The 265037-nt window shown below is 51.3% G+C and overlaps 12 protein-coding genes, 5 long non-coding RNA genes and 2 pseudogenes across 28 annotated transcripts; 8 read left to right on the top strand and 11 right to left on the bottom strand.

The window, feature by feature from the left end:
- Positions 1–2050: 2050 nt before the first annotated feature.
- On the bottom strand, positions 2051–3108 carry LOC146751555 (uncharacterized). Its single transcript, XR_014941395.1, has 2 exons — positions 2387–3108; positions 2051–2245 (listed from the first exon to the last, which is right to left on the bottom strand). It is a non-coding gene; the product is annotated as an uncharacterized LOC146751555 (long non-coding RNA).
- Positions 3109–5787: 2679 nt separating this feature from the next.
- Positions 5788–6745, bottom strand: LOC146751554 (olfactory receptor 14J1-like; annotated as a pseudogene).
- A 16881-nt stretch (positions 6746–23626) lies between these two features.
- LOC146751553 (uncharacterized) lies at positions 23627–27160 on the top strand. Its single transcript, XM_085534214.1, has 5 exons — positions 23627–23680; positions 23962–24052; positions 24303–24365; positions 24942–25010; positions 25103–27160. The coding sequence occupies exons 1-5, from the start codon at positions 23627–23629 to the stop codon at positions 26272–26274; spliced, it is 1449 nt and encodes a 482-aa protein (XP_085390340.1). The 3' UTR covers positions 26275–27160.
- Positions 27161–31946: 4786 nt separating this feature from the next.
- On the bottom strand, positions 31947–36886 carry LOC107318440 (olfactory receptor 10AG1-like). The gene has a single exon (XM_015872247.3). It carries the CDS (start codon positions 33668–33670, stop codon positions 32708–32710), a length of 963 nt encoding a protein of 320 aa, XP_015727733.2. The 5' UTR covers positions 33671–36886; the 3' UTR covers positions 31947–32707.
- A 1118-nt stretch (positions 36887–38004) lies between these two features.
- LOC116653889 (uncharacterized) lies at positions 38005–54017 on the bottom strand. The gene is made up of 9 exons (XM_085534213.1): positions 53954–54017; positions 53714–53805; positions 52868–53042; positions 51099–51661; positions 48055–48137; positions 47081–47191; positions 42823–43015; positions 40029–40238; positions 38005–39770 (listed from the first exon to the last, which is right to left on the bottom strand). Exons 1-5 carry the CDS (start codon positions 54015–54017, stop codon positions 48075–48077), a joined length of 957 nt encoding a protein of 318 aa, XP_085390339.1. The 3' UTR covers positions 38005–39770; positions 40029–40238; positions 42823–43015; positions 47081–47191; positions 48055–48074.
- On the top strand, positions 51504–64108 carry LOC146751552 (uncharacterized). 3 transcript variants are annotated; one of them, XM_085534179.1, is made up of 6 exons: positions 51509–51642; positions 53716–53870; positions 54156–54238; positions 54409–54535; positions 55122–55232; positions 55341–64108. In XM_085534179.1, exons 3-6 carry the CDS (start codon positions 54215–54217, stop codon positions 57008–57010), a joined length of 1932 nt encoding a protein of 643 aa, XP_085390305.1. In that variant the 5' UTR covers positions 51509–51642; positions 53716–53870; positions 54156–54214; the 3' UTR covers positions 57011–64108. The 3 variants fall into 3 exon arrangements, with proteins under 3 accessions (XP_085390304.1, XP_085390305.1, XP_085390306.1); XM_085534178.1 differs by lacking the exon at positions 53716–53870 and having other exon boundaries at positions 51504–51642; XM_085534180.1 differs by lacking the exons at positions 51509–51642; positions 53716–53870 and adding an exon at positions 51649–52704.
- On the top strand, positions 61690–64108 carry LOC107318439 (olfactory receptor 10AG1-like). Its single transcript, XM_015872246.3, has one exon. It carries the CDS (start codon positions 61690–61692, stop codon positions 62650–62652), a length of 963 nt encoding a protein of 320 aa, XP_015727732.2. The 3' UTR covers positions 62653–64108.
- A 13727-nt stretch (positions 64109–77835) lies between these two features.
- Positions 77836–85962, top strand: LOC146751551 (uncharacterized). Its single transcript, XM_085534212.1, has 8 exons — positions 77836–77895; positions 78095–78236; positions 78507–78578; positions 78952–79050; positions 79233–79340; positions 79716–79778; positions 80415–80559; positions 80712–85962. The coding sequence occupies exons 1-8, from the start codon at positions 77836–77838 to the stop codon at positions 85960–85962; spliced, it is 5940 nt and encodes a 1979-aa protein (XP_085390338.1).
- Positions 85963–125137: 39175 nt separating this feature from the next.
- On the bottom strand, positions 125138–127127 carry LOC146751550 (uncharacterized; annotated as a pseudogene).
- Positions 127128–132374: 5247 nt separating this feature from the next.
- Positions 132375–149808, top strand: LOC146751549 (uncharacterized). The gene is made up of 10 exons (XM_085534211.1): positions 132375–133205; positions 134453–134561; positions 145456–145527; positions 145901–145999; positions 146143–146289; positions 146665–146727; positions 147364–147508; positions 147661–148510; positions 149001–149148; positions 149213–149808. Exons 1-10 carry the CDS (start codon positions 133182–133184, stop codon positions 149806–149808), a joined length of 2253 nt encoding a protein of 750 aa, XP_085390337.1. The 5' UTR covers positions 132375–133181.
- A 310-nt stretch (positions 149809–150118) lies between these two features.
- LOC146751548 (uncharacterized) lies at positions 150119–156959 on the bottom strand. 2 transcript variants are annotated; one of them, XR_014941390.1, is made up of 4 exons: positions 156657–156959; positions 154993–155111; positions 153550–153690; positions 150119–150523 (listed from the first exon to the last, which is right to left on the bottom strand). It is a non-coding gene; the product is annotated as an uncharacterized LOC146751548 (long non-coding RNA). The 2 variants fall into 2 exon arrangements; XR_014941389.1 differs by lacking the exon at positions 150119–150523 and having other exon boundaries at positions 153274–153690; positions 156657–156958.
- A 143-nt stretch (positions 156960–157102) lies between these two features.
- LOC146751547 (uncharacterized) lies at positions 157103–166479 on the top strand. Its single transcript, XM_085534210.1, has 11 exons — positions 157103–157509; positions 158757–158865; positions 161651–161722; positions 162096–162194; positions 162377–162484; positions 162860–162922; positions 163559–163703; positions 163856–164705; positions 165196–165343; positions 165408–165982; positions 166333–166479. The coding sequence occupies exons 1-11, from the start codon at positions 157486–157488 to the stop codon at positions 166477–166479; spliced, it is 2340 nt and encodes a 779-aa protein (XP_085390336.1). The 5' UTR covers positions 157103–157485.
- A 57-nt stretch (positions 166480–166536) lies between these two features.
- Positions 166537–173135, bottom strand: LOC146751546 (uncharacterized). 2 transcript variants are annotated; one of them, XR_014941392.1, is made up of 4 exons: positions 172851–173135; positions 171188–171306; positions 169745–169885; positions 166537–166718 (listed from the first exon to the last, which is right to left on the bottom strand). It is a non-coding gene; the product is annotated as an uncharacterized LOC146751546 (long non-coding RNA). The 2 variants fall into 2 exon arrangements; XR_014941391.1 differs by lacking the exon at positions 166537–166718 and having other exon boundaries at positions 169469–169885; positions 172851–173134.
- A 160-nt stretch (positions 173136–173295) lies between these two features.
- LOC146751541 (uncharacterized) lies at positions 173296–264417 on the top strand. Of its 6 annotated transcripts, none has more exons than XM_085534162.1 (8): positions 173296–173703; positions 174951–175059; positions 177845–177916; positions 178290–178388; positions 178571–178678; positions 179054–179116; positions 179753–179897; positions 180050–182265. In XM_085534162.1, the coding sequence occupies exons 1-8, from the start codon at positions 173680–173682 to the stop codon at positions 181905–181907; spliced, it is 2478 nt and encodes an 825-aa protein (XP_085390288.1). In that variant the 5' UTR covers positions 173296–173679; the 3' UTR covers positions 181908–182265. The 6 variants fall into 6 exon arrangements, with proteins under 6 accessions (XP_085390288.1, XP_085390293.1, XP_085390294.1 ...); XM_085534166.1 differs by lacking the exons at positions 178290–178388; positions 178571–178678; positions 179054–179116; positions 179753–179897; positions 180050–182265 and adding exons at positions 261591–261686; positions 261869–261976; positions 262352–262414; positions 263051–263195; positions 263330–264417 and having other exon boundaries at positions 173301–173703; XM_085534165.1 differs by lacking the exons at positions 178290–178388; positions 178571–178678; positions 179054–179116; positions 179753–179897; positions 180050–182265 and adding exons at positions 220153–220248; positions 220431–220538; positions 220914–220976; positions 221604–221748; positions 221883–223191 and having other exon boundaries at positions 173302–173703.
- On the bottom strand, positions 190325–192392 carry LOC146751545 (uncharacterized). The gene is made up of 2 exons (XR_014941388.1): positions 192285–192392; positions 190325–192144 (listed from the first exon to the last, which is right to left on the bottom strand). It is a non-coding gene; the product is annotated as an uncharacterized LOC146751545 (long non-coding RNA).
- Positions 205077–216048, top strand: LOC146751544 (E3 ubiquitin-protein ligase PHF7-like). 2 transcript variants are annotated; one of them, XM_085534195.1, is made up of 5 exons: positions 205077–205236; positions 214725–214831; positions 215010–215120; positions 215272–215390; positions 215531–216048. In XM_085534195.1, the coding sequence occupies exons 1-5, from the start codon at positions 205150–205152 to the stop codon at positions 215869–215871; spliced, it is 765 nt and encodes a 254-aa protein (XP_085390321.1). In that variant the 5' UTR covers positions 205077–205149; the 3' UTR covers positions 215872–216048. The 2 variants fall into 2 exon arrangements, with proteins under 2 accessions (XP_085390321.1, XP_085390320.1); XM_085534194.1 differs by lacking the exon at positions 205077–205236 and adding an exon at positions 214495–214633 and having other exon boundaries at positions 215531–216047.
- On the bottom strand, positions 225376–227317 carry LOC146751543 (uncharacterized). Its single transcript, XM_085534197.1, has 4 exons — positions 227282–227317; positions 226993–227103; positions 226723–226841; positions 225376–226582 (listed from the first exon to the last, which is right to left on the bottom strand). Exons 1-4 carry the CDS (start codon positions 227311–227313, stop codon positions 226242–226244), a joined length of 603 nt encoding a protein of 200 aa, XP_085390323.1. The 5' UTR covers positions 227314–227317; the 3' UTR covers positions 225376–226241.
- Positions 235010–237860, bottom strand: LOC107309800 (E3 ubiquitin-protein ligase PHF7-like). The gene is made up of 9 exons (XM_085534207.1): positions 237755–237860; positions 237522–237613; positions 237332–237430; positions 236970–237094; positions 236618–236780; positions 236282–236526; positions 236087–236197; positions 235818–235936; positions 235010–235652 (listed from the first exon to the last, which is right to left on the bottom strand). Exons 1-9 carry the CDS (start codon positions 237840–237842, stop codon positions 235036–235038), a joined length of 1659 nt encoding a protein of 552 aa, XP_085390333.1. The 5' UTR covers positions 237843–237860; the 3' UTR covers positions 235010–235035.
- LOC146751542 (uncharacterized) lies at positions 241548–248324 on the bottom strand. 2 transcript variants are annotated; one of them, XR_014941394.1, is made up of 2 exons: positions 247987–248324; positions 241548–241785 (listed from the first exon to the last, which is right to left on the bottom strand). It is a non-coding gene; the product is annotated as an uncharacterized LOC146751542 (long non-coding RNA). The 2 variants fall into 2 exon arrangements; XR_014941393.1 differs by lacking the exon at positions 241548–241785 and adding an exon at positions 241847–244507.
- Positions 264418–265037: the final 620 nt, after the last annotated feature.

Here is a 265037-nt window from a genome sequence, read left to right as displayed (position 1 = left end):
GGTAGAGGGGTTTGGGGGGTCCCTATGGGGATGGGGGGTTTGGGGGGAGATTTGGGGTCCCTATGGGGATGGGGGGGTTTGTGGGGCGATTTGGGGTCCCTATGGGGATGGGGGGGTTTGGGGGGTGATTTGGGGTCCCTATGGGGATGGGGGGGGTTGTGGGGGGATTTGGGGTCCCTATGGGGGTGGGGGGTTGAAGTGGGGGTGGGGAGACCCTATGGGGATGGGGAGAGGGGTTTGGGTGGGATAGGGGGTCCCTATGGGGATGGGGGGGTCTTTAGGTTCCTCCCTGCATCTTACCCCCCCCATTATTCTGCCCCCATGATCCCCCCCCATATTACCCCCCCATGATCCCCCCCACCCCATTATACCCCCCCATTTTCCCCCCCACCCCATTATCCCCCCCATTATACCCCCCCCCATTATACCCCCCCCATTATAACCCCTTGCCCCCATTATCCCTCCCCATTATAACGCCCCCATTATAACCCCCTGCATCATTATCCCCCCATTATACCCCCATGATCCCCCCCACCCCACTATCCCCCCCACTAAGCCCCCCCTTTGTAACCCCCCCATTATAACCCCCTGCCCCATTATCCCTCCCATTATAACCCCCCCAATATAACCCCCCCATGACCCTCCCTCCCATGATCCCCCCACCCCATTATCCCCCCCATTATAACACCCCCCATTATAACACCCCCCCAATATCCTCCCCCCATTATACTCCTGGCCCCATTATCCCCACCCATATTATCCCCCCCCATGTACCCCCCCATTATAATCCTCCATGATCGCCCCATGATCCCCCCAACCCCATTATAATCCCCCATTATAACTCCCCCATATTAAACCCCCATTATGCCCCCCCCTCATATTATCCCCCCCATATTAAACCCCCATTATAACCCCCCCAATATACCCCCCATATTATCCCCCCTCCCATTATACCCCCCCCTTGATCCCCCCCATTATAACTCCCCCATTATAACTCCCCCCCCTTATTAAACCCCCATTATAACCCCCCAATATAACCCCCCATATATTATCCCCCCCGATATTAAACCCCCATTATAACCCCCCAATATTATCCCCCCACCATATTAACCCCCCCCATATTAACCCCCCATATTAAAGCCCCCATATTAAACCCCCATTATAACCCCCCCCCATATTATCCCCCCCCATACTAACCCCCCCCCCCCCCATATGATTTCAGCTGTTTGTGGAGCAGGTGGTGAAGAACCCGCTGTGCCCCCCATGACCCCCCCCCCCATTATAACCCCCACCCACCCCATTATCCCCCCCATTATACGCCCCCTCCCCATTATAACCCCCCCATGATCCCCCCATCCCATTATCCCCCCCATTATACCCCCCTATGATCCCCCCCATCTCATTATCCCCCCCATTATAACCCCCCCCATGACCCTCCCCCCCATGGTCCCCCTCACCCCATTATCCCCCCCATTATCCCCCACCCCATTATAACACCCCCCTGGCCCCATTATCCCCCCCCCCCCATTATAACCTGGCCCATTATCCCCCCCCCCATTATAACCCTGGCCCCATTATCCCCCCCCCCATATTATCCACCCCTCATTGTAACCTCCATTATAAACCTCCATGACCCCCCACATTATCTTCTCCCCATGATCCCACCCCCATTATCCCCCACCACCCCATTATAATCCCCCAGTATAACCCCCCCATATTAAACACCCATTATAACCCCCCAATATAACCCCCCCATATTAAACACCCATTATAACCCCCCCCATATTATCCCCCCCATATCATCCCCCCAACATGTTAACCCCCATATTACCCCCCCCCATATTACCCCCCCCATATTACCCCACCCATATTAACCCCCCCCATATTAACCCCACCCATATGATTTCAGCTGTTTGTGGAGCTGGTGGTAAAGATCCCGCTGTGCCCCCCATGACTCCCCCCTCATTATAACCCCCACCCCATTAACCCCCCCCCCATATTAAACCCCCATTATAACCCCTTATATTAACCCCCCCCCATATGATTTCAGCTGTTTGTGGAGCTGGTGGTGAAGAACCCGCTGTGCCCCCCCCGGCAGCCGGTGCAGAGTGAGCTGTTCCGCAGCCGCCTGGATGCCTTCGTGCGCAGCCTGCCCTTCTTTGCTCCAAGAACAACATGACCCTATAACAGCCTGACCCTATAACAACCCTATAACAATGTGACCCTATAATAACCCTATAACAGCCTGACCCTATAACAACCCTATAACAATGGGACCCTATAAGAACCCGACCCCATTACAGCCTGATCCCAAAGCAGCCGCCTGTACGCCTTCGTGCGCAGCCTGCCCTTCTTTGCACCAAGAACAACGTGACCCTATAACAGCCTGACCCTATAAGAACCCGACCCCATTACAGCCTGACCCCAAAGCAGCTGCCTGGACGCCTTCGTCAGGGGTCAGCCCATCTGTGTGGTGTCTATGGGGTTAGCCCTGTTTATGGGCTCAGCCCCATCTTTGGGGTCAGCCCTGTTTGTGGGGTCAGCCCTGTCTGTGGGGTCTATGGGCTCAGCCCCATCTATGGGGTCATCCCTGTCTGTGGAGTCTATGGGGTCAGCCCTATTTATGGGGTCTGTGGGGTCAGGCCTTGTCTATGGGGTCAGCCCCATCTATGGGGTCATCCCTGGCTGTAGGGTCAGCCCCATCTGTGGAGTCAGCCCTGTCTGCGGGGTCTATGGGGTCAGCCCTATTTATGGGGTCTGTGGGGCAGTTGTAGGGTCAACCTGTTTGTGGGGTCAGCCCCATCTATGGGGTCAGCCCTGGCTGTGGGGTTTATGGGGTCTATGAGGTCAGCCCTGTTTATGGGGTCAGCCCTGTTTGTGGGGTCTATGGGGTCAGCCCTATTTATGGGGTCTGCGGGGCAGTTGTAGGGTCAGCCCCATTTATGGGGTCTGTCCTGTATATGGGGTCATCCTTATCTGTGGGGTCTATGGGGTCATCTCTGTCTATGGGGTCAGCCCTATTTATGGGGTCAGCCCCATTTATGGTGTGAGTCCAAATAAAGTTCTATTCGAAACTGTGCCGTGTGATGTGTGGGGTGGATTTAGGGTCTATAGGGTCACAATGGGGTCAAATGAGGTCTCCCATCCCCATAACGAGCCCGATATACCCACAATAGGGTCGGCCCCATATGCAACCCCCTTATAGGGCCACAGATCAATAGGGCCAGCCCAGCTGTGACGTCATCACCAGTAGCCCCGCCCCCTCAGTAGCCACGCCCCTTTAGCTCCGCCCATCCGTACTTCCACCAATGAGCTTTGACCCTTTAGACACGCCCACCGGCAGCGCCGCGCATTTATCCCCGCCCCCTTTAGCCCCGCCCCTTGTGCCGCGCCAACTTGGTAGCTCCGCCAATCAGCGCCGCCCCTTTATCCCCGCCCCCTTGTAGCCCCGACCCATGATAGCTCAGCCAATCAGCTCCGCCCATTTAACCCCGCCCACATGTAGCCATGCCCCCCTATGGCCCCGCCCCCATGGTGGCTCCGCCAATCAGCTCCGCCCCTTTAGCTCAACCCCCGTGTAGTCCCGCCCCCATGGTAGCTCCGCCAATCAGCTCCGCCCATTTAGCCCCACCCCCTTGTAACCCCGCCCCCTTGTGGTCCCGCCCCATTTTAGCTCCGCCAATCAGCTCCGCCCCTTTAGCCCCGCGCCCTTGTGGACACGCCCCCACGGTAGCTAAGCCAATCAGCTCCTCCCACTTGTAGCCCCGCCCCCCATGTGACTCCGCCCCCCAGTATCTCCGCCAATCAGCTCCGCCTCTTTAGCCCCGCCCCCTTGTGGCCCCGCTCCCTTGTGACCCCGCCCCCATGGTAGCTCGGCCAATCTGCTCCGCCCCCTTGAGGCCCCGCCCCCTGTGACTCCGCCCCCATGGTAGTTTCGCCAATCAGCTCCGCTCCATTATGACCCCGCCATCTTGTGGTCCCGCCCTCCAGTAGCTCCGCCAATCAGCTCCGTTCCTTTAGCCCCGCCCCCCATAGCTCCACCAATCAGCTCCGCTGATCAGCTCCGCCCCTTTATCCCCGCTCCATTGTGGCTCTGCCCCCTTGTATTGCGGCAAAAGGTAGCTCCACCAATCAGCTTCGCCCCATTAACCCCGGCACCTTGTGGCCCCGCCCCCCTATGACTCCGCCCCCATTGTAGCTCCGCCAATCAGCTTCGCCCCTTTAGTTCCGCCCCCTTGTAGCCCCGCCCCCACGGTAGTGGGTCAGATCTATGGGGCAGGAGCGGCTGTGGGGCTGATATTGGTCAGATCTATGGGGCAGGAGCTCCTGTGGGGCAGATGTGGGACAGATCTATGGGGCAGGAGCTGCTGTGGTTCAGATGTGGGTCAGATCTATGGGGCAGGAGCTGCTGTGGGGCTGATGTGGGTCAGATCTATGGGGCAGGAGCTGCTGTGGGGCAGATGTGGGTCAGATCTATGGGGCAGGAGCTGCTGTGGTTCAGATCCCTGGGGCAGGAGGTGCTGTGGGGCTGATGTGGGTCAGATCTATGGGGCAGGAGCTACTGTGGGTCAGATCTGTGGGGCAGGAGCTGCTGTGGGGCAGATGTGGGTCAGATCTATGGGGCAGGAACTGCTGTGGGGCTGATGTGGGTCAGATCTATGGGGCAGGAGCTGCTGTGGGGCAGATTTGGGTCAGATCAATAGGGTAGGAGCTGCTGTGGGGCAGATGTGGGTCAGATCTATGGGGCAGGAACTGCTGTGGGGCTGATATGGGTCAGATATATGGGGCAGGAGCTGCTGTGGGGCAGATGTGGGTCAAATCTCTAAGGCAGGAGTTGCTGTGGGCCATGGGGGTAAGATCTATGTGGCAGGAGCTGGTGTGGGACAAAAGTTGTTCAGATCTGTGTGGCAGGAGCTGCTGTGGGGCTGATCTATTGGGCAGAAACTGCTCTGGGTCAGATCTATGGGGCCGGAGAGGCTGTGGGGCAGATGTGGGTCAGATCTATGGGGCAGGAGCTGCTGTGGGTCAGATCTATGGGGTAGGAGCTGCTGTGGGGCAGATGTGGGTCAGATCTATGGGGCAGGAGCTGCTGTGGGGCAGATGTGGGAAAGATCTATGGGGCAGGAGCTGCTGAGGGGCAGATCTATGGGACAGGAGGTGCTGTGGGGCTGATGGGGACAGCTCTATGGGGCAGGAGCTGCTGTGGGACAGATGTGGGTCAGATCTATGGGGCAGGAGCTGCGTGGGTCAGATCTATGGGGCAGGATCTGCTGTGGGGATTATGTGTGCTATGGGGCAGGATCTGATGTGGGTCTGATGTGGGTCAGATCTATGGGGTAGGAGCTGCTGTGGGGCTGATTTGGGTCAGATCTATGGGGCAGGAGCTGCGGTGGGGTTGATGGGGGTTAGATCTATGGGGCAGGAGCTGTGTCGTGAGACACACAAGACCTTCAGGCCTGCACAACTGAGAGGACTTGAGAGCACTGTGGCAGTGTAAAGCGAGCAGGAATGAAAAGAGCACGTTGTGCTGCTTTCCATGACTGTACCTCCCCCAGATCAAGACAAGGTAAGAAGAGAGAAGAGCTAAGGAAAAGTCTACTTTGAAATCTTTTTACTTATCTCTTAACCTATTCAGGGAATCTGGTTCAATGATTACATGAGCTCTTGGAAAGTAGGTAGGAAAGAACAAGTCAAATAAATCGCAACATTTCATTGCAGATTGCTGTATAACACTTACAGAATCAAACAGTCAAATATGCATAAAACATGAAGAACAATCACTGGGAATCATGTGAGGAAGATGTGCACTTTATTGAAGCTGAAATAGTGCATGTTACAACACCCTTCTGAGAGCACGCTTGATCTCCCTGTTCCTCATGCTATAGATGAGGGGATTCAGTGTTGGAGGCACCACTGAGTACAGAACTGCCACCATCAGGTCCATGGATGGGGAGGAAATGGAGGGGGGCTTCAGGTAGGCATAAAAGACAGTGCTGAGAAATAGGGAGACCACGGCCAGGTGAGGGAGGCACGTGGAGAAGGCTTTGTGCCGTCCCTGCTCAGAGGGCATCCTCAGCACAGCAATGAAGATCTGCACATAGGACACAACTATGAAAACAAAGCACCCAAAGAATAAACCAGCACTAAAAGTGATAAGCACAACTTCCCTGAGGTAGGAGGCTGAGCAGGAGAGCTTGAGGATCTGGGGGATTTCACAGAAAAACTGGTTCACAACATTCCCTTGGCAGAGAGGCAGTGAAAATGTATTGGCAGTGTGCAGCAGGGAATGGAAAACCCCAGCTCCCCAGGCAGCTGCTGCCATGGTGGCACAAGCTCTGCTGTCCATCAAGGTCCCGTAGTGCAGGGGCTTGCAGATGGCAACGTAGCGGTCATAGGACATGATGGTGAGAAGTGAGTACTCTGCTGAGACAAAGATGTTAAAGAAAAAGAGCTGTGCAGCACATCCTGTGTAGGAGATGGCCCTGGTGTCCCAGAGGGCGTTGGCCAAGGCTTTGGGGAGAGTGGTGGAGATGCAGCCCAGGTCGAGGAGGGCCAGGTTGAGGAGGAAGAAGTACATGGGGCTGTGCAGGCGGCGGTCGAAGGCTACGGCTGTGCTGATGAGGCCGTTGCCCAGGAGGGCAGCCAGGTAGATGCCCAGGAAGAGCCAGAAGTGCAGGAGCTGCAGCTGCCACGTGTCTGCCAACGGCAGCAGGAGGAACTCGCTGATGGAGCTGCTGTTGGGCATCTGTTTTTGTTCTTAGGCTTGGAGTCCTGTTCAGAGTGCCGAAGATAATGACATGTCCCGACCATTCTCTGAGACACTCCTCCTGCTATACTGTAAAAGTTTTCCTTAACTCCAGAACCTGAATTTATTTTCATGAGTTTCACTATCCCTTAAGGAGCAGAAGATTAAGGATCTCTTACTTTCTTCTCATTTCCTAATCACATTCCAGCCTCCTGGATAGTTTCCTCTTCACTCCAGCTGCTCTTCAAGACCCCAGCCCCAGCCTCTGTGCACTTCAGTGTGTCTTAGAGAAATCAGACTGTTTGCAGGACAAGTGAGCTATTCATGTCTGCAGAAAACAATGATAAGTTAAACTGATTGTATCCTTTTAGGAAGGAGAGGCTGAACGGACATTCTGTGTGACTGTTCACAAAATAAAAGCAACAAAGAAAAAAACGAGGGATTGAAGAGTTATTTGGGAGTCTCAGAGCTGTGTTTATATTTGACAGCCCCTTTTAGATTTCTGCCTCCAATCCTCTTTCCTTCCCTAAGAACAGGAAATGGAAAATCCCTGCCTTGGCTCTCCTCTTGCAAAGGGCCCTCAGAAACTTTCAGTTGTGCAGTGGAGCTGTGATCCCCTTTCCCCAGGCAGCAGCTGTGGCAGCACAAGCCCTGCCAGGAGGCTCCTTCCCCCCACATGTCTCCCCAAAGCACCCTGGGCAGCTCCCCGTGCAGGCTGAGTGCTGAGCCTGGCAGGCGGCAGAGTCCCATACCCAGCACACAGCCCCTGGGGCACAGCAGGGACCCTGCTCTGCAGGACAGCCCTGGGCACCCGCCTGCAGCCCCGGCTGCACAGCCTGCAGCCGTGCTGGGACATGCAGCCCTCAGGACTGTGTTCTGAAAGAATCACAGAATTAACACCCTGCAGCATGGAATCCCTCAGGTGGAGCAGAAGTCTTTTTCCACTGTAAAGAATCATGCAGTGCCTGAAACCAGATCTGCCATGGGATGTCCCAGTTATAGTTAACCCTCTATGAATAGCAGCTGCATTGCCTGAAGTGAGACTTACTGTGTCACTGTCTGTGAGCAATGCTCCTGCAGTGAGCTCACAGCCCACTCACACCTCACACATCCTGCAAGTTCTCTCCAATTTCTCTCCTCTCCTTCTGTCACCTGCAGGCTGTGCTGTGCACAAGAGCTGCTCCTGGCACAGCTGTCTCTCTGCAGCACTGCCCACTTGTATGAGCTCACTGTGTCCCAGGAGCCCGGCCCAGCTCAGCAGCAGAGGATGTCATGGTTATCCTTCCCACTCGTCTCTCCTGAGATGTCCCTGGGCCTTCTTGGACAACAGCTCCTGAAAGACAACAGCATCATGACTTTGCTTTGAAATCTACTGAATTAAACACCAGATGTCCAGTGGTCAGTGGACCAGATGGTCCAGATGTCAGAGGATGTCATGTGCTGCCTTTCAGCAATACCTGGACAGGCTGGAGAGCTGAGCAGTAAGAAACCAGATGAGGTTTAATAAAAGCAAGTGTAGAGTCTTGCACCGAGGAAGAAATAACTGCACGCACCAGGACAGATTGGAGGATGAGCTGCTGGAAAGGAGCTCTGCAGAGAGGGACCTGGGTGTCCTGATGTACGACAGGTTGGCCATGAGGCAGCAGTGTGCCCTCATGGCCAAAAAGGCCAATAGCATTCTGGGGTACATGAAAAAGAGCGTGTCCAGCAGGTCAAGGGTAGTGATCCTCCCCCTCTACTCTGCCCTGGTGAGGCCTCATCTAGAGTTCTGTGTCCAGTTCTGGGCTGCCCTTTACAAAAAAGACATGGATCTCCTGGAAAGAGTTCAACGGAGGGCCCCAAAGATAGTGAATGGCCTGGATCATCTCCTCTATGAAGAAAGGCTAAGTGAGCAGAGTCTGTTTAGCCATGAGAAAAGAAGGCTGAGAGGGGTCCTGATTCAGGTCTATAAATAACTGAGGTATTATAAGGATGTCATGGGGGACAGTATCAGATGCCATGCTGAAATCAAGATAGAAGACATCCACCGCTCTTGCCCCATCCAGCCAGCCAGTGAAAATGTCATAGAATGCTACCAGGTTGGTCGAGCATGACCTCCCCTTGGTGGACCCATGCTGACTACTCCTGATAACCTCCTTTTCTTCCAATTGTCTGGAGATGGCATCCAGGACAAGCTGTTCCATCACCTTTCCAGGGACAAAGGTGAGGCTGACTGGCCTGTAATTACCTGGATCTTCCTTCCTGCCCTTTTTGAAGACCAGAGTGATAATGGCTGTCCTTCAGTCTTCAGCCACCTCCCCCATTCTCCAAGAACTCTCAGCACTTGTGGATGCCCCCCGTCATGTCCCATGGATTTATGAAAATCGGTGTGGCCTAGGTGCTCATGGACCAGCTCACCCCTGACTAAAGAGAAATCTTCCATTCCCAGACCCTCTCACTAAGCTCCAGGGTCCAGGATTCCTGAGGGAGAGCTTTATCTCTGAAGACAGAAGCAAAGAAGGCCTTCAGTATCTCCACCTTCTCAGCATCACTTGCTACCAGAACACCCCCCTCACTTAGTAGGGGACCCACAGTCTCCATAGTCTTCCTTTTACACTTAACATACTTTTAAAAACCTTTTTTATTATCCTTTTATTATCCTTTTCAGTGAGTGTCAACCCATTTATGTAATACTATGTTCTCCTTGTGAGGAAGCATGTGAGGGAGGTGGGCCAATCAGTGCTGGTTCCGTGGCAAGGTGTTTATAACTGAACAATACACATTGTTTTACAGAAGGCATTAAGGGTGTATACGAAAACTAAAAAACAGTATTGTTTCACAAACTGTTTTGATGGTATAAGAAAGTGTAATAGTTGATGGCATATGGAAGTGTACTTGAGGGTATGTGGAAGTGTATCTGAGGGTACAAATAGTGGAATCGTTTACAGAGGGAAAAGGGTTAAAGAGAAAGTGAGTTTATCTGCACTGACATGACAGCAAGCTCCCGCACTGCTCCTCTGTGAACAGAGCAGAGCAGAGACACAGTCCCCACGTATCAGGTAGTGTTGTTCTGTTTACCAAATGGATGAGCTCGCAACAGAAGAGGCAGATCTTCCTCTGTGCTCCATCTGTGGCATACCCTGGAGTTCAAGGCATTGCAAAGCTGTGGCACATCTACGTTCTTGCACTGATAACACTTTGGTATGCTCTGGGCTCTCATTTCAATGGCATCTAAATAAGTCTAGGGCCATGCCAGCTGACAGGAAGCTGGCAAATGTTGACTCATTGTAAGGAAGGGCAAGAAAGATGACAGGGGCAATTATGGACCTGTCAGTCTCACACCAGTGTTAAAATTATGGAGAAAATGATGGTGGGAGTTATGGAAAAACACCTGAAGGACAATTCTGTCATTGGTCTCAGCCAACACAAGTTCCCGAGGGGAAGGTCCTGTTTAACTATAGGTCGTTTTATGTCAAGAATAGCGAATTGGTTGACCAAGGGAAGCCAGTTGATGTTATCCTTGAGGATTTCAGTAGAGCTTTTGAGACTATTTCTCACAGAACCCTTCTGTACAGAATGTACTGCACATGGCTAGACACAAACAGAATGTGGTAGGTGAGCAGTTGGCCAATAGGTGAGGCCCAAAGGACTATAGTCAATGGGTTCCATCAGGCTGTTAGATGGTCGCTATCAGAGTTCCCCAGGGCTCCATTTTAGGGCCACTTATCTTTCATGTTTTTGCGGATGACTTGCATGCAGGACTAGAAGATGTTCTGAGCAAGTTTGCTGATGAGACCAGATGAGGAGGTGCTGTTGCCTCCACAGAGGGTGGAGAGGACTTGCAGAGAGATGTGGGCAAGTCATAGAACTGGGTACCAGTTGGTACTAAGCACCAAGGGCATAAAGTATAACAAGAACAAGTGCCTGATTGTGCACCTGGGTAGGGGCAACCCTGGACATATACACTGCCTGGATACGGGACACTGGAGAGTAGTCTGACTGAAAAGGATTGGGGGTCCTGGTCTGCATCAAATTGAACATGAGTCAGCAGTGTGCCCAGGCAGCCAGGAAGGCCAACTGTCCCCTGGAGTGCATCAAGCAAGTTACTGCCATCTGGGTGAGGGAAAGGATCATCCCTCTCTGCTCTGCACTGCTACAGCCTCACCTAAAGCACTGGGTGCACTTCTGGGCACCACAGAGCAGAAAGGACATCAAACTATGGGAGGGTGTGCAGAGGAGGGCACTGGAACTGAGAGATCTGAAGTTCTGAGTTTCACTGCGATTGACTTCTTGTTCAGACTTGGCCTTTCTAACATCCCACATCCTGCAATGAGACACAGGGCTCACATGGGACATGAACCTCACAGCGCCCTTGCACCCCATGCAGAGCCTGGGACCTTTTTCTCCTGTGTCTGTCATTTGACAGCATACATACCTCCCTCCTACTGCCCCCAGAAGGGCCCTGAGGTAACATGAGGGACAAGATCTCCCTGCCAGGGGTCTGGGAATCAGGTCATGGCCTGTCTGCTTCTTAAGACAAAAGAGGGGTTTCTTAACATCAGAGCTACCATGCCAGTGCCTTTGCCTGCCTGTAGTCATGGCTTCCAATTATCTGCTCTAACAAGTCCCTTGGGAAGCTTGCTTGTTAATGTCCCTCAGTGGGCCCATGAATACTCCAAGAAACTTCACTGTTACTTCTGACTTTGTCTTGTTGAGCACTTTGTGCAGTCTTCTCTCTGCACTGGAGGTTGATGGACTCGGCAGCAAATGCCCCCTCAGGCCCCTTACCACCTAAAGAGCCCTCCTGTGCCTTGTGCCTTCCTGTCATCCTCTTGAGGTTTTCTGAACTTGTTCAGCAAAATGGAGAGGTATCTGGAGAGAGCTTAAAGAGGAAGAATCCGGCAGACATTAATTGTTTATTTATTTATAGTTAGGTTTAAACGAGTCATGAAAGCAGCACTGTGCAACTTATATCAATCGAGGATGTCCCCAATGAGTTCTGTTCTGTTACTGTGTGGACAAAGGTCCTTCTCAACCTCCCCATCCTGTTTTTACTCACACTGGCCCCATGGGATTTGCATCACTTTCCTCACATCGCTTTTCTTCTCTGCATTCATTCACTCAGTGTTAAACCTGCTTTGCACCAACTCCCACTGCCTTTCCACAGAGAACCAGCTGCACATGGAAAAAGGGAAGATTTCTCTTTTTTTTTTTTTTTCCAGCAAACAGAAGGAAAGGTGATGCAAATAAGTGAACAGTAAAACACAGTGATCAACTGCATGCCATGTCCAAACTGTGTCTATTGAGGTTTGTCTTTCACAGGGAATATTTTTACAAGAAATAAGCCAGACACAGATAGGAAGGGATAGATAGAATGATGGTGAAGGAGTTGACAACACAGTCCATCAGACTTTGGAGAGATGGAGCAAATTCCAGTAATCTCCTTGAAAGTCAGAAATCAGACAGACAGTTGGGAGGTATCTGACTGAACAAAGATGGGGACATCTGGCAGGCAGTGGGAGGAGTGTGTGTCCCGATGGCCTACTGAAAACATGCCCTTAACCACGGCCATTTATTTAGGACAGCTGGAGACACCTGGAGGATGAGGGACATCAAATAGGCAGCAGGGAAGAGCAGCGGCGGATGCCAGGCTTTAGTCACAGGGCATTGGCACTGGCACCGCTGTCTGTGTCTGTACCTTAAGGCATCTGAATTACAGGAAAAAAAAAAAAACAAACAAAAAAGAAGACACAAAATCCCTACAAATACTCATATTTACAACTAAAAATGGAACAAGACTCATGAGAATTTCTCATGTTGAGAGGGGTTAACACATTTTCATTGATTTCAATCTTTGTCTTCAATTATTTGTTTCAGTTTTATTGACTTTTATGATCATCTTTTAAGCTCACAGCCTCAAAGTAAGTAGGCAAATAAATAAATAAATAGAGATCAGTTTGTATCATGCAGATGGCCTGATGCCCCTTTGATCTTCACGATTCCCACCAGACCTTCCATGCCAAAGAGTATGAAATCCAGCAGAGCACCTCTCCTCTTTGGTTCCTCCACAGCCTGGTCAAGAAGCGGCCATCTGTGCTCTCCAGGGATCTCCTGGATGGCACATGCCCTGCTGTGCTGTCCCTGCAGCAGATACTGGAGTGAAAAAGGCCCCCAAAGGGGACAAGGGCCAGGCAACATCAGGTTCCCATCAGTTTGCAGAGGGCACCTTCCACTTGCTCTGCCTGATCAGGAAGCTGGGAACAGGCACTGCTCGTCTCCTCTGTTTGCCATTTCCATTAGCTCTGACCTGGCTGATCTGCCATCCCCAGGCAGAGCTCAGTGCACTCACCCCATCCATCCCAAAGACTCTGTATCCCCCTTGTGCTACATTGCAGTTGTGGAAGCCATTAAACTGCATCCCTGTCATCCAAACAAGAGCTCAAGCCTGCAGCTCTACCAAGATTTCAAGCTCATCGTGTGTTGGTGTTCTCATTACTGCAAACACCACAGAAGTAAACATCCTACTTGGAAAGCATCACTGGACATAGCTTGACTGGATATCTCATCTATGGTATTAGTGTGCAGAAGGTAGCACACAGGCATTAGACCCATTGTGGGTCTTGGATTTGACGTAGCAGCATGGACACACCTATGGCATGGCTTTCCTGAAGGCCCTATGCTGCATTTGCAGCTGCATTTGAATGTGCTGGACAGCCCAGGGAACTGGCTTGAACTAGGATGCTTCTGATGCCTTTCACTTGAGAGCCCACAGAAAACTGAGGTTATGTCTGTTGAAGAATAAAGACATATGTTATTTTTGTATTGCCTTGAGCCCCAGAATATGCAGCAGATGGAGAACAGAGAAAAAGATCTGGCTCTTCTTTTGTGAGCTCATCCATTTAGTCAGCTGTGTAATTCTGCATGCTCCGTGGAGACGGGAGACAAAAGCACTTTGAGGTGCCCTAAACACTGGGGTCTGTTGTCATTTAAGATGGTCAAGAATATCTCTGTTCCCTCTCTGCCCCGCAGCTGATGTTCAGGAAAGAGGTGTCTATCTCAGGGACTTCCCACATGGTTTACAAGCACTGGCACACATCAGGAGCAGCCCAGGCACCTTGGGCATCACCCAGTGTCTGTGTGTGAGCAACTGCCTCCCTGCTGAAGGACCGAGGACTCAGAGCAGGAGCTCACATGCAGGCAACTCCATGTGCACTCTGAGCTGAACCAGAGGAATCCCAGCTCCTGTGGGTCCATTGGGAGCTGAATCCTATTTCAGCCCCAGGGTTTCCCTTTAGGGATGAGACACCAGCACTGCCTCAGCTGGATCATTGCCCTGCACAGGGGAAGTCCACTCCTCTCTGTCCTTGCCCGTATGCCAATTTTGTTTCAGCAAAGGATCTCAGGTTTCAGGTCTGGAATCAGTCACTGACCACTGGACATCTGGTGTTTAATTCAGTAGATTTCAAAGCAAAGTCATGATGCTGTTGTCTTTCAGGAGCTGTTGTCCAAGAAGGCCCAGGGACATCTCAGGAGAGACGAGTGGGAAGGATAACCATGACATCCTCTGCTGCTGAGCTGGGCCGGGCTCCTGGGACACAGTGAGCTCATACAAGTGGGCAGTGCTGCAGAGAGACAGCTGTGCCAGGAGCAGCTCTTGTGCACAGCACAGCCTGCAGGTGACAGAAGGAGAGGAGAGAAATTGGAGAGAACTTGCAGGATGTGTGAGGTGTGAGTGGGCTGTGAGCTCACTGCAGGAGCATTGCTCACAGACAGTGACACAGTAAGTCTCACTTCAGGCAATGCAGCTGCTATTCATAGAGGGTTAACTATAACTGGGACATCCCATGGCAGATCTGGTTTCAGGCACTGCATGATTCTTTACAGTGGAAAAAGACTTCTGCTCCACCTGAGGGATTCCATGCTGCAGGGTGTTAATTCTGTGATTCTTTCAGAACACAGTCCTGAGGGCTGCATGTCCCAGCACGGCTGCAGGCTGTGCAGCCGGGGCTGCAGGCGGGTGCCCAGGGCTGTCCTGCAGAGCAGGGTCCCTGCTGTGCCCCAGGGGCTGTGTGCTGGGTATGGGACTCTGCCGCCTGCCAGGCTCAGCACTCAGCCTGCACGGGGAGCTGCCCAGGGTGCTTTGGGGAGACATGTGGGGGGAAGGAGCCTCCTGGCAGGGCTTGTGCTGCCACAGCTGCTGCCTGGGGAAAGGGGATCACAGCTCCACTGCACAACTGAAAGTTTCTGAGGGCCCTTTGCAAGAGGAGAGCCAAGGCAGGGATTTTCCATTTCCTGTTCTTAGGGAAGGAAAGAGGATTGGAGGCAGAAATCTAAAAGGGGCTGTCAAATATAAACACAGCTCTGAGACTCCCAAATAACTCTTCAATCCCTCGTTTTTTTCTTTGTTGCTTTTATTTTGTGAACAGTCACACAAGAATGTCCGTTCAGCCTCTCCTTCCTAAAAGGATACAATCAGTTTAACTTATCATTGTTTTCTGCAGACATGAATAGCTCACTTGTCCTGCAAACAGTCTGATTTCTCTAAGACACACTGAAGTGCACAGAGGCTGGGGCTGGGGTCTTGAAGAGCAGCTGGAGTGAAGAGGAAACTATCCAGGAGGCTGGAATGTGATTAGGAAATGAGAAGAAAGTAAGAGATCCTTAATCTTCTGCTCCTTAAGGGATAGTGAAACTCATGAAAATAAATTCAGGTTCTGGAGTTAAGGAAAACTTTTACAGTATAGCAGGAGGAGTGTCTCAGAGAATGGTCTGGACATGTCATTATCTTCGGCACTCTGAACAGGACTCCAAGCCTAAGAACAAAAGCAGATGCCCAACAGCAGCTCCATCAGCGAGTTCCTCCTGCTGGCATTGGCAGACACGCGGCAGCTGCAGCTCCTGCGCTTCTGCATTTTGGGTTCCCGGGGGGGTAGGCATCCCCAGAGGACTTGGTGTGAAGAGGAAGCAGGGTGGGACTCCGGACCGGATCCCAGCCACTCTCTGTTTCTGGCCGTCTCAGCTCCCCACAGAGAAAAGCACATGCTACCCTCACACTATCATGGTTTGACCCCTGTTTTGGGTACTCTCTTCTCTCTCATTTGGTGGAGAATATGGGTGACTATGGGCATCTACTTCATTTTAAGAGCATTGCATAGAGGACTAAGGACCATTATGTTCCTTGGAACTTGCTGGTTTCTTTTTAAGCTCCTCATGTTCTGTGTCAGAGTTGCATATATCTATAATCAATTAAGGGCACGTATGGAGATAACCTGCCTGGTCCCTGTCTGTCCTAGTTAATTTAACCGACAATACAGTATTTGGACTGGTCTCCAGGTGCTCATCCCAGTTCCTTATGCATGTTCATGGTGTCAGCTTAGGTACCATGCTGTCAGTCTCTCTGAATGCATTCCTTGTAATAGTAATTTACATTAGGTGGGGGAAGCCTTACCCAAAACCGGAGAATGCAGAGTGGTATGGAATATGGAGAGGTTTAGGAGAGAGCTTAGAAGTGTGGGGACACCCAGTGTCATGGGATTTTACTCTTGAACACCCGTGGGACCCTGAGAAACAAAGCAAGTATCTGAGTAATGTGCAGCTCAGAAAGATCTGAGAACAAATGGCTTATCTGGGGCTTGGCTTGTGCTTACTGAACTCTATATAATACTATTGTGGAGAGAGAGTTTCCAAACTGAGACCCAAACCAAAAGGGGAAACCTCCAAGTAAATCTTGGTAAATCACAGAAGGCACCAGTGTCAGTGTCAGTTGCCCATGTGGAAGGCATGAAATGGAAACAGGTGTCCTCACATCTGGAACAGAAAGAAGAAGAAATGGAGAAAGAAGAGGAAGATCCAGGCGAGGGGCACTCCTCAAAACCACCCATGCAGAAAGGCAACAGAGAAAAGTAAGAGGCATGGAGAGCAGAGTGATGAGGAGGGAGTCACTGTGCTCACCCCTGAAAATGACTGAAATCCAAGGCATGAAAGGAGTTTAGGAGATACCCGAATGAAACAGTTGTCGCCTGGTTGCTTTGGTGTTGGGACAACGGGTCCAGTATTGTGTCCCTAAGTAGTAATGAAGCCCATCAACTAGGAAACACTGCCTAAGACTCTGCTATCGACAGAGGGATTAGTAGACGTCTGGATGGAGTCAGCACCCTCTGGGAAAGAATGTTATTTGTTGTAAAGATATCCTTTCAAAGTCAAGCTGGAGCCTGGGATGAGAAGATGGAATACTGTTGAGAAAGGCACCCAGTATTTGAGAGAAACAGCCATAGATCCCACATTTGTTTCTAATGATCCACACCAAGACCATGGTGCTGGGAGAGTGAAGAGTACACCTGAAATACGGTGGAAGCTCACAAGAGCAACACCAGAGAGGTATGCCATTTCTCTGGTACCAACAACCAATAGATGTGAAGACCTAGACAGAAGACCCCCAATTTTTGAACCGATTCTAACTCTTCAAAACTTGGAACAAAAATTACCACCATCCCATGCCACCCTATCTGCCATCTGCCAAATGGCAGAAATACTAGATAAAATGGAGAAGAGCCAGGATGTCTTGCGGGAGGAATTGTCCATGGCTATTAATCATGATGAACCCATGGCAGTATCAGAAATACATTTAGTTCAAAGAGTGGGAGCTCAAGTGATTTTTTGTTCTATACCTTCAGGGGCAGTGAGGGACATGGAGCAGGCTTGTAAAGCACAAGCAGTGAATAATTGGATCAGAGGCTGGTGTCGAGCCAGAAACTTTGGGTTCTTTGATCAGAGGGCAGTTTACTTGGCCACTGGCCTGTTATCCATGAATGGAAACCAACTATCTCAAAGGGGGAAACAAATCCTAGCGCAGAAAACAGCAGGGCTTATCGAAAGAGCTTTATACTAGCTACGATGGGGGAGGGAACAAAACAGAGCTCACCAGAGATGAGCCTAGGGGAATGCTGCTTGAGCTGGGAGTGAAGCAGATGCCTCAGCTGAAGTGTGTCTACACCAATGCATGCAGCTTGGCTAACAAGCAGGAGGAGCTGGAAGCAACTGTGCATCTGGCAAACCATGACCTAGTTGCTATTACCGATCCATGGTGGGACCCTTGCCATGACTAGTGTGCTGTGATGGATGGTTACAAGCTCTTCAGAAGGGATAGATGAGGAAGAAAGGGTGGTGGTGTGGTCCTTTATATTAGAGTTTTGATGTTGAAGAGCTTGGGCTTCAGAATGATAAAGACAAGTGCATGTGGGTAAGGATCAGGGGGAAGGCCTGTAGGGGTGACATCTTGCTGAGAGTCTCTTATAGACCACCTTATTAGGATGAATTGATGGGTGAGGCATTCTATGAGCAGCTCACTGAAGTCACACAATTGCCAGCACTCATTCTTGAGAGACTTCAACTTCCCTGATATAGGCTGGGAATATAATAAAGAGCAGAGGAAGCAGTCCAAGAGGTTTCTAGATTGTATGGAAGATAGCTTCCTTATGCAGCTGGTACAAGAGCCTAGCAGGGGTGGTACTTTGCTAGACCTGCTCTTCACTAACAGTGAAGGAGTGGTAGGAGTTGAGAAGGTTGGGGACTGTCTTGGGCAGAGTGGCCATGAAATGGTAGAATTCTCTATTCTTGGAGATGTCAGAAGGGTGACTAGCAAAACCACTATCCTGAACTTCCAGAGGGTGGACTTCGACCTGTTCAGGACATCTGTAGCATGGGTCCCTTGGGAGTCATTCCTTATGGGTAGAGGGGTCCATAAAGCTTGGACACTCCTCAAGATGGAAATCTTAAAGGCACAAGAATAGGCTGTCCCTGAATGCCATAAGGCGAGCCATAGGGGAAGAAGACTGGTGTGGATGAACTGGGAACAATTGTTGAGACTCAGGAAGAAAAAGAGAATCTACATCCTCTGGAAGAAGGGACAGGCTACTTGGGGAGATTACAAGGAAGTTGCTAAGGTATGCAGGGAGGAAGTTAGGAAGGCAAAAGCCCAACTGGAACTCCAGTTGGCCACTGCAGTAAAAGAGGACAAGAAATCCTTTTACAAATGTATCAGTGGTAAGACAAGAACCAGGGAAAATGTCCATCCTTTAGTTGATGCAGCAGGAAAAGTGACCACTGAGGATAAGAAGGCTGAGGTCCTCAAAGCCTTCTTTAAATCTGCCTTTAATAGGCAGATCAGTTATCCTCAGGGCACTTTATGCCCTGATCTGGAAGTCTGGGATGGAACACACAATACTCCCCTAGTGATTCAGGTGGAGACAAAAAGCTCCTCTTCCACCTGGACTGTCACAAGTCCATGGGACCAGATGGGCTCCACCCTTTGGTGCTGGAGGAGCTGGCGGGGGTGATTGCTGAGCTTCTCTCTGCCATCTACTGGCATTCCTGGTTGTCTGGAGAGGTCCCAGAGGGTTGGAGGCTTGCCGATGTGATTCCCATCTACAAGAAGGGCTGTAAGGAGGATCCGGGGAACTACAGGCCTGTCAGCTTGACCTCGATACTAGGGAAAGTTACAGAACAAATCATCTTGGGTGAGATCACACAGCTTGTGTGTGGTGTCATCAATTTATAAGCAATACGCCAATAAGTCAACGATATTCCAATCAGAAAATTTTATTAATTGTAGCGGGTAAAACAAAAAGGCAATTCAGCGCTGGACGACAGGGGGATTATCGTTCCTCCAACTGCCGCGCGTTCCTGTTCCTTGCAACTTCTTTTGTATTGTCAGGTCCCGGGTGTGCTGGTATCCGACTGGTCGGCCATGGTCATTAGGCCAGTGTGTCGTTAGTTGATTGGTCCTTCCTTGAGACTTGCTGAGACTTGCAAAATCTACCTGTAAATTTGCGCGCTTTACAAACATTGTTGCCACATCCTGGTCTTAATGAGCAAACACTTTATCACAGTCCCCCCTTTTCTTTTATTGTACCATTTTGTTTTGCTCATTAAACCGTTTTAGTTCTTGTCGACTCCATTCTAGAGCATCCTCTTCTGGTTCCCCATTAATGGGTTCATATTTTTCCCTAACCACCATTAGGTGGGCTGTCTCAAGTCGATTCTTAACGATAGTTATTAGTTTATTAAAGATACAAGGCCCGAAAGTCAGCCCCAATATTATTATAACTACCGGTCTCATTATTGTTGATAATAAGGTGGTGAACCAAGGGGAACTATTAAACCAATTTTCATACCAGATTTGACATTTGAGAACGGGAGCGCCTGGGGTCACATTTGTACTTATCTGTACCTCTGTGCCCCATCCTCCATTAATGAGACTTAATGCCATTATTAAGTGAAATAGTCTTAGATAGGCGGTTTCCCCACTGCAGTAGCAGGTCTTTAATTGTTTAGGGGGGTTATTCCCAGCCTTGGGGCGTTTCCTGGATCCTGAGTCTTTGGATCCATTCGTAATGGAGCAAACCCCTCCACACACTTTATCTCCTCTGCCTCGCCCATCGACTCGGTTGCCTCGAGACATGGGGTGTATCATCTTCTCGGCAGCAAGAGTATTCTTCAGGAGGGACAGTTGCTTGCTCTCCTTCTAAGTGGGTCTTAAGGTACAAGTACTTCAGTTCTAATCCCCGATCTTTAGGATGCCACAACCTGCTCCTTTTACCCACCGATGACACACCCACGTAATGCTAGTCAGGATCCGGATTTACCCCTTTTCTTTTAAATTTTCCCTTCTAAGAGAATCCCCGTTTCTGCAATGGGTCCACCACCTCTCTAAGTATACAGATAAATGGCAATTGTATCTACAATAAACGTATTACAAGTTATTTATACATGCTAAGTCTAAGTATTCCACTCTGGTACACTTATATAATCAATGAACCACCAACAATACACTAACTCATGTTTTTATGTTCCCCATCGGAGGTCTTCGTGACAGTTTTACTCTCAAATCACCCGCTGGACTAGTGACTCTCCATTTGTGATTTCGTATCGGGCCCTTAACACGACTAGCATGTGTCCATCCTTTTTCAGCAGTCCTGATGGCCGTATTAGTAGTCAATAGTACCAGATAGGGACCTTCCCATCGAGGCTGCAGTGTGGTTTCTCTCCAGGTCTTTATCAGAACCCAATCTCCAGGCTTTATTGGATGGAGGGTAATGTCAAGAGGGGGTCTTTGAGTCAATTGTCCCTTTTTCCACAATTCCTGTTTATACTTCATTAATTCCGTGATATAAGCTTGAATGTTCTTATCTAACACCCCCGGGTGATCTTTAGGGGTTCCCGCATCATATGGCATTCCGTATAACATTTCGAAGGGAGATATTCCTATGTCAGCCCGGGGCTGGGCCCTAAGGTTTAAGAGGGCCAGGGGGAAGCATTTTATCCATGAGAGTTTAGTTTCTAATGTTAATTTGGCCAATTGCTTCTTTAGTTCTCCATTCATTCTCTCTACTCGCCCTGAACTCTGTGGGTGCCAGGGAGTATGTTCTTCCCATTTTATTCCCAAGGCTTCAGCTATATTTCTAGTGATTGTTGATGTAAAGTGTGGTCCTTGATCCGAATCTATTCTAATCCGAATCCTAATTCGCGCGCTTTACAAACATTGTTGCCACATCTGGTCTTAATGAGCACTTTATCACATGTGGCATCCAGATCAGGCCCAGAAAGCATGTGTTCATGAAAGGCAGGTTTTGCTCGCCCAACCTCATCTCCTTCTACAACTGGGTGACCAGACTGGAAGACAAGAGGAAGGCTGTTGATGCAGTCTACCTAGACTTTAGCAAAACCTTTGACACTGTCTCTCACAGTATTCTCCTGAGGAAACTGGCTGCCCATGGCCTGGACAGGTATGCCCTCCCTCCTCTGGGTAAAGAACTGGCTAGAGGGCTGTGCCCAACAGGTAGTGGTTAATGGAGTTAAGTCCAGCTGGTGACCCGTTACAAGTGGTGTCCCTGGGGGTCGGTACAGGGGCCCATCTTGTTTAATATCTTTACAGATGACCTAGATGTGAGGATTGAGTGTACCCTCAGTAAATCTGCAGATGACACCAAGTTGGAGGTGGTGTCAATCTGCTGGAGGGCAGGGAAGCCCTTCAGAGGGGTCTAGATAAGCTGGATCACTGGGCTGAGGTGAATGGGATGAGGTGCAACAAGGCCAAGTGCCGGGTCCTGCACTTTGGCCACAATAACCCCATGCATCGCTATAGGTTTGGGGCAGAGTGGCTGGATGGCTGTGGAGGAAAGGGACCTGGAGGTGTTGGTTGATGCTTGGCTGAACATGAGCCAACAGTGTGACCAAGTGGCCAAGAGGGCCAGTGGCATCCTGGCCTGTATTAGAAAGAGTGTGGCTAACAGGAGCGGAGGGGTAATCATCTCCCGTACTCAGCACTGGTGAGGCCACATCTTAAGTACTGTGTTCAGTTTTGGGCTCCTCACTACAAGAAAGACATTGATGCTCTGGAACGTGATATTTCCTTACATGAAGGGGTATATTTCCTTACATGCATAAAATGCATCTTGTCATGGGCTCACACTAGCACCAGGCCCTAAAACTGCAGCCTGAGAGGCTGACACCAGCCATGGCGCTTAAAGCCAAAGCCACAGACAGACAGGCTGAAAAAGGCCCTGGTGACTAAAGGCACAGCTTGAAAAGCTTGAAACAGTCCCAGGGGCTTAAAGCCATGGCCACAGTTAAGAGAGGCCAGCACCAGCCCAAAGGCCTGAAGTCACAGCCAGAGAGGCCTACAGTGGCCCCTGCCTAAAGCCCCAGTCCCAGTCTGAGAAACCAGCACCGGCTCCAAGGTCTGAAGCCACATCCACACATCCACAGCCAGACAGGCTGGCATTGACCCCAAGGCCTAAAACCACATCCTGAAAGGCTGGAACCAGACCAGAGACTTAAAGCCAGAGCCACAACAGAGAGGCCGGCACCAGCCTGAGGGCCTGAAGGCACAGGCACAGCCAGGGAGGCCAGCACTGCCCTGGGACTAGAAGCCACAGCCTGAGAGGCCGATATCAGCCCTGGGGCTTAAAACCCCAACCAGAGATGGCTGCACCGGCCTTGCGTTTTGTTTCCTACAGGTTCCTCTGGAACTCCATTGACCACTATGAGGCCATATTGACCTTTACTAGTTTTTATTGGGATGCACAAGACTCATCTTCACTTCTCTGCTATTTTACTTCAAATAACCCCACTGGATGACCCTGGTGTTGGTTTCCTACCATTTGGATCTAGAAGGAGTCCATTACCTTCGCCTATGATGAAAGCACAGCAGTGATGCAGACACTCGCTGAGGTCACAACCATTGCCGGGTGGGAGTGTTTGTGCCACAGCTGGTGAGTAGAGCTGGTGCTCTGGTGAGTGTCTGCACGCAGACTGAGCTCTGGGCCCTCCTTGGAGCTGATCACCCTGTGAGAGCCCGTCTGAAGCAGCGCTGCGGCGTGTGCGTGATCTGGGCACAGCTTGGGCTGAGCAGGCCCAGCAGGTGAGCTGGGTTTGGTGCTGGGTGGTTGTCAGGAGGTGTCTCAGCAGAAAAGCTGTGCTGGGGAGGAATTCCCAGCTCCAGCGGTGCCCTTCAGCACGGCTGTTTGCAGAGAAATGGGTTCTTTTTGAGATTCCATCCCATCTTACGGTGAGGATGGTGAAATGTCATTCCTCCCCTGGAAAACTGCTGCCGGGTCCCCAGCTTCATGTCAGACACGACAAAGGAAGGAGAGTGCAGCCTTCACCGTGAGCAACTTGTGCCTCACTGCCCCACAGATGGCTGGGTGCAGAAGAAAGCTGGGAAAATGCTTCTTCCTGACAGTTTTTCACTTGTCACAACTTTCTGCAAGGTTCCTGTCCAAAAGGAGATTTTGGGGTTCGAGGCAGTCTTAGGAAGAGTGAAGCCAGCTCTTTCCAAGAGTGGAGCACGTTCCTGTGGAGAGAGCCCTGGGAGCTTCAGCTTCCTCTGAGACTTCACTAGCCATGTCTCAGCCAGGAGATGACTGCTATTCCTATTTCTGCTCTGTGAGTGGAAAGGTATGGCTGGGTTTCTTTTCTTGGTTCTTCTTTCTTCGTCTCATTTTTAAGGAAAGGGACAGAGTGGGAGGAGCCCTACTGGTCCTTTGTGACCTCAATAAGCGGTCAGGTTCTGTGCTCACTGCTGACAGCCTGGGCTAATGGCACGAACATGGCTCAGGCTGTTTTCCCTTAGTGATAATGTCTCAGCACTCTGATATCCCATCTCTGGCACCATCTGGAACCTCTCTGCAAACCGTAGCTGCATGTTCCCTCCAATGTTTCTTCCTTTCTCTCTTCAGAAGCAGCGAGCAGGCTGCCAGAGATCCAGCGTTGCCTTTCAGAGCCCAGAGGGACGTGATGGGGATGGCCCATCCTTACTGCCAGGCAAAAGTGAGTGTCCTCAGCCCTCTGTCATGAAATGTGGAGTAATTGACTATTACTTCTGGGTGGGGGCAGTGCTGCAGAGGATGTCAAGCAACCTTTCCATTTGCAGGAAGGAGCAGCGAGAAGTGAGCAAACAGATTGTGTTTGGGCTGTCAAAGTAGCATCCTTCTGTTCTGTGGGGGGACATGGGCTTACTGGACTGTATTTCAGATGCATGCTGGTATCTGTGAAATCAACACCTGATCTGTTGTTGTAGGGATGGAGACTGCGCATCCATGGAACGGTGTTGAGCAAGATGAGAAACGGAAAGCCTCCGTGGGTAAGAAGCTCTTGTGAGCTGTGGTGTGGGTACCTGCCTCTAAACAGGGCTGCATGAAGGGCAGTGTGTGTGATGGGAAGGACACTGCAGATCTTTGCTGACTGCAGAAAGGGCACAATGTTGTGGCAGCAGAAAGGCAAACTTTCTGCTTTGTGCTCTTGAAGACCAGAAGCTTGTGGTTGGCTGTGCTCAGATCTTCCTCCAATGAGATGCTCTTCATGTCTTTCTTGTCTCCTTTGTGTCAGAAGCTGATGCAAGCAGCCTTCCAACAAAGTGCAGCCTTGCAGAAAACCAGGGGAGGAGCACAGAGTGTGGCCCAGCTCCCAAGAGAGGTACAGACACACAGTGGACGTCTGGCTTTGGTGCACTGTCTTTCTACTTTGGCTTTCTGTCCATTCTTTCCTGGGACTGTTCTCATAGTGTGTTCTTAGGGTCTTAATCCCTGGCCTTGACAGTTATCTTTGCCATCCTGATTTGTAATGGGAACCCAATGTCCACCAGAGATCCCTTGGTATGGGATGAACATGGTATGGGAGAGCTGGCATTGAGCCTTTGGCATTTTCTTGCTTTTCCCAGCAGTGGCGACAAGCTCAGATGTGCTGGAGGACATCACGGGCATTCAGGGTTTGCTCTCTTGGATCAATGGTGAGTTTGGGGGCTGCAGAACCCACAGGTGTGTGCTTTCACAGAGTGCGTGTGGGAAGTCCACCAAAATGGTGATCATTTTGCATTTTCAGATGTGGCAAGAGCTGCTGAGGTTCCCCACAAAAAGCCCAGCAGCCCTGCCCCAGGATGCTTCATCGCTGAGCTCCCTGACAACCCCTGGGAAAGCACAGAGCTCAGCACAGAGGCACAGGCTGCCAGTGGGACCCCCACCGACCCCTTCTGGGGGCTTCCACCATCCCCTGGGTTCCTGTCGGAGATGCAGTGTGGGTTGTCAGAGTTGCACTCTGTCGTGCCACCAGCGAGTGCCCAGCTCAGTCCGCTGCCGACCACCCTGGCTGTCACCACACCTCCCTCAGCCCAAACCGCACAGCCCATCAAGGAGGTGCAGCCAAGGCAGCCCCAGGTTCTTCATGCTCCCTTGCCACCATCACCAGGCTCTACTATCTGCCAGGTGGCAGATAAGAAAAAGAGGGGCAGCACCAAGCGGGCCAAACGCCCTGCACCTGCTGGCACCCCCCAGAAAGGGGAGAATTCCCAGCAGGAGAAGCCCACCAGCAGCGCTCGAGCCAAGAAAAGGAAGCTGCTGCCGTACAAGGAAAGAAAAGAAAGAAAAGGCTGCAAATGCCCACATCGAGTGAAGCTGCCTGGGGCCAGCACAGGAGCCAGCAGCAGCAGGCAAAAGGGCACTGCCAGCGATTTGTACATGCACCTGTGTGAATCCATCCAGGCCGTGCACCCGCTGGGGCAGAGAGTGACTGCAGTAGGGCCAGTGCGCCAGCCACCCTCTGTGCAGCCCCAGCCCACACCCAGCACCGTCCCTGCTGCCCTCCAGCCCCAAGACAGAGGCCCAGACAAGGCAGCGCCGGCACCTCCAGGCAGCATGGTGCAGGAGGAGGATGCTACCAAGAAGACGGCGCCGAGCTGCCTGCACCCATCACCACGGAGGAGCTCAGCGCTGCAGAGGGACCCACTGCCACAGCTGCACCAGCAACAGCCTCGGCCACAGCGCCCCGTGGACTTTGTGCCCTGCGTGGGGCCCTGGGCAGGTGGCCATGCGGCACCCGCAGCACTGGAGGAGTCGCTGCCCATCACAGCCGAGCAGCGGCCCGAGCGGGAGCGCATGAAAAGGCTGGCCCAGGAGGAGCGGCAGCGGGCGGCCCAGCAGATGAAGATCGGCCCCGTGCAGTTCCTGGTGCAGCGGGAGATAGACATGGCCATAGATGACAAGTACGGCTACCTCTAACCCTGCGCTCCTCGCCGGCCCTGCAGCACCAGGCAGCAGCTGCAGCATTCCAGGGGTACCAGCAGCAGCCCCATCCCTCCCCTCCAGAAAAGAGCCATCCTCCAAAGCCATCATTGCAGTGGGATGGGACACTGTCTGGGCACTCAATTGTTGTGGGATGGCAATTTTAGGAATATTGTTGTTTCTGTTATTCATTGTTTTCTATGATTTGTCATTAAATGCTTTGTGTTTCCTTTGACGTATCCCTCTGCTTGCATTCATTTGTGCTGTGTCACAGCCCCCCAGCTCCCATGGAGGGGAGAAGCAGGGGCAGCCGGGCCTGCTGTGCAGATACACAAACAGGCATAAAGATACCTCACATGGCATCGTGGCTCCTCTGCCTCATTTGGGGACAGGCAGCTTTGTCCTCACTCAGCCAAGCCTGGACAGTCAGAGCAGCATTTTCTGGCTGGTGTCTGGTCACAAGTGGTGTCCCCAAGGCTCAGCTCCTATTGAACACCTTGATCAGGGATCTCGGCCAGGGCATAGTGTGCACACTCAGTAAGTTCACAGACAGCACCGAGTTGGGAGGGCGTGCTGATCTGCTGGAGGGGAGAAAGGCGCTGCAGACGGAGCTGGAGAGACTGCACTGATTCCATGGTTGGGCTGCAGTTGGACTGCAGGACCTCGAAGCTCTTCTCCAACCCAAGCAATTCTAGGATTCCATGATCCCAAATGCATCCCAAGTCCATCCCATATCCATAGCCCAGCCCATATCTATCCCACTTCCCAATATCCCATTCCATATCCATCGCATATCCACATCCCCATAGCCCACATCCCAATCCCAAACCTCACAGTCCAATCCCACATCCAATGCCCGAATCCCACATTTCAGTCCCACATTCTAAATCCTACATTCCAATTCCAAATCAGGTTCCCAATCCTTCATCCCAAACCCATCTCCCACCTGTCAGTCCCAATCCCTCATCCCTAATCCCAATCCCACATCCCATCCCCTGTAAGGACAGAATGCACATGGAGCCCCGCCCACACCACTGCTCTGCCCCGCCCCCAGCCTCTGATTGGTTATCGGCAGTTCCAGCCTGATCATACTTGGTAAGCAGCAGTTGTGGCCCGCCCCCAGTCTCTCATTGGTCAGCGGCAGCGCTGCCGACTCCAATTGGCTGAAGCAGGATGGATGTAGGAGTGGATCGTGGGGTATATGGGGTTGTAGTGGGCTATGGGGAGATACGAAGGGATATGAGGAAATGGATGCGTGTGAGGGGAATATGGGGGGCTGCCAGGAGCTGTAGGGGGGATATAGGGATGTATGTAGCTGATGTGGGAATATAGAAGGATTTGGGGGTATTGGGGGGCTATCGGGAGTGATGTAAGGCTACAGGGGGCTTTGGGGGGGGCTATAGAGGGATATAGAGCTGGACGGGGCTTATAGGAGGATATGGGGCTGCAAGTTGTTACAGGATTTATAGGGGTGGTTGTAGGTGTATATGGGGCTATGGGGAGCTTTGGTGTGGCTCTAGGGGGGATATAGATCTATAGAAAGTTATGTGGAACTATAGGAGTGGTATAGAGGGATATGGGACTGCAGGGGCTCTGGGGAGGATACAGGGGACTATAGAGGCGATATAGGTCTGATGCTGGGCTGTGGGGGGCTTTAGGGGACCATGGGGCTATAGTGAGCTGGAGGGACTGGGTGCTATACAGGGTTGTGGGGGGAGCTATAAGGTTCTAAGGGGGGGGGGCGTTGGTGCTCTGGGTGGGCTGTAGGAGGGTTATGGGGGACATGTGTCTCTAGGGGGCTGTGGGTGGGCAATAGGAGGGATCTAGTGGAATATGAAGCTATAGGAAGTGAATGGGGGATATGGTTCTATAGGGATCTGTGTGGGGCCATAGGGTGATATGGGAGTATAGAGTGGGCTATAGGGGCTTGTAAGGCTAGAAGGCTCTCCCTTGCTTCCTTTTTCCTTGCCCCCTCCCTTCCCCCTCTTCCATAGCAGGGTGGGTGAAATGCTAGTCATGACATTTAAATCAGAATTGGAATTGTATTGGAATATAATATGACTGTTTTGAGGTCTTGCATCTGAACTGTGTTTTCTCCTGGGGCATCAGGTACAGGTATTGTTTAATAATGACTTTGGGGAAGGTTTCAGCATCCAGTCTCCTGCTCAGGAAAAAAGGAGGTTTCTGGAGGACTTCCTGATGAGTGGAGCTGATGCTGAACCTCCCCTTCTAACAAGGCAGCAGGTGAGGCTGTGGTGCATCTCAGCCTTTCCTCAGGGCAAGGTAGCAGCGATTCAGGACGTGCTTTGCTCTGATTCTCTACCAGCACTTGTGCTTGTATCTGAGCAGCAGGTGGCCGCTAACATTGTCTGCTGGCTTTAGGCTGGGCAGGCACAGGAAGCACTGCCTGCAGCAGCACCAGCTGAGCCAAGGTACCAATGGGCTGGACTGGAAGCACTGAGGTTTTGAGGGCCTGATGCACAGAGGGAGGCCAAAAAAGAGAACACAAGTCTATGAGTATTTAAGGCACAAAGGAAGTCTTAGAGATGTAATGGAAAACATGCCTGGAGGCACAGATGCCTGCAAGCTGCCCTAGAGGCACAGAGGGAGACCTAAAGGCCTAGAGGTTGCCCAGGAGGCTTAGAGGCCTTAAGGTAAAACAGCCTGGAGGAAGGCCAAGAGCCTGGCCAAGAGGCCTTGCAGTTTAGTAGTCCTGAGGCCAAACTGAGGCATGGAGGCCAAGAAAGAGGGAACATAGAATACCAGAGGCCGGGAGTTGCTGGGGGTCATACTTGAACCTTGAGGTCTAGAAAGCTACAGCCCAAGAAGCCTGAAGACCTTAAAGCTGGACTGGAGGTATTGAGATGGTCTTTGCTCCCCCTGCAGCCAGTTGTGAAGAGCCTTTCCATTGTGGAGAGGGCTGCAGCATGAGCACACAGATCCAGGGCTTTCAAGAGGTCACTTATTGAAGTGCTTCAGATGGTGAATGTTCCTAGACAGAGCGCTTGTCTTCTCAAAGTCCTCCAATAATACTCCAGAAGGCACTGCACCCAACAGCTCACAGTGCACTCAGTTCTCATATAACACTGCATGCAGTTCAGAACCAAGTACAGCTGTGAAGTGGGGTGTTCTTATCACACAGACTGTTCAAGCATATGTCCAATCTCATGGGAAATAGCTAACTAAATATCTGTAGGATTTAGCACATGAGCTTTACCTTCCCACATATTGACCACTCTCCTGAGCTGGGTGTCCCCCACAAACTCCCTATGAGGACACTGCATTCCAGCATTCACTTGTTAGTGAACCCATTAAGCAGCACTGGCCTTACTGTTGAGCCCACTACTTTACTCGCCTGCTTACCTTCACATCTCTGATAACTGCTTTGTGAAATCGGTCCAGTCAATTTTCCATGCACTTTATCACTGAAAAAAAAATTTAAAAAAACAAACAAACAAACAAAAAAAAAACACGATTTGTTGGTAAGGCAGCTGTGGAAGGTGTTGTGCCAATCATAGAGTCATGGAATCACAGAATGGCCAGGGTTGGAAGAGACCTCAAGGATCATGAATCTCCAACCCCTGTGCGGCATTCAGGACCAACAAGCTCCACATTTAACACTAGACCTACCTGCCCAGGGCCCCATCCAGCCTGGCCTTGAACACCTCCAGGGATGGACGGGGCATCCGCAGCCTCTCTGGGCAGCTGTTCCAGCACCTCACCACTCTCAGAGAAAAAAACTGCCCTCTGACATCCAACCTCAATCTTCCCTCCTTCAACTTCAAATCATATCCCCTTGTGCTGCTGCTATCTACCCTTTCAAAGAGTTGACTCCCTTCCTGTTCATAGGATCCCTGTAGAGAAAAGAAGGCTGCTGTGTGGTCACCCCGCAGCCGTCTTTTCTCCAGGCTGAACCAGTCAAGGCAAACAAGTCACAGCCTTTGCTTCATTCACAATCCCATTCAACTCATAGAACCATAGAATTGCTCAGGTTGGAAAAGACCTTCAAGATCACCAAGTCTAGCTGCAACTCAACAGTACCACCTTAACACTAACAAAACTCCACTAAACCATGTCCCCGAGCACCACATCCAAATGGATTCCACTGTTTGATTTCCAACACAAATGACCACATATTTTTCCAAACCAAGTCAGATGAAACGAAAATTCCAGACTTCCTTCTCAAAACTTCACATCCTTAGGAAGAGTGAATAGAGACAAATCAGAAGTGGAGAGGAAAGGAGCTGCTAAAGTTGCTCTGGGCCATTTGTCTCCAGTATAATTAAATTAATTACTGCACAATGCCATTACGTTTTTGCATCCATTGCTTCTAAATGGCAAAATTGACAAAGGTCCATTTAAATATTTGATTTTCAAACTAAGCACAGATCAAGCAGAAATCGCTTATGTGAAAGGAGTCCTCCACTGACATACCTCAGCAGAAGTGAACATCTGCTTTTTGGGTGCTCCCAACAAAAAAAGCAAATGTAGAACAACATCCATTTACACATCTCCGGTGTGTGCCTCCAGTGGCGCAGTGGTTAAGGACGCCACTTTGCAACACTGGAGGCCTGGGTTCGAATCCCCCTGTGGCGCAAGTGGTAGAAGTGTAGCTCTGCTACACAGGAGGCTCGAATCCCGGGGGTTGGACTCGATGATCCCTAAGGTCCCTTCCAACCCACACAAGACCGTGATACTGTGATCTCCTGCTGCAAGCAGCTGTGGTTGTCTGAAATACAACTGAGAACAGCAGATCATCTCAGCTGCATTTTGAATTTCTTAAAGGCAGACTGAAAGTTCTGGAGTTGTGCAAAGATGTAACTGGGAGCAAATCATCATAAAGCTGATCAGACTCCCTGATAGACCTTATCACTGTGAAGCCTTAGGAGCCGGCAATGCAAGACAAAGAGTGCCAATGAATAAACAGGAGGTTCTTTTGTATGCACTGTTAATCTTTTCACAATTGAGAAACCTTTCAACCTCTATCACTGTTGTTTGGGAGAATTTAGAGCCAATTAACTGATTAGAGGAATTTACTGTTGGTGAGTATGTAAGATGTATGTTGAACACAATAAAGGATCGCTATTCTGATGCCACAGTAAACGGAGAGAGCTCTCTAACTGGACTGAGCACGGACAAATACCAGCTTGCAAAACGGAAATGATCTCAGATCTTTAGTCAAGTCACTGACGATACCCGATACGTTTGTCTCTGTGTTAGAAGGAGAACAGCATCAGAGCTGTGTGTGGATTTCTGCAGCAAAGGGAACTGATTTTGAGATGCTCCCACTGTCCTTTACCACTGAGAAAGCTGAGCATGAAGAACCTGGGGAAGCATAAGATCTCAGCAACACCACAAATCCCTGTTCTTTTTCCCATGTCTGCCGACTCTTTAAATGCTACAGTCTGAAACCGGATAGCTTAGACATGACTTGATCAACACACATGTTAGAATAGATCGTTTCTTTCTAGCTTGAACTTTCAGTTCAGTCCTTAACAAATCAGAGGCAATCCCTTCCATTCCTGTTCCTTTCTTCCCACCCCCACCCACCCTTTCACCCACTTTCCCTTCCCTTTCTCTTCATTTTCTCTCCCCCTCCCAGTGGGATGAAGGAGGGACTAGAAAGACCACAACAAAGTAGAATTTGTGGCATGAGTTGAAAACAATCTACTAGGGCAGAAAAAATAATAAGGGTGGGGAATAGGAGTAAAATTCTGATACTATTCTGATAACAATATTTGCATATTGATGTATAAGGTGTTCCAGCATTGCTTTTCTCCTGAGGTCAGAGCATCCTGGATGAGCCCAGGATGGTACCCACCCCTCATTTCATATCACTTACAGATTCCAGACTATTCCATACATTCCAAATAACTGCCATCATCTTTCCTGTTGGTTTTTAATATACACACACAGATATCATACCCACAGTCTGAGCCCCATCCCTCTAAATTGGCAGTGGTGTCCATTGAGTCCATGCCTTTGGCCTCCATTTGTCATAGCAGTCACTCAGAGCAGGTAGGATAATGTGTGGTGTTGGATTGTTGTGTGCTGTATCCAACTGTGGTACTGTGAGAATTCCTTCTTCTTTAACCTGCAGAATTCTGACTGGAATACCATTAATGAGGCACAGAGCAATCATAGGAAGGATAATACACAGTATTAAATGGTAACTAAGACAAAATTGACGTAGAAACCTCAAAAAACTGGGGAGCAGGGATCCCTCATTTCCTGCCCTATGATGATGTGACAGTGAATCCCTACACATCCTTCTCCATACTACATAAACTTTGAATCCTTCTGGAAGATGCAGTGGGTTGTGGGACAGTGCAGCAAAACTGGAGGTGTCCGAGCCAATACCAGATGCCAACACACAAACTGCCAAATGCTGATTGGAACTACTGGGGGATATTTCACCCACTCTGCACTATCACTTTCGCCATAGGAGTTTTCTCAGGGCAATCCTCAATTCCCTATTCCTCATACCATAGATGACAGGGTTAAACATGGGGGTCAGAATTGTGTAAAACAGGGCAAGGTATTTGTCAGTGTCTGCAGAGTCGATTGAGTGGTGTTTGCAGTACGCAACCGAGGCTGAGCCATAAAAGAGAGTCAGCACTATCAGGTGTGAGGAGCAGGTGGAAAAGGCTTTGTGTCTACCTGGAGCAGAATGCATCTTCAGAACCGTCCCAATAATTCTAACGTAGGAAACGACGATCATGAAAAAAGGAAAGATAACAAAAAGCAGGATGATAGTGTTCAGGGTCACACGGCTCCAGAAAGTATCTGCACAGGCCAGTTCCAACAGAGGGGGAACATCGCAGAAAAAATGATGGAGGCGATGGGATGCACAGAAGGGCAAGGTGAACACTTGGTAGGTCTGGCCCACTTGTATTGGTATGACAACCATCCATGAGCCGACCACCAGTCTGACACAGAACCAACCATTCATCACCAGGCTGTAGCGCAGGGGGTCACATATGGCCACATAGCGGTCGTAGGCCATGGCGGCCAGCAATAGGCACTCAGTGCTTCCCAGAAAAACTAAGAAATAAAGCTGGGCAGCACAGCCAAGGAAGGAGATCCGGACATCTCCCGTCAGGAAACACACCAGCATTTTGGGGAGAGTGGCTGATATGTAGCAGATCTCCAAGAAAGACAAGTTTCTCAGGAAGAAATACATAGGGCTGTGAAGGCTCAAGTCCAGCACTGTAACCAGCACAATCAGGCTGTTCCCAATGATAACTGCAGCATAAATGAGCAGCAAGATGGTGAAGTACACACCTTGCATCCCAGGGGGATCAGAAAACCCCAGAAGAAATCCAGGTCCAGTGGTGTGATTGTTCAGAATATTTCTTTGAGGCATTTTCTGTGCATAAAACAACACCAACATCACTGTTAGAGAATTCCCATCCACAACCACGTACAGCTCCAGCACACAGCCTAGACACAGCAGAGTAAAATGAACATCAGGATTAGGAGAGCTTTACCAAAATCTGAATGTAGGTTTGGAAACCTGATGTAGCCCAATGGGCAGACTCAAGAAGGCAGCCAGGACCACCCTGTTGACTATGGGGCAGAAACTCCTATTTTTGGTGCTCTTTGCCTATGCAAAGGCCATCAGCATGCAGTGCAGCTTTGAACCCCCAGCCCCATGCATCAACCTGAGGAGCAAAACGCCCCTGTGCTGCTGGGGTCTCCTTCCCCCCACACATCTCCCTACAGCTACCTGGGCAGCTCCCCAGGCAGGCTGAGTACAGAGCCTGGCTGGCGGCTGAGTCCCTGCCCCAGCACACAGCCCTGGGATGCAGGGAACCTGGCTCTGTATGACAGTCCTTTACACTTCCATGGGGACGGGATTCAGCAGAATCCGTTGAAGCATCTTATCCTGAGGTTGTAGTCCTGGGTCCTGGAGGGGACTCAGCTCCCTCCCATGCCTCCCACACACCCAGCCGCACCAGCACTGACCGCACAACTGGCCACAAGCAACAGGCTCTCTGCGTCCTTCCTCTTGCATAGGTTTCTTTCTCCTCCATTGGCATTAATTCCCGTCTTTGTTGCAGTTAGTATCCTTTTATCAGCTCTCACTGACTACATTTCCCTCCTGGATCCTCACAATGCTATCCCAGTGTACCTCCCTCTCCCTGACAGAGCTGCCATCTGTGTCACACAGGTTGTGCAGCACTCAGCGACATCTTGGTGTCTGCTGTAATAAAAAATACCCTTAAATATGACATCTCCGTTTTTGGACAGTGATCCTTGAAACCTACCTCTACAACACTGAGACCTCCCTAGTGAGCAGTTCAGGTCTTGAAGACTTGAGGGAAACGGCTCGTTAGGTCTTTCTGCATTGTTAATGAGCCCCACAGCGTATGTGGTGTGCATGAACTTCAGGGACTGAGAGAAGACTGCTGTAACCAAATGATGAAGGTGCAGTCAAAATGCTGTCCAGAAATATTGGAAAGTGCTGGAGCTTTTATTGGTCCCTGTGGGGCCATTACCAACAAAGCCTCCCCATAGCTGTGTTAGAGCAGATAACTAGAGGCTATGATTAAAGGCAGGCAAAGGCCCTGTGCAGGTGCTGTGAAGTTAAGGAAAGCCCTTGTTTTGTCTGATGAAAGAGAAGGGCTAAGCCATAGCTGCAGCCTCTGGGAAAGGTGGTGCTGTCCCTCACAGATGGCCCAAGGCTCTCCCACAGACAGTGGGATGTGAGTGTGGAGTGTTCTGTGAGGGAGAATGGTACTACACCTACTGGCCTCCCTACAGGGCTGCACGGAGGCCAGGAGGCCCCAGTGTCACAGGGACAACACGTGCCCTCCAGAGCCTCAGCAGCAGACACAACTGCTGCAGCCAAGAAGACTAAGAGCTTGGTTTTCTGTTGGGGCCCTCCAGCCTTGCCAGTGCTGTTGGCCATCTCCACCAGAGGCTGTTCTATGTACAGCTCCTTTTCCCTGGGTGCTGCAGACAGTCACCTCAACTCCTGCACTGGCACTCACCCTAGCACTGCCTTACTTTGATGGTTCTGCAGTCTCACCAGTTGTTCCTCGTGACACAACAGCACAGACTGATCACAGAGTCCTGATGGAGGTCTCTGGCACCGCAGCACTACCACTGGAGGTGAGGGCTGACCTGTCATCTTGTGCTGAAAGAATCATTTCTAAGGTCTTTTTCCAGCCATGTTCCGTCTGTAGTTCTTTCAATGCTGTCACGTCCTGTCTATGAAGAGTGGCAGAGACAACCAGATTTACATTCCCTCCAATTAGATTAATGCAAAATAGCCCTCAAGATTCACACATACATGAAATAAAAGATCAGCTTATTTAGGAGATTTCTACAAAATGGTTCTCCTGTATGTGTTGGCCTTCTCACAATTGTATCTGTACGTTTTATTAAAGTATCACATAAGGTTTGAGTTACTAAACTGCTTTCATAGAAAAAGAGGAAAAGGAAAGAGGAATTAAAATGAGTAGGAAGGTCATCTTATTATTATCCTTAATCTCATTCACCAGCTTCAGCTCTAGATGAGCTTTAGTCTTCATCACTGCTTCTCTGCAAGCCCTTACAACACTCCTATTCACCTCCCAAGAGTACAGGCCCTTTTTCCACTTTTCCTAAACCTTCCTTTTCCCTTTGATCTTATCCATGAGCTCCTTCCTACTCTTTGGGATGCATCAATCCTGAGCTTGGAAGAAGTGCTGTTTAAATGTTGCCTAGCTCTCATGGCCCCCCCATACCTTCAAGCAGTCCAGCCCACGATATACCTCCAGTCAGGTCCCAGAAAAGGTCAAAGTTGGCTCTCTGAAAGTCCAGGGCAGAAATCCTACTTTTTGCCTCACTTCTTCCACCTATGGTCTCGAACTCCACCATCTCATGACTGTTTAACCAATACTCTCAGTCTTGAGTGTGAGAAGGAGCAGCAACCCAAGTTTCATGGAGTGGTGGGAACAGAAGGCAGTGCAAACCCACAGGGTGCACAAGCAGCTCATCCCCACAGCACAGAGATCAGAGAGCTCTCCAGTGCATGCTTGCCTTGCAGGTGATCCCTTTTGAGCTTGAAGGTTTTTGCTTTGACCTTGGGAAGGTGTGTCTGAGACCTTTTGCAGCAGGGCCTTCACACTCATTGGGCTCAGCTAAAGCTGCTGTGATTGGAATGCAGTTTGCAGGAAGAGGAGATTGATTTTGGTGAGCTAGTGAATTCAGCAGGAGATTGCCCATATTCTCAGGAGGTCTGAGTGTGTCTGAAGGCTCCCTGACTCCTCAGCAATCTGGAAGGAGATACTGAGGAGCACTGCTTGCTCTATCCTAGGAAGCAGGGCCTGGCCTGGTGCAAGAGAGGTAAAGTAGGGCCCTGGCAGTTGGAGGAACACACAGCTCCAAGGGAAAATGTGTGGGGAGGAAACAAGCAGCTGGGAGGCATGGAGATGTCCAGCAGCAGGAGGCAGCAGCCCAGCCAAGAGCTGGGATGATTTACTTTTCAACTGTATCCAATAATTCCTGTCCTGTGGCATTGGTCATGTGTCTCTGCTTTCCTTTTATGTTTTCCCAAAAAGCATTCTCGCTATTTTGTGTTTTCATCGTACATCACCATATTCTCAAAACCAATGAGCAGATTTTTCCTGAAAAGAAAAGAAAAATGAAGATTTTCCACTTTTACTCCCTGAAAAATAATTTTAACTACTGATTTCTTCCCACATTTTCTCACACGTTGTGTTCAGTTGCATTAAGAGTTAGAAAACTCAATTTTTTTCCCTCTGCTCTGGGGAAGCTCCTTCTGTTGCAGACATGGATCCCTGCAGAGTTGTGATTGCAGTGCCCTGCCTTGCAGGAACAGGAGCATTTCATTTGGGGGATTGGAGGAGGGGGACTGCCATTCTTGGGGCGGATGTTCTCCCAGGAGGGCATGGAGGGAGGGCTTTGTCCTGTCTGCTTCAACCAACACCTGTATCCACCCATCAGAAGGCTGTGGCCACTGTGTCCCACATGACCTCTGCATGGAGCTTACAGTTGGCAGTGACGTGGTTGAGAGGATCTGGGCATGGATCAAGGGACAAGGAAGTAAAGTGGGAGTCTACTATAAGCCACCCAGCCAGGAGGACGATACCAATTAATTATTATTTAAGGAATTAAGGAATTAATGTCTAGAACAGCATCGCTTGCCCTAGGCACTGTAGTCCATCAGTGCTGGTCACTTGTTAAGAGGCATCACCTAAGAGCACAGGTGCAGGTAATTTCCAAGTGTTGCAAATCAAGAAGAGGGGCAAAAGTGCAGCTCCTCTGAGCAGAGAATTTCATCCCAGTTTCCAAGAAGAACAAGAAAGAAGACCTTTGTAATTACTACCCTTTGAGGCAAAGTCTACCCTGTCAGTTCGTGCAGAAAGATCCTTCCCCAGACGTTCTTTCTGTGGGTCATTCAACATGCACATGAATGAAGGCAGAGGTGACCAGATTCACAGCCCCTCCAGTTAGATAATGGTGTACGAACACTCAAGGTTCACACAGAGGTGTTAAAAATCATCAACTTCATTAGGAGATTTCAACAAAACCATTATCCTACCCATTTCCACTCTCTTATAATTTTATCTGTGCAAGCTATGTGGTTTATAGGAACTTCAATTATGCCTTGAGTTAGTAAAAACAATCAGAGGGGAAAAAAAAAAAAAAAAGAATTAAAAGAAGAAGAAGAAAAAGAAGAAGTGACTTGCGGAATCAAACTCCATAACCACAAAGTAGTTATAAAGCAGGTATGTTTAATGAGTGATGCACATACACCCTGGTGCAAGTGGAATAGCTCCACCTCACTTGCACACAATTAGAAAAAAGCACGCAACAGATATAGGCTGAACTAAGACATAATCAATAGTTTGCAGGAATTTGGATACATATTCATTGCATTCCTGAGACGCCATTAGCATGCAGTCCCTCTCCCCTTGCGCATGCATAGTGAGTTGTGGGGGTGGTCGTGGCATGAAGGCTCATCATCTTCCTCACTGTAAACTTTCGACTCTGCGGGAGGGGCACCCCCCAACCTGGTTCCAGCTTGCCCTGTGGACATCTAATCACCACACTGTTCTTGGGCTGTTCCACCCTTATCTTCATGGCCTTCATCCCCTTGTTTTTTCAAACTTAGTGTCTGCAATCCCCCTTTCTCTTCCCCCCCCCCCCCCTTAACATAAAGTATCTGTAACTACCCTTTGCCTTAGTGTCTGTGAGGCCCCCTTTGCCCTTCTATAGCAAAGTGTTCCCTTTTCATCTATTATGGGGTCCTTTTTAACTCTTCAGTTCCCCCCTTTTCTTTAATCTATCAGGGCTTCCACCTGCTAGATCATTTTTATTCTTTCTTGACATGTCCTGAAATAAGCCCCACTCTCTACCTTTTGTCTTAGCTCATGCCTCTCCCATACCTCATAATCCCTTCTGGTATCCTGGCACAGACATAAAGAACATCTTATGACAACACAAGTAAAACACACCAAGAGTAGCAAGGTGATGCAGACTAAGAAAAGCTGTTTTAGTCATCCTAAATTTGGCAACTAGTAAGTTTATCCCATAGTCCAGAGAAAACCATTCCCCAATCGGTGTTATCCCTCCCTACTCCATGTTGCAGTGCAGTCCTCTTGGACAGTCCATCAGGCATCTGCAGCAGCACTCTCAATTGTTTCTAAGGTTACAGAAATTTTCATACAGCGATAACCCCCTTTTCTTGGGAGTTCTGTGAAATCAATTTGCCATTGTTGCCCTGAAAGGCCCTTTCCCATTAGATCCACTTGTGCCCTGTTCCTGGTACTGGGATCATGCTTTGTAGTGTTGGTTTGCCCAATATATTCCCTTATCTTCCCTTATAACCAATTTCCATAAAATACAAAAGGGCATAACAGCGTGTCAATCTGGGTGTGCACCCATCTGTCAGCTTGCTCTCTTCCCTTCTAAATCTTTAATTGGACTCCTGTCCCCTTCAGAATATTTTAAAGGTTTTGACTTGGGTTCAGGGATTTTAAGTTTACCGTCTCAAATTGAAGCCCTTTTTAAATGCCTGTTCTGCCACCTGATCTATCATCTTATTTCCTGTTTCCTGTACAGTGTTACATTTCTGTTGTCCTTTACAACCTATAATAGCCATTGGTAGATTTACATCATGCTGTTTTCTTTGTGTGTGAGACATCCTTACTCTTTTCAGATGGTACTGTGAGCGTGTGGCACCCCAAACACATATTTAGCATCTGTCCATATAATTAAGGCTCTTGTCAAGGCAGTTATTTCAGCCTTCTGAGGGGAAGTCCCCACAGCTGGTGGCTGTGCTTCGATTACCTGGTCAGTAGCAGTTACTGCATGTCCTGCCTTACAGTCTCCTTGTCTCATAAAACTGCAGCTGCTGGTAAAACAGGTGTCTTCTGCATCTTCTAAGGGTTCGTCCTTCAGGTCTGACCAACCGGCTGGAATGTGCAGCTTCAGTTGTTTCAAAGCAGTCACATAATACTGGTTCTCCGGGAGTTCCGCTAAGGAATATTGTCAATATTGGGTTGACAATATTAGTTACAATTATTTCTACATCACCCTGCTCTACCAGGATGGCTTGGTATTTTGAGAATCTTTGGGGTGAGAACCAATGTTCCCCTTTTTGTCACCAATACAGTAAACACTGTATGAGATATTAAAACTGGTATCCTTAGGCCCAGTGTAGATTTATGGGCTTCTTGAATATTAAGCACCAGTGCAGCCACCACCCTCAGGCACCCTGGCCATCCCTTACTCACTTCAAGCTGTTTGAAGTTTAACATCAGTCCGTAGCTGTGTATCCATGGTCAGCACCCTCCTGTCATTCCTGGTAACATATGGAGTTCCTTGGCAGTCTGTGGCTCAGGGGTTTGGCTGCTGGCTCCTTTCCTGGTAGTCCTTAAGGTTCAAAGTCCAGCTGTAATCTCATATCCCAAATACGTCACTTGCTGCTGAGTTATTTGTGCTTTCTGTAAACCAAGAAACTCAGTAAACTCTCAGTCTATTGTACACAGTTCTCTTGTTGCTGTGGCATCCGTGTACTGCAGTAAAGTTCCACCCCAGGATGGAGGATCCCAGGTCTCAGGTTCACGAGTTGACCAGTTCTCAAAAATCATTCAGCTGTTCTCACAACCCTGGGTAACACTGTCCAGGTTAACTGAGTCTCTTCTCCCTCTATTAGGGCTTTCCTATTCAAAGGCAAATAACCTTAGGCTTCCTTTGGCCAAACCAGGCAGAAGAGACATCACTCAAATCAAGAAGGTAAACTCCACCTATTCATTCCTTAACTTGGTTAATAAAGTGCATGGATTTGCCATCACTGAGTGTATCCATTCAACGATTCTATTACTTCCCCTCAAGTCTTCTACCAAACTAAAGCACTTGCTATCTGAAAATTTGGGAAAATTGGCAAAATTGGAGTTTTGTACTTGGATTCCCATTCAATTAGTAATTCAAACTCAAAAAGAAAATTATTATTAATTTTATCCTTCTACAGTCACATATCCTCAAAGGGCACTGCTTTACCCTGACTGGGTGAGCTCTTGCTTTTAACTTCTATTTAGGGCTTCATGTTTGGCCCTGATGCCCACACCACTAAGTGTCTTATTTGAGATTGCTGTGACTCCTGGGAGTACAACATTGCTTTTCCCATTTTGTGCTAAAGCCAAACTTACAATTTTTAATCAGTTAATATTGTTTGACCCTTAGATCCAGTTTTATTAAATTTCTTGAGAGGGTAACCTGGCATGTACAAGAATTTCTGTATTCCTACTTGTTTTCTTAGCTTATATTTAATTAATCCCAACAGTAAGCCTTTTCTTGTTGGGCAGTAGCTTCTACTACTGTTACAAAACCATCCATCAGAAAATGAACTACTTTATCCTGCTTCCCTAGCTGCAATTTCATCAGTGTATCTGCTAGGGTAAACTTCCCAAGTTCTCATCATTCAGCTCTGCAATCAGTGACAATTCCTTCTCACTCAGCTTGGTAGGATTTCTCTACCAGTGTCCCATTGCAGTTTGCACACTGCTCTCATTCCAGTGGGGCAGAGCCCTCCCTGGGCTCTTCCAGCCCCCCTCCCTCCCCTTCTTCCTGAGGAGTCCCTGGGTCCTACAGCCCTACTCTAGCACCACAACAGTAACAGCTGTTATTATTCTCATTTCCCTGAATATCTGTTCCTCAATCAGGTGTTTTTTTTGTTTGTCTTTTTGCTTGTTTTTTCTTCATATTGTACACCTCTCTTCAGACCTGACATCCCTGTTATTATCCTTGCCTTTCTCAGCCTGTGTCCTTCCCAAAATTTCTCACTTTCCAAACTCTCATCATTACATTTCACCTCCTCTCCAGAGCTGTCCAGGGCTGCCCAGATTTAGGATTTCCCAGATCTCTGCACATCAAGGCTAATCTCACTACCAGTGCCCTGTCCTCTCCACCTCCCCCTTTGCTGTTTACAGCAGCAGTCTCTGACCCCAGCTCTCTCTCCCACTCTGGGAGTTCTGCCTGCAGGGGAATGGTGCAGGGGGGTTGCTCTCATGCCAGCACAGATAAACTCACTTTAACCCTTTTTCCTTTGTACACTATTCTACTATTTGTACCTTCATTTACACTTCCATATACCCTCAATTATACTTCTGTATACCATTACCAACTACACTTTCTTATATCATCAAAACAGTTTGTCCCATTCCCTTCAAAACCCACAAATCAAAAAACATGGTTCTTCAGTTTCCGTAAACACCCTTATAACTTTCCCTTATAACCCTTATAACTTTCCCTTAGCAATCCGTATCTCTTGGTTATAAACATCTCACCACAGAACCAGCACTGATTGACCCACCTCCCCTACACCTCTTCCCAAGCAGAACACAATATCACATAAATGGGTTGATACTCATTGCACACAGACATACCTCTATATGTTCATTGTCCCTATCCTCCAGCTTGTACACCAACCACCACTGATTACAATATTTAATCAGAGTTTTCCAGCTCAGGGTTCTTCCTGGTTCCCCAGCAATATTTCACCAATGTGCCAGTATACACCCCAGGGGTGTGCGCTTAGGGACCCCCCATCATAACTTAATCTAAAGCACCGTACTATTTTACAAGTAGCAATACCTCCTGCCAGCTAACCCCATATGCGTTTTACGATTATGTGCTTTACAATAACTAATAACAGAATTACAATATATCATTTGTTAAGCTTAACTGAAGATGTTAAGAACACCGGTGCTAGTTGTTGACTTAGGTCACCTATATAGACAACACTGAACGATACCAGTTATCCCAGGATTACCCAAATCACCCTGTAGGAGAGAGCAGACAAGCTCTGCCCTGTTAGCAATCACCTGAGGGTGAGCAAGAGCTCTTTTACCATGCATACTACTTAACAGTCCCTTCGTAGGCACTCCCTAGGGAGTCTTCCTAACCCAGCTGGCAACCTAAACCCGTGAGCTCATGTTCCTGGGGGGGGTGGGGGGGGGAGCACGCTGACTCCTCTGTGCCCTGCGTAGGACGCCTCCTCACGACTTATGGGTGCCCTGTTTCAAATACCTCGTCCGCCAATAGATGGCTCTTGTCCTTTTTCACTCTTCAGAAGAGAAATGAAAGGGGGTGGGGAGATCACCAGTCCTGGATCCAGCACCAAGCCTGCTGGGGATGCTCCACATGGCATAGAATGGAAGCAGCAGCACCTTGAAGCAGGGCCAGCAATGGAGTTAGGCCAAACATGACCTCCCACCAGCACCTAGTAATAATACCAAAGGAAGCAAATCAGATATCATCAGCCCCTATTTGGAATTGGAGCTGCCTTCATTCCTGGACACTGGACTATATCCAAATTAAAGGAAGTTGCACCAGGCCCCCTCCTGAAGCTTGACCATTTCGGGGATGTTGATCAGGACTCTTCCAGGAGTGGCTGATATATCAGTCCATTAAGGGGAAGGGACACAGGGCATTATTCCAGCTCACATTAACAGACACTCATCTCATCCCATACACCAACCCATGGTTCAAACATTCTGAGATCTTCTGTGATGGTGGTTAGCAGATGAAGAGAGATGAGAAGACCTATGATTAGAGATAAAAATGCCACAAATGACATCACTAATGTGTTTTTTCAGTCCCTCTGGCAGCACTGTGCAGGCCTCCATTTGCTTTCACTTGAAGGGGCATGCATTACACCTGCAATTGACCGTCCAAGAGTGGAAACACAGCCCTACCATTTGCCATGGGCTGACCCAAGCTACACTGGAACAGGGGGAAACTCCTAAACACCTGCTATACACTGACCACATCATCATGCAGGGCAACACAGTAGAAGTCTGTTGTGGTGTTGTTATTTTCTGTTGTTGGTATTCCACATCAGAACATCATGCAGAACAGTGGCAGCTAAAGAGTTAATGTCCAGGTTCCATGTTACCACCATTTTGAGCATTCTGGGTTCCTGGAGGGGAGGGGTGGCATCCCCAGAGAACTTGGTGCAAAGAGGAAGCAGGGTAGGACTCTGGACCAGATCCCAGCTGCTCTCTGCCTCTGGCCATCTCAGCTCACTGTGGAGAAAAGCACATGCTTTCCTCGCAATATCGTGGCTTGACTCCTACATTGGGTACTCTTCTCTCTCTTGTTCTGTTTGATTTGGTTAGATTTAGTGAAGTACCGTTCCTCCTCAGATCGTTGTCATTGTGTTTTCTCTTTTTTAAAACTATCTGCTCACTCTCTGCCTTTCCCCCTCTCCTGGATAGTGGCTGGTGCTGGCCAGGTCATGGCAAACCCTTTCCTCCTTTTTTTCTTTTCCTGTTGCCTGTGCCCCCTGTCACGGACTTACATCTAGGGGTAATCCCATTACAAAGTTGTTTTTGAGAAAGGGAAGAAAATAATTCAAAACTTCTTAAATGCCAGTTTTGCTGTAAAGCAAAGTCAAGAGACCTGCACAGGTGAATCTGTTCTTATAAATAAAATGGAAAGTTGGATGTCACAGAATCACAGAATGACCCGGGTTGGAAGGGACCTCAAGGATCATGTAGTTCCAACCCCCCTGCCCGGCAGGGCCACCAAACATACCCCTTTACTAGATCAGGTTGCCCAGGGCCCCGTCCAACCTGGCCTTGAACACTTCCAAGGACGGGGCATCCACAACCTCCCTTGGCAGCCTGTTCCAGGGCCTAACCACACTCCTAGTGAAGAACTTCCCCCTAACATCCAACCTAAATCTTCCCTCTTTTAACTTAAAACCATTTCCCCTAGTCCTGCTACTGTCAGTCCTTTCGAAGAGTTTACTCCCCTCCTGGGTGTAGGTTCCCTTCAGATATTGAAAGGCTGCAATGAGGTCACCCTGCAACCTTCTCTTCTCTAGGCTGAACAACTCCCTCAGCCTGTCCTCATAGGGGAGGTGCTCCAGCCCCCTGATCATCTTCGTGGCCCTCCTCTGGACCCTTTCCAAAATCTCCATGTCTTTTTTGTACTGAGGGCTCCACACCTGGACACAGTACTCCAGATGGGGCCTCACAAGAGCCGAGAAGAGTCTTTCCACCGTATCGACCGCACCACTCAGCTTGGTGTCATCAGCAAACTTGCTGAGGGTGCACTCAATTCCCTCATTGATGTCATTAATAAAGATGTTATAGAGCATCGGTCCCAAGACAGACCCTTGAGGGACACCGCTTCTTACCGGCCTCCACCTGGACATAGAGCCATTGACCACCACCCTCTGTCTGTGGCCTTTCAACCAATTGCTTATCCATCAAGTTGTCCACCCATCAAACCCACTTCCCTCTAATTTGGAGATGAGAATGTGGTAAGGGACCATGTCAAAGGCCTTGCTCAGGTCCAGGTAAATGACATCGGTCGCCTTCCCTTCGTCCACCAATGCCGTCACTCCATCACAGAAGGCCACAAGATTAGTTAAGCATGAAATGATGTCATCAGATCCCCATGGATGTGATCAATACAGTAATTGCTCCATCTCCTCCAAGTTGCAAAAAGGAAACACAAGCATTCTTAGGTGCTGTGGGTTTCTGAAGAATGCGTTTTCTGGATTGCAGTCTGACTCTAAACCCCCCTCTATGAAGTGACCTGGAAGAACAATTTCACATCGGGCCCTGAGCAGCAGCAGCCTTTGAATAAATTAAACAGGTTTATGCAGTAGCCCTTGGGCCAGTCCAGACAGGACAAGATGTAAGAAGGGCACTTCACACAGCCACCAGGGAGAATGGCTCCACTTGCAGCCTCTGGCAGAAACCACAGCATTTCCCGGTGTTATATAATTCATCTACGTGCACACTGTCATAACATTTATCCTTGTCCTTTTCTCTATCTCAGTAAAAAACTTTTTCTATACCTAGAAGTTCTACTTCGCAGGTGGTATTTTGTTTTTTTTGTTGTTTTTTTTTCCAGTTTTCTCTTCCAGCCCAAAGGGAAGGGGAGGAATGAGAAAACTACTGCGCGGTGCTGACCTACCTGCTGGGTTAAACCACAACACACTTCTAATTTCTGTTTCCTCTATACACATGCTTATGGATTCGAGATGAGAACTGCTTATAAAGCCCTTCCCACACTCACAGCACTTGTAGGGTATCTCTCTTGTGTGGATACACTAGTGGAGAATGACATGGTAACTCATTTTGAAGCTCTTCCCACACTCAAAGCACTTGTAGGGTCTCTCTCCTGTGTGGATGTGCCAGTATTGGATGAGGTGGTGTATGGGAAATTGGTAATCACAGCCTGAACCTCTGATTAATCAGCTGAGGTGAGAGTCAGGTCATCTGTGGGAGCACAGGTGAGAGTAATTTAGCTGTGCTCCTGAAAGGGGTGGAGCTTGACTCCACCTCCTCTAGAACTCATTTAAGGGCTGACCACCACTAAGGCAGCATCTCTTGGAGGTTGCTTTTTGGTGGAGATTGCCTGAGTGCTTCCCAGCAGACTGAAAGCTTCCATGCAGGTGAGTTTTTCCTGTAAATAACCTTTTGGATATTTACTACCATCTTTACATTATTGGCATCGTACAGATATTTACTACCATCTTTACATTATTGGCACTGCATATGTATGTACTACCATCTTATCATTATTGTCACCATTCATGTGGGAACTGCTTTTGAAGCTCTTTAAACACTCTAAACACTTAAAGGGTTTCCCTCCTGTGTGGATGAGCTTGTGGCAGATGACATAGGAACTTGCTTTGAACCTCTTTCCATAATCAGGACACTGAAAGGGTCTCTCTCCTGTATGAATGCACTGGTGAAGAATGAGGTCAGAAATGATTCTGAAACTCTTTACATACTTGGGACACTTATAGCGTCTGTCTTCAATATGGATGGCCTTGTGGTGTGTGAGATTGGATCTCTGAAGCTCTTTCCACAATCAGAGCACTTGTACAGTTGCTCCTCTGATTTTACACACTAGTTGTTAACAAATCTAGAATAACTTTTAAAACTTTTCCCACATTCAGTGCAACGCTTCTGCTTTTTCTTCTGGCACGCTTGCCTACTCCTGGGCTCTTCAGGACCCCTTTGACCTGTGTTGAAGCCCAGATGGTTCCTTCCTTTCTTTCCAGAATGCTTTCCCAGTGGCTTCTTCAAGCATTCTCCTTGCTCCAGGCCTTTCTGGACATCCCTTCTGGTCTTCCTTAGAGATGCACCCCTGTACCGTCTTTCAGCTACACCAATTTTCCGCAGAGCCTCCTTAAATTTTGTGATCCCAGCCCCCCCTGGATTGTAGCAGAAATCTAGAATTAGCACATGATGCCAACCATATGGCCCATTCACAGATGGGTTTTACAGCCCCAACTGCCTCCTTCCCTCCACCACCTCACCTGGTCTGTGGTCTTCTGGCATGTAATCGGGGCTATGCACATCTGGGATCCAGGGGTCTTCCCCACTTTCAAGAAGGGAGATCACAAGGGGTTTGGAGGCTGGAAGGGGAGCTTCAGGGAAAGAAACAGGAAACAAGAGAGTATTTCCATTATTCTGGCACAGTGCCTGTTCAACAACTCCACTCTGTGTCCCTCCCCATGGAGAAACCACAATTTGGGCCTGAATGACACTGGGCCCACAGCTTCCTTTGGAGCAAAGAATGCTTTTACATCTCTCAAAATTATGAGGGGATATTTTCCTTAAAATTAGCTTTACAACAACTTGTTTATTTTCTTACAATCTACCCTTGACCAAGGCATCAAAATGCTGATGGCAATTGAATGGGCAATTCTAAATTTTAAAGGAGAAACCAGGGAGTCGTCAGTTGGAGCTGGTGGACCATGCAGTGCACCAACACAAGGCCTGTTTTTCTCCCTCCTGGCTGATGCCAGATTGCCAGCACTGACTCTGGGGCTTTTATTGGAGTGATGAGAATGCTGAGCCCTCCTAAAAATCATGCTTCTTTGTGTTTCTTTTGTTGCTGATGGAGTTATCAATATATAACTGCATGGCAATTATTCAAGGCTCCATTTGCAGAGTCTCATTCTGCACAGACAACGGAGCACTAATGAGGAAGAAAGGCATCAAAGCCCTCACCCAGCAAGGCCACACACTGGTACATGTCCACCATCACATCCCAATACAGCGCTCACTCCTCCCTGCTGAAACAGCCACCTCTGAAAAGCTCACAGGCTCCTACAAGCAAAGAGGCTCCTTGCTGGGAACAGACAGGACCCAGACAAGCAGCTCACACAGGACAGAAACTCCCATCCCAGCCTCTTCTCTGTCCCCAGCACACACACACGCTAGCCAAGGGAACCTCCCTCTCCCTCTGCATTCACATCCCTCACCCCCTGGCCTCTCCAGCCCCTACCTCAGCTGGTTGTGCTGTGGCTATTTGCTGCTCTCTTGCAGGCTGGGATGATCATGGCTGGGAGGCAGAAATTGAACTGGAGCCTGCAAGGACAAAAGAAATATCAGGGGAGCTGTGAGGGAACGCAGCAGTCCCTGTCCCAGTCCACCCCTCACCAGCCCTTCTTCATGCCCTGCACAGGAAGACAATGAGCAGCAACCCTGGTAACACTCCGGCTAATGCTGATTACAAATGCAGATGTTGCCCACGGGGTTCCCGAAAGGAAAACTGGGAGCTGCAAGGGTGTGGGTTGGGGAGTGGAAATTCCCCCCTTGGAGACTTCATATTAAGATGTCTCAAAAGGAGACATCGGGGAGTTTAATGCTTCCATCAATCCATGCATGTAGAGCTGCGGAGCGAGGTCATCTTGTGACTCCTGCGGCCAAGAGCAAGAAATGCAGCCCAGCGGCGCTGTGTAACAGAGAGCCAACCCCGCAGCAGAGCACTCTGACTTTTACTTCCTTCCTCGCTGTCCCAGTTCCAACCCCGTCTTGTGCCCCTCTGAATACAACCCGGGCTGCAACACGCCTGGGAACCTGGGATGGGGGCTGTGTTTTGTTACATTAATGAAGCATCGCTTTCTGCCAGCTCTGTTTGCTTCCTTTGGTGGGGACATTCGCACATCCTTGTGGTCAGGCATCCCTACGTTGCTGTCCTGGCGTTCCTTTCACTCCTCTCACCCACGAGTATGTCTCAGCAAGAGGCAATCTGTGGTATAACACCAGAGATTGTTCTGTGTTGAACAGAACTCTTCCAATGGAATAGAGCTGTGAGAAGGAGCTTTACCCAGAAGCTGTTGTGAGGATTCGAACCTTCCTCAGATCCTTGACTAAGTATCCTAATAAGTTCTGTTGTCATGGTTTTGTGATTTTTGCTGTTGGTATTCCACATCATAACATCATGTGGAGCACACAGAAGAACAACTACATGTCCCAGAGGACCTCACCGACACCTTTCTCACCAGACATCAATATAAACAGACTGTTTGGTGATTCTGTGCTATGGCTGTCTTCTCACCACAAGCTGCACATCTATCCACTAAATGGCAGCACCACTTATATGAAAAGTTGTCCTGGAGAATCATGTGGCACTGCACAAATGGACCGCTGCGCAGGGGGGTACCTGTGCCATCAGCAGCAGTGGTTGTTGTGGATACATTCCTGATTTTTCCAACATGGAATTCCTATGATGATACAGACAGAGACTCAAATTGTTCCAATCAACTCACTAAGGACAACTGGACCATGTCTCAGTTCTCCAGCAGCTGTGGCTGCCCTGGTTCAGCCCAATCTACATCGCACCCCTCATTGGAGGAGTTGAGGAACCTGACTCAGAAAGGGCAGAGCTGTGCTGAGGAGCTTTGCAGTCTCCCACAGCTGTTGTGAGACAGATAAAGGATGAAAACAGATTTAGTTCTGAAAAAGGGAAGGCTATTGCTTGTGGGGTGTTGGGCCAGAAAGGGATACAACAGTGAAGGAAAGGGGGTGCCTCAACTCCTTTACCTTTGTGACTTGTCCTTTGAAAGTGGCAATGTGAAAAAGCACAAGTATTATATATTTGAGCAGCATATTTTAGGAATATAGTCATTGAATAATGTGATTCATTCTTACTTGCAAAACTACAGTTTTTTAGATGCTGCAAATACTGTGGGTATAGTATTACAGACTAGAAAAGATGCTGTAAGGCTATTCTGTTTTGATAAGTGACCCTCAACAGAAGAACAGCAGGCTTATCAAACATCAAAGAAGCCAGGGCCTCTACACACTTGTCTCACTTCCAGAGTAGGCAGGGATGCAACAGGCGCACATCAAGATACCCTCCTTAGTCCTCCTTCCAAACTTAGATCTCTCCATGGATGAGCAGAAACAATAGCCGAGTGCTGAGCGAGCAAATGTTGCAATTTTGGTAAATGTAAATTACTTACAGTTGGCATTCTCTTACTGAGCATGCATGAGTGAAGAAAGTTCATCTAGAACAATGGAAGACCACTGGAGGAAGTCACACTGTTGGTTGTGCTGTCATGATGATAAAATGATGTTAGATGGTAAAACAGACCACGGAATAGAAGGCTGGAGACCTTGTAAATCACCACCTGCTATAGGCGAGTATATGTTAATTGTCTCATACACAATGAATATGTATTATTTGCAGAAATATAAGGGAATCTGAATTCTGTCATCGCTGAAGAAGCACATATGGAGGAAGTATCTGCAGTGCTTCCAGGCACTGTAATAAACATTCCCACTTTATAACTTCATGTGGGGTATAGAGTTTGATTCAGCATGAGTGATTGTAGTCTGTACTTATTTATGTACATATAAAATCACACACCAAGGTGTGGGTTATGAAGGCAGTGAGGTTGTTTGCTTACCAACGGAAACAACAAAATGCTGTGTGCCACACTGCCCAAGCCCTCCTGCCACCTGGGAGAAGGTGCAAGGCCTGGAGAATAAAGATCAGTCCCCAGAAGGAACGGGGCTGCCTGGCCAAGAAAGGACTGGTCAGCACAGGAGCGAGTGTAGCCTGTATATATAACTATATGTACACAGGCCTTCCTTAAGGAAGTCGGTTAAGTTGTTTCTTACCAATGGAAACAGAACAAAATGCTGTGTGCCACACTGCCCAAGCCCATTGCTGGCTCCCAGGCAGAACACGAACGTCAGACGTTCACTGTGCATGTTGCAAATCTGACCAAAGTACTTTGGCTGTAAGGCCGTGACGGGACATCTTAGCACAGCAGCTCAGCACGGCTGAGTAGCAGCCCAATGAGCTCAGTGATCCTGGCACACTGCGCTTCCTTGTCTCTCACTGGGACGTTCACAGGATGACCCAGGTTGGAAGGGACCTCAAGGATCACGAAGCTCCAACCCCCTGCCTGGCAGGGTCACCAAACTTCCACGTTTTACTAGATCAGGGTGCCCAGGGCCCCATCCAACACGGCCGTGAACACCCCCGGGGACGGAGCATCCACAACCTCCCTGGGCAGCCTGTTCCAGGACCCTCACCGCTCTCCTAGAGAAGAACTTCCCCCTGACGAACTCGAACACGAAGCAGCCTCCCCATGTCATCCTCGGGATCGCTGACCCAGACGGCAGCCGCGTCCACCCGGCACGGCAAGGCACAGCACGGCACGGTTCTCTCGCACACACCCAGCCCAGCCCGTCCTGCCGCAGCCCCGAGCCCAGCGCCATCATGGCGGCAGCTCCGCCCCGCCCAGCGGAACGGCCCCGGCAGTCGTTGCAGCCCAACGGAGCCCGGAACTCTTCTTCCGTAACGGCCACGGAAGTCGTGCCTTCCGGCGGACGGGACTCGGCTTTTGCTGCGCTCCGCTGCTGTGTGTCCGCAGCGCCGCGCTCTGCTCTGTCCGGTTCCGCTTCCCTCTCTTCCCCTCTCCTCCCCGCTGTATGGAACATCAGCAGGGCTCTGCTGGCTGCTGCCGTCTGCGCTGAGACTGCGCTGAGACACACACTGCAGCCTCCCTGTTTCTCCGGGTGCTGGGATCGGCGTTGGAGCTGAATGTCCGTCCCCAGGGCTGTCCATTCCAGACAGGTACGTTCTCCAGGACAATCTGGAATTGCAGAGTGATTGTTTGACACACGTTTCTCACCCGGCAGCCAGACATTTGGCACACAACATTTTCTTCCATTTCCTCTTGATGTGCAGAAATCAAACTCCATAACAAAGTAATTATAAAGCAGGTATGTTTAATGAGTGATGCACATACACCCTGGTGCGAGGGGGATAGCTCCACCTCACTTGCACACCATAGGGCAAAAGTTTGGTACATATATAGGCAGAACTGATACATAATCAATGATTTTACCAGAGTTTGTATATGTATTCATTATATTTCTGAGAACCACTTAGCATACAGTCCTTCCCCTTGTGCAGACGTGGTGAGCAGTTGTGGTCTTCACCTGGTGGTCTTGGGATGAAGGCTTATCATCTTCCTCACTGCAAACTTCTGACCCTGTGGGAGGGGTAGCCCTGAACCAGTTCTAACTTGCCTTGTGGGCATCTTATCACTTACTTACTAAATGTCCTTGAGCTGTTCTCAAAACACTTGTCTTTATGTCCTCCACTTCCCAACCCCCCCACCCCACCCCACCCCACATTGTCCTAATCCCAGGTTATTGCCATCCCCATTCTTTTAGCAGCCTCCACATATTTGCTTCTGTAAAGTCTCTTTACCCTTCATTTCTGTGAACCATCTTTTACTCTTCATTCTGGTAGTCTTAATTCTTTGCTGCCTGAACTGCATGCTCAGCTTCCCCAAACCGAGTTGGGTCGGCCCTGACACTGGTGCTTTGAATTTCTGGAAGAGACATTGTCAGATATCCCAAAGAGCAGTTGGAATTGATATCAACACGTGGGCTGTTGTTATTCATTCACGGATGTAGTGAAATCCGAGGGTCACAGCGTGAATCAATGAGTGAGCTACGAGAGTATGTGAGTGCCTGAAGGCGGGGGGGGGGGGGATTTGAATCCACCCTACTTCCGTGCAGACTGAGGCTGCGGGGGTTTCCGCCCCTTCCTCTGCAGTAGGACTGTACGAGCGCGCCTGATCGCTTTGTTCACCGCGTCCCTTTCTCCAAGCTGTTACCGGGAGGAGTGAGTTAATTCCTTTTGATATCTTTTCTCATAGCGCCGATTTCTCAAATAAAGGCTCTGTCAATGCCCTCATTTGCCCTAGAACGGATCATCCTTTTCCTGGTGCACGTGGGGGGCTGATGCCTTCTGGGCAATCTTTGTTCTGACTTCAGGCCTACATTACTTTGGGGGTGGACAGGGGCAGTGGGAAGCTGTTTTCTGTTTCCTGCTGTGATCCTTTCCGTGCTGTCACTGACAGTGCAGGAGGAGAAATACTCCTTCACCGTGATCCTTTCCGTGCTGTCACTGACAGAGCAGGAGATGAAATACTCCTTCACCGTGACCTCATTTCTGGATTGCTGCAATTAAAGAATAATACTGGGGTGCTGATTGGGAATGGTGATGCTGGGAATGCGAGGGGTAATGCTTTTTTTCCCTTCTGTTTTTTATTTCCCTTTTCAAGAATGATTGCTTCCCTTTGAGAGATTTGTTTGCAATTCTTTACATTTATTTTCCTTTCCATTAGTTTCCGTTCCCTATTCTTCCTATTTATTTTTGTACTCCTTGGCTTCATATACAACTTCCAAACCTGTCATTTTCCAGATAACACCTCTCCCCTCTCATTCGTGTATGGCCTCTAAAGACTTTGCCAAAAAGATGGATGCAACTGCAATATAAAGTCCCAAGGCAGAAGCAGGACAATATTTATGGATATAATTGATATGCTTAACTGACTTAATAATGATTTAACATAACTGGAAATGTCTGAATGCTCTCTGTTATATACTGCATATAGGGTAGGGTTAAACACACACCTACAGAAGGGGTTCGAGTTAAGTGATGAGAGTGGTCTCCCTTGCTGTCCAAACTGTTTGAACCCCTGTGATAAAGAGCCTTGGTGAGCCTGGATCCATTATAAATCCTAGGCTTGAACAAGGGATAATGTCTAAGTGATCATATGTGCACAGTCCCTCTAAGATAGAACCTTAGAGAAGCTCTGAAAGCTCCAGAGTAACCACGAGTGTCTTACAGAAGATCTGTATTGAGGAGTCTTGACATCAAGCTGCGAGGGATCTGTGTGCAGGTGTGAGCTCCAGAGGCATCTGTGCTTGACAGGCAATCCTGTGGTGCAGTCCACAGCTGATCAGGAGAGCTGGAGGGGCGCTTGAGCTGCTCCCTGTTTTGGGGTAAGATGACTGACTCCTTGCCATGCTTTGTCTTAAGTCCCAGGCTCAGTTAGCCCTGAGCTGTAGAACTGAATTTCAGCTACCAGTTTTTTCAGCCTCGCAATTTGAGACAGCTTTGTGATGTTTCATCTCTTTGAGCCAGAGCATTGCCAGTGCTGCTCCTCGTTGTCTTCCTGTGCAAGGCCTGTTGTGCCATCATCTCCAGAAGGACTGTGGAGGGCTGGACTGGGACAGGGACTGATGCATTCCCTCACAGCTTCCCTGCCATTTCTCTTGTCCCTGCAGGCAGCAGTTCAACTTCTGTCTTCCAGCGGTGATCATCCCAGCCTGCAGGAGTGCAACAAATGGCCACAGCACATCCAACTGAGGTAGGGCTGGGGGAAGCAGGCAGGAGAGGCCAAGGGGCCAGGGATGTGAATGCAGAGGGAGAGGGAGGTGCCCTCAGCTTGTGTGTGCTAGGGACAGAGAAGCGGCTGGGATAGGAATTTCTGTCCTGTGTGAACTGCTTCTGTAAGCCTTGGCTGTTTTTTGCTTGCAGGAGCCCGTGAGCTTTGAGGACGTGGCTGTGTATTTCAGCAGGGAGGAGTGGGCACTGCTGGACCTTGCACAGCAAACGTTGTACCGGGACGTGATGCTGGAGACGTACCAGTGTGTGGCCTTGCTGGGTGAGGGCTTTGATGCCTTTCTTCCTCATTAGGGCTCCTTTGGCTGTGCAGAATGAGACTCTGCAAATGGAGCCTTGAATAATTGCCATGCAGTTATATGTTGATAACTCCATCAGCAACAAAAGAAACACAAAGAATCATGATTTATAGGAGGGCTCAGCATTCTCATCACTCCAATAAAAGCCCCAGAGTCAGTGCTGGCAATCTGGCATCAGCCAGGAGGGAGAAAAACAGGCCTTGTGTTGGTGCATTGCATGGTCCACCAGCTCCAACTGACGACTCCCTGGTTTCTCCTTTAAAATTTAGAATTGCCCATTCAATTGCCATCAGCATTTTGATGCCTTGGTCATGGGTAGATTGTAAGAAAATAAACAAGTTGTTGTAAAGCTAATTTTAAGGAAAATATCCCCTCATAATTTTGAGAGATGTAAAAGCATTCTTTGCTCCAAAGGAAGCTGTGGGCCCAGTGTCATTCAGGCCCAAATTGTGGTTTCTCCATGGGGAGGGACACAGAGTGGAGTTGTTGAACAGGCACTGTGCCAGAATAATGGAAATACTCTCTTGTTTCCTGTTTCTTTCCCTGAAGCTCCCCTTCCAGCCTCCAAACCCCTTGTGATCTCCCTTCTTGAAGGTGGGGAAGACCCCTGGATCCCAGATGTGCATAGCCCCGATTACATGCCAGAAGACCACAGACCAGGTGAGGTGGTGGAGGGAAGGAGGCAGTTGGGGCTGTAAGAGCTTGTTCTGTGTATGTCTTATTTTGGGCACTGTGTGCTATTTTTGGATTCCCTTTGTCATCTGGCAGCTGATGGGATCAAAAATGCAAAGGAGAGCCTCACTTCCCAGCAGCATATCCATGGAAGAGAGACACTGTATAAGTGCTCCGAGTGTGAAAAGAGCTTGAAAAATAGTTCTGAACTCATAAAACAGCAACATGTCCACACAGGAGAGCAACCAAATAAGTGCCTTGAGTGTGAGAAGAGCTTCAAAAGGAGTTCCAACCTCACGGAACACCATCACATCCATACAGGAGAGAGACCATGTAAGTGTACCAAGTGTGGGAAGAACTTCAAAAGCAGCTATGAATTCAAGCTGCACCAGCGCATTCACAAAGGAGTGAGACCATATAAGTGCTCTGAGTGTGAGAAGAGCTTCAAAAGTAGTTCTGATTGGAAGCACCACCAACGTGTCCACACAGGAGAGAGACCCTGTAAGTGTGGGAAGAACTTCAGAAGCCGAGAGGCCCTCACAAAACACCAGCATGTCCACACAGGAGACAGATCCTACACATGCTCTGACTGTGGGAAGAGCTTCAAATGGAGAACCCACCTCACCATCCACCGGCGCATTCACACAGGAGAAAAACCCTTTAAGTGTCCTGAGTGTGGGAAGGGCTTCAAAAGCAGTTACGAACTGAAGCTGCACCAGCGCCTCCACACAGGAGCAAGACTATATGAGTGCCCTGAATGTGAGAAAAGCTTCAAAAGCAGTTCTGATTTGAAGCACCACCAGAACATCCATACAGGAGAGAAACCCTTTCAGTGTTCTGAGTGTGGGAAGAGCTTCAAAAGGCGTTCTGAACTGATGCTGCATCAGAGCATCCACACAGAAAAGAGACACTGTAAGAGTCCTGGGTGTGGGAGGAGCTTCAAAAGCAGTTCTGATTTGAAATTACATCGGACCTTTCACTTCAGAGACAGACCATTTAAGTGTTCTGAGTGTGATATAAGCTTCAAACGGAGTTCTGCCTTGTCTTCCCATCAACGTATTCACATGGCAAAGAGACTCTTTAAACGTCCTGAGTGTGGGAAGAGCTTCAAAAGGAGTTCCAACCTCACGAAACACCTTCACATCTGCACAGAAGAGAGACCATATAAGTGTGCTGAGTGTGGGAAGAACTTCAGAAGCCAAGTGACCCTTTCAAAACACCAGCATGTCCACACAGGAGACAGATTGTGCAAGTGCTCTGACTGTGGGAAGACCTTCAAATGGAGAACCCACCTCTCCATCCACCGGCGCATCCACACAGGAGAAAAGCCCTTTAAGTGTCCTGAGTGTGGGAAGAGCTTCAAAAGCAGCTCTGAATTAAAGCTGCACCAGCGTGTTCACACAGGAGCAAGACCATATAAGTGCCCTGAATGTGAGAAGAGCTTCAAAAGCAGTTCTGATTCGAAACGCCACCAGCGCATCCATACAGGAGAGAAACCCTTTCAGTGTCCTGAGTGTGGGAAAAGCTTTGGAAGGCGTTCTGAATTGAAGATGCACCAGTGCATTCACACAGGAGTGAGACCATATAAGTGTCCTGAGTGTGGGAATAGCTTCAAAAGGAGTTCTGATTTGAAGCGCCACCAGCTCATCCACACAGGAGAGAAACCCTATAAGTGTCCTGAGTGTGGGAAGAGATTTAGAAGGCGTTCTGAACTGACGCTGCATCAGAGCACCCACACGAAAAAGAGACCCCTTAAGTGTCCTTAGTGTGTGAAAAGCTTGAAAAGGGGTCTGGAGTTGAAGCTACACCAGCACATGCACACAGGAGAGAAGTGTTCTGAGTGTGAGAAGCGCTTTAAGAGCAGTTCTAATCTCAGCACCCTCAAGCACATCCACAACACACAGGCAGGCTGCAGAAGCATCTGGACTTTTGAAAACCTTCAGAAAATGTTCCAGCTTTGTTATCAAACAGAACATCTTCAAAGGAAACAGGGCCTGCAAATGTCACAATCATGAGAAGTGCTTCTGCTGGATCCACAGGCTGATCACCACCTGTGACTTTGTGTGGTTCTGAACCTTACAAATGCCTTGAGTATAGGAAGAGCTCTGGGGCCAAACTAAACCTTCTGTCAGGTGGAACGTTTCTGCTGTGTCTGTATGCAGGGAGATGCCCAGGAACTTCTTTTATCTCCCTCAGAGAATCCCATCTGCTGTGGTACCAGAATATCTGCACTTGGGTGATGTTCAGTACGTGCCTGCACCAGCGAGTTCCCGTGGCAGGAAGTCTTGAGTGTGAGAAGGGCCTTGTGCAGAGCAGAGTTCCTCACACTCTAAGACCACCTTCATCCAGAGCTCGTTCTTCATTAAACATTGCAATCCACAGGACATGTTGGTCCTGGAAATCTGTTTTTTTTTCAGGGCTGTCAGCTCATTTCTCATGGGGAAAAGCCCCCAGCAGAGAGACCCTGAGGATGCTGGAGAGCCCAGGATGAGGGAGGCCCCAACGCTTCTCCTCATGCATGAAAAGTTTGCAAGGGAGCAAGTGGCATCACTGGCAACCTCTGCAGAAGGGACTTAATCCAGGAGCTTCAGATGGCCTTTCCTTGCTGCCTGAAGCAGTTCTCTCACCATGCCTGCTTTCCTCTTCTGCTTTTCCTGCCAGCAGCTTTTCGATGCCATTTGCTAAGGAGAAGTGGCCGGGATGCCTACCTGTGCGACCTGGTGTAGGGAACCTGTTTTGGCAGGGGGGTTGGACTCTGGACTCTGGAGGTCTGTTACAACCCCTATGATTCTGTGATTTTGTTAGAAACTTCTCTTACTGCTTTGCCAGCTGAGGAGAGTACCCAACAACATTACTGTCAAACCAGGTGTGAATGTCAGATTGCCATCTATTGATGCTGTGCTCGTCATCTTTAACAGAAGTTTGTAGCCCACTTCCCCATAATTGTGGTGCTAAGCAGAAAGATAAGGCACCAGAAATTTAACCTTCTCTTTAATGGGGTAAGCTCTTCAGATTTCCCCACCATGGTGATTCTCTGTTTTCTTCTGTAGCACCACACAGGACTGCAAATGGAAATGCTGCAATCAGAGTCTCTAATGCTGTTTCTGCTGTTGTCGCATAGTCTGAGGTCTTTATCTTAGTGTGCCAGGATTTGCTTTGCTCAGACTGACACAAGGTTTTTGTTTCATTTCTGCACATAGATTAGTGCTGAGTGGTTCATGCCAAGGCTAAGGTGCCTTCTCTGTGCTACAGGATTTCTTCTGACTCGGAATGCAGGATGGCCTCACCTCTGACTGTTTTCTGACAGCATTTACCCACACGAATGGTTACTTGCTCTTCAGTTGCACATTTCTGCTCAAAGCAGAGGGAGGTATCTGCCCCCAGAACCCACAGTGCCACCAACCCCTGCAGTGTCCCTGTATAATAGATTGAATCTTGGACCAGAAGGGCTGATGGTCAGAATAATCGTCAGAACCCATGCCCCGAAAAGCACATTGAGAATGCAGAGAGTAAAAAGTATAGGGAGTGGGGCCAGACAGGGCAATGCATCAATGCCAGTGCCACCAAGAAAGGACGGAGGGTCTTAATAACTGGGGGCACCGTGCTGGGGAGCACTGAGGTTCCATTTGCTGCTTGACTGAGCACAGTGTCTGGATCGAGGCTTTGGGTATTTTGATCATGGGCAGGCCTTTGAGAAACCGGGTCTGTGGGCTCCTGATGGATTCTGAGCAAATGGGAAAGGGGAAGGAAGAGGAATTTGATGTGACAGACAGGTTAAGGGATGTTGTCACTGTTGGGGACTGCAGGGAAAAACCTCTGAGTTGTCACATAGGAGCGTGTGAGGACTCCTCAGAGAAGATCCTGTTGCCAGTACCCCATCCAAAATCTTCTTGCGTCCCTCTAGGAGTAACTGCTCCTGTTGCTGTCCTGAAGTGCCTGTAGACCAGTGTGTGTAGCATGGGAAATAGGAAGAACTGTATGTGCGTGCAGTCAAAGGGCCATGATCTCACTGCAATCATGGAGATGTGGTGGGACAGCTCACTTGAGAGAAATGCTGTTGTGGAGGGCTGTGTCCTTTTTAAGAAAGGCAGGCTGGGAAAATGAGGTGAAGAAGTTGCCCTGTACATGAGACAGCAGTTTTGACATTTCTGGGACCTGATTGGAGGTATATTGTGGGCTGGACTACTTGAAGGTATGGGGGGGCCATGAGAGCTAGGCAACATTTAAACAGCACTTCTTCCAAGCTCAGGATTGATGCATCCCAAAGAGTAGGAAGGAGCTCATGGATAAGATCAAAGGGAAAAGGAAGGTTTAGGAAAAGTGGAAAAAGGCCCTGTACTCTTGGGAGGTGAATAGGAGTGTTGTAAGGGCTTGCAGAGAAGCAATGATGAAGACTAAAGCTCATCTAGAGCTGAAGCTGGTGAATGAGATTAAGGATAATAATAAGATGACCTTCCTACTCATTTTAATTCCTCTTTCCTTTTCCTCTTTTTCTATGAAAGCAGTTTAGTAACTCAAACCTTATGTGATACTTTAATAAAACGTACAGCTTAGACAGATACAATTGTGAGAAGGCCAACACATACAGGAGAACCATTTTGTAGAAATCTCCTAAATAAGCTGATCTTTTATTTCATGTATGCGTGAATCTCGAGGGCTATTTTGCATTAATCTAATTGGGGGGAATGTAAATCTGGTTGTCTCTGCCACTCTTCATAGACAGGACGTGACAGCATTGAAAGAACTACAGACGGAACATGGCTGGAAAAAGACCTTAGAAATGATTCTTTCAGCACAAGATGACAGGTCAGCCCTCACCTCCAGTGGTAGTGCTGCGGTGCCAGAGACCTCCATCAGGACTCTGTGATCAGTCTGTGCTGTTGTGTCACGAGGAACAACTGGTGAGACTGCAGAACCATCAAAGTAAGGCAGTGCTAGGGTGAGTGCCAGTGCAGGAGTTGAGGTGACTGTCTGCAGCACCCAGGGAAAAGGAGCTGTACATAGAACAGCCTCTGGTGGAGATGGCCAACAGCACTGGCAAGGCTGGAGGGCCCCAACAGAAAACCAAGCTCTTAGTCTTCTTGGCTGCAGCAGTTGTGTCTGCTGCTGAGGCTCTGGAGGGCACGTGTTTTCCCTGTGACACTGGGGCCTCCTGGCCTCCGTGCAGCCCTGTAGGGGGGCCAGTAGGTGTAGTACCATTCTCCCTCACAGAACACTCCACACTCACATCCCACTGTCTGTGGGAGAGCCTTGAGCCATCTGTGAGGGACAGCACCACCTTTCCCAGAGGCTGCAGCTATGGCTTAGCCCTTCTCTTTCATCAGACAAAACAAAGGCTTTCCTTAACTTCACAGCACCTGCACAGGGCCTTTGCCTGTTTTTAATCATAGCCTCTAGTTATCTGCTCTAACAAAGCTATGGGGAGGCTTTGTTGGTAATGGCCCCACAGGGACCAATAAAAGCTCCAGCACTTTCCAATATTTCTGGACAGCATTTTGACTGCACCTTCATCATTTGGTTACAGCAGTCTTCTCTCAGTCCCTGAAGTTCATGCACACCACAAACGCTGTGGGGCTCATTAACAATGCAGAAAGACCTAACGAGCCGTTTCCCTCAAGTCTTCAAGACCTGAACTGCTCACTAGGGAGGTCTCAGTGTTGTAGAGGTAGGTTTCAAGGATCACTGTCCAAAAACGGAGATGTCATATTTAAGGGTATTTTTTATTACAGCAGACACCAAGATGTCGCTGAGTGCTGCACAACCTGTGTGACACAGATGGCAGCTCTGTCAGGGAGAGGGAGGTACACTGGGATAGCATTGTGAGGATCCAGGAGGGAAATGTAGTCAGTGAGAGCTGATAAAAGGATACTAACTGCAACAAAGACGGGAATTAATGCCAATGGAGGAGAAAGAAACCTATGCAAGAGGAAGGACGCAGAGAGCCTGTTGCTTGTGGCCAGTTGTGCGGTCAGTGCTGGTGCGGCTGGGTGTGTGGGAGGCATGGGAGGGAGCTGAGTCCCCTCCAGGACCCAGGACTACAACCTCAGGATAAGATGCTTCAGTGGATTCTGCTGAATCCCGTCCCCATGGAAGTGTAAAGGACTGTCATACAGAGCCAGGTTCCCTGCATCCCAGGGCTGTGTGCTGGGGCAGGGACTCAGCCGCCAGCCAGGCTCTGTACTCAGCCTGCCTGGGGAGCTGCCCAGGTAGCTGTAGGGAGATGTGTGGGGGGAAGGAGACCCCAGCAGCACAGGGGCGTTTTGCTCCTCAGGTTGATGCATGGGGCTGGGGGTTCAAAGCTGCACTGCATGCTGATGGCTTTTGCATAGGCAAAGAGCACCAAAAATAGGAGTTTCTGCCCCATAGTCAACAGGGTGGTCCTGGCTGCCTTCTTGAGTCTGCCCACTGCACTACATCAGTTGTGGATGGGAATTCTCTAACAGTGATGTTGGTGTTGTTTTATGCACAGAAAATGCCTCAAAGAAATATCCTGAACAATCACACCACTGGACCTGGATTTCTTCTGGGGTTTTCTGATCCCCCTGGGATGCAAGGTGTGTGCTTCACCATCTTGCTGCTCATTTATGCTGCAGTTATCATTGGGAACAGCCTGATTGTGCTGGTTACAGTGCTGGACTTGAGCCTTCACAGCCCTATGTATTTCTTCCTGAGAAACTTGTCTTTCTTGGAGATCTGCTACACATCAGCCACTCTCCCCAAAATGCTGGTGTGTTTCCTGACGGGAGATGTCTGGATCTCCTTCCTTGGCTGTGCTGCCCAGCTTTATTTCTTGTTTTTTCTGGGAAGCACTGAGTGCCTATTGCTGGCCGCCATGGCCTACGACCGCTACGTGGCCATATGTGACCCCCTGCGCTACAGCCTGGTGATGAATGGTTGGTTCTGTGTCAGACTGGTGGTCTGCTCTTGGATGGTTGCCATACCAATGCAAGTGGGCCAGACCTACCAAGTGTTCACCTTGCCCTTCTGTGCATCCCATCACCTCCATCATTTTTTCTGCGATGTTCCCCCTCTGTTGGAACTGGCCTGTGCAGATACTTTCTGGAGCCGTGTGACCCTGAACACTATCATCCTGCTTTTTGCCATCTTTCCTTTTTTCATGATCGTCGTTTCCTACGTTAGAATTATTGGGACGGTTCTGAAGATGCATTCTGCTCCAGGTAGACACAAAGCCTTTTCTACCTGCTCCTCTCACCTGATAGTGCTGACTCTCTTTTATGGCTCAGCCTCGGTTGTGTACTGCAAACACCACTCAATCGACTCTGCAGACACTGACAAATACCTTGCCCTGTTTTACACAATTCTGACCCCCATGTTTAACCCTGTCATCTATGGTATGAGGAATAGGGAATTGAGGATTGCCCTGAGAAAACTCCTATGGCGAAAGTGATAGTGCAGAGTGGGTGAAATATCCCCCAGTAGTTCCAATCAGCATTTGGCAGTTTGTGTGTTGGCATCTGGTATTGGCTCGGACACCTCCAGTTTTGCTGCACTGTCCCACAACCCACTGCATCTTCCAGAAGGATTCAAAGTTTATGTAGTATGGAGAAGGATGTGTAGGGATTCACTGTCACATCATCATAGGGCAGGAAATGAGGGATCCCTGCTCCCCAGTTTTTTGAGGTTTCTACGTCAATTTTGTCTTAGTTACCATTTAATACTGCGTATTATCCTTCCTATGATTGCTCTGTGCCTCATTAATGGTATTCCAGTCAGAATTCTGCAGGGTAAAGAAGAAGGAATTCTCACAGTACCACAGTTGGATACAGCACACAACAATCCAACACCACACATTATCCTACCTGCTCTGAGTGACTGCTATGACAAATGGAGGCCAAAGGCATGGACTCAATGGACACCACTGCCAATTTAGAGGGATGGGGCTCAGATTGTGGGTATGATATCTGTGTGTGTATATTAAAAACCAACAGGAAAGATGATGGCAGTTATTTGGAATGTATGGAAAAGTCTGTAAGTGATATGAAATGAGGGGTGGGTACCATCCTGGGCTAATCTGGGACACTCTGTCCTCAGGAGAAAAGCAGTGCTGGAACTCCTTGATGTTTTTGCTGCTGATCAACGCCATTTCATTTCCTCAGCTTTGTGTGCTGTCCTTTCAGCCATGGGGGCTGATGGATTTGGGATGGGACAGCGCCAGGAGTTGAGCTCAATAACCCAAAGGGATATTTCACACCATATGACATCATGTGGGAAAAAATCTTATTTTGTTTTGTCATGGTTTGGTGGTGTTACTGTCAATATTCCACATTATAACATCATGTGCAGTATGGATTATTGGAAGGTTCATGCTCCAGTTCCATGGAATGGCAGTGTTCTGAGTGCTCAGCTCTCAGAGGAGAACTACATATCCCAGAGGACGTCGTGGCCAGAGATAAATCGCAGTAGTTGGACATAGATACAATCTCGCTCACAGGCTGGAGTTCTCTCTCTCTGTTGGACTCTCAGGGAGTGGGAAACGTTCCAGCCATTTCGCCTAGAGTTCACAGTAGGCCTCTCAGTTTTTGGAGACTATCTCTCTGTTTTGTTTGATTTATTAGCCTCAATCATATTGCATTGTGTTATCTTGTATTCCGATATCATATGTAGTAAAATAAGTTTTCCTCCTTAGATTGCCGCCACTGTTCTTTTTCCCATTCCCCTTTCCCTTCTTTTCTGGGCCAGGGGCCCTATGCGGTGGCTGCCCCCTGTCACAGGTAAACCTAGGTAACCCATGACATGTTTATACATCAATATGCAAATATTGTTATCAGAATTTTATTATTTCCCCACCTGTTTCCCTATTATTTTTTCTACCTTAGTAAATTGTTTTCAACTCATGCCACAAATTCTACTTTGTTGTGGTCTTTCTAGTCCCTCCTTCATCCCACTGGGAGGGGGAGAGAAAGTAAAGAGAAAGGGAAGGGAAAGTGGGTGAAAGGGTGGGTGGGGGTGGGAAGAAAGGAACAGGAAGGGAAGGGATTGCCTCTGATTTGTTAAGGACTGAACTGAAAGTTCAAGCCAGAAAGAAACAATCTATTCTAACATGTGTGTTGATCAAGTCATGTCTAAGCAACCTTCTCAGTCACCTCTCAGTTCAGACAATGCAAAGCCCACTTGTTTTTATCCCAGTGAACACTGCAATGCTCAGATACAAACAACTCCATTTGGATATTGTTTCCAATACTGAGCAGAAAACATACATTCCTGGAAAGGAACAAACGAACAACCTCTGTATTTATTAACTTCAAATCTTCAAGACAATAAATAGGTAAAAAACTCAGAAGTGTCAACGTACTCTGCAGCTCTGTGAATGCAAACAGGTTGTTGTGCTGAGATCCTGAGCTCCACGATCACTCCATTATTATTCATCTACATATTTATGCTTTCACTCATTCTAAACCTCATTCTTTGAGGGTTTTTTTTTTTCCCCACCGTGAATTTTAGAACTATCCGGTTTCAGACTGTAGCATTTAAAGAGTCGGCAGACATGGGAAAAAGAACAGGGATTTGTGGCGTTGCTGAGATCCTACACTTCCCGAAGTTCTTCATGGAGGGCACATGGAGGCCCAATGATACAGCTGTCTGCTGTGCTGAGGTTGGCAGAGATGGAATCTGGGAGGTCTGACACAACCAAGACATTCCAGACAATCACAATTACCAGTTTGTCCCCAAATTGTCCTCAAATGGCCCCAGCTGTCCCCAGATAGATCCAAAATGTCCTCTAATGTCCCCAAAATGACCAATATTGACTCCAAATTGCCCCAAACGGATCCCAAATGTCCTCTAATATGTAATTGTCCCAAATTACCCCCAAATTGTCCCCCAAATGTCCCAAAATTAACCCAAAATTGACCCAAAATGTCCTCTATGTCCCAAAATTGTCCCAAATTACCTCAATTGTCCCCAAATGTCCACAAATGTTCACAATTTGTCCCAAAATGTCCCCAAATTTACCCAAACTCTCTCCCAATTGACCATAAATGTCCTCTAATGTCCCTAAATTGTCCAAAATTACCCCCCAAATCGTCAACAAATTGACCCCAAATGTAGCCAAATCAACCCAAATTGTCCCAGAATTGACCCCAAATGTCTTCTGGTGTACCAAAATATTCCCAAATCACCCCAAAATTGTCCCTAATTGACCAAAAATGTCCCCAAATTGACCCCAAATTTCCTCTAATGTCCTCAAATTGTCCCAGATTATCCCAGTGTGACACAAATTATCCCCAAGCTGTCCCAAATTACCACCAGAATGTTCCCATATTGAAAAAATATATCCTCTAGTGTCTCCAAAATTGTCCTTAATTGACCCCAGATGTCTTCTAATGTCCCTAGAATGTCCCAGGTTACCCCCAATTCTCCCCAAATTAACCCAAAATTGTCTCCAAATTGACCCAAAATGTTCTCAAATTGTCCCAAATTCTCCCCAAATTTACCCCAGATTACCCAAAAACTGTCCCCAAGTTGACCCCAAATGCCCCCAAATTACCCCCAAAATGTCCCCAAATCTACCCAAATTGAACTCTAGGACAAAAATCACACCCACTAATTAGAAAAGGAAACCAATTATGGAGCACTCGCATCTGTGTGAATCGGCAGGGTGCACTCACCTGACAGCTGCAAAGCAGATTGCAGTGGAACACTGGAAAACCTTTGTAGCCCATGGTGTCACTGCAGCCATCCCAAGGAATGGGGAATTCCATCCTGGATTTTCCATGGAGTGTATCAATTTGAGTATTTTCTACAATAATCCATTCTCCCCAGCTGTCTTTCAATGCAGCTGAGGGTGCCGGGATCACATTCAGACTTGCACTTTCCCCCACAGAAATCCCATAATGGTTCCCAGTTCCCCAATGAGGCTATCAGAACGTTAGAGATGTGAAGAAAAACCAGTTATCTAAATATCTCTACCAAATTAATCCATCAATAATCAGCAATGTGCCCAGGTGAGAGAGCAAAGTGCTCCTAAAAACCTCACATAATGCCTTGAAACGGTGTTTAATTAACTGCAAGACAATTAAGGTGGGGAAGGAGCACTGAGACCTTTGAGCCCAAACTTCAGCCCATCACCTCCTTTAATTAATCACAGAATAATTAAGGTCATTAGGTGACTCCGCGTGCTGTATTTATGCAGTTGGGATCTGCTCTGAATGTCCCACTGACTCCCAACTCTGTCTTTGTCTTTAAGCAGATTAATTGTATTAAATGCATCTCTGAGTTGACTCCTGGAATTGATTACCCCACAGAAACCCAGAGAGACCCACAGACAACACATCATGCCCCATAGTGTTGGAGTTGGGGCAGTATGTTTGGGCTGCGGTTGGACTTTAATGAGGGTCCTTACAGAACACAGAACCATGGAATGGTTTGGTTGGAAGGGTCCTTACAGATCACAGACCACAGAATGGTTGGGTTGGAAGGGTCCTTGAAGATCATAGAGCCTTGGAACAGTTGGATTGGGTTGGGTTGGGTTGGGTTGGGTTGGGTTGGTAGTTGTCTTGACAGGTCACAGAATCATAGAATCATAGAATGGTGTGGGTTGAAAAGGACCTCAAAGTGATCCATCCACAGTGTTGTCCTGCACTGGGAGAGCAGCACAGCCTGAGGCACTTCCGTTCCTCACTGAACTCACTTTATTTCTGAAGCCCACTCCATGCAGACATACATCATCTGCTTCAATAGATAGCTCCCTTTCAGGACCTTTTTTGGCAGTCCATCTCCCCGCTCTGAAGCCTCTCTTCCTCTCCCACACACTCATGCATTCAGCAGTGCTGTGCATGGAGCTGATGACTGCTGAGCTCTGGCTCAGTCACTGCCACATCTCCCTCCATGTGTGGGTCAGACCACAGCCGGCACTACCCCACTGATAGGGGCGGATCACTGCATGGCAGAGGATGGAGATTTCCTCCCATTGTGCTCTCCTGGGATTCTTTATCTTTTTAAGGGACCGCTAAGACATGTAGCGTTTGTTTGTCTCGAACAGCAGCAGTTTATAATTATGTCACGCAGTTGTGCTGACAACTCTGATTCCTGTGGGTGTTACTAAAAGTCATCAGCTGTTTGTCTGTTTGCAATTGTTCATTAATAGTTATTAATTTTTTATTTTGCCTTACATGATTCTTGTCCAGGCATCACATTCATGGGTAAAGAAAAGTTGGTTAGAAAATGAAAGAAAATCAAAGCCCCTTTGTATTGCAGTTGAGTCTCCCACCCATGGAGTGGTAGAGTCGCTGCCCATGGAGGTGTTCCACCAATGTAGGGCAGCGGGCAGTACTGGTGGGCGGTGGGAAGTTGGATGAGGGGATCACTTGGAGTTCTTTTCCAGCCTTAAAGACTCAGATCTGGGGCTCAGTGAGGACTGGCTGCCCCTGGGAGGTGGGTGGCCTTTGGGATGGAGCTGAGTTTTGCCATTAGAATCATATTGTAATGAGAAATAATTACCCACTGAGGTAATTGTTAGGGTTAGGGTTAGGGTTAGTGTTAGAGTTGGGATTAGGATTTGCATTAGGGTTAGGGTTAGGGATAGGGTTAGGCTTAGGTTTAGGGAGCCATCTCCAATGGTCTCTCCATACCAGGTGCCACGTTGAGGTTCCATCCAATGCATGCATTTAAGATGGAGAGCCTACCAGGGATGGTGCCTTGCTTGACCTCTTCTTCTCTAATAGGTAACTATTGGTGGGGATGTGAAGGTTATAGACTACCTTGGGTGGAGCAACCATGAAATTGCAGAGTTCTCTATTCTTGGAGCTGTCAGAAAGGTGATTAGAAAAATGCTATCTTGAACTTCCAGAGGGTGGACCTGTTCAGGACGCCTGTTGCAGGGGTCCCTTGGGAGTTGATCCTGAAGGGTAAAGGGGTCAAGGAAGCCTGGACGCTCCTAAAATGGAAATCTTAAAGGTTGTTCCTGAGTGCCATAAGGTGAACTGGAGGGGAAGGAGACTAGTGTGGGTGATCCAGGACCTTTAGTTATTGGACTTATTGGACTGATGTATCAGCCGCTCCTGGAAGAGTCCTGATCAACATCCCCGAAATGGTCAAGCTTCAGGAGGGGGCCTGGTGCAACTTCCTTTAATTTGGATATAGTCCAGTGTCCAGGAATGAAGGCAGCTCCAATTCCAAATAGGGGCTGATGGTATCTGATTTGCTTCCTTTGGTATTATTACTAGGTGCTGGGGGGAGGTCATGTTTGGCCTAACTCCATTGCTGGCCCTGCTTCAAGGTGCTGCTGCTTCCATTCTATGCCATGTGGAGCATCCCCATCAGCAGGCTTGGTGCTGGATCCAGGACTGGTGATCTCCCCACCCCCTTTCATTTCTCTTCTGAAAAGTGAAAAAGGACCCCATAATAGATGAAAAGGGAGCACTTTGGTACAGAAGGGGAAAGGGGGCCTCACAGAAACTATGGCAAAGTGTAGTTTCAGATAGTTTATGTTGAGGGGGGCAGAGAGAGGGGGAATTGCAGACAATAAGTTTGAGAAAACAAGGCGATGAAGGCCATGAAGATAAGGGTGGAACAGCCCGAGAACAGTGTGGTGATCAGATGTCCACAGGGCAACTGGAACCAGGTTGGGGGGTGCCCCTCCTGCAAGGTCGAAAGTTTACAGCGAGGAAGATGATGAGCCTTCATCCCATGACCACCTCCACAACTCACTACGCACGCGCAAGGGGGGAGGGGACTACATGCTAATGGCGTCTCAGGAATGTAATGAATATGTATTCAAATTCCTGCAAACTATTGATTATGTATTAGTTACGTATTATTATTGGGGAGTGGGGGGGGAACTGTTTTGCCAATAGGGTCGCGGGAAATGTAATGAATATGTAACCAAACACGGGTGGAGACTATTGGTTATGTATTAGTTTGGCCTGTATCTGTTACTGGAAATAAGGCTGTGTCAACTGGGAAGAATACAGGGATGCCGTCCGGACATGCAGATGTGGGATCAGGGAAGCCAAGGTGCAGGCAGAACTGAACTTGGCAAAGGATGTGAAAAACAATAAGAAAACCTTCTACAGGTACATTGGCCAGAAGAGACAGGCCAAAATGGGCATACCTACTTTGGTTAATTTAAAAGGAGAACTGGCTTCAACAGATGAAGAGAAAGCTGAGGTGCTGAATGAGTTCTTCACCTCGGTCTTCACTGGTGGCCAGGATTCTAGTCTTTTTCACATCCCTAAGCCCTGCATCCCCATACCTCTACGCAGGAACCAAAGAGGTAAAGCCCTCCCCACTGTAAGGGTAGAGCAAGTCCAAGGGTGCCTCCTTAGACTGAATGAGTACAAGTCTATGGGGCCAGATTGCGTGCATCCCAGGGTCCTGAAGGAGCTGGCTGAGGTGGTTGCCGAGCCGCTCTCATCATATTTGAAAAGACGTGGCTGTCATGTGAGGTCCCGGATGATTGGAGGAAGGGTCACGTCACTCCCATTTACAAGAAGGGGATCAGTGAGGACCCAGGGAACTACAGGCTGGTGAGTCTCACCTCCGTGCCTGGGAAGATCATGGAACAGATCCTCCTGGACAACATGCTCGATCACATAAAGAAAGAGCACGTGATCCAAGACAGCCAGCATGGCTTCACCAGGGGAAGGTCATGTTTAACTAATCTTATGGCCTTCTATGATGGAGTGACGGCGTTGGTGGACGAAGGGAAGGCGACCGATGTCATTTCCCTGGACCTGAGCAAGGCCTTTGACATGGTCCCCCACCACATCCTCATCTCCAAATTGGAGGGAAGTGGGTTTGATGGGTGGACAACTCGATGGATAAGCAATTGGTTGAAAGGCTGCAGACAGAGGGTGGTGGTCAATGGTTCTATGTCCAGGTGGAGGCCGGTAATGAGCAGTGTCCCCCAAGTTTCTATCTTGGGACCGGTGCTCTTTAACATCTTTATTAATGACATCAATGAGGGAATGGAGTGCACCCTCAGCAAGTTTGCTGACGACACCAAGCTGAGTGGTGCGGTCGATACGGTGGAAGGAAGGGATGCCATTCAGAGGGACCTCAACAGGCTGGAAAGCTGGGCTCGGGTGAACCTAATGAGGTTCAACACAGCAAAGTGCAAGGTTTTGCACTTGGGCCGGAAGAACCCCAGGCACCTGTACAGGCTGGGAGGAGTTGAGCTGCTTGAGAGCAGCTCGGCAGAGAAGGACCTGGGGGTCCTGATGGACGAAAGACTCAACATGAGCCAGCAGTGCGCTCTGGCAGCCCGGAAAGCAAATGGGATCCTGGGCTCCATCAGGAGAGGGGTGGTCAGCAGGGATAGGGAGGTGATTGTCCCTCTCTACTCGGCTCTTGTGAGGCCCCATCTGGAGTACTGTGTCCAGGTGTGGAGCCCTCAGTACAAAAAAGACATGGAGATTTTGGAAAGGGTCCAGAGGAGGGCCACGAAGATGATCAGGGGGCTGGAGCACCTCCCCTATGAGGACAGGCTGAGGGAGTTGGGCTTGTTCAGCCTAGAGAAGAGAAGGTTGCGGGGTGACCTCACTGCAGCCTTTCAATACCTGAAAGGAACCTACACCCAGGAGGGGAGTAAACTCTTCGAAAGGACTGACAATAGCAGGACTAGAGGAAATGGTTTTAAGTTAAAAGAGGGAAGATTTAGGTTGGATGTTAGGAGGAAGTTCTTCACTAGGAGAGTGGTTAGGCCCTGGAACAGGCTGCCCAGGGAGGTTGTGGATGCCCCGTCCTTGGAAGTGTTCAAGGCCAGGTTGGACGGGGCTCTGGGCAACCTGATCTAGTAAAGGGGTATGTTTGGTGGCCCTGCCAGGCAGGGGGGTTGGAACTACATGATCCTGAGGTCCCTTCCAACCCGGGTCATTCTGTGATTCTGCGTAACGCACTTTGCCCTTATGGTGTGCAGTTTGGGAGTGTTAATCCCTTGCGCCAGGGCTGTGTGCGCATCTCTTTATTAAAACATAACCATTTTATATCCTAACAGGGTATAGAGTTTGTTTCCGCATTTAGGTACGCCATCCGTGGCCGTGAAGGGAGTTCTGGGCTCCGTCCGGCTGATAGACTGGGCGGGCTGGGCTGGGCTGCACGCCGTGCGGGGCGCTGCCGCTAAACAAACCAGCCCGTATCAGCAGCACAGCAGCTTTGCTGAGCCAGACGGGCTGCAGCCGGGGGAACAGCGGTTCCCAGGTGCGTTGCAGCCCGGGTTGGGTTCCGAGAGGCGCAGGAAGGGGCTGGAGCTGGGACGGCGGGGAGTGGAGCAGAGGAGCGCAGTGTGCTCTGCTGCGCGGTTGGCTGTGTGTTACACTGCGCAGCTGGGACTGCAGTTCTTCCTCTGAGCCGCGGGAGACACGAGATGACCTTTCTCCTCAGCTGTGCACGCGTGGATTGATGATTGATAGTGAGAGCCTTCGGGCCCAGTGCTGTCAGGTGTGGTGGGCAGAGGGCTGAAATACTGACAGCAGAAAGTTCAGCTCCACCCAGCAGGGAGAAGAGCTGCGAAGGCGAGGGAAGGAACGGTTGCAGGGTGTTTCTGACCCTGGCTGGCTGGCAGCTGGTGCTGGAAACAGCTATGCTGTGCATTTCAGTGCTAAGAGAGAAGGAGGAATGTATTTATTGATATAATGCAGGTATCATGTAGTAATCAGCAGGATTACTAGCGCAACGACACATCATCAGTAGGGTAAAACTAACCTATCTCACGATGGTCTAAACCCAGCTCACGTTCCCTAGTAGTGGGTGATCAATCCAACGCTTGGTGAATTCTGCTTCACAATGATAGGAAGAGCTGACATAGAAGAATCTAACAGTAGCTCAACAAGACTGTTGTAACCACGTGGTTGTTTATTGCATATAGAGGGCAGGGTTAAACACACAGAGTGCAGGCCCTCCTGCTGAGTCTTGAGGCTCAGGACATGCTCAGTTGTGCCCCAGCTGTTGAAGCAGGGCTCTGCTGTCGCTTCTTTCATTCCCCATTTTGAGACAGGTTTATGGCCGTTAATCTGTTTTAGCCAATGTTACCTGATGTTCTGTGCATTGTCTTCCTGTGCAGCGCCTTGTGAGCAAGGCTAGGCTGAAGAAGGGGTGAGGGCGAGGAGGGGTGAGCAGGATGTGTCTCTCCCCCCATCCAATGCTACATTTGCATCACTCATATTTGCATCAGCCATGGCAAGTGGAAAAAGCAGTTAGACTGGTACTATCCCAGTGACATCCACTTCTATTTATATCTTTAAGTGTGCTTCATTTCTATGCCTGACCACCAACGAAAGATCTGAGCTTTAGTTGTTAAAATTTGTGGAGAATGATGCCACACTGGAGCCAGCTGAGGCTCCTCATGGAGCACATCACCTCCTGCTGCCTTACAAACAGGTGGCAGAGGGAAATCAGTGGGGCGGTGGCAAAAGCTCCCTGCTTGGTGATGCAGGTGCACCCTCCCAGAGATTCCCCAGCCTCCCCAGCTGCCCCTGCGGAACAGGTACAGGTTTCTGCAGGGACAACTGGACAATGGTGATGATCGTGGTTCTCTCCACTTGGTGGTGTTACCAAAGTCTGACCAGTCCTTACTTAGCATTGAAACCTCATCTGCAAAGAAAAAAAACGATGGATTGTTGTCATTGGTGACTCTCTGCTGAAGGGAGCAGAAGGGCCAACATATAGATCAGACCCTCTGCGCAGGGAGGTCTGCTGCCTCGTGGGAGCCTGGGTTAAAGATGTGGGGAAGAAACTTCCTTCCCTGGTTCGGCCCTCAGATTACTCTCCTACGTTGTTGTTTCAGGTTGGCAGCAATGAAACAGGAAGAACTTCCCTAAAGACTATGAGAAAGGACTTCAGAGCCTTGGGGCAACAGGTGAAGGGTTCAGGAGCACAAACTGTGTTCTCCTCTATCCCTTCAGTTATAGGGGATGATGAAGGACTCAATATGATGGACCAATGAATTAATACCTGGCTCTGAGCCTGGTGTGCCCGACAGGGGCTTGGTTTTTTTGACCTCTGCTTGATTTACACGAGACCAGACCTGCTGGCAACCAATAGGAGTAGCTTCTCCCACCGGTGGAAAGGGGTCTTAAGACAGGAGTTGGGAAGGTTCATTCATAGAGCTTTAAATGAGATGCGAAGGGGGTGGGGGTGTAACTGGGGTCACTGGAACAGAGCCTGTATGTAACATCCCAGTGCTTGTAGGAGAAAGATGTGCTGGTAAGATGCCACAGTCTCATGTCTTGGTGAAGGAGGAAGACAGCTAACACTTCGGTAGGAAGAACACAAGGATTGTTGTAAGGTTGGTGGCTGTGGAAACACTTGAGCATGGTCATGAGGGTATTAGGGTATTATTACTGCCACTGCAAAGGAGGCCCAGCTCTGGTGCCTTTACACCCACGCACACAGCATGGGTGACAAACAGGAGGAGCTGGAGGCCACTGTGCAGTCTGAAAGCTACGAGGTGGTCGCCATCACAGAAACATGGTGGGATGACTTGCACAGCTGGAGTGCTGTGATGAAAGAATACTGACTTTTCAAAAGAGATAAGCAGGGCTGATGTCAACGGTTTATGGGCTGGTTCAGCCCGTTTCTGTGTCCAGTGGGGTGGAGGGATTTTGCAAAATCCGTGCCTCCAGAAAAGGGAAATGGGACCCCAAAATAATTAAAAACAGTGGCAGTGATCTGAAGAGAAAAAAAACTAATTTACTAAACATGGTATCAGAATGCAAGATAATACACTATAATACAATTAGAATTGAAGCTAATAAATATAATGAGAGAGTATCTGAAAGCTGCATGCCTTATGATAATACTGAAGTGATGCGCGCAGTCGGGGCAGGCAGCAGCGAGGAGAGGCAAAGGAGAAGAGTGACGAAGAGAAGAGCCTTATCAGATGACCCTGCCAGGAGTTCTATCTCCTCTCTGACTGCAGAGCCCCCTGGGGAATGCAGTTCTTCTTCTCTTCCGGACAGGTACCCAGAACTGGAGCATTAACACTTTAACTCCCAGTGCACTATGTGATGTTATGATGTGGAATACCAGTGTCCAAAAATCATAAAACCAGGACAAGGCTGAACAAGCCCAGCTCCCTCAGCCTGGCCCTCCTCTGGACTCTCTGACAGCTGTCTTTCTTGTATTGGGGGCTCCAGACCATGGACACATGTGGCCTCTTGAGGGCAGAGCAGAGAGGAACAATCACCTCCCTGTCTCTTCTGGCCATCCCTCTTCTGGTGGAGCCCAGAAAACTGAGCAACTCATAACCCTGTGTGCTGCTGTGAGTGCAGTTTGCTTGTGTCTGCTCCCGAGACATCCCGCCAGTCAGACCCGAACGTACCCTGTCACGGAGTGGAGTTGTGGGTACACTCGGGTTTCACATCAAGGGGTGATGCTGTTGGGGGGTGATGCTGTTGGCTGACGTTGTGGTATCGCTGGGGGGTAACACTGGGAAGTGACGCTGTTGGGGTATCACTGGAGCATATAATCAAGGAGTGACGTTGGGGTGATGTTGGGGTGACACAGGGGTGATGTTGATGTTTGGGAGTGACGGTGAGGGGTGGTGTTGGGCTATCACTGGGGGGGGGACATTCTTGGGAGGACGTTCTTGGGGAGTTTTGTCAGGGACCTAAAGGCCCGTGATTGAACAACAGTCCTGGGATGGAAGAAAGTATTCTGATAGTTTTAATGGAACTGCTATTTGTGGCTGTAATCACAAATAACTTGCTTTGTAGAGGGAGCTAACCTTGGTTGTTTATCTTGATTTGACAAAGACTTGTTTTGCAAGCAGGTGTTTCACTTGGGCTTTGTGTCAAGCATTGGACAAGCGAGTGCAGTGTGCAAGTGGAAAAAGGCCTGCAGACCCTGGGGAGAATAAAAGTAACTGCGATGTTCTTATTCTCTGAAATAGGATTAATGATATATTTTGACCCAAACTGTGACGTTCTCACACTCCAAAATTGGGCTTATGAAATATTTTGATCAAAATTGTGGCCATTGAACACTGCAAAACTGGGTTTATACACATATTATGAATGAAATTGTGACATTCTCCCTCTCAGAATTTGTGTTTATGATGTAATTTGACCCAAACTGTGACATTCTCATTCTCTGAAATAGGATTAATGATATGTTTTGACCCAAATTGTGGCCTTCACATAACAAGAACTGCATTTGTGACATGTTTTGACCCAAATTGTGACATACTCACACTCCAAAATTGGATTTAGTTTATTTGTTTTATTTGGATTTATTTTATTTTGACATGAGTTGTGAAGTTATCACTCACAGAATTTTGGTTTATGCCTCTATTTTGGCCCAATCTATGACGTTCTCACAATCCAAAATAGAGTTAATGATGCATTCTAACAGAAACTGTGACACACTCACACTCCAAAATTGAGTTTGTGACATCTTTTGATCCAAATTGGCATGGCCAATATAATTTATCCTGAAAAAAAAACAAATGGATTTTTCTAAAATCATTCTGTCTCAACAAAGTAGAGCCAGGCAATCAAGTTGATCTAGCAGTCAACCCATCAAAATGCTCAGGCAATCAACTGAACTATCGACGCTACAGATATGGCTCAATTTGCCATTTTTTGTTAGAGATTGTGATAACAAATATAACATCACCGAAGAAACGACTTCTTTGGTGCCAATGAAAGTCAAAACTAAACCTCTTGATTTGTAAGAAGCAATAAAAACAACATTAAAGTGATTTCTTTATCCTCTGACTGCATCTCTGGGTCTCTAACATTTCTTCCCACCCGAGCCTTTCCACGGTTCTGTCAGCTGTGGTCTCCTGCTGCTTTAGATGAGTGCCAGTCCTCACCCGCCACAACAGCGCACACAAGCCCAGGGGGAACCTGGCCCTTGTGGCGGAACAGATTGCATCCTGGGGGGGATGTGAGGTCACAATGCCCACCGTGTTCTGTGAGGTCACAGTGCTCAGGTTGTGCCCCAGGTGTTCCATGCTGGCCCTAGCAGCACTTGCTGTGGCTGTAGCGGTGGTGGTAGCAGCATGGCACGAGTGTGGGGAGCCATGCCCCCCGCCCGCCTTGCTCTCCTCCTCCTACTGATGGCCATGTGTTCCCAGGAGACTTGTGCTGCACCGTGGCGAGTTCCAGCAGCAGGTGGGTGGGCAGAGGTGGGACTAAGTGGCACCACTGGTGAGAGGTCCAGGTTGTTGTCCCTTGTGGCCCCGTGCCATACTGCCCCGGGGCTGCCATGGGGGTTTGTTGCGAATGGGGCCAGGCAGCACCCCAGGGGCCAGGTGTGGGTTGTGGAAGCAGCACTCCCCCAGGGCTGGCTCTGCTGCTGGTTGAGCCCGGCCTTCACCGTGGAGATGTCCTAGGGCAAAGCTCAGAAGAAGCATGCTGGGAAAAGCGTGAGCATTTCTGCTCCAGCTTCCTGGTGCTCTCCAAAGACAAATCCCTGTTCCCAACAGAGACACCCAGCTGGAGCCCAGAGGAAAAAACAGACATTTTCTCTGGTGCTTTAGTGGGAAATCCAGCAGGGTTCTCCCAGTAAGAAAGCTCTGATGGGCTGTATAACCTTCCATGCATTCCCAGAGGTGTGTTGCAAGTGGCCTGGAGAGACTATCTGAAAAGCTGCTGAGTGCCAGGCTCCAAGCCACCCTGGACATTCTGTAGCTTTGGCAATCACAGCCTGAGTCTCCCATCCCATTACCTGACCACTCCCCCAGTCACTAAGGACTGCATTGGCACTGCAACATGCAGTGGGAACATCTCTCATCTGTTCTTGATTTTAGATGATGATGTTGGAGCTCCTTCTCCAGATGACTGGGTGGATACTGCATTTGTGCCTCAGGGGAAACCCAGAGGTAAGTTGCGAGTGTCTATTTCCTTGAGGGCAGAAAAATTAGTGCTGTAATAGATTATTCAGGTACTTACGATACTTTGTGCCTTAAAGGCCATACACAGATCAGTTGCAAGTAGTTCTTTACTTGTAGAGTTGTCACATTTCAGTGGGAAGGCAGCCCTTGCCACTCTTTGGAGGAGAGAACCTATGCCTTTGCTGTTCAGGCCATATCATTCCCAACCTGCTGCCAGTCCTTGCAGGTCACTGTAGAAAAGCTAGGTCTCAGTGGGCAGTGGAAGCTCTCCTGTTGGCTTTGTCTCCATACATCAGATCTCCTCAGTAAGAAAACCCAAATGTTCTCCCATTCTGTCTCTGAGGATTGTTTCACGTGGCCTGGAGAGTATCTGAAAAGCTGCTGAGTGCCAGGCTCCAAGCCACCCTGGACATTCTGTAGCTTTGGCAATCACAGCCTGAGTCTCCCATCCCATTACCTGACCACTCCCCAGTCACTAAGGACTGCATTGGCACTGCAACATGCAGTGGGAACATCTCTCCTCTGTTCTTGATTTTAGATGATGATGTTGGAGCTCCTTCTCCAGGTGATTGGGTGGATACTGATTTTGTGCCTCAGGGGAAACCCAGAGGTAAGTTGTGAGTGTCTGTTTCCTTGAAGGCAGAAAAATTAGTGCTGTAATAGTTTATTCAGGTACTTATGACTCTTTGTGCCTTAAAGGCTGTACACAGATCAACTGTGAGTAGCTCTTTACTTGGAGAATTGTCACATTTCAGTGGGAAGGCAGCCCTTGCCACTCTTTGGAGGAGAGAACCTATGCCTTTGCTGTTCAGGCCATATCATTCCCCAACCTGCTGCCAGTCCATGCAGGTCACTGTAGAAAAGCTAGGCCTCAGTGGGCAGTGGAAGCTCTCCTGTTGGCTTTGTCTCCATACATCAGATCTCCTCAGTAAGAAAACCCAAATGTTCTCCCATTCTGTCTCTGAGGATTGTTCCACGTGGCCTGGAGAGTATCTGCAAAGCTGCTGAGTGCCAGCCAACTGCCCACCTGGCCCCTCTGCAACTTTCAATCCAGGTCTGGGTGCCACATTGTCACCTGCGCCCCTTCCAGTCACTGCAGGTCCCTAAGGAAGAGATCACAACACACAATGGGAACGTTTCTCATCGCTGCTTGATTACAGCTGTGCCTATAAGCAGTGCCTTGCCAAAGCCTCAGTGTAATCTGGTCCATAGGCCTCAGGGCAATCTCATAGCAAAGAGCCTTTAGATCTTCCCTTTCTCTTTCCACCCCCTTCTTTTCTTCAGACAGTTCCACACACAGTTCCTTCTTGGACTGGTGTGCTGCTGTTGCAGGCACCCAGCAACTATTTGCCAGATGCTGCAGTGTAGTGGGGAGAGAAGAGTGCTGTGGAGCAGTGCAGTCACTCCAGTTAAACCACCATCCGGCCACATTTGACAGGAGCTGCTCTCTCTGTGTTTGTTCACAGGTGTGGGTAGAGTTGGATGGGATCCAGCTTCCGTGCTGAGCTCCTGGACAGAAGCCCCAGCAACTCCTAAGGGTATGCCATGAGTTTTTGCTTCCTTTGAGAGATGCCAGCTCACAGGCCTAATGTCAGCCAGGCATGTTTGCAGGTGTGAGTGAGAACACACACCTGTGTGCATGTGCCCTGTCCTCGCATGACCCCCTGGCACCATCTGCTCTTCAGCGATTCTGTTACGCGGTTCTGCAGGTTGCAGTGTGTGATGGATAGTTCTCATTCTTTGGGTGCTGAAGTGCCTCCAGGGAAGGCCATGTCAAATACTTGGCTGCCTCCTGTGCTGGAGCTCCATAGGAATCCCAGGAGTGGCTGCTGTCTTTATTGACTTTGCTGAAAAGACTACTCAGTTCAATACCTTGTTTGTCTGAAATTTATCTTCATACTTTCTGTTAAGGTCCTGCGAGACAGAAAGAGTTGTTGCAAAGAAGAAGAAGCTATCCGCAGAGGCTGTCCCATATGCTAAAGAAAATCATGACGGAGAAGGCAGCACATGGTGGGTGTATTTCTGTCTGTTCTCTGAAAGACTTGGGAAGCCGAGTTTCTAGATGTATATACATGGAGCAACTGTAGTGTGCACAGCAGGAAAGGATGGATCAGAGCCTTGCTGTGGTGATGCCCCTGTGTCTGAATTGCCAGTTACTTACAGTCCTACTCTCTCTTACCTCCATTCTAAAGAGACCCATGGAAAGCCTGTGCATAGGGATGCATTTCAGCAAGGCAGCCGTAGCACACTGCCCGTCCCTCTGAGAGAAAGAGAGGCCATGCACACAACTGGCACTCCAGGTAAGGGCCGCTCATAGGGCTCCGTGGCCATGGTTAGAGGTTGCTTCCCTCCCACTGCACCCAGTTCCCAGGGACTTAGGAACTTTGTCCTTTTGGGAACAAGGCCACCAAAACCACATTCAGCAGATGGTGAGAGGGAATAGAACCCTTCAGCGTACCTCCCTCACACAGTCCCTGCATTCCAGAGCTTGCTGTGCCTCCTTTGAGGCTCCAGGCACACCAGCAGCCCGGAGCGGGGTCCATCCTGCAAACTGAGGTCCAGAGAGATGCGCTGACTCACAGACGGGACAATGGCATAGAGGGAGCCTCCTTGTCCTTCTGCCTCCTCTGTGCCTGCACCATGCTGAGACTTTGCCTTTCTCTCATTCTTCACAGTGCTGTCAGAGTCCCAGGAAGCCCACCACAACTGGATCGATGGTCTTTTTCAGAGGAATCCAGGTAAGCAACGATCTGGCAGGAGTTGATAAGCTCCTGAAAACTAGGAGCGTGTAATTCATGCCCGTGCCAAGGGGAAGGAGAAGGGAAGAGGCAGGTTCAGGTGCCTGCTGAGGGGCCCTCGAGGAGTGGGGAGCTCAGGGCAGCACTCCCTGCCTGACACAGCAGTGGTTCTTGTCCATGTCACTCATAGCAGCAACTGATTAAACAGATCCACATGCTCTCCTTCTGCTCTAATGAGTTTTGTTTAGTCAGGCAACGTGTCCCAAAGTGTCACAGTGTATCTGCCTGCAGCAGCACTACCCAGCCTCACAAGGCAAGGGTAGATCAGTGCAAAAGAAAGCACAGAGCATGATGGAGAAGAAGGAGCAAATCAGTGTTCCAGATCTTCCTGGACCATGGCAGAGCCAGAGCATAACCAAAGCTGAGAGGCAAAATAGAGACTCCAGAGTGCCTCGATGTGCAGTGCCTTTGGGAGTTCCCTTTGCTTCCCCTGGAAACGGGGAAACATTGCAGCCTGAGGATTTTCACTTGTTCCAGGAGGCCAACAAAATGAAAAAGAATTGTGTAGCAATGTCAGACCTCCTTGAGATTGCCATTAAGACATAAGACACAGCAATGACCACATTGTTCCTCCAGGTGTGGATGGTGAAGGACGTGCAAACACCAAGAAAGTTAAAAATGCACAGAAGTACTACCTGGACATTACTATAGCCATCTCAGTTACCCTATCGGTAGTGATGGTTCTGTGCTGTCTTATTTGGTGGTGGAGGAACAGAAAGCAGTGAGTTGTTCTTTACCCCCACCCTCATCACTGTTAGATGTTTTAATTGGGTTCAGCACATTCTTACTGCTGGGCCCAAGACAGGCTGGGCGCTCTGTGAGGAAGCAGAGCAGGGGCTCTCCTGTGCCCTCATCATGTTCCTCTCTCCACAGGCAACAATCTGAAGATGAGGAAGCCCAGGATGATACCAGCAGCTACAGCTCAGAGTCAGATGAACAGCCTGCCTACCTTGAGAGGCCTGACAGACAAACAGACAGGCCAGATGGCAGCAGGGCTCAGCTGCCCACACCTCGTCCACCGCCCCCCACCAGACTGGGCTCCATGGAAGTGGGGATTTCTGACAGGTGCAGCAGTCCCCAGAACAAACGGGCATCAACGCCGCCCCCCCGTCCTCCTCCACCATCCTTTGGGGGACAGAAAGAACCCGCCCAGGCTGAAGGCTTGCAGTCATCGGCCAGCACTGAAAAAACAGCTGACAGGCAGATGACCGACAGGCCCAGCAGCCACTGGCCCCACCGGGCATCAACGCCACCCCCCCGTCCCTCACCACCATCCACTGGGGGACAGAAAGAACCTGCCCAGGGTGAAGGCTTGCAGTCATCGGCCAGCACTGAAAAAACAGCTGACAGGCAGATGAGCGACAGGCCCAGCAGCCCCTGGCCCCACCAGGCATCAACACCACCCCCCCGTCCCCCACCACCATCCATTGGGGGACAGAAAGAACCTGCCCGGGGTGAAGGCTTGCAGTCATCAGCCAGCATTGAAGAAACAGCTGACAGGCAGATGAGCGACAGGCCCAGCAGACCCCGGTCACACCGGGCATCAATGCCGCCCCCCCATCCCCCACCACCATCCTACAGGGGGCAGGAGCGGTCCCCCCAGGGTGTCAGCTCAGGGGCATCAGACACCCCAGAAACCACTGCCAGGGGGAAACAGACCAGGCCCAGCAGCCCCAAGCCCCCCCCAGCACCACCTCTGCCCTCTGCTCTACCATCCTTCAAGGTACGGCAGAGGAGTCCCAAACCACCCTCCCCTCCCAGGCTGCTCTCCCCCTCCCGTCCATCAGCCTTTAGGAGGTGGGAGCAGCCCCCCCAGGGTGTCAGCTCAGGGGCATCAGACACCCCAAAAACATCTGCCAGGGGCAAACAGACCAGGCCCAGCAGCCCCAAGCCCCCTGCAGCACCACCTCTGCCCTCCTCTCCATCATCCATCAAGGGACGGCAGTGGAGCCCCATGCCCCCCTCCCCTCCCAGGCTGCTCTCGCCCTCCCATCCATCAGCATTTAGGAGGTGGGAGCGGCCCCCTCAGGGTGTCGGGTCAGGGGCATCAGACACCCCAAAAACCACTGCTAGGGGCAAACAGACCGGGCCCAGCATCCCCAAGCCCCACTCAGCACCACCTCTGCCCTCCTCTCTATCGTCCATCAAGGGACAGCAGTGGACCCCCAAGCCCACGGCCCCTCCCAGGCTGCTCTCCCCCTCCCGTCCATCAGCCTTTAGGAGGTGGGAGCAGCCCCCCCAGGGTGTCAGCTCAGGGGCATCAGACACCCCAAAAACAACTGCCAGGGGCAAACAGACCAGCCCCAGCAGCCACAAGCCCCCCTCAGCACCACCTCTGCCCTCGTCTTTATCATTCTTCAAGGTACAGCAGAGGAGTCCCAAAGCCCCCTCCCCTCCCAGGCTGCTCTCCCCCTCCCATCCATCAGCATTTAGGAGGTGGGAGGAGCCCCCTCAGGGTGTCGGCTCAGGCGCATCAGACACCCGGAAAACATCTGCCAGGGGCAAACAGACCAGGCCCAGCAGCCCCAGGCCCCCTGCAGCACCACCTCTGCCCTCCTCTCCATCATCCATCAAGGGACGGCAGTGGAGCCCCATGCCCCCCTCCCCTCCCAGGCTGCTCTCCCCCTCCCATCCATCAGCATTTAGGAGGTGGGAGCGGCCCCCTCAGGGTGTTAGCTCAGGGGCATCAGACACCCCAGAAAACACTGCCAGGGGCAAACAGACCGGGCCCAGCACTCCCAAGCCCCACCCAGCACCACCTCTGCCCTCCTCTCTATCGTCCATCAAGGGACAGCAGTGGACCCCCAAGCCCCCGGCCCCTCCCAGGCTGCTCTCCCCCTCCCGTCCATCAGCCTTTAGGAGGTGGGAGCAGCCCCCCCAGGGTGTCAGCTCAGGGCCATCAGACACCCCAAAAACAACTGCCAGGGGCAAACAGACCAGCCCCAGCAGCCACAAGCCCCCCTCAGCACCACCTCTGCCCTCGTCTTTATCATTCTTCAAGGTACAGCAGAGGAGTCCCAAAGCCCCCTCCCCTCCCAGGCTGCTCTCCCCCTCCCATCCATCAGCATTTAGGAGGTGGGAGCAGCCCCCTCAGGGTGTCGGCTCAGGGGCATCAGACACCCGGAAAACATCTGCCAGGGGCAAACGGACCAGGCCCAGCAGCCCCAAGCCCCCTGCAGCACCACCTCTGCCCTCCTCTCCATCATCCATCAAGGGACGGCAGTGGAGCCCCATGCCCCCCTCCCCTCCCAGGCTGCTCTCCCCCTCCCATCCATCAGCATTTAGGAGGTGGGAGCGGCCCCCTCAGGGTGTCGGGTCAGGGGCATCAGACACCCCAAAAACCACTGCTAGGGGCAAACAGACCGGGCCCAGCATCCCCAAGCCCCACCCAGCACCACCTCTGCCCTCCTCTCTATCGTCCATCAAGGGACAGCAGTGGACCCCCAAGCCCCCGGCCCCTCCCAGGCTGCTCTCCCCCTCCCGTCCATCAGCCTTTAGGAGGTGGGAGCAGCCCCCCCAGGGTGTCAGCTCAGGGGCATCAGACACCCCAAAAACAACTGCCAGGGGCAAACAGACCAGCCCCAGCAGCCACAAGCCCCCCTCAGCACCACCTCTGCCCTCGTCTTTATCATTCTTCAAGGTACAGCAGAGGAGTCCCAAAGCCCCCTCCCCTCCCAGGCTGCTCTCCCCCTCCCATCCATCAGCATTTAGGAGGTGGGAGGAGCTCCCTCAGGGTGTCGGCTCAGGGGCATCAGACACCCGGAAAACATCTGCCAGGGGCAAACAGACCAGGCCCAGCAGCCACAAGCCCCCTGCAGCACCACCTCTGCCCTCCTCTCCATCATCCATCAAGGGACGGCAGTGGAGCCCCATGCCCCCCTCCCCTCCCAGGCTGCTCTCCCCCTCCCATCCATCAGCATTTAGGAGGTGGGAGCAGCCCCCTCAGGGTGTCGGGTCAGGGGCATCAGACACCCCAAAAACCACTGCTAGGGGCAAACAGACCGGGCCCAGCATCCCCAAGCCCCACTCAGCACCACCTCTGCCCTCCTCTCTATCGTCCATCAAGGGACAGCAGTGGACCCCCAAGCCCCCGGCCCCTCCCAGGCTGCTCTCCCCCTCCCGTCCATCAGCCTTTAGGAGGTGGGAGCAGCCCCCCCTGGGTGTCAGCTCAGGGGCATCAGACACCCCAAAAACAACTGCCAGGGGCAAACAGACCAGCCCCAGCAGCCACAAGCCCCCCTCAGCACCACCTCTGCCCTCGTCTTTATCATTCTTCAAGGTACAGCAGAGGAGTCCCAAAGCCCCCTCCCCTCCCAGGCTGCTCTCCCCCTCCCATCCATCAGCATTTAGGAGGTGGGAGCAGCCCCCTCAGGGTGTCGGCTCAGGGGCATCAGACACCCGGAAAACATCTGCCAGGGGCAAACAGACCAGGCCCAGCAGCCACAAGCCCCCTGCAGCACCACCTCTGCCCTCCTCTCCATCATCCATCAAGGGACGGCAGTGGAGCCCCATGCCCCCCTCCCCTCCCAGGCTGCTCTCCCCCTCCCATCCATCAGCATTTAGGAGGTGGGAGTGGCCCCCTCAGGGTGTCGGGTCAGGGGCATCAGACACCCCAAAAACCACTGCTAGGGGCAAACAGACCGGGCCCAGCATCCCCAAGCCCCACCCAGCACCACCTCTGCCCTCCTCTCTATCGTCCATCAAGGGACAGCAGTGGACCCCCAAGCCCCCGGCCCCTCCCAGGCTGCTCTCCCCCTCCCGTCCATCAGCCTTTAGGAGGTGGGAGCAGCCCCCCCAGGGTGTCAGCTCAGGGGCATCAGACACCCCAAAAACAACTGCCAGGGGCAAACAGACCAGCCCCAGCAGCCACAGGCCCCCCTCAGCACCACCTCTGCCCTCGTCTTTATCATTCTTCAAGGTACAGCAGAGGAGTCCCAAAGCCCCCTCCCCTCCCAGGCTGCTCTCCCCCTCCCATCCATCAGCATTTAGGAGGTGGGAGCAGCCCCCTCAGGGTGTCGGCTCAGGGGCATCAGACACCCGGAAAACATCTGCCAGGGGCAAACAGACCAGGCCCAGCAGCCACAAGCCCCCTGCAGCACCACCTCTGCCCTCCTCTCCATCATCCATCAAGGGACGGCAGTGGAGCCCCATGCCCCCCTCCCCTCCCAGGCTGCTCTCCCCCTCCCATCCATCAGCATTTAGGAGGTGGGAGTGGCCCCCTCAGGGTGTCGGGTCAGGGGCATCAGACACCCCAAAAACCACTGCTAGGGGCAAACAGACCGGGCCCAGCATCCCCAAGCCCCACCCAGCACCACCTCTGCCCTCCTCTCTATCGTCCATCAAGGGACAGCAGTGGACCCCCAAGCCCCCGGCCCCTCCCAGGCTGCTCTCCCCCTCCCGTCCATCAGCCTTTAGGAGGTGGGAGCAGCCCCCCCAGGGTGTCAGCTCAGGGGCATCAGACACCCCAAAAACAACTGCCAGGGGCAAACAGACCAGCCCCAGCAGCCACAAGCCCCCCTCAGCACCACCTCTGCCCTCGTCTTTATCATTCTTCAAGGTACAGCAGAGGAGTCCCAAAGCCCCCTCCCCTCCCAGGCTGCTCTCCCCCTCCCATCCATCAGCATTTAGGAGGTGGGAGCAGCCCCCTCAGGGTGTCGGCTCAGGGGCATCAGACACCCGGAAAACATCTGCCAGGGGCAAACAGACCAGGCCCAGCAGCCACAAGCCCCCTGCAGCACCACCTCTGCCCTCCTCTCCATCATCCATCAAGGGACGGCAGTGGAGCCCCATGCCCCCCTCCCCTCCCAGGCTGCTCTCCCCCTCCCATCCATCAGCATTTAGGAGGTGGGAGCAGCCCCCTCAGGGTGTCGGGTCAGGGGCATCAGACACCCCAAAAACCACTGCTAGGGGCAAACAGACCGGGCCCAGCATCCCCAAGCCCCACCCAGCACCACCTCTGCCCTCCTCTCTATCGTCCATCAAGGGACAGCAGTGGACCCCCAAGCCCCCGGCCCCTCCCAGGCTTCTCTTCCCCTCCCGTCCATCAGCATTTAGGAGGTGGGAGCAGCCCCCCAGCGTGTCAGTTCAGGGGCATCAGACACCTGGAAAACATCTGCCAGGGTAAAACAGAGCAGGCCCAGCAGCCCCCAGCCCCCCCCAGCACCACCTCTGCCCTCTCACTCCTCCATCCATCAGGAGGTGAGAGCACCCCCAGTGTGTGGATTTTCGGGCACCATCTGACATCCACAGAAAAACTGCCGTCATCAACCTGATTTTTCCAGGATCCACACTACCTATAAATTATAATAATAATAATAATTAATAAAAATATAATAATATATAATAATACCACAGTTGTTCATTTACTGTTGTCATGTCATTACCTGACCCACTACCAGATCTTGCATGTTACCTGGCATTGGCAGACAGCGATAATGCGAGTGGGAATGGCTTTAAACTCTAAGTGTGGAAACTGAGGTACATGCGTAGACGAAATTCCTCCCCCACAGGCAATGAGACCCTGGCCCAGGCTGCCCAGAGGCTGTGGATGCCCTAAAGCCCATCTCAGGCAGGGGACGAGGGTGGGAGTACATGATGCAAAAGCGCCACTGCTTCTGCATAAGGTTTACCAGACAGCAGGCACCCTCCTGCTCTGACTAGTAGGCAATAATCTGCTTTGCAATTAGAACTAAGCAAGAACTACTAGCACATTTTCTTCCTCCTCCATTTCATTTTGCTTTGTGGGCTGGCCTGACAATCTCAAAGCGGAGAGAGACAGTGCTGTAAACCTCGTACACCTGCTGTCACTGCTCACTCTGTGACAGCAGTCACTTTATCAGAGGCACAGTCCATTGTGCTACCACCCCGCAACTCCTCTCCAGCACCTGCCCAAGGTCACTGATTTCTGAGGATCCTCCACAGGGTGCAACATTCCTGTTTCCTCACAGCAGGAGCTACAGCCACAAACAATGCAGACGACAGTCAGCAACTGTAAAAGTATTTCAGTACTCTGCAAGAGGAAAGAGTGCTCCTGTTCCGACAGCTTCCTTAAGCAGCCCACTACTGAAATGGTTTTTGGGGTTCCTTTGAGCAACTGCTAAGGACAAAGGTGGTCACAGCAGCTGTTTATACATTAACTGGGAGAGAGGGCTCTTTCTTTTCCATCTTTATTACACCTCTGTATGGGAAATTGGTAATCACAGCCTGAACCTCTGATTAATCAGCTGAGACGAGTGTCGGGTCAGCTGTTGGAGCACAGGTGAGAGTAATGGAGCTGTGCTCCCAGAAGGGGTAGAGCTTGACTCCACCCCCTCTAGACCTCATTTAAGGGCTGACCACCACTAAGGCAGCATCTTTTGTTGATTGCTCCCTGGTGGAGATTGCCTCAGTATTTCCCAGTGAAGGCATGCATATTGGTCAGTTTTTCCTCTTAAATAACCTTTTGAATATCTGTTACCTCTATTAACTGCCTTAAATCAGGCAGAAATCAGGTCAAATACTATTGAGCGTGAGAATCAATTACTAAAAGCTATAACTGAACAGCTGGAGCATGAACTTAGTCTGTTAACAAGGAAATAAAACATCATTTTTTTCCTCCAAACCCCCAAATTTGTTACATCTCAATAAATGATTTCCAGGTACCTGAAACAACAGATCTGGTTGAGAATGAAGTTACTAAGGCCGATTTAGAAGAGCCTCCGAGGACGGACTCATTACATGTTTGTCCTATTATAATGCAAAAAACAAAAAAAGTACAAGATTGACCAGCAGGGGGTACCTCCTGATCAATGGCCCCCTGCCGAAACACACTTCCATGTGACGGCTTGCCCATATACGGCCACTGAATTAATGGACTTTGTCCAACATTTCAGGCAAAGGCCAGGGGAGAGTGTACCAGCTTGATTACTACATTTATGGGACTCAGGTGCTGAGAGTGTAACAGATAATGGACATGAACTCTCTAAATTGGCAACAATAACTATCCATCCTGCCCTTTGGCAGAGATGGTATGGAGGGACCCAGTTCCCCGATGAAAACCACTCTACTGTAGATTGACTAATGGCTGCCTGCCGCATGGTCTGGCCGTACAAGACCGATACGCCAGTAAATACAGGTTTATGGTCTTCTATGGAAGACCTTCAAAATTACATCAGGGAATTAGGCATGAGGGAAGCCATCCATGAGGACACGTTTGATAGCCCCAACATGGCAAGATTCTCGGTGGGAACAGTGTTAGGGTTAGGGATAGGGTTAGGCTTAGGTTTAGGGAGCCATCTCCAATGGTCTCTCCATACCAGGTGCCACGTTGAGGTCCCATCCAATGCATGCTTTTAAGATGGAGAGACTACCAGGGATGGTGCCTTGCTTGACCTCTTCTTCTCTAATAGGTAACTATTGGTGGGAGATGTGAAGGTTATAGACTACCTTGGGTGGAGCGACCATGAAATTGCAGAGTTCTCTATTCTTGGAGATGTCAGAAAGGTGATTAGAAAAATGCTATCTTGAACTTCTAGAGGGTGGACCTGTTCAGGACGCTTGTTGCAGGGGTCCCTTGGGAGTTGCTCCTGAAGGGTAGAGGGGTCCAGGAAGTCTGGACGCTCCTCAGGATGGAAATCTTAAAGGTTGTTCCTGAGTGCCATAAGGTGAACTGGAGGGGAAGGAGACTAGTGTGGGTGATCCAGGACCTTTTGTTATTGGACTTATTGGACTGATGTATCAGCCGCTCCTGGAAGAGTCCTGATCAACATCCCCGAAATGGTCAAGCTTCAGGAGGGGGCCTGGTGCAACTTCCTTTAATTTGGATATAGTCCAGTGTCCAGGAATGAAGGCAGCTCCAATTCCAAATAGGGGCTGATGGTATCTGATTTGCTTCCTTTGGTATTATTACTAGGTGCTGGGGGGAGGTCATGTTTGGCCTAACTCCATTGCTGGCCCTGCTTCAAGGTGCTGCTGCTTCCATTCTATGCCATGTGGAGCATCCCCATCAGCAGGCTTGGTGCTGGATCCAGGACTGGTGATCTCCCCACCCCCTTTCATTTCTCTTCTGAAGAGTGAAAAAGGACCCCATAAGATGAAAAGGGAGCACTTTGGTACAGAAGGGGAAAGGGGGCCTCACAGAAACTATGGCAAAGTGTAGTTTCAGATAGTTTATGTTGAGGGTGGGCAGAGAGAGGGGGAATTGCGGACAATAAGTTTGAGAAAACAAGGCGATGAAGGCCATGAAAATAAGGGTGGAACAGCCCGAGAACAATGTGGTGATCAGATGTCCACAGGGCAACTGGAACCAGGTTGCGGGGTGCCCATCCTGCAAGGTCGAAAGTTTACAGCGAGGAAGATGATGAGCCTTCATCCCACGACCACCTCCACAACTCACTACGCACGCGCAAGGGGGGAGGGGACTACATGCTAATGGCGTCTCAGGAATGTAATGAATATGTATTCAAATTCCTGCAAACTATTGATTATGTATTAGTTACATATTCTTACTGGGGGTGTGGGGGGGAACTGTTTTGCCAGTAGGGTCACGGGAAATGTAATGAATATGTAACCAAACACGGGTGGAGACTATTGGTTATGTATTAGTTTGGCCTGTATCTGTTACTGGAAACAAGGCTGTGTCACCTGGGAAGAATACAGGGATGCCGTCCGGACATGCAGATGTGGGATCAGGGAAACCAAGGTGCAGGCAGAACTGAACTTGGCAAAGGACGTGAAAAACAATAAGAAAACCTTCTACAGGTACATTGGCCAGAAGAGACAGGCCAAAATGGGCATACCTACTTTGGTTAATTTAAAAGGAGAACTGGCTTCAACAGATGAAGAGAAAGCTGAGGTGCTGAATGAGTTCTTCACCTCGGTCTTCACTGGTGGCCAGGATTCTAGTCTTTTTCACATCCCTAAGCCCTGCATCCCCGTACCTCTACGCAGGAACCAAAGAGGTAAAGCCCTCCCCACTGTAAGGGTAGAGCAAGTCCAAGGGTGCCTCCTTAGACTGAATGAGTACAAGTCTATGGGGCCAGACTGCGTGCATCCCAGGGTCCTGAAGGAGCTGGCTGAGGTGGTTGCCGAGCCGCTCTCCATCATATTTGAGAAGTCGTTGCTGTCAGGTGAAGTCCCGGATGATTGGAGGAAGGGTCACGTCACTCCCATATACAAGAAGGGGAGCAGGGAGGACCCGGGGAACTACAGGCCGGTGAGTCTCACCTCCGTGCCTGGGAAGATCATGGAACAGATCCTCCTGGACAACATGCTTGATCACATAAAGAAAGAGCACGTGATCCAAGACAGCCAGCATGGCTTCACCAGGGGAAGGTCATGCTTAACTAATCTTGTGACCTTCTATGATGGAGTGAAAGCTTTGGTAGACGAAGGGAAGGCGACCGATGTCATTTACCTGGACCTGAGCAAAGCCTTTGACATGGTCCCCCACCACATCCTCATCTCCAAATTGGAGGGAAGTGGGTTTGATGGGTGGAGAACTTGATGGATAAGCAATTGGTTGAAAGGCTGCAGACAGAGGGTGGTGGTCAATGGTTCTATGTCCAGGTGGAGGCCGGTAATGAGCAGTGTCCCCCAAGTTTCTATCTTGGGACCGGTGCTCTTTAACATCTTTATTAATGTTTAATTATTAATTAAAATTAATTGATTTTAATTATTTAATTAATTTAATAAATTAATTAAAGTTAATTAATTTATTAAGCGATGAGGGAATGGAGTGCACCCTCAGCAAGTTTGCTGACGACACCAAGCTGAGTGGTGCGGTCGATACGGTGGAAGGAAGGGATGCCATTCAGAGGGACCTCAACAGGCTGGAAAGCTGGGCTCGGGTGAACCTAATGAGGTTCAACACAGCAAAGTGCAAGGTTTTGCACTTGGGCCGGAAGAACCCCAGGCACCTGTACAGGCTGGGAGGAGTGGTCCTTGAGAGCAGCTTGACAGAGAAGGACCTGGGGGTCCTGATGGACGAAAGACTCAACATGAGCCAGCAGTGCGCTCTGGCAGCCCGGAAAGCAAATGGGATCCTGGGCTCCATCAGGAGAGGGGTGGTCAGCAGGGATAGGGAGGTGATTGTCCCTCTCTACTCGGCTCTTGTGAGGCCCCATCTGGAGTACTGTGTCCAGGAGTGGAGCCCTCAGTACAAAAAAGACATGGAGATTTTGGAAAGGGTCCAGAGGAGGGCCACGAAGATGATCAGGGGGCTGGAGCACCTCCCCTATGAGGACAGGCTGAGGGAGTTGGGCTTGTTCAGCCTGGAGAAGAGAAGGTTGCGGGGTGACCTCACTGCAGCCTTTCAATACCTGAAAGGAACCTACACCCAGGAGGGGAGTAAACTCTTTGAAAGGACTGACAATAGCAGGACTAGAGGAAATGGTTTTAAGTTAAAAGAGGGAAGATTTAGGTTGGATGTTAGGAGGAAGTTCTTCACTAGGAGACTGGTTAGGCCCTGGAACAGGCTGCCAAGGGAGGTTGTGGATGCCCCGTCCTTGGAAGTGTTCAAGGCCAGGTTGGACGGGGCTCTGGGCAACCTGATCTAGTAAAGGGGTATGTTTGGTGGCCCTGCCAGGCAGGGGGGTTGGAACTACATGATCCTTGAGGTCCCTTCCAACTCGGGTCATTCTGTGATTCTGCGTAACGCACTTTGCCCTTATGGTGTGCAGTTTGGGAGTGTTAATCCCTTGCGCCAGGGCTGTGTGCGCATCTCTTTATTAAAACATAACCATTTTATATCCTAACAGGGTATAGAGTTTGTTTCCGCATTTAGGTACGCCATCCGTGGCCGTGAAGGGAGTTCTGGGCTCCGTCCGGCTGATAGACTGGGCGGGCTGGGCTGGGCTGCACGCCGTGCGGGGCGCTGCCGCTAAACAAACCAGCCCGTATCAACAGCACAGCAGCTTTGCTGAGCCAGACGGGCTGCAGCCGGGGGAACAGCGGTTCCCAGGTGCGTTGCAGCCCGGGTTGGGTTCCGAGAGGCGCAGGAAGGGGCTGGAGCTGGGACGGCGGGGAGTGGAGCAGAGGAGCGCAGTGTGCTCTGCTGCGCGGTTGGCTGTGTGTTACACTGCGCAGCTGGGACTGCAGTTCTTCCTCTGAGCCGCGGGAGACACGAGATGACCTTGCTCCTCAGCTGTGCACGCGTGGATTGATGATTGATAGTGAGAGCCTTCGGGCCCAGTGCTGTCAGGTGTGGTGGGCAGAGGGCTGAAATACTGACAGCAGAAAGTTCAGCTCCACCCAGCAGGGAGAAGAGCTGCGAAGGCGAGGGAAGGAACGGTTGCAGGGTGTTTCTGACCCTGGCTGGCTGGCAGCTGGTGCTGGAAACAGCTATGCTGTGCATTTCAGTGCTAAGAGAGAAGGAGGAATGTATTTATTGATATAATGCAGGTATCATGTAGTAATCAGCAGGATTACTAGCGCAACGACACATCATCAGTAGGGTAAAACTAACCTATCTCACGATGGTCTAAACCCAGCTCACGTTCCCTAGTAGTGGGTGATCAATCCAACGCTTGGTGAATTCTGCTTCACAATGATAGGAAGAGCTGACATAGAAGAATCTAACAGTAGCTCAACAAGACTGTTGTAACCACGTGGTTGTTTATTGCATATAGAGGGCAGGGTTAAACACACAGAGTGCAGGCCCTCCTGCTGAGTCTTGAGGCTCAGGACATGCTCAGTTGTGCCCCAGCTGTTGAAGCAGGGCTCTGCTGTCGCTTCTTTCATTCCCCATTTTGAGACAGGTTTATGGCCGTTAATCTGTTTTAGCCAATGTTACCTGATGTTCTGTGCATTGTCTTCCTGTGCAGCGCCTTGTGAGCAAGGCTAGGCTGAAGAAGGGGTGAGGGCGAGGAGGGGTGAGCAGGATGTGTCTCTCCCCCCATCCAATGCTACATTTGCATCACTCATATTTGCATCAGCCATGGCAAGTGGGAAAAGCAGTTAGACTGGTACTATCCCAGTGACATCCACTTCTATTTATATCTTTAAGTGTGCTTCATTTCTATGCCTGACCACCAACGAAAGATCTGAGCTTTAGTTGTTAAAATTTGTGGAGAATGATGCCACACTGGAGCCAGCTGAGGCTCCTCATGGAGCACATCACCCCCTGCTGCCTTACAAACAGGTGGCAGAGGGAAATCAGTGGGGCGGTGGCAAAAGCTCCCTGCTTGGTGATGCAGGTGCACCCTCCCAGAGATTCCCCAGCCTCCCCAGCTGCCCCTGCGGAACAGGTACAGGTCTCTGCAGGGACAACTGGACAATGGTGATGATCGTGGTTCTCTCCACTTGGTGGTGTTACCAAAGTCTGACCAGTCCTTACTTAGCATTGAAACCTCATCTGCAAAGAAAAAAAACGATGGATTGTTGTCATTGGTGACTCTCTGCTGAAGGGAGCAGAAGGGCCAACATATAGATCAGACCCTCTGCGCAGGGAGGTCTGCTGCCTCGTGGGAGCCTGGGTTAAAGATGTGGGGAAGAAACTTCCTTCCCTGGTTCGGCCCTCAGATTACTCTCCTACGTTGTTGTTTCAGGTTGGCAGCAATGAAACAGGAAGAACTTCCCTAAAGACTATGAGAAAGGACTTCAGAGCCTTGGGGCAACAGGTGAAGGGTTCAGGAGCACAAACTGTGTTCTCCTCTATCCCTTCAGTTATAGGAGATGATGAAGGACTCAATATGATGGACCAATGAATTAATACCTGGCTCTGAGCCTGGTGTGCCCGACAGGGGCTTGGTTTTTTTGACCTCTGCTTGATTTACACGAGACCAGACCTGCTGGCAACCAATAGGAGTAGCTTCTCCCACCGGTGGAAAGAGGTCTTAAGACAGGAGTTGGGAAGGTTCATTCATAGAGCTTTAAATGAGATGCGAAGGGGGTGGGGGTGTAACTGGGGTCACTGGAACAGAGCCTGTATGTAACATCCCAGTGCTTGTAGGAGAAAGATGTGCTGGTAAGATGCCACAGTCTCATGTCTTGGTGAAGGAGGAAGACAGCTAACCCTTCGGTAGGAAGAACACAAGGATTGTTGTAAGGTTGGTGGCTGTGGAAACACTTGAGCATGGTCATGAGGGTATTAGGGTATTATTACTGCCACTGCAAAGGAGGCCCAGCTCTGGTGCCTTTACACCCACGCACACAGCATGGGTGACAAACAGGAGGAGCTGGAGGCCACTGTGCAGTCTGAAAGCTACGAGGTGGTCGCCATCACAGAAACATGGTGGGATGACTTGCACAGCTGGAGTGCTGTGATGAAAGAATACTGACTTTTCAAAAGAGATAAGCAGGGCTGATGTCAACGGTTTATGGGCTGGTTCAGCCCGTTTCTGTGTCCAGTGGGGTGGAGGGATTTTGCAAAATCCGTGCCTCCAGAAAGGGGAAATGGGACCCCAAAATAATTAAAAACAGTGGCAGTGATCTGAAGAGAAAAAAACTAATTTACTAAACATGGTATCAGAATGCAAGATAATACACTATAATACAATTAGAATTGAAGCTAATAAATATAATGAGAGAGTATCTGAAAGCTGCATGCCTTATGATAATACTGAAGTGATGCGCGCAGTCGGGGCAGGCAGCAGCGAGGAGAGGCAAAGGAGAAGAGTGACGAAGAGAAGAGCCTTATCAGATGACCCTGCCAGGAGTTCTATCTCCTCTCTGACTGCAGAGCCCCCTGGGGAATGCAGTTCTTCTTCTCTTCCGGACAGGTACCCAGAACTGGAGCATTAACACTTTAACTCCCAGTGCACTATGTGATGTTATGATGTGGAATACCAGTGTCCAAAAATCATAAAACCAGGACAAGGCTGAACAAGCCCAGCTCCCTCAGCCTGGCCCTCCTCTGGACTCTCTGACAGCTGTCTTTCTTGTATTGGGGGCTCCAGACCATGGACACATGTGGCCTCTTGAGGGCAGAGCAGAGAGGAACAATCACCTCCCTGTCTCTTCTGGCCATCCCTCTTCTGGTGGAGCCCAGAAAACTGAGCAACTCATAACCCTGTGTGCTGCTGTGAGTGCAGTTTGCTTGTGTCTGCTCCCGAGACATCCCGCCAGTCAGACCCGAACGTACCCTGTCACGGAGTGGAGTTGTGGGTACACTCGGGTTTCACATCAAGGGGTGATGCTGTTGGGGGGTGATGCTGTTGGCTGACGTTGTGGTATCGCTGGGGGGTAACACTGGGAAGTGACGCTGTTGGGGTATCACTGGAGCATATAATCAAGGAGTGACGTTGGGGTGATGTTGGGGTGACACAGGGGTGATGTTGATGTTTGGGAGTGACGGTGAGGGGTGGTGTTGGGCTATCACTGGGGGGGGGACATTCTTGGGAGGACGTTCTTGGGGAGTTTTGTCAGGGACCTAAAGGCCCGTGATTGAACAACAGTCCTGGGATGGAAGAAAGTATTCTGATAGTTTTAATGGAACTGCTATTTGTGGCTGTAATCACAAATAACTTGCTTTGTAGAGGGAGCTAACCTTGGTTGTTTATCTTGATTTGACAAAGACTTGTTTTGCAAGCAGGTGTTTCACTTGGGCTTTGTGTCAAGCATTGGACAAGCGAGTGCAGTGTGCAAGTGGAAAAAGGCCTGCAGACCCTGGGGAGAATAAAAGTAACTGCGATGTTCTTATTCTCTGAAATAGGATTAATGATATATTTTGACCCAAACTGTGACGTTCTCACACTCCAAAATTGGGCTTATGAAATATTTTGATCAAAATTGTGGCCATTGAACACTGCAAAACTGGGTTTATACACATATTATGAATGAAATTGTGACATTCTCCCTCTCAGAATTTGTGTTTATGATGTAATTTGACCCAAACTGTGACATTCTCATTCTCTGAAATAGGATTAATGATATGTTTTGACCCAAATTGTGGCCTTCACATAACAAGAACTGCATTTGTGACATGTTTTGACCCAAATTGTGACATGCTCACACTCCAAAATTGGATTTAGTTTATTTGTTTTATTTGGATTTATTTTATTTTGACATGAGTTGTGAAGTTATCACTCACAGAATTTTGGTTTATGCCTCTATTTTGGCCCAATCTATGACGTTCTCACACTCCAAAATAGAGTTAATGATGCATTCTAACAGAAACTGTGACACACTCACACTCCAAAATTGAGTTTGTGACATCTTTTGATCCAAATTGGCATGGCCAATATAATTTCTCCTGAAAAAAAAACAAATGGATTTTTCTAAAATCATTCTGTCTCAACAAAGTAGAGCCAGGCAATCAAGTCGATCTAGCAGTCAACTCATCAAAATGCTCAGGCAATCAACTGAACTATCGACGCTACAGATATGGCTCAATTTGCCATTTTTTGTTAGAGATTGTGATAACAAATATAACATCACCGAAGAAACGACTTCTTTGGTGCCAATGAAAGTCAAAACTAAACCTCTTGATTTGTAAGAAGCAATAAAAACAACATTAAAGTGATTTCTTTATCCTCTGACTGCATCTCTGGGTCTCTAACATTTCTTCCCACCCGAGCCTTTCCACGGTTCTGTCAGCTGTGGTCTCCTGCTGCTTTAGATGAGTGCCAGTCCTCACCCGCCACAACAGCGCACACAAGCCCAGGGGGAACCTGGCCCTTGTGGCGGAACAGATTGCATCCTGGGGGGGATGTGAGGTCACAATGCCCACCGTGTTCTGTGAGGTCACAGTGCTCAGGTTGTGCCCCAGGTGTTCCATGCTGGCCCTAGCAGCACTTGCTGTGGCTGTAGCGGTGGTGGTAGCAGCATGGCACGAGTGTGGGGAGCCATGCCCCCCGCCCGCCTTGCTCTCCTCCTCCTACTGATGGCCATGTGTTCCCAGGAGACTTGTGCTGCACCGTGGCGAGTTCCAGCAGCAGGTGGGTGGGCAGAGGTGGGACTAAGTGGCACCACTGGTGAGAGGTCCAGGTTGTTGTCCCTTGTGGCCCCGTGCCATACTGCCCCGGGGCTGCCATGGGGGTTTGTTGCGAAGGGGGCCAGGCAGCACCCCAGGGGCCAGGTGTGGGTTGTGGAAGCAGCACTCCCCCAGGGCTGGCTCTGCTGCTGGTTGAGCCCGGCCTTCACCGTGGAGATGTCCTAGGGCAAAGCTCAGAAGAAGCATGCTGGGAAAAGCATGAGCATTTCTGCTCCAGCTTCCTGGTGCTCTCCAAAGACAAATCCCTGTTCCCAACAGAGACACCCAGCTGGAGCCCAGAGGAAAAAACAGACATTTTCTCTGGTGCTTTAGTGGGAAATCCAGCAGGGTTCTCCCAGTAAGAAAGCTCTGATGGGCTGTATAACCTTCCATGCATTCCCAGAGGTGTGTTGCAAGTGGCCTGGAGAGACTATCTGAAAAGCTGCTGAGTGCCAGGCTCCAAGCCACCCTGGACATTCTGTAGCTTTGGCAATCACAGCCTGAGTCTCCCATCCCATTACCTGACCACTCCCCAGTCACTAAGGACTGCATTGGCACTGCAACATGCAGTGGGAACATCTCTCATCTGTTCTTGATTTTAGATGATGATGTTGGAGCTCCTTCTCCAGATGACTGGGTGGATACTGCATTTGTGCCTCAGGGGAAACCCAGAGGTAAGTTGCGAGTGTCTGTTTCCTTGAGGGCAGAAAAATTAGTGCTGTAATAGATTATTCAGGTACTTACGATACTTTGTGCCTTAAAGGCCATACACAGATCAGTTGCAAGTAGTTCTTTACTTGTAGAGTTGTCACATTTCAGTGGGAAGGCAGCCCTTGCCACTCTTTGGAGGAGAGAACCTATGCCTTTGCTGTTCAGGCCATATCATTCCCCAACCTGCTGCCAGTCCTTGCAGGTCACTGTAGAAAAGCTAGGTCTCAGTGGGCAGTGGAAGCTCTCCTGTTGGCTTTGTCTCCATACATCAGATCTCCTCAGTAAGAAAACCCAAATGTTCTCCCATTCTGTCTCTGAGGATTGTTTCACGTGGCCTGGAGAGTATCTGAAAAGCTGCTGAGTGCCAGGCTCCAAGCCACCCTGGACATTCTGTAGCTTTGGCAATCACAGCCTGAGTCTCCCATCCCATTACCTGACCACTCCCCAGTCACTAAGGACTGCATTGGCACTGCAACATGCAGTGGGAACATCTCTCCTCTGTTCTTGATTTTAGATGATGATGTTGGAGCTCCTTCTCCAGGTGATTGGGTGGATACTGATTTTGTGCCTCAGGGGAAACCCAGAGGTAAGTTGTGAGTGTCTGTTTCCTTGAAGGCAGAAAAATTAGTGCTGTAATAGTTTATTCAGGTACTTATGACTCTTTGTGCCTTAAAGGCTGTACACAGATCAACTGTGAGTAGCTCTTTACTTGGAGAATTGTCACATTTCAGTGGGAAGGCAGCCCTTGCCACTCTTTGGAGGAGAGAACCTATGCCTTTGCTGTTCAGGCCATATCATTCCCCAACCTGCTGCCAGTCACTGTAGAAAAGCTAGGCCTCAGTGTGCAGTGGAAGCTCTCCTGTTGGCTTTGTCTCCATACATCAGATCTCCTCAGTAAGAAAACCCAAATGTTCTCCCATTCTGTCTCTGAGGATTGTTCCACGTGGCCTGGAGAGTATCTGCAAAGCTGCTGAGTGCCAGCCAACTGCCCACCTGGCCCCTCTGCAACTTTCAATCCAGGTCTGGGTGCCACATTGTCACCTGCGCCCCTTCCAGTCACTGCAGGTCCCTAAGGAAGAGATCACAACACACAATGGGAACGTTTCTCATCGCTGCTTGATTACAGCTGTGCCTATAAGCAGTGCCTTGCCAAAGCCTCAGTGTAATCTGGTCCATAGGCCTCAGGGCAATCTCATAGCAAAGAGCCTTTAGATCTTCCCTTTCTCTTTCCACCCCCTTCTTTTCTTCAGACAGTTCCACACACAGTTCCTTCTTGGACTGGTGTGCTGCTGTTGCAGGCACCCAGCAACTATTTGCCAGATGCTGCAGTGTAGTGGGGAGAGAAGAGTGCTGTGGAGCAGTGCAGTCACTCCAGTTAAACCACCATCCGGCCACATTTGACAGGAGCTGCTCTCTCTGTGTTTGTTCACAGGTGTGGGTAGAGTTGGATGGGATCCAGCTTCCATGCTGAGCTCCTGGACAGAAGCCCCAGCAACTCCTAAGGGTATGCCATGAGTTTTTGCTTCCTTTGAGAGATGCCAGCTCACAGGCCTAATGTCAGCCAGGCATGTTTGCAGGTGTGAGTGAGAACACACACCTGTGTGCATGTGCCCTGTCCTCGCATGACCCCCTGGCACCATCTGCTCTTCAGCGATTCTGTTACGCGGTTCTGCAGGTTGCAGTGTGTGATGGATAGTTCTCATTCTTTGGGTGCTGAAGTGCCTCCAGGGAAGGCCATGTCAAATACTTGGCTGCCTCCTGTGCTGGAGCTCCATAGGAATCCCAGGAGTGGCTGCTGTCTTTATTGACTTTGCTGAAAAGACTACTCAGTTCAATACCTTGTTTGTCTGAAATTTATCTTCATACTTTCTGTTAAGGTCCTGCAAGACAGAAAGAGTTGTTGCGAAGAAGAAGCTATCCGCAGAGGCTGTCCCATATGCTAAAGAAAATCATGACGGAGAAGGCAGCACATGGTGGGTGTATTTCTGTCTGTTCACTGAAAGACTTGGGAAGCCGAGTTTCTAGATGTATATACATGGAGCAACTGTAGTGTGCACAGCAGGAAAGGATGGATCAGAGCCTTGCTGTGGTGATGCCCCTGTGTCTGAATTGCCAGTTACTTACAGTCCTACTCTCTCTTACCTCCATTCTAAAGAGACCCATGGAAAGCCTGTGCATAGGGATGCATTTCAGCAAGGCAGCCGTAGCACACTGCCCGTCCCTCTGAGAGAAAGAGAGGCCATGCACACAACTGGCACTCCAGGTAAGGGCCGCTCATAGGGCTCCGTGGCCATGGTTAGAGGTTGCTTCCCTCCCACTGCACCCAGTTCCCAGGGACTTAGGAACTTTGTCCTTTTGGGAACAAGGCCACCAAAACCACATTCAGCAGATGGTGAGAGGGAATAGAACCCTTCAGCGTACCTCCCTCACACAGTCCCTGCATTCCAGAGCTTGCTGTGCCTCCTTTGAGGCTCCAGGCACACCAGCAGCCTGGAGCGGGGTCCATCCTGCAAACTGAGGTCCAGAGAGATGCGCTGACTCACAGACGGGACAATGGCATAGAGGGAGCCTCCTTGTCCTTCTGCCTCCTCTGTGCCTGCACCATGCTGAGACTTTGCCTTTCTCTCATTCTTCACAGTGCTGTCAGAGTCCCAGGAAGCCCACCACAACTGGATCGATGGTCTTTTTCAGAGGAATCCAGGTAAGCAACGATCTGGCAGGAGTTGATAAGCTCCTGAAAACTAGGAGCGTGTAATTCATGCCCGTGCCAAGGGGAAGGAAAAGGGAAGAGGCAGGTTCAGGTGCCTGCTGAGGGGCCCTCGAGGAGTGGGGAGCTCAGGGCAGCACTCCCTGCCTGACACAGCAGTGGTTCTTGTCCATGTCACTCATAGCAGCAACTGATTAAACAGATCCACATGCTCTCCTTCTGCTCTAATGAGTTTTGTTTAGTCAGGCAACGTGTCCCAAAGTGTCACAGTGTATCTGCCTGCAGCAGCACTACCCAGCCTCACAAGGCAAGGGTAGATCAGTGCAAAAGAAAGCTCAGAGCATGATGGAGAAGAAGGAGCAAATCAATAGTCCAGATCTTCCTGGACCATGGCAGAGCCAGAGCATAACCAAAGCTGAGAGGCAAAATAGAGACTCCAGAGTACCTCGATGTGCGGTGCCTTTGGGAGTTCCCTTTGCTTCCCCTGGAATCGGGGAAACATTGCAGCCTGAGGATTTTCACTTGTTCCAGGAGGCCAACAAAATGAAAAAGAATTGTGTAGCAATGTCAGACCTCCTTGAGATTGCCATTAGGACATAAGACACAGCTTTGATCACATTGTTCCTCTAGGTGTGGATGGTGAAGGACGTGCAAACACCAAGAAAGTTAAAAATGCACAGAACTACCTGGACGATACTATAGCCATCTCAGTTACCCTATCGGTAGTGATGGTTCTGTGCTGTCTTATTTGGTGGTGGAGGAACAGAAAGCAGTGAGTTGTTCTTTACCCCCACCCTCATCACTGTTAGATGTTTTAATTGGGTTCAGCACATTCTTACTGCTGGGCCCAAGACAGGCTGGGCGCTCTGTGAGGAAGCAGAGCAGGGGCTCTCCTGTGCCCTCATCATGTTCCTCTCTCCACAGGCAACAATCTGAAGATGAGGAAGCCCAGGATGATACCAGCAACTACAGCTCAGAGTCAGATGAACAGCCTGCCTACCTTGAGAGGCCTGACAGACAAACAGACAGGCCAGATGGCAGCAGGGCTCAGCTGCCCACACCTCGTCCACCGCCCCCCACCAGACTGGGCTCCATGGAAGTGGGGATTTCTGACAGGTGCAGCAGTCCCCAGACCAACCGGGCATCAACGCCGCCCCCCCGTCCTCCTCCACCATCCTTTGGGGGACAGAAAGAACCCGCCCAGGGTGAAGGCTTGCAGTCATCGGCCAGCACTGAAAAAACAGCTGACAGGCAGATGACCGACAGGCCCAGCAGCCACCGGCCCCACCGGGCATCAACGCCACCCCCCCGTCCCTCACCACCATCCATTGGGGGACAGAAAGAACCTGCCAAGGGTGAAGGCTTGCAGTCATCGGCCAGCGCTGAAGAAACAGCTGACAGGCAGATGAGCGACAGGCCCAGCAGCCCCTGGCCCCACCAGGCATCAACACCACCCCCCCGTCCCTCACCACCATCCATTGGGGGGCAGAAAGAACCTGCCCGGGGTGAAGGCTTGCAGTCATCAGCCAGCATTGAAGAAACAGCTGACAGGCAGACGAGCGACAGGCCCAGCAGACCCCGGTCACACCGGGCATCAATGCCGCCCCCCCATCCCCCACCACCATCCTACAGGGGGCAGGAGCGGTCCCCCCAGGGTGTCAGCTCAGGGGCATCAGACACCCCAGAAACCACTGCCAGGGGGAAACAGACAAGGCCCAGCAGCCCCAAGCCCCCCCCAGCACCACCTCTGCCCTCTGCTCTACCATCCTTCAAGGTACAGCAGAGGAGTCCCAAACCACCCTCCCCTCCCAGGCTGCTCTCCCCCTCCCGTCCATCAGCCTTTAGGAGGTGGGAGCAGCCCCCCCAGGGTGTCAGCTCAGGGGCATCAGACACCCCAAAAACATCTGCCAGGGGCAAACAGACCAGGCCCAGCAGCCACAAGCCCCCTGCAGCACCACCTCTGCCCTCCTCTTCATCATCCATCAAGGGACGGCAGTGGAGCCCCATGCCCCCCTCCCCTCCCAGGCTGCTCTCGCCCTCCCATCCATCAGCATTTAGGAGGTGGGAGCGGCCCCCTCAGGGTGTCGGGTCAGGGGCATCAGACACCCCAAAAACCACTGCTAGGGGCAAACAGACCGGGCCCAGCATCCCCAAGCCCCACTCAGCACCACCTCTGCCCTCCTCTCTATCGTCCATCAAGGGACAGCAGTGGACCCCCAAGCCCACGGCCCCTCCCAGGCTGCTCTCCCCCTCCCGTCCATCAGCCTTTAGGAGGTGGGAGCAGCCCCCCCAGGGTGTCAGCTCAGGGGCATCAGACACCCCAAAAACAACTGCCAGGGGCAAACAGACCAGCCCCAGCAGCCACAAGCCCCCCTCAGCACCACCTCTGCCCTCGTCTTTATCATTCTTCAAGGTACAGCAGAGGAGTCCCAAAGCCCCCTCCCCTCCCAGGCTGCTCTCCCCCTCCCATCCATCAGCATTTAGGAGGTGGGAGGAGCTCCCTCAGGGTGTCGGCTCAGGCGCATCAGACACCCGGAAAACATCTGCCAGGGGCAAACAGACCAGCCCCAGCAGCCCCAGGCCCCCTGCAGCACCACCTCTGCCCTCCTCTCCATCATCCATCAAGGGACGGCAGTGGAGCCCCATGCCCCCCTCCCCTCCCAGGCTGCTCTCCCCCTCCCATCCATCAGCATTTAGGAGGTGGGAGCGGCCCCCTCAGGGTGTCAGCTCAGGGGCATCAGACACCCCAAAAACCACTGCCAGGGGCAAACAGACCGGGCCCAGCATCCCCAAGCCCCACCCAGCACCACCTCTGCCCTCCTCTCTATCGTCCATCAAGGGACAGCAGTGGACCCCCAAGCCACCGGCCCCTCCCAGGCTGCTCTCCCCCTCCCGTCCATCAGCCTTTAGGAGGTGGGAGCAGCCCCCCCAGGGTGTCAGCTCAGGGGCATCAGACACCCCAAAAACAACTGCCAGGGGCAAACAGACCAGCCCCAGCAGCCACAAGCCCCCCTCAGCACCACCTCTGCCCTCGTCTTTATCATTCTTCAAGGTACAGCAGAGGAGTCCCAAAGCCCCCTCCCCTCCCAGGCTGCTCTCCCCCTCCCATCCATCAGCATTTAGGAGGTGGGAGCAGCCCCCTCAGGGTGTCGGCTCAGGGGCATCAGACACCCGGAAAACATCTGCCAGGGGCAAACGGACCAGGCCCAGCAGCCCCAAGCCCCCTGCAGCACCACCTCTGCCCTCCTCTCCATCATCCATCAAGGGACGGCAGTGGAGCCCCATGCCCCCCTCCCCTCCCAGGCTGCTCTCCCCCTCCCATCCATCAGCATTTAGGAGGTGGGAGCGGCCCCCTCAGGGTGTCGGGTCAGGGGCATCAGACACCCCAAAAACCACTGCTAGGGGCAAACAGACCGGGCCCAGCATCCCCAAGCCCCACCCAGCACCACCTCTGCCCTCCTCTCTATCGTCCATCAAGGGACAGCAGTGGACCCCCAAGCCCCCGGCCCCTCCCAGGCTGCTCTCCCCCTCCCGTCCATCAGCCTTTAGGAGGTGGGAGCAGCCCCCCCAGGGTGTCAGCTCAGGGGCATCAGACACCCCAAAAACAACTGCCAGGGGCAAACAGACCAGCCCCAGCAGCCACAAGCCCCCCTCAGCACCACCTCTGCCCTCGTCTTTATCATTCTTCAAGGTACAGCAGAGGAGTCCCAAAGCCCCCTCCCCTCCCAGGCTGCTCTCCCCCTCCCATCCATCAGCATTTAGGAGGTGGGAGCAGCCCCCTCAGGGTGTCGGCTCAGGGGCATCAGACACCCGGAAAACATCTGCCAGGGGCAAACAGACCAGGCCCAGCAGCCACAAGCCCCCTGCAGCACCACCTCTGCCCTCCTCTCCATCATCCATCAAGGGACGGCAGTGGAGCCCCATGCCCCCCTCCCCTCCCAGGCTGCTCTCCCCCTCCCATCCATCAGCATTTAGGAGGTGGGAGTGGCCCCCTCAGGGTGTCGGGTCAGGGGCATCAGACACCCCAAAAACCACTGCTAGGGGCAAACAGACCGGGCCCAGCATCCCCAAGCCCCACCCAGCACCACCTCTGCCCTCCTCTCTATCGTCCATCAAGGGACAGCAGTGGACCCCCAAGCCCCCGGCCCCTCCCAGGCTGCTCTCCCCCTCCCGTCCATCAGCCTTTAGGAGGTGGGAGCAGCCCCCCCAGGGTGTCAGCTCAGGGGCATCAGACACCCCAAAAACAACTGCCAGGGGCAAACAGACCAGCCCCAGCAGCCACAAGCCCCCCTCAGCACCACCTCTGCCCTCGTCTTTATCATTCTTCAAGGTACAGCAGAGGAGTCCCAAAGCCCCCTCCCCTCCCAGGCTGCTCTCCCCCTCCCATCCATCAGCATTTAGGAGGTGGGAGCAGCCCCCTCAGGGTGTCGGCTCAGGGGCATCAGACACCCGGAAAACATCTGCCAGGGGCAAACAGACCAGGCCCAGCAGCCACAAGCCCCCTGCAGCACCACCTCTGCCCTCCTCTCCATCATCCATCAAGGGACGGCAGTGGAGCCCCATGCCCCCCTCCCCTCCCAGGCTGCTCTCCCCCTCCCATCCATCAGCATTTAGGAGGTGGGAGCAGCCCCCTCAGGGTGTCGGGTCAGGGGCATCAGACACCCCAAAAACCACTGCTAGGGGCAAACAGACCGGGCCCAGCATCCCCAAGCCCCACCCAGCACCACCTCTGCCCTCCTCTCTATCGTCCATCAAGGGACAGCAGTGGACCCCCAAGCCCCCGGCCCCTCCCAGGCTTCTCTTCCCCTCCCGTCCATCAGCATTTAGGAGGTGGGAGCAGCCCCCCAGCGTGTCAGTTCAGGGGCATCAGACACCTGGAAAACATCTGCCAGGGTAAAACAGAGCAGGCCCAGCAGCCCCCAGCCCCCCCCAGCACCACCTCTGCCCTCTCACTCCTCCATCCATCAGGAGGTGAGAGCACCCCCAGTGTGTGGATTTTCGGGCACCATCTGACATCCACAGAAAAACTGCCGTCATCAACCTGATTTTTCCAGGATCCACACTACCTATAAATTATAATAATAATAATAATTAATAAAAATATAATAATATATAATAATACCACAGTTGTTCATTTACTGTTGTCATGTCATTACCTGACCCACTACCAGATCTTGCATGTTACCTGGCATTGGCAGACAGCGATAATGCGAGTGGGAATGGCTTTAAACTCTAAGTGTGGAAACTGAGGTACATGCGTAGACGAAATTCCTCCCCCACAGGCAATGAGACCCTGGCCCAGGCTGCCCAGAGGCTGTGGATGCCCTAAAGCCCATCTCAGGCAGGGGACGAGGGTGGGAGTACATGATGCAAAAGCGCCACTGCTTCTGCATAAGGTTTACCAGACAGCAGGCACCCTCCTGCTCTGACTAGTAGGCAATAATCTGCTTTGCAATTAGAACTAAGCAAGAACTACTAGCACATTTTCTTCCTCCTCCATTTCATTTTGCTTTGTGGGCTGGCCTGACAATCTCAAAGCGGAGAGAGACAGTGCTGTAAACCTCGTACACCTGCTGTCACTGCTCACTCTGTGACTGCAGTCACTTTATCAGAGGCACAGTCCATTGTGCTACCACCCCGCAACTCCTCTCCAGCACCTGCCCAAGGTCACTGATTTCTGAGGATCCTCCACAGGGTGCAACATTCCTGTTTCCTCACAGCAGGAGCTACAGCCACAAACAATGCAGACGACAGTCAGCAACTGTAAAAGTATTTCAGTACTCTGCAAGAGGAAAGAGTGCTCCTGTTCCGACAGCTTCCTTAAGCAGCCCACTACTGAAATGGTTTTTGGGGTTCCTTTGTGCAACTGCTAAGGACAAAGGTGGTCACAGCAGCTGTTTATACATTAACTGGGAGAGAGGGCTCTTTCTTTTCCATCTTTATTACACCTCTGTATGGGAAATTGGTAATCACAGCCTGAACCTCTGATTAATCAGCTGAGACGAGTGTCAGGTCAGCTGTAGGAGCACAGGTGAGAGTAATGGAGCTGTGCTCCCAGAAGGGGTGGAGCTTGACTCCACCTCCTCTAGACCTCATTTAAGGGCTGACCACCACTAAGGCAGCATCTTTTGTTGATTGCTCCCTGGTGGAGATTGCCTCAGTATTTCCCAGTGAAGGCATGCATATTGGTCAGTTTTTCCTCTTAAATAACCTTTTGAATATCTGTTACCTCTATTAACTGCCTTAAATCAGGCAGAAATCAGGTCAAATACTATTGAGCGTGAGAATCAATTACTAAAAGCTCTAACTGAACAGCTGGAGCATGAACTTAGTCTGTTAACAAGGAAATAAAACATCATTTTTTTCCTCCAAACCCCCAAATTTGTTACATCTCAATAAATGATATCCAGGTACCTGAAACAACAGATCTGGTTGAGAATGAAGTTACTAAGGCCGATTTAGAAGAGCCTCCGAGGACGGACTCATTACATGTTTGTCCTATTATAATGCAAAAAACAAAAAAAGTACAAGATTGACCAGCAGGGGGTACCTCCTGATCAATGGCCCCCTGCCGAAACACACTTCCATGTGACGGCTTGCCCATATACGGCCACTGAATTAATGGACTTTGTCCAACATTTCAGGCAAAGGCCAGGGGAGAGTGTACCAGCTTGATTACTACATTTATGGGACTCAGGTGCTGAGAGTGTAACAGATAATGGACATGAACTCTCTAAATTGGCAACAATAACTATCCATCCTGCCCTTTGGCAGAGATGGTATGGAGGGACCCAGTTCCCCGATGAAAACCACTCTACTGTAGATTGACTAATGGCTGCCTGCCGCATGGTCTGGCCGTACAAGACCGATACGCCAGTAAATACAGGTTTATGGTCTTCTATGGAAGACCTTCAAAATTACATCAGGGAATTAGGCATGAGGGAAGCCATCCATGAGGACACGTTTGATAGCCCCAACATGGCAAGATTCTCGGTGGGAACAGTGTTAGGGTTAGGGATAGGGTTAGGCTTAGGTTTAGGGAGCCATCTCCAATGGTCTCTCCATACCAGGTGCCACGTTGAGGTCCCATCCAATGCATGCTTTTAAGATGGAGAGCCTACCAGGGATGGTGCCTTGCTTGACCTCTTCTTCTCTAATAGGTAACTATTGGTGGGAGATGTGAAGGTTATAGACTACCTTGGGTGGAGCAACCATGAAATTGCAGAGTTCTCTATTCTTGGAGATGTCAGAAAGGTGATTAGAAAAATGCTATCTTGAACTTCTAGAGGGTGGACCTGTTCAGGACGCTTGTTGCAGGGGTCCCTTGGGAGTTGCTCCTGAAGGGTAGAGGGGTCCAGGAAGTCTGGACGCTCCTCAGGATGGAAATCTTAAAGGTTGTTCCTGAGTGCCATAAGGTGAACTGGAGGGGAAGGAGACTAGTGTGGGTGATCCAGGACCTTTTGTTATTGGACTTATTGGACTGATGTATCAGCCGCTCCTGGAAGAGTCCTGATCAACATCCCCGAAATGGTCAAGCTTCAGGAGGGGGCCTGGTGCAACTTCCTTTAATTTGGATATAGTCCAGTGTCCAGGAATGAAGGCAGCTCCAATTCCAAATAGGGGCTGATGGTATCTGATTTGCTTCCTTTGGTATTATTACTAGGTGCTGGGGGGAGGTCATGTTTGGCCTAACTCCATTGCTGGCCCTGCTTCAAGGTGCTGCTGCTTCCATTCTATGCCATGTGGAGCATCCCCATCAGCAGGCTTGGTGCTGGATCCAGGACTGGTGATCTCCCCACCCCCTTTCATTTCTCTTCTGAAGAGTGAAAAAGGACCCCATAAGATGAAAAGGGAGCACTTTGGTACAGAAGGGGAAAGGGGGCCTCACAGAAACTATGGCAAAGTGTAGTTTCAGATAGTTTATGTTGAGGGTGGGCAGAGAGAGGGGGAATTGCGGACAATAAGTTTGAGAAAACAAGGCGATGAAGGCCATGAAAATAAGGGTGGAACAGCCCGAGAACAATGTGGTGATCAGATGTCCACAGGGCAACTGGAACCAGGTTGCGGGGTGCCCATCCTGCAAGGTCGAAAGTTTACAGCGAGGAAGATGATGAGCCTTCATCCCACGACCACCTCCACAACTCACTACGCACGCGCAAGGGGGGAGGGGACTACATGCTAATGGCGTCTCAGGAATGTAATGAATATGTATTCAAATTCCTGCAAATTATTGATTATGTATTAGTTACATATTCTTACTGGGGGCGTGGGGGGGAACTGTTTTGCCAGTAGGGTCACGGGAAATGTAATGAATATGTAACCAAACACGGGTGGAGACTATTGGTTATGTATTAGTTTGGCCTGTATCTGTTACTGGAAACAAGGCTGTGTCACCTGGGAAGAATACAGGGATGCCGTCCGGACATGCAGATGTGGGATCAGGGAAGCCAAGGTGCAGGCAGAACTGAACTTGGCAAAGGATGTGAAAAATAATAAGAAAACCTTCTACAGGTACATTGGCCAGAAGAGACAGGCCAAAATGGGCATACCTACTTTGGTTAATTTAAAAGGAGAACTGGCTTCAACAGATGAAGAGAAAGCTGAGGTGCTGAATGAGTTCTTCACCTCGGTCTTCACTGGTGGCCAGGATTCTAGTCTTTTTCACATCCCTAAGCCCTGCATCCCCGTACCTCTACGCAGGAACCAAAGAGGTAAAGCCCTCCCCACTGTAAGGGTAGAGCAAGTCCAAGGGTGCCTCCTTAGACTGAATGAGTACAAGTCTATGGGGCCAGACTGCGTGCATCCCAGGGTCCTGAAGGAGCTGGCTGAGGTGGTTGCCGAGCCGCTCTCCATCATATTTGAGAAGTCGTTGCTGTCAGGTGAAGTCCCGGATGATTGGAGGAAGGGTCACGTCACTCCCATATACAAGAAGGGGAGCAGGGAGGACCCGGGGAACTACAGGCCGGTGAGTCTCACCTCCGTGCCTGGGAAGATCATGGAACAGATCCTCCTGGACAACATGCTTGATCACATAAAGAAAGAGCACGTGATCCAAGACAGCCAGCATGGCTTCACCAGGGGAAGGTCATGCTTAACTAATCTTGTGACCTTCTATGATGGAGTGAAAGCTTTGGTAGACGAAGGGAAGGCGACCGATGTCATTTACCTGGACCTGAGCAAGGCCTTTGACATGGTCCCCCACCACATCCTCATCTCCAAATTGGAGGGAAGTGGGTTTGATGGGTGGAGAACTTGATGGATAAGCAATTGGTTGAAAGGCTGCAGACAGAGGGTGGTGGTCAATGGTTCTATGTCCAGGTGGAGGCCGGTAACAAGCGGTGTCCCTCAAGGGTCTATCTTGGGACCGGTGCTCTTTAACATCTTTATTAATGTTTAATTATTAATTAAAATTAATTGATTTTAATTATTTAATTAATTTAATAAATTAATTAAAGTTAATTAATTTATTAATCAATGAGGGAATGGAGTGCACCCTCAGCAAGTTTGCTGACGACACCAAGCTGAGTGGTGCGGTCGATACGGTGGAAGGAAGGGATGCCATTCAGAGGGACCTCAACAGGCTGGAAAGCTGGGCTCGGGTGAACCTAATGAGGTTCAACACAGCAAAGTGCAAGGTTTTGCACTTGGGCCGGAAGAACCCCAGGCACCTGTACAGGCTGGGAGGAGTGGTCCTTGAGAGCAGCTTGACAGAGAAGGACCTGGGGGCCCTGATGGACGAAAGACTCAACATGAGCCAGCAGTGCGCTCTGGCAGCCCGGAAAGCAAATGGGATCCTGGGCTCCATCAGGAGAGGGGTGGTCAGCAGGGATAGGGAGGTGATTGTCCCTCTCTACTCGGCTCTTGTGAGGCCCCATCTGTTGTACTGTGTCCAGGAGTGGAGCCCTCAGTACAAAAAAGACATGGAGATTTTGGAAAGGGTCCAGAGGAGGGCCACGAAGATGATCAGGGGGCTGGAGCACCTCCCCTATGAGGACAGGCTGAGGGAGTTGGGCTTGTTCAGCCTAGAGAAGAGAAGGTTGCGGGGTGACCTCACTGCAGCCTTTCAATACCTGAAGGGAACCTACACCCAGGAGGGGAGTAAACTCTTCGAAAGGACTGACAATAGCAGGACTAGAGGAAATGGTTTTAAGTTAAAAGAGGGAAGATTTAGGTTGGATGTTAGGAGGAAGTTCTTCACTAGGAGACTGGTTAGGCCCTGGAACAGGCTGCCAAGGGAGGTTGTGGATGCCCCGTCCTTGGAAGTGTTCAAGGCCAGGTTGGACGGGGCTCTGGGCAACCTGATCTAGTAAAGGGGTATGTTTGGTGGCCCTGCCAGGCAGGGGGGTTGGAACTACATGATCCTTGAGGTCCCTTCCAACCCGGGTCATTCTGTGATTCTGCGTAACGCACTTTGCCCTTATGGTGTGCAGTTTGGGAGTGTTAATCCCTTGCGCCAGGGCTGTGTGCGCATCTCTTTATTAAAACATAACCATTTTATATCCTAACAGGGTATAGAGTTTGTTTCCGCATTTAGGTACGCCATCCGTGGCCGTGAAGGGAGTTCTGGGCTCCGTCCGGCTGATAGACTGGGCGGGCTGGGCTGGGCTGCACGCCGTGCGGGGCGCTGCCGCTAAACAAACCAGCTCGTATCAGCAGCACAGCAGCTTTGCTGAGCCAGACGGGCTGCAGCCGGGGGAACAGCGGTTCCCAGGTGCGTTGCAGCCCGGGTTGGGTTCCGAGAGGCGCAGGAAGGGGCTGGAGCTGGGACGGCGGGGAGTGGAGCAGAGGAGCGCAGTGTGCTCTGCTGCGCGGTTGGCTGTGTGTTACACTGCGCAGCTGGGACTGCAGTTCTTCCTCTGAGCCGCGGGAGACACGAGATGACCTTGCTCCTCAGCTGTGCACGCGTGGATTGATGATTGATAGCGAGAGCCTTCGGGCCCAGTGCTGTCAGGTGTGGTGGGCAGAGGGCTGAAATACTGACAGCAGAAAGTTCAGCTCCACCCAGCAGGGAGAAGAGCTGCGAAGGCGAGGGAAGGAACGGTTGCAGGGTGTTTCTGACCCTGGCTGGCTGGCAGCTGGTGCTGGAAACAGCTATGCTGTGCATTTCAGTGCTAAGAGAGAAGGAGGAATGTATTTATTGATATAATGCAGGTATCATGTAGTAATCAGCAGGATTACTAGCGCAACGACACATCATCAGTAGGGTAAAACTAACCTATCTCACGATGGTCTAAACCCAGCTCACGTTCCCTAGTAGTGGGTGATCAATCCAACGCTTGGTGAATTCTGCTTCACAATGATAGGAAGAGCTGACATAGAAGAATCTAACAGTAGCTCAACAAGACTGTTGTAACCACGTGGTTGTTTATTGCATATAGAGGGCAGGGTTAAACACACAGAGTGCAGGCCCTCCTGCTGAGTCTTGAGGCTCAGGACATGCTCAGCTGTTGAAGCAGGGCTCTGCTGTCGCTTCTTTCATTCCCCATTTTGAGACAGGTTTATGGCCGTTAAACTGTTTTAGCCAGTGTTACCTGATGTTCTGTGCATTGTCTTCCTGTGCAGCGCCTTGTGAGCAAGGCTAGGCTGAAGAAGGGGTGAGGGCGAGGAGGGGTGAGCAGGATGTGTCTCTCCCCCCATCCAATGCTACATTTGCATCACTCATATTTGCATCAGCCATGGCAAGTGGAAAAAGCAGTTAGACTGGTACTATCCCAGTGACATCTACTTCTATTTATATCTTTAAGTGTGCTTCATTTCTATGCCTGACCACCAACGAAAGGTCTGAGCTTTAGTTGTTAAAATTTGTGGAGAATGATGCCACACTGGAGCCAGCTGAGGCTCCTCATGGAGCACATCACCCCCTGCTGCCTTACAAACAGGTGGCAGAGGGAAATCAGTGGGGCGGTGGCAAAAGCTCCCTGCTTGGTGATGCAGGTGCACCCTCCCAGAGATTCCCCAGCCTCCCCAGCTGCCCCTGCGGAACAGGTACAGGTCTCTGCAGGGACAACTGGACAATGGTGATGATCGTGGTTCTCTCCACTTGGTGGTGTTACCAAAGTCTGACCAGTCCTTACTTAGCATTGAAACCTCATCTGCAAAGAAAAAAAACGATGGATTGTTGTCATTGGCGACTCTCTGCTGAAGGGAGCAGAAGGGCCAACATATAGATCAGACCCTCTGCGCAGGGAGGTCTGCTGCCTCGTGGGAGCCTGGGTTAAAGATGTGGGGAAGAAACTTCCTTCCCTGGTTCGGCCCTCAGATTACTCTCCTACGTTGTTGTTTCAGGTTGGCAGCAATGAAACAGGAAGAACTTCCCTAAAGACTATGAGAAAGGACTTCAGAGCCTTGGGGCAACAGGTGAAGGGTTCAGGAGCACAAACTGTGTTCTCCTCTATCCCTTCAGTTATAGGGGATGATGAAGGACTCAATATGATGGACCAATGAATTAATACCTGGCTCTGAGCCTGGTGTGCCCGACAGGGGCTTGGTTTTTTTGACCTCTGCTTGATTTACACGAGACCAGACCTGCTGGCAACCAATAGGAGTAGCTTCTCCCACCAGTGGAAAGGGGTCTTAAGACAGGAGTTGGGAAGGTTCATTCATAGAGCTTTAAATGAGATGCGAAGGGGGTGGGGGTGTAACTGGGGTCACTGGAACAGAGCCTGTATGTAACATCCCAGTGCTTGTAGGAGAAAGATGTGCTGGTAAGATGCCACAGTCTCATGTCTTGGTGAACGAGGAAGACAGCTCACCCTTCGGTAGGAAGAACACAAGGATTGTTGTAAGGTTGGTGGCTGTGGAAACACTTGAGCATGGTCATGAGGGTATTAGGGTATTATTACTGCCACTGCAAAGGAGGCCCAGCTCTGGTGCCTTTACACCAACGCACACAGCATGGGTGACAAACAGGAGGAGCTGGAGGCCACTGTGCAGTCTGAAAGCTACGAGGTGGTCGCCATCACAGAAACATGGTGGGATGACTTGCACAGCTGGAGTGCTGTGATGAAAGAATACTGACTTTTCAAAAGAGATAAGCAGGGCTGATGTCAACGGTTTATGGGCTGGTTCAGCCCGTTTCTGTGTCCAGTGGGGTGGAGGGATTTCGCAAAATCCGTGCCTCCAGAAAAGGGAAATGGGACCCCAAAATAATTAAAAACAGTGGCAGTGATCTGAAGAGAAAAAAAACTAATTTACTAAACATGGTATCAGAATGCAAGATAATACACTATAATACAATTAGAATTGAAGCTAATAAATATAATGAGAGAGTATCTGAAAGCTGCATGCCTTATGATAATACTGAAGTGATGCGCGCAGTCGGGGCAGGCAGCAGCGAGGAGAGGCAAAGGAGAAGAGTGACGAAGAGAAGAGCCTTATCAGATGACCCTGCCAGGAGTTCTATCTCCTCTCTGACTGCAGAGCCCCCTGGGGAATGCAGTTCTTCTTCTCTTCCGGACAGGTACCCAGAACTGGAGCATTAACACTTTAACTCCCAGTGCACTATGTGATGTTATGATGTGGAATACCAGTGTCCAAAAATCATAAAACCAGGACAAAGCTGAACAAGCCCAGCTCCCTCAGCCTGGCCCTCCTCTGGACTCTCTGACAGCTGTCTTTCTTGTATTGGGGGCTCCAGACCATGGACACATGTGGCCTCTTGAGGGCAGAGCAGAGAGGGACAATCACCTCCCTGTCTCTTCTGGCCATCCCTCTTCTGGTGGAGCCCAGAAAACTGAGCAACTCATAACCCTGTGTGCTGCTGTGAGTGCAGTTTGCTTGTGTCTGCTCCCGAGACATCCCGCCAGTCAGACCCAAACGTACCCTGTCACGGAGTGGAGTTGTGGGTACACTCGGGTTTCACATCAAGGGGTGATGCTGTTGGGGGGTGATGCTGTTGGCTGACGTTGTGGTATCGCTGGGGGGTAACACTGGGAAGTGACGCTGTTGGGGTATCACTGGAGCATATAATCAAGGAGTGACGTTGGGGTGATGTTGGGGTGACACAGGGGTGATGTTGATGTTTGGGAGTGACGGTGAGGGGTGGTGTTGGGCTATCACTGGGGGGGGGACATTCTTGGGAGGACGTTCTTGGGGAGTTTTGTCAGGGACCTAAAGGCCCGTGATTGAACAACAGTCCTGGGATGGAAGAAAGTATTCTGATAGTTTTAATGGAACTGCTATTTGTGGCTGTAATCACAAATAACTTGCTTTGTAGAGAGAGCTAACCTTGGTTGTTTATCTTGATTTGACAAAGACTTGTTTTGCAAGCAGGTGTTTCACTTGGGCTTTGTGTCAAGCATTAGACAAGCGAGTGCAGTGTGCAAGTGGAAAAAGGCCTGCAGACCCTGGGGAGAATAAAAGTAACTGCGATGTTCTTATTCTCTGAAATAGGATTAATGATATATTTTGACCCAAACTGTGACGTTCTCACACTCCAAAATTGGGCTTATGAAATATTTTGATCAAAATTGTGGCCATTGAACACTGCAAAACTGGGTTTATACACATATTATGAATGAAATTGTGACATTCTCCCTCTCAGAATTTGTGTTTATGATGTAATTTGACCCAAACTGTGACATTCTCATTCTCTGAAATAGGATTAATGATATGTTTTGACCCAAATTGTGGCCTTCACACAACAAGAACTGCATTTGTGACATGTTTTGACCCAAATTGTGACATACTCACACTCCAAAATTGGATTTAGTTTATTTGTTTTATTTGGATTTATTTTATTTTGACATGAGTTGTGAAGTTATCACTCACAGAATTTTGGTTTATGCCTCTATTTTGGCCCAATCTATGACGTTCTCACACTCCAAAATAGAGTTAATGATGCATTCTAACAGAAACTGTGACACACTCACACTCCAAAATTGAGTTTGTGACATCTTTTGATCCAAATTGGCATGGCCACTATAATTTCTCCTGAAAAAAAACAAATGGATTTTTCTAAAATCATTCTGTCTCAACAAAGTAGAGCCAGGCAATCAAGTTGATCTAGCAGTCAACCCATCAAAATGCTCAGGCAATCAACTGAACTATCGACGCTACAGATATGGCTCAATTTGCCATTTTTTGTTAGAGATTGTGATAACAAATATAACATCACCGAAGAAACGGCTTCTTTGGTGCCAATGAAAGTCAAAACTAAACCTCTTGATTTGTAAGAAGCAATAAAAACAACATTAAAGTGATTTCTTTATACTCTGACTGCATCTCTGGGTCTCTAACATTTCTTCCCACCCGAGCCTTTCCACGGTTCTGTCAGCTGTGGTCTCCTGCTGCTTTAGATGAGTGCCAGTCCTCACGCGCCACAACAGCGCACACAAGCCCAGGGGGAACCTGGCCCTTGTGGCGGAACAGATTGCATCCTGGGGGGGATGTGAGGTCACAATGCCCACCGTGTTCTGTGAGGTCACAGTGCTCAGGGTGTGCCCCAGGTGTTCCATGCTGGCCCTAGCAGCACTTGCTGTGGCTGTAGCGGTGGTGGTAGCAGCATGGCACGAGTGTGGGGAGCCATGCCCCCCGCCCGCCTTGCTCTCCTCCTCCTACTGATGGCCATGTGTTCCCAGGAGACTTGTGCTGCACCGTGGCGAGTTCCAGCAGCAGGTGGGTGGGCAGAGGTGGGACTAAGTGGCACCACGGGTGAGAGGTCCAGGTTGTTGTCCCTTGTGGCCCCGTGCCATACTGCCCCGGGGCTGCCATGGGGGTTTGTTGCGAAGGGGGCCAGGCAGCACCCCAGGGGCCAGGTGTGGGTTGTGGAAGCAGCACTCCCCCAGGGCTGGCTCTGCTGCTGGCTGAGCCCGGCCTTCACCGTGGAGATGTCCTAGGGCAAAGCTCAGAAGAAGCGTGCTGGGAAAAGCGTGAGCATTTCTGCTCCAGCTTCCTGGTGCTCTCCAAAGACAAATCCCTGTTCCCAACAGAGACACCCAGCTGGAGCCCAGAGGAAAAAACAGACATTTTCTCTGGTGCTTTAGTGGGAAATCCAGCAGGGTTCTCCCAGTAAGAAAGCTCTGATGGGCTGTATAACCTTCCATGCATTCCCAGAGGTGTGTTGCAAGTGGCCTGGAGAGACTATCTGAAAAGCTGCTGAGTGCCAGGCTCCAAGCCACCCTGGACATTCTGTAGCTTTGGCAATCACAGCCTGAGTCTCCCATCCCATTACCTGACCACTCCCCAGTCACTAAGGACTGCATTGGCACTGCAACATGCAGTGGGAACATCTCTCATCTGTTCTTGATTTTAGATGATGATGTTGGAGCTCCTTCTCCAGATGACTGGGTGGATACTGATTTTGTGCCTCAGGGGAAACCCAGAGGTAAGTTGCGAGTGTCTGTTTCCTTGAAGGCAGAAAAATTAGTGCTGTAATAGTTTATTCAGGTAATTATGACACTTTGTGCCTTAAAGGCCATACACAGATCAGTTGCGAGTAGTTCTTTACTTGTAGAGTTGTCACATTTCAATGGGAAGGCAGCCCTTGCCACTCTTTGGAGGAGAGAACCTATGCCTTTGCTGTTTAGGCCATATAATTCCCAAACTGCTGCCAGTCCTTGCAGGTCACTGTAGAAAAGCTAGGCCTCAGTGGGCAGTGGAAGCTCTCCTGTTGGCTTTGTCTCCATACATCAGATCTCCTCAGTAAGAAAACCCAAATGTTCTCCCATTCTGTCTCTGAGGATTGTTTCACGTGGCCTGGAGACTATCTGAAAAGCTGCTGAGTGCCAGGCTCCAAGCCACCCTGGACATTCTGTAGCTTTGGCAATCACAGCCTGAGTCTCCCATCCCATTACCTGACCACTCCCCAGTCACTAAGGACTGCATTGGCACTGCAACATGCAGTGGGAACATCTCTCCTCTGTTCTTGATTTTAGATGATGATGTTGGAGCTCCTTCTCCAGATGATTGGGTGGATACTGCATTTGTGCCTCAGGGGAAACCCAGAGGTAAGTTGTGAGTGTCTGTTTCCTTGAAGGCAGAAAAATTAGTGCTGTAATAGTTTATTCAGGTACTTATGACTCTTTGTGCCTTAAAGGCTGTACACAGATCAACTGTGAGTAGTTCTTTACTTGGAGAATTGCCACATTTCAGTGGGAAGGCAGCCCTTGCCACTCTTTGGAGGAAAGAACCTATGCCTTTGCTGTTCAGGCCATATCATTCCTCAACCTGCTGCCAGTCCATGCAGGTCACTGTAGAAAAGCTAGGCCTCAGTGTGCAGTGGAAGCTCTCCTATTGGCTTTGTCTCCATACATCAGATCTCCTCAGTAAGAAAACCCAAATGTTCTCCCATTCTGTCTCTGAGGATTGTTCCACATGGCCTGGAGAGTATCTGCAAAGCTGCTGAGTGCCAGCCAACTGCCCACCTGGCCCCTCTGCAACTTTCAATCCAGGTCTGGGTGCCACATTGTCACCTGCGCCCCTTCCAGTCACTGCAGGTCCCTAAGGAAGAGATCACAACACACAATGGGAACGTTTCTCATCGCTGCTTGATTACAGCTGTGCCTATAAGCAGTGCCTTGCCAAAGCCTCAGTGTAATCTGGTCCATAGGCCTCAGGGCAATAAGGGCCTTTAGATCTTCCCTTTCTCTTTCCACCCCCTTCTTTTCTTCAGACAGTTCCGCACACGGTTCCTTCTTGGACTGGTGTGCTGCTGCTGCAGGCACCCAGCAACTATTTGCCAGATTCTGCAGTGTAGTAGGGAGAGAAGAGTGCTGTGGAGCAGTGCAGTCACTCCAGTTAAACCACCATCCGGCCACATTTGACAGGAGCTGCTCTCTCTGTGTTTGCTCACAGGTGTGGGTAGAGTTGGATGGGATCCAGCTTCCGTGCTGAGCTCCAGGACAGAAGCCCCAGCAACTCCTAAGGGTATGCCATGAGTTTTTGCTTCCTTTGAGAGATGCCAGCTAACAGGCCTAATGTCAGCCAGGCATGTTTGCAGGTGTGAGTGAGAACACACACCTGTGTGCATGTGCCCTGTCCTCGCATGACCCCCTGGCACCATCTGCTCTTCAGATATTCTATTACACGGTTCTGCAGGTTGCAGTGTGTGATGGACAGTTCTCATTCTTTGGGTGCTGAAGTGCCTCCAGGGAAGGCCATGTCAAATACTCGGCTGCCTCCTGTGCTGGAGCTCCACAGGAATCCCAGGAGTGGCTGCTGTCTTTATTGACTTTGCTGAAAAGACCACTCAGTTCAATACCTTGTTTGTCTGAAATTTATCTTCATACTTACATACATACAAGACACAGCTTTGATCACATTGTTCCTCTAGGTGTGGATGGTGAAGGACGTGCAAACACCAAGAAAGTTAAAAATGCACAGAACTACCTGGACGATACTATATCCATCTCAGTTACCCTATCGGTAGTGATGGTTCTGTGCTGTCTTATTTGGTGGTGGAGGAACAGAAAGCAGTGAGTTGTTCTTTACCCCCACCCTCATCACTGTTAGATGTTTTAATTGGGTTCAGCACATTCTTACTGCTGGGCCCAAGACAGGCTGGGCGCTCTGTGAGGAAGCAGAGCAGGGGCTCTCCTGTGCCCTCATCATGTTCCTCTCTCCACAGGCAACAATCTGAAGATGAGGAAGCCCAGGATGATACCAGCAGCTACAGCTCAGAGTCAGATGAACAGCCTGCCTACCTTGAGAGGCCTGACAGACAAACAGACAGGCCAGATGGCAGCAGGGCTCAGCTGCCCACACCTCGTCCACCGCCCCCCACCAGACTGGGCTCCATGCAAGTGGGGATTTCTGACAGGTCCAGCAGTCCCCAGACCAACCGGGCATCAACGCCGCCCCCCCGTCCTCCTCCACCATCCTTTGGGGGACAGAAAGAACCCGCCCGGGGTGAAGGCTTGCAGTCATGGGCCAGCGCTGAAAAAACAGCTGACAGGCAGATGACCGACAGGCCCAGCAGCCACTGGCCCCACCGGGCATCAACGCCACCCCCCCGTCCCCCACCACCATCCATTGGGGGACAAAAAGAACCTGCCCAGGGTGAAGGCTTGCAGTCATCAGCCAGCACTGAAGAAACAGCTGACAGGCAGATGACCGACAGGCCCAGCAGCCCCTGGCCCCACCGGGCATCAACGCCACCCCCCCGTCCCCCACCACCATCCATTGGGGGACAGAAAGAACCTGCCCGGGGTGAAGGCTTGCAGTCATCAGCCAGCATTGAAGAAACAGCTGACAGGCAGATGAGCGACAGGCCCAGCAGACCCCGGCCACACCAGGCATCAATGCCGCCCCCCCGTCCCCCACCACCATCCTACAGGGGGCGGGAGCGGTCCCCCCAGGGTGTCAGCTCAGGGGCATCAGACACCCCAGAAACCACTGCCAGGGGGAAACAGAGCAGGCCCAGCAGCCCCAAGCGCCCCCCAGCACCACCTCTGCCCTCTGCTCTACCATCCTTCAAGGTACGGCAGAGGAGTCCCAAACCGCCCTCCCCTCCCAAGCTGCTCTCCCCCTCCCGTCCATCAGCCTTTAGGAGGTGGGAGCAGCCCCCCCAGGGTGTCAGCTCAGGGGCATCAGACACCCGGAAAACATCTGCCAGGGGGAAACAGACCAGGCCCAGCAGCCACAAGCCCCCTGCAGCACCACCTCTGCCCTCCTCTCTATCATTCTTCAAGGTACGGCAGAGGAGTCCCAAAGCCCCCTCCCCTCCCAGGCTGCTCTCCCCCTCCCATCCATCAGCATTTAGGAGGTGGGAGCGGCCCCCTCAGGGTGTTGGCTCAGGGGCATCAGACACCCGGAAAACATCTGCCAGGGGCAAACAGACCAGGCCCAGCAGCCCCAAGCCCCCTGCAGCACCACCTCTGCCCTCCTCTCCATCATCCATCAAGGGACGGCAGTGGAGCCCCATGCCCCCCTCCCCTCCCAGGCTGCTCTCCCCCTCCCATCCATCAGCATTTAGGAGGTGGGAGCGGCCCCCTCAGGGTGTCGGGTCAGGGGCATCAGACACCCCAAAAACCACTGCTAGGGGCAAACAAACCGGGCCCAGCATCCCCAAGCCCCACCCAGCACCACCTCTGTCCTCCTCTCTATCGTCCATCAAGGGACAGCAGTGGACCCCCAAGCCCCTGGCCCCTCCCAGGCTGCTCTCCCCCTCCCATCCATCAGCATTTAGGAGGTGGGAGCAGCCCCCCCAGGGTGTCAGCTCAGGGGCATCAGACACCCGGAAAACATCTGCCAGGGGCAAACAGACCAGGCCCAGCAGCCACAAGCCCCCCCCAGCACCACCTCTGCCCTCCTCTCTATCATCCTCCAAGGTACGGCAGAGGAGTCCCAAAGCCCCCTCCCCTCCCAGGCTGCTCTCCCCCTCCCATCCATCAGCATTGAGGAGGTGGGAGTGGCCCCCTCAGGGTGTCGGGTCAGGGGCATCAGACACCCCAAAAACCACTGCTAGGGGCAAACAGACCGGGCCCAGCATCCCCAAGCCCCACCCAGCACCACCTCTGTCCTCCTCTCTATCGTCCACCAAGGGACATCAGTGGACCCCCAAGCCCCCGGCCCCTCCCAGGCTGCTCTCCCCCTCCCGTCCATCAGCCTTTAGGAGGTGGGAGCAGCCCCCCCAGGGTGTCAGCTCAGGGGCATCAGACACCCCAAAAACCACTGCTAGGGGCAAACAGACCGGGCCCAGCAGCCCCAAGCCCCACCCAGCACCACCTCTGCCCTCCTCTCCATCATCCATCAAGGGACGGCAGTGGACCCCCATGCCCTCCTCCCCTCCTAGGCTGCTCTTCCCCTCCCGTCCATCAGCATTTAGGAGGTGGGAGCGGCCCCCTAGGGTGTCAGTTCAGGGGCATCAGACACCTGGAAAACATCTGCCAGGGTAAAACAGAGCAGGCCCAGCAGCCACAAGCCCCCCCCAGCACCACCACTGCCCTCCTCTCTATCATCCATCAAGGGATGGCAGTGGAGCCCCACGACCCCCTCCCCCCATCAGCCTTTAGGAGGTAGGAGTAGCCCCCCCAGAATATCAGCTGAGGGGCATCAGACACCTGGACAACAACTGGCAGGGGCAAAGAAACCAGGCCCAGCAGCCCCCAGCACTCCCCCAGCACCACCTCTGCCCTCTTGCTCCACCACCAACCATCAGGAGGTGAGAGCACCGCCAGTGTGTGGATTTTGTGGCACCATCTGACATCCACAGAAAAACTGCCATCATCAACCAGATTTTTCCAGGCTCCACACTACCTTTAAATAATAATAATTAATAAAAATATAATAATATATAATATAATAATAGCACAGTTGTCCATGTACTGTTGTCATGTCATTACCTGACCCACTACCACACCTAGCATGTTACCTGGCATTGGCAGACAGTGATAATGCGAGTGGGAATGGCTTTAAACTCTAAGAGTCGAAACTGAGGTACAAGCGTAGACGAAATTCCTCCCCCACAGGCAGTGAGACCCTGGCCCAGGCTGCCCAGAGGCTGTGGATGCCCTAAAGCCCATCTCAGGCAGGGGACGAGGGTGGGAGTACATGATGCAAAAGTGCCACTGCTTCTGCATAAGGTTTACCAGACAGCAGGCACCCTCCTGCTCTGACTAGTAGGCAATAATCTGCTTTGCAATTAGAACTAAGCAAGAACTACTAGCACATTTTCTTCCTACTCCATTTCATTTTGCTTTGTGGGCTGGCCTGACAATCTCAAAGCGGAGAGAGACAGTGCTGTAAACCTCGTACACCTGCTGTCACTGCTCACTCTGTGACAGCAGTCACTTTATCAGAGGCACAGTCCATTGTGCTACCACCCCGCAACTCCTCTCCAGCACCTGCCCAAGGTCACTGATTTCTGAGGATCCTCCACAGGGTGCAACATTCCTGTTTCCTCACAGCAGGAGCTACAGCCACAAACAATGCAGCCGACAGTCAGCAACTGTAAAAGTATTTCAGTACTCTGCAAGAGGAAAGAGTGCTCCTGTTCCGACAGCTTCCTTAAGCAGCCCACTACTGAAATGGTTTTTGGGGTTCCTTTGAGCAACTGCTAAGGACAAAGGTGGTCACAGCAGCTGTTTATACATTAACTGGGAGAGAGGGCTCTTTCTTTTCCATCTTTATTACACCTCTGTATGGGAAATTGGTAATCACAGCCTGAACCTCTGATTAATCAGCTGAGACGAGTGTCAGGTCAGCTGTAGGAGCACAGGTGAGAGTAATGGAGCTGTGCTCCCAGAAGGGCTGGAGCTTGACTCCACCTCCTCTAGACCTCATTTAAGGGCTGACCACCACTAAGGCAGCATCTCTGGGAGATTGCTCCCTGGTTGAGATTGCCTCAGTATTTCCCAGTGAAGGCATGCATATTGGTCAGTTTTTCCTCACAAATAACCTTTTGAATATCTGTTACCATCTTTGTTACCATCTTCGTATCATTCCACCTTACATTTGGCAAGCCAGGCAGGAGCCTGTGATTGTGGCTGTCATGTCTTTCTTGTGGAAGGTATGCAATTGGATCAAGGGGGAGAAAGTTACCCCCTTAGGGAAGATGCTCCCTGGACAAATTCCAGGGCTTATGGGGTCCCCCTGTTTTGAAACTGCTGCTATCATTGAGCAATGGGGTCCATTACAAGTTGCGGACAATAACTCTCCATTCCGCCTACCTGAATGTTTCCAAGGCCTATACAAGAATGTGCTGACCACTAAAGAAAGACAACTGGCTGCATCCACAGTGATGTGACCTCTATTAACTGCCTTAAATCAGGCAGAAATCAGGTCAAATACTATTGAGCGTGAGAATCAATTACTAAAAGCTATAACTGAACAGCAGGAGCATGAACTCAGTCTGTTAACAAGGAAATAAAACATCATTTTTTTCCTCCAAACCCCCAAATTTGTTACATCTCAATAAATGATATCCAGGTACCTGAAACAACAGATCTGGTTGAGAATGAAGTTACTAAGGCCGATTTAGAAGAGCCTCCGAGGACGGACTCATTACAAATTTGTCCTATTATAATGCAAAAAACAAAAAAAGTACAAGATTGACCAGCAGGGGGTACCTCCTGATCAATGGCCCCCTGCCGAAACACACTTCCATGTGACGGCTTGCCCATAAAGGCCACTGAATTAATGGACTTTGTCCAACATTTCAGGCAAAAGCCAGGGGAGAGTGTACCAGCTTGATTACTACGTTTATGGGACTCAGGTGCTGAGAGTGTAACAGATAATGGACATGAACTCTCTAAATTGGCAACAATAACTATCCATCCTGCCCTTTGGCAGAGATGGTATGGAGGGACCCAGTTCCCCGATGAAAACCACTCTACTGTAGATTGACTAATGGCTGCCTGCCGCATGGTCTGGCCGTACAAGACCGATACACCAGTAAATACAGGTTTATGGTCTTCTATGGAAGACCTTCAAAATTACATCAGGGAATTAGGCATGAGGGAAGCCATCCATGAGGACACGTTTGATAGCCCCAACATGGCAAGATTCTCGGTGGGGATGAGGGACCTAATTTTACAACAGGCTCCCTCGCATATGTAGGGAATGCTAGTTTCCATACTAAATCCGTTAGTGCAATGTGCCCAGCTGAGAGAGCAAATTGCTCCTAAAAACCTCACATAATGCCTTGAAACAGTGTTTAATTAACTGCAAGACAATTCAGGTGGGGAAGGAGCACTGAGACCTTTGAGCCCAAACTCCAGCCCATCACCTCTTTTAATTAATCACAGAATAATTAAGGTCATTAGGTGACTCTGAATGCTGTATTTATGCAGTTGGGATCTGCTCTGAATGTCCCACTGACTCCCAACTCTGTCTTTGTCTTTAAGCAGATTAATTGTATTAAATGCATCTCTGAGTTGACTCACGTCCCACAAGGTTGTAATGTGAGGCTTTACTTCCAACCCCTCCAGGATCACCGTTGCAGACCCAAACTTATAACCCAGGAACTCAATTCCCGGTTCTCTCTGGATTTTTTCTTGGGAGATAACAAACCCGACAGTTGTAAGCGCGCAGACCACTTGATCCTCCAGAGTCTGCAACCGAGAGTCACATGGTGCAGCAAGCAGCAAATCATCCATATAGTGGGCAATTTGGCAGTCCGGCAATGATCGTCTCACCGGCTCTACAATTTTTCCCACTACGATCTGACAAATCGTAGGTGAACAGACCATACCCTGAGGGAGAACTTTCCACTGGTATCTTTGGGCGGGCTCCCTATTATTCACAACTGGGACCGTAAACGCAAAAGCTTCCCTATCATGTTCAGCCAACGGGATGGAAAAGAAGCAATCTTTGAGGTCAATGACCATCAAAGGCCACCCCTCTGGAATAGCTGATAGTAAAGGTCCCCCCTGCTGGACAGGACCAAAGGGAACAAGTTGTACATTGACTGCTCGGAGATCATGTAGTAACCGAAATGACCCCGAGGACTTTCTGATCACAAAAACAGGTGTATTCCAATTACTGAGAGATGGTTCTACATGGCCTGCCTTAAGTTCTCGTGAGACAAGCTGTATAAGCGCTGTTAATTTATCAGCAGGAAGGGGCCACTGATCCATCCAAACGGGAGAAGCATCCCATTTCCAACGTAGCGGAATCGCATGTTGCAGCGCTAAATGGTGGACAGTGGCCCTTTCTATAAATTTGTCAACTGCAACCCCAACTGAAGGAGAACATCTCTACCCAGAATGGAACCACTAATTGGGGCTATAGTGGGGGTCGTAAAGACAGTCCTCTCGATGGAGCCATCCCTCCCTATAAGCGAGAGCTCTACCCCTGCATCAGCCATACAGGTGGACACCTCACCCCCCACCCCCGTGAGAACTCTCCATGTAAAGGTCTTCGGCCACTCCTGTGGCCAATCGTCTGTCGCAATGACAGTAATATCCGCACCGGAGTCCAAGAAAGCCATAAAAAACACCGTTCTAGGTCCCGATACTGGGGTCTCAGGATCAAATGTCATCATGACCTTAACCAATGGGCGCTTGCCTAGGTCCATAGCTAATGCCACGGTGGGAGTTGTGCTCATAGCCCGGTTTAAGGAAGTGGGAAGGAGCCCCGGGCCATTGGCGCCCTCCCGTTCCCGTTTCCCTGCATCGTGATTTTAAGTTTTTGGCACTGACGCGCGGCATGTCCAGCCCCACCACACCACTGACACTTCTTGCCCGGTCCCTGCGATTCCTTCTGATTAAACCTCTTAGGGCATTGGGCTTTAAGGTGACCAAGCTGTCCATACTTAAAGCACGGGCCCTTATCCTTATTTTCCCCAACTCAAGAGGCTGCCATTACTGCAGCAGCCATCCCCTGCATGGCAGTTACAAAGCCCTTATTAGTCAATGGTGCATTTTTCTGATGATCTAGCACGTACTTGATGATCTCTCCTGGAGTGTTCAAAGTCCCAGGTGCCGCCCTTATAATCTGTTGAATGTCTGGCAGCGATTTTTGTTTAAGACAATCTATCACGACTAAAGATTGGACCCCCTTTGGGAGGTCAGACCCCTCCACCGCACGGATCAAGCGATTCGCAAAATCAGAGAATGGCTCGGAGGGCTCCTGTTTGATGTCTGTCCATGGGAGCACAGGTTCTGCAACCTTAGCCACTGTCCGCAGAGCCTGAAGGGCTGCGGTCGTGAGCGCTGCCAACTCCCCTGCTCTAAGCGCATTCGCCTGGCCTTCCGGGGACCCCACCATGCCATCTGCTAACCCCTGAAGACGCGCAAGAGTCGTCTTGTCTTTTCGACCCTGGCCATTAGCCAGATGGTTATTATCGCGGGTCGCAGCGGCTACCACAACCTGAAGCAGCCTATTCCACTCGTCGTACCATAAGGTATATTGCACAGGCTCAAGGATGACACGCATAAGGCTGACCACATCACAAGGCAGAAGACTAGAGGCCATGAGAGCCTCAACTGCCGACATAGTCACTGGAGAGCGCAAGCCTTTGTTTTTGACCAAATCCGCAAGGCGAGTGACCGCCTTAGAGTTTAAAGGGGTCCAAGCTGTACCCTCTGCATTCACTGTTACTGGAAAGGCAAACGTAGCCGTCACATCGGCTGCTCTGACATCCTCCCTCACCCGAGCCCAGTCAGTGAGTGTGGGCGGGCTCCACGGGCCAGATGCCACAGGACCACACCCCTCCTGGGCGTGTCCCGGGGCCGTCTGCATCGAAGTGCTATGCCCACATCCAGTGCCCTGCTGGGCGGAGTGACCGCCCCTTCAGGGGAGTGGCTAGAACAACAGGCAGAACCTGGCAGTGAGACAGTACCATCCTCCCCCACTGCCCTCTTATCAGTTGTGCAGAGAGCAACAGTACATTCCACCGAGGGTCCCCCTCCCCCTTCATCCATAAATGATTTTAATGTAGGATATAGTCTCCGTGCTGGATAGGGAGGTGGGGGCGGGGTGTACTCTGGAGCTGAGTGGTCTTGTTCAACTTCCTCCTCCTTTGTTCTTGAAGGTGTTACGTCAGTTGGAGCCGAGGGGGTCGGCGCCATCTTCTCCTCCTTTGGATCTGTAGGAGAGATGAGACCCCCCCCGGTTCCCCTCGCCCCCAACCCCAACAGTTCCCTAGCCCGATCCCCCGCAATCTTCTCTTCCCTTGCTGCCTTAAGCGTCTCCAAGACTAATCCCCAGACTTTGAACTCTGCAACTTTTCGGGTGGCCAGCACCCTTTGTGAAAGCGCCATTGTGAGTGCATCCCAGTTATTGGGATCATATAAATCAGAGGGGGATGTTAACATCCCCTCCTTCTCCAGGAGAGAAAGAACTGCAGCAACCTCCTTCTTAGAAGGAACATCCTTCCCACAGTGAGTTTTACATGCATGCAGAATCACCTTAATAACGGCTTCCATGTCGCCTTCGGCCAAACGTATCCCACCTGGCCCCAACCTGGCGCTTCCCCAACCGTACCGAGGGGGTTCCGAGCTCTCCCTACTGCCTGACGAAGAGTTATGGCCAATCCTCCCGTCCCAGTCTTTCACCACTCCGCGAGTAAATAATTACCGCACCTCTGTATGGGAAATTGGTAATCACAGTCTGAACCTCTGATTAATCAGCTGAAACGAGTGTGGGGTCAGCTGTTGGAGCACAGGTGAGAGTAATGGAGCTGTGCTCCCAGAAGGGGTGGAGCTTGACTCCACCTCCTCTAGACCTCGTTTAAGGGCTGACCATCATTAAGGTAGCATCTCTTGGATATCGGTCCCTGGTGGAGGCTGCATCAGCCTTTCCCAGTGATGTCATCCGTACTGGTGAGTTTTTCCTCACAAATAACCTTTTGAATATCTGTTTCCTTCTTTGTATCATTCCACCTTACAATCTCCTTAATTGATTCAAACTGTTTTCTAAAAAAAAAAATTCTCAGCACTACAAATAATGATACTTAAAGCATGTACATAAATATGGCATACATACATTTCATAGGAATTAAATAGAAAACAAACAAAAAACCAACAAACTGCTTTGTTCTAAAGCACACCCTGGTGAGCAGAGAACAGCAATACTAAGCCTGCTGTCATCACCATCAGGGCTCAAATTAAGGCAACAGGCTGACCAGAGAAGAAGTTCTATTAGGCGCTGCTCAGTGATGATGTTCAGAATGAAGCAGCAAAGATGTTATTTGTAGGAGATAACATTTTGGAACTATCACCCTTTGTCTTCTGTAGCTTGATGTGGGCTTCACAGTATGAGAAAGACACGTGTCCAGTGCAGCACTATGAAGATGGAAAAGGGTTGAGAGGGCAAGATGTAAGAGGAGAAGCTGAGGAGCCCTGGTTTGTTCAGCTTAGAAAAGAGAAGATGGAGCACAGCCCACACGGCCTCCCAGGGAAAGCTGAGGGAGCTCAGGGTGTTAGATGAGTCTATGATTACTCTTCCCTTTGCAGCCTACAGTGTTATGCTTTGTCCCTTCATCACCACTGTCAGGTGCCACGAGCACTGCACTTGCAGCTAGCTGGGCAGCTGGGGGATAGCAAAGACACCCCTCATAGTGAGGGGAGACCACGCATTAGATGAACAGGAGGCTGAACACTCCACAGGTCTGTGCCAGGCCAGACATTCCGTCTGGCGAGAAAAATGGCAACGAGTGAGCCACTCTCAGGAAAGGGCTCCCAAAGCACCCCGACCCTTACTGGCACACCACTCACAGCACAAATTACAGGGAGAGCATTTGATGATGAGACACTGGACATAGATGAGGATGATGTAGATTGTGGAAGTGGATTCACCTCCAGATACAGAAGAGCCAATGGAAGTGGATCTACCTCAGTTGGGGCCGTGAAGGCACACCACCACCAGGGTCCCTGCTGAAACACAGCACCCTATAAGAAGGATATTGCCTTCTGCCATATGAGCCCAGCCCACGACCTCAGAGCTGGGGAGGGGCTTCCTGGGGGCCACGTTGCATCCCAGGGCACATCGAGGGAAGTGCCTTCCATCAATGGTAAGAAAGCTAAACTGGAGTGGAGATCTGAGAGTAGACTGCCATTACCTACTGAGAACATGGAAGAAAATGAAGACTGGCTTTTCTCTCACAGACGCTAAGTGGTGGAAGGATGGAAGATACCAGGCCCACACTGGAGCAGAACAAATACCACCTCCTCATGCTGCAGGGGCTGAGGGACAAGAAAGGAAGGCTCACGCAGCCCTAGAAACTCAGCAGTTTTTCACTGTCTCCCCAGGCTGCCTCTGGGGTGTTGGTATACTTTATCCCCATTCTGCTATAGAAATTGCCTGCAAATCAGCATGTCTAGAAGAACATGGCTCTTGTCATCCCCAGATAACTGGAATGAACTGTCCTTTGGAGGTACTGCCTTCCTCCCTTATGTATGAAGAAAGCTTAGACAATATGCACCTTCACATCGAGGGAAGTGAAATCCCAGCAGAACTGACTTGCTGGTCTCACATAGGAGATCTGCTGCACAAGGAAGAATGGAGCTTGGGTTTTTCACTCATCCTCTCTCAGATCAGTTAAAAGCAATCTTCACCCAAATTCTTCTAAATAATCCAAAATCTCTACTTTCATTAGCACAGTCATTCCAAATAATCTTTTCTGCAGTACAAACGGGTTCTGCTGTGGATAATGATAAACTCCTCACTGAACAAAGTCGACTGTAATGCCACTGTGTATTAAGGATACCAACTCCCGGACTTACCACTGCATCTGTCTTGAAAAGGAGGCAACGGACTGTCTGTGTCACACCTGCAGCACGCATTCGCTGGTGATAAGGGCTCTTGCATTTGCTGTATCCAACCACCAGAGCTTCTGCAAAGGACACTAGGGCAGAAACAGGCACCTAAGAAAAGCAGCGCAGAATTAAAAACACATTAAAATAACCTGTAACTGCTAGCTAGATCATTTTTGTAAGAAGTTCCAGAGAGCACTTTGTACCTCACAAATAAATAACATCTTAAAACATCTTAAAGCAGTACTTGAGAGAGCGTAGATCACATTCACTTTCTCACACTGACTTTCACCCAAATATCAGCTGGCTCACAGCTGGAGTAAAAGATACACAGCACGTGTATTTGGAAATCTGTAAGCTTCCAGCCTTTGCTTGCATGCTTAGAATTCCTAAGACTCTCAGGAAAATGACACCATAATTCCCATTGGGTTTCATGATAAGGCTGTTTGGAACCCCACCATGTTCTACCTGGAGAACATTTTGGCCCTGGTTACTGCAGGGCCAGAAAGTTCATCTTTTAGGGAAAACGACCAGTCTTCACACACATCTTCATACACAGATAAAATAACTGCATTCTGAATGGAACAAAGCCGAATAAGAATGGAATTCAAGAAAATGCAGGACAGAAGAAACCAATCTTGTTACTGCTGGCCTTGAAGCCGTTGCTCAGATCACAGCGCGTGAGAAGTTCACAGAAAATGAATTTCCATGCATATTCTCCACTGGCACCATTCAGTGCAAGTACATCAGAGGAACACCTGCCTATGTCCTGCATGAATGAGCAGAAAAGACAGTGAATGTGACTTTCCATTTTGCCACCTGTATGGTAACTGTGGAGTCACGACCTGAACCACCTGGGAGTACAGGTGAAGGCAACTCAGCTGTGTGTACAGCTGTTACGTGTTTGGTAACATCCTCTGCTTAGTGTCCCATGGGCGTGGTCTGCTGGGCCCCACCAAGGGCCTGCTTCCTTTCCCTGTGCGCCCTTGAGGTGCTGCTCTGCAGAGGACCCAGCAGAGGGGCTCCTTCTGCCCACAATCACAACCAGACCATGGTGCCCCAGCTGCCCCCAGCACACGTCAGCCTGAACAAGGGTTTTCTTTGGGTAACAGCCAGCACGCAGGGTGGAAGGCTGTCTCAAGGACATATGCTGGGGACAGAGGCTGAGGAACAGCCACAGGCTCACAGGCCTACTGGTTATGCTTAGCACCTGCTGGGAAATATCTTGCCTATGTCAACTCCCATCAGTCCCCACCCCTCCTCTGACCTGTTTGGCCATTCTCTGTAACACTGTGCTGGCTGCACTGGCCAGAGTGGGAAGCAGGCCCAGATGGACAGGGATGGGAGCAGCTAAGACCCCTCCCTGGGAGTCTATGAGCAGGCAAAATGATTGGAATGACAATGGAGAACTACCTAAGGTGGTTGGAGTGCACGGGTATGCCTGGGGATGACAGCAGTCCCTCTCTAGCCGCTCTTCCTGGTGTTTGTTACATCCCAGCTGCCACAGCAAAGACTGCAAACCCCTCATTTGCCTGCAGATATAGGGACAGGACACAGAAGTGTGAAAGTCAACTCTTGCATATGGGCTCCAGGAGAAAGAGGGCGGGATGAAGCCTCAGCAGAAGAGGAAGGAATCAAAACATTAAGGTATCAGCATGACAACTATTGATAAAAATGAAACAACAGGAAAAAGGATATACATTAATAAAAATAAATCTAAACATAAAAGAACACAAAATGGGCTCGTTATTGCACGATCAGTGAGTCATTCATAGAGAGAGATTAGAAGTCTACTGCTGCTTAAAAATACCTAGCTCCAGGGGCAGGGAGAAAAATAAAGGAGGTTTAAGACATGAAAAAAGGCACTGCTGAGAAACAGGGAGTGCACAGCCAGGTGAGGGAGGCACACGGAAAAGGCTCTGTGCTGTCCCTGCTCAGAGGGCATCCTCAGCATAGCCCTGAAGATCCGCACAAAGGACAGCACACGAGAAGCTGAACGTTATGACAGACACTTCCAATGCTTACAGAAGCCTCAGTAGCACTATAGAGTGCTGGGTGAGAGAACACAAACAACCAATATGGCCAGAAGGCAGATGTGAGCATTTATGTGAGCATGAGATCAGTTACTGTTACAGATATTTATACAAAATAATTTTTCATTTCCTTTGATTATCTGTAGCTAGTTTTCTTTTGAATTCTGTGTTTTGCTATGATTTTGTATTCTATTCCATTGCTTTTTTTTCTTTCTTTTTTTTTTTTTTTGTAGTTCACTTTTCGTTACTGCTCCTTTTGCTTGGCATCCCATTGTTTCTTTCATTTTTGTTGTTTCCTTTTCTCAGCAGTTCCTCTCTTTCCTTCCTAAGAATATTCCTTTTCTTTCCAAACTACTTTGCTTTCCTCTCCTTTTCCTTTGCTAGCTTCACTAAGGCTATAGCTTTGTGCACATAGGATCCCTGAGACACAGTCCCTTAGGAATGGATCCAGCAGTGCCAAGGATCCTTACCTCTGTGCTTTGAAGAGCTTAGACAGAAGGGGGGTTGCTGTCTAAGCAATATATAGTATAGTAATATAGTACAGTATAGTAATACCTGGGATTGACCAACCCCAGTGCAGCACCCTGCTTATTAAATGTCTTATTAAATCTCATTAAGTTCACTCCAGAGCCACTAGGTGAACTCCAGTCCCAAATTCTAACACAACTGATCTCACGACAACTATTACAATAGAGAAATGAGATCGTGAAGGGCTGGAAAACAGTCACGGGGGGGGGGGAAAGGATCTACGTGCATAATGTCGCAGCCTGGAGGCAGCAGCCAACTGCTGCAGGCACTCCTATAGCAGAAAGGACACACGGGTACAGCTCAGCTTGGGGACGTCACGGCGCCACAGGAGAACTCAGGGCCCGCAGGGAGACACGGGAAGGAGGGATGGAGTAGAGCGAAGGAACGGCCGCTGGGAGGGATGGAGGACGAGGGAGGGATACACAGCAGGCCGCGTCAGGGCCCACAGGTGCGATCTGTTGGCCCCGCGGCCGTGCCGGCTGCCACTGTGCGCACCGCTTACCACATCACGTCGACACTCGCTGCGAAATCACTTCGGACGCGTGTAACGCCCACAGAGAACAAAAAGAAACAACACAGAAAAGCACGATGCGTAACGGCGGCAGCGCCGGACAGCCGCCATGACAGCGGCCAAGCTTCTAGAACCCTCCTTCGCCGCCATCGCCGCAGCCAATCAGCGGCCGCCGCTGGGAGCGCGGCCAATCAGAGCAGCCGTGCGTGCCCCATTCCCGGCGCGGCTCTACCTCAGGACGGGTCGTTGGGTTGGACGGTTGTGCGCTGCGGGGCTCTGGGTGGGCTCGACTCGGCACGGTTCGGCTCGGTTCGGCTCAACTCGGCTCAACTCGGCTCGACTCGGCACGGTTCGGCTCAACTCGGCTCGACTCGGCACGGTTCGGCTCGGCTCAACTCGGCTCGACTCGGCACGGTTCGGCTCAACTCGGCTCGACTCGGCACGGTTCGGCTCGGCTCAGCTCGGCTCGGCTTTCCCGGGACGGCCCGGCGGGCAGCGCCCCTCGGAGGCACCGCGGCCGTCTGTGAGAGGGGGTGGCGGTGAGGAGAGGCGGCCCCGGCGGAGCTGCAGTGCATCGCACGGCGCTGGGAGCGGCCCCGGGTACCGGCTGGTACCGGCAGGGATGGTTCCGTGTGCGGAGCCGGTGGTGCGCAGGGACGTGTGGGGGTGTGACTGAATGCGGTTATTCATTCCCAGTGGGTTTACTGCGCTCCTTGAGCAACTCAGTCCCCCCGGTCAGACCGACACTTTTCCCTGTTTCTTCCCATCTCCTCCCTCACTTCTCTCCGTAATCATCTGAGTCCAACTGACTTGCGGAATCAAACTCTATAATGCAGGGATTAGCTGTAAAGCAGGTATGTTTATTCCACTCCTATCTGCATCCTCCCAGACCCATTGTCTCCATTCCTTGTTATTCTAACCAACTAGACCATTCCTTTTCCCACCTACAGACTACTTTTAACTATCCCCCTCCGGCCCCCCTTTATTCTAACTTCCAGCAGGGCCTCTGCTTCTTGCTTCACTGTTGACATCGTTGCTTAAAGTAGAAAATCAGTAGAGTCTGTTAAACGGTTTGTCTTGGTGTGGCATAGCGGCGCCTGGTGCAATGGAGAGGACTTGCCAGGTACTTGCTCCCTATCTGGAGTCGGGAACACAAATCGTTCTTTTTTTGCTGGAGTGCCTGGATAAATGGTCTGAATGCAGAACTGACTGCGGGCTGTCAAAGGGGAGCTGCGCCCTCCAATGAGGCAGCACTTTATGTGCCTACATCTGTAGCTTCCTTTCTCATGTTGTGTTTTCAAGGAGCCTGAAGGTGCTGTGTCTCATCTGATGGGTGTCCTGCACCCTGTTTGGGGTGTGTGGTTCATCTCTGCTGCTCCTCCTTGCTGTGCAGCTTCTCAAGGTGCTGTCGTGTCAGAACGGAGCTGTCTCGTGCCTTTAAAAACAGTCCCTGAGGTGCAACTGGGGAGAAACGGTCACCATTTGACTTTCCACAGCAACAAATGTGCTGGAGGTCTTTAACAGCAAGATCGGCTGGATTTATGCCCCAGAAATTCATTTCCTTCAAGTACTGGAAGGTCACAATGAGGTTCCTTCTCTTTTCCAAACTAAACAAGCCCAGTTCCCTCCCAGGACCCTCAAGTCCTTCTCTGCAGGGCTGCTCGCAAGGGGTTCTTTCTGCAGTTTGTATAAATACCTGGGACTGCTCTGGTCCAATTGCAGCATTTTGTAATTTTTATTCGGATTGACTGCTTACTGTCAGACTTAGGGCCAGTTAGATACTGAACAGTGATAAACGAAGAATGGGAAAGGGGAGTTTTATTGGAGGTCTGAGTACTGAAACAAGTTGAGGAAATACAACAAGGGCAGCCTGTGCCCTCTGGGGGATCTTTTGACTGACTGGAAGCGCGCCTAAAGGGGATGGCTACTCATGAAAGAGCTGCAGAAATACTGTTAGAAAATGGTATGGCCATCCAACAGGATGCGTAGGTGTGTCGCCAACCTGTGAGTGAAAAACTGATTGAAAATTGTGATTCAGTACCTGGCTGCCAGTCCAGTGCTGCAAACTAATGTTTAAATTTATGGATTGCATCAAAAATAGGAGCTGAATGCAGTGTATGTGCAGCAGAAGCCTACGGAGGAAGCTGGGCCAGCAGGAATGCAGAGCGCTGTGATGATGATGACAGCCCGGGACAGCAGCACTGCAGATGGTACGTTTTGAACGTAGTTAATTGCCTAACGCTGTGCCAGGCAGTAAGCATCAAGCAGATCTTTTAATTCCATCAGAGCACTTAATGTTTTATTTGTTTTGTTCTGGAATGAACTTTTTGCAGGACAAACGCATCACCTTCTGATACCACTTGCATAGCACAAGAAGCAGATGTGGAAATGCTGTGTTTACAAGTGCTTTGGAACAACTTTTCCACTCTGCTGTACCCAGTGCTGTTGTGAACATTCTTACAGTGTGAAGATAAAATGTTAAAGGTTTCTGTGGTGAGATGGCAGTTCCTTTGGTACCAATCCTGGCGATCCCAGTCAGGATCTTTCTTTCCCGATGCCTTCGTGTCTTTTAGGAAAGCCAAAAATGTGCAGCAGTCCTTCTCAAAGGAAGGGATTTTTCTGCTTTTTCAACTAATGCTAAACAGCTGTTCTGAGGACCCTGAACTGGTGTGTCGTTGCCTTGCAATTAAGGCAATGAGGTCACGCTTGGGACCTGTGAAATTAACTGTGTTTTTCATGCAGCCTTGATTAAGTTGCTTAAGCTCCTCATGTCTCACTTCTTCTCTATGTGCATTAGGGACTCCCATGACCTTCAGGATGTCGTTTCTGTTGTTGTCTGTTTGTATAGTGCCAAGCATGGTAGTCCTGGCTGAAGCTGCACTACATGGAAGCTGTTGTTAATGCAACTTTCAGCTCCGTCATGTGCTTCCCACTGTGGTTTCAGATGGGTGCTGTGCTATGTAAATAATGTCTGTGCCTGATGGACCTTGTGCAGCATCTTAAGAGCCTTGTGAATGGAAGGTTTTCTGTAAACATAGGTGTTAATTACACAAATGGTGACTTGGGTTGTGTGTGGCCCAGAGGTGGAAGTCATCATTCCAGGAAGCAGGAATGGGAATTGAGACTGAGTCTATCAGGAGAGCAGCAATGCTGTGACTGTCTGATCCTCCAGTTTGTAGGAAGGGAAAAGGTGTTGGTTGAGCCAAGGGCACGAGGTCTGTAATTAGGTTTATAAGTGCGGCATCTTCCCTGTCCATCAAGCTGCTCACAGTGCAGTCATAGTCTCTTGGATCCCAGGAGTGCATGACAAGGTCCTGTTCTGGAGCAGTGATTTCATTTGCTTCCAAAAGCAGCTTTATGAGGTTTATGAACTATTTTTCTTAACTCCATCAAACCGGGGTTTGACTTACAGGATGCTGGTTTGACAGTTTCAGAACTTGTGCAGCATGACAAAATAACACTTTTACTGTGACATTACACACAAACTGCTGTGCCTTACGTAGTGCGGCTGCAAGGCTCCTTTTGAAAATCATCATCCCCAGCTCATACCTGTGAGCATATCAAAGTGAACGTTAGCCCTTGCCAAGATCCAGTGCATAGTAAGGAAAACCTTTAGCTCTGCTGAAAGCAGTCTTTTACTTAGTTCTTAAAATTGGGGGAATGAAGGGGTAAGTAATGATCAAACAGGTTTCTTCCTCTTCCTCCTCCTCCCCTTTCTTCTCTTTCTCCTTTTCCCAAGTCTGGCATGGCAGAAGCGTTTTGCAGCTCAGCAGTACTTTTCCTTTGCTCTGAGAGATGCTCCCGTACTTCTCAGTTGGCTGCCCAAGGTAGCTCTGCTCTTCTGGGTATTACTGGGCATATCTACTTCTGTTTTGTAATAGTTTCTTCTGGTATAATGAGGTTGTTCTCTTAGAGTCACAGGTGTTTGCTCACCTCCTGTGTTCTTGTAGGAGAAGCGTGTGTAGGGCTGTCACTGATAGCTGTGATGCTCAGCTAAAGGCTGCTCATAAAAAAAAATGCTAACATGCAGAATTTACAATGTGCGTGTCTGCAGTCGGTAGGAATCAGAGGTGAAGAAGGCTCTCCAGTGTTAAACGGATTGACGGTTCAGCAATGTCAGTAGAAATTTGGGCATGCAATCCTCAATAGCACTGTGTATATATATAATTATAAATAACCAAGTGTATCCAGCTTCTTGTTAAGTCTCTGGTAAATCACTACAGCATATCTGCTTCTCCCTTAGGAGTGTATATTGCAGCTGTATATAAATTGGCTAAGTGTACATGACAGCAGCTATGGACACCAACTGATTACAGGAGTCATGAAGTGAATCATAGAATGGCTGGGGCTGGAAAGGACCACAATGATCATCTTGTTTAACCCCCCTGCTATGTGCAGCCTCACCAACCACCAGACCAGGCTGCCCAGAGCCACATGCAGCCTGGCCTTGAATGCCTCCAGGGATGCGGCATCCAAAGTTTCACGTGGCCTGGAGAGTATCTGCAAAGCTGCTGAGTGCCAGCCAACTGCCCACCTGGCCCCTCTGCAACTTTCAATCCAGGTCTGGGTGCCACATTGTCACCTGCGCCCCTTCCAGTCACTGCAGGTCCCTAAGGAAGAGATCACAACACACAATGGGAACGTTTCTCATCGCTGCTTGATTACAGCTGTGCCTATGTCATGGTTTGAACTAAAAATCCACCTGCGCCCGTGACAGGGGGCCGTGGGCCCCGGAGGGGCCCTAGGCCGAAAGAAAAAAAATAATTAGGAAAAGAAAACAGCGGCAACGATCTAAGGAGGCACACTTATTTACTAAATACTATATCGAAATACCGGATAACACAATATAATACAATATAATTGAAAATTGAAAATTGAGCTAACGAATCAAGCAAAATAGGAGAGAGAATGAGTCCCGTAACCGAGAGGCCTACTGTAAATCTAGGCGAACGGCTGAAGGCTCCCACACACTCCCCTGAACGCCAGAACTCGAAAGACATCAGTCTGTTCTGCGACCAAGTTAATATAGAGTCCAGGTCCTGTGACCTATCGTGTTGTTCCCTGGGAGATGTAGTCTTCTTCTGTAAGTTGCAGATTCAGTAAAATTATTCATGCTTTATATGATGTTATGATGTGGAATACTGATAGCAAAAATTACAAAATTATTAAACCATGACATTCCACCCCTTATTCTACATCATTACATTATGTTTATACATACATACACACTCATATGTATAATTGTGAATAATCAGCAACCTTATTTTTTCTCAACAGTTTATATTTATTCCATACAAATCCCTAAGTTGAGAACAAAACTCTGTAACCTAACCTACTATTTATTAATTTTGAGAAAATGGCAAAACTGCCAGAAAAAGGAAAACATGTCAGCGGTAGAGGGGAAAGGCAGCGCTAGTAGGGCGTCCCCCACATCAAGGTGCACTCATCCTTTCCCAGCCACCACAGCAGATTTCCTTTTGACTTATACTTCTTTCCATGTGTGCTCTACACATGCATGGCCAGTGCAGGATATAGAGCCCAGATGGAAAACTTGCTTACAGAATGCCTAATTAAGGTATATAGAGAATAAGTGTTTCCTTAACATTAATCCACTCTATCTTAAGTCCTATACCTAATTGAACTATTCTGTACCTAATTGAAATATTTTCTGAGACTCTACCTATATATCTACAGGAAAATCATTGGCTGCACTCCCCCAACATCAAATTCCCTTGTGGTACACATTGGACATTCCCATTTTTGTCCATCACCCACCATGTGCACCCAGGTCCCTGGGCAAAGACAGTACCCCGGAGAGGTTTGCCCTTTCCAGACGCTGGAAGGACCCAAACCGTCTTTCCCAACATGCTCTTTATGTGTACTACAGGAACCTTACCTCCCTCCACAGTACGTAGGAAGCTGGATTGGTTAGGACCATTGCGATTACTAGATCCTCGAGTGTTGACCAACCAGGTGGCTTCTGCTAAATGGTTCTCCCAATTTTTATACGTTCCACCACCCATTGCTTTCAACATAGTTTTCAACAACCCATTGAATCGTTCAATCTTACCAGAAGCTGGTGCATGATAGGGAATATGGTAAATCCACTCAATGCCATGATTTTTGGCCCAAGTGGTTACAAGGGAATTTTTAAAATGGGTCCCATTATCTGATTCAATTCTTTCCGGAGTGCCATGCCGCCACAGGATTTGCTTTTCCAACCCTAATATGGTGTTTCGGGCGGTAGCATGGGGTACTGCGTATGTTTCGAGCCACCCAATGTTTGCCTCCACCATGGTGAGTACATAACGCTTACCATTGCGAGATCGTGGCAAGGTGATATAATCAACCTGCCATGCCTCTCCATATTTATACTTTTGCCATCGCCCTTCCCCCCAAAAAGGTTTCATCCTCTTGGCTTGTTTAATTATGGCGCATGTTTCACAATCATGAATAACCTGAGCAATAGCGTCCATAGTTAAGTCCACCCCTCGGTCTCTGGCCCACTTATATGTTGCATCCCTTCCTTGATGATCTGAAGTCTCATGGGCCCACTGAGCTAGGAATAATTCACCCTTGTTCTGCCAGTCCAAGTCTATTTGAGCCACCTCAATTTTGGCAGCTCGATCAACCTGATGGTTATTTTTATGTTCTTCAGTAGCCTTACTTTTAGGCACATGAGCATCTACATGGCGCACCTTTACAACAATGTTCCTTATTCGGGCAGCAGTGTCTTTCCACAGTTCAACAGCCCAAACAGGTTTACCCTTTCGTTGCCAATTATCATCCTCCCACTGTTGCAACCACCCCCATAAGGCATTTGCCACCATCCATGAATCAGTATAAAGATGAAGCATTGGCCACCTCTCCCGTTCAGCCACATCTAAAGCCAGCTGAACAGCCTTTACCTCTGCGAATTGACTTGATTCTCCTTTACCTTCAGTGGCCTCTGCAACTTGTCGTGTGGGGCTCCATACAGCAGCCTTCCATCTGCGATGCTTCCCTACAATACGACATGATCCGTCTGTGAATAGGGCAAATTTCTTTTCGTTTTCTGGTAGCTCATTGTATGGTGGTGCCTCTTTAGCACGTGATACCTCTTCTGTAGGTAATTTTTTTACTCTCAGGCCAGTCCATGATCACTTCTAGAATTCCAGGACGGCTGAGTTTTCCCATTCGAGCTCGTTGAGTAATTAATGAAATCCACTTACTCCAAGTGGCATCAGTAGCATGATGGGTAGAGGGAACCTGTCCTTTAAACATCCAGTTTATTACTGGCAAGCGAGGTGCTAGAAGAAGCTGAACCTCTGTCCCAACTACTTCAGAAGCAGCCCGAACCCCCTCATACACGGCTAAGATCTCCTTCTCAGTCGGAGTGTAGCGCTCCTCAGACCCTTTATATGCTCGACTCCAAAATCCTAGGGGTCGGCCTCGGGTCTCTCCCGAGGCTTTTTGCCACAAACTCCAGGTGGGACCTTTCTCTCCAGCAGCAGTGTAGAGGATGTTCTTCACATCCTGTCCCGTCTGTACCGGCCCCAAGGCCACGGCACGGGCTATTTCTTGTTTTATCTGCTCAAAAGCCTGCTGCTGCTCAGGACCCCATGAGAAATTATTCTTCTTCCGTGTTACCTGATAGAGAGGGCTCACTATGTGGCTGTAGTTTGGGACATGCATTCTCCAAAAGCCCACTACTCCCAGAAAAGATTGGGTCTCTATTTTATTTGTGGGCGGAGACATAGCAGTGATTTTGTCAATCACATCTGCTGGAATGTGACAACGTCCATCTTGCCATTTTATACCTAAGAACTGGATTTCCTGGGCAGGCCCCTTCACCTTGCTGCGCTTAATGGCAAAACCAGCTTTCAAAAGAATTTGGATTATCTGTTTCCCTTTCTTGGAAACCTCTGCTGCTGTATGGCCCCACACTACAATGTCATCAATATACTGCAAGTGTTCAGGAGCATTACCCTGTTCCAAAACAGCTTGGATTAATCCATGGCAAATTGTTGGGCTGTGCTTCCACCCCTGGGGTAAACGGTTCCAGGTATACTGAATACCTCTCCAGGTAAAAGCAAACTGTGGCCTACATTTTGCAGCCAATGGGATGGAAAAGAAGGCATTAGCAATATCAATGGTGGCATACCACCTAGCTTCTTTTGACTCCAGTTCATACTGGAGTTCTAGCATGTCTGGTACAGCAGCACTTAATGGAGGTGTGACTTCATTCAGGCCACGGTAATCTACCGTCAGCCTCCATTCCCCACTGGTTTTACGCACTGGCCATATGGGGCTGTTAAAAGGCGAGTTCGTTTTGCTAATCACTCCCTGATTTTCTAATTGGCGAATTAGCTTGTGAATGGGGAGCAATGAGTCCCTATTGGTGCGGTACTGCCGTCTGTGAACCACTTTGGTGGCAATTGGTACCTCTTGGTCTTTTACCTGGAGCAACCCCACAGCAGAAGGATCATCTGACAGACCAGGTAAAGTTGACAGCTGCTTAACACCATTTGTGTTTACAGCAGCTATCCCAAAGGCCCATCGATATCCCTTGGGATCCTTGAAATATCCCATCCTAAGGTAATCGATTCCCAGTATACATGGAGCCTCTGGACCAGTCACAATAGGGTGCCTTCGCCAGTTTTTACCAGTGAGGCTTATTTCGGCCTCCAACATAGTCAATTCTTGGGAACCCCCAGTCACTCCATGGATATATATTGGTTGTGTCCCTTGGTGACTTGAGGGCATTAGGGTGCATTGTGCACCAGTGTCCACCAAGGCTTTATATTTCTGTGGTTGAGATGTGCCAGGCCACTTAATCCACACAGTCCAGTATACTCTGTTGTCCCTTTCCCCCCCCTGGCTGGGGGCAGGGCCCCTCTATTGTTTACCTCGTTGACTTGCAGCAACTGGAACTCTCCCCTTCTTGGAAGAGTTCACCTTGGTAGTTGTTTCACCTTGTAATTCTTTCACTCGTGCCTGAAGTGCAGAAGTGGATGAATTATACCACTTCTTCATGTCCTCCCCATGACTATGGAGGAAAAGCAACAAGGCAAGACGTGTAGTCTCATTGTTGATTCGAGGTGACTTATCATCGTCATTTGCTTGAATACGAGGACGTCTCTTTTTAATGGTTGAGATTTTCGATGATACAGGTCGAGAGGAACTCATGTTGTTTAGCTTCCTCAATAGGCGATTGTGGAAATCCTGGTTTCCATCATCTTGTACCACCGTGGATTCATCTACATCAGGCACATTAGCCAATTTGTCAATAATATCATTTTGTGTTCCCTCCACTTCGTTTAACCTTTCCACAATTTTGACAATGGCTGAAGTATACAGATTAACTTCTGTGGCGCTTATAAATAATTCAAGTTCCTGAAGTCTGCCAATTAGTTCATTCACAAAGGGTTTCCTGTCCCCTTTGCCATATACTAATGCAAGTGCACTGGCATGCTTTTCTGGAGCTGCTTTTGTAAAGTCACGCCACATTTGTCGTGGAAAGCGGACTGCTTCGGGATCATGTAATTGGTCTGGATCATTACGATTGAACTCGCGGCTGTATAGCATTTCCACCAGAGCATTTTCTCTCAAAAATTGGATACCTTTCTCAATATCAGTCCATTTCTTTCTCTCAGGCTCCAAGTCCCGTTTAAAGGGGAATCTATCTCTTACCACTATCAACATCCGCTTCCAGAGGGTGTAGGACCGATTTTGGCATGTGCCAATACCTCTGTCCACACGTGGGTCCCTGGAAATGCTACCCAGTTGGCGAGCTTCACTGCCATCGAGCCACGCACTGTTGGCGCCATTGTCCCAGCAGCGAAGTAACCAAGTGACCATATTTTCTTTTGGCTGACGTGTGTAATCCTTTCTTAGATCTCGAATTTCACTCAGTTTAAAAGATCGATCAATAATGGTCATAATACTTTGCTCACCTTTTGCTCTATCAAGAGTCCCAGGTGTTGATGGTGGCAACTGTGTTGATGAGGCTGCCCCATCTATAAGTTTGGACTTGAGAAATTCTCGTAAAGAAAAACTAGCTTTTGGCTCCTCTTCTGACTCTGACCCTGACCCTGATGCTTGTGTTATTTCCTCCAGGTAACCCTCCTTCTTTTTCCTCTCTCCTAACTTTCTCTGCTCCTCTAACTTCTTCTGCTCCTCTATCATCTTCTGCTCCTCTATCATCTTCTTATACCCCTCTAACATCCTCTGCTCCTCCAACTTCTTCTGGTCTTCTGACTCCCCCTGCTCTCCCGACTCCCCTGAGTCTCCTGAGTCCTGCTCTCCTAACTCCCTCCGCTCTTCTAACTCCTTCTGCATTTTCTCTAACTGAGTTGAAACTTGTTTTGTCTTTCGCCCTCTTACAGGGGCAACCAACATTGTATCTGGTGTCCCCGATGGTTGGTCCAATTGGACTACATGTGCCCCTGGTAGTTGGTTAAATACATTCAACTCACCCTGGAGGGCACATAGCTGGTCTCGGAGAGCGTTCCGCTCAAACTGGATGGCACCAAGCTCAGTCTGGAGGCTGTTGTAGTTGGACTGGAGAGTGTTGTACCCGAACCGGAGGACGTTATGCTCGGCCTGGAGGGCAGTGTGCTCAGTCTGGAGAGTGTTGAGCTCGGTCCGGAGGGCATTGTGCTCAGTCTGAAGAGCGTTATGCTCGGACTGGAGGGCATTATGCTCGGACTGAAGAGTGTTGTGCTTGGTCCGGAGGGCATCGTGCTCAGTCTGAAGAGCGTTATGCTTGGACCGGAGGGCATTATGCACAGACTGAAGAGTGTTGTGCTCGGACTGGAGGGTGTCGCAGTTGGATTGGAAGGCATCATGCTTGGCCTGGAGGGTGCCGCACTCAGACTGGACGGCGTCATACTTGGACTGGAGAGTGTTGTGCTCGGTCTGGAGGGCATTGTGCTCGGTCCGGAGGGCATCGCGCTCAGTCTGGAGAGTGTTGTACTCGGACCGGAGGGCGCTGTGCTCGGACTGGAGAGTGTCGTGCTCGGACCGGAGGGCGCTGTGCTCAGACTGGAGAGTGTCGTGCTCGGACCGGAGGGCGCTGCGCTCGGACTGGAGAGTGTCATGCTCGGACCGGAGGGCGCTGTGCTCGGACTGGAGAGTGTTGAGTTGGGATTGCAGGGAGCTTTTCTCATCCCAAAGTTTTTCTGCGTCAGCTCTAAGATTCTCCATCTCGTACCAGATTGAGTCTCGTTGGTACAGGAGATCTTTTCTCTCAGCTTCAAAAGCTTTTTCTCTCTCTACCTTCTCATCCCAAAGTTTTTCTGCCTCAGCTCTAAGACTCTCCTTCTCGTACCAGATTGAGTCTCGTTGGTACAGGAGATCTTTTCTCTCAGCTTCAAAAGCTTTTTCTCTCTCTACCTTCTCAGTCCAAAGTTTTTCTGCCTCAGCTCTAAGACTCTCCTTCTCGGCCCTGAGACTCTCTCTCTCAGCTTCAAAAACTTCCCTCTCAGGAATGGTATTGACTAAGGCCCGATAAGCATTAGCTAGGCCCAAAATCATTTGTGCCTCCTGAGATCTGCCTGAGCCACAACATTCCTGCCTCAAATATGCAATCAAACTCTCAGGATTCTTCAAGTGTTCAGGAGTGAAGCTCCATAACACTGAAGATGTCTGTCCTTTGAGAATCTCTTCAAAGCCTCTCCACACTCCCTGCCACTCAGTATTCTCTGGTTCTAGGGAAGACTTCCTCCGGATGTTATAAATCCAGATACTGAGTGAGATTATTACAATAATCAACAATAAGATCAGGGAGATTAAGAGTGTGGCCCACTGATCATTCAAAAACTGCATAAAGGATTCATAGAAAGAAAGAGGAGCACGCTTAAAAATCACCATTTCTGTATAATTAGTTGCATTAGTTGCTCCCTCTGGAGCTGTATACAGATACGAAGTGAGCATTGCTAACCGTGCTTTCAATCCATTATACAATTGTATAGCTCCATAAGAAAAAGTGGCTAGCTTAAACATGACCCAATATGTTCGGAGCGTCTCAAAAAAGGAACCAATGGCACACAGTCCCTGGTAAAACAAATTTAGTAGAGAAAACATTTTTTTCCTCCAATAGAGAGAAAAAAAGTAAAAGAAAACAAAGCTCAGCAGTGTTTATAAAATATACCGGAGTATTGGCAGTCCGCCTGGACTTTCAAGGTCAAGCTCGCAGGTGCAGAATCGCAAACACGAGATAGCTCCTTAACAGGGAAAAAAAACTCGTAGCTCTGTTAAAAGCTAAAAGAGCAACAGAAGAAAACACAGAAAAACAGCAACTCAATTTGCCCACATCCTCCACCAAAATCTGTCACGGTTTGAACTAAAAATCCACCTGCGCCCGTGACAGGGGGCTGTGGGCCCCGGAGGGGCCCTAGGCCGAAAGGAAAAAAATTAATTAGGAAAAGAAAACAGCGGCAACGATCTAAGGAGGCACACTTATTTACTAAATACTATATCGAAATACCGGATAACACAATATAAAACAATATAATTGAAAATTGAGCTAACGAATCAAGCAAAATAGGAGAGAGAATGAGTCCCGTAACCGAGAGGCCTACTGTAAATCTAGGCGAACGGCTGAAGGCTCCCACACACTCCCCTGAACGCCAGAACTCGAAAGACATCAGTCTGTTCTGCGACCAAGTTAATATAGAGTCCAGTTCCCATGACCTATCGTGTTGTTCCCTGGGAGATGTAGTCTTCTTCAGTAAGTTGCAGATTCAGTAAAATTATTCATGCTTTATATGATGTTATGATGTGGAATACTGATAGCAAAAATTACAAAATTATTAAACCATGACAGCCTATAAGCAGTGCCTTGCCAAAGCCTCAGTGTAATCTGGTCCATAGGCCTCAGGGCAATCTCACAGGAAAGGGCCTTTAGATCTTCCCTTTCTCTTTCCACCCCCTTCTTCAGACAGTTCCGCACACGGTTCCTTCTTGGACTGGTGTGGTGTTGTTACAAGCACCCAGCAACTATTTGCCAGATTCTGCAGTGTAGTGGGAAGAGAAGAGTGCTGTGGAGCAGTGCAGTCACTCCAGTTAAACCACCATCCGGCCACATTTGACAGGAGCTGCTCTCTCTGTGTTTGTTCACAGGTGTGGGTAGAGTTGGATGGGATCCAGCTTCCGTGCTGAGCTCCAGGACAGAAGCCCCAGCAACTCCTAAGGGTATGCCATGAGTTTTTGCTTCCTTTGAGAAATGCCAGCTCACAGGCCTAATGTCAGCCAGGCATGTTTGCAGGTGTGAGTGAGAACACACACCTGTGTGCATGTGCCCTGTCCTCGCATGACCCCCTGGCACCATCTGCTCTTCAGATATTCTATTACGCGGTTCTGCACGTTGCAGTGTGTGATGGACAGTTCTCATTCTTTGGGTGCTGAAGTGCCTCCAGGGAAGGCCATGTCAAATACTCGGCTGCCTCCTGTGCTGGAGCTCCACAGGAATCCCAGGAGTGGCTGCTGTCTTTATTGACTTTGCTGAAAAGACTACTCAGTTCAATACCTTGTTTGTCTGAAATTTATCTTCATACTTTCTGTTAAGGTCCTGCGAGACAGAAAGAGTTGTTGCGAAGAAGAAGAAGCTATCCGCAGAGGCTGTCCCATATGCTAAAGAAGATCATGAAGGAGAAGGCAACACATGGTGGGTGTATTTCTGTCTGTTCACTGAAAGACTTGGGAAGCCGAGTTTCTAGATGTATATACATGGAGCAACTGTAGTGTGCACAGCAGGAAAGGATGGATCAGAGCCTTGCTGTGGTGATGCCCCTGTGTCTGAATTGCCAGTTACTTACAGTCCTACTCTCTCTTACCTCCTTTCTAAAGAGACCCATGGAAAGCCTGTTCATAGGGATGCATTTCAGCAAGGCAGCCGTAGCACACTGCCCGTCCCTCTGAGAGAAAGAGAGGCCATGCACACAACTGGCACTCCAGGTAAGGGCCGCTCATAGAGCTCCGTGGCCATGGTTAGAGGTTGCTTCCCTCCCACTGCACCCAGTTCCCAGGGACTTAGGAACTTTGTCCTTTTGGGAACAAGGCCACCAAAACCACATTCAGCAGATGGTGAGAGGGAATAGAACCCTTCAGCGTACCTCCCTCACACAGTCCCTGCATTCCAGAGCTTGCTGTGCCTCCTTTGAGGCTCCAGGCACACCAGCAGCCCGGAGCGGGGTCCATCCTGCAAACTGAGGTCCAGAGAGATGCGCTGACTCACAGACGGGACAATGGCATAGAGGGAGCCTCCTTGTCCTTCTGCCTCCTCTGTGCCTGCACCATGCTGAGACTTTGCCTTTCTCTCATTCTTCACAGTGCTGTCAGAGTCCCAGGAAGCCCACCACAACTGGATCGATGGTCTTTTTCAGAGGAATCCAGGTAAGCAACGATCTGGCAGGAGTTGATAAGCTCCTGAAAACTAGGAGCGTGTAATTCATGCCCGTGCCAAGGGGAAGGAAAAGGGAAGAGGCAGGTTCAGGTGCCTGCTGAGGGGCCCTCGAGGAGTGGGGAGCTCAGGGCAGCACTCCCTGCCTGACACAGCAGTGGTTCTTGTCCATGTCACTCATAGCAGCAACTGATTAAACAGATCCACATGCTCTCCTTCTGCTCTAATGAGTTTTGTTTAGTCAGGCAACGTGTCCCAAAGGGTCGCAGTGTGCCTGCCTGCAGCAGCACTACCCAGCCTCACAAGGCAAGGGTAGATCAGTGTAAAAGAAAGCTCAGAGCATGATGGAGAAGAAGGAGCAAATCAATGGTCCAGATCTTCCTGGACCATGGCAGAGCCAGAGCATAACCAAAGCTGAGAGGCAAAATAGAGACTCCAGAGTGCCTCGATGTGCAGTGCCTTTGGGAGTTCCCTTTGCTTCCCCTGGAATCGGGGAAACATTGCAGCCTGAGGATTTTCACTTGTTCCAGGAGGCCAACAAAATGAAAAAGAATTGTGTAGCAATGTCAGACCTCCTTGAGATTGCCATTAGGACATAAGACACAGCAATGACCACATTGTTCCTCCAGGTGTGGATGGTGAAGGACGTGCAAACACCAAGAAAGTTAAAAATGCACAGAAGTACTACCTGGACATTACTATAGCCATCTCAGTTACCCTATCGGTAGTGATGGTTCTGTGCTGTCTTATTTGGTGGTGGAGGAACAGAAAGCAGTGAGTTGTTCTTTACCCCCACCCTCATCACTGTTAGATGTTTTAATTGGGTTCAGCACATTCTTACTGCTGGGCCCAAGACAGGCTGGGCGCTCTGTGAGGAAGCAGAGCAGGGGCTCTCCTGTGCCCTCATCATGTTCCTCTCTACACAGGCAACAATCTGAAGATGAGGAAGCCCAGGATGATACCAGCAGCTACAGCTCAGAGTCAGATGAACAGCCTGCCTACCTTGAGAGGCCTGACAGACAAACAGACAGGCCAGATGGAAGCAGGGCTCAGCTGCCCACACCTCGTCCACCGCCCCCCACCAGACTGGGCTCCATGCAAGTGGGGATTTCTGACAGGTCCAGCAGTCCCCAGACCAACCGGGCATCAACGCCGCCCCCCCGTCCTCCTCCACCATCCTTTGGGGGACAGAAAGAACCCGCCCAGGGTGAAGGCTTGCAGTCATCGGCCAGCACTGAAAAAACAGCTGACAGGCAGATGACCGACAGGCCCAGCAGCCACTGGCCCCACCGGGCATCAACGCCACCCCCCCGTCCCTCACCACAATCCATTGGGGGACAGAAAGAACCTGCCCAGGGTGAAGGCTTGCAGTCATCGGCCAGCACTGAAGAAACAGCTGACAGGCAGATGACCGACAGGCCCAGCAGCCCCTGGCCCCACCAGGCATCAACACCACCCCCCCATCCCCCACCACCATCCATTGGGGGACAGAAAGAACCTGCCCGGGGTGAAGGCTTGCAGTCATCAGCCAGCATTGAAGAAACAGCTGACAGGCAGATGAGCGACAGGCCCAGCAGACCCCGGTCACACCGAGCATCAATGCCGCCCCCCCATCCCCCACCACCATCCTACAGGGGGCAGGAGCGGTCCCCCCAGGGTGTCAGCTCAGGGGCATCAGACACCCCAGAAACCACTGCCAGGGGCAAACAGACCAGCTTCAGCAGCCACAAGCCCCCCTCAGCACCACCTCTGCCCTCGTCTTTATCATTCTTCAAGGTACAGCAGAGGAGTCCCAAAGCCCCCTCCCCTCCCAGGCTGCTCTCCCCCTCCCATCCATCAGCATTTAGGAGGTGGGAGCAGCCCCCTCAGGGTGTCGGCTCAGGGGCATCAGACACCTGGAAAACATCTGCCAGGGGCAAACAGACCAGGCCCAGCAGCCCCAAGCCCCCTGCAGCACCACCTCTGCCCTCCTCTCCATCATCCATCAAGGGACGGCAGTGGAGCCCCATGCCCCCCTCCCCTCCCAGGCTGCTCTCCCCCTCCCATCCATCAGCATTTAGGAGGTGGGAGCGGCCCCCTCAGGGTGTCGGGTCAGGGGCATCAGACACCCCAAAAACCACTGCTAGGGGCAAACAGACCGGGCCCAGCATCCCCAAGCCCCACCCAGCACCACATCTGCCCTCCTCTCTATCGTCCATCAAGGGACAGCAGTGGACCCCCAAACCACCCTCCTCTCCCAGGCTGCTCTCCCCCTCCCGTCCATCAGCCTTTAGGAGGTGGGAGCAGCCCCCCAGGGTGTCAGCTCAGGGGCATCAGACACCCCAAAAACAACTGCCAGGGGCAAACAGACCAGCCCCAGCAGCCACAAGCTCCCCTCAGCACCACCTCTGCCCTCGTCTTTATCATTCTTCAAGGTACAGCAGAGGAGTCCCAAAGCCCCCTCCCCTCCCAGGCTGCTCTCCCCCTCCCATCCATCAGCATTTAGGAGGTGGGAGCGGCCCCCTCAGGGTGTCGGGTCAGGGGCATCAGACACCCCAAAAACCACTGCTAGGGGCAAACAGACCGGGCCCAGCATCCCCAAGCCCCACCCAGCACCACCTCTGCCCTCCTCTCCATCATCCATCAAGGGATGGCAGTGGAGCCCCATGCCCCCCTCCCCTCCCAGGCTGCTCTCCCCCTCCCATCCATCAGCATTTAGGAGGTGGGAGCGGCCCCCTCAGGGTGTCGGGTCAGGGGCATCAGACACCCCAAAAACCACTGCTAGGGGCAAACAGACCGGGCCCAGCATCCCCAAGCCCCACCCAGCACCACCTCTGCCCTCCTCTCTATCGTCCATCAAGGGACAGCAGTGGACCCCCAAGCCCCCGGCCCCTCCCAGGCTGCTCTCCCCCTCCCGTCCATCAGCCTTTAGGAGGTGGGAGCAGCCCCCCCAGGGTGTCAGCTCAGGGGCATCAGACACCCCAAAAACAACTGCCAGGGGCAAACAGACCAGCCCCAGCAGCCACAAGCCCCCCCCAGCACCACCTCTGCCCTCCTCTCTAACATTCTTCAAGGTACGGCAGAGGAGTCCCTAAGTCCCCTCCCCTCCCAGGCTGCTCTCCCCCTCCCATCCATCAGCATTTAGGAGGTGGGAGCGGCCCCCTCAGGGTGTCGGGTCAGGGGCATCAGACACCCCAAAAACCACTGCTAGGGGCAAACAGACCGGGCCCAGCATCCCCAAGCCCCACCCAGCACCACCTCTGCCCTCCTCTCCATCATCCATCAAGGGATGGCAGTGGAGCCCCATGCCCCCCTCCCCTCCCAGGCTGCTCTCCCCCTCCCATCCATCAGCATTTAGGAGGTGGGAGCAGCCCCCTCAGGGTGTCGGGTCAGGTGCATCAGACACCCCAAAAACCACTGCTAGGGGCAAACAGACCGGGCCCAGCATCCCCAAGCCCCACCCAGCACCACCTCTGCCCTCCTCTCTATCGTCCATCAAGGGACAGCAGTGGACCCTCAAGCCCCCGGCCCCTCCCAGGCTGCTCTTCCCCTCCCGTCCATCAGCATTTAGGAGGTGGGAGCGGCCCCCCAGCGTGTCAGTTCAGGGGCATCAGACACCTGGAAAACATCTGCCAGGGTAAAACAGAGCAGGCCCAGCAGCCCCCAGCCCCCCCCAGCACCACCTCTGCCCTCTCGCTCCTCCATCCATCAGGAGGTGAGAGCACCCCCAGTGTGTGGATTTTGGGGCACCATCTGACATCCACAGAAAAACTGCCGTCATCAACCAGATTTTTCCAGGCTCCACACTACCTTTAAATAATAATAATAATAATAATAATAATTAATAAAAATATAATAATATATAATAATACCACAGTTGTTCATGTACTGTTGTCATGTCATTACCTGACCCACTACCAGATCTTGCATGTTACCTGGCATTGGCAGACAGCGATAATGCGAGTGGGAATGGCTTTAAACTTTAAGTGTGGAAACTGAGGTACATGCGTAGACAAAATTCCTCCCCCACAGGCAATGAGACCCTGGCCCAGGCTGCCCAGAGGCTGTGGATGCCCTTAACCCATCTCAGGCAGGGGACGAGGGTGGGAGTACATGATGCAAAAGCGCCACTGCTTCTGCATAAGGTTTACCAGACAGCAGGCACCCTCCTGCTCTGACTAGTAGGCAATAATCTGCTTTGCAATTAGAACTAAGCAAGAACTACTAGCACATTTTCTTCCTCCTCTATTTCATTTTGCTTTGTGGGCTGGCCTGACAATCTCAAAGCGGTGAGAGACAGTGCTGTAAACCTCGTACACCTGCTGTCACTGCTCACTCTGTGACAGCAGTCACTTTATCAGAGGCACAGTCCATTGTGCTACCACCCCGCAACTCCTCTCCAGCACCTGCCCAAGGTCACTGATTTCTGAGGATCCTCCACAGGGTGCAACATTCCTGTTTCCTCACAGCAGGAGCTACGGCCACAAACAATGCAGCCGACAGTCAGCAACTGTAAAAGTATTTCAGTACTCTGCAAGAGGAAAGAGTGCTCCTGTTCCGACAGCTTCCTTAAGCAGCCCACTACTGAAATGGTTAGTGGGGTTCCTTTGAGCAAGCTGCTAAGGACAAAGGTGGTCACAGCAGCAGTTTATACATTAACTGGGAGAGAGGGCTCTTTCTTTACCATCTTTATTACACCTCTGTATGGGAAATTGGTAATCACAGCCTGAACCTCTGATTAATCAGCTGAGACGAGTGTCGGGTCAGCTGTTGGAGCACAGGTGAGAGTAATGGAGCTGTGCTCCCAGAAGGGGTAGAGCTTGACTCCACCTCCTCTAGACCTCATTTAAGGGCTGACCATCATTAAGGTAACATCTCTTGGATATCGGTCCCTGGTGGAGGCTGCATCAGCCTTTCCCAGTGATGTCATCCGTATTGGTGAGTTTTTCCTCACAAATAACCTTTTGAATATCTGTTACCTTCTTTCTATCATTCGACCTTACAATCTCCTTAATTGATTCAAACTGTTTTCTAAAAAAAAAATTCTCAGCACTACAAATAATGATAATTAAAGCATGTACATATATATGGCATACATACATTTCATAGGAATTAAATAGAAAACAAACAAAAAACCAACAAACTGCTTTGTTCTAAAGCACACCCTGGTGAGCAGAGAACAGCAATACTAAGCCTGCTGTCATCACCATCAGGGCTCAAATTAAGGCAACAGGCTGACCAGAGAAGTTCTATTAGGCGCTGCTCAGTGATGATGTTCAGAATGAAGCAGCAAAGATGTTATTTGTAGGAGATAACATTTTGGAACTATCACCCTTTGTCTTCTGTAGCTTGATGTGGGCTTCACAGTATGAGAAAGACACGTGTCCAGTGCAGCACTATGAAGATGGAAAAGGGTTGAGAGGGCAAGATGTAAGAGGAGAAGCTGAGGAGCCCTGGTTTGTTCAGCTTAGAAAAGAGAAGATGGAGCACAGCCCATACGGCCTCCCAGGGAAAGCTGAGGGAGCTCAGGGTGTTAGATGAGTCTATGATTACTCTTCCCTTTGCAGCCTACAGTGTTATGCTTTGTCCCTTCATCACCACTGTCAGGTGCCACAAGCACTGCACTTGCAGCTAGCTGGGCAGCTGGGGGATAGCAGAGACACCCCTCATAGTGAGGGGAGACCGCGCATTAGACGAAGAAGAGGCTGAACACTCCATAGGTCTGTGCCAGGCCAGACATCTCGTCTGGCGAGAAAAATGGCAACAAGTGAGCCACTCTCAGGAAAGGGCTCCCAAAGCACACCTACCTTTACTGGCACACCACTCACAGCACAAATTACAGGGAGAGCATTTGATGACGAGACACTGGACATAGATGAGGATGATGTAGATTGTGGAAGTGGATTCACCTCCAGATACAGAACAACCAATGGAAGTGGATCCACCTCAGTTGGGGCCGTGAAGGCACACCACCACCAGGGTCCCTGCTGAAACACAGCACCCTATAAGAAGGATATTGCCTTCTGCCATATGAGCCCAGCCCACGACCTCAGAGCTGGGGAGGGGCTTCCTGGGGGCCACGTTGCATCCCAGGGCACATCGAGGGAAGTGCCTTCCATCAATGGTAAGAAAGCTAAACTGGAGTGGAGATCTGAGAGTAGACTGCCATTACCTACTGAGAACATGGAAGAAAATGAAGACTGGCTTTTCTCTCACAGACGCTAAGTGGTGGAAGGATGGAAGATACCAGGCCCACACTGGAGCAGAACAAATACCACCTCCTCATGCTGCAGGGGCTGAGGGACAAGAAAGGAAGGCTCACGCAGCCCTAGAAACTCAGCAGTTTTTCACTGTCTCCCCAGGCTGCCTCTGGGGTGTTGGTATACTTTATCCCCATTCTGCTATAGAAATTGCCTGCAAATCAGCATGTCTAGAAGAACATGGCTCTTGTCATCCCCAGATAACTGGAATGAACTGTCCTTTGGAGGTACTGCCTTCCTCCCTTATGTATGAAGAAAGCTTAGACAATATGCACCTTCACATCAAGGGAAGTGAAATCCCAGCAGAACTGACTTGCTGGTCTCACATAGGAGATCTGCTGCACAAGGAAGAATGGAGCTTGGGTTTTTCACTCATCCTCTCTCAGATCAGTTAAGAGCAATCTTCACCCAAATTCTTCTAAATAATCCAAAATCTCTACTTTCATTAGCACAGTCATTCCAAATAATCTTTTCTGCAGTACAAACGGGTTCTGCTGTGGATAATGATAAACTCCTCACTGAACAAAGTCGACTGTAATGCCACTGTGTATTAAGGATGCCAACTCCCGGACTTACCACTGCATCTGTCTTGAAAAGGAGGCAACGGACTGTCTGTGTCACACCTGCAGCACGCATTCGCTGGTGATAAGGGCTCTTGCATTTGCTGTATCCAACCACCAGAGCTTCTGCAAAGGACACTAGGGCAGAAACAGGCACCTAAGAAAAGCAGCGCAGAATTAAAAACACATTAAAATAACCTGTAACTGCTAGCTAGACCATTTTTGTAAGAAGTTCCAGAGAGCACTTTGTACCTCACAAATAAATAACATCTTAAAACATCTTAAAGCAGTACTTGAGAGAGCGTAGATCACATTCACTTTCTCACACTGACTTTCACCCAAATATCAGCTGGCTCACAGCTGGAGTAAAAGATACACAGCACATGTATTTGGAAATCTGTAAGCTTCCAGCCTTTGCTTGCATGCTTCAGATTCCTAAGACTCTCAGGAAAATGACACCATAATTCCTATTGGGTTTCATGATAAGGCTGTTTGGAACCCCACCATGTTCTACCTGGAGAACATTTTGGCCCTGGTTACTGCAGGGCCAGAAAGTTCATCTTTTAGGGAAAACGACCAGTCTTCACACACATCTTCATACACAGATAAAATAAGTGCATTCTGAATGGAACAAAGCCAAATAAGAATGGAATTCAAGAAAATGCAGGACAGAAGAAACCAATCTTGTTACTGCTGGCCTTGAAGCCGTTGCACAGATCACAGCGCATGAGAAGTTCACAGAAAATGAATTTCCATCCATAATCTCCACTGGCACCATTCAGTGCAAATACATCAGAGGAACACCTGCCTATGTCCTGCATGAATGAGCAGAAAAGACAGTGAATGTGACTTTCCATTTTGCCACCTGTATGGTAACTGTGGAGTCACGACCTGAACCACCTGGGAGTACAGGTGAAGGCAACTCTGCTGTGTGTACAGCTGTTACGTGTTTGGTAACATCCTCTGCTTAGTGTCCCATGGGCGTGGTCTGCTGGGCCCCACCAAGGGCCTGCTTCCTTCCCCTGTGCGCCCTTGAGGTGCTGCTCTGCAGAGGACCCAGCAGAGGGGCTCCTTCTGCCCACAATCACAACCAGACCATGGTGCCCCAGCTGCCCCCAGCACACGTCAGCCTGAACAAGGGTTTTCTTTGGGTAACAGCCAGCACGCAGGGTGGAAGGCTGTCTCAAGGACATATGCTGGGGACAGAGGCTGAGGAACAGCCACAGGCTCACAGGCCTACTGGTTATGCTTAGCACCTGCTGGGAAATATCTTGCCTATGTCAACTCCCATCAGTCCCCACCCCTCCTCTGACCTGTTTGGCCATTCTCTGTAACACTGTGCTGGCTGCACTGGCCAGAGTGGGAAGCAGGCCCAGATGGACAGGGATGGGAGCAGCTAAGACCCCTCCCTGGGAGTCTATGAGCAGGCAAAATGATTGGAATGACAATGGAGAACTACCTAAGGTGGTTGGAGTGCACGGGTATGCCTGGGGATGACAGCAGTCCCTCTCTAGCCGCTCTTCCTGGTGTTTGTTACATCCCAGCTGCCACAGCAAAGACTGCAAACCCCACATTTGCCTGCAGATACAGAGACAGGACACAGAAGTGTGAAAGTCAGCTCTTGCATATGGGCTCCAGGAGAAAGAGGGCGGGATGAAGCCTCAGCAGAAGAGGAAGGAATCAAAACATTAAGGTATCAGCATGACAACTACTGATAAAAATGAAACAACAGGAAAAAGGATATACATTAATAAAAATAAATCTAAACTTAAAAGAACACAAAATGGGCTCGTTATTGTACAATCAGTGAGTCATTCATAGAGAGAGATTAGAAGTCTACTGCTGCTTAAAAATACCTAGCTCCAGGGGCAGGGAGAAAAATAAAGGAGGTTTAAGACATGAAAAAAGGCACTGCTGAGAAACAGGGAGTGCACAGCCAGGTGAGGGAGGCACACGGAAAAGGCTCTGTGCTGTCCCTGCTCAGAGGGCATCCTCAGCATAGCCCTGAAGATCCGCACAAAGGACAGCACACGAGAAGCTGAACGTTATGACAGACACTTCTGATGCTTACAGAAGCCTCAGTAGCACTATAGAGTGCTGGGTGAGAGAACACAAACAACCAATATGGCCAGAAGGCAGATGTGAGCATTTATGTGAGCATGAGATCAGTTACTGTTACAGATATTTATACAAAATAATTTTTCATTTCCTTTGATTATCTGTAGCTAGTTTTCTTTTGAATTCTGTGTTTTGCTATGATTTTGTATTCTATTCCATTGCTTTTTTTTCTTTCTTTTTTTTTTTTTTTGTAGTTCACTTTTCGTTACTGCTCCTTTTGCTTGGCATCCCATTGTTTCTTTCATTTTTGTTGTTTCCTTTTCTCAGCAGTTCCTCTCTTTCCTTCCTAAGAATATTCCTTTTCTTTCCAAACTACTTTGCTTTCCTCTCCTTTTCCTTTGCTAGCTTCACTAAGGCTATAGCTTTGTGCACATAGGATCCCTGAGACACATTCCCTTAGGAATGGATCCAGCAGTGCCAAGGATCCTTACCTCTGTGCTTTGAAGAGCTTAGACAGAAGGGGGGTTGCTGTCTAAGCAATATATAGTATAGTAATATAGTACAGTATAGTAATACCTGGGATTGACCAACCCCAGTGCAGCACCCTGCTTATTAAATGTCTTATTAAATCTCATTAAGTTCACTCCAGAGCCACTAGGTGAACTCCAGTCCCAAATTCTAACACAACTGATCTCACGACAACTATTACAACAGAGAAATGAGATCGTGAAGGGCTGGAAAACAGTCACGGGGGGGGGGGGGGGGGGGGGGGGGAAAGGAACTACGTGCATAATGTCGCAGCCTGGAGGCAGCAGCCAACTGCTGCAGGCACTCCTATAGCAGAAAGGACACACGGGTACAGCTCAGCTTGGGGACGTCACGGCGCCACAGGAGAACTCAGGGCCCGCAGGGAGACACGGGAAGGAGGGATGGAGTAGAGCGAAGGAACGGCCGCTGGGAGGGATGGAGGACGAGGGAGGGATACACAGCAGGCCGCGTCAGGGCCCACAGGTGCGATCTGTTGGCCCCGCGGCCGTGCCGGCTGCCACTGTGCGCACCGCTTACCACATCACGTCGACACTCGCTGCGAAATCACTTCGGACGCGTGTAACGCCCACAGAGAACAAAAAGAAACAACACAGAAAAGCACGATGCGTAACGGCGGCAGCGCCGGACAGCCGCCATGACAGCGGCCAAGCTTCTAGAACCCTCCTTCGCCGCCATCGCCGCAGCCAATCAGCGGCCGCCGCTGGGAGCGCGGCCAATCAGAGCAGCCGTGCGTGCCCCATTCCCGGCGCGGCTCTACCTCAGGACGGGTCGTTGGGTTGGACGGTTGTGCGCTGCGGGGCTCTGGGTGGGCTCGACTCGGCACGGTTCGGCTCGGTTCGGCTCGGTTCGGCTCAACTCGGCTCGACTCGGCACGGTTCGGCTCGGTTCGGCTCAACTCGGCTCGACTCGGCACGGTTCGGCTCAACTCGGCTCGACTCGGCACGGTTCGGCTCAACTCGGCTCGACTCGGCACGGTTCGGCTCGGCTTTCCCGGGACGGCCCGGCGGGCAGCGCCCCTCGGAGGCACCGCGGCCGTCTGTGAGAGGGGGTGGCGGTGAGGAGAGGCGGCCCCGGCGGAGCTGCAGTGCATCGCACGGCGCTGGGAGCGGCCCCGGGTACCGGCTGGTACCGGCAGGGATGGTTCCGTGTGCGGAGCCGGTGGTGCGCAGGGACGTGTGGGGGTGTGACTGAATGCGGTTATTCATTCCCAGTGGGTTTACTGCGCTCCTTGAGCAACTCAGTCCCCCCGGTCAGACCGACACTTTTCCCTGTTTCTTCCCATCTCCTCCCTCACTTCTCTCCGTAATCATCTGAGTCCAACTGACTTGCGGAATCAAACTCTATAATGCAGGGATTAGCTGTAAAGCAGGTATGTTTATTCCACTCCTATCTGCATCCTCCCAGACCCATTGTCTCCATTCCTTGTTATTCTAACCAACTAGACCATTCCTTTTCCCACCTACAGACTACTTTTAACTATCCCCCTCCGGCCCCCCTTTATTCTAACTTCCAGCAGGGCCTCTGCTTCTTGCTTCACTGTTGACATCGTTGCTTAAAGTAGAAAATCAGTAGAGTCTGTTAAACGGTTTGTCTTGGTGTGGCATAGCGGCGCCTGGTGCAATGGAGAGGACTTGCCAGGTACTTGCTCCCTATCTGGAGTCGGGAACACAAATCGTTCTTTTTTTGCTGGAGTGCCTGGATAAATGGTCTGAATGCAGAACTGACTGCGGGCTGTCAAAGGGGAGCTGCGCCCTCCAATGAGGCAGCACTTTATGTGCCTACATCTGTAGCTTCCTTTCTCATGTTGTGTTTTCAAGGAGCCTGAAGGTGCTGTGTCTCATCTGATGGGTGTCCTGCACCCTGTTTGGGGTGTGTGGTTCATCTCTGCAGCTCCTCCTTGCTGTGCAGCTTCTCAAGGTGCAGTCGTGTCAGAACGGAGCTGTCTCGTGCCTTTAAAAACAGTCCCTGAGGTGCAACTGGGGAGAAACGGTCACCATTTGACTTTCCACAGCAACAAATGTGCTGGAGGTCTTTAACAGCAAGATCGGCTGGATTTATGCCCCAGAAATTCATTTCCTTCAAGTACTGGAAGGTCACAATGAGGTTCCTTCTCTTTTCCGAACTAAACAAGCCCAGTTCCCTCCCAGGACCCTCAAGTCCTTCTCTGCAGGGCTGCTCGCAAGGGGTTCTTTCTGCAGTTTGTATAAATACCTGGGACTGCTCTGGTCCAATTGCAGCATTTTGTAATTTTTATTCGGATTGACTGCTTACTGTCAGACTTAGGGCCAGTTAGATACTGAACAGTGATAAACGAAGAATGGGAAAGGGGAGTTTTATTGGAGGTCTGAGTAGTGAAACAAGTTGAGGAAATACAACAAGGGCAGCCTGTGCCCTCTGGGGGATCTTTTGACTGACTGGAAGCGCGCCTAAAGGGGATGGCTACTCATGAAAGAGCTGCAGAAATACTGTTAGAAAATGGTATGGCCATCCAACAGGATGCGTAGGTGTGTCGCCAACCTGTGAGTGAAAAACTGATTGAAAATTGTGATTCAGTACCTGGCTGCCAGTCCAGTGTTGCAAACTAATGTTTAAATTTATGGATTGCATCAAAAATAGGAGCTGAATGCAGTGTATGTGCAGCAGAAGCCTACGGAGGAAGCTGGGCCAGCAGGAATGCAGAGCGCTGTGATGATGATGACAGCCCGGGACAGCAGCACTGCAGATGGTACGTTTTGAACGTAGTTAATTGCCTAACGCTGTGCCAGGCAGTAAGCATCAAGCAGATCTTTTAATTCCATCAGAGCACTTAATGTTTTATTTGTTTTGTTCTGGAATGAACTTTTTGCAGGACAAACGCATCACCTTCTGATACCACTTGCATAGCACAAGAAGCAGATGTGGAAATGCTGTGTTTACAAGTGCTTTGGAACAACTTTTCCACTCTGCTGTACCCAGTGCTGTTGTGAACATTCTTACAGTGTGAAGATAAAATGTTAAAGGTTTCTGTGGTGAGATGGCAGTTCCTTTGGTACCAATCCTGGCGATCCCAGTCAGGATCTTTCTTTCCCGATGCCTTCGTGTCTTTTAGGAAAGCCAAAAATGTGCAGCAGTCCTTCTCAAAGGAAGGGATTTTTCTGCTTTTTCAACTAATGCTAAACAGCTGTTCTGAGGACCCTGAACTGGTGTGTCGTTGCCTTGCAATTAAGGCAATGAGGTCACGCTTGGGACCTGTGAAATTAACTGTGTTTTTCATGCAGCCTTGATTAAGTTGCTTAAGCTCCTCATGTCTCACTTCTTCTCTATGTGCATTAGGGACTCCCATGACCTTCAGGATGTCGTTTCTGTTGTTGTCTGTTTGTATAGTGCCAAGCATGGTAGTCCTGGCTGAAGCTGCACTACATGGAAGCTGTTGTTAATGCAACTTTCAGCTCCGTCATGTGCTTCCCACTGTGGTTTCAGATGGGTGCTGTGCTATGTAAATAATGTCTGTGCCTGATGGACCTTGTGCAGCATCTTAAGAGCCTTGTGAATGGAAGGTTTTCTGTAAACATAGGTGTTAATTACACAAATGGTGACTTGGGTTGTGTGGGGCCCAGAGGTGGAAGTCATCATTCCAGGAAGCAGGAATGGGAATTGAGACTGAGTCTATCAGGAGAGCAGCAATGCTGTGACTGTCTGATCCTCCAGTTTGTAGGAAGGGAAAAGGTGTTGGTTGAGCCAAGGGCACGAGGTCTGTAATTAAGTTTATAAGTGCGGCATCTTCCCTGTCCATCAAGCTGCTCGTGGTGCAGTCATAGTCTCTTGGATCCCAGGAGTGCATGACAAGGTCCTGTTCTGGAGAAGTGATTTCATTTGCTTCCAAAAGCAGCTTTATGAGGTTTATGAACTATTTTTCTTAACTCCATCAAACCGGGGTTTTACTTACAGGATGCTGGCTTGACAGTTTCAGAACTTGTGCAGCATGACAAAATAACACTTTTTCTGTGACATTACACACAAACTGCTGTGCCTTACGTAGTGCGGCTGCAAGGCTCCTTTTGAAAATCATCATCCCCAGCTCATACCTGTGAGCATATCAAAGTGAACGTTAGCCCTTGCCAAGATCCAGTGCATAGTAAGGAAAACCTTTAGCTCTGCTGAAAGCAGTCTTTTACTTAGTTCTTAAAATTGGGGGAACGAAGGGGTAAGTAATGATCAAACAGGTTTCTTCCTCTTCCTCCTCCTCCCCTTTCTTCTCTTTCTCCTTTTCCCATGAGAGCTCTGTAGAACTCGCCAAGTCTGGCATGGCAGAAGCGTTTTGCAGCTCAGCAGTACTTTTCCTTTGCTCTGAGAGATGCTCCCGTACTTCTCAGTTGGCTGCCCAAGGTAGCTCTGCTCTTCTGGGTATTACTGGGCATATCTACTTCTGTTTTGTAATAGTTTCTTCTGGTATAATGAGGTTGTTCTCTTAGAGTCACAGGTGTTTGCTCACCTCCTGTGTTCTTGTAGGAGAAGCGTGTGTAGGGCTGTCACTGATAGCTGTGATGCTCAGCTAAAGGCTGCTCATAAAAAAATGCTAACATGCAGAATTTACAATGTGCGTGTCTGCAGTCGGTAGGAATCAGAGGTGAAGAAGGCTCTCCAGTGTTAAACGGATTGACGGTTCAGCAATGTCAGTAGAAATTTGGGCATGCAATCCTCAATAGCACTGTGTATATATATAATTATAAATAACCAAGTGTATCCAGCCTCTTGTTAAGTCTCTGGTAAATCACTACAGCATATCTGCTTCTCCCTTAGGAGCGTATATTGTAGCTGTATATAAATTGGCTAAGTGTACATGACAGCAGCTATGGACACCAACTGATTACAGGAGTCATGAAGTGAATCATAGAATGGCTGGGGCTGGAAAGGACCACAATGATCATCTTGTTTCAACCCCGCTACTATGTGCAGCCTCACCAACCACCAGACCAGGCTGCCCAGAGCCACATGCAGCCTGGCCTTGAATGCCTCCAGGGACACGGCATCCAAAGTTTCACGTGGCCTGGAGAGTATCTGCAAAGCTGCTGAGTGCCAGCCAACTGCCCACCTGGCCCCTCTGCAACTTTCAATCCAGGTCTGGGTGCCACATTGTCACCTGCGCCCCTTCCAGTCACTGCAGGTCCCTAAGGAAGAGATCACAACACACAATGGGAACGTTTCTCATCGCTGCTTGATTACAGCTGTGCCTATAAGCAGTGCCTTGCCAAAGCCTCAGTGTAATCTGGTCCATAGGCCTCAGGGCAATCTCATAGCAAAGAGCCTTTAGATCTTCCCTTTCTCTTTCCACCCCCTTCTTTTCTTCAGACAGTTCCGCACACGGTTCCTTCTTGGACTGGTGTGGTGTTGTTACAGGCACCCAGCAACTATTTGCCAGATGCTGCAGTGTAGTGGGAAGAGAAGAGTGCTGTGGAGCAATGCAGTCACTCCAGTTAAACCACCATCCGGCCACATTTGACAGGAGCTGCTCTCTCTGTGTTTGTTCACAGGTGTGGGTAGAGTTGGATGGGATCCAGCTTCCGTGCTGAGCTCCAGGACAGAAGCCCCAGCAACTCCTAAGGGTATGCCATGAGTTTTTGCTTCCTTTGAGAAATGCCAGCTCACAGGCCTAATGTCAGCCAGGCATGGTTGCAGGTGTGAGTGAGAACACACACCTGTGTGCATGTGCCCTGTCCTCGCATGACCCCCTGGCACCATCTGCTCTTCAGCGATTCTGTTATGCGGTTCTGCAGGTTGCAGTGTGTGATGGACAGTTCTCATTCTTTGGGTGCTGAAGTGCCTCCAGGGAAGGCCATGTCAAATACTCGGCTGCCTCCTGTGCTGGAGCTCCATTGGAATCCCAGGAGTGGCTGCTGTCTTTATTGACTTTGCTGAAAAGACCACTCAGTTCAATACCTTGTTTGTCTGAAATTTATCTTCATACTTTCTGTTAAGGTCCTGCGAGACAGAAAGAGTTGTTGCGAAGAAGAAGAAGCTATCCGCAGAGGCTGTCCCATATGCTAAAGAAAATCATGACGGAGAAGGCAGCACATGGTGGGTGTATTTCTGTCTGTTCACTGAAAGACTTGGGAAGCCGAGTTTCTAGATGTATATACATGGAGCAACTGTAGTGTGCACAGCAGGAAAGGATGGATCAGAGCCTTGCTGTGGTGATGCCCCTGTGTCTGAATTGCCAGTTACTTACAGTCCTGCTCTCTCTTACCTCCTTTCTAAAGAGACCCATGGAAAGCCTGTTCATAGGGATGCATTTCAGCAAGGCAGCCGTAGCACACTGCCCGTCCCTCTGAGAGAAAGAGAGGCCATGCACACAACTGGCACTCCAGGTAAGGGCCGCTCATAGAGCTCCGTGGCCATGGTTAGAGGTTGCTTCCCTCCCACTGCACCCAGTTCCCAGGGACTTAGGAACTTTGTCCTTTTGGGAACAAGGCCACCAAAACCACATTCAGCAGATGGTGAGAGGGAATAGAACCCTTCAGCGTACCTCCCTCACACAGTCCCTGCATTCCAGAGCTTGCTGTGCCTCCTTTGAGGCTCCAGGCACACCAGCAGCCCGGAGCGGGGTCCATCCTGCAAACTGAGGTCCAGAGAGATGCGCTGACTCACAGACGGGACAATGGCATAGAGGGAGCCTCCTTGTCCTTCTGCCTCCTCTGTGCCTGCACCATGCTGAGACTTTGCCTTTCTCTCATTCTTCACAGTGCTGTCAGAGTCCCAGGAAGCCCACCACAACTGGATCGATGGTCTTTTTCAGAGGAATCCAGGTAAGCAACGATCTGGCAGGAGTTGATAAGCTCCTGAAAACTAGGAGCGTGTAATTCATGCCCGTGCCAAGGGGAAGGAAAAGGGAAGAGGCAGGTTCAGGTGCCTGCTGAGGGGCCCTCGAGGAGTGGGGAGCTCAGGGCAGCACTCCCTGCCTGACACAGCAGTGGTTCTTGTCCATGTCACTCATAGCAGCAACTGATTAAACAGATCCACATGCTCTCCTTCTGCTCTAATGAGTTTTGTTTAGTCAGGCAACGTGTCCCAAAGGGTCGCAGTGTGCCTGCCTGCAGCAGCACTACCCAGCCTCACAAGGCAAGGGTAGATCAGTGTAAAAGAAAGCTCAGAGCATGATGGAGAAGAAGGAGCAAATCAATGGTCCAGATCTTCCTGGACCATGGCAGAGCCAGAGCATAACCAAAGCTGAGAGGCAAAATAGAGACTCCAGAGTGCCTCGATGTGCAGTGCCTTTGGGAGTTCCCTTTGCTTCCCCTGGAATCGGGGAAACATTGCAGCCTGAGGATTTTCACTTGTTCCAGGAGGCCAACAAAATGAAAAAGAATTGTGTAGCAATGTCAGACCTCCTTGAGATTGCCATTAGGACATAAGACACAGCAATGACCACATTGTTCCTCCAGGTGTGGATGGTGAAGGACGTGCAAACACCAAGAAAGTTAAAAATGCACAGAAGTACTACCTGGACGTTACTATAGCCATCTCAGTTACCCTATCGGTAGTGATGGTTCTGTGCTGTCTTATTTGGTGGTGGAGGAACAGAAAGCAGTGAGTTGTTCTTTACCCCCACCCTCATCACTGTTAGATGTTTTAATTGGCTTCAGCACATTCTTACTGCTGGGCCCAAGACAGGCTGGGCGCTCTGTGAGGAAGCAGAGCAGGGGCTCTCCTGTGCCCTCATCATGTTCCTCTCTACACAGGCAACAATCTGAAGATGAGGAAGCCCAGGATGATACCAGCAGCTACAGCTCAGAGTCAGATGAACAGCCTGCCTACCTTGAGAGGCCTGACAGACAAACAGACAGGCCAGATGGAAGCAGGGCTCAGCTGCCCACACCTCGTCCACCGCCCCCCACCAGACTGGGCTCCATGGAAGTGGGGATTTCTGACAGGTGCAGCAGTCCCCAGACCAACCGGGCATCAACGCCGCCCCCCCGTCCTCCTCCACCATCCTTTGGGGGACAGAAAGAACCCGCCCAGGGTGAAGGCTTGCAGTCATCGGCCAGCACTGAAAAAACAGCTGACAGGCAGATGACCGACAGGCCCAGCAGCCACTGGCCCCACCGGGCATCAACGCCACCCCCCCGTCCCTCACCACAATCCATTGGGGGACAGAAAGAACCTGCCCAGGGTGAAGGCTTGCAATCATCGGCCAGCACTGAAGAAACAGCTGACAGGCAGATGACCGACAGGCCCAGCAGCCCCTGGCCCCACCAGGCATCAACACCACCCCCCCATCCCCCACCACCATCCATTGGGGGACAGAAAGAACCTGCCCGGGGTGAAGGCTTGCAGTCATCAGCCAGCATTGAAGAAACAGCTGACAGGCAGATGAGCGACAGGCCCAGCAGACCCCGGTCACACCGAGCATCAATGCCGCCCCCCCATCCCCCACCACCATCCTACAGGGGGCAGGAGCGGTCCCCCCAGGGTGTCAGCTCAGGGGCATCAGACACCCCAGAAACCACTGCCAGGGGCAAACAGACCAGCTTCAGCAGCCACAAGCCCCCCTCAGCACCACCTCTGCCCTCGTCTTTATCATTCTTCAAGGTACAGCAGAGGAGTCCCAAAGCCCCCTCCCCTCCCAGGCTGCTCTCCCCCTCCCATCCATCAGCATTTAGGAGGTGGGAGCAGCCCCCTCAGGGTGTCGGCTCAGGGGCATCAGACACCTGGAAAACATCTGCCAGGGGCAAACAGACCAGGCCCAGCAGCCCCAAGCCCCCTGCAGCACCACCTCTGCCCTCCTCTCCATCATCCATCAAGGGACGGCAGTGGAGCCCCATGCCCCCCTCCCCTCCCAGGCTGCTCTCCCCCTCCCATCCATCAGCATTTAGGAGGTGGGAGCGGCCCCCTCAGGGTGTCGGGTCAGGGGCATCAGACACCCCAAAAACCACTGCTAGGGGCAAACAGACCGGGCCCAGCATCCCCAAGCCCCACCCAGCACCACATCTGCCCTCCTCTCTATCGTCCATCAAGGGACAGCAGTGGACCCCCAAACCACCCTCCTCTCCCAGGCTGCTCTCCCCCTCCCGTCCATCAGCCTTTAGGAGGTGGGAGCAGCCCCCCAGGGTGTCAGCTCAGGCGCATCAGACACCCCAAAAACAACTGCCAGGGGCAAACAGACCAGCCCCAGCAGCCACAAGCTCCCCTCAGCACCACCTCTGCCCTCGTCTTTATCATTCTTCAAGGTACAGCAGAGGAGTCCCAAAGCCCCCTCCCCTCCCAGGCTGCTCTCCCCCTCCCATCCATCAGCATTTAGGAGGTGGGAGCGGCCCCCTCAGGGTGTCGGGTCAGGGGCATCAGACACCCCAAAAACCACTGCTAGGGGCAAACAGACCGGGCCCAGCATCCCCAAGCCCCACCCAGCACCACCTCTGCCCTCCTCTCCATCATCCATCAAGGGATGGCAGTGGAGCCCCATGCCCCCCTCCCCTCCCAGGCTGCTCTCCCCCTCCCATCCATCAGCATTTAGGAGGTGGGAGCGGCCCCCTCAGGGTGTCGGGTCAGGGGCATCAGACACCCCAAAAACCACTGCTAGGGGCAAACAGACCGGGCCCAGCATCCCCAAGCCCCACCCAGCACCACCTCTGCCCTCCTCTCTATCGTCCATCAAGGGACAGCAGTGGACCCCCAAGCCCCCGGCCCCTCCCAGGCTGCTCTCCCCCTCCCGTCCATCAGCCTTTAGGAGGTGGGAGCAGCCCCCCCAGGGTGTCAGCTCAGGGGCATCAGACACCCCAAAAACAACTGCCAGGGGCAAACAGACCAGCCCCAGCAGCCACAAGCCCCCCCCAGCACCACCTCTGCCCTCCTCTCTAACATTCTTCAAGGTACGGCAGAGGAGTCCCAAAGTCCCCTCCCCTCCCAGGCTGCTCTCCCCCTCCCATCCATCAGCATTTAGGAGGTGGGAGCGGCCCCCTCAGGGTGTCGGGTCAGGGGCATCAGACACCCCAAAAACCACTGCTAGGGGCAAACAGACCGGGCCCAGCATCCCCAAGCCCCACCCAGCACCACCTCTGCCCTCCTCTCCATCATCCATCAAGGGATGGCAGTGGAGCCCCATGCCCCCCTCCCCTCCCAGGCTGCTCTCCCCCTCCCATCCATCAGCATTTAGGAGGTGGGAGCAGCCCCCTCAGGGTGTCGGGTCAGGTGCATCAGACACCCCAAAAACCACTGCTAGGGGCAAACAGACCGGGCCCAGCATCCCCAAGCCCCACCCAGCACCACCTCTGCCCTCCTCTCTATCGTCCATCAAGGGACAGCAGTGGACCCTCAAGCCCCCGGCCCCTCCCAGGCTGCTCTTCCCCTCCCGTCCATCAGCATTTAGGAGGTGGGAGCGGCCCCCCAGCGTGTCAGTTCAGGGGCATCAGACACCTCGAAAACATCTGCCAGGGTAAAACAGAGCAGGCCCAGCAGCCCCCAGCCCCCCCCAGCACCACCTCTGCCCTCTCGCTCCTCCATCCATCAGGAGGTGAGAGCACCCCCAGTGTGTGGATTTTGGGGCACCATCTGACATCCACAGAAAAACTGCCGTCATCAACCAGATTTTTCCAGGCTCCACACTACCTTTAAATAATAATAATAATAATAATAATAATTAATAAAAATATAATAATATATAATAATACCACAGTTGTTCATGTACTGTTGTCATGTCATTACCTGACCCACTACCAGATCTTGCATGTTACCTGGCATTGGCAGACAGCGATAATGCGAGTGGGAATGGCTTTAAACTTTAAGTGTGGAAACTGAGGTACATGCGTAGACAAAATTCCTCCCCCACAGGCAATGAGACCCTGGCCCAGGCTGCCCAGAGGCTGTGGATGCCCTTAACCCATCTCAGGCAGGGGACGAGGGTGGGAGTACATGATGCAAAAGCGCCACTGCTTCTGCATAAGGTTTACCAGACAGCAGGCACCCTCCTGCTCTGACTAGTAGGCAATAATCTGCTTTGCAATTAGAACTAAGCAAGAACTACTAGCACATTTTCTTCCTCCTCTATTTCATTTTGCTTTGTGGGCTGGCCTGACAATCTCAAAGCGGTGAGAGACAGTGCTGTAAACCTCGTACACCTGCTGTCACTGCTCACTCTGTGACAGCAGTCACTTTATCAGAGGCACAGTCCATTGTGCTACCACCCCGCAACTCCTCTCCAGCACCTGCCCAAGGTCACTGATTTCTGAGGATCCTCCACAGGGTGCAACATTCCTGTTTCCTCACAGCAGGAGCTACGGCCACAAACAATGCAGCCGACAGTCAGCAACTGTAAAAGTATTTCAGTACTCTGCAAGAGGAAAGAGTGCTCCTGTTCCGACAGCTTCCTTAAGCAGCCCACTACTGAAATGGTTAGTGGGGTTCCTTTGAGCAAGCTGCTAAGGACAAAGGTGGTCACAGCAGCAGTTTATACATTAACTGGGAGAGAGGGCTCTTTCTTTACCATCTTTATTACACCTCTGTATGGGAAATTGGTAATCACAGCCTGAACCTCTGATTAATCAGCTGAGACGAGTGTCGGGTCAGCTGTTGGAGCACAGGTGAGAGTAATGGAGCTGTGCTCCCAGAAGGGGTAGAGCTTGACTCCACCTCCTCTAGACCTCATTTAAGGGCTGACCATCATTAAGGTAACATCTCTTGGATATCGGTCCCTGGTGGAGGCTGCATCAGCCTTTCCCAGTGATGTCATCCGTATTGGTGAGTTTTTCCTCACAAATAACCTTTTGAATATCTGTTACCTTCTTTCTATCATTCGACCTTACAATCTCCTTAATTGATTCAAACTGTTTTCTAAAAAAAAAATTCTCAGCACTACAAATAATGATAATTAAAGCATGTACATATATATGGCATACATACATTTCATAGGAATTAAATAGAAAACAAACAAAAAACCAACAAACTGCTTTGTTCTAAAGCACACCCTGGTGAGCAGAGAACAGCAATACTAAGCCTGCTGTCATCACCATCAGGGCTCAAATTAAGGCAACAGGCTGACCAGAGAAGTTCTATTAGGCGCTGCTCAGTGATGATGTTCAGAATGAAGCAGCAAAGATGTTATTTGTAGGAGATAACATTTTGGAACTATCACCCTTTGTCTTCTGTAGCTTGATGTGGGCTTCACAGTATGAGAAAGACACGTGTCCAGTGCAGCACTATGAAGATGGAAAAGGGTTGAGAGGGCAAGATGTAAGAGGAGAAGCTGAGGAGCCCTGGTTTGTTCAGCTTAGAAAAGAGAAGATGGAGCACAGCCCATACGGCCTCCCAGGGAAAGCTGAGGGAGCTCAGGGTGTTAGATGAGTCTATGATTACTCTTCCCTTTGCAGCCTACAGTGTTATGCTTTGTCCCTTCATCACCACTGTCAGGTGCCACAAGCACTGCACTTGCAGCTAGCTGGGCAGCTGGGGGATAGCAGAGACACCCCTCATAGTGAGGGGAGACCGCGCATTAGACGAAGAAGAGGCTGAACACTCCATAGGTCTGTGCCAGGCCAGACATCTCGTCTGGCGAGAAAAATGGCAACAAGTGAGCCACTCTCAGGAAAGGGCTCCCAAAGCACACCTACCTTTACTGGCACACCACTCACAGCACAAATTACAGGGAGAGCATTTGATGACGAGACACTGGACATAGATGAGGATGATGTAGATTGTGGAAGTGGATTCACCTCCAGATACAGAACAACCAATGGAAGTGGATCCACCTCAGTTGGGGCCGTGAAGGCACACCACCACCAGGGTCCCTGCTGAAACACAGCACCCTATAAGAAGGATATTGCCTTCTGCCATATGAGCCCAGCCCACGACCTCAGAGCTGGGGAGGGGCTTCCTGGGGGCCACGTTGCATCCCAGGGCACATCGAGGGAAGTGCCTTCCATCAATGGTAAGAAAGCTAAACTGGAGTGGAGATCTGAGAGTAGACTGCCATTACCTACTGAGAACATGGAAGAAAATGAAGACTGGCTTTTCTCTCACAGACGCTAAGTGGTGGAAGGATGGAAGATACCAGGCCCACACTGGAGCAGAACAAATACCACCTCCTCATGCTGCAGGGGCTGAGGGACAAGAAAGGAAGGCTCACGCAGCCCTAGAAACTCAGCAGTTTTTCACTGTCTCCCCAGGCTGCCTCTGGGGTGTTGGTATACTTTATCCCCATTCTGCTATAGAAATTGCCTGCAAATCAGCATGTCTAGAAGAACATGGCTCTTGTCATCCCCAGATAACTGGAATGAACTGTCCTTTGGAGGTACTGCCTTCCTCCCTTATGTATGAAGAAAGCTTAGACAATATGCACCTTCACATCAAGGGAAGTGAAATCCCAGCAGAACTGACTTGCTGGTCTCACATAGGAGATCTGCTGCACAAGGAAGAATGGAGCTTGGGTTTTTCACTCATCCTCTCTCAGATCAGTTAAGAGCAATCTTCACCCAAATTCTTCTAAATAATCCAAAATCTCTACTTTCATTAGCACAGTCATTCCAAATAATCTTTTCTGCAGTACAAACGGGTTCTGCTGTGGATAATGATAAACTCCTCACTGAACAAAGTCGACTGTAATGCCACTGTGTATTAAGGATGCCAACTCCCGGACTTACCACTGCATCTGTCTTGAAAAGGAGGCAACGGACTGTCTGTGTCACACCTGCAGCACGCATTCGCTGGTGATAAGGGCTCTTGCATTTGCTGTATCCAACCACCAGAGCTTCTGCAAAGGACACTAGGGCAGAAACAGGCACCTAAGAAAAGCAGCGCAGAATTAAAAACACATTAAAATAACCTGTAACTGCTAGCTAGACCATTTTTGTAAGAAGTTCCAGAGAGCACTTTGTACCTCACAAATAAATAACATCTTAAAACATCTTAAAGCAGTACTTGAGAGAGCGTAGATCACATTCACTTTCTCACACTGACTTTCACCCAAATATCAGCTGGCTCACAGCTGGAGTAAAAGATACACAGCACATGTATTTGGAAATCTGTAAGCTTCCAGCCTTTGCTTGCATGCTTCAGATTCCTAAGACTCTCAGGAAAATGACACCATAATTCCTATTGGGTTTCATGATAAGGCTGTTTGGAACCCCACCATGTTCTACCTGGAGAACATTTTGGCCCTGGTTACTGCAGGGCCAGAAAGTTCATCTTTTAGGGAAAACGACCAGTCTTCACACACATCTTCATACACAGATAAAATAAGTGCATTCTGAATGGAACAAAGCCAAATAAGAATGGAATTCAAGAAAATGCAGGACAGAAGAAACCAATCTTGTTACTGCTGGCCTTGAAGCCGTTGCACAGATCACAGCGCATGAGAAGTTCACAGAAAATGAATTTCCATGCATAATCTCCACTGGCACCATTCAGTGCAAATACATCAGAGGAACACCTGCCTATGTCCTGCATGAATGAGCAGAAAAGACAGTGAATGTGACTTTCCATTTTGCCACCTGTATGGTAACTGTGGAGTCACGACCTGAACCACCTGGGAGTACAGGTGAAGGCAACTCTGCTGTGTGTACAGCTGTTACGTGTTTGGTAACATCCTCTGCTTAGTGTCCCATGGACGTGGTCTGCTGGGCCCCACCAAGGGCCTGCTTCCTTCCCCTGTGCGCCCTTGAGGTGCTGCTCTGCAGAGGACCCAGCAGAGGGGCTCCTTCTGCCCACAATCACAACCAGACCATGGTGCCCCAGCTGCCCCCAGCACACGTCAGCCTGAACAAGGGTTTTCTTTGGGTAACAGCCAGCACGCAGGGTGGAAGGCTGTCTCAAGGACATATGCTGGGGACAGAGGCTGAGGAACAGCCACAGGCTCACAGGCCTACTGGTTATGCTTAGCACCTGCTGGGAAATATCTTGCCTATGTCAACTCCCATCAGTCCCCACCCCTCCTCTGACCTGTTTGGCCATTCTCTGTAACACTGTGCTGGCTGCACTGGCCAGAGTGGGAAGCAGGCCCAGATGGACAGGGATGGGAGCAGCTAAGACCCCTCCCTGGGAGTCTATGAGCAGGCAAAATGATTGGAATGACAATGGAGAACTACCTAAGGTGGTTGGAGTGCACGGGTATGCCTGGGGATGACAGCAGTCCCTCTCTAGCCGCTCTTCCTGGTGTTTGTTACATCCCAGCTGCCACAGCAAAGACTGCAAACCCCACATTTGCCTGCAGATACAGAGACAGGACACAGAAGTGTGAAAGTCAGCTCTTGCATATGGGCTCCAGGAGAAAGAGGGCGGGATGAAGCCTCAGCAGAAGAGGAAGGAATCAAAACATTAAGGTATCAGCATGACAACTACTGATAAAAATGAAACAACAGGAAAAAGGATATACATTAATAAAAATAAATCTAAACTTAAAAGAACACAAAATGGGCTCGTTATTGTACAATCAGTGAGTCATTCATAGAGAGAGATTAGAAGTCTACTGCTGCTTAAAAATACCTAGCTCCAGGGGCAGGGAGAAAAATAAAGGAGGTTTAAGACATGAAAAAAGGCACTGCTGAGAAACAGGGAGTGCACAGCCAGGTGAGGGAGGCACACGGAAAAGGCTCTGTGCTGTCCCTGCTCAGAGGGCATCCTCAGCATAGCCCTGAAGATCCGCACAAAGGACAGCACACGAGAAGCTGAACGTTATGACAGACACTTCTGATGCTTACAGAAGCCTCAGTAGCACTATAGAGTGCTGGGTGAGAGAACACAAACAACCAATATGGCCAGAAGGCAGATGTGAGCATTTATGTGAGCATGAGATCAGTTACTGTTACAGATATTTATACAAAATAATTTTTCATTTCCTTTGATTATCTGTAGCTAGTTTTCTTTTGAATTCTGTGTTTTGCTATGATTTTGTATTCTATTCCATTGCTTTTTTTTCTTTCTTTTTTTTTTTTTTTGTAGTTCACTTTTCGTTACTGCTCCTTTTGCTTGGCATCCCATTGTTTCTTTCATTTTTGTTGTTTCCTTTTCTCAGCAGTTCCTCTCTTTCCTTCCTAAGAATATTCCTTTTCTTTCCAAACTACTTTGCTTTCCTCTCCTTTTCCTTTGCTAGCTTCACTAAGGCTATAGCTTTGTGCACATAGGATCCCTGAGACACATTCCCTTAGGAATGGATCCAGCAGTGCCAAGGATCCTTACCTCTGTGCTTTGAAGAGCTTAGACAGAAGGGGGGTTGCTGTCTAAGCAATATATAGTATAGTAATATAGTACAGTATAGTAATACCTGGGATTGACCAACCCCAGTGCAGCACCCTGCTTATTAAATGTCTTATTAAATCTCATTAAGTTCACTCCAGAGCCACTAGGTGAACTCCAGTCCCAAATTCTAACACAACTGATCTCACGACAACTATTACAACAGAGAAATGAGATCGTGAAGGGCTGGAAAACAGTCACGGGGGGGGGGGGGGGGGGGGGGGGAAAGGAACTACGTGCATAATGTCGCAGCCTGGAGGCAGCAGCCAACTGCTGCAGGCACTCCTATAGCAGAAAGGACACACGGGTACAGCTCAGCTTGGGGACGTCACGGCGCCACAGGAGAACTCAGGGCCCGCAGGGAGACACGGGAAGGAGGGATGGAGTAGAGCGAAGGAACGGCCGCTGGGAGGGATGGAGGACGAGGGAGGGATACACAGCAGGCCGCGTCAGGGCCCACAGGTGCGATCTGTTGGCCCCGCGGCCGTGCCGGCTGCCACTGTGCGCACCGCTTACCACATCACGTCGACACTCGCTGCGAAATCACTTCGGACGCGTGTAACGCCCACAGAGAACAAAAAGAAACAACACAGAAAAGCACGATGCGTAACGGCGGCAGCGCCGGACAGCCGCCATGACAGCGGCCAAGCTTCTAGAACCCTCCTTCGCCGCCATCGCCGCAGCCAATCAGCGGCCGCCGCTGGGAGCGCGGCCAATCAGAGCAGCCGTGCGTGCCCCATTCCCGGCGCGGCTCTACCTCAGGACGGGTCGTTGGGTTGGACGGTTGTGCGCTGCGGGGCTCTGGGTGGGCTCGACTCGGCACGGTTCGGCTCGGTTCGGCTCGGTTCGGCTCAACTCGGCTCGACTCGGCACGGTTCGGCTCGGTTCGGCTCAACTCGGCTCGACTCGGCACGGTTCGGCTCAACTCGGCTCGACTCGGCACGGTTCGGCTCAACTCGGCTCGACTCGGCACGGTTCGGCTCGGCTTTCCCGGGACGGCCCGGCGGGCAGCGCCCCTCGGAGGCACCGCGGCCGTCTGTGAGAGGGGGTGGCGGTGAGGAGAGGCGGCCCCGGCGGAGCTGCAGTGCATCGCACGGCGCTGGGAGCGGCCCCGGGTACCGGCTGGTACCGGCAGGGATGGTTCCGTGTGCGGAGCCGGTGGTGCGCAGGGACGTGTGGGGGTGTGACTGAATGCGGTTATTCATTCCCAGTGGGTTTACTGCGCTCCTTGAGCAACTCAGTCCCCCCGGTCAGACCGACACTTTTCCCTGTTTCTTCCCATCTCCTCCCTCACTTCTCTCCGTAATCATCTGAGTCCAACTGACTTGCGGAATCAAACTCTATAATGCAGGGATTAGCTGTAAAGCAGGTATGTTTATTCCACTCCTATCTGCATCCTCCCAGACCCATTGTCTCCATTCCTTGTTATTCTAACCAACTAGACCATTCCTTTTCCCACCTACAGACTACTTTTAACTATCCCCCTCCGGCCCCCCTTTATTCTAACTTCCAGCAGGGCCTCTGCTTCTTGCTTCACTGTTGACATCGTTGCTTAAAGTAGAAAATCAGTAGAGTCTGTTAAACGGTTTGTCTTGGTGTGGCATAGCGGCGCCTGGTGCAATGGAGAGGACTTGCCAGGTACTTGCTCCCTATCTGGAGTCGGGAACACAAATCGTTCTTTTTTTGCTGGAGTGCCTGGATAAATGGTCTGAATGCAGAACTGACTGCGGGCTGTCAAAGGGGAGCTGCGCCCTCCAATGAGGCAGCACTTTATGTGCCTACATCTGTAGCTTCCTTTCTCATGTTGTGTTTTCAAGGAGCCTGAAGGTGCTGTGTCTCATCTGATGGGTGTCCTGCACCCTGTTTGGGGTGTGTGGTTCATCTCTGCAGCTCCTCCTTGCTGTGCAGCTTCTCAAGGTGCAGTCGTGTCAGAACGGAGCTGTCTCGTGCCTTTAAAAACAGTCCCTGAGGTGCAACTGGGGAGAAACGGTCACCATTTGACTTTCCACAGCAACAAATGTGCTGGAGGTCTTTAACAGCAAGATCGGCTGGATTTATGCCCCAGAAATTCATTTCCTTCAAGTACTGGAAGGTCACAATGAGGTTCCTTCTCTTTTCCGAACTAAACAAGCCCAGTTCCCTCCCAGGACCCTCAAGTCCTTCTCTGCAGGGCTGCTCGCAAGGGGTTCTTTCTGCAGTTTGTATAAATACCTGGGACTGCTCTGGTCCAATTGCAGCATTTTGTAATTTTTATTCGGATTGACTGCTTACTGTCAGACTTAGGGCCAGTTAGATACTGAACAGTGATAAACGAAGAATGGGAAAGGGGAGTTTTATTGGAGGTCTGAGTACTGAAACAAGTTGAGGAAATACAACAAGGGCAGCCTGTGCCCTCTGGGGGATCTTTTGACTGACTGGAAGCGCGCCTAAAGGGGATGGCTACTCATGAAAGAGCTGCAGAAATACTGTTAGAAAATGGTATGGCCATCCAACAGGATGCGTAGGTGTGTCGCCAACCTGTGAGTGAAAAACTGATTGAAAATTGTGATTCAGTACCTGGCTGCCAGTCCAGTGTTGCAAACTAATGTTTAAATTTATGGATTGCATCAAAAATAGGAGCTGAATGCAGTGTATGTGCAGCAGAAGCCTACGGAGGAAGCTGGGCCAGCAGGAATGCAGAGCGCTGTGATGATGATGACAGCCCGGGACAGCAGCACTGCAGATGGTACGTTTTGAACGTAGTTAATTGCCTAACGCTGTGCCAGGCAGTAAGCATCAAGCAGATCTTTTAATTCCATCAGAGCACTTAATGTTTTATTTGTTTTGTTCTGGAATGAACTTTTTGCAGGACAAACGCATCACCTTCTGATACCACTTGCATAGCACAAGAAGCAGATGTGGAAATGCTGTGTTTACAAGTGCTTTGGAACAACTTTTCCACTCTGCTGTACCCAGTGCTGTTGTGAACATTCTTACAGTGTGAAGATAAAATGTTAAAGGTTTCTGTGGTGAGATGGCAGTTCCTTTGGTACCAATCCTGGCGATCCCAGTCAGGATCTTTCTTTCCCGATGCCTTCGTGTCTTTTAGGAAAGCCAAAAATGTGCAGCAGTCCTTCTCAAAGGAAGGGATTTTTCTGCTTTTTCAACTAATGCTAAACAGCTGTTCTGAGGACCCTGAACTGGTGTGTCGTTGCCTTGCAATTAAGGCAATGAGGTCACGCTTGGGACCTGTGAAATTAACTGTGTTTTTCATGCAGCCTTGATTAAGTTGCTTAAGCTCCTCATGTCTCACTTCTTCTCTATGTGCATTAGGGACTCCCATGACCTTCAGGATGTCGTTTCTGTTGTTGTCTGTTTGTATAGTGCCAAGCATGGTAGTCCTGGCTGAAGCTGCACTACATGGAAGCTGTTGTTAATGCAACTTTCAGCTCCGTCATGTGCTTCCCACTGTGGTTTCAGATGGGTGCTGTGCTATGTAAATAATGTCTGTGCCTGATGGACCTTGTGCAGCATCTTAAGAGCCTTGTGAATGGAAGGTTTTCTGTAAACATAGGTGTTAATTACACAAATGGTGACTTGGGTTGTGTGGGGCCCAGAGGTGGAAGTCATCATTCCAGGAAGCAGGAATGGGAATTGAGACTGAGTCTATCAGGAGAGCAGCAATGCTGTGACTGTCTGATCCTCCAGTTTGTAGGAAGGGAAAAGGTGTTGGTTGAGCCAAGGGCACGAGGTCTGTAATTAAGTTTATAAGTGCGGCATCTTCCCTGTCCATCAAGCTGCTCGTGGTGCAGTCATAGTCTCTTGGATCCCAGGAGTGCATGACAAGGTCCTGTTCTGGAGAAGTGATTTCATTTGCTTCCAAAAGCAGCTTTATGAGGTTTATGAACTATTTTTCTTAACTCCATCAAACCGGGGTTTTACTTACAGGATGCTGGCTTGACAGTTTCAGAACTTGTGCAGCATGACAAAATAACACTTTTTCTGTGACATTACACACAAACTGCTGTGCCTTACGTAGTGCGGCTGCAAGGCTCCTTTTGAAAATCATCATCCCCAGCTCATACCTGTGAGCATATCAAAGTGAACGTTAGCCCTTGCCAAGATCCAGTGCATAGTAAGGAAAACCTTTAGCTCTGCTGAAAGCAGTCTTTTACTTAGTTCTTAAAATTGGGGGAACGAAGGGGTAAGTAATGATCAAACAGGTTTCTTCCTCTTCCTCCTCCTCCCCTTTCTTCTCTTTCTCCTTTTCCCATGAGAGCTCTGTAGAACTCGCCAAGTCTGGCATGGCAGAAGCGTTTTGCAGCTCAGCAGTACTTTTCCTTTGCTCTGAGAGATGCTCCCGTACTTCTCAGTTGGCTGCCCAAGGTAGCTCTGCTCTTCTGGGTATTACTGGGCATATCTACTTCTGTTTTGTAATAGTTTCTTCTGGTATAATGAGGTTGTTCTCTTAGAGTCACAGGTGTTTGCTCACCTCCTGTGTTCTTGTAGGAGAAGCGTGTGTAGGGCTGTCACTGATAGCTGTGATGCTCAGCTAAAGGCTGCTCATAAAAAAATGCTAACATGCAGAATTTACAATGTGCGTGTCTGCAGTCGGTAGGAATCAGAGGTGAAGAAGGCTCTCCAGTGTTAAACGGATTGACGGTTCAGCAATGTCAGTAGAAATTTGGGCATGCAATCCTCAATAGCACTGTGTATATATATAATTATAAATAACCAAGTGTATCCAGCCTCTTGTTAAGTCTCTGGTAAATCACTACAGCATATCTGCTTCTCCCTTAGGAGCGTATATTGTAGCTGTATATAAATTGGCTAAGTGTACATGACAGCAGCTATGGACACCAACTGATTACAGGAGTCATGAAGTGAATCATAGAATGGCTGGGGCTGGAAAGGACCACAATGATCATCTTGTTTCAACCCCGCTACTATGTGCAGCCTCACCAACCACCAGACCAGGCTGCCCAGAGCCACATGCAGCCTGGCCTTGAATGCCTCCAGGGACACGGCATCCAAAGTTTCACGTGGCCTGGAGAGTATCTGCAAAGCTGCTGAGTGCCAGCCAACTGCCCACCTGGCCCCTCTGCAACTTTCAATCCAGGTCTGGGTGCCACATTGTCACCTGCGCCCCTTCCAGTCACTGCAGGTCCCTAAGGAAGAGATCACAACACACAATGGGAACGTTTCTCATCGCTGCTTGATTACAGCTGTGCCTATAAGCAGTGCCTTGCCAAAGCCTCAGTGTAATCTGGTCCATAGGCCTCAGGGCAATCTCATAGCAAAGAGCCTTTAGATCTTCCCTTTCTCTTTCCACCCCATTCTTTTCTTCAGACAGTTCCGCACACGGTTCCTTCTTGGACTGGTGTGGTGTTGTTACAGGCACCCAGCAACTATTTGCCAGATGCTGCAGTGTAGTGGGAAGAGAAGAGTGCTGTGGAGCAATGCAGTCACTCCAGTTAAACCACCATCCGGCCACATTTGACAGGAGCTGCTCTCTCTGTGTTTGTTCACAGGTGTGGGTAGAGTTGGATGGGATCCAGCTTCCGTGCTGAGCTCCAGGACAGAAGCCCCAGCAACTCCTAAGGGTATGCCATGAGTTTTTGCTTCCTTTGAGAAATGCCAGCTCACAGGCCTAATGTCAGCCAGGCATGGTTGCAGGTGTGAGTGAGAACACACACCTGTGTGCATGTGCCCTGTCCTCGCATGACCCCCTGGCACCATCTGCTCTTCAGCGATTCTGTTATGCGGTTCTGCAGGTTGCAGTGTGTGATGGACAGTTCTCATTCTTTGGGTGCTGAAGTGCCTCCAGGGAAGGCCATGTCAAATACTCGGCTGCCTCCTGTGCTGGAGCTCCATTGGAATCCCAGGAGTGGCTGCTGTCTTTATTGACTTTGCTGAAAAGACCACTCAGTTCAATACCTTGTTTGTCTGAAATTTATCTTCATACTTTCTGTTAAGGTCCTGCGAGACAGAAAGAGTTGTTGCGAAGAAGAAGAAGCTATCCGCAGAGGCTGTCTCATATGCTAAAGAAAATCATGACGGAGAAGGCAGCACATGGTGGGTGTATTTCTGTCTGTTCACTGAAAGACTTGGGAAGCCGAGTTTCTAGATGTATATACATGGAGCAACTGTAGTGTGCACAGCAGGAAAGGATGGATCAGAGCCTTGCTGTGGTGATGCCCCTGTGTCTGAATTGCCAGTTACTTACAGTCCTGCTCTCTCTTACCTCCTTTCTAAAGAGACCCATGGAAAGCCTGTTCATAGGGATGCATTTCAGCAAGGCAGCCGTAGCACACTGCCCGTCCCTCTGAGAGAAAGAGAGGCCATGCACACAACTGGCACTCCAGGTAAGGGCCGCTCATAGAGCTCCGTGGCCATGGTTAGAGGTTGCTTCCCTCCCACTGCACCCAGTTCCCAGGGACTTAGGAACTTTGTCCTTTTGGGAACAAGGCCACCAAAACCACATTCAGAAGACGGTGAGAAGGAGTAGAACCCTTCAACGTACCTCCCTCACACAGTCACTGCATTCCAGAGCTTGCTATGCCTCCTTTGAGGCTCCAGGCACACCAGCAGCCCGGAGCGGGGTCCATCCTGCAAACTGAGGTCCAGAGAGATGCACTGACTCACAGACGGGACAATGGCATAGAGGGAGCCTCCTTGTCCTTCTGCCTCCTCTGTGCCTGCACCATGCTGAGACTTTGCCTTTCTCTCATTCTTCACAGTGCTGTCAGAGTCCCAGGAAGCCCACCACAACTGGATCGATGGTCTTTTTCAGAGGAATCCAGGTAAGCAACGATCTGGCAGGAGTTGATAAGCTCCTGAAAACTAGGAGCGTGTAATTCATGCCCGTGCCTAGGGGAAGGAAAAGGGAAGAGGCAGGTTCAGGTGCCTGCTGAGGGGCCCTCGAGGAGTGGGGAGCTCAGGGCAGCACTCCCTGCCTGACACAGCAGTGGTTCTTGTCCATGTCACTCATAGCAGCAACTGATTAAACAGATCCACATGCTCTCCTTCTGCTCTAATGAGTTTTGTTTAGTCAGGCAACGTGTCCCAAAGGGTCACAGTGTGTCTGCCTGCAGCAGCACTACCCAGCCTCACAAGGCAAGGGTAGATCAGTGTAAAAGAAAGCTCAGAGCATGATGGAGAAGAAGGAGCAAATCAATTGTCCAGATGTTCCTGGACCATGGCAGAGCCAGAGCATAACCAAAGCTGAGAGGCAAAATAGAGACTCCAGAGTGCCTCGATGTGCAGTGCCTTTGGGAGTTCCCTTTGCTTCCCCTGGAATCGGGGAAACATTGCAGCCTGAGGATTTTCACTTGTTCCAGGAGGCCAACAAATTGAAAAAGAATTGTGTAGCAATGTCAGACCTCCTTGAGATTGCCATTAGGACATAAGACACAGCAATGACCACATTGTTCCTCCAGGTGTGGATGGTGAAGGACGTGCAAACACCAAGAAAGTTAAAAATGCACAGAAGTACTACCTGGACGTTACTATAGCAATCTCAGTTACCCTATCGGTAGTGATGGTTCTGTGCTGTCTTATTTGGTGGTGGAGGAACAGAAAGCAGTGAGTTGTTCTTTACCCCCACCTTCATCACTGTTAGATGTTTTAATTGGCTTCAGCACATTCTTACTGCTGGGCCCAAGACAGGCTGGGCGCTCTGTGAGGAAGCAGAGCAGGGGCTCTCCTGTGCCCTCATCATGTTCCTCTCTCCACAGGCAACAATCTGAAGATGAGGAAGCCCAGGATGATACCAGCAGCTACAGCTCAGAGTCAGATGAACAGCCTGCCTACCTTGAGAGGCCTGACAGACAAACAGACAGGCCAGATGGCAGCAGGACTCAGCTGCCCACACCTCGTCCACCGCCCCCCACCAGACTGGGCTCCATGGAAGTGGGGATTTCTGACAGGTGCAGCAGTCCCCAGACCAACCGGGCATCAACGCCGCCCCCCCGTCCTCCTCCACCATCCTTTGGGGGACAGAAAGAACCCGCCCAGGGTGAAGGCTTGCAGTCATCGGCCAGCACTGAAGAAACAGCTGACAGGCAGATGACCGACAGGCCCAGCAGCCACTGGCCCCACCGGGCATCAACGCCACCCCCCCATCCCTCACCACCATCCATTGGGGGACAGAAAGAACCTGCCCAGGGTGAAGGCTTGCAGTCATCGGCCAGCACTGAAGAAACAGCTGACAGGCAGATGACCGACAGGCCCAGCAGCCACTGGCCCCACCAGGCATCAACGCCACCCCCCCGTCCCTCACCACCATCCATTGGGGGACAGAAAGAACCTGCCCAGGGTGAAGGCTTGCAGTCATCGGCCAGCACTGAAGAAACAGCTGACAGGCAGATGAGCGACAGGCCCAGCAGCCCCTGGCCCCACCAGGCCTCAACACCACCCCCCCGTCCTGCACCACCATCCATTGGGGGACAGAAAGAACCTGCCCGGGGTGAAGGCTTGCAGTCATCAGCCAGCATTGAAGAAACAGCTGACAGGCAGATGAGCGACAGGCCCAGCAGACCCCGGTCACACCGGGCATCAATGCCACCCCCCCATCCCCCACCACCATCCTACAGGGGGCAGGAGCGGTCCCCCCAGGGTGTCAGCTCAGGGGCATCAGACACCCCAGAAACCACTGCCAGGGGGAAACAGACCAGGCCCAGCAGCCCCAAGCCCCCCCCAGCACCACCTCTGCCCTCTGCTCTACCATCCTTCAAGGTACAGCAGAGGAGTCCCAAACCACCCTCCCCTCCCAGGCTGCTCTCCCCCTCCCGTCCATCAGCATTTAGGAGGTGGGAGCAGCCCCCCCAGGGTGTCAGCTCAGGGGCATCAGACACCCCAAAAACAACTGCCAGGGGCAAACAGACCAGCCCCAGCAGCCACAAGCCCCCCTCAGCACCACCTCTGCCCTCGTCTTTATCATTCTTCAAGGTACAGCAGAGGAGTCTCAAAGCCCCCTCCCCTCCCAGGCTGCTCTCCCCCTCCCATCCATCAGCATTTAGGAGGTGGGAGCAGCCCCCTCAGGGTGTCGGCTCAGGGGCATCAGATACCCGGAAAACATCTGCCAGGGGCAAACAGACCAGGCCCAGCAGCCCCAAGCCCCCTGCAGCACCACCTCTGCCCTCCTCTCCATCATCCATCAAGGGAAGGCAGTGGAGCCCCATGCCCCCCTCCCCTCCCAGGCTGCTCTCCCCCTCCCATCCATCAGCATTTAGGAGGCGGGAGCGGTCCCCCATGGGTGTTAGCTCAAGGGCATCAGACACCCCAAAAACAACTGCCAGGGGGAAACAGAGTCGGCTCAGCAGCCCCGAGCTGCCCGCAGCATTACCTCTGCCGTCTCCCCATCTTCCTTCAAGGGACGGCAGAGGACTCCCAAGCCCCTCTCCCCTCCCAGGCTGCTCTCCCACTCCCATCCATCAGCCTTTTGGCGGTGGGAGCAGCCCCTTTCAGGGTGTCAGCTCAGGGGCATCAGACACCCCAAAAAGCACTGCCAGGGGAAAACAGAGCAGGCCCAGCAGCCCCAAGTCTCCCCCAGCACCACCTCTGCCCTCTCGTTCTCCATCCATCAGGAGGTGAGAGCACCCCCAGTGTGTGGATTTTCAGGCACCATCTGACATCCACAGAAAAACTGCCGTCATCAACCAGATTTTTCCAGGATCCACACTACCTATAAATAATAATAATAATAATAGTTAATAAAAATATAGTAATATATAATATAATAATAGCACAGTTGTCCATGTACTGTTGTCATGTCATTACCTGACCCACTACCACACCTAGCATGTTACCTGGCATTGGCAGACAGTGATAATGCGAGTGGGAATGGCTTTAAACTCTAAGTGTGGAAACTGAGGTACATGCGTAGACGAAATTCCTCCCCCACAGGCAATGAGACCCTGGCCCAGGCTGCCCAGAGGCTGTGGATGCCCTAAAGCCCATCTCAGGCAGGGCACGAGGGTGGGAGTACATGATGCAAAAGCGCCACTGCTTCTGCATAAGGTTTACCAGACAGCAGGCACCATCCTGCTCTGACTAGTAGGCAATAATCTGCTTTGCAATTAGAACTAAGCAAGAACTACTAGCACATTTTCTTCCTTCTCCATTTCATTTTGCTTTGTGGGCTGGCCTGACAATCTGAAAGCGGAGAGAGACAGTGCTGTAAACCTCGTACACCTGCTGTCACTGCTCACTCTGTGACAGCAGTCACTTTATCAGAGCTCCTCGCTCTCCTGTGCTGCACAGTAAAAGCTTGGGTGAAGCACCCATGGGGGATATGGGGTGGGGATGGAGGTGATTGGCCACAGGGGTCCCTGATGCCAGCGTCTTTCTCACTCCCTCTCCTACTCCTCTCCCCACAGCCACCTGTGCAAGTGCCGGACTTGGAAGTTGTTGTGGTGAGTGCCTGGGCAGCCACACTGATTGTGCCCAAGAGTGGCTCTGTAGAGAGCTCCACAGGGGCAGCTGGGGTCTGTCCCTGCCCATTAGAGGCCACCCCTCAACTTGGCATATCCAGATTTCTCACATTTGCACTCTAGTAATCTTTTCTTTGGGTTCCCCAAATCCCTTCTCTTTGTGGCTCCAAATGCCCTCTCTTTGGGTCTCCATATCCCATCCTTTTAGAACCAACAGGTCTCCTTTCTTTGGCAGCCCGATTCTCATCTCTTTAGGTGCCTAACCCCCTGTGTTTAATTTTCCCCCATTCTCTTCCTTTTCAGATCCCCCTTCCTCTCTATTTGGCACCCACAAGTCTCTGGGCACACCTATTCCCCTCTGGGCTGTGATAAAATGTTTGCTCATTAAGACCGGGATGTGGTAGCATTGTGGTGGAGTGCTTGTTCATTAGGACCGGGATGTGATGGTGGAATATGGAGGCCACAAGGGTTGCAGAACACTCTAATTTTATGGGTAGATTGTGTACTCTGCATAGTTACAGGCAAAGCGCGCCCCGATGGATACAAAGTTTCACGGAAGGACCAACCAAGGAACGACACACCAAGTGGCACGATCACGACCGACCAATTAAAGGACAATACACTCGGGATGGACCTTACAAAAGAAGTTGCAAGGGACGGGAAGGCGCGGCAGTTGGAGGAACGATGATTCCCCTGTCGCCCAGCGCTGAATTGCCTTTTTGTTTTACCCGCTACAATTAATAAAAGTTTCTAATTGGAACATTATCGGCTCATTGCTTATAAATTGACGACAATTTGGTGCCGTGACTCGGATCGGGAGTACTGGCGTAGGTACGAGGAGCCTGAGGGGGGCGCCCCGCCTAAATAGGCGGCCTCGGCTCCTATCCTCCCGCCCTACTCCCGCCGACGATCCGAAATTTAAAACACAAAGGCAAGGAAAAACCGATTAACCCTTTAAATTTCGTGCACGAAAGTCCGGACGAAGACGCAGGACAGGTGAGTATAGTCCGGTCTGGGTTGGGAATCCGGCGTGTGACGAGTGTTGTGTGAGTGAGAGGGGAGCCGGTAGCCGGCATCAACCCAAGCGAGTGTGGACCCCACAGTAGTGCGGTTCCCATTGCCCGCGAGGACGTGGGCCATGACCTGGGGGAAGTGAGTGAACGCAACACTGAGTGAGGGCACGCCGAAGGGTGGGTACAGGGTATAAGCGGGACCCTTTCACCACCACAACCCCTAGGGCTACGGGCTCTATGGAGGGTTATTCTTTGGTATTCCCCTAGAGCTACGGGCTCTATGGAGGGTTATTCTTTGGTATTCCCCTAGAGCTACGGGCTCTATGGAGGGTTATTCTTTGGTATTCCCCTAGAGCTACGGGCTCTATGGAGGGTTATTCTTTGGTATTCCCCTAGAGCTACGGGCTCTATGGAGGGTTATTCTTTGGTATTCCCCTAGAGCTACGGGCTCTATGGAGGGTTATTCTTTGGTATTCCCCTAGAGCTACGGGCTCTATGGAGGATCGCATCCTAGAGCTAAGGGCACTAGGGGGAGCTACAGACGTTGAATAAAACAAGAGAGCAAGAAGTAAAGAACGAGATGGGGCAGTGTAAAACTAAACCATCCGCCCCTTCTAAACGACCATCCATTCCTAAGGACTCACCTCTAGGGTTCATGCTAAGTGTCTGGACGCACTATCCAGGAACAAGAAATAAAGATAAGGCAAAGATGATTTATTATTGTGTAGAAATTTGGAGCGGACAACAAATTGGCCCGGCAGTATGGTGGCCTAAGTATGGTTCTAATGAAGATTGGGTACAACAGCAATTAAATTTTTGGGTAAACTCCAAAACCCCTTTCAATCAAGAAGAAAGTGACTATGCAGCAGTATGGGTCACTCGCCCAGAGGGTTTAGGAGTCCCCATTTTTAATTTGACACGAACAGAAAAAGATGTCGAAAAACGTAAGCCTCGAAGGGAAGAGGAGGCCTTAGTGGGACCCCCACCATATGCTTTACCACCAGCAATTCCCCTACCTTCTCCTCCTCAGTTGGATCATGGGCAGATGGATTCGAGAGAGGGAGAAGTACAAAAGATAGAAGGGGGAGGGCCTGTGACACGGGCAAAGGCACGACAAAATAACCTCTACCCTTTAAGAGAAATGCCCATGGGAGGTCCACAACCTCAGATGGGGTTTATATCAGTGCCCTTAAATTCAGGGGATGTTAGAGATTTTAAGAAGGAAATGGGTAATATACTAGAAGATCCCCTGGGGGTGGCAGACAGAGTAGATCAGTTCTTAGGGCCAAATGTTTATACCTGGGAGGAACTACAATCTATTCTAAGTATACTGTTCACAGCAGAAGAGAGAGGTATGATTAGGCGTGCAGGGATGCGCATTTGGGATGCTCAACATGCCCACGGGCCCGCTGCGGATATTAAATGGCCCTTACAGAATCCGCAATGGGACCATCAAAATCAACATCATAGGACTCACATGCAGGACCTGCGAACTATCATTATCCAGGGCATTAGGGAGGCAGTCCCAAGAGGTCAGAATATAAATAAAGCTTTTAATGAAAGACAAAAGAAGGAGGAAACACCCACTGAATGGCTAGAAAGGTTACGCAAGAATTTACAACTATATTCAGGATTGGATCCCGATACACCGATAGGCCAGGCTCTGCTCAAAACACAGTTCGTAGCTAAGGCTTGGGAAGATATCCGCAAGAAACTAGAAAAGATAGAAAATTGGCAGAATTGGGGGCTTGATGAACTTTTGAGGGAAGCTCAGAAGGTATATGTAAGAAGGGAGGAAGAAAGACATAATAGGCAGGTTAGGATGATGGTAGCAGCGGTCAGAGAAAGTAGGGAATTGGAAAGGAAAATGGGGGGATGGACGCAAAATCGAATTCCAGGACAGCAAAAATTTAGGAAGCCTGAAAACAGGGAGGAGGAGAGAATATGCTATTATTGCAGGAAAAAGGGACACCTGAAGAGGGACTGCAGGGTTAGAATGAGAGACGAAAAGTCCTTCCAAGAAGACTAGGGGTGTCAGGGGCTCTATATATTGGGGACCCAGAAACAACAGGAGCCCTTGATAAAATTGAAAATTGGTCCCCAAGCTGAGGAGGTAGAGTTTCTAGTACTGTACTCCCCCAAGGCTTCACAGAATCCCCTAATTTGTTTGGGCAAGCCCTAGAACAGATCCTGCAAGAGTATCAGCTAGATCCTGATACCAAATTAATACAGTATGTAGATGATCTATTAATTGCTGGAGAGGATGAGGGAAAGGTTCGGAAAGAAAGTATTAAATTGCTGAACTTTTTGGGACTGAAAGGACTTAAAGTATCAAAAAGGAAATTGCAATTTGTGGAAGAGGAGGTTAGATATCTAGGGCATTACCTGAGTAAAGGAGAAAAGAAGATAGATCCTGAAAGGATACAAGGAATATTGTCCCTGAAGTCGCCAAACAATAAGAGACAAATAAGACAATTGCTGGGATTAGTGGGATATTGTAGACAATGGATTGAAAATTATAGCAGTAAAGTAAAGTTTCTATATCAAAAGCTCAGTACCGATGGATTAATAAAGTGGGATAGACAAGATGAAGAGAATCTACAAAAGCTGAAGGAGGATCTCATCAATGCCCCTGCCTTGAGCCTGCCTGACTTAAAAAGACCCTTTTATTTATTCGTTAACATAGACAGTGGTACAGCGTATGGGGTTTTAACACAGGATTGGGCAGGGAAGAAGAAACCCGTTGGATATTTGTCAAAATTATTAGACCCTGTGAGCTGAGGATGGCCCACTTGCTTACAAGCAATTGTTGGGTGTGCGTTGTTGGTAGAAGAAGCCAGGAAAATTACTTTTAACAGCAATATAAAGGTACTATCTCCCCACAATATTAGAAATGTGCTCCAACAAAAAGCTGAAAAATGGATATCTGATTCTCGTCTTCTAAAGTATGAGGGTATCTTACTGGAAGCCCCTAACTTAACCCTGGAGACCACAAGTCTCCAGAATCCTGCAGAATTCTTATATGGAAAACCCGAAAATGTGGGACTCATTCATAACTGTTTACATACGATAGAAGAACAAACAAAAATCAGACCAGATTTAGAAGAAGAAGAATTAAGAGAAGGGGAAAAATTATTTGTGGATGGATCCTCTAGAGTAGTGGAGGGAAAGAGAAGATCAGGTTATGCAATAGTAGATGGAAAGACCCTCCGGGTATTGGAATCAGGACCCTTGAGTAACACTTGGTCAGCTCAAGCTTGCGAGCTGTATGCTGTTTTACAGGCACTAAAAAGATTACAGGGAAAAGAGGGCACTATCTATACCGATTCCAAATATAGTTATGGGGTAATACATACCTTTGGGAAGATTTGGGAAGAAAGGGGATTGATAAATTCCCAAGGAAAGGACTTAATACATCAAGAATTAATAAAGCAACTCTTAGTGGCCCTACGAAAACCAAAGAAGATAGCGGTGGTACACCTTAGAGGACACCAACAGGGGACCGATTACAAGACTAGAGGAAATAATGCAGCAGACCTAGAAGCTAAGCAAGCTGCCCTCAGGGAATTGGTCCTGAGGCAGGAGAGGCAGGAAGAATTGACACATGATGAGGCCCCTTCGTTTACACCGAAGGAAGAACAAAAACTGAATCAAATGGGAATAACTAAAAACACAGAAGGGAGGTGGTATCTAGCTGACGGGAGAGAGGTACTGCCTAAGTCAATAGCATCTCAGGTGCTGACCCAGTTGCACGAACGGACCCACTGGGGAAGCCAAGCTTTAATAGATCATTTTGCCACTAAGTACATGTGTATAGGCCTACATAATTTAGCTAGACATATTACTCAAGGATGTATTACGTGCTTAAAGATAAACAGAGCCGTACAAAGAAAACTGCCTATGGGGGGAAGACCCTTGGCCACTAGGCCATTTTCTAGAGTCCAAATTGACTTTACCGAATTTCCTAAAGTAGGAAGATATAAATATGTATTAGTCATAATAGACCACCTCACACATTATGTAGAGGCATTCCCCACAACTAAAGCAACAGCTCAGGTAGTAACAAAAATATTACTCGAACAAATCATCCCTAGGTATGGGGTAACAGAAGTAATAGATTCAGATCAAGGACCACACTTTACATCAAGAATCACTAGAAATATAGCTGAAGCCTTGGGAATAAAATGGGAAGAACATACTCCCTGGCACCCACAGAGTTCAGGGCGAGTAGAGAGAATGAATGGGGAACTAAAAAAGCAATTGGCCAAATTAACACTAGAAACTAAGCTCTCATGGATAAAATGCATTCCCCTTGCCCTCTTAAACCTTAGGGCCCAGCCCCGGGCTGACATAGGAATATCTCCCTTCGAAATGTTATACGGAATGCCATATGATGCAGGAACCCCTAAAGATCACCCGGGGGTGGTAGATCAGAACATTCAAGCTTATATCACGGAATTAATGAAGTATAAACAGGAATTGTGGAAAAAGGGACAATTGACTCAAAGACCCCCTCTGGACATTACCCTCCATCGAATAAAGCCTGGAGATTGGGTTCTGATAAAGACCTGGAGAGAAACCACACTGCAGCCTCGCTGGGAAGGTCCCTATCTGGTATTATTGACTACCAATACTGCCATCAGAACTGCTGAAAAAGGATGGACACATGCTAGTTGTGTTAAGGGTCCAGTACAAAATCACGAATGGAGAGTCACTAGTCCAGCGGGTGATTTGAAAGTAAAACTGTCACGAAACCCTCCGTCAAGGAAAATGAGAACATGAATTAACAATGATTGTATAAACGTATCAGTATAGAATTTAATGTAGAAGGGAATATTTTGACTATTGTGAATGCAACTGTTGGGATATGTTTTAGAAAGGTAGTGGACCCACTGCGGAAACAGGGATACACAAATTGGTTATTAGCCTTCAGAGTGGCCGTGGAAATTTTAATAGAAGGGGGTAAACCTGGGGGTGAATTTAGATCCTTACCAGCATCACTTAAGTGTATAACCAGTGGGAAAAAGAATAGGGTGCAGTACCCCAAAGACCCACTTAAAAGGGAAGCAAAACCAGCCCCTCCTGAAGAATACTCTTGCTGCCGAGAAGATTATATACCCCATGGCTCGAGGCAACCGAGTCGATGGGCGAGGCAGAGGAGATAAAACATGTGGAGGGGTCTGCTCCATTATGAATGAATCCAAAGATTTAGAATGCAGAAGATACCCCAAGACTGGAAATAACTCCCCCGAACAATTAAAGACTCACTACTGCAGTGGGAAAACTGCCTATCTAAAACTAGCTCAATTGATAATAATATTAAGTCTCATTAATGAGGGTTGGGGTACAGAGGTACAGACACATGAGCCATTTAAGTGGTCCCATCAGAAGTAGTGTTACAAAATAGAAGGGGGTTGGATCTTCTCCTATTGCAGCAAGGGGGACAATGTGTGGCTCTTAAAGAACAATGTTGCACCTACGCTGATCAAACGGGGGTAGCAATAGATACAATGGCTGAACTAAGAAAACAGTTAGAACAAAGAAAAAGAGCCCAGGAGTCGACAAGAACTAAAACGGTTTAATGAGCAAAACAAAATAGTACAATAAAAGAAAAGGGGGGACTGTGATAAAATGTTTGCTCATTAAGACCGGGATGTGGTAGCATTGTGGTGGAGTGCTTGTTCATTAGGACCGGGATGTGATGGTGGAATATGGAGGCCACAAGGGTTGCAGAACACTCTAATTTTATGGGTAGATTGTGTACTCTGCATAGTTACAGGCAAAGCGCGCCCCGATGGATACAAAGTTTCACGGAAGGACCAACCAAGGAACGACACACCAAGTGGCACGATCACGACCGACCAATTAAAGGACAATACACTCGGGATGGACCTTACAAAAGAAGTTGCAAGGGACGGGAAGGCGCGGCAGTTGGAGGAACGATGATTCCCCTGTCGCCCAGCGCTGAATTGCCTTTTTGTTTTACCCGCTACAATTAATAAAAGTTTCTAATTGGAACATTATCGGCTCATTGCTTATAAATTGATGACATGGGCCACACAAACCCCTGCTCTGTCCCTATGTCCAACGCCAACCCAGTGTGTCCTACTGTCCCTAGCGTGTCCCACTGTCTCAGTACATTTGGTGTGTCCCTAACAGCCCCTTTCTCCCCAGGATGTGCTCAGCAGAACAGAGGAGAATCCCCTGCGCCTGAGGTGTGTGGCCCTGGATCTGCATGTCCAGGTGAGCAGCACAGGGACACCTACAGCCCCACAGGGCACTTGGGGGACCCTGGGTGTCTCCACAGCCCTGAGGACCAGGCATCAGGAGCTGGGAATTAATTGATGGCATGGAGGGAACTGTCCGTGGAGTGTTCCAGGGAGACCTGGGCACTGTCACCTCCAGCCCTTCCCTTGCGCTCTATGGGGCCGTGCAGAGGAACGGATATGGAGGGGGCAGTGCCCTGTGGATGGGCCAGAGCCACCATGCAGCTGGGACAGAGGCTGTGGCTTCTGTCCCCAGGGGACTCAATGTCCTGCCCCGGGTCTCTTGGCTGATGCCTGTCCTTCTCCTGCCCTGAGTCCTTGGGACAAACCATGCAGGGGCAAGGCTCCTCCTTGCCAGTGCTGCTTTCTGACATCCTCTGATGACCAGTGCTGCCCTCTGGTGCCCAGTGAAAATCCCGATGATCAGTGACACCCTCTGATGATCAATTAATCCCTCAGCAAAGTTACACTCTGTGTGTCTGTGTCCTTGTTCTCATGCTCAGCAGGGACTGCTGGGATCTGTCCCTGACTGGCAGTGGCTATCTCAAAGTGTTGGGAGGCTTCCCCAGCTCCATGCCATGCACACCATGTCCTGAATCCCTGTGGGCTTCCCCACCCTCTCTCATTATCTGCTCCAGAGTCCTAAAGGATGGAGCTCCTCATGCTGCCAAGCAGCCCCAGTAAGTACAGGTAGGAGCTGGAAGCCATCGTGCATGACGCAAACTAGGACTTAGCTGCCATTAACGAGACACTGTGGAACAATTCTCATGGCTGTATTTCTGCAGGAAAGGACTATGAACTCTTCAGAAGGGAGAGGCAAGGAAGAAGGGGCAGACTTGGACTTCCCCGATCTATGCTGGAAATACAGCAGAGTGCAGAAACAACAGCCTAGGAGGTTTCTCGAGTGTGTGGAAGATGTGTGCCCCAGAAGGGGGCTGCAGCTGCCAACCTGGACTCCTCCATGTTGTGCGTTGGAAACGCTGCACCCCGCTGGAGTCAGGGCCAGAACCCAGCTCAGCCTGAACCGGGCTGTGCGGAGGAAGGAATGGGTTGGGTGCTGGGGAAGGGAAGCCCTTGGATCCAGGCCCTAAAGCTGCCCACCTCGGGAAAGGCAGAGAAGAACTAAACTGACAGTGGCATGAAGGAATTAAGTTTTCTTGGGATGGATTTGGATGACATTGGATAGGAAGTTAACATCACCAGCCGTCCCTCCTACAGCATGAGTAGGGCCGGCTGGTGATGTTAACTGATAAATAGGAACAGCTGAAACATTGCTAACTGTCTATCACAGAGTGCTTTTGGCCATGGATTTTGCTTATTGCACTTGGTGGGCGGAAGCGCCTGGAGCAACCCCGGCCTTTACACTGCATGGTACTACTGACACTGCGAGTGATTTGTAACAAAGCAAAACATGACACAGAAATAGGGTGGGGAAGTTTATTAAAGGATATAATAAATAAATATATAAAAATAATATATAACTAAATAATATTATATAATATTATACAATAAAATTTATACATAAATAATATAATAATATATGGAAACAGCTGAAACATTGCTGTCTATCACAGAGTGCTATTTGTCATGCGTTTTGCTTATCGCACTCAGTGTCACAGCTGTTGAGATGGTCAGAATCATGAAGGCTGGAAAAGGCCACTGAGGTGTCAGGTCCAATGGTCCACGCGGGCGCTGGCCTGTGAGAACTCTCAGTGAATGGTGCTGGACTCTGAGGATCGGTGCCAGCATGTAGGTTGCACGCTGCTACTCCCGCGGCATCAGCAGGGCCGGCTGGTGATGTGCCGGGCCCGACGTGGTACCCGGGAGCGGCTCCGCCCCTGGGCTGGCCCTCGCCGCCTGGACCGGCTCGTGCGGCGTCTTGGGGGCCGGCTGTTGGTCTCGGCAGCCCGACGATGGAGAGGCGAGCGGCTTCGAGTCCTGGCCCGCCCTGGATGTATGGACAGTGGCTCAGGTACCTGGGAACTGGGATCTTGACCCGATGGTGCCTGGCTGGTGCTGCCGGAGCTGCTGCTCTCTGTTGTCATAGAGCTTTGAGATGCCTGCAGCCCGTGCTGGCTGGTGGTGTTGGGGCCAGCGCTGTCCAAGTTGGTGCTGGGAGCTGTAAGGAGAGACAGAAGGTGAATGGGACAGATCTTCAACCACGGGGTGGGACAGGTTCCCATCTGTCCCGGGCCAAAGGGACTTGAGCAAGGCCTCGCCTGGCCCCAGCCCGGCAGCACGTGGCTGTTTGCCTCTTACCGGTGCCCTCTCCAGCACAGCTGTCGCACTCCCAGCTGGTTGTGACCTGACTCAAGTTGGAGCAGAGTCGGTGCGTGCCTTGTGCAGCACAGGAGCTGCAGAGGAGCAGCTGCCATGGCCTGTGGAAAGCAATGGGTTGTGGCCATGAGAACAGAGCACCTGAGCCAGGGAGTGCCCGGCACAGCTCTGGTGCTCAGTCTGTGCTCCCCCAGCCCGTGGTGAGGCTGCGATGCCACGCAGAGCCCCAGAGGGCAGCTGAGGTCACTCACCCCTCTCCTGACTGCTCCCTGCCGTGGGGGTAAAGGCAGCTGCTGGCATCGCAGCGTTGGTGCCGATCTCCCAGTGCTGCATAGGCATTGTTGTCCTCCCATGTTGGTTTTCTGCCAGAGAAGAGAGGGAATGGGATGAGCACTCACTGGCCCAGGACTAAAAGTAACCCATGAAATCCATCCATCCCCATCCACCTTATCCCTGGTTCCAGCTTCCCAATGATGCTGAGGCCCATGTGAATGGCTGCCAAGGGCCAGGCATCTCAAGAGCTGTCTGAAGGACACCAACCTGAATGGGATTCGGATCCCCATAGTGAGCATATCTGTAACAAACCAGTCCCTGTCTCTGCAGAGGGGGCACTGGAAGCAGTAAATCCCTGCACGCAGGGCCTGTTCCTGCAGCAGAAACACAAGCAGTGTGGGTGTGAGCCGGGCCTGGTGCTGCTGAGCGCCTGTGGTGCCTGTGGGGCAAGAGGAGGGCTCCTACCTGGATGCAGGCCCGGTGGAACCAGGCGTGTTGGCAGGCTGGACAAGACATGGTGGTATACGACCTGCTGTCATCCATGGGCTCCATGCAAATGATGCAGGTCGTGTCCTGCGCTGATGCTGGTTCCAGTGCTTGATGTGGACGATGGACCCAGCAGTAGGACCTGGGGGAAGATGGAAGGGATGGTCCAGGTGAGAAGGGCTGTGAGGAGGGCAGAGGAACGGGAAGGAGCCCCAGGCCTTGGCTCTGGCTCTGTCAGGCTGCAGGGAGGTGTCACAGCACGTTCCTCACTGCTTTGGCTGATGCTGACAGCAGGGTTGGAGGCCCACAGGACACACCTGGCAGCTCTTACCTGAACTCTCCGAAGTATTGGGTGACGCATTCACCCCCAGAGGCGCAGGACAGGTGGAAGCTCCTCTCACATCCCGGCTCTGCACAGGTGATGCTGGCCCCCAGTTTGCCACAGACGAAGCAGAGCTGGAAAAAGCAGAACAGCCCCATCAGCTGCAGGCTCAGGGCCTACGCAGCGGGTGCTACGCAGGGCGCAGGATGCAGGCAGGGCTGGGTGGCACTCTGCAGAGCTGCCTGGTGAACAGGGCTGGTCTGCAAGGGCAGGGATTTTTCCTGGAGCTGGGAGGAGGGGCTGGGATTGCTTTCTTGGGGCCAGGCTCAGCTCTCCTGGCACCAAGCTCCCTGTTCCGGTCCAGTGCTCACCGTCTGCTCTGCCTGCCTGATTGCGCGTATCAGGTCTTCTTCAAAGCAACCTGCATTTCCAGGTTGACAAAGACCAGTGGAAAATATCTGTATGAGAAGTAAAACCATGACCTTGTTAGGGCAGAAAGGAGGCAACCATTCCTTGGATGAAGATGGCAGCAGCCATGAGGGAACTCACCACACAAAAAGTATGGAAGCTGAACCCAAGTTTCTCATGTTTGTGCCCATATATGCTCAAGTCCTCCTCCACTTGACCACAGAGCACACATGCTGGAGAGGAGAGAGGAACAGCAGTGAGCACCTTGCAGGGCCAGGTGCCCCAGAAGCCATGGAGGGGAAGGGACACCGTAGGCCCAGCAGTGCCAGCAGTCAGCCACAGCCCAACTGCAGCCCCCCTGGCCAAGGAACAGAGGGGCCCTGCATGGAGCAGATGTGAGCTTCTATGTTCCCCCAGCTCCCCTCTCCACCACAGGCAGAACCCCAGCACCTCTCTGCCCAGTGTCGGGGAGCTGCGTGCAGGAATACTTTGCTCTCACCTGGCTCTCTTGAGCCGGTGGCCTCCTGTGTCCCCTCGGACATCATGTGCTTCACGGTGAGCTCTCGCAGAGTGTCTATCCCAGCAATACCAGGCTTCGTCCTCTGCGTGCCAACCTATGGGAGAAGCAGAACGAGGCTGAGTTGGCAGCTCAGGCCCCCAAGTGCTGGGGAACCCTCCTCCCTCAGTAGCCTCAGGCAGCCCCTTCCTCCCTGCTCACCTCACAAGTCGCACTGAGCTGGGCCTGAGCCCCGCAGCCTCAGCTCTGCTCCACACCCTGCAAGTCACAATGGCCGCTCTGTGCCACCCCCTGTGGAACCATCACACCTCACAGGGCTGGGGGCACCCAAGCAGGGGGGAGGCAGCTCTTGCAGCAGCGCACAGTCAGGGTCCCGGTGCCGGACACAGCCCTGCTGGAACCCGGCGTGTTGCTGCTGCCGAAGGCACTGGGCGACACATCCACCCTCCTGGCCCCACCTGGACGCTGCGGGGCCTGTGGCTCCAGCAGTTTCCCAGTCGAGCGTTTACGTGTTGCCATCATGTTCTCCAGGCTCTGCTTGTGGTCTGTTGGCCGCTGATAGTGTACCTCTCATTCCAATAAATGACTCTAAACGACTCACAGAATCACAGAATCTCTATGCTTGGCAAAGACCTCTGAGATCACCAAGTCCCACCCCCCAGCTTCCCACTGCCCACGTCCCTCAGGGCCACATCCCCACGCTTCTGGAGCACCTCCATGGATGCTGACCCCCCCAGCTCCCCAGGCAGCACATTTTCTGCTAAAGTTGACAGATTTTGCAGACTAGAATATATGCTGGTTTATTTCCAAATCAACTTTTATTGTGGCTCAAAGCTGCAGGTGAATCAGTTTATGAAGGTTTTGGGAGTTTATGTGGCTGTTCTGAGATCTAACAGGTCCTTGCTGCCCTTTAGGGGTCAGTCTTAACCTGCATTTGGTTGACATAGCAGAAAACTGAAAATCCTCAGGAACTCCCTCAAGCTTTCCAGCAAAACACCCATGTTAATTTTGGGTGAGCTCTGCTCCTTTGGGTCAGAGTTGCTCCAGGGAAGGGGCTGCAGAGAGGAGCTCACATCCATGAGTCTGGTGGGTTTTCAGCCCCAGGATATGGGCTCTCTGTGATGACAGAGGTTCATGGTGGCAGCAGTCAACTTGGAGCCATTCACCATAAGTGTGGCATCCAGACTGCATTGCTGCCTTGAGCACCTCTGCATTATTCTTTGCTTACTCCAGCACCAGCCCTACTTTTGCAAAACACCACTGTGCAGAGGCTGGGGAGGCCCAGGAACGTGGATCCCACAGGGACTTGTGCCAAAGCTCAGAAACCTAGAAGCAAAGCTTTCCCCCATTCCACCACAAAGCCTTTGCTTCTCACATCTGAGAGGGGAGACGTGATGCCTCTGCAGTATTTTCTTCTGCAGCTTCTGCTTCTTGTGCTATAAAAATAATAAAAACATATTAAAAAAGAAACAGCAGAAGAAGCTCGCATTAAGTCCTTCCTTGGAAAAGATACATCTTGGTGTGTCAGAGACAGTTTGATGGCAAATCTGATTGCTACTTTCCTGGAATCAGTGATCAAGTGAGCTGCTGGGAGCCAGTCACTACTGCATGAGGGCTATTATGAACTCAGACCAGATCCGAACCTTTGACACCAAGCTGGTCCTGGTGTATCTACTGAGATGGAGGCAAGAGTGCTGCCTCCTAGCACTTGGGGAATGATGGATGGGATTTGAGGCACTGCATGGGGCTGGGAAAAAATTCTGTATAATATGGCATTAGGTAGGTATTACCTCCTCGCTTAGCCCCAGCCAGGTAACAATCTGGCTTCTTGGGAACAATACAATAAACCAGAGTGAGAACCACAGCAAAGCTGCTGTGCATTCCCAGATCCTCAGTTTGGGGCCTTGTTAGAACTTCAAATGAAATCATCTGACATCCAGATAACAGGGAAATAAGGCACCATGTCCTGGCTGGGAAGGCAGGCTGCCTTGATGCTTAATTGCTGTCACATGCCTTCCAGTCTGAGGCAGCACTTCTCACTCCATTTTTCTGAGGCCTAAAGAGTGAATACGTGCAGCTCACAAGAACTGGATCTGAACTGTATTTCTGAAGGTAGAAAGGCTGCACCAAAGCATCTCCCAGCAGATAGCAGGAAAAGCTGAATTTAGCAACATCACAAAAGCTTCTGACTCAGAACCCGTCCTGCCCGGCCATGCACACTGCCACATGCCCCAGCCCATACTTTGCCACCAGCAGCCAGCAAGCAGCATCATGTGAAGAAATCATTTTTCCTTCAGGGTTGGAATTAAGCCACACTTTGTGCCCCTGCTGCTGGCCAGGGCGGGAAGGCTGCAGATCAGCTTGGGGTTCTGCTTCAAAACACTCCACACCGGCTCGAGCTGACCTCAGAGCAATCCATCCCAGGTTTTCCCTCATAATGAAGAGTTGAAGACCCCGCTGCCAAAATATTCCCCCTGCAACCACCTTCTCGGGCCTCCTGCTCCCTGTCCCCGCAGACTGGTTGCTGGGGTTTTGCACTGTATTGGCACACAAATCATGCCTAGAGGTAGCCAAGACGCACTGTGCACTTTCAGGCCAGCATCCACCTGTTGCAAATTAAGACTGACGCTATCTCTGGGAGGGCCACCAGCAAGCAAGCTGGGCTCTGCTTGCCAAGGCAGGCTGTGGTGAGCTGGCAGCTCCTTCCTCTGTCACACAGCACCTAAAGCAGCCTAGGATCTGAACGGGTCTCACTTGGGACAGAGGACATTACATGTTTTCTCTCATCTTTCCACATCTCCAGCATGGTTTCCCAGAAGCACACAGATGCCCAGGAGCCCCCAGCCCAGCACACTGGCAGCAGAGCATGGCCAGCACACCCTTCCCCTTGCAGTGGTGCCAGCACACTCCAGCCCCCCCACTCAGCTCCTCCACAGATGTGTCTCTCACAATAAACCCCTCGATGGAACTCTTCCAAGTGTTTGCAGGAAAAGAGATCAGATAATCTTACTCTGAATCACACCAAATGTTAATTTGAAATACCACACTGTACAGCTGAAATCTTCTCTTTATATTCTACACCTGGATGCTTTGCAAAGCATTAAAAGATTCCTCTGTAGTAGCAACGTTGCAGGATCCCCTGAAAAACCTCGACCTGCTTTTTGTATGCCCTGCTCCAAGCAAAGAGCCAAAGTTCTGGATAAAAGCTGCCTTTGTGCATCAACTGAACTCCGCCGGTCTCACCTGCTGCCTGTAGATTCTTCTGATAGGGTTTTTCATGTGATTAATTCTCTTCACATATGCCACAAGGTACAACTTGCTCACTTCCACTGCATTTTCCTGCCCTAGCTGTTCTCATGGACCCAAAGGCAGCAGAATATCACGTGCAAGCTTAAAGCAAAGGCTCTATGTAGGTGTGAAAGGAGCTGCATAATCATAAATTGTCATTCAATGCAGCTTCCCACCGAGGTGTGAGTGAAAAGGGTTGTGCGGAAAAGCAAATCACACGCAACAAAATGAGAGTGATATTTATGGAAGGGGTTTCAGAACTGCCCTGCAAACCCTCTGCTGAGCACCGCAGCTCGCCCCCGCCTGGAGGACAGCGGTGCTGACCCCCACAGCGCTGTGGGCCCATTGCAAGCTGCTCAGCTGCAGAGAGGTGCAGGTGGGCTCAGGGCTGCAGTCAGCCCACAGAAGAATGTGAAGGGATGGGCCCTTGTGGCGGCTGCTTCCTTCACAGCATCAGACAGGCAGCTTGCTTTCCCGGTATCTGGGACAGGCGCAGGGATGAAGTTTGCTGCACTTGGCCTAAATGCTGTGTTTCCTGGGAGAGAGGAAGGAGGATGTCCTAGATGGGAGAAATAGACCACATCTTGGTTTGACTCTGCTTCTTTCATGGGTTTTCATGTTGGGTACATTGGGAGAGTTCTCATTTGCAACACGGGAGGTCCCCGTTGGATGTTAGGAAGAAGATGTGTGCTGAAAGAGCGGTCGGGCACTGGCACAGCTGCCCAGGGAGCTGGGGAGTCAGCGTCCATGGAGGTGCTCCAGAAGTGTGGGGATGTGGCCCTGAGGGACGTGGGCAGTGGGCAGCTGGGGGGTGGTCGGTGGGACTCAGTGATCTTAGCCTGGTCTTGGCCAACCATAGAGATTCTGTGATTCTGTGAGTCGTTTATTGGAAGGAAAGGTAATCAGAGGCCAATAGCCCACAAGCAGAGCCTGAAGAACATGACAGCAACACGTAAACGCTCGACTGGGATAGTGCTGGAGCCACAGGCCCCGCAGCGTTCAGGTGGGGCCAGGAGGGTGGATGTGCCGCCCAGTGCCTTCAGCAGCAGCAACACACAGAATCACACAGAATCACACAGAATGACCCGGGTTGGAAGGGACCTCAAGGATCATGTAGTTCCAACCCCCCTGCCTAGCAGGGCCACCAAACAGACACATTTACTAGATCAGGTTGCCCAGAGCCCCGTCCAACCTGGTCTTGAACACCTCCAAGGACGGGGCATCCACAACATCCCTGGGCAGCCTGTGCCAGGGCCTAACCACTCTCCTAGTAAAGAACTTCCCCCTAACATCCAAGGAGGCTCCAGCCCCCTGATCATCTTCATGGCCCTCCTCTGGACCCTTTCCAAAATCTCCATGTCTTTTTTGTACTGAGGGCTCCACACCTGGACACGGTACAACAGATGGGGCTTCACAAGAGCAGAGTAGAGAGGGACAATCACCTCCCTATCCCTGCTGACCACCCCTTTCCTGATGGAGCCCAGGATCCCATTTGCTTTCCGGGCTGCCAGAGCGCACTGCTGGCTCATGTTGAGTCTTTCGTCCATCAGGACCCCCAGGTCCTTCTCTGCCGAGCTGCTCTCAAGGACCACTCCTCCCAGCCTGTACAGGTGGCTGGGGTTCTTCCGGCCCAAGTGCAAAACCTTGCACTTTGCTGTGTTGAACCTCATTAGGTTCACCCGAGCCCAGCTTTCCAGCCTGTTGAGGTCCCTCTGAATGGCATCCCTTCCTTCCACCGTATCGACCGCACCACTCAGCTTGGTGTTGTCAGCAAACTTGCTGAGGGTGCACTCCATTCCCTCATTGATGTCATTAATAAAGATGTTAAAGAGCACCGGTCCCAAGACAGGTTCGGCACCGGGCCCCTGACTGTGCGCTGCTGCAAGAGCTGCCTCCCCCCTGCAGCCCCTCCATCTACAGCTGCAGCACCATTCCCTCATGGCCAAGGGCATCTAGAAATGGTGCCTGCCACACCCACACCGGCCCGAAGTGACCTTGGTGCTGCTGCACACTGAGGGGCAGGAAGACCCCAACAAGGTGAGTGCAGCAGAGGGGGGTGTCTGGGACACCCCATAGAAGCAGAGTCCCCAGTAACCAGATCTGTGTGCAGGATGATGAACACAGAGAAGACTGGAAAGGCAGAGAAGAACTAAACTGACAGTGGCATGAAGGAATTAAGTTTTCTTGGGATGGATTCGGATGACATTGGTTAGGAAGTTCACATCATCAGCCGGCCCTCCTACGGCAACAGTAGGGCCAGCTGGTGATGTTGACTGATATACAGGAACAGCTGAAACATTGCTAACTGTCTATCACAGTCTGTGCATGCGGGGTGCAAGGCTGAGCTGGGCCTGCCCGTAATGGTGGCAGTCAGCAGAGCTCGACCAGGCAACGCAGAGCGGAGCCTGCAGCTGTGCTGCTGTTACCGACAGCCTCTGCAGCACACTTTGCCTCTACTAACACTGCCATCTCCTGGGCAGCGCTCTGCTGTCTGCTTCAGCCTTCCCCATGAGCAGGGCTGGTGATTCCTGCCAGGCCTTGAGCCGTCTCTGCGGCAGCGCCTGGAGCAGCCCCGGCCTTTACACTGCATGGTACTACTGACACTGCGAGTGATCTGTAACAAACCAAAACATGACACAGAAATAGGGTGGGGAAGTTTATTAAGGGATATAATAAATAAATATATAAACATAAGATATAACTAAATAATATTATAAAATATTATAAAGTAAAATATATACATAAATAATATAATAATATATGGAAACAGCTGAAACATTACTGTCTATCACAGAGTGCTTTTTGCCATGGGTTTTGCTTATCGCACTCAGTGTCACAGCTGTTGAGATGGTCAGAATCATGAAGGCTGGAAAAGGCCACTGAGGTGTCAGGTCCAATGGTCCACGCGGGCGCTGGCCTGTGAGAACTCTCAGTGAATGGTGCTGGACTCTGAGGATCGGTGCCAGCATGTAGGTTGCACGCTGCTACTCCCGCGGCATCAGCAGGGCCGGCTGGTGATGTGCCGGGCCCGACGTGGTACCCGGGAGCGGCTCCGCCCCTGGGCTGGCCCTCGCCGCCTGGACCGGCTCGTGCGGCGTCTTGGGGGCCGGCTGTTGGTCTCGGCAGCCCGACGATGGAGAGGCGAGCGGCTTCGAGTCCGGGCCCGCCCTGGATGTATGGATGGGCTTCCGTCGGCTGTTGTGGAAGCCCTGGAGGACCCCGGTGCTGCCGGTGTGGTGTAGCTGCAGCTCTGAGCACCTGGGCTTGCTGTCTGCCTGCTCCCAAGGTGTCTCTGGGGCCGGCTCGGAAATTCTGGGGCCCGGCGCTGCAACGGAGAGCGGCTTCTTGTCCGGGCCCGCTGTCCCTGCCTGCACCTGAGGTTGTAGCCAAGTGCAGCATTGCGGTGGAATGGCCGGCAAGGTCTCCTCCGTTCTGGCCTGTTCTGGCTGGACAGGCCACTGCTCTCAGGCACGCTGGAACTGGGAGCTGGCTCCGATGGTGCCTGGCTGGTGGTGCTGGAGCTGCTGCTCTCTGGTGCTGTTGAGCCTTGGGGTGGCGGCAGTCCGTGCTCACTGGTGGTGCCGGAGCTGCTGCTCTCAGGTGTCACATACGATGGAATCGGCTGCAGTCCCTGCTGGCTGGTGGTGCTGAAGCCAGCAAGACTGGAGCTGGTGCTGGAGGCTGTAAGGGGAGGCAGGAAGGTGAGCAGGATGGAATTCCAGCCATGGGGTGGAACTGGCTCCTGTTTGTCTCGGGCTGGAGGGACTGGAGCAGGGCTGCTCTGAACAGCCGCTGCCAGGCCTGGCCTGGCCCCAGCCCAGCAGCACGCGGCTGTTTGCCTCTTACCGGTGCCCTCTCCAGCACAGGCGTTGCACTCCCAACTGGTTGTGCCGTTACTCAAGAAGGAACAACGCCGGTGCGTGCCTCGTGCAGCACAGGAGCTGCAGAGGAGCAGCTGCCATGGCCTGTGGAAAGCAATGGGTTGTGGCCATGAGAACAGAGCACCTGAGCCAGGGAGTGCCCGGCACAGCTCTGGTGCTCAGTCTGTGCTCCCCCAGCCCGTGGTGAGGCTGCGATGCCACGCAGAGCCCCAGAGGGCAGCTGAGGTCACTCACCCCTCTCCTGACTGTGCTCTGCCACGGGGATAAAGGCAGTTGCTGGCATGGCAGCGTCGGTGCCAAACTGCCAGTCCTTCATAGGCGTTGTTTTCCCACCATAAAGAAATCCTGCCAGAGAAGGGTGGGAATGGGATGAGCACTCACTGGCCCACTACTAAAAGTAACCCATGAAATCCACCCATCCCCATCCACTTTATCCCTGGTTCCAGCTTCCCAATGGCGCTGAGGTCCATGTGAACGGTTGCCAAGGGCCAGGCCTGCCGGGGCAGTCCTTGGGCGGGCACAGCTCTTGTTCCCTCACACCTCAAGAGCTGGCTGAAAGACACCAACCTGTTTGAGATTCGGATCCCCACAGTCAGCATCTCTGGTTGGAACGTCTGTTGGTCTCTACATTGGGGGCACTGGAAGTTGTGATATCTAGAGCACAGGGCCATTCTCTGCAGCAGAAACACAAGCAGTGTGGGTGTGAGCCGGGCCTGGTGCTGCTGAGCGCCTGTGGTGCCCGTGGGGCAAGGGGAGGGCTCCTACCTGGATGCAGGCCCGGTGGAACCAGGCGTGTTGGCAGGCTGGGCACACCATGGTGCTGTACGACCTGCTGTCACCTACGGGCTCCATGCACATGACGCAGGTCGTGTTCGCCGCCGGTTCTGCCTGCACTGCCTGCTGCGGGCAGTGCTCCCAGCAGAAGGACCTGGGGGAAGATGGAAGGGATGGGCCAGGTGAGAAGGGCTGCCAGGAGGGCAGAGGAACGGGAAGGAGCCCCAGGCCTTGGCTCTGGCTCTGTCAGGCTGCAGGGAGGTGTAACAGCGCGTTCCTCGCTGCTTTGGCTGGAGCCGACAGCAGGGTTGGAGGCCCACAGGACACACCTGGCAGCTCTTACCTGAACTCTCTGAAGTATTGGGTGACGCATTGGCCCTGATAAGCGCAGGGGAGATGGAAGCTCCGCTCACATCCCGGCTCTGCGCAGGTGATGCTGGCCCCCGAAATGCCACAGACGAAGCAGAGCTGAAAAAGCAGAACAGCCCCATCAGCTGCAGGCTCAGGGCCTACGCAGCGGGTGCTACGCAGGGCACATGATGCGGGCTGGGCTGGGTGGCACTCTGCAGAGCTGCCTGGTGAACAGGGCTAGTCTGCAAGAGCAGGGATTTTTCCTGGAGCTGGGAGGAGGGGCTGGGATTGCTTTCTTGGGGCCAGGCTAAGCTCTCCTGGCACCAAGCTCCCTGTTCCGGTCCAGTGCTCACCATCTGCTCTGCCTCCCTCACTGTGCGTGTCAGGTCTTCGAAACCAAAACGTGCCTCGTTGTTGTCTTGCACGTGTTCACAAAGACCGTTGGCAAATCTCTGTACAGGAGGAAAGAGCACAGTCTAGTTAGGGCAGAAAGGAGGGAATCACTGATTGGAGGAAGGTGGCAGGAGACACAAGGGAACTCACCGCACAAAATTCATGGTAATTCAATCCGCGAATGCTCTGTTTCCACCCAAGGATGCCCGAGTCCTCATCCACTAGGCCACAGAGCACACATGCTGGAGAGGAGAGAGGAACAGCAGTGAGCGCCTTGCGGGGCCAGGTGCCCCCGGGGGGTGTCCCTGGGGCTGCTATGTGCCGTTTGTGCCAGCTGGGGGGCAGGGCCACAGGCCGTGGATGGAGGGATACTTGGCTCTCACCTGGCAGCTCTCCCGAGCTGGCAGCCTCCTGTGTCTCTGCACACGCCGTGCGCATCGACCGCAACCAAGTGCAGAGTGTCTGTCCCATCACTGCTGGGCTTTGTCCTCTGCGTGCCAACCTATGTGAGAAACGGGACCAGGCTGAGTTGGCAGCTCAGGCCCCCGAGCGAGAACTGGGGAACCCTCCTCCATCCCTCCCTCCCTCCCTCCCTTGGCAGCCTCAGGCAGCCCCTTCCTCCCTGCTCACCTCACAAGTCGCACTGAGCTGGGCCTGAGCCCCGCAGCCTCAGCTCTGCTCCACAGCCTGCGCATCACAATGGGCGTTCCGTGACACCCTCTGTGACACCATCACACCTCACAGGGCACTTGTGAGGTGAGCAGGGAGGAAGGGGCTGCCTGAGGCTACTGAGGGAGGAGGGTTCCCCAACACTTGGGGGCCTGAGCTGCCAACTCAGCCTCGTTCTGCTTCTCCCATAGGTTGGCACGCAGAGGACGAAGCCTGGTATTGCTGGGATAGACACTCTGCGAGAGCTCACCGTGAAGCACATGATGTCCGAGGGGACACAGGAGGCCACCGGCTCGAGAGAGCCAGGTGAGAGCAAAGTATTCCTGCACGCAGCTCCCCGACACTGGGAGAGGTGCTGGGGTTCTGCCTGTGGTGGAGAGGGGAGCTAGGGGAACATAGAGGCTCACATCTGCTCCATGCAGGGCCCCTCTATTCCTTGGCCAGGGGGGCTGCAGTTGGGCTGTGGCTGCCTGCTGGCACTGCTGGGCCTACAGTGCCCCTTCCCCTCCATGGCTTCTGGGGCACCTGGCCCCGCAAGGTGCTCACTGCTGTTCCTCTCTCCTCTCCAGCATGTGTGCTCTGTGGCCTAGTGGATGAGGACTCGGGCATCCTTGGGCACAAACAGAGCATTCACGGATTGTATTTCCATGAATTTTGTGCGGTGAGTTCCCTCGTGTCTCCTGCCACCTTCCTCCAATCAGTGATTCCCTCCTTTCTGCCCTAACTAGACTGTGCTCTTTCCTCCTGTACAGAGATTTGCCAGTGGTCTTTGTGAACAAGTGCAAGGTACCAACGAGGCTCGTTTTGGTTTTGAAGACCTGACACGCACAGTGAAGGAGGCAGAGCAGACAGTGAGCACTGGACCGGAACAGGGAGCTTGGTGCCAGGAGAGCTGAGCCTGGCCCCAAGAAAGCAATCCCAGCCCTTCCTCCCAGCTCAAGGAGAAATCTCTGCTCTTGCAGACCAGCCCTGTTCACCAGGCAGCTCTGCAGAGTGCCACCCAGCCCAGCCCGCATCCTGTGCCCTGCCCAGAGGTGCGGGGCCCGCTGCGTAGGCCCTGAGCCTGCAGCTGATGGGGCTGCTCTGCTTTTTCAGCTCTGCTTCGTCTGTGGCATTTCGGGGGCCAGCATCACCTGCGCAGAGCCGGGATGTGAGCGGAGCTTCCATCTCCCCTGCGCTTATCAGGGCCAATGCGTCACCCAGTACTTCGGAGAGTTCAGGTAAGGGCTGCCAGGTGTGTCCTGTGGGCCTCCAACCCTGCTGTCAGCTCCAGCCAAAGCAGTGAGGAATGCGCTGTGACACCTCCCAGCAGCCTGACAGAGCCAGAGCCAAGGCCTGGGGCTCCTTCCCGTTCCTCTGCCCTCCTCACAGCCCTTCTCACCTGGACCATCCCTTCCATCTTCCCCCAGGTCCTACTGCTGGGTCCATCGTCCACATCAAGCACTGGAGCCAGCATCAGCGCAGGACACGACCTGCATCATTTGCATGGAGCCCATGGATGACAGCAGGTCGTATACCACCATGTCATGTCCAGCCTGCCAACACGCCTGGTTCCACCGGGCCTGCATCCAGGTAGGAGCCCTCCCCTTGCCCCACGGGCACTGCAGGCGCTCAGCAGCACCAGGCACGGCTCACACCCACACTGCTTGTGTTTCTGCTGCAGAGAATGGCCCTGTGCTCTGGGCTTCACAACTTCCAGTGCCCCCAATGTAGAGACCAACAGACATTTCTACAAGAGATGCTGACTGTGGGGATCCGAATCTCAAACAGGTTGGTGTCTTTCAGCCAGCTCCTGAGGTGTGAGGGAACAAGAGCTGTGCCTGCCCAAGGACTGCCCCGGCAGGCCTGGCCCTTGGCAGCCATTCACATGGGCCTCAGTGTCACTGAGAATCTGGAACCAGGGATAAAGTGGATGGGGATGGATGGATTTCACAGGTTACTTTTAGTCCTGGGCCAGTGAGTGCTCATCACATTCCCTCTCTTCTCTGGCAGCACTTCATTATGGTGGGAAAACAACGCCTATGAAGGACTGGCAGTTTGGCACCGACGCTGCCATGCCAGCAACTGCCTTTATCCCCGTGGCAGAGCACAGTCAGGAGAGGGGTGAGTGACCTCAGCTGCCCTCTGGGGCTCTGCGTGGCATCGCAGCATCACCACGGGCTGGGGGAGCACAGACTGAGCACCAGAGCTGTGCCGGGCACTCCCTGGCTCAGGTGCTCTGTTCTCATGGCCACAACCCATTGCTTTCCACAGGCCATGGCAGCTGCTCCTCTGCAGCTCCTGTGCTGCACGAGGCACGCACCGGCGTTGTTCCTTCTTGAGTAACGGCACAACCAGTTGGGAGTGCAACGCCTGTGCTGGAGAGGGCACCGGTAAGAGGCAAACAGCCGCGTGCTGCTGGGCTGGGGCCAGGCCAGGCCTGGCAGCGGCTGTTCAGAGCAGCCCTGCTCCAGTCCCTCCAGCCCGAGACAAACAGGAGCCAGTTCCACCCCATGGCTGGAATTCCATCCTGCTCACCTTCCTGCCTCCCCTTACAGCCTCCAGCACCAGCTCCAGTCTTGCTGGCTTCAGCACCACCAGCCAGCAGGGACTGCAGCCGATTCCATCGTATGTGACACCTGAGAGCAGCAGCTCCGGCACCACCAGTGAGCACGGACTGCCGCCACCCCAAGGCTCAACAGCACCAGAGAGCAGCAGCTCCGGCACCACCAGTGAGCACGGACTGCCGCCACCCCAAGGCTCAACAGCACCAGAGAGCAGCAGCTCCGGCACCACCAGTGAGCACGGACTGCCGCCACCCCAAGGCTCAACAGCACCAGAGAGCAGCAGCTCCAACACCACCAGTGAGCACGGACTGCCCCCAACCCAAGGCTCAACAGCACCAGAGAGCAGCAGCTCCAGCACCACCAGCCAGGCACCATCGGAGCCAGCTCCCAGTTCCAGCGTGCCTGAGAGCAGTGGCCTGTCCAGCCAGAACAGGCCAGAACGGAGGAGACCTTGCCGGCCATTCCACCGCAATGCTGCACTTGGCTACAACCTCAGGTGCAGGCAGGGACAGCGGGCCCGGACAAGAAGCCGCTCTCCGTTGCAGCGCCGGGCCCCAGAATTTCCGAGCCGGCCCCAGAGACACCTTGGGAGCAGGCAGACAGCAAGCCCAGGTGCTCAGAGCTGCAGCTACACCACACCGGCAGCACCGGGGTCCTCCAGGGCTTCCACAACAGCCGACGGAAGCCCATCCATACATCCAGGGCGGGCCCGGACTCGAAGCCGCTCGCCTCTCCATCGTCGGGCTGCCGAGACCAACAGCCGGCCCCCAAGACGCCGCACGAGCCGGTCCAGGCGGCGAGGGCCAGCCCAGGGGCGGAGCCGCTCCCGGGTACCACGTCGGGCCCGGCACATCACCAGCCGGCCCTGCTGATGCCGCGGGAGTAGCAGCGTGCAACCTACATGCTGGCACCGATCCTCAGAGTCCAGCACCATTCACTGAGAGTTCTCACAGGCCAGCGCCCGCGTGGACCATTGGACCTGACACCTCAGTGGCCATTTCCAGCCTTCATGATTCTGACCATCTCAACAGCTGTGACACTGAGTGCGATAAGCAAAACCCATGGCAAAAAGCACTCTGTGATAGACAGCAATGTTTCAGCTGTTTCCATATATTATTATATTATTTATGTATATATTTTACTTTATAATATTTTATAATATTATTTAGTTATATCTTATGTTTATATATTTATTATATCCCTTAATAAACTTCCCCACCCTATTTCTGTGTCATGTTTTGGTTTGTTACAGATCACTCGCAGTGTCAGTAGTACCATGCAGTGTAAAGGCCGGGGCTGCTCCAGGCGCTGCCGCAGAGACGGCTCAAGGCCTGGCAGGAAGCACCAGCCCTGCTCATGGGGAAGGCTGAAGCAGACAGCAGAGCGCTGCCCGGGAGATGGGCAGTGTTAGTAGAGGCAAAGTGTGCTGCAGAGGCTGTCGGTAACAGCAGCACAGCTGCAGGCTCCGCTCTGCGTCGCCTGGTCGAGCTCTGCTGACTGCCACCATTACGGGCAGGCCCAGCTCAGCCTTGCACCCTGCATGCACAGACTGTGATAGACAGTTAGCAATGTTTCAGCTGTTCCTGTATATCAGTCAACATCACCAGCTGGCCCTACTGTTGCCGTAGGAGGGCCGGCTGATGATGTGAACTTCCTAACCAATGTCATCCGAATCCATCCCAAGATAACTTAATTCCTTCATGCCACTGTCAGTTTAGTTCTTCACTGCCTTTCCAGTCTTCTCTGTGTTCATCATCCTGCACACAGATCTGGTTACTGGGGACTCTGCTTCTATGGGGTGTCCCAGACACCCCCCTCTGCTGCACTCACCTTGTTGGGGTCTTCCTGCCCCTCAGTGTGCAGCAGCACCAAGGTCACTTCGGGCCGGTGTGGGTGTGGCAGGCACCATTTCTAGATGCCCTTGGCCATGAGGGAATGGTGCTGCAGCTGTAGATGGAGGGGCTGCAGGGGGGAGGCAGCTCTTGCAGCAGCGCACAGTCAGGGGCCCGGTGCCGAACCTGTCTTGGGACCGGTGCTCTTTAACATCTTTATTAATGACATCAATGAGGGAATGGAGTGCACCCTCAGCAAGTTTGCTGACAACACCAAGCTGAGTGGTGCGGTCGATACGGTGGAAGGAAGTGATGCCATTCAGAGGGACCTCAACAGGCTGGAAAGCTGGGCTCGGGTGAACCTAATGAGGTTCAACACAGCAAAGTGCAAGGTTTTGCACTTGGGCCGGAAGAACCCCAGCCACCTGTACAGGCTGGGAGGAGTGGTCCTTGAGAGCAGCTCGGCAGAGAAGGACCTGGGGGTCCTGATGGACGAAAGACTCAACATGAGCCAGCAGTGCGCTCTGGCAGCCCAGAAAGCAAATGGGATCCTGGGCTCCATCAGGAGAGGGGTGGTCAGCAGGGATAGGGAGGTGATTGTCCCTCTCTACTCTGCTCTTGTGAAGCCCCATCTGTTGTACCGTGTCCAGGTGTGGAGCCTCAGTACAAAAAAGACATGGAGATTTTGGAAAGGGTCCAGAGGAGGGCCACGAAGATGATCAGGGGGCTGGAGCCTCCTTGGATGTTAGGGGGAAGTTCTTTACTAGGAGAGTGGTTAGGCCCTGGCACAGGCTGCCCAGGGATGTTGTGGATGCCCCGTCCTTGGAGGTGTTCAAGACCAGGTTGGACGGGGCCCTGGGCAACCTGATCTAGTAAATGTGTCTGTTTGGTGGCCCTGCTAGGCAGGGGGGTTGGAACTACATGATCCTTGAGGTCCCTTCCAACCCGGGTCATTCTGTGTGATTCTGTGTGATTCTGTGTGTTGCTGCTGCCGAAGGCACTGGGCGGCACATCCACCCTCCTGGCCCCACCTGAACGCTGCGGGGCCTGTGGCTCCAGCACTATCCCAGTCGAGCGTTTACGTGTTGCTGTCATGTTCTTCAGGCTCTGCTTGTGGGCTATTGGCCTCTGATTACCTTTCCTTCCAATAAACGACTCACAGAATCACAGAATCTCTATGGTTGGCCAAGACCAGGCTAAGATCACTGAGTCCCACCGACCACCCCCCAGCTGCCCACTGCCCACGTCCCTCAGGGCCACATCCCCACACTTCTGGAGCACCTCCATGGACGCTGACTCCCCAGCTCCCTGGGCAGCTGTGCCAGTGCCCGACCGCTCTTTCAGCACACATCTTCTTCCTAACATCCAACGGGGACCTCCCGTGTTGCAAATGGGAACTCTCCCAATGTACCCAACATGAAAACCCATGAAAGAAGCAGAGTCCAAACCAAGATGTGGTCTATTTCTCCCATCTAGGACATCCTCCTTCCTCTCTCCCAGGAAACACAGCATTTAGGCCAAGTGCAGCAAACTTCATCCCTGCGCCTGTCCCAGATACCGGGAAAGCAAGCTGCCTGTCTGATGCTGTGAAGGAAGCAGCCGCCTCAAGGGCCCATCCCTTCACATTCTTCTGTGGGCTGACTGCAGCCCTGAGCCCACCTGCACCTCTCTGCAGCTGAGCAGCTTGCAATGGGCCCACAGCGCTGTGGGGGTCAGCACCGCTGTCCTCCAGGCGGGGGCGAGCTGCGGTGCTCAGCAGAGGGTTTGCAGGGCAGTTCTGAAACCCCTTCCATAAATATCACTCTCATTTTGTTGCGTGTGATTTGCTTTTCCGCACAACCCTTTTCACTCACACCTCGGTGGGAAGCTGCATTGAATGACAATTTATGATTATGCAGCTCCTTTCACACCTACATAGAGCCTTTGCTTTAAGCTTGCACGTGATATTCTGCTGCCTTTGGGTCCATGAGAACAGCTAGGGCAGGAAAATGCAGTGGAAGTGAGCAAGTTGTACCTTGTGGCATATGTGAAGAGAATTAATCACATGAAAAACCCTATCAGAAGAATCTACAGGCAGCAGGTGAGACCGGCGGAGTTCAGTTGATGCACAAAGGCAGCTTTTATCCAGAACTTTGGCTCTTTGCTTGGAGCAGGGCATACAAAAAGCAGGTCGAGGTTTTTCAGGGGATCCTGCAACGTTGCTACTACAGAGGAATCTTTTAATGCTTTGCAAAGCATCCAGGTGTAGAATATAAAGAGAAGATTTCAGCTGTACAGTGTGGTATTTCAAATTAACATTTGGTGTGATTCAGAGTAAGATTATCTGATCTCTTTTCCTGCAAACACTTGGAAGAGTTCCATCGAGGGGTTTATTGTGAGAGACACATCTGTGGAGGAGCTGAGTGGGGGGGCTGGAGTGTGCTGGCACCACTGCAAGGGGAAGGGTGTGCTGGCCATGCTCTGCTGCCAGTGTGCTGGGCTGGGGGCTCCTGGGCATCTGTGTGCTTCTGGGAAACCATGCTGGAGATGTGGAAAGATGAGAGAAAACATGTAATGTCCTCTGTCCCAAGTGAGACCCGTTCAGATCCTAGGCTGCTTTAGGTGCTGTGTGACAGAGGAAGGAGCTGCCAGCTCACCACAGCCTGCCTTGGCAAGCAGAGCCCAGCTTGCTTGCTGGTGGCCCTCCCAGAGATAGCGTCAGTCTTAATTTGCAACAGGTGGATGCTGGCCTGAAAGTGCACAGTGCGTCTTGGCTACCTCTAGGCATGATTTGTGTGCCAATACAGTGCAAAACCCCAGCAACCAGTCTGCGGGGACAGGGAGCAGGAGGCCCGAGAAGGTGGTTGCAGGGGGAATATTTTGGCAGCGGGGTCTTCAACTCTTCATTATGAGGGAAAACCTGGGATGGATTGCTCTGAGGTCAGCTCGAGCCGGTGTGGAGTGTTTTGAAGCAGAACCCCAAGCTGATCTGCAGCCTTCCCGCCCTGGCCAGCAGCAGGGGCACAAAGTGTGGCTTAATTCCAACCCTGAAGGAAAAATGATTTCTTCACATGATGCTGCTTGCTGGCTGCTGGTGGCAAAGTGTGGGCTGGGACATGTGGCAGTGTGCATGGCCGGGCAGGACGGGTTCTGAGTCAGAAGCTTTTGTGATGTTGCTAAATTCAGCTTTTCCTGCTATCTGCTGGGAGATGCTTTGGTGCAGCCTTTCTACCTTCAGAAATACAGTTCAGATCCAGTTCTTGTGAGCTGCACGTATTCACTCTTTAGGCCTCAGAAAAATGGAGTGAGAAGTGCTGCCTCAGACTGGAAGGCATGTGACAGCAATTAAGCATCAAGGCAGCCTGCCTTCCCAGCCAGGACATGGTGCCTTATTTCCCTGTTATCTGGATGTCAGATGATTTCATTTGAAGTTCTAACAAGGCCCCAAACTGAGGATCTGGGAATGCACAGCAGCTTTGCTGTGGTTCTCACTCTGGTTTATTGTATTGTTCCCAAGAAGCCAGATTGTTACCTGGCTGGGGCTAAGCGAGGAGGTAATACCTACCTAATGCCATATTATACAGAATTTTTTCCCAGCCCCATGCAGTGCCTCAAATCCCATCCATCATTCCCCAAGTGCTAGGAGGCAGCACTCTTGCCTCCATCTCAGTAGATACACCAGGACCAGCTTGGTGTCAAAGGTTCGGATCTGGTCTGAGTTCATAATAGCCCTCATGCAGTAGTGACTGGCTCCCAGCAGCTCACTTGATCACTGATTCCAGGAAAGTAGCAATCAGATTTGCCATCAAACTGTCTCTGACACACCAAGATGTATCTTTTCCAAGGAAGGACTTAATGCGAGCTTCTTCTGCTGTTTCTTTTTTAATATGTTTTTATTATTTTTATAGCACAAGAAGCAGAAGCTGCAGAAGAAAATACTGCAGAGGCATCACGTCTCCCCTCTCAGATGTGAGAAGCAAAGGCTTTGTGGTGGAATGGGGGAAAGCTTTGCTTCTAGGTTTCTGAGCTTTGGCACAAGTCCCTGTGGGATCCACGTTCCTGGGCCTCCCCAGCCTCTGCACAGTGGTGTTTTGCAAAAGTAGGGCTGGTGCTGGAGTAAGCAAAGAATAATGCAGAGGTGCTCAAGGCAGCAATGCAGTCTGGATGCCACACTTATGGTGAATGGCTCCAAGTTGACTGCTGCCACCATGAACCTCTGTCATCACAGAGAGCCCATATCCTGGGGCTGAAAACCCACCAGACTCATGGATGTGAGCTCCTCTCTGCAGCCCCTTCCCTGGAGCAACTCTGACCCAAAGGAGCAGAGCTCACCCAAAATTAACATGGGTGTTTTGCTGGAAAGCTTGAGGGAGTTCCTGAGGATTTTCAGTTTTCTGCTATGTCAACCAAATGCAGGTTAAGACTGACCCCTAAAGGGCAGCAAGGACCTGTTAGATCTCAGAACAGCCACATAAACTCCCAAAACCTTCATAAACTGATTCACCTGCAGCTTTGAGCCACAATAAAAGTTGATTTGGAAATAAACCAGCATATATTCTAGTCTGCAAAATCTGTCAACTTTAGCAGAAAATGTGCTGCCTGGGGAGCTGGGGGGGTCAGCATCCATGGAGGTGCTCCAGAAGCGTGGGGATGTGGCCCTGAGGGACGTGGGCAGTGGGAAGCTGGGGGGTGGGACTTGGTGATCTCAGAGGTCTTTGCCAAGCATAGAGATTCTGTGATTCTGTGAGTCGTTTAGAGTCATTTATTGGAATGAGAGGTACACTATCAGCGGCCAACAGACCACAAGCAGAGCCTGGAGAACATGATGGCAACACGTAAACGCTCGACTGGGAAACTGCTGGAGCCACAGGCCCCGCAGCGTCCAGGTGGGGCCAGGAGGGTGGATGTGTCGCCCAGTGCCTTCGGCAGCAGCAACACGCCGGGTTCCAGCAGGGCTGTGTCCGGCACCGGGACCCTGACTGTGCGCTGCTGCAAGAGCTGCCTCCCCCCTGCTTGGGTGCCCCCAGCCCTGTGAGGTGTGATGGTTCCACAGGGGGTGGCACAGAGCGGCCATTGTGACTTGCAGGGTGTGGAGCAGAGCTGAGGCTGCGGGGCTCAGGCCCAGCTCAGTGCGACTTGTGAGGTGAGCAGGGAGGAAGGGGCTGCCTGAGGCTACTGAGGGAGGAGGGTTCCCCAGCACTTGGGGGCCTGAGCTGCCAACTCAGCCTCGTTCTGCTTCTCCCATAGGTTGGCACGCAGAGGACGAAGCCTGGTATTGCTGGGATAGACACTCTGCGAGAGCTCACCGTGAAGCACATGATGTCCGAGGGGACACAGGAGGCCACCGGCTCAAGAGAGCCAGGTGAGAGCAAAGTATTCCTGCACGCAGCTCCCCGACACTGGGCAGAGAGGTGCTGGGGTTCTGCCTGTGGTGGAGAGGGGAGCTGGGGGAACATAGAAGCTCACATCTGCTCCATGCAGGGCCCCTCTGTTCCTTGGCCAGGGGGGCTGCAGTTGGGCTGTGGCTGACTGCTGGCACTGCTGGGCCTACGGTGTCCCTTCCCCTCCATGGCTTCTGGGGCACCTGGCCCTGCAAGGTGCTCACTGCTGTTCCTCTCTCCTCTCCAGCATGTGTGCTCTGTGGTCAAGTGGAGGAGGACTTGAGCATATATGGGCACAAACATGAGAAACTTGGGTTCAGCTTCCATACTTTTTGTGTGGTGAGTTCCCTCATGGCTGCTGCCATCTTCATCCAAGGAATGGTTGCCTCCTTTCTGCCCTAACAAGGTCATGGTTTTACTTCTCATACAGATATTTTCCACTGGTCTTTGTCAACCTGGAAATGCAGGTTGCTTTGAAGAAGACCTGATACGCGCAATCAGGCAGGCAGAGCAGACGGTGAGCACTGGACCGGAACAGGGAGCTTGGTGCCAGGAGAGCTGAGCCTGGCCCCAAGAAAGCAATCCCAGCCCCTCCTCCCAGCTCCAGGAAAAATCCCTGCCCTTGCAGACCAGCCCTGTTCACCAGGCAGCTCTGCAGAGTGCCACCCAGCCCTGCCCGCATCCTGCGCCCTGCGTAGCACCCGCTGCGTAGGCCCTGAGCCTGCAGCTGATGGGGCTGTTCTGCTTTTTCCAGCTCTGCTTCGTCTGTGGCAAACTGGGGGCCAGCATCACCTGTGCAGAGCCGGGATGTGAGAGGAGCTTCCACCTGTCCTGCGCCTCTGGGGGTGAATGCGTCACCCAATACTTCGGAGAGTTCAGGTAAGAGCTGCCAGGTGTGTCCTGTGGGCCTCCAACCCTGCTGTCAGCATCAGCCAAAGCAGTGAGGAACGTGCTGTGACACCTCCCTGCAGCCTGACAGAGCCAGAGCCAAGGCCTGGGGCTCCTTCCCGTTCCTCTGCCCTCCTCACAGCCCTTCTCACCTGGACCATCCCTTCCATCTTCCCCCAGGTCCTACTGCTGGGTCCATCGTCCACATCAAGCACTGGAACCAGCATCAGCGCAGGACACGACCTGCATCATTTGCATGGAGCCCATGGATGACAGCAGGTCGTATACCACCATGTCTTGTCCAGCCTGCCAACACGCCTGGTTCCACCGGGCCTGCATCCAGGTAGGAGCCCTCCTCTTGCCCCACAGGCACCACAGGCGCTCAGCAGCACCAGGCCCGGCTCACACCCACACTGCTTGTGTTTCTGCTGCAGGAACAGGCCCTGCGTGCAGGGATTTACTGCTTCCAGTGCCCCCTCTGCAGAGACAGGGACTGGTTTGTTACAGATATGCTCACTATGGGGATCCGAATCCCATTCAGGTTGGTGTCCTTCAGACAGCTCTTGAGATGCCTGGCCCTTGGCAGCCATTCACATGGGCCTCAGCATCATTGGGAAGCTGGAACCAGGGATAAGGTGGATGGGGATGGATGGATTTCATGGGTTACTTTTAGTCCTGGGCCAGTGAGTGCTCATCCCATTCCCTCTCTTCTCTGGCAGAAAACCAACATGGGAGGACAACAATGCCTATGCAGCACTGGGAGATCGGCACCAACGCTGCGATGCCAGCAGCTGCCTTTACCCCCACGGCAGGGAGCAGTCAGGAGAGGGGTGAGTGACCTCAGCTGCCCTCTGGGGCTCTGCGTGGCATCGCAGCCTCACCACGGGCTGGGGGAGCACAGACTGAGCACCAGAGCTGTGCCGGGCACTCCCTGGCTCAGGGCACTTTGTCCTCACGGCCACAACCCGTTGCTTTCCACAGGCCCTGGCAGCTGCTCCTCTGCAGCTCCTGTGCTGCACAAGGCACGCACCGACTCTGCTCCAACTTGAGTCAGGTCACAACCAGCTGGGAGTGCGACAGCTGTGCTGGAGAGGGCACCGGTAAGAGGCAAACAGCCACGTGCTGCCGGGCTGGGGCCAGGCGAGGCCTTGCTCAAGTCCCTTTGGCCCGGGACAGATGGGAACCTGTCCCACCCCGTGGTTGAAGATCTGTCCCATTCACCTTCTGTCTCTCCTTACAGCTCCCAGCACCAACTTGGACAGCGCTGGCCCCAACACCACCAGCCAGCACGGGCTGCAGGCATCTCAAAGCTCTATGACAACAGAGAGCAGCAGCTCCGGCAGCACCAGCCAGGCACCATCGGGTCAAGATCCCAGTTCCCAGGTACCTGAGCCACTGTCCATACATCCAGGGCGGGCCAGGACTCGAAGCCGCTCGCCTCTCCATCGTCGGGCTGCCGAGACCAACAGCCGGCCCCCAAGACGCCGCACGAGCCGGTCCAGGCGGCGAGGGCCAGCCCAGGGGCGGAGCCGCTCCCGGGTACCACGTCGGGCCCGGCACATCACCAGCCGGCCCTGCTGATGCCGCGGGAGTAGCAGCGTGCAACCTACATGCTGGCACCGATCCTCAGAGTCCAGCACCATTCACTGAGAGTTCTCACAGGCCAGCGCCCGCGTGGACCATTGGACCTGACACCTCAGTGGCCTTTTCCAGCCTTCATGATTCTGACCATCTCAACAGCTGTGACACTGAGTGCGATAAGCAAAACGCATGACAAATAGCACTCTGTGATAGACAGCAATGTTTCAGCTGTTTCCATATATTATTATATTATTTATGTATAAATTTTATTGTATAATATTATATAATATTATTTAGTTATATATTATTTTTATATATTTATTTATTATATCCTTTAATAAACTTCCCCACCCTATTTCTGTGTCATGTTTTGCTTTGTTACAAATCACTCGCAGTGTCAATAGTAACGTGCAGTGTAAAGGCTGGGGTTGCTCCAGGCGCTGCCGCACACCAAGTACGATAAGCAAAACCCATGGCAAAAAGCACTCTGTGATAGACAGTTAGGGACGATGGCTTCCAGCTCCTCCTGCTTGTTGCCCATCCTTTGTGCTTTGGTGTAGATGACTCAGCTGAGTCATTGGCCTCCCCCAAACCCATCCTTACTCTGGCTTCAAGATGTTTTTCCTCCTGCGTAGCTTTGGCCATCTCGATAGCTTTTTCAGCTCTCATATGCTGCTGTTCACAATCCCCTCTTTGTGGTGCTAGTCTGGACCTGCTCCAACAGGTCCATGTTTTCCCTGTGATGGCTTTCCCAGGCCTGGGCACAGTGTACCAGATGGAGCCTTCAAAAGGCAGAGTAGCATGGTGCAATCACCTCCCTCTCATTGCTGGACACCCCTCTGTTGGTGCAGCCCAGGATACCATTGGCCATCCAGGCTCCAAGAGCACAGTGCTGGCTCATGGCCGGCTCTTCATCCACCAGGGCCCTCAGTTGCATCCACTTTCCACAATGGAGAACCTCTGAGCAATAGAAAAGATCTTCTCATTGTGTAAAACACTGATTTCCAGACCCCCCAAAACACTCACTGCCCACGTCCTTCTTGGCTGCTATTTCATCTGAGACACGATGAAGCTGTGGTGGTGTTGTGATTCCTGTTGTGGCTATTCCACACCAGAACATCATGAAGGACAGTGGCAGTTAAAGAGTTCGTGTCCTGGTTCCATGTTACCGCCATTGTAGGCGTTTTGGGTTCCTGGAGGGTCACGGACTGACATCCCGGGGTAACCCCGTGACAGAAGCATATGCTGAAATCACAAGCTGCCTAGAAAGAAGGAGGGAAAGGAGCACTGTTAAAGGATTTGAGGGGAACAGAGGAAACACAAGGAGTTAGAAAACACTGAAGAATTAAAGTGCATTAAAGAAAAAAACATGCTAAAGGAAAACAACAGAGCACAAGCCTGGAGTGGGATACATTAGACGTCACCTGGGGAGAGAGATGGAATCAATGAATCCTTACTGCTGTGTAATCTGTGAATGCAATGATGACACGATTAAGAATGTACAGAAGAGTTAGGCTAAGTTGTGTGGTTTTCAAAGGAATAGATGGTGCTTACACCTATCCTGGGCTCACTGAAAGCCTCTACAAAGAGCAACCTCCAAAAGAGATCCTTTCCCAATGATAATCAGCTCAAAAATGGGATCTAGGAGAGGTGGAGCCAGGCTCCACCCCTTCTGGTAGCACAGGAGATTGCCTTCACCTGTACTGCTAGTGCTGACTTACTGCTTGCCTCATGGGGTTTATCAGAGGTTCAGGCCGTGATTCAGCAGTTCCCATACAACTAAAAACATCCTTACTAACAGTTTCCAAATGGCGTCCTTCAGTGCCTGGTTTTACACTGTAGATGATTGGGTTCACTGCTGGAGGCACCACCAAGTACAGAACTGCTACCAACACATCCATGGCTGGGGAGGAGAAGGACTGGGGCTTCAGATAGCTAAAGGAGCCAGTGCTGATAAAGAGGGAGACCACAGCCAGGTGAGGGAGGCACGTGGAAAAGGCTTTGTGCTGTCCCTGCACAGAGGGCATCCTCAGCACAGACCTGAAGATCTGCACATAAGAAAGCAGAATGAACACAAATCACCCAAAAAACAAAGATGTGCTGAATGTCATAAGCCTGAGATTCCCGTGGCAGGGGTACGAACAAGAGAGTCTGAGAATGTGCAGGTTCTCGCAGAAGAACTGGTCCAGAGCGTTGACTCGGCAGAGAGGTGGTGAAAATGTATTGGTAGTGTGCAAAAGAGCATTGAGCAGCCCAGTGCCCCAGGCAGCTGCTGCCATCCAGGAGGGTCCCGTAGTGCAGGGGCTTGCAGATGGCAACGTAGCGATTGTAGAACATGATGGTGAGAAGGGAACACTCAGCAGAGAGGAAGAAGATAAAGAAAAAGAGCTGTGTAGCACATCCTGCGTAAGAGATGGCCCTGGTGTCCCAGAGGGCGTTGGCCATGGCTTTGGGGAGAGTGGTGGAGATGCAGCCCAGGTCGAGGAGGGCCAGGTTGAGAAGGAAGAAGTACATGGGGCTGTGCAGGCGGCAGTCGCAGGCTACGGCTGTGCTGATGAGGCCGTTGCCCAGGAGGGCAGCCAGGTAGATGCCCAGGAAGAGCCAGAAGTGCAGGAGCTGCAGCTGCCACGTGTCTGCCAACGGCAGCAGGAGGAACTCGCTGATGGAGCTGCTGTTGGACATGGGTAATCAACCCAGGAGAAAGAAAGGCAAGTTAGATGCGACTTCTCTTGGCACAAACCTGTACCATTCCTTGCTGACCTTCCTCCTGCTGTATAACCCAGTCCTTTTTCTTTCTGTGAGGGAAATGTTGGTTCAGATCCATGGCCTAAGACTGTTGTCATGAGTTGGAATATGAATGGAAGAGGAGAGGTCTCTCCCTGTGGTCTCTGGAGAAGGCGATCCTGACCCTCCCAGCTGGGTCCACTGTAAAGTAGCAAGAGTGCTCAGTTTTACTTATACATGCTATCCCCATGCTGGCTGTACCTCTCTCTCCCTGACAGAGCCACCATCTGTGTCACAAGGGCTGTGCTGCACTCGGTGACATCTCTGGCACCACAGCACAACTATTGCAGGTTAGTTAGGGTTAGGATTAGGGTTAAGGTTAGGGATAGAGTTAAGGTTAGGGATAGGGTTAAGGTATCATTAGGGTTAGGATTATCGTTATGGTTAGTGGTAGGATTAGGTTTAGGTTGCGGTTAGGGTTAGGTAAGGTTTTTGGTTAGGTTTAGGGTTTAGTGTTAGGGTTATGGTTTGGGTTTTGTCTTAGGATAGGTGTTAGTTTTAGGGTTAAGGTTCAGGTTAGGGTTAGGATTTATGGTTAGGGTTATGGTTAAGGTTAGGGTTATATTTAAGGGTTAGGTTAGTGTTAGACTTTGGTTTTGGGTTATGGTTAGGGTTAGATTTATGGGTTATGGTTAGGGTTAGATTTATGGGTTATCATTAGTGTTAGAGTTTGGTTTTATTTTTATAGTTAGGGATAGGGTTAGTGTTAGGCTTAGGGTTAGGCTTAGGGTTAGGGTTAGGGTTAGGATTAGGGTTGGGGTTAGGATTAGTGTTAGGGTTTGGGTTAGGGTTAGGATTAGGGTGAGGGTTAGAGTGAGGGTGACGGTGAGGGTGAGGGTGAGGGTGAGGGTGAGGGTTCGAGTTAAGATAAGGTTAGTGTTAGGCTTAGGGTTAGGGTTGGGGTTATGGAATCATTAGGGTTAGGTTTATCGTTACAATTAGGGTTAGGGTGAGGGTTAGGGTTAGGTGTTGCCATACAGCATTTCAAAAGTGAAGTTATGCAGGTCGCTGTTGTTGGGTGTCCCTCATTCCTGCTGAAAATTTCACCACGTCCGGGCTCTCAGAATCCTCCTCATCGATTGCCTCCTTCATGCCTAATTATTGAATATAGTTTTGCATCCTAAGGGTATGCCATGAGTTTTTGCTTCCTTTGAGAGATGCCGGCTCACAGGCCTAATGTCAGCCAGGCATGTTTGCAGGTGTGAGTGAGAACACACACCTGTGTGCATGTGCCCTGTCCTCGCATGACCCCCTGGCACCATCTGCTCTTCAGCGATTCTGTTATGCGGTTCTGCAGGTTGCAGTGTGATGGACAGTTCTCATTCTTTGGGTGCTGAAGTGCCTCCAGGGAAGGCCATGTCAAATACTCAGCTGCCTCCTGTGCTGGAGCTCCACAGGAATCCCAGGAGTGGCTGCTGTCTTTATTGACTTTGCTGAAAAGACCACTCAGTTCAATACCTTGTTTGTCTGAAATTTATCTTCATACTTTCTGTTAAGGTCCTGCGAGACAGAAAGAGTTGTTGCGTAGAAGAAGCTATCCGCAGAGGCTGTCCCATATGCTAAAGAAAATCATGAAGGAGAAGGCAGCACATGGTGGGTGTATTTCTGTCTGTTCACTGAAAGACTTGGGAAGCCGAGTTTCTAGATGTATATACATGGAGCAACTGTAGTGTGCACAGCAGGAAAGGATGGATCAGAGCCTTGCTGTGGTGATGCCCCTGTGTCTGAATTGCCAGTTACTTACAGTCCTGCTCTCTCTTACCTCCTTTCTAAAGAGACCCATGGAAAGCCTGTTCATAGGGATGCATTTCAGCAAGGCAGCCGTAGCACACTGCCCGTCCCTCTGAGAGAAAGAGAGGCCATGCACACAACTGGCACTCCAGGTAAGGGCCGCTCATAGAGCTCCATGGCCATGGTTAGAGGTTGCTTCCCTCCCACTGCACCCAGTTCCCAGGGACTTAGGAACTTTGTCCTTTTGGGAACAAGGCCACCAAAACCACATTCAGAAGACGGTGAGAAGGAGTAGAACCCTTCAGCGTACCTCCCTCACACAGTCACTGCATTCCAGAGCTTGCTGTGCCTCCTTTGAGGCTCCAGGCACACCAGCAGCCCGGAGCGGGGTCCATCCTGCAAACTGAGGTCCAGAGAGATGCACTGACTCACAGACGGGACAATGGCATAGAGGGAGCCTCCTTGTCCTTCTGCCTCCTCTGTGCCTGCACCATGCTGAGACTTTGCCTTTCTCTCATTCTTCACAGTGCTGTCAGAGTCCCAGGAAGCCCACCACAACTGGATCGATGGTCTTTTTCAGAGGAATCCAGGTAAGCAACGATCTGGCAGGAGTTGATAAGCTCCTGAAAACTAGGAGCGTGTAATTCATGCCCGTGCCAAGGGGAAGGAGAAGGGAAGAGGCAGGTTCAGGTGCCTGCTGAGGGGCCCTCGAGGAGTGGGGAGCTCAGGGCAGCACTCCCTGCCTGACACAGCAGTGGTTCTTGTCCATGTCACTCATAGCAGCAACTGATTAAACAGATCCACATGCTCTCCTTCTGCTCTAATGAGTTTTGTTTAGTCAGGCAACGTGTCCCAAAGGGTCACGGTGTGCCTGCCTGCAGCAGCACTACCCAGCCTCACAAGGCAAGGGTAGATTAGTGTAAAAGAAAGCTCAGAGCATGATGGAGAAGAAGGAGCAAATCAATGGTCCTGGACCATGGCAGAGCCAGAGCATAACCAAAGCTGAGAGGCAAAATAGAGACTCCAGAGTGCCTCGATGTGCAGTGCCTTTGGGAGTTCCCTTTGCTTCCCCTGGAATCGGGGAAGCATTGCAGCCTGAGGATTTTCACTTGTTCCAGGAGGCCAACAAAATGAAAAAGAATTGTGTAGCAATGTCAGATCTCCTTGAGATTGCCATTAGGACATAAGACACAGCAATGACCACATTGTTCCTCCAGGTGTGGATGGTGAAGGACGTGCAAACACCAAGAAAGTTAAAAATGCACAGAAGTACTACCTGGACATTACTATAGCCATCTCAGTTACCCTATCGGTAGTGATGGTTCTGTGCTGTCTTATTTGGTGGTGGAGGAACAGAAAGCAGTGAGTTGATCTTTACCCCCACCCCCATCGCTGTTAGATGTTTTAATTGGCTTCAGCCCAAGACAGGCTGGGCGCTCTGTGAGGAAGCAGAGCAGGGGCTCTCCTGTGCCCTCATCATGTTCCTCTCTCCACAGGCAACAATCTGAAGCTGATGAAACCCAAGATGATAGAAGCAGCTGCAGCTCAGAGTCAGATGAACAGCCTGCCTACCTTGAGAGGCCTGACAGACAGAAAGGCAAGACAGTAGCGGGGCTCAGCTGCCTCCACCTTGTCCATGGCTCACCACCAGCCTGGGCTCCATGCAACTGGGAATCTCTGACAGGTGCAGCAGCCCCCAGTCCAACCAGACATCAACGCCACCCCTCCGTCCTCCTCCGCCATCCTTTGGGGGACGGAAAGAACCTGCCCGGGCTGAAGGCTTACAGTCATCAGCCATCACTGAAAGAACGGCTGACAGGCAGATGAGTGACAGGCCCAGGAGCCCCCAGCCCCACCGGGTATCAACGCCGCCCCCCCACACCCCCCAACAGTCCTTCAGGTGGCGGGAGCGGTCCCCCCATGGTGTCAGCTCAGGGGCATCAGACACCCCAAAAACCACTGCCAAGGGGAAACAGAGCAGGCTCAGCAGCCCCGAGACCCCCGCAGCACCACCTCTGCCATCCTCCCCATCATCCTTCAAGGGACGGCAGAGGACGCCCAAGTCCCCCTCCCCTCCCAGGCTGCTCTCCCCCTTCCATCCATCAGCCTTTAGGAGGTGGGATCGGCCTCCAACAGGGTGTCAGCTCAGGGGCATCTGACACCCCAAAAACCACTGCCAGGGGGAAACAGAGCAGGCCCAGCAGCCACAAGCCCCCCCCAGCACCACCTCTGTCCTCCTCTCAATCATCCTTCAAGGGACAGCAGAGGAGTCCCATGCCCCCCTCCTGTCCATCAGCCTTTAGGAGGCGGGAGCGGTCCCCCATGGGTGTTAGCTCAAGGGCATCAGACACCCCAAAAACAACTGCCAGGGGGAAACAGAGTAGGCTCAGCAGCCCCGAGCCCCCTGCAGCATTACCTCTGCTGTCTCCCCATCTTCCTTCAAGGGACGGCAGAGGACTCCCAAGCCCCCCTCCCCTCCCAGGCTGCTCTCCCACTCCCATCCATCAGCCTTTTGGCGGTGGGAGCAGCCCCTTTCAGGGTGTCAGCTCAGGGGCATCAGACACCCCAAAAACCACTGCCAGGGGGAAACAGAGCAGGCCCAGCAGCCCCAAGTCCCCTCCAGCACCACCTCTGCCCTCTCGTTCTCCATCCATCAGGAGGTGAGAGCACCCCCAGTGTGTGGATTTTCAGGCACCATCTGACATCCACAGAAAAACTGCCGTCATCAACCTGATTTTTCCAGGATCCACACTAACTATAAATAATAATAATAATAATAATTAATAAAAATATAATAATATATAATATAATAATAGCACAGTTGTCCATGTACTGTTGTCATGTCATTACCTGACCCACTACCACACCTAGCATGTTACCTGGCATTGGCAGACAGTGATAATGCGAGTGGGAATGGCTTTAAACTCTAAGTGTGGAAACTGAGGTACATGCGTAGACGAAATTCCTCCCCCACAGGCAGTGAGACCTTGGCCCAGGCTGCCCAGAGGTTGTGGATGCCCTAAAGCCCATCTCAGGCAGGGCACGAGGGTGGGAGTACATGATGCAAAAGCGCCACTGCTTCTGCATAAGGTTTACCAGACAGCAGGCTCCATCCTGCTCTGACTAGTAGGCAATAATCTGCTTTGCAATTAGAACTAAGCAAGAACTACTAGCACATTTTCTTCCTCCTCCATTTCATTTTGCTTTGTGGGCTGGCCTGACAATCTGAAAGCGGAGAGAGACAGTGCTGTAAACCTCGTACACCTGCTGTCACTGCTCACTCTGTGACAGCAGTCACTTTATCAGAGCTCCTCGCTCTCCTGTGCTGCACAGTAAAAGCTTGGGTGAAGCACCCATGGGGGATATGGGGTGGGGATGGAGGTGATTGGCCACAGGGGTCCCTGATGCCAGCGTCTTTCTCACTCCCTCTCCTACTCCTCTCCCCACAGCCACCTGTGCAAGTGCCGGACTTGGAAGTTGTTGTGGTGAGTGCCTGGGCAGCCACACTGATTGTGCCCAAGAGTGGCTCTGTAGAGAGCTCCACAGGGGCAGCTGGGGTCTGTCCCTGCCCATTAGAGGCCACCCCTCAACTTGGCATATCCAGATTTCCCACATTTGCACTCTAGTAATCTTTTCTTTGGGTCCCCCAAATCCCTTCTCTTTGTGGCTCCAAATGCCCTCTCTTTGGGTCTCCATATCCCATCCTTTTGGAACCAACAGGTCTCCTTTCTTTGGCAGCCCGATTCTCATCTCTTTAGGTGCCTAACCCCCTGTGTTTAATTTTCCCCCATTCTCTTCCTTTTCAGATCCCCCTTCCTCTCTATTTGGCACCCACCAGTCTCTGGGCACACCTATTCCCCTCTGGGCCACACAAACCCCTGCTCTGTCCCTATGTCCAACGCCAACCCAGTGTGTCCTACTGTCCCTAGCGTGTCCCACTGTCTCAGTACATTTGGTGTGTCCCTAACAGCCCCTTTCTCCCCAGGATGTGCTCAGCAGAACAGAGGAGAATCCCCTGCGCCTGAGGTGTGTGGCCCTGGATCTGCATGTCCAGGTGAGCAGCACAGGGACACCTACAGCCCCACAGGGCACTTGGGGGACCCTGGGTGTCTCCACAGCCCTGAGGACCAGGCATCAGGAGCTGGGAATTAATTGATGGCATGGAGGGAACTGTCCGTGGAGTGTTCCAGGGAGACCTGGGCACTGTCACCTCCAGCCCTTCCCTTGCGCTCTATGGGGCCGTGCAGAGGAACGGATATGGAGGGGGCAGTGCCCTATGGATGGGCCAGAGCCACCATGCAGCTGGGACAGAGGCTGTGGCTTCTGTCCCCAGGGGACTCAATGTCCTGCCCCGGGTCTCTTGGCTGATGCCTGTCCTTCTCCTGCCCTGAGTCCTTGGGACAAACCATGCAGGGGCAAGGCTCCTCCTTGCCAGTGCTGCTTTCTGACATCCTCTGATGACCAGTGCTGCCCTCTGGTGCCCAGTGAAAATCCCGATGATCAGTGACACCCTCTGATGATCAATTAATCCCTCAGCAAAGTTACACTCTGTGTGTCTGTGTCCTTGTTCTCATGCTCAGCAGGGACTGCTGGGATCTGTCCCTGACTGGCAGTGGCTATCTCAAAGTGTTGGGAGGCTTCCCCAGCTCCATGCCATGCACACCATGTCCTGAATCCCTGTGGGCTTCCCCACCCTCTCTCATTATCTGCTCCAGAGTCCTAAAGGATGGAGCTCCTCATGCTGCCAAGCAGCCCCAGTAAGTACAGGTAGGAGCTGGAAGCCATCGTGCATGACGCAAACTAGGACTTAGCTGCCATTAACGAGACACTGTGGGACAATTCTCATGGCTGTATTTCTGCAGGGAAGGGCTATAAACTCTTCAGAAGGGAGAGGCAAGGAAGAAGGGGTAGACTTGGACTTCCCTGATCTATGCTGGAAATACAGCAGAGTGCAGAAGCAGCAACCTAGGAGGTTTCTTGAGTGTGTGGAAGATGTGTGCCCCAGAAGGGGGCTGCAGCTGCCAGTCTGGACTCCTCCATGTTGTGCGTTGGAAACGCTGCACCCCGCTGGAGTCAGGGCCAGAACCCAGCTCAGCCTGAACCGGGCTGTGCGGAGGAAGGAATGGGTTGGGTGCTGGGGAAGGGAAGCCCTTGGATCCAGGCCCTAAAGCTGCCCACCTCGGGAAAGGCAGAGAAGAACTAAACTGACAGTGGCATGAAGGAATTAAGTTTTCTTGGGATGGATTTGGATGACATTGGATAGGAAGTTAACATCACCAGCCGTCCCTCCTACAGCATGAGTAGGGCCGGCTGGTGATGTTAACTGATATATAGGAACAGCTGAAACATTGCTAACTGTCTATCACAGAGTGCTTTTGGCCATGGGTTTTGCTTATTGCACTTGGTGGGCGGAAGCGCCTGGAGCAACCCCGGCCTTTACACTGCATGGTACTACTGACACTGCGAGTGATTTGTAACAAAGCAAAACATGACACAGAAATAGGGTGGGGAAGTTTATTAGGTAATATAATAAATAAATATATAAAAATAAGATATAACTAAATAATATTATAAAATATTATAAAGTAAAAAATATACATAAATAATATAATAATATATGGAAACAGCTGAAACATTGCTGTCTATCACAGAGTGCTTTTTGCCATGGGTTTTGCTTATCGCACTCAGTGTCACAGCTGTTGAGATGGTCAGAATCATGAAGGCTGGAAAAGGCCACTGAGGTGTCAGGTCCAATGGTCCACGCGGGCGCTGGCCTGTGAGAACTCTCAGTGAATGGTGCTGGACTCTGAGGATCGGTGCCAGCATGTAGGTTGCACGCTGCTACTCCCGCGGCATCAGCAGGGCCGGCTGGTGATGTGCCGGGCCCGACGTGGTACCCGGGAGCGGCTCCGCCCCTGGGCTGGCCCTCGCCGCCTGGACCGGCTCGTGCGGCGTCTTGGGGGCCGGCTGTTGGTCTCGGCAGCCCGACGATGGAGAGGCGAGCGGCTTCGAGTCCGGGCCCGCCCTGGATGTCTGGACAGTGGCTCAGGCACCTGGGAACTGGGATCTGGACCCGATGGTGCCTGGCTGCTGCTGCCGGAGCTGCTGCTCTCTGTTGTCATAGAGCTTTGAGATGCCTGCAGCCCGTGCTGGCTGGTGGTGTTGGGGCCAGCGCTGTCCAAGTTGGTGCTGGGAGCTGTAAGGAGAGACAGAAGGTGAATGGGACAGATCTTCAACCACGGGGTGGGACAGGTTCCCATCTGTCCCGGGCCAAAGGGACTTGAGCAAGGCCTCGCCTGGCCCCAGCCCGGCAGCACGAGGCTGTTTGCCTCTTACCGGTGCCCTCTCCAGCACAGCTGTCGCACTCCCAGCTGGTTGTGACCTGACTCAAGTTGGAGCAGAGTCGGTGCGTGCCTTGTGCAGCACAGGAGCTGCAGAGGAGCAGCTGCCAGGGCCTGTGGAAAGCAACGGGTTGTGGCCGTGAGGACAAAGTGCCCTGAGCCAGGGAGTGCCAGGCAGAGCTCTGGTGCTCACTCTGTACTCCCCCAGCCCGTGGTGAGGCTGCGATGCCACGCAGAGCCCCAGAGGGCAGCTGAGGTCACTCACCCCTCTCCTGACTGCTCCCTGCCGTGGGGGTAAAGGCAGCTGCTGGCATCGCAGCGTTGGTGCCGATCTCCCAGTGCTGCATAGGCATTGTTGTCCTCCCATGTTGGTTTTCTGCCAGAGAAGAGAGGGAATGGGATGAGCACTCACTGGCCCAGGACTAAAAGTAACCCATGAAATCCATCCATCCCCATCCACCTTATCCCTGGTTCCAGCTTCCCAATGATGCTGAGGCCCATGTGAATGGCTGCCAAGGGCCAGGCATCTCAAGAGCTGTCTGAAGGACACCAACCTGAATGGGATTCGGATCCCCATAGTGAGCATATCTGTAACAAGCCAGTCCCTGTCTCTGCAGAGGGGGCACTGGAAGCAGTAAATCCCTGCACGCAGGGCCTGTTCCTGCAGCAGAAACACAAGCAGTGTGGGTGTGAGCCGGGCCTGGTGCTGCTGAGCGCCTGCAGTGCCCGTGGGGCAAGAGGAGGGCTCCTACCTGGATGCAGGCCCGGTGGAACCAGGCGTGTTGGCAGGCTGGACATGACATGGTGGTATACGACCTGCTGTCATCCATGGGCTCCATGCAAATGATGCAGGTCGTGTCCTGCGCTGATGCTGGTTCCAGTGCTTGATGTGGACGATGGACTCAGCAGTAGGACCTGGGGGAAGATGGAAGGGATGCTCCAGGTGAGAAGGGCTGCGAGGGGGGCAGAGGAACGGGAAGGAGCCCCAGGCCTTGGCTCTGGCTCTGTCAGGCTGCTGGGAGGTGTCACAGCACGTTCCTCACTGCTTTGGCTGATGCTGACAGCAGGGTTGGAGGCCCACAGGACACACCTGGCAGCTCTTACCTGAACTCTCCGAAGTATTGGGTGACACATTCACCCCCAGAGGCGCAGGACAGGTGGAAACTCCTCTCACATCCCGGCTCTGCACAGGTGATGCTGGCCCCCAGTTTGCCACAGACGAAGCAGAGCTGGAAAAAGCAGAACAGCCCCCATCAGCTGCAGGCTCAGGGCCTACGCAGCAGGTGCTACGCAGGGCGCAGGATGCGGGCAGGGCTGAGTGGCACTCTGCAGAGCTGCCTGGTGAACAGGGCTGGTCTGCAAGGGCAGGGATTTCTCCTGGAGCTGGGAGGAGGGGCTGGGATTGCTTTCTTGGGGCCAGGCTAAGCTCTCCTGGCACCAAGCTCCCTGTTCCGGTCCAGTGCTCACCGTCTGCTCTGCCTGCCTGATTGCGCGTATCAGGTCTTCTTCAAAGCAACCTGCATTTCCAGGTTGACAAAGACCAGTGGAAAATATCTGTATGAGAAGTAAAACCATGACCTTGTTAGGGCAGAAAGGAGGCAACCATTCCTTGGATGAAGATGGCAGCAGCCATGAGGGAACTCACCACACAAAAAGTATGGAAGCTGAACCCAAGTTTCTCATGTTTGTGCCCATATATGCTCAAGTCCTCCTCCACTTGACCACAGAGCACACATGCTGGAGAGGAGAGAGGAACAGCAGTGAGCACCTTGCAGGGCCAGGTGCCCCAGAAGCCATGGAGGGGAAGGGACACGGTAGGCCCAGCAGTGCCAGCAGTCAGCCACAGCCCAACTGCAGCCCCCCTGGCCAAGGAACAGAGGGGCCCTGCATGGAGCAGATGTGAGCCTCTATGTTCCCCCAGCTCCCCTCTCCACCACAGGCAGAACCCCAGCACCTCTCTGCCCAGTGTCGGGGAGCTGCGTGCAGGAATACTTTGCTCTCACCTGGCTCTCTTGAGCCGGTGGCCTCTTGTGTCCCCTCGGACATCATGTGCTTCACGGTGAGCTCTCACAGAGTGTCTATCCCAGCAATACCAGGCTTCGTCCTCTGCGTGCCAACCTATGGGAGAAGCAGAACGAGGCTGAGTTGGCAGCTCAGGCCCCCAAGTGCTGGGGAACCCTCCTCCCTCAGTAGCCTCAGGCAGCCCCTTCCTCCCTGCTCACCTCACAAGTCGCACTGATCTGGGCCTGAGCCCCGCAGCCTCAGCTCTGCTCCACACCCTGCAAGTCACAATGGCCGCTCTGTGCCACCCCCTGTGGAACCATCACACCTCACAGGGCTGGGGGCACCCAAGCAGGGGGGAGGCAGCTCTTGCAGCAGCGCACAGTCAGGGTCCCGGTGCCGGACACAGCCCTGCTGGAACCCGGTGTGTTGCTGCTGCCGAAGGCACTGGGCGACACATCCACCATCCTGGCCCCACCTGAACGCTGCGGGGCCTGTGGCTCCAGCAGTTTCCCAGTCGAGCGTTTACGTGTTGCCATCATGTTCTCCAGGCTCTGCTTGTGGTCTGTTGGCCGCTGATAGTGTACCTCTCATTCCAATAAATGACTCTAAACGACTCACAGAATCACAGAATCTCAATGCTTGGCAAAGACCTCTGAGATCACCAAGTCCCACCCCCCAGCTTCCCACTGCCCACGTCCCTCAGGGCCACATCCCCACGCTTCTGGAGCACCTCCATGGATGCTGACCCCCCCAGCTCCCCAGACAGCACATTTTCTGCTAAAGTTGACAGATTTTGCAGACTAGAATATATGCTGGTTTATTTCCAAATCAACTTTTATTGTGGCTCAAAGCCGCAGGTGAATCAGTTTATGAAGGTTTTGGGAGTTTATGAGGCTGTTCTGAGATCTAACAGGTCCTTGCTGCCCTTTAGGGGTCAGTCTTAACCTGCATTTGGTTGACATAGCAGAAAACTGAAAATCCTCAGGAACTCCCTCAAGCTTTCCAGCAAAACACCCATGTTAATTTTGGGTGAGCTCTGCTCCTTTGGGTCAGAGTTGCTCCAGGGAAGGGGCTGCAGAGAGGAGCTCACATCCATGAGTGTGGTGGGTTTTCAGTCCCAGGATATGGGCTCTCTGTGATGACAGAGGTTCATGGTGGCAGCAGTCAGCTTGGAGCCATTCACCATAAGTGTGGCATCCAGACTGCATTGCTGCCTTGAGCACCTCTGCATTATTCTTTGCTTACTCCAGCACCAGCCCTACTTTTGCAAAACACCACTGTGCAGAGGCTGGGGAGGCCCAGGAACGTGGATCCCACAGGGACTTGTGCCAAAGCTCAGAAACCTAGAAGCAAAGCTTTCCCCCATTCCACCACAAAGCCTTTGCTTCTCACATCTGAGAGGGGAGACGTGATGCCTCTGCAGTATTTTCTTCTGCAGCTTCTGCTTCTTGTGCTATAAAAATAATAAAAACATATTAAAAAAGAAACAGCAGAAGAGGATCGCATTAAGTCCTTCCTTGGAAAAGATACTTCTTGGTGTGTCAGAGACAGTTTGATGGCAAATCTGATTGTTACTTCCCTGGAATCAGTGAGCAAGTGAGCTGCTGGGAGCCAGTCACTACTGCATGAGGGCTATTATGAACTCAGACCAGATCCGAACCTTTGACACCAAGCTGGTCCTGGTGTATCTACTGAGATGGAGGCAAGAGTGCTGCCTCCTAGCACTTGGGGAATGATGGATGGGATTTGAGGCACTGCATGGGGCTGGGAAAAAATTCTGTATAATATGGCATTAGGTAGGTATTACCTCCTCGCTTAGCCCCAGCCAGGTAACAATCTGGCTTCTTGGGAACAATACAATAAACCAGAGTGAGAACCACAGCAAAGCTGCTGTGCATTCCCAGATCCTCAGTTTGGGGCCTTGTTAGAACTTCAAATGAAATCATCTGACATCCAGATAACAGGGAAATAAGGCACCATGTCCTGGCTGGGAAGGCAGGCTGCCTTGATGCTTAATTGCTGTCACATGCCTTCCAGTCTGAGGCAGCACTTCTCACTCCATTTTTCTGAGGCCTAAAGAGTGAATACGTGCAGCTCACAAGAACTGGATCTGAACTGTATTTCTGAAGGTAGAAAGGCTGCACCAAAGCATCTCCCAGCAGATAGCAGGAAAAGCTGAATTTAGCAACATCACAAAAGCTTCTGACTCAGAACCCGTCCTGCCCGGCCATGCACACTGCCACATGTCCCAGCCCATACTTTGCCACCAGCAGCCAGCAAGCAGCATCATGTGAAGAAATCATTTTTCCTTCAGGGTTGGAATTAAGCCACACTTTGTGCCCCTGCTGCTGGCCAGGGCGGGAAGGCTGCAGATCAGCTTGGGGTTCTGCTTCAAAACACTCCACACCGGCTCGAGCTGACCTCAGAGCAATCCATCCCAGGTTTTCCCTCATAATGAAGAGTTGAAGACCCCGCTGCCAAAATATTCCCCCTGCAACCACCTTCTCGGGCCTCCTGCTCCCTGTCCCCGCAGACTGGTTGCTGGGGTTTTGCACTGTATTGGCACACAAATCATGCCTAGAGGTAGCCAAGACGCACTGTGCACTTTCAGGCCAGCATCCACCTGTTGCAAATTAAGACTGACGCTATCTCTGGGAGGGCCACCAGCAAGCAAGCTGGGCTCTGCTTGCCAAGGCAGGATGTGGTGAGCTGGCAGCTCCTTCCTCTGTCACACAGCACCTAAAGCAGCCTAGGATCTGAACGGGTCTCACTTGGGACAGAGGACATTACATGTTTTCTCTCATCTTTCCACATCTCCAGCATGGTTTCCCAGAAGCACACAGATGCCCAGGAGCCCCCAGCCCAGCACACTGGCAGCAGAGCATGGCCAGCACACCCTTCCCCTTGCAGTGGTGCCAGCACACTCCAGCCCCCCCACTCAGCTCCTCCACAGATGTGTCTCTCACAATAAACCCCTCGATGGAACTCTTCCAAGTGTTTGCAGGAAAAGAGATCAGATAATCTTACTCTGAATCACACCAAATGTTAATTTGAAATACCACACTGTACAGCTGAAATCTTCTCTTTATATTCTACACCTGGATGCTTTGCAAAGCATTAAAAGATTCCTCTGTAGCAGCAACGTTGCAGGATCCCCTGAAAAACCTCGACCTGCTTTTTGTATGCCCTGCTCCAAGCAAAGAGCCAAAGTTCTGGATAAAAGCTGCCTTTGTGCATCAACTGAACTCCGCCGGTCTCACCTGCTGCCTGTAGATTCTTCTGATAGGGTTTTTCATGTGATTAATTCTCTTCACATAAGCCACAAGGTACAACTTGCTCACTTCCACTGCATTTTCCTGCCCTAGCTGTTCCCATGGACCCAAAGGCAGCAGAATATCACGTGCAAGCTTAAAGCAAAGGCTCTATGTAGGTGTGAAAGGAGCTGCATAATCATAAATTGTCATTCAAAGCAGCTTCCCACCGAGGTGTGAGTGAAAAGGGTTGTGCGGAAAAGCAAATCACACGCAACAAAATGAGAGTGATATTTATGGAAGGGGTTTCAGAACTGCCCTGCAAACCCTCTGCTGAGCACCGCAGCTCGCCCCCGCCTGGAGGACAGCGGTGCTGACCCCCACAGTGCTGTGGGCCCATTGCAAGCTGCTCAGCTGCAGAGAGGTGCAGGTGGGCTCAGGGCTGCAGTCAGCCCACAGAAGAATGTGAAGGGATGGGCCCTTGAGGCGGCTGCTTCCTTCACAGCATCAGACAGGCAGCTTGCTTTCCCGGTATCTGGGACAGGCGCAGGGATGAAGTTTGCTGCACTTGGCCTAAATGCTGTGTTTCCTGGGAGAGAGGAAGGAGGATGTCCTAGATGGGAGAAATAGACCACATCTTGGTTTGGACTCTGCTTCTTTCATGGGTTTTCATGTTGGGTACATTGGGAGAGTTCCCATTTGCAACACGGGAGGTCCCCGTTGGATGTTAGGAAGAAGATGTGTGCTGAAAGAGCGGTCGGGCACTGGCACAGCTGCCCAGGGAGCTGGGGAGTCAGCGTCCATGGAGGTGCTCCAGAAGTGTGGGGATGTGGCCCTGAGGGACGTGGGCAGTGGGCAGCTGGGGGGTGGTCAGTGGGACTCAGTGATCTTAGCCTGGTCTTGGCCAACCATAGAGATTCTGTGATTCTGTGAGTCGTTTATTGGAAGGAAAGGTAATCAGAGGCCAATAGCCCACAAGCAGAGCCTGAAGAACATGACAGCAACACGTAAACGCTTGACTGGGATAGTGCTGGAGCCACAGGCCCCGCAGCGTTCAGGTGGGGCCAGGAGGGTGGATGTGCCGCCCAGTGCCTTCAGCAGCAGCAACACACAGAATCACACAGAATCACACAGAATGACCCGGGTTGGAAGGGACCTCAAGGATCATGTAGTTCCAACCCCCCTGCCTAGCAGGGCCACCAAACAGACACATTTACTAGATCAGGTTGCCCAGGGCCCCGTCCAACCTGGTCTTGAACACCTCCAAGGACGGGGCATCCACAACATCCCTGGGCAGCCTGTGCCAGGGCCTAACCATTCTCCTAGTAAAGAACTTCCCCCTAACATCCAAGGAGGCTCCAGCCCCCTGATCATCTTCCTGTCCCTCCTCTGGACCCTTTCCAAAATCTCCATGTCTTTTTTGTACTGAGGGCTCCACACCTGGACACAGTACTCCAGATGGGGCCTCACAAGAGCCGAGTAGAGAGGGACAATCACCTCCCTATCCCTGCTGACCACCCCTCTCCTGATGGAGCCCAGGATCCCATTTGCTTTCTGGGCTGCCAGAGCGCACTGCTGGCTCATGTTGAGTCTTTCGTCCATCAGGACCCCCAGGTCCTTCTCTGCCGAGCTGCTCTCAAGGACCACTCCTCCCAGCCTGTACAGGTGCCTGGGGTTCTTCCGGCCCAAGTGCAAAACCTTGCACTTTGCTGTGTTGAACCTCATTAGGTTCACCCGAGCCCAGCTTTCCAGCCTGTTGAGGTCCCTCTGAATGGCATCCCTTCCTTCCACCGTATCGACCGCACCACTCAGCTTGGTGTCGTCAGCAAACTTGCTGAGGGTGCACTCCATTCCCTCATTGATGTCATTAATAAAGATGTTAAAGAGCACCGGTCCCAAGACAGGTTCGGCACCGGGCCCCTGACTGTGCGCTGCTGCAAGAGCTGCCTCCCCCCTGCAGCCCCTCCATCTACAGCTGCAGCACCATTCCCTCATGGCCAAGGGCATCTAGAAATGGTGCCTGCCACACCCACACCGGCCTGAAGTGACCTTGGTGCTGCTGCACACTGAGGGGCAGGAAGACCCCAACAAGGTGAGTGCAGCAGAGGGGGGTGTCTGGGACACCCCATAGAAGCAGAGTCCCCAGTAACCAGATCTGTGTGCAGGATGATGAACACAGAGAAGACTGGAAAGGCAGAGAAGAACTAAACTGACAGTGGCATGAAGGAATTAAGTTTTCTTGGGATGGATTCGGATGACATTGGTTAGGAAGTTCACATCATCAGCCGGCCCTCCTACGGCAACAGTAGGGCCAGCTGGTGATGTTGACTGATATACAGGAACAGCTGAAACATTGCTAACTGTCTATCACAGTCTGTGCATGCGGGGTGCAAGGCTGAGCTGGGCCTGCCCGTAATGGTGGCAGTCAGCAGAGCTCGACCAGGCGACGCAGAGCGGAGCCTGCAGCTGTGCTGCTGTTACCGACAGCCTCTGCAGCACACTTTGCCTCTACTAACACTGCCATCTCCTGGGCAGCACTCTGCTGTCTGCTTCAGCCTTCCCCATGAGCAGGGCTGGTGCTTCCTGCCAGGCCTTGAGCCGTCTCTGCGGCAGCGCCTGGAGCAGCCCCGGCCTTTACACTGCATGGTACTACTGACACTGCGAGTGATCTGTAACAAACCAAAACATGACACAGAAATAGGGTGGGGAAGTTTATTAAGGGATATAATAAATAAATATATAAACATAAGATATAACTAAATAATATTATAAAATATTATAAAGTAAAATATATACATAAATAATATAATAATATATGGAAACAGCTGAAACATTGCTGTCTATCACAGAGTGCTTTTTGCCATGCGTTTTGCTTATCGCACTCGGTGTCACAGCTGTTGAGATGGTCAGAATCATGAAGGCTGGAAAAGGCCACTGAGGTGTCAGGTCCAATGGTCCACGCGGGCGCTGGCCTGTGAGAACTCTCAGTGAATGGTGCTGGACTCTGAGGATCGGTGCCAGCATATAGGTTGCACGCTGCTACTCCCGCGGCATCAGCAGGGCCGGCTGGTGATGTGCCGGGCCCGACGTGGTACCCGGGAGCGGCTCCGCCCCTGGGCTGGCCCTCGCCGCCTGGACCGGCTCGTGCGGCGTCTTGGGGGCCGGCTGTTGGTCTCGGCAGCCCGACGATGGAGAGGCGAGCGGCTTCGAGTCCGGGCCCGCCCTGGATGTATGGATGGGCTTCCGTCGGCTGTTGTGGAAGCCCTGGAGGACCCCGGTGCTGCCGGTGTGGTGTAGCTGCAGCTCTGAGCACCTGGGCTTGCTGTCTGCCTGCTCCCAAGGTGTCTCTGGGGCCGGCTCGGAAATTCTGGGGCCCGGCGCTGCAACGGAGAGCGGCTTCTTGTCCGGGCCCGCTGTCCCTGCCTGCACCTGAGGTTGTAGCCCAGTGCAGCATTGCGGTGGAATGGCCGGCAAGGTCTCCTCCGTTCTGGCCTGTTCTGGCTGGACAGGCCACTGCTCTCAGGCACGCTGGAACTGGGAGCTGGCTCCGATGGTGCCTGGCTGGTGGTGCCGGAGCTGCTGCTCTCTGGTGTCACATACGATAGAATCGGCTGCAGTCCCTGCTGGCTGGTGGTGCTGAAGCCAGCAAGACTGGAGCTGGTGCTGGAGGCTGTAAGGGGAGGCAGGAAGGTGAGCAGGATGGAATTCCAGCCATGGGGTGGAACTGGCTCCTGTTTGTCTCGGGCTGGAGGGACTGGAGCAGGGCTGCTCTGAACAGCCGCTGCCAGGCCTGGCCTGGCCCCAGCCCAGCAGCACGCGGCTGTTTGCCTCTTACCGGTGCCCTCTCCAGCACAGGCGTTGCACTCCCAACTGGTTGTGCCGTTACTCAAGAAGGAACAACGCCGGTGCGTGCCTCGTGCAGCACAGGAGCTGCAGAGGAGCAGCTGCCAGGGCCTGTGGAAAGCAATGGGTTGTGGCCATGAGAACAGAGCACCTGAGCCAGGGAGTGCCCGGCACAGCTCTGGTGCTCAGTCTGTGCTCCCCCAGCCCGTGGTGAGGCTGCGATGCCACGCAGAGCCCCAGAGGGCAGCTGAGGTCACTCACCCCTCTCCTGACTGTGCTCTGCCACGGGGATAAAGGCAGTTGCTGGCATGGCAGCGTCGGTGCCAAACTGCCAGTCCTTCATAGGCGTTGTTTTCCCACCATAAAGAAATCCTGCCAGAGAAGGGTGGGAATGGGATGAGCACTCACTGGCCCAGGACTAAAAGTAACCCATGAAATCCACCCATCCCCATCCACTTTATCCCTGGTTCCAGCTTCCCAATGGCGCTGAGGTCCATGTGAACGGTTGCCAAGGGCCAGGCCTGCCGGGGCAGTCCTTGGGCGGGCACAGCTCTTGTTCCCTCACACCTCAAGAGCTGGCTGAAAGACACCAACCTGTTTGAGATTCGGATCCCCACAGTCAGCATCTCTGGTTGGAACGTCTGTTGGTCTCTACATTGGGGGCACTGGAAGTTGTGATATCTAGAGCACAGGGCCATTCTCTGCAGCAGAAACACAAGCAGTGTGGGTGTGAGCCGGGCCTGGTGCTGCTGAGCGCCTGTGGTGCCCGTGGGGCAAGGGGGGGGCTCCTACCTGGATGCAGGCCCGGTGGAACCAGGCGTGTTGGCAGGCTGGGCACACCATGGTGCTGTACGACCTGCTGTCACCTACGGGCTCCATGCACATGACGCAGGTCGTGTTCGCCGCCGGTTCTGCCTGCACTGCCTGCTGCGGGCAGTGCTCCCAGCAGAAGGACCTGGGGGAAGATGGAAGGGATGGTCCAGGTGAGAAGGGCTGTGAGGAGGGCAGAGGAACGGGAAGGAGCCCCAGGCCTTGGCTCTGGCTCTGTCAGGCTGCAGGGAGGTGTAACAGCGCGTTCCTCGCTGCTTTGTCTGGAGCCGACAGCAGGGTTGGAGGCCCACAGGACACACCTGGCAGCCCTTACCTGAACTCTCTGAAGTATTGGGTGACGCATTGGCCCTGATAAGCGCAGGGGAGATGGAAGCTCCGCTCACATCCCGGCTCTGCGCAGGTGATGCTGGCCCCCGAAATGCCACAGACGAAGCAGAGCTGAAAAAGCAGAACAGCCCCCATCAGCTGCAGGCTCAGGGCCTACGCAGCGGGTGCTACGCAGGGCACATGATGCGGGCTGGGCTGGGTGGCACTCTGCAGAGCTGCCTGGTGAACAGGGCTGGTCTGCAAGGGCAGGGATTTCTCCTGGAGCTGGGAGGAGGGGCTGGGATTGCTTTCTTGGGGCCAGGCTAAGCTCTCCTGGCACCAAGCTCCCTGTTCCGGTCCAGTGCTCACCGTCTGCTCTGCCTCCCTCACTGTGCGTGTCAGGTCTTTGAAACCAAAACGTGCCTCGTTGTTGTCTTGCACGTGTTCACAAAGACCGTTGGCAAATCTCTGTACAGGAGGAAAGAGCACAGTCTAGTTAGGGCAGAAAGGAGGGAATCACTGATTGGAGGAAGGTGGCAGGAGACACAAGGGAACTCACCGCACAAAATTCATGGTAATTCAATCCGCGAATGCTCTGTTTCCACCCAAGGATGCCCGAGTCCTCATCCACTAGGCCACAGAGCACACATGCTGGAGAGGAGAGAGGAACAGCAGTGAGCGCCTTGCGGGGCCAGGTGCCCCCGGGGGGTGTCCCTGGGGCTGCTATGTGCCGTTTGTGCCAGCTGGGGGGCAAGGCCACAGGCCGTGGATGGAGGGATACTTGGCTCTCACCTGGCAGCTCTCCCGAGCTGGCAGCCTCCTGTGTCTCTGCACACGCCGTGCGCATCGACCGCAACCAAGTGCAGAGTGTCTGTCCCATCACTGCTGGGCTTTGTCCTCTGCGTGCCAACCTATGTGAGAAACGGGACCAGGCTGAGTTGGCAGCTCAGGCCCCCAAGCGAGAACTGGGGAACCCTCCTCCATCCCTCCCTCCCTCCCTCCCTTGGCAGCCTCAGGCAGCCCCTTCCTCCCTGCTCACCTCACAAGTCGCACTGAGCTGGGCCTGAGCCCCGCAGCCTCAGCTCTGCTCCACAGCCTGCGCATCACAATGGGCGTTCCGTGACACCCTCTGTGACACCATCACACCTCACAGGGCACTTGTGAGGTGAGCAGGGAGGAAGGGGCTGCCTGAGGCTACTGAGGGAGGAGGGTTCCCCAACACTTGGGGGCCTGAGCTGCCAACTCAGCCTCGTTCTGCTTCTCCCATAGGTTGGCACGCAGAGGACGAAGCCTGGTATTGCTGGGATAGACACTCTGCGAGAGCTCACCGTGAAGCACATGATGTCCGAGGGGACACAGGAGGCCACCGGCTCGAGAGAGCCAGGTGAGAGCAAAGTATTCCTGCACACAGCTACCCGACACTGGGAGAGGTGCTGGGGTTCTGCCTGTGGTGGAGAGGGGAGCTAGGGGAACATAGAGGCTCACATCTGCTCCATGCAGGGCCCGTCTATTCCTTGGCCAGGGGGGCTGCAGTTGGGCTGTGGCTGCCTGCTGGCACTGCTGGGCCTACAGTGCCCCTTCCCCTCCATGGCTTCTGGGGCACCTGGCCCCGCAAGGTGCTCACTGCTGTTCCTCTCTCCTCTCCAGCATGTGTGCTCTGTGGCCTAGTGGATGAGGACTCGGGCATCCTTGGGCACAAACAGAGCATTCACGGATTGTATTTCCATGAATTTTGTGCGGTGAGTTCCCTCGTGTCTCCTGCCACCTTCCTCCAATCAGTGATTCCCTCCTTTCTGCCCTAACTAGACTGTGCTCTTTCCTCCTGTACAGAGATTTGCCAGTGGTCTTTGTGAACAAGTGCAAGGTACCAACGAGGCTCGTTTTGGTTTTGAAGACCTGACACGCACAGTGAGGGAGGCAGAGCAGACGGTGAGCACTGGACCGGAACAGGGAGCTTGGTGCCAGGAGAGCTGAGCCTGGCCCCAAGAAAGCAATCCCAGCCCTTCCTCCCAGCTCAAGGAGAAATCTCTGCTCTTGCAGACCAGCCCTGTTCACCAGGCAGCTCTGCAGAGTGCCACCCAGCCCAGCCCGCATCCTGTGCCCTGCCCAGAGGTGCGGGGCCCGCTGCGTAGGCCCTGAGCCTGCAGCTGATGGGGCTGCTCTGCTTTTTCAGCTCTGCTTCGTCTGTGGCATTTCGGGGGCCAGCATCACCTGCGCAGAGCCGGGATGTGAGCGGAGCTTCCATCTCCCCTGCGCTTATCAGGGCCAATGCATCACCCAGTACTTCGGAGAGTTCAGGTAAGGGCTGCCAGGTGTGTCCTGTGGGCCTCCAACCCTGCTGTCAGCTCCAGCCAAAGCAGTGAGGAATGCACTGTGACACCTCCCAGCAGCCTGACAGAGCCAGAGCCAAGGCCTGGGGCTCCTTCCCGTTCCTCTGCCCTCCTCACAGCCCTTCTCACCTGGACCATCCCTTCCATCTTCCCCCAGGTCCTACTGCTGGGTCCATCGTCCACATCAAGCACTGGAGCCAGCATCAGCGCAGGACACGACCTGCATCATTTGCATGGAGCCCATGGATGACAGCAGGTCGTATACCACCATGTCATGTCCAGCCTGCCAACACGCCTGGTTCCACCGGGCCTGCATCCAGGTAGGAGCCCTCCCCTTGCCCCACGGGCACTGCAGGCGCTCAGCAGCACCAGGCCCGGCTCACACCCACACTGCTTGTGTTTCTGCTGCAGAGAATGGCCCTGTGCTCTGGGCTTCACAACTTCCAGTGCCCCCAATGTAGAGACCAACAGACATTTCTACAAGAGATGCTGACTGTGGGGATCCGAATCTCAAACAGGTTGGTGTCTTTCAGCCAGCTCCTGAGGTGTGAGGGAACAAGAGCTGTGCCTGCCCAAGGACTGCCCCGGCAGGCCTGGCCCTTGGCAGCCATTCACATGGGCCTCAGTGTCACTGAGAATCTGGAACCAGGGATAAAGTGGATGGGGATGGATGGATTTCACAGGTTACTTTTAGTCCTGGGCCAGTGAGTGCTCATCACATTCCCTCTCTTCTCTGGCAGCACTTCATTATGGTGGGAAAACAACGCCTATGAAGGACTGGCAGTTTGGCACCGACGCTGCCATGCCAGCAACTGCCTTTATCCCCGTGGCAGAGCACAGTCAGGAGAGGGGTGAGTGACCTCAGCTGCCCTCTGGGGCTCTGCGTGGCATCGCAGCCTCACCACGGGCTGGGGGAGCACAGACTGAGCACCAGAGCTGTGCCGGGCACTCCCTGGCTCAGGTGCTCTGTTCTCATGGCCACAACCCATTGCTTTCCACAGGCCATGGCAGCTGCTCCTCTGCAGCTCCTGTGCTGCACGAGGCACGCACCGGCGTTGTTCCTTCTTGAGTAACGGCACAACCAGCTGGGAGTGCAACGCCTGTGCTGGAGAGGGCACCGGTAAGAGGCAAACAGCCGCATGCTGCTGGGCTGGGGCCAGGCCAGGCCTGGCAGCGGCTGTTCAGAGCAGCCCTGCTCCAGTCCCTCCAGCCCGAGACAAACAGGAGCCAGTTCCACCCCATGGCTGGAATTCCATCCTGCTCACCTTCCTGCCTCCCCTTACAGCCTCCAGCACCAGCTCCAGTCTTGCTGGCTTCAGCACCACCAGCCAGCAGGGACTGCAGCCGATTCCATCGTATGTGACACCTGAGAGCAGCAGCTCCGGCACCACCAGTGAGCACGGACTGCCGCCACCCCAAGGCTCAACAGCACCAGAGAGCAGCAGCTCCAGCACCACCAGTGAGCACGGACTGCCGCCACCCCAAGGCTCAACAGCACCAGAGAGCAGCAGCTCCAGCACCACCAGTGAGCACGGACTGCCGCCACCCCAAGGCTCAACAGCACCAGAGAGCAGCAGCTCCAGCACCACCAGTGAGCACGGACTGCCGCCACCCCAAGGCTCAACAGCACCAGAGAGCAGCAGCTCCAGCACCACCAGCCAGGCACCATCGGAGCCAGCTCCCAGTTCCAGCGTGCCTGAGAGCAGTGGCCTGTCCAGCCAGAACAGGCCAGAACGGAGGAGACCTTGCCGGCCATTCCACCGCAATGCTGCACTTGGCTACAACCTCAGGTGCAGGCAGGGACAGCGGGCCCGGACAAGAAGCCGCTCTCCGTTGCAGCGCCGGGCCCCAGAATCTCCGAGCCGGCCCCAGAGACACCTTGGGAGCAGGCAGACAGCAAGCCCAGGTGCTCAGAGCTGCAGCTACACCACACCGGCAGCACCGGGGTCCTCCAGGGCTTCCACAACAGCCGACGGAAGCCCATCCAGACATCCAGGGCGGGCCAGGACTCGAAGCCGCTCGCCTCTCCATCGTCGGGCTGCCGAGACCAACAGCCGGCCCCCAAGACGCCGCACGAGCCGGTCCAGGCGGCGAGGGCCAGCCCAGGGGCGGAGCCGCTCCCGGGTACCACGTCGGGCCCGGCACATCACCAGCCGGCCCTGCTGATGCCGCGGGAGTAGCAGCGTGCAACCTACATGCTGGCACCGATCCTCAGTGTCATCAATTTACAAGCAATGAGCCGATAATGTTCCAATTAGAAACTTTTATTAATTGTAGCGGGTAAAACAAAAAGGCAATTCAGCGCTGGGCGACAGGGGAATCCTCGTTCCTCCAACTGCCGCACCTTCCCGTCCCTTGCAACTTCTTTTGTAAGGTCCATCCCGAGTGTATTGTCCTTTAATTGGTCGGTCGTGATCGTGCCACTTGGTGTGTCGTTCCTTGGTTGGTCCTTCCGTGAAACTTTGTATCCATCGGGGCGCGCTTTGCCTGTAACTATGCAGAGTACACAATCTACCCATAAAATTAGAGTGTTCTGCAACCCTTGTGGCCTCCATATTCCACCATCACATCCCGGTCCTAATGAACAAGCACTCCACCACAATGCTACCACATCCCGGTCTTAATGAGCAAACATTTTATCACAGTCCCCCCTTTTCTTTTATTGTACTATTTTGTTTTGCTCATTAAACCGTTTTAGTTCTTGTCGACTCCATTCTAGAGCATCCTCTTCTCGTTCCCCATCAAGGGGTTCATATCTTTCTCTAATTACCATTAGGTGGGCTGCCTCTAGCCTGTTCTTAACGATAACGATTAGTCTATTTAAAATACAGGGTCCAAAGGTCAAACCTAATATTATCATAATAACTGGTCCCATTATTGTGGATAATAATGTAGTGAACCAGGAGGAACCATTAAACCAACTCTCATACCAACTTCTTTGAGACTCCTGGGCTCTTTTTCTTTGTTCTAACTGTTTTCTTAGTTCAGCCATTGTATCTATTGCTACCCCCGTTTGATCAACGTAGGTGCAACATTGTTCTTTAAGAGCCACACATAGTCCCCCTTGCTGCAATAGGAGAAGATCCAACCCCCTTCGATTTTGTAACACTACTTCTGATAAAGACCGTACCGATTTTGTAAGCGCATTGATGGCTTCATCTATTTTCTGTAGATCTTCATCCACAGATTGTCTAAGGGTTTTCAGTCCCTGTGGCTGGTTTATTAAAGATGCTACTCCAGTCCCCAGCCCGGCCCCTCCTATAGTTAATAGCATTGCAACGGTTAGGGTTGTGAATGGCTCCCTTTTAATCAGGTGATGTTCAGAGGTTTCTTGTTGACTGATCACATAATCTTTAGGGTGATATATGATTCGTGGAACTATAATTACTTGTACACAGTAATTGGTGGTTTGATTAAATATCTTAGTCGATAAGCATGTAGTGACCCCTAATTTGGCACATATCCATTTAGCATTGTCTGCGGGTAGGAGCCAGTCTGAGGGTTTCTCCTGACTTTGTACTTCTATAGTTTTATTACATAGATGTCGTTTTTCTAGAGGTACAGTTCCCACACACACACCATTTCCAGTAACATGTGCTAGAGTTATCCCTGGAACATTAGGCCTTCCCTTTTTCCATAGGCACTCTGCTGGGTTAGTCCCATTTCTTCTCCTAATCTTCGCTACGGACCCTATTGCTTCATAAAAAGGGGGTCTTATATCATAGCATAGCCAACACTCCTTAGTTAATTCTGGGTAGGTGTTGTTTAACACCTTGAAACTAGACTGAATTATTTTCCAAAGGGTGCCATATTCGGTAATATAAGGGCTTGCTTCGGTCGGGCCTACAGTAACAGCTTCTGTCTTATTCTGATTGTTATTTATTACTACGTTAGGTCCTATACCTATTGGGGGGTCTGGCGGAACTCTTTCTTTTTTAATAAGGAAATGGCCCCCTCGGTCTCTTCCAGGCTCCCACATTCGTACCCCCCAAGTCTTTCCTATCCACCACACTGTGTTTTCTGTTTTAAGGATTTTTATCTCTAAATGTTGGCATGTTACTTCACCAGAGTGAGTCCCATGAGTCGGAGGTGTACAACCTGAGGGACCCCAACTAATTGTTATATATTCATCTTGTCCCCCCCCTGGCAGAAATCCCAGTGAAACCGTTTCACAACCCCAGTATGCACAATAATATTCCCCTGGGTAATTACAATAACTTTTCCCTGGATTTGATGCTGGGCAAGCATAGATTGCCTTGCGATTCAGGCATGGTTGTGTTGGTACTAAGTCACATACTTGACTTTTAAGGATGGGAGCGCCTGGGGTCACGTCTGTGCTTATCACCTTCTGATCTTCCCCTCTGATTAGGGACCACTTAAATGGCTCATGTGTCTGTACCTCTGTACCCCAACCCTCATTAATGAGACTTAATATTATTATCAATTGAGCTAGTTTTAGATAGGCAGTTTTCCCACTGCAGTAGTGAGTCTTTAATTGCTCGGGGGAGTTATTTCCAGTCTTGGGGTATCTTCTGGATCCTAAATCTTTGGATTCATTCATAATGGAGCAGACTCCTCCACATGTTTTATCTCCTCTGCCTCGCCCATCGACTCGGTTGCCTCGAGCCATGGGGTGTATAATCTTCTCGGCAGCAAGAGTATTCTTCAGGAGGGGCTGGTTTTGCTTCCCTTTTAAGTGGGTCTTTGGGGTACTGCACCCTATTCTTTTTCCCACTGGTTATACACTTAAGTGATGCTGGTAAGGATCCAAATTCACCCCCAGGTTTACCCCCTTCTATTAAAATTTCCACGGCCACTCTGAAGGCTAATAACCAATTTGTGTATTCCTGTTTTCGCAGTGGGTCCACTACCTTTCTAAAACATATCCCAACAGTTGCATTCAGAATAGTCAAAATATTCCCTTCTACATTAAATTCTATACTGATACGTTTATACAATCATTGTTAATTCATGTTCTCATTTTCCTTGACGGAGGGTTTCGTGACAGTTTTACTTTCAAATCACCCGCTGGACTAGTGACTCTCCATTCGTGATTTTGTACTGGACCCTTAACACGACTAGCATGTGTCCATCCTTTTTCAGCAGTTCTGATGGCAGTATTGGTAGTCAATAATACCAGATAGGGACCTTCCCAGCGAGGCTGCAGTGTGGTTTCTCTCCAGGTCTTTATCAGAACCCAATCTCCAGGCTTTATCTGATGGAGGGTAATGTCAAGAGGGGGTCTTTGAGTCAATTGTCCCTTTTTCCACAATTCCTGTTTATACTTCATTAATTCCGTGATATAAGCTTGAATGTTCTGATCTACCACCCCCGGGTGATCTTTAGGGGTTCCTGCATCATATGGCATTCCGTATAACATTTCGAAGGGAGATATTCCTATGTCAGCCCGGGGCTGGGCCCTAAGGTTTAAGAGGGCAAGGGGAATGCATTTTATCCATGAAAGCTTAGTTTCTAGTGTTAATTTGGCCAATTGCTTTTTTAGTTCCCCATTCATTCTCTCTACTCGCCCTGAACTCTGTGGGTGCCAGGGAGTATGTTCTTCCCATTTTATTCCCAAGGCTTCAGCTATATTTCTAGTGATTCTTGATGTAAAGTGTGGTCCTTGATCTGAATCTATTACTTCTGTTACCCCATACCTAGGGATGATTTGTTCGAGTAATATTTTTGTTACTACCTGAGCTGTTGCTTTAGTTGTGGGGAATGCCTCTACATAATGTGTGAGGTGGTCTATTATGACTAATACATATTTATATCTTCCTACTTTAGGAAATTTGGTATAGATAGTGCCCTCTTTTCCCTGTAATCTTTTTAGTGCCTGTAAAACAGCATACAGCTCGCAAGCTTGAGCTGACCAAGTGTTAGTCAAGGGTCCTGATTCCAATACCCGGAGGGTCTTTCCATCTACTATTGCATAACCTGATCTTCTCTTTCCCTCCACTACTCTAGAGGATCCATCCACAAATAATTTTTCCCCTTCTCTTAATTCTTCTTCCCTGCCCAATCCTGTGTTAAAACCCCATACGCTGTACCACTGTCTATGTTAACGAATAAATAAAAGGGTCTTTTTAAGTCAGGCAGGCTCAAGACAGGGGCATTGATGAGATCCTCCTTCAGCTTTTGTAGATTCTCTTCATCTTGTCTATCCCACTTTATTAATCCATCGGTACTGAGCTTTTGATATAGGAACTTTACTTTACTGCTATAATTTTCGATCCATTGTCTACAATATCCCACTAATCCCAGCAATTGTCTTATTTGTCTCTTATTGCTTGGCGACGTCAGGGACAATATTCCTTGTATCCTTTCAGGATCTATCTTCTTTTCTCCTTTACTCAGGTAATGCCCTAGATATCTAACCTCCTCTTCCACAAATTGCAATTTCCTTTTTGATACTTTAAGTCCTTTCAGTCCCAAAAAGTTCAGCAATTTAATACTTTCTTTCCAAACCTTTCCCTCATCCTCTCCAGCAATTGATAGATCATCTACATACTGTATTAATTTGGTATCAGGATCTAGCTGATACTCTTGCAGGATCTGTTCTAGGGCTTGCCCAAACAAATTAGGGGATTCTGTGAAGCCTTGGGGGAGTACAGTCCATCTTATATTCTCTCCTCCTCCCTGTTTTCAGGCTTCCTAAATTTTTGCTGTCCTGGAATTCGATTTTGCGTCCATCCCCCCATTTTCCTTTCCAATTCCCTACTTTCTCTGACCGCTGTTACCATCATCCTAACCTGCCTATTATGTCTTTCTTCCTCCCTTCTTACATATACCTTCTGAGCTTCCCTCAAAAGTTCATCAAGCCCCCGATCCTGCCAATTTTCTATCTTTTCTAGTTTCTTGCGGATATCTTCCCAAGCCTTAGCTACGAACTGTGTTTTGAGCAGAGCCTGGCCTATCGGTGTATCGGGATCCAATCCTGAATATAGTTGTAAATTCTTGCGTAACCTTTCTAGCCGTTCAGTGGGTGTTTCCTCCTTCTTTTGTCTTTCATTAAAAGCTTTATTTATATTCTGACCTCTTGGGACCGCCTCCCTAATGCCCTGGATAATAATAGTCCGTAGGTCCTGCATGTGAGTCCTATGATTCTGGTTCTGATGGTCCCAATGAGGATTTTGTAGAGGCCACTTATCATCTGCAGCAGGCCCATGGGCATGTAGGGCATCCCAAATGCGCATCCCCGCACGCCTAATCATGCCTTTTTCTTCCACTATAAATAATATACTTAAAATAGACTGTAGTTCCTCCCAAGTGTAAATATTTGGCCCTAAGAATTGATCTACTCTGTCTGCCACCCCCAGGGGATCTTCCAGTATGCTGCCCATTTTTTTTTTTTTTCTTAAAATCTCTAACATCCCCTGAATTTAAGGGCACTGATATAAACCCCATCTGAGGTTGTGGACCTCCCATGGGCATTTCTCTTAAAGGGTAGAGGTTATTTTCTCGTGCCTTTGCCCGTGTCACAGGCCCTCCCCCTTCTATCTTTTGTACTCTCTCGAATCCATCTGCCCATGATCCAACTGAGGAGGAGAAGGTAGGGGAATTGCTGGTGGTAAAGCATATGGTGGGGGTCCCACTAAGGCCTCCTCTTCCCTTCGAGGTTTACGTTTTTCGACATCTTTTTCTTTTCGTGTCAAATTAAAAATGGGGACTCCTAAACCCTCTGGGCGAGTGACGCATACTGCTGCATAGTCACTTTCTTCTTGATTGAAAGGGGTTTTGGAGTTTACCCAAAAATTTAATTGCTGTTGTACCCAATCTTCATTAGAACCATACATAGGCCACCATACTGCCGGGCCAATTTGTTGTCCACTCCAAATTTCTATACAATAATAAATCATCTTTGCTTTATCTTTATTTCTTGTTCCTGGATAGTGCATCCAGGCAATTAGCATGAACCCTAGAGGTGAGTCCTTAGGAATGGATGGTCGTTTACAAGGCGTGGGTGGTTTAGTTTTACACTGCCCCATCTCGTTCTTTACTTCTTGCTCTCTTGTTTTATTCAACGTCTGTAGCTCCCCCTAGTGCCCGTAGCTCTAGGGGAACACCTAAATAATAATCATCCCTAGTGTCCGTAGCTCTAGGGGAACACCTGAATAATAATCATCCCTAGTGCTCGTAGCTCTAGGGGAACACCTAAATAATAATAATCATCCCTAGTGCCCGTAGCTCTAGGGGAACACCTAAATAATAATCATCCCTAGTGTCCGTAGCTCTAGGGGAACACCTGAATAATAATCATCCCTAGTGCTCGTAGCTCTAGGGGAACACCTGAATAATAATCATCCCTAGTGCTCGTAGCTCTAGGGGAACACCTGAATAATAATCATCCCTAGTGCTCGTAGCTCTAGGGGAACACCTGAATAATAATCATCCCTAGTGCTCGTAGCTCTAGGGGAACACCAAAGAATAACCCTCCATAGAGCCCATAGCCCTAGGGGTTGTGGTGGTGAAAGGGTCCCGCTTATACCCTGTACCCACCCTTCGGCGTGCCCTCACTCAGTGTTGCATTCACTCGCTTCCCCCAGGTCGTGGCCCACGCCCTCGCGGGCAATGGGAACCGCACTACTGTGGGGTCCACACTCGCTCGGGTTAGTGCCGGCTGCCGGCCCCCCTTCACAAGCACACAACACTCGCCACACGCCGGATTCCCAACCCAGACCGGACTATACTCACCTGTCCTGCGTCTTCGTCCGGACTTTCGTGCACGAAATTTAAAGGGTTAACCGGTTTTTACTTGCCTTTGTGTTTTAAATTTCGGATCGTCGGCAGGAGTAGGGCGGGAGGATAGGAGCCGAGGCCGCCTATTTAGGCGGGGCGCCCCCTCAGGCTCGTACCCACGCCAGTATTCCCGTCCGAGTCACGGCGCCAAATTGTCATCAATTTACAAGCAATGAGCCGATAATGTTCCAATTAGAAACTTTTATTAATTGTAGCGGGTAAAACAAAAAGGCAATTCAGCGCTGGGCGACAGGGGAATCCTCGTTCCTCCAACTGCCGCACCTTCCCGTCCCTTGCAACTTCTTTTGTTGTCCTTTAATTGGTCGGTCGTGATCGTGCCACTTGGTGTGTCGTTCCTTGGTTGGTCCTTCCGTGAAACTTTGTATCCATCGGGGCGCGCTTTGCCTGTAACTATGCAGAGTACACAATCTACCCATAAAATTAGAGTGTTCTGCAACCCTTGTGGCCTCCATATTCCACCATCACATCCCGGTCCTAATGAACAAGCACTCCACCACAATGCTACCACATCCCGGTCTTAATGAGCAAACATTTTATCACACTCAGAGTCCAGCACCATTCACTGAGAGTTCTCACAGGCCAGCGCCCGCGTGGACCATTGGACCTGACACCTCAGTGGCCTTTTCCAGCCTTCATGATTCTGACCATCTCAACAGCTGTGACACCGAGTGCGATAAGCAAAACCCATGGCAAAAAGCACTCTGTGATAGACAGCAATGTTTCAGCTGTTTCCATATATTATTATATTATTTATGTATAAATTTTACTTTATAATATTTTATAATATTATTTAGTTATATCTTATGTTTATATATTTATTTATTATATCCCTTAATAAACTTCCCCACCCTATTTCTGTGTCATGTTTTGGTTTGTTACAGATCACTCGCAGTGTCAGTAGTACCATGCAGTGTAAAGGCCGGGGCTGCTCCAGGCGCTGCCGCAGAGACGGCTCAAGGCCTGGCAGGAAGCACCAGCCCTGCTCATGGGGAAGGCTGAAGCAGACAGCAGAGCGCTGCCCAGGAGATGGCAGTGTTAGTAGAGGCAAAGTGTGCTGCAGAGGCTGTCGGTAACAGCAGCACAGCTGCAGGCTCCGCTCTGCGTCGCCTGGTCGAGCTCTGCTGACTGCCACCATTACGGGCAGGCCCAGCTCAGCCTTGCACCCCGCATGCACAGACTGTGATAGACAGTTAGCAATGTTTCAGCTGTTCCTGTATATCAGTCAACATCACCAGCTGGCCCTACTGTTGCCGTAGGAGGGCCGGCTGATGATGTGAACTTCCTAACCAATGTCATCCGAATCCATCCCAAGAAAACTTAATTCCTTCATGCCACTGTCAGTTTAGTTCTTCTCTGCCTTTCCAGTCTTCTCTGTGTTCATCATCCTGCACACAGATCTGGTTACTGGGGACTCTGCTTCTATGGGGTGTCCCAGACACCCCCCTCTGCTGCACTCACCTTGTTGGGGTCTTCCTGCCCCTCAGTGTGCAGCAGCACCAAGGTCACTTCGGGCCGGTGTGGGTGTGGCAGGCACCATTTCTAGATGCCCTTGGCCATGAGGGAATGGTGCTGCAGCTGTAGATGGAGGGGCTGCAGGGGGGAGGCAGCTCTTGCAGCAGCGCACAGTCAGGGGCCCGGTGCCGAACCTGTCTTGGGACCGGTGCTCTTTAACATCTTTATTAATGACATCAATGAGGGAATGGAGTGCACCCTCAGCAAGTTTGCTGACGACACCAAGCTGAGTGGTGCGGTCGATACGGTGGAAGGAAGGGATGCCATTCAGAGGGACCTCAACAGGCTGGAAAGCTGGGCTCGGGTGAACCTAATGAGGTTCAACACAGCAAAGTGCAAGGTTTTGCACTTGGGCCGGAAGAACCCCAGGCACCTGTACAGGCTGGGAGGAGTGGTCCTTGAGAGCAGCTCGGCAGAGAAGGACCTGGGGGTCCTGATGGACGAAAGACTCAACATGAGCCAGCAGTGCGCTCTGGCAGCCCAGAAAGCAAATGGGATCCTGGGCTCCATCAGGAGAGGGGTGGTCAGCAGGGATAGGGAGGTGATTGTCCCTCTCTACTCGGCTCTTGTGAGGCCCCATCTGGAGTACTGTGTCCAGGTGTGGAGCCCTCAGTACAAAAAAGACATGGAGATTTTGGAAAGGGTCCAGAGGAGGGACAGGAAGATGATCAGGGGGCTGGAGCCTCCTTGGATGTTAGGGGGAAGTTCTTTACTAGGAGAATGGTTAGGCCCTGGCACAGGCTGCCCAGGGATGTTGTGGATGCCCCGTCCTTGGAGGTGTTCAAGACCAGGTTGGACGGGGCCCTGGGCAACCTGATCTAGTAAATGTGTCTGTTTGGTGGCCCTGCTAGGCAGGGGGGTTGGAACTACATGATCCTTGAGGTCCCTTCCAACCCGGGTCATTCTGTGTGATTCTGTGTGATTCTGTGTGTTGCTGCTGCTGAAGGCACTGGGCGGCACATCCACCCTCCTGGCCCCACCTGAACGCTGCGGGGCCTGTGGCTCCAGCACTATCCCAGTCGAGCGTTTACGAGTTGCTGTCCTGTTCTTCAGGCTCTGCTTGTGGGCTATTGGCCTCTGATTACCTTTCCTTCCAATAAACGACTCACAGAATCACAGAATCTCTATGGTTGGCCAAGACCAGGCTAAGATCACTGAGTCCCACCGACCACCCCCCAGCTGCCCACTGCCCACGTCCCTCAGGGCCACATCCCCACACTTCTGGAGCACCTCCATGGACGCTGACTCCCCAGCTCCCTGGGCAGCTGTGCCAGTGCCCGACCGCTCTTTCAGCACACATCTTCTTCCTAACATCCAACGGGGACCTCCCGTGTTGCAAATGGGAACTCTCCCAATGTACCCAACATGAAAACCCATGAAAGAAGCAGAGTCCAAACCAAGATGTGGTCTATTTCTCCCATCTAGGACATCCTCCTTCCTCTCTCCCAGGAAACACAGCATTTAGGCCAAGTGCAGCAAACTTCATCCCTGCGCCTGTCCCAGATACCGGGAAAGCAAGCTGCCTGTCTGATGCTGTGAAGGAAGCAGCCGCCACAAGGGCCCATCCCTTCACATTCTTCTGTGGGCTGACTGCAGCCCTGAGCCCACCTGCACCTCTCTGCAGCTGAGCAGCTTGCAATGGGCCCACAGCGCTGTGGGGGTCAGCACCGCTGTCCTCCAGGCGGGGGCGAGCTGCGGTGCTCAGCAGAGGGTTTGCAGGGCAGTTCTGAAACCCCTTCCATAAATATCACTCTCATTTTGTTGCGTGTGATTTGCTTTTCCGCACAACCCTTTTCACTCACACCTCGGTGGGAAGCTGCATTGAATGACAATTTATGATTATGCAGCTCCTTTCACACCTACATAGAGCCTTTGCTTTAAGCTTGCACGTGATATTCTGCTGCCTTTGGGTCCATGAGAACAGCTAGGGCAGGAAAATGCAGTGGAAGGGAGCAAGTTGTACCTTGTGGCATATGTGAAGAGAATTAATCACATGAAAAACCCTATCAGAAGAATCTACAGGCAGCAGGTGAGACCGGCGGAGTTCAGTTGATGCACAAAGGCAGCTTTTATCCAGAACTTTGGCTCTTTGCTTGGAGCAGGGCATACAAAAAGCAGGTCGAGGTTTTTCAGGGGATCCTGCAACGTTGCTACTACAGAGGAATCTTTTAATGCTTTGCAAAGCATCCAGGTGTAGAATATAAAGAGAAGATTTCAGCTGTACAGTGTGGTATTTCAAATTAACATTTGGTGTGATTCAGAGTAAGATTATCTGATCTCTTTTCCTGCAAACACTTGGAAGAGTTCCATCGAGGGGTTTATTGTGAGAGACACATCTGTGGAGGAGCTGAGTGGGGGGGCTGGAGTGTGCTGGCACCACTGCAAGGGGAAGGGTGTGCTGGCCATGCTCTGCTGCCAGTGTGCTGGGCTGGGGGCTCCTGGGCATCTGTGTGCTTCTGGGAAACCATGCTGGAGATGTGGAAAGATGAGAGAAAACATGTAATGTCCTCTGTCCCAAGTGAGACCCGTTCAGATCCTAGGCTGCTTTAGGTGCTGTGTGACAGAGGAAGGAGCTGCCAGCTCACCACAGCCTGCCTTGGCAAGCAGAGCCCAGCTTGCTTGCTGGTGGCCCTCCCAGGGATAGCGTCAGTCTTAATTTGCAACAGGTGGATGCTGGCCTGAAAGTGCACAGTGCGTCTTGGCTACCTCTAGGCATGATTTGTGTGCCAATACAGTGCAAAACCCCAGCAACCAGTCTGCGGGGACAGGGAGCAGGAGGCCCGAGAAGGTGGTTGCAGGGGGAATATTTTGGCAGCGGGGTCTTCAACTCTTCATTATGAGGGAAAACCTGGGATGGATTGCTCTGAGGTCAGCTCGAGCCGGTGTGGAGTGTTTTGAAGCAGAACCCCAAGCTGATCTGCAGCCTTCCCGCCCTGGCCAGCAGCAGGGGCACAAAGTGTGGCTTAATTCCAACCCTGAAGGAAAAATGATTTCTTCACATGATGCTGCTTGCTGGCTGCTGGTGGCAAAGTGTGGGCTGGGACATGTGGCAGTGTGCATGGCCGGGCAGGACGGGTTCTGAGTCAGAAGCTTTTGTGATGTTGCTAAATTCAGCTTTTCCTGCTATCTGCTGGGAGATGCTTTGGTGCAGCCTTTCTACCTTCAGAAATACAGTTCAGATCCAGTTCTTGTGAGCTGCACGTATTCACTCTTTAGGCCTCAGAAAAATGGAGTGAGAAGTGCTGCCTCAGACTGGAAGGCATGTGACAGCAATTAAGCATCAAGGCAGCCTGCCTTCCCAGCCAGGACATGGTGCCTTATTTCCCTGTTATCTGGATGTCAGATGATTTCATTTGAAGTTCTAACAAGGCCCCAAACTGAGGATCTGGGAATGCACAGCAGCTTTGCTGTGGTTCTCACTCTGGTTTATTGTATTGTTCCCAAGAAGCCAGATTGTTACCTGGCTGGGGCTAAGCGAGGAGGTAATACCTACCTAATGCCATATTATACAGAATTTTTTCCCAGCCCCATGCAGTGCCTCAAATCCCATCCATCATTCCCCAAGTGCTAGGAGGCAGCACTCTTGCCTCCATCTCAGTAGATACACCAGGACCAGCTTGGTGTCAAAGGTTCGGATCTGGTCTGAGTTCATAATAGCCCTCATGCAGTAGTGACTGGCTCCCAGCAGCTCACTTGATCACTGATTCCAGGAAAGTAGCAATCAGATTTGCCATCAAACTGTCTCTGACACACCAAGAAGTATCTTTTCCAAGGAAGGACTTAATGCGAGCCTCTTCTGCTGTTTCTTTTTTAATATGTTTTTATTATTTTTATAGCACAAGAAGCAGAAGCTGCAGAAGAAAATACTGCAGAGGCATCACGTCTCCCCTCTCAGATGTGAGAAGCAAAGGCTTTGTGGTGGAATGGGGGAAAGCTTTGCTTCTAGGTTTCTGAGCTTTGGCACAAGTCCCTGTGGGATCCACGTTCCTGGGCCTCCCCAGCCTCTGCACAGTGGTGTTTTGCAAAAGTAGGGCTGGTGCTGAAGTAAGCAAAGAATAATGCAGAGGTGCTCAAGGCAGCAATGCAGTCTGGATGCCACACTTATGGTGAATGGCTCCAAGTTGACTGCTGCCACCATGAACCTCTGTCATCACAGAGAGCCCATATCCTGGGGCTGAAAACCCACCACACTCATGGATGTGAGCTCCTCTCTGCAGCCCCTTCCCTGGAGCAACTCTGACCCAAAGGAGCAGGGCTCACCCAAAATTAACATGGGTGTTTTGCTGGAAAGCTTGAGGGAGTTCCTGAGGATTTTCAGTTTTCTGCTATGTCAACCAAATGCAGGTTAAGACTGACCCCTAAAGGGCAGCAAGGACCTGTTAGATCTCAGAACAGCCTCATAAACTCCCAAAACCTTCATAAACTGATTCACCTGCGGCTTTGAGCCACAATAAAAGTTGATTTGGAAATAAACCAGCATATATTCTAGTCTGCAAAATCTGTCAACTTTAGCAGAAAATGTGCTGCCTGGGGAGCTGGGGGGGTCAGCATCCATGGAGGTGCTCCAGAAGCGTGGGGATGTGGCCCTGAGGGACGTGGGCAGTGGGAAGCTGGGGGGTGGGACTTGGTGATCTCAGAGGTCTTTGCCAAGCATTGAGATTCTGTGATTCTGTGAGTCGTTTAGAGTCATTTATTGGAATGAGAGGTACACTATCAGCGGCCAACAGCCCACAAGCAGAGCCTGGAGAACATGATGGCAACACGTAAACGCTCGACTGGGAAACTGCTGGAGCCACAGGCCCCGCAGCGTCCAGGTGGGGCCAGGATGGTGGATGTGTCGCCCAGTGCCTTCGGCAGCAGCAACACGCCGGGTTCCAGCAGGGCTGTGTCCGGCACCGGGACCCTGACTGTGCGCTGCTGCAAGAGCTGCCTCCCCCCTGCTTGGGTGCCCCCAGCCCTGTGAGGTGTGATGGTTCCACAGGGGGTGGCACAGAGCGGCCATTGTGACTTGCAGGGTGTGGAGCAGAGCTGAGGCTGCGGGGCTCAGGCCCAGCTCAGTGCGATTTGTGAGGTGAGCAGGGAGGAAGGGGCTGCCTGAGGCTACTGAGGGAGGAGGGTTCCCCAGCACTTGGGGGCCTGAGCTGCCAACTCAGCCTCGTTCTGCTTCTCCCGTAGGTTGGCACGCAGAGGACGAAGCCTGGTATTGCTGGGATAGACACTCTGCGAGAGCTCACCGTGAAGCACATGATGTCCGAGGGGACACAGGAGGCCACCGGCTCAAGAGAGCCAGGTGAGAGCAAAGTATTCCTGCACGCAGCTCCCCGACACTGGGCAGAGAGGTGCTGGGGTTCTGCCTGTGGTGGAGAGGGGAGCTGGGGGAACATAGAAGCTCACATCTGCTCCATGCAGGGCCCCTCTGTTCCTTGGCCAGGGGGGCTGCAGTTGGGCTGTGGCTGACTGCTGGCACTGCTGGGCCTACGGTGTCCCTTCCCCTCCATGGCTTCTGGGGCACCTGGCCCTGCAAGGTGCTCACTGCTGTTCCTCTCTCCTCTCCAGCATGTGTGCTCTGTGGTCAAGTGGAGGAGGACTTGAGCATATATGGGCACAAACATGAGAAACTTGGGTTCAGCTTCCATACTTTTTGTGTGGTAAGTTTCCTCATGGCTGCTGCCATCTTCATCCAAGGAATGGTTGCCTCCTTTCTGCCCTAACAAGGTCATGGTTTTACTTCTCATACAGATATTTTCCACTGGTCTTTGTCAACCTGGAAATGCAGGTTGCTTTGAAGAAGACCTGATACGCGCAATCAGGCAGGCAGAGCAGACGGTGAGCACTGGACCGGAACAGGGAGCTTGGTGCCAGGAGAGCTGAGCCTGGCCCCAAGAAAGCAATCCCAGCCCCTCCTCCCAGCTCCAGGAAAAATCCCTACTCTTGCAGACTAGCCCTGTTCACCAGGCAGCTCTGCAGAGTGCCACCCAGCCCTGCCCGCATCCTGCGCCCTGCGTAGCACCCGCTGCGTAGGCCCTGAGCCTGCAGCTGATGGGGGCTGTTCTGCTTTTTCCAGCTCTGCTTCGTCTGTGGCAAACTGGGGGCCAGCATCACCTGTGCAGAGCCGGGATGTGAGAGGAGCTTCCACCTGTCCTGCGCCTCTGGGGGTGAATGCGTCACCCAATACTTCGGAGAGTTCAGGTAAGAGCTGCCAGGTGTGTCCTGTGGGCCTCCAACCCTGCTGTCAGCATCAGCCAAAGCAGTGAGGAACGTGCTGTGACACCTCCCTGCAGCCTGACAGAGCCAGAGCCAAGGCCTGGGGCTCCTTCCCGTTCCTCTGCCCTCCTCACAGCCCTTCTCACCTGGACCATCCCTTCCATCTTCCCCCAGGTCCTACTGCTGGGTCCATCGTCCACATCAAGCACTGGAACCAGCATCAGCGCAGGACACGACCTGCATCATTTGCATGGAGCCCATGGATGACAGCAGGTCGTATACCACCATGTCATGTCCAGCCTGCCAACACGCCTGGTTCCACCGGGCCTGCATCCAGGTAGGAGACCTCCTCTTGCCCCACAGGCACCATAGGCGCTCAGCAGCACCAGGCCCGGCTCACACCCACACTGCTTGTGTTTCTGCTGCAGGAACAGGCCCTGCGTGCAGGGATTTACTGCTTCCAGTGCCCCCTCTGCAGAGACAGGGACTGGTTTGTTACAGATATGCTCACTATGGGGATCCGAATCCCATTCAGGTTGGTGTCCTTCAGACAGCTCTTGAGATGCCTGGCCCTTGGCAGCCATTCACATGGGCCTCAGCATCATTGGGAAGCTGGAACCAGGGATAAGGTGGATGGGGATGGATGGATTTCATGGGTTACTTTTAGTCCTGGGCCAGTGAGTGCTCATCCCATTCCCTCTCTTCTCTGGCAGAAAACCAACATGGGAGGACAACAATGCCTATGCAGCACTGGGAGATCGGCACCAACGCTGCGATGCCAGCAGCTGCCTTTACCCCCACGGCAGGGAGCAGTCAGGAGAGGGGTGAGTGACCTCAGCTGCCCTCTGGGGCTCTGCGTGGCATCGCAGCCTCACCACGGGCTGGGGGAGCACAGACTGAGCACCAGAGCTGTGCCGGGCACTCCCTGGCTCAGGGCACTTTGTCCTCACGGCCACAACCCGTTGCTTTCCACAGACCCTGGCAGCTGCTCCTCTGCAGCTCCTGTGCTGCACAAGGCACGCACCGACTCTGCTCCAACTTGAGTCAGGTCACAACCAGCTGGGAGTGCGACAGCTGTGCTGGAGAGGGCACCGGTAAGAGGCAAACAGCCTCGTGCTGCCGGGCTGGGGCCAGGCGAGGCCTTTCTCAAGTCCCTTTGGCCCGGGACAGATGGGAACCTGTCCCACCCCGTGGTTGAAGATCTGTCCCATTCACCTTCTGTCTCTCCTTACAGCTCCCAGCACCAACTTGGACAGCGCTGGCCCCAACACCACCAGCCAGCACGGGCTGCAGGAATCTCAAAGCTCTATGACAACAGAGAGCAGCAGCTCCGGCAGCAGCAGCCAGGCACCAACGGGTCAAGATCCCAGTTCCCAGGTACCTGAGCCACTGTCCATACATCCAGGGCGGGCCAGGACTCGAAGCCGCTCGCCTCTCCATCGTCGGGCTGCCGAGACCAACAGCCGGCCCCCAAGACGCCGCGCGAGCCGGTCCAGGCGGCGAGGGCCAGCCCAGGGGCGGAGCCGCTCCCGGGTACCACGTCGGGCCCGGCACATCACCAGCCGGCCCTGCTGATGCCGCGGGAGTAGCAGCGTGCAACCTACATGCTGGCACCGATCCTCAGAGTCCAGCACCATTCACTGAGAGTTCTCACAGGCCAGCGCCCGCGTGGACCATTGGACCTGACACCTCAGTGGCCTTTTCCAGCCTTCATGATTCTGACCATCTCAACAGCTGTGACACTGAGTGCGATAAGCAAAACGCATGACAAATAGCACTCTGTGATAGACAGCAATGTTTCAGCTGTTTCCATATATTATTATATTATTTATGTATAAATTTTATTGTATAATATTATATAATATTATTTAGTTATATATTATTTTTATATATTTATTTATTATATTACCTAATAAACTTCCCCACCCTATTTCTGTGTCATGTTTTGCTTTGTTACAAATCACTCGCAGTGTCAATAGTAACGTGCAGTGTAAAGGCTGGGGTTGCTCCAGGCGCTGCCGCACACCAAGTACGATAAGCAAAACCCATGGCAAAAAGCACTCTGTGATAGACAGTTAGGGACGATGGCTTCCAGCTCCTCCTGCTTGTTGCCCATCCTTTGTGCTTTGGTGTAGATGACTCAGCTGAGTCATTGGCCTCCCCCAAACCCATCCTTGCTCTGGCTTCAAGATGTTTTCCCTCCTGCGTAGCTTTGGCCATCTCGATAGCTTTTTCAGCTCTCATATGCTGCTGTTCACAATCCCCTCTTTGTGGTGCTAGTCTGGACCTGCTCCAACAGGTCCATGTTTTCCCTGTGATGGCTTTCCCAGGCCTGGGCACAGTGTACCAGATGGAGCCTTCAAAAGGCAGAGTAGCATGGTGCAATCACCTCCCTCTCATTGCTGGACACCCCTCTGTTGGTGCAGCCCAGGATACCATTGGCCATCCAGGCTCCAAGAGCACAGTGCTGGCTCATGGCCGGCTCTTCATCCACCAGGGCCCTCAGTTGCATCCACTTTCCACAATGGAGAACCTCTGAGCAATAGAAAAGATCTTCTCATTGTGTAAAACACTGATTTCCAGACCCTCCAAAACACTCACTGCCCACGTCCTTCTTGGCTGCTATTTCATCTGAGACACGATGAAGCTGTGGTGGTGTTGTGATTCCTGTTGTGGCTATTCCACATCAGAACATCATGAAGGACAGTGGCAGTTAAAGAGTTCGTGTCCTGGTTCCATGTTACTGCCATTGTAGGCATTTTGGGTTCCTGGAGGGTCACGGACTGACATCCCGGGGTAACCCCGTGACAGAAGCATATGCTGAAATCACAAGCTGCCTAGAAAGAAGGAGGGAAAGGAGCACTGTTAAAGGATTTGAGGGGAACAGAGGAAACACAAGGAGTTAGAAAACACTGAAGAATTAAAGTGCATTAAAGAAAAAAACATGCTAAAGGAAAACAACAGAGCACAAGCCTGGAGTGGGATACATTAGACGTGGGAGAGAGATGGAATCAATGAATCCTTACTGCTGTGTAATCTGTGAATGCAATGATGACACGATTAAGAACGTACAGAAGAGTTAGGCTAAGTTGTGTGGTTTTCAAAGGAATAGATGGTGCTTACACCTATCCTGGGCTCACTGAAAGCCTCTACAAAGAGCAACCTCCAAAAGAGATCCTTTCCCAATGATAATCAGCTCAAAAATGGGATCTAGGAGAGGTGGAGCCAGGCTCCACCCCTTCTGGTAGCACAGGAGATTGCCTTCACCTGTACTGCTAGTGCTGACTTACTGCTTGCCTCATGGGGTTTATCAGAGGTTCAGGCCGTGATTCAGCAGTTCCCATACAACTAAAAACATCCTTACTAACAGTTTCCAAATGGCGTCCTTCAGTGCCTGGTTTTACACTGTAGATGATTGGGTTCACTGCTGGAGGCACCACCAAGTACAGAACTGCTACCAACACATCCATGGCTGGGGAGGAGAAGGACTGGGGCTTCAGATAGCTAAAGGAGCCAGTGCTGATAAAGAGGGAGACCACAGCCAGGTGAGGGAGGCACGTGGAAAAGGCTTTGTGCTGTCCCTGCACAGAGGGCATCCTCAGCACAGACCTGAAGATCTGCACATAAGAAAGCAGAATGAACACAAATCACCCAAAAAGCAAAGATGTGCTGAATGTCATAAGCCTGAGATTCCCGTGGCAGGGGTACGAACAAGAGAGTCTGAGAATGTGCAGGTTCTCGCAGAAGAACTGGTCCAGAGCGTTGACTCGGCAGAGAGGTGGTGAAAATGTATTGGTAGTGTGCAACAGAGCATTGAGCAGCCCAGTGCCCCAGGCAGCTGCTGCCATCCAGGAGGGTCCCATAGTGCAGGGGCTTGCAGATGGCAACGTAGCGATTGTAGAACATGATGGTGAGAAGGGAACACTCAGCAGAGAGGAAGAAGATAAAGAAAAAGAGCTGTGTAGCACATCCTGTGTAAGAGATGGCCCTGGTGTCCCAGAGGGCGTTGGCCATGGCTTTGGGGAGAGTGGTGGAGATGCAGCCCAGGTCGAGGAGGGCCAGGTTGAGAAGGAAGAAGTACATGGGGCTGTGCAGGCGGCAGTCGCAGGCTACGGCTGTGCTGATGAGGCCGTTGCCCAGGAGGGCAGCCAGGTAGATGCCCAGGAAGAGCCAGAAGTGCAGGAGCTGCAGCTGCCGCGTGTCTGCCAACGGCAGCAGGAGGAACTCGCTGATGGAGCTGCTGTTGGACATGGGTAATCAACCCAGGAGAAAGAAAGGCAGGTTAGATGCGACTTCTCTTGGCACAAACCTGTACCATTCCTTGCTGACCTTCCTCCTGCTGTATAACCCAGTCCTTTTTCTTTCTGTGAGGGAAATGTTGGTTCAGATCCATGGCCTAAGACTGTTGTCATGAGTTGGAATATGAATGGAAGAGGAGAGGTCTCTCCCTGTGGGCTCTGGAGAAGGCGATCCTGACCCTCCCAGCTGGGTCCACTGTAAAGTAGCAAGAGTGCTCAGTTTTACTTTTACATGCTATCCCCATGCTGGCTGTACCTTCCTCTCCCTGACAGAGCCACCATCTGTGTCACAAGGGCTGTGCTGCACTCGGTGACATCTCTGGCACCACAGCACAACTATTGCAGGTTAGTTAGGGTTAGGATTAGGGTTAAGGTTAGGGATAGAGTTAAGGTTAGGGATAGGGTTAAGGTATCATTAGGGTTAGGATTATCGTTATGGTTAGTGGTAGGATTAGGTTTAGGTTGCGGTTAGGGTTAGGTAAGGTTTTTGGTTAGGTTTAGGGTTTAGTGTTAGGGTTATGGTTTGGGTTTTGTCTTAGGATAGGTGTTAGTTTTAGGGTTAAGGTTCAGGTTAGGGTTAGGATTTATGGTTAGGGTTATGGTTAAGGTTAGGGTTATATTTAAGGGTTAGGTTAGTGTTAGACTTTGGTTTTGGGTTATGGTTAGGGTTAGATTTATGGGTTATGGTTAGGGTTAGATTTATGGGTTATCATTAGTGTTAGAGTTTGGTTTTATTTTTATAGTTAGGGATAGGGTTAGTGTTAGGCTTAGGGTTAGGGTTAGGGTTAGGATTAGGGTTGGGGTTAGGATTAGTGTTAGGGTTTGGGTTAGGGTTAGGATTAGGGTGAGGGTTAGAGTGAGGGTGAGGGTGAGGGTGAGGGTTCGAGTTAAGATAAGGTTAGTGTTAGGCTTAGGGTTAGGGTTGGGGTTATGGAATCATTAGGGTTAGGTTTATCGTTACAATTAGGGTTAGGGTGAGGGTTAGGGTTAGGTGTTGCCATACAGCATTTCAAAAGTGAAGTTATGCAGGTCGCTGTTGTTGGGTGTCCCTCATTCCTGCTGAAAATTTCACCACGTCCGGGCTCTCAGAATCCTCCTCATCGATTGCCTCCTTCATGCCTAATTATTGAATATAGTTTTGCATCCTAAGGGTATGCCATGAGTTTTTGCTTCCTTTGAGAGATGCCAGCTCACAGGCCTAATGTCAGCCAGGCATGTTTGCAGGTGTGAGTGAGAACACACACCTGTGTGCATGTGCCCTGTCCTCGCATGACCCCCTGGCACCATCTGCTCTTCAGCGATTCTGTTATGCGGTTCTGCAGGTTGCAGTGTGTGATGGATAGTTCTCATTCTTTGGGTGCTGAAGTGCCTCCAGGGAAGGCCATGTCAAATACTCGGCTGCCTCCTGTGCTGGAGCTCCACAGGAATCCCAGGAGTGGCTGCTGTCTTTATTGACTTTGCTGAAAAGACCACTCAGTTCAATACCTTGTTTGTCTGAAATTTATCTTCATACTTTCTGTTAAGGTCCTGCGAGACAGAAAGAGTTGTTGCGAAGAAGAAGCTATCCGCAGAGGCTGTCCCATATGCTAAAGAAAATCATGAAGGAGAAGGCAGCACATGGTGGGTGTATTTCTGTCTGTTCACTGAAAGACTTGGGAAGCCGAGTTTCTAGATGTATATACATGGAGCAACTGTAGTGTGCACAGCAGGAAAGGATGGATCAGAGCCTTGCTGTGGTGATGCCCCTGTGTCTGAATTGCCAGTTACTTACAGTCCTGCTCTCTCTTACCTCCTTTCTAAAGAGACCCATGGAAAGCCTGTTCATAGGGATGCATTTCAGCAAGGCAGCCGTAGCACACTGCCCGTCCCTCTGAGAGAAAGAGAGGCCATGCACACAACTGGCACTCCAGGTAAGGGCCGCTCATAGAGCTCCATGGCCATGGTTAGAGGTTGCTTCCCTCCCACTGCACCCAGTTCCCAGGGACTTAGGAACTTTGTCCTTTTGGGAACAAGGCCACCAAAACCACATTCAGAAGACGGTGAGAAGGAGTAGAACCCTTCAGCGTACCTCCCTCACACAGTCACTGCATTCCAGAGCTTGCTGTGCCTCCTTTGAGGCTCCAGGCACACCAGCAGCCCGGAGCGGGGTCCATCCTGCAAACTGAGGTCCAGAGAGATGCACTGACTCACAGACGGGACAATGGCATAGAGGGAGCCTCCTTGTCCTTCTGCCTCCTCTGTGCCTGCACCATGCTGAGACTTTGCCTTTCTCTCGTTCTTCACAGTGCTGTCAGAGTCCCAGGAAGCCCACCACAACTCGATCGATGGTCTTTTTCAGAGGAATCCAGGTAAGCAACGATCTGGCAGGAGTTGATAAGCTCCTGAAAACTAGGAGCGTGTAATTCATGCCCGTGCCAAGGGGAAGGAGAAGGGAAGAGGCAGGTTCAGGTGCCTGCTGAGGGGCCCTCGAGGAGTGGGGAGCTCAGGGCAGCACTCCCTGCCTGACACAGCAGTGGTTCTTGTCCATGTCACTCATAGCAGCAACTGATTAAACAGATCCACATGCTCTCCTTCTGCTCTAATGAGTTTTGTTTAGTCAGGCAACGTGTCCCAAAGGGTCACGGTGTGCCTGCCTGCAGCAGCACTACCCAGCCTCACAAGGCAAGGGTAGATTAGTGTAAAAGAAAGCTCAGAGCATGATGGAGAAGAAGGAGCAAATCAATGGTCCTGATCTTCCTGGACCATGGCAGAGCCAGAGCATAACCAAAGCTGAGAGACAAAATAGAGACTCCAGAGTGCCTCGATGTGCAGTGCCTTTGGGAGTTCCCTTTGCTTCCCCTGGAATCGGGGAAACATTGCAGCCTGAGGATTTTCACTTGTTCCAGGAGGCCAACAAAATGAAAAAGAATTGTGTAGCAATGTCAGATCTCCTTGAGATTGCCATTAGGACATAAGACACAGCAATGACCACATTGTTCCTCCAGGTGTGGATGGTGAAGGACGTGCAAACACCAAGAAAGTTAAAAATGCACAGAAGTACTACCTGGACATTACTATAGCCATCTCAGTTACCCTATCGGTAGTGATGGTTCTGTGCTGTCTTATTTGGTGGTGGAGGAACAGAAAGCAGTGAGTTGATCTTTACCCCCACCCCCATCGCTGTTAGATGTTTTAATTGGCTTCAGCCCAAGACAGGCTGGGCGCTCTGTGAGGAAGCAGAGCAGGGGCTCTCCTGTGCCCTCATCATGTTCCTCTCTCCACAGGCAACAATCTGAAGCTGATGAAACCCAAGATGATAGAAGCAGCTGCAGCTCAGAGTCAGATGAACAGCCTGCCTACCTTGAGAGGCCTGACAGACAGAAAGGCAAGACAGTAGCGGGGCTCAGCTGCCTCCACCTTGTCCATGGCTCACCACCAGCCTGGGCTCCATGCAACTGGGAATCTCTGACAGGTGCAGCAGCCCCCAGTCCAACCGGACATCAACGCCACCCCTCCGTCCTCCTCCGCCATCCTTTGGGGGACGGAAAGAACCTGCCCGGGCTGAAGGCTTACAGTCATCAGCCATCACTGAAAGAACGGCTGACAGGCAGATGAGTGACAGGCCCAGGAGCCCCCAGCCCCACCGGGTATCAACGCCGCCCCCCCACACCCCCCAACAGTCCTTCAGGTGGCGGGAGCGGTCCCCCCATGGTGTCAGCTCAGGGGCATCAGACACCCCAAAAACCACTGCCAAGGGGAAACAGAGCAGGCTCAGCAGCCCCGAGACCCCCGCAGCACCACCTCTGCCATCCTCCCCATCATCCTTCAAGGGACGGCAGAGGACGCCCAAGTCCCCCTCCCCTCCCAGGCTGCTCTCCCCCTTCCATCCATCAGCCTTTAGGAGGTGGGATCGGCCTCCAACAGGGTGTCAGCTCAGGGGCATCTGACACCCCAAAAACCACTGCCAGGGGGAAACAGAGCAGGCCCAGCAGCCACAAGCCCCCCCCAGCACCACCTCTGTCCTCCTCTCAATCATCCTTCAAGGGACAGCAGAGGAGTCCCATGCCCCCCTCCTGTCCATCAGCCTTTAGGAGGCGGGAGCGGTCCCCCATGGGTGTTAGCTCAAGGGCATCAGACACCCCAAAAACAACTGCCAGGGGGAAACAGAGTAGGCTCAGCAGCCCCGAGCCCCCTGCAGCATTACCTCTGCTGTCTCCCCATCTTCCTTCAAGGGACGGCAGAGGACTCCCAAGCCCCCCTCCCCTCCCAGGCTGCTCTCCCACTCCCATCCATCAGCCTTTTGGCGGTGGGAGCAGCCCCTTTCAGGGTGTCAGCTCAGGGGCATCAGACACCCCAAAAACCACTGCCAGGGGGAAACCGAGCAGGCCCAGCAGCCCCAAGTCCCCTCCAGCACCACCTCTGCCCTCTCGTTCTCCATCCATCAGGAGGTGAGAGCACCCCCAGTGTGTGGATTTTCAGGCACCATCTGACATCCACAGAAAAACTGCCGTCATCAACCTGATTTTTCCAGGATCCACACTAACTATAAATAATAATAATAATAATAATTAATAAAAATATAATAATATATAATATAATAATAGCACAGTTGTCCATGTACTGTTGTCATGTCATTACCTGACCCACTACCACACCTAGCATGTTACCTGGCATTGGCAGACAGTGATAATGCGAGTGGGAATGGCTTTAAACTCTAAGTGTGGAAACTGAGGTACATGCGTAGACGAAATTCCTCCCCCACAGGCAGTGAGACCTTGGCCCAGGCTGCCCAGAGGTTGTGGATGCCCTAAAGCCCATCTCAGGCAGGGCACGAGGGTGGGAGTACATGATGCAAAAGCGCCACTGCTTCTGCATAAGGTTTACCAGACAGCAGGCTCCATCCTGCTCTGACTAGTAGGCAATAATCTGCTTTGCAATTAGAACTAAGCAAGAACTACTAGCACATTTTCTTCCTCCTCCATTTCATTTTGC

This window comes from Coturnix japonica, unplaced genomic scaffold (assembly GCF_054131305.1).
Source record: "Coturnix japonica strain WE unplaced genomic scaffold, WE-NBRP24 Scf078, whole genome shotgun sequence".
In the NCBI taxonomy this organism is placed as follows: domain Eukaryota; kingdom Metazoa; phylum Chordata; class Aves; order Galliformes; family Phasianidae; genus Coturnix; species Coturnix japonica.
This window is presented reverse-complemented; position numbering and strand designations above follow the sequence as displayed.

Bases quoted from the DNA above. Each gene is read 5' to 3' on its own strand.
- LOC146751553 (XM_085534214.1), top strand. From the start codon at position 23,627: ATGTCTCAGCCAGGAGATGACTGCTATTCCTATTTCTGCTCTGTGAGT. The intron at 24,053-24,302 runs GTGAGTGTCCTC...CTGTTGTTGTAG, and splicing joins ATCCTTACTGCCAGGCAAAA to GGATGGAGACTGCGCATCCA. The intron at 25,011-25,102 runs GTGAGTTTGGGG...TTGCATTTTCAG, and splicing joins TTTGCTCTCTTGGATCAATG to ATGTGGCAAGAGCTGCTGAG.
- LOC107318440 (XM_015872247.3), bottom strand. From the start codon at position 33,670: ATGTTGGTGTTGTTTTATGCACAGAAAATGCCTCAAAGAAATATTCTG.
- LOC116653889 (XM_085534213.1), bottom strand. From the start codon at position 54,017: ATGCTCTGGCTCAAAGAGATGAAACATCACAAAGCTGTCTCAAATTGC. The intron at 53,043-53,713 runs GTAAGACACTCG...CTTTAATTGCAG, and splicing joins CTCCTCAATACAGATCTTCT to CAATCCAGAAATGAGGTCAC. The intron at 48,138-51,098 runs GTGAGGGTCCTG...TTGTCCTTGCAG, and splicing joins AGTTCTTCTCTAGGAGAGCG to GCTCCAGTTCAATTTCTGCC.
- LOC146751552 (XM_085534178.1), top strand. From the start codon at position 54,215: ATGGCCACAGCACATCCAACTGAG. The intron at 54,239-54,408 runs GTAGGGCTGGGG...TTTTGCTTGCAG, and splicing joins CCACAGCACATCCAACTGAG to GAGCCCGTGAGCTTTGAGGA. The intron at 55,233-55,340 runs GTGAGGTGGTGG...GTCATCTGGCAG, and splicing joins GCCAGAAGACCACAGACCAG to CTGATGGGATCAAAAATGCA.
- LOC107318439 (XM_015872246.3), top strand. From the start codon at position 61,690: ATGTTGGTGTTGTTTTATGCACAGAAAATGCCTCAAAGAAATATCCTG.
- LOC146751551 (XM_085534212.1), top strand. From the start codon at position 77,836: ATGCCTTTGCTGTTCAGGCCATATCATTCCCCAACCTGCTGCCAGTCC. The intron at 79,051-79,232 runs GTGGGTGTATTT...TCCATTCTAAAG, and splicing joins GACGGAGAAGGCAGCACATG to AGACCCATGGAAAGCCTGTG. The intron at 79,779-80,414 runs GTAAGCAACGAT...TTGTTCCTCCAG, and splicing joins TCTTTTTCAGAGGAATCCAG to GTGTGGATGGTGAAGGACGT.
- LOC146751549 (XM_085534211.1), top strand. From the start codon at position 133,182: ATGCAGGGATTAGCTGTAAAGCAG. The intron at 146,000-146,142 runs GTGGGTGTATTT...CTGAATTGCCAG, and splicing joins GAAGGAGAAGGCAACACATG to TTACTTACAGTCCTACTCTC. The intron at 146,290-146,664 runs GTAAGGGCCGCT...CATTCTTCACAG, and splicing joins GCACACAACTGGCACTCCAG to TGCTGTCAGAGTCCCAGGAA.
- LOC146751547 (XM_085534210.1), top strand. From the start codon at position 157,486: ATGCAGGGATTAGCTGTAAAGCAG. The intron at 162,485-162,859 runs GTAAGGGCCGCT...CATTCTTCACAG, and splicing joins GCACACAACTGGCACTCCAG to TGCTGTCAGAGTCCCAGGAA. The intron at 165,344-165,407 runs GTACAGCAGAGG...CCCATCCATCAG, and splicing joins CGTCTTTATCATTCTTCAAG to CATTTAGGAGGTGGGAGCGG.
- LOC146751541 (XM_085534162.1), top strand. From the start codon at position 173,680: ATGCAGGGATTAGCTGTAAAGCAG. The intron at 178,679-179,053 runs GTAAGGGCCGCT...CATTCTTCACAG, and splicing joins GCACACAACTGGCACTCCAG to TGCTGTCAGAGTCCCAGGAA. The intron at 179,898-180,049 runs GTGAGTTGTTCT...CTCTCTCCACAG, and splicing joins TGGTGGAGGAACAGAAAGCA to GCAACAATCTGAAGATGAGG.
- LOC146751544 (XM_085534195.1), top strand. From the start codon at position 205,150: ATGGAGCCCATGGATGACAGCAGGTCGTATACCACCATGTCATGTCCA. The intron at 205,237-214,724 runs GTAGGAGCCCTC...TTTCTGCTGCAG, and splicing joins TCCACCGGGCCTGCATCCAG to GAACAGGCCCTGCGTGCAGG. The intron at 215,121-215,271 runs GTGAGTGACCTC...TGCTTTCCACAG, and splicing joins AGGGAGCAGTCAGGAGAGGG to GCCCTGGCAGCTGCTCCTCT.
- LOC146751543 (XM_085534197.1), bottom strand. From the start codon at position 227,313: ATGCTCACTATGGGGATCCGAATCCCATTCAG. The intron at 227,104-227,281 runs GTTGGTGTCCTT...CTTCTCTGGCAG, and splicing joins GGGATCCGAATCCCATTCAG to AAAACCAACATGGGAGGACA. The intron at 226,842-226,992 runs GTGAGTGACCTC...TGCTTTCCACAG, and splicing joins AGGGAGCAGTCAGGAGAGGG to GCCCTGGCAGCTGCTCCTCT.
- LOC107309800 (XM_085534207.1), bottom strand. From the start codon at position 237,842: ATGGGACAGACACTCTGCACTTGGTTGCGGTCGATGCGCACGGCGTGT. The intron at 237,431-237,521 runs GTGAGTTCCCTT...CCTCCTGTACAG, and splicing joins ATTACCATGAATTTTGTGCG to AGATTTGCCAACGGTCTTTG. The intron at 236,198-236,281 runs GTGGATGGGGAT...CTTCTCTGGCAG, and splicing joins AAGCTGGAACCAGGGATAAA to GATTTCTTTATGGTGGGAAA.